Source organism: Ornithorhynchus anatinus, chromosome 14 (genome assembly GCF_004115215.2).
Source record: "Ornithorhynchus anatinus isolate Pmale09 chromosome 14, mOrnAna1.pri.v4, whole genome shotgun sequence".
NCBI classification, from domain to species: Eukaryota; Metazoa; Chordata; class Mammalia; order Monotremata; family Ornithorhynchidae; genus Ornithorhynchus; species Ornithorhynchus anatinus.
The window spans coordinates 11,158,485-11,446,842 of NC_041741.1; the positions used below are offsets into that span (position 1 = coordinate 11,158,485).

At 43.2% G+C, this 288,358-nt stretch overlaps 3 protein-coding genes and 1 long non-coding RNA gene across 11 annotated transcripts; 2 read left to right on the top strand and 2 right to left on the bottom strand.

The window, feature by feature from the left end:
• Positions 1-12,391: 12,391 nt before the first annotated feature.
• HEATR5A (HEAT repeat containing 5A) lies at positions 12,392-87,839 on the bottom strand. Of its 3 annotated transcripts, none has more exons than XM_029078808.1 (37): positions 87,751-87,839; positions 75,062-75,276; positions 74,135-74,346; positions 72,910-73,018; positions 71,700-71,849; positions 71,048-71,219; positions 67,654-67,811; positions 65,566-65,821; positions 64,529-64,684; positions 62,324-62,574; positions 60,281-60,392; positions 58,058-58,210; positions 56,309-56,408; positions 55,517-55,626; positions 51,428-51,591; positions 51,117-51,292; positions 47,895-48,000; positions 46,014-46,204; positions 44,302-44,461; positions 43,234-43,423; positions 42,213-42,382; positions 38,852-38,878; positions 36,160-36,298; positions 33,671-33,850; positions 30,994-31,233; positions 29,183-29,364; positions 28,063-28,131; positions 27,178-27,357; positions 25,863-26,097; positions 25,358-25,606; positions 24,080-24,207; positions 23,004-23,151; positions 22,110-22,382; positions 19,602-19,826; positions 16,810-16,961; positions 14,364-14,577; positions 12,392-14,010 (listed from the first exon to the last, which is right to left on the bottom strand). In XM_029078808.1, exons 2-37 carry the CDS (start codon positions 75,185-75,187, stop codon positions 13,706-13,708), a joined length of 6,168 nt encoding a protein of 2,055 aa, XP_028934641.1. In that variant the 5' UTR covers positions 75,188-75,276; positions 87,751-87,839; the 3' UTR covers positions 12,392-13,705. The 3 variants fall into 3 exon arrangements, with proteins under 3 accessions (XP_028934641.1, XP_028934639.1, XP_028934642.1); XM_029078806.1 differs by having other exon boundaries at positions 16,810-16,964; XM_029078809.1 differs by lacking the exons at positions 38,852-38,878; positions 87,751-87,839 and having other exon boundaries at positions 13,706-14,010; positions 16,810-16,964; positions 75,062-75,187.
• Positions 22,263-26,152, top strand: LOC114816501. 2 transcript variants are annotated; one of them, XR_003764284.2, is made up of 3 exons: positions 22,263-22,405; positions 22,942-23,089; positions 25,872-26,152. It is a non-coding gene; the product is annotated as an uncharacterized LOC114816501 (long non-coding RNA). The 2 variants fall into 2 exon arrangements; XR_003764283.2 differs by having other exon boundaries at positions 22,316-22,405; positions 22,916-23,089.
• Positions 87,840-98,046: 10,207 nt separating the features above from the next.
• On the bottom strand, positions 98,047-108,737 carry DTD2 (D-aminoacyl-tRNA deacylase 2). 2 transcript variants are annotated; one of them, XM_039914089.1, is made up of 3 exons: positions 108,602-108,737; positions 105,712-105,781; positions 98,047-100,148 (listed from the first exon to the last, which is right to left on the bottom strand). In XM_039914089.1, exons 1-3 carry the CDS (start codon positions 108,707-108,709, stop codon positions 99,823-99,825), a joined length of 504 nt encoding a protein of 167 aa, XP_039770023.1. In that variant the 5' UTR covers positions 108,710-108,737; the 3' UTR covers positions 98,047-99,822. The 2 variants fall into 2 exon arrangements, with proteins under 2 accessions (XP_039770023.1, XP_028935128.1); XM_029079295.2 differs by having other exon boundaries at positions 108,560-108,737.
• An 11,604-nt stretch (positions 108,738-120,341) lies between these two features.
• Positions 120,342-235,649, top strand: NUBPL (nucleotide binding protein like). Of its 4 annotated transcripts, none has more exons than XM_029079165.1 (11): positions 120,342-120,380; positions 126,272-126,419; positions 131,818-131,852; positions 149,812-149,902; positions 168,289-168,328; positions 168,432-168,522; positions 198,917-199,010; positions 209,265-209,350; positions 227,462-227,582; positions 232,263-232,345; positions 235,411-235,649. In XM_029079165.1, the coding sequence occupies exons 2-11, from the start codon at positions 126,320-126,322 to the stop codon at positions 235,468-235,470; spliced, it is 801 nt and encodes a 266-aa protein (XP_028934998.1). In that variant the 5' UTR covers positions 120,342-120,380; positions 126,272-126,319; the 3' UTR covers positions 235,471-235,649. The 4 variants fall into 4 exon arrangements, with proteins under 4 accessions (XP_028934998.1, XP_028935000.1, XP_028934999.1 ...); XM_029079167.1 differs by having other exon boundaries at positions 120,344-120,380; positions 126,289-126,419; XM_029079166.2 differs by lacking the exon at positions 120,342-120,380 and adding an exon at positions 124,087-124,384.
• The last annotated feature ends 52,709 nt before the right edge of the window (positions 235,650-288,358 follow it).

Genomic DNA, 288,358 nt, shown 5'->3' on the forward strand with positions numbered 1-288,358 from the left:
CAATCAATCGTATTTATCGTTAAGCAAGTGCTTAACACATGCCTCAATTATTACTGAGTCCAGTCATGCTCTTCCAAGACCACCACGTCACTTGTTCGGGCAGACACAGTCCCCGTCCCAGATGGAGCTCATCGAACCCGCCGGAGAGAGAACAGGTATTTATCTCCATTTTACAGATGACGATCCGAAACACAGAGATGTTAGGTGTGCATACGTGTAAAAGAAGCTATTGAGGTTCTTACCAGAATTTTGTCAGCTGTCTGGCCAGAGAGGCGCCTAAGAGAACACATTTCCTAGGAAGGCGTGACCTGAGAGGTGTAACATACCCCCACATCTGAGCATTCCCCAGGGAAGGGAAAGGTGAAACAACTATAACCTTCTCTTCCCTGGCAGCACATTCTGAACTATTTTAAACTTCCCCTTGTTGGGACACAAGTCACCGTGTGCCACCCAAGACATCCTGACGCACGTCTGTGGCTTGGTCTCCCCACTCCTCTGGTTAGTTTGTCCCAACACAAAGGAGGAAGAGTAATATGCTGACAATCAAAACAAGTTGACGAAATAAATCAATAAATTTGGATTGCCAGGCTGCCTGACTTCACGGCATTGGGGAGATGGGGGTAGGATTTCACAATGGCTTGTCCCACCTGAAAAATCTAAGCAGTCTCTTCCTGACTCTCCCCATTATCTCTTTCCTTCTCTCTGTCTCTTCATCCACCTTCTCTTTTTCTGTCCCTATTTCTCTCTTTCTCCCTTTACTCCTCTGTCCCTGTCTTTCTACCCCATCATCCCTTCCCCTGTTCTTGTTTCGATATCTAGTCTCTTCCCTGACCTTGCTGTCTGTCTCCCCCTTTCTTCTGTTCCTATCATCAACCAATAAGTGGTATTTAATAATAATTGTTGTATGTGTTAAGCACTTAACGATAAATAAGATTGACTGTCTGAAGCTGGGTCCTCTGGAGTCTCCCCCACAGCTAGATCTGGTTCCTTTCTGGCCCATTCTATTTCTCAAGCCCTGTGCCCCAAATCTGCTTTTGCTTTTAAACTACTCGAATCCCCAAAGCAGTTTCAAACCTGCATTTGACCCTGGCTCAGCTGCTACTTCTAGCAGCAGCAGAATCAGTATTAAGGGGAGATTAGCCTGCTGGAGGCCGGTGTGGGGAAGGGCAATCCTCTGTCCCAAGCTTCACAGGGAAGCAGTTGGATTTAGGGATGAGAGACCCACTTGCTCTCTACGGCTGGCTCATGTTGCCATCTCGATTGATGAAAATAATATTTTTAATTAAATGACTCTTTTGTTTTTCCAAAGCGTTTTCACATAGTCTCATTTTATCCTCAACATTCTGGTGAGAGGCAGGTATTATTATCCCCATATAATAGGTGAGATGTATCTGTTTATTGTTGTATTGTGCTCTCCAAGTGCTTAGTACAGTGCTCTGCACACAGTAAGTGCTCAATAAATATGACTGAATGAAAGAAGCAGCGGGACCTAGTGGATAGACGAGCCTGGGAGTCAGTAGGACCTGGGTTCTAATCATGGCTCTGCCACTTGTCTGTGTGACCTTGGGTAAGTCACTTCACTTCTTTGGGCCTCACTTACCTCCTCTGTAGAATGGGGATTAGGATTGTGAATCCCATAGGGGGCAAAGAGTGTGGCCAACCTGATAAGCTTGATTCTACCCCAGGACTTGGTACATGGCCTGGCACACAGTAAGCACTTTACAGATGCCATTAAAAAAAAAATGCTGAGTCTCAGGGAGGTTAAAGGGCTGCCCAACATCACACAGCAGGCAATCAGTAGAGCCAGGACTAGAACCGAGGTCTTTATATTCAGGTCGTTCAGTAAAGTACCTTTTACCTACCATTAAACCTGGAGACCCCATTATTTTTCAAAGTTCTCTTATGTCTTAGGCCCCAAAGTCCTGTTTAGGTCTCAGTTTCCCCATCCAGACAATTAGCATGTTTCCCCCAAACTGTCTTGGGTTTAAGACCTGAGGTTCACCCTTGATTTCTGAAGAAGGCAAAGGGCTTTTTGGTACTGAAACCTGGAGACATTACACCCAAACTTTCAGAGGAAGTGCCTGCTGCTGATAGGATACTAATCAGCTTGAGCATCCCAATTCACGGCACTGCCTAAAATAACTTAAAATTTGCAATCAGACAGCTCCCTCGTACCTTTCTGAGAAGCCAGTAAGGTTATGCACTGGTAAAGAGTGAATATCTTCTCCTTGTTTTCCCTGTAGTCTCCTCAAAAACCACCTATATGTTACTTTGAACTTTAGCAGTCTATCATAAGGCTTAGAAAGACTCCCAGGTTTGTGGTCTCCTGCTAACCCACTCCACATTCTCCCACCCTCCACCCACAGCCCAGGTCACATGTGCTCTCAATTTTAAAAACTGAATCACCAGGAATAGTTAGTTACTCCTGGTACTGATCCTTAAATGGACTAGCACCCCCCCCAGGAGCGGAGAAGCAGTTTTTCAATCCCACTGATCAGCCCAGACTGCCATCCTCATAAGTGCCTCAACAGCATCTATCTCAATAAATTGCATAAAACTCACTTCACCAATTCTACCCCGCTAAAAATGACCTTGAGCCAGGACCGAAATTCCAACCCACTGCCAACTTGCACAGGATTCCCTGCTGTGGCTGCTCCTCCTCTTGGTTAGAAACATCCATTAGGATGTTCATTCATTCAATCTTATTTATTGAACGTTTACTGTGTGCAGAGCACTGTACTAAGAGCTTGGAAAGTACAGTTCGGCAACAGATAGAGACAATTCCTGCCCAGCAACGGGCTCACAGTCTGAAAGGGGGAGACAGACCACAAAACAAAACAAATAGACAGGCATCATGTTGACATGTTGACCTCTGACCTTGGCTTCCTCCCCCTCCCCCTCTTTGGGAGCTTCCACCACATTCAGGTCAGGGAAGTGGCGTTTCTGGAAATAACAATGCAAAAATATGGGTGGAGAGGGTGGGAGGAAGTGGATGAGTTGGTACTGACTGGGGTTAGCCCAGTCTCTGACACATCCCCAACCGAGGAAACCCAAGTTCCAGCTCTTAAGAGGACAGTCACCATGGGAGAAGCAGCAAGGCCTAGTGGAAAGAGCACACGTCTGGAACTCAGAGGACCTGGGTTCTAATCCCGGTTCTGCCACTTGTCTGCTGTGTGACCTTGGTCACGTTTACTTCTGTGTGCCTTGGTTACCTCATCTGTCAAATGGGGATTAAGTTTGTGAGCCCTATGTAGGGCAGGGAACCGTGTCCCACCTGATTATCTTCAATCTACCACAGTTCTTAGAATAGTGTCTGACTCACAGTAAAATGCTTTTGTTAAGCATTTGTTATACCATTAAAAAAAATAAGAGAAAAGATCACTCACTATTGCCTACCACCGAGCCAGATCCGTTTCTTCTCCCCATAGTGAAGGAAATGGCTCCATCCTGAGCCCCCACTGCTCTGACTGGATGGGGTTTGGTATATTTAAAAACAAAGTCCCTCTTGACCAGCAGCATCTGACAGCCATAAGAGCATGTAGTATGTTGCCCTTGTATCTGCCAAAAAAGCACTCAGTGTCAGGTTAGTTTTCTCCTTTATATTCTGACAAAAGGATCTTTTGGTCCTTGAAATGAATGAATGAGGAGCTGATTAGGCAATGAAATGTGGAGGGAGTTTCGCACTACCATTTTAGTCACACTGGGTGCCCCAGGGAGAGAGGAAAATATCTAAAAATACCGAGCCCCGTGGCAAGATTTTGGATCAGAATCAATTAAACATGTTCACATCCCCAAGGACTCTTAAGGCACTAGATCTTTCCCCACCACACAGCAACTGGTGATCTTTGAGACTGCTGGTGACCATTTTTTTCCCTCATTTTGCCTGAGAGACTCAGGCTTCGGGTCCGATTCGAGGTCCTCCAGAGACAAACCAGAGGACTTTCCTCTCCTGATGGTTTCTCTCACCAGACCCACACACCCCTGGATTGTCCACAGACAGTTAACAGAACATCTGCTAGTGGGAAAAATCTCTTTTCTGGGTGGGATGTTGCTCCTATCCCAGCATTCACAGGAGGACCTGGTGCAACAGCAAGAGATTTACCTATTGTTGATAATAATCAAAAATATTGACTATGCTATGTCTCTCCCCTTTCCTCCACCTCTCTCCTTGTGAGTGCTCGAAGCAGAGTATAAGTTTATTTCCAGGCACGGGTGCCGAGCCTCCGTCCTTTCAGTTTCCCAATCCAACACTTCCCACGTGCAGCTACGGAGTCTCGCCTGCTCTTTGATTCTTTCAGCCTACCCTCTCCCCGCACCCGCGCTGTTACACAACCTCCCAGAGCCCGGAACATAATGTCAAATCCTGAGCTTTCTGCGGGCCCGCGTGGCATCTGTGCACTCCGCCTGCTGGCACTCACGGGGAGACCAGAGTCAGATGTAAAACCCCGCTGTCGATCATTCCCAGTCAAGCACGTTGTGCAATGTGCTGCAATGTGTAGTAGGCTAAAGGTTGACTAACAAACAGCAGAGACGTTCTGATTAGTCATCTCTGCTCAGTGGTCGGGCCTGGCTGACTGAGTCGGGCAGTTGGAGATTGAGGCGCCCACTGGGCCGGGACAGGGAAAATCCCCCAACTTTGGGCAGATAGTTGGACTCCCCCGTGATTCTCTTTCCATGGGGTGGTGGGTCACGTGGCTCCTCTGGGAATAAGCCAAGGAAAAAGCAGCTTCCTCCTGGGCTGCGGGGTTTTCTGAAGTCCTTTTCAAGCTTGGAGAGGGTCATCCCTCCCCCGCAGGTAGAATCTGGTTCAGGACAGAACATGGGGTGGGGATAAGATGTTCGACTCAGCCCAAAAAACTCAGAAGAGCTTGAGAGTCAGAAGGAACTGGGTTCTAATCCTAACTTTGCCTCTTGTCTGCTGTGTGACCCTGGGTAAGTTGCTTAACTTCTCTGTGCCTCAGTTCCCTCATCTGTAAAATGGGGATTAGGACTGTGAGCCCCACGTGGGACATGGACTGCGTCCGATTTGTTAAGCTTGTTCTAACCCAGGGTTTAATACGGTGCCTGGCACATAGTGAGCACTTAACAGATACCATTTTTTTAAAAAAAGATGGAACACCTCAATCCTCTGGCCCCTAGGATTTCCAGCTGAATCCCAGAATAATAATTGCATTATTTGCTAAGTGCTTATTATATGTTAAGCACTGTACTAAGCCCTGGGGTAGATATAATACAAGTAGGTCAGACACTGTCCCTGTCCCACTTGGAGCTCACAGACTGGTGGGGAGGGAGAACAGGTATTTTCATTTTTAGGGACGGCAGCGAGGCATGAGAAATTATGTGACTTGCCCAAGGTCACACAACAAGCAAATGGCAGATTTGGGATTACAATCCAGATTTCCTGAGTCCCAGCCCTGTGTTCTTTCCAATGAGCCGTGCTACTTCCGTAACAAGCAGAGAAACAATCTGAGGGTCCTTGGGTTGGCGGCCTCTGGGGACGCAGGTGAATAGCAGTGCTGATCCAGGAGGGCTTCTTTGCCTCCACTCCTGCTCCAGTCTAAGAACCAAAGTGTTCAGCATTACTCCTCTTTCCTAAGCCCACTCCCTTCCTCCCTGCTCTGTGCAAACCCATGCCACATCGGTGCGCTACAACACCTCAATAATAACGATAATCATTGTGGTATTTGTTAAGCACTTATCATGTGCCAAGCACTGTACTAAGCACTGGGGTAGATACAAGGTAATCAGGTCCCACATGGGGCTCACAGTCTAAGTAGGGGGGAGAATAGGCATTGAATCCCCATTTTACTGATGAAAGAACTGAGGCACAGAGAAATTAAGTGATTTGCAGGTAAGTGGCAGAGCTGGGATTAGAACCCAGGCCCTCTGATTCCCAGGTCCATGCGTGCTCTTTCCAGTAGGCCACGCTGCTTCTATTTTTAACAGAGGAAGCTCTGGAGCGAGTAGGAAAGGCTGGATAAGGTAGCAGAGGACCCAAGAGGAGAGGTACTGGCTGGTAAAAAGCTAAACAAATTGTGAAGAAAAGCACTCAGTGCCTAGGCTGAGTCTCAGTGAGGGTGCACAACACCTGGGAGATTCCAGTTTCCCACTTTACCTGGGAACTTCTGTCGCTCTGGATTGCGAAGGAATGACAGGGAGTGAGACAAAGCGGCCAAATGACCCCCTGATCTTGGGAAACCCTGACACAGATCTCATTGTTGTGGAAGCTGCCAACGGCAATTTCCCAGAGCAATTGTTCTGTCTCTGAGGAAAGTCAGTCTGTCTGTCTGACTGTGGGAGGGAATCACACGGAAGCCTAGTTTTGCCAGGAATCCTGCGGAAGTAGTGTAAGAAGTGCCCTTCTGGAAAACCTCTGGGGCTTGTCGACTTCCTCCTGCTTGTAGCAAGGGGAGCGAGAGCTGGCTGGGGGCAGTGCAAAACTTGGCTGTCCAGGAACACGTTAGCCGGAACAGCGCTGTCTGTCCCAGATGCTGAGGCTTCCGAGTCAAACCACTAGGCGCCCCTGCTGTCCTCCCACTGTGCCAGGCAGCCCTTGGGCCCCTGACACACCTAGAGCCTATGGAGCTACAAATTTAGGATATAGGGAGGTTTGGTTGGGGATTGAACTCGGGATAATCTGGGCGGCAGCACTGTGAGGCCCCTTGCTGGTTTCCTCTGTGGACACTGAGCTTTGCTTTTATGTAGTTTTGGGGCTTCTGTTGTTTTCAACTTCCCCAGTGTGTTTGTCACCCTTCTCCACTTTATTCTGAGAATAGGAGCCCCTGGAGGTCCAGGGCTTAAATTCTCTCCCATTTGTTTTAATTCAGTGGAGTGTGCTCAATATGCACTTAATACTATTACTATCACCACTTTAATAAAGACACTGTACACATTGCATCCAGTATAGTTCTCTCCATGTAGTAGGCATTCAATACAGTGTTCTGTGCATAGTAGATGCCCAGTATAGCAATCTGAGCAAAATAGGTACCCAGTACAGCCCTTGACGTAGTCAGCATCTAATGAGCAGCCAATAAATACCAACGATAATGATGATGACATTTGCTCATCAACCTCAGTCTTTTCCATGTGGAAACTCTAGGAACGTTGTCAGGTGGCATCTCTGCATGAATCACTGGGTGAAGCCAGAAGTGTGCCTTGGTAATCCACTCGTATTCAGCTGTCATCCTACCTCAGTCTGTGACTCAGGCCAGCCCAGCCCGGGTAGGGCATCCCGTGGCAAGCACCTGTGAAGTAGGAGAAACACCTGAGCGCTGGCCAGGCTAAAGTCATTGAGATACCCAGTTAGATGCTAGCTAGGGCCAGGGTGGTGATGTTTTGGGCACCCCAGAGAGCTCTGGGTGCTTGAAGGGTATTTGTAGTGGGGAGTGAGTGGGGAGTGAAAGGGGAAAGGCACGGGTTAGAGGAGTTTACATTTCATAAAGGGAGAAGCTGAAGTTACTTACTCAAGTTCCCAGTGTGAGTTGGTGGTGAAACTAGATGGCTCAAAGCCACCTGACCCGACCTGGTAAGCAAACAAGAGGAAGTTTAAAAAAGAGTCACAGTAGCAGTGAAGGAACTAGATGGGCTGAGAGACAGTGGATGTTGCCTGGGGAGGCGTGGGTCCTCCAAGTAGTCCAGATGGCCCAGGAGGAATAGGACCACCTCGGGGGGAAAAGAGAATTGTTTCAAGGGAACCCAGAGAAGGAGCTATAGCAATGGGGGTGGAAGGAAAGAGTATATACAGACTCAAACCTGAGCAGGGGATACACATGCCTATGGGCACCATGTTTATGGGCTCCGGTGGCCAAATGGGGAAAAACAAAAGGCAGCACTCTCTATCCACCCAGGCAGGTAGGCAGGCCAGCCAACTACATTAGTTGCGGCCATGGTGAGTGTTTTCCAGAAACTATAGACTTCTCAGAATTCTGGGTCCATCTTGCTGGCCCTCTCTGTGTGTGTGCAGCCCATATTACCAGAAGCTGTCAGCCAGCTTCCTCACTCTTTCCTCAGGGAGCAAGGAAGGAGAGGAGGAGAGGTCGGCAGGTAGAATTGGTGATGGAAGTGAGGGACCGTCTCGAAAAGGAGGGGCCAGGGCTCTAAGGGAGAGCAGGCTGAGTCGGGCAGCCAGCTAGTGCCCTTCTCTTGGGTTGGTGACCGAGTCAGTGGTGGACTGGGAAGGTGCAAACAAAATGGAAGTGACTAAATTGTTTTGACAATTATCAAGCAGGGTGTGAACTCCCTAAATGGGAGCAAGGTGCTTATCCAGTGCCTCCCTCTCCAGCCCATCACATTGTTTCCTGCCAGGATATGACCCAAGGGATATTTTTCCTGCTGCCTATGAAGAAGACATCCCCCTAGGGGTTGGGTTGTCCTCTTCTGTCAGCAAATGCTCCAGTTGGCTTCATGAACCAGGGGAGGCTGTACCACTTGTTCTGCCCCAACTCCTAACCATCTTTAGTTAACATTTTACCTCCTGACTCTACCAAATCTTCTAACCCAGCTGCTACAACCCCTAGCAAGAAGGCTAGGTTGGGACCCAGCCCCTTTCTCTGCCCAAGTCCACCTTCTAAGAGGTGTTAATAGCCTAGAATATCCAAGGTGGAGGGGGAAGGGGAGGAGAAGAAAAAAGAGAAGCAATGGGTGTAAATGATCACCAGCTGGATAATCAGGCCTTAAAGGAGTGAGGATTGACTTCACTCCACACTCAAAAGCAAAGTGAGTTTTTACTGCCTGGATTGCAAGCTAATGGAAGGAAATGTTTCTTCCCCTGGTCAGAGTCCAGGTCTGACCTTCATCGGGGGGACCAAGGAGTCCCATGCCCCAACTCAGGATTGAAAAAGCTTCCTCTCCTTCCCTGGCATCTCCAGTCTCCAGCTGAGAGAGCCTGCAGGGATTCATCTGTAGGATCAGGTCCAAAACACAGAACTCACCACTGGAGAGCGACTGTGAAAGAATGAAATCCTGACACCCAATCTGACCCTGCTACTCCAGGATGTCATTTGCAGGCTCATCATCATCATCATAATAATAATGATGGTATTTAAGCGCTTACTATATGTCAGGCACTGTACTAAGTGCTAGGGTGGATACAAGCAAATAGAGTTGGACATAGTCCCTGTCCCATGTGGGGCTCACTGTCTCAATCCCCATTTTACAGTGGAGGTAGCTGAGGCACAGAGAATAATAATAGTAATTATGTTGGTATTTGTTAAGTGCTTACTATGTGCAGAGCACTGTTCTAAGCGCTGGGTAGATACAAGGTAATCAGACTGTCCCACGTGAGGCTCACAGTCTTAATCCCCATTTTACAGATGAGGTAACTGAGGCATAGAGAAGTTAAGTGACTTGCCCACAGTCACACAGCTGACAAGTGGCAGAGCTGGATTCGAACCCAAGACCTCTGACTCTCAGGCCCCTCCTCTATCCACTACTCCATGCTACCAACTCTATGTATTTCAGAGTGTTCAACGGGCAGCCTGGAATGGACATGAGAAGGGTGGGAGGCGGAAAACAAGTGGGGTGAAATGAAGTCAATCAAGGCATTGGAACAGGTTTAATGTGACTGCTGACTAATTCTATGAGGAACAACTTTTCTGACTATTTCTCCTCTGACACTGACTCACCATTCAGTTACTCTGCTAAATCCTCAACTGGAAGCACTATATTTGAAAGCTCTAGGTGCCCAATTTAAAAGTAACTCTAGGTTCCATGTATGTTCCATGCAAGCAGGCTTGTCTTTGAGCTAAACAGCCCAGGCTATAGTGGTAATTGTGGTCCTGCGAGTCTGGGTGGGTGGTGGGCAGAGGAAGGAAGTACCGTCTGCTTGACAGAGAAGCAGCGTGGCTTAGTGGAAAGAGCACGGGCTTGGGAATCAGAGGTTGTGGGTTCAAAGTCAGCTGTGTGACTTTGGGCAAGTCACTTAACTTCTCTGTGCCTCAGCTCCCTCATCTTTGAACCCCACATGGGACAACCTGATAACCTTGTATAAGTGCTTAACAAATATCATCATTATTATTACAGGAGACCACCAAGAACAAGAGATGAGTCAAGCTTCCCCACACTCCAAGACCCCCAGAAACAACTGAAAGGCAATGATGTTTTGGATATTTTGTTCATCTTTTAGCAAGCCTCACCTGTCCCCCTCTAGACTGTGAGATCGTTGTGTGCAGGGAATGTGTCAACCAACTCAATCAATCAATTGTATTGCTTGTGCTTACTATGTGCAGAACACAGTACAACAGAATTAGAAGACACATTCCCTACCCATAACGAGTTTGCAATCTAGAGGGGGAGACAGACTTTAACTCTGTTGTTTTGTCTGTAAGTCTGGAATCCCATTTCTCCACAAGATAAGCTGCAGCTCATCCACCTAAAGGGCTGATGTAGCCATCTCTTTCGATGAGGTAGAGCCTCATGATTTAGCTGGAAACCTTCCACCTACAGCTTTGCACTTTGGGGTATGATCTTGGTTCTTGAATTCCCAGAAAAGCCTTTTCCACAAGCCTATCTTTGTCACTTCTGATTGCTTTTGGGCCTGCAAAATTTACAGAAAAGCCAGACTAAATTTTCAAAGGGATTTTTAGGTACACTACTCCAAGAGAATCTCTCAAGAAAGTCTTTGTGTGCGTGGATGAGACGTAATGTGGCTCAGCAGAAAGATCACAAGACTGGGAGGCCGAATACCCGGGTTGTAGTGCCCAATTCACCACTTGCCTGCTCTGTGACCTTGGCAAACCTCATAACTTCTTTGTGCCTCAGTTTCTTCACCTGTAAAATGGGGATTAACTACTTCGCTAGACTATAAACTCCTTGAGGGCAGGGATCACGTATACCAACTCAATTTTCCTCAACAGTGCTGTATACAAACCACTCAGTCAATATCGATTAACATACTGCACAGCTAACCCTGGAAACAGTAGCAATTTACCTGGCCCACTCTGTAGTATTGTTCCATCTCCAAAGCTCCTCTAAACCAAAATAAAAAGTGTCTTCCAGGAAGCTGTTGTGATTTTTTTTTTTAAAGTGGTATTTGTTAAGCACTTACTATGTGCTAGGCATGATACTGAAAACTGGGGTTGATAGAAGGTAATGTGGTTGGACACATAGGGCTCACAGTCTTAATCCCCATTTTACAGATGAGGTAACTGAGGCACAGATAAGTGAGTTACCCAAGATCCCAGAGCAGACAAGTGGCAGAGCCAGGATCAAAACCCAAGTCTTCTGAATCCCAGGCCCATGCTCTTTCTACTTGGCCCTACTGCCAAACTGGGGATTTATTCCTCAAACCCCATGCCATATCAAGTGACCATCCTTAGCACTTAGGTATCTGTATCCATCAGCAATGAAGTATATTCAATTATTTATTATTTCATCTTGATAGTCATCCTCCCTATTACATCTTTGCTCTTCCTTCTTCCTCCATGATTTGTAAATCACTTATTTACCTGTCATCCCTATTAGATTGGAAAGGGAATGTGTGTTGCATTTGTACAAGTGCTAAGTGCCCTGCACTCAATAGATGCTCAGTAAATTCTATCGATACTAAGTAAATTCTATCGATATCATCATGTTAGGCATTGAGTTTGTTACTGTAACACCAGGGGAGATCCTGATAAAACCCAACCAGGAAGTGCTTTGGAATGTTTAATGTTCTGCTTGTGAACCTGTTTCAAAAGGCGCAGGAAGTGCAGAGCATCCAAACAGTAGCCCTACCTAATATCAACAATGATTTTTCCTCATAATTGTTAACATTCTATTGGCGCAAACAACCAAAGAGTAGAATGGCACATGGCCAGTCAATGCTGGATAGCACTTTTTCTTCTCTCTCTAAACCCAGAGGATCATAAAGGAAAAAAGGCAGAGAACCCAAATGGGTTTACTATCCTAAAAGTCACCCCACTTGGATTCCATTCAGGTAACCAGGAGAAGCCAGTGCCTAGGCTATAATCCTTTTAACAAAGGAGGGACATCAATCTGCTCCCCTACAGGGAACTGTACTGAGAAAAGCCATCCCTAGGATAACTAGGATCAAAACCATGCTTCTCTCAAGATCAAAGTCATCAGAGCCACACTGGCTCCAATATTCTTACCCAGAAATCCCGCGTTAAGAAAGTGGAGGCTCGGGGAGGAATGGGAAGAGGGATGTTTGAGGAGTAGAAACTCCTTGACTTCCCTCTGCTGCATTGCTCTAACGGGCTCCAAGCCTCTCCTCGCTTGAGGTATGAAGCTGCTCAGATCCAGATTGTGTGATACAGTTCTGGATCTGAGTATTATCCCCTCAAACTACTTGGGGATATGGCTGAGGACCTGTACATGATCTGTTTTATGCCATTTGCAATCCTGACGCCAATCAGCCACGGAAAATCCCATTTCTGTGGGTAACAAACAGAACTCCAATGAGAAAATTAGCTTTATTTATGCAAATTAGAAAAATGAATCACAATGTTAGAATTTTTCAAATGGTTAATTCTGTACAATTTACAAGAGTATATACACAACTTAATAAAATACAGTACATCACACACTTAAGCACAAGTGTGTTTCCTGTTTCTGAAGTTGAGCCTATCCATTTGGTTATTAGTTTTTAGCAAGGAAATTCAGAGCTTGTTTGGACACAGATATTTGGTTCACGCGGGGCGATACTAATGAGAGGGGAGAAAGACAGCAGCCATCACCACACTTACAAAATGCTTTCCAGCCATGAGGTTCTTAAGCCCATTCAATCTTCCGATTAAAAACTGTTCCTTGATAGCAATGGAATCTTTCTCATTATTTCATGATCTGAGATTTTGTGGTACTAAATTTGACACATTTCCATCTGTCCACTCTGATCCCAACAAATGGATATAAGGATATATATGTGTACTATATACTGTACTCATGAATGGGGACGGGGTGGGATGGGGGTGTTCCATACATAAAAACACCACAACGATGAGGGGGTCAGGATGCAGAGATAAGACAGTAAATGAGGCTTTAAAAGGAAATGCTCCACTCAGCACAGTATTAACAAAGCTTTCATTTTCTGAACTGAGTAATGCAAAACAAAATTAAAAAACAAAACAAACCATTCTGAAAAATGAGACTTGACACTTTCTTTAGTGATAACACGCTGAAGCCGCACCATTGTAGAGCTGCATTGTAACACCGGATAATTCTAGGCCTTATTAAAATGTCATTAATCCTATCAATATTACCTCAAACCATGTTGGTTTAAGTGGCTTAATAACTTAATCTTGTTTGAGAATTTCAAGAAGATTTAATACTTTTACTTAATGGGGCATGATTTTAAATGAGGAATTTGGAAAGGTTACGAACCATAGGTAATTTGCACTTCAGTTAGATCCATATCTGTAACAGCATTAACTCTACCACATGTGCCATCAGAAATTATCCATTTCAATTCCAAAAAATCTTGAGAAAATTCATTAGTTCCTTTCTAATATCTGGTATTGATTCTAGGACATTGACACAGATCAATGAAAATCCAAGACCCATCAACTGCTTTTAGTTTACCGTGACTTTATAAGGTAATTGCTGGATAAGGCAAATTAAGTCCGTCAATACATTCTTTTTAACATAATCAACCAGATTTCCCAGTGGATGTGGGCCTAAAACACCATGCCCCCTTCCTGAACATGTGGAAACGAAGAGTCGCCCTCTTGGAGTGTTGTGCCAAGGTGCTTACAATGCAAATATGTGGACATTAGAGAAAATTGGTCTTCAACTGAATGCTTGAATTCTTTCCAGGATTCTTGGCATGTTTAGGCGTGGCCTTAATTTTGAGGCTCTCCTGATTGCCCTTGATAGCCGCTTCCAGCCGTGCCTTCATGTTTGGAGAAGCAGCCATTAGGCTTTTGAAGACAGATGAGTACTGGGGGCCGATCTGCATGAGATCTTGCAGGGCAAACTCATGCAGGTTTCTCGCAGTAGCCGGGGCTGACCCCAGGGCATTCTCATCCAAAAGAAATGAAATGAGGATGGGCAGAAGGCAGCCCACCAACTGAGGCCCTAGAAAAATTGAGAACATAACAATGAGCCCTGCATTCTGCCGCAGCAATAGCAATCCTATTAAATGGCCTCTTCTCGGATCCCTTTTTTTTCCCAATAAGAGAAAGATCAGCTGTCTCTTATTTCACGCTTCCTCACCCAATGCCCACATTTAATAACGCTTAACCACACCTAACAGGACATATTTTGTTTACGGGGCTTAAAGTGCAAAAAAATTGGAAATCATCCCGTGGTATGAATCCTGTTCCATCTTTTGAAGTGTCCCAATAAGAGGCTTTTACCAATAACAACATTGCTGGCTATTGCACGCAGTGAGACTGCTGAAATTGAACTCGTTTGGTGGAGATACTTACGGTGTTGTTCTTCAGCTACAGCTATGAGAACTTCTAAGACTTTTACGCCTTCCTGAATGACTTGAAGCTCAGAAGCATCCTCTGGTTTCCTTTTATCTATTTCCTGCAGCTTCCCTACAATGGATGATGCTAAAGAATGAATGTAAGGGTAGGACACAACTGGGTTTGGATACTGAAAAATGGAAAGGAGCAGCTGGTAGCACTTGATCTGTACCTAATGAGGCAAAACAGACGGACAGTTAGAGTATGACCAGTCAATGTAAATTACATACAATAGAGTGAACTTGAAGGACCCAAGGAGCCAAGTCAGATTCACCTACACCAAAAACAACGTAGAATCAATCGTATATATTGAGTGCTTACTGTGTGCAGAGCACTACAAGAGATTAGAAATTCACAGACTATTTCCTTCACAACATTTCCCCAGATTGTTTATTCAGTTCACAATTCAATCTCACAAAAGTATTCAAACTGTCTTACTTGGTGAAGAAAACTTCCTTCTTGCCTACTCTCAGATGACTCAAAATGTTTGGGACACTTAGGGAACTTGAAATTCACATTTGGGCCATGAAGAGGTCTATAATATTTAACCCCTAAAGAGAACAATTTGAGGATCTTGGCATGAGATTGTGGTTTGAATAACCTAGGGGAACACTTTATTTCCACATCCCACACAGCATGGCAGTTTACCCCAGTCTAGTTTAAGAAACCCTTAAATAACAGTTTCCTAAATCTCGCAAGCACAGTATCAGTTAGCAACTCCAAAGGAACTTTTTAAAAATTATTTTACCTCAGCTGGGCAGTGAAATCATGGAAAGGATTCGTCTCTGTGCAGCCAACCTTTTTTTATGGTACTTATTAAGTTTTTACTATGTGCTAGGCACTGTACTAAGCACTGGTATAGATCCAAAATCATCAAGTTGGACACAGTCCATGTCCCACCCAGGGCTCACAACTTTAATACCCATTTTACGGATGAGGTAACTGAGGCACAGAGACATTAAATGACTTGTCTGCTGTGTGACCTTGGACAAGTGGCAAAGCTGGGATCAGAACCCAGCTCCTCTGACTAGGTTGTACAGTTGAAGAAGAACAACTCCCATCTTTTCTATTAGGGGCCAGAATTAGCTCCCATCTATAGTTCAACTTTTCATTTTGGTCACGGAGACTTCCAACGGATTGGAAAGAGCCAGAAGGAGAGGCGTGGAGTGTGCAGCAGTAGACATGAGAACATTCTCCGCACCCCTTCTCATGTTCTCTGTTCCTTGTTTTTGTTCCTTCCTCCTCCCCACCTCTCTCTGTTCCTGCTGATCTCTCACTGCTGCCGCTATCTCAGGGTCCCACACTCTGGCCAGGAGTGGAGCGTCACTGCTTCCCCTGGCTGAGAATTCTCTACAATCTGGGTTTGGTCCGGCCACTGTCCTAGCTGTTTCTTAACGACCACCATTCCTGCTGCCTCTGGACCCAGCTGGCTCCTTGTGCTGGGCTGCAGCAGCTCTGGGTCCCCTGCAAAAGATTTCTGTCTCAGGTCTTATGCTGGAGAGGAGCTGAGGTGGAGGAACCCTAGCGTCGATTGGACGCTAGCTAGAAAAAGGTGCACAGAAATGGTTTCTCATTTCAGTTCCTTCCTCCTACCCGTCCCCAAAGCCGCTTCCCTCTCTGACAAGGAAGAGGTGGGATTTAGGCAGAACGCCACCCCACCCAGTCACTTCCTGGGGCTAGAAGGGGCAAGGCAACTCCTTTTCTAGTCCTGCCCTTCCAACTATCTTCCAAAGCCTGGTTCTGCTACTGGAGTGGATGTCCTGGAGTGCACACAAAGGACTGGGGTAAAAATAATGGATTTTCTCCCTTTAGCTGTACTTTAGAATAGTTCTGCCACAGTGCAAGGAAGAAGAAAGACAGTATCATTGTGATTGCTAACAATATAACTGTGAGAAGAGATAGCAATTCACCAAACTTGCTTGTCCAATATTTTAAAAGTCATGTACATTTAGGGTCATGGGATTGAGTGTCCCAAAGTGGACTGCAGGGCAAATGAGTCCTTTTACAACATCTTTGCCCCAGACAAGAGAACAGAATGTACATATTCATTGTTTTCTGAGGATCCAGGCCTTCAGAGAGCAGCACTTGTGCTAAAACCCCCTTCAAACTCATTTATCCCACTTGCCTCATGTTCACATTTCCAACACTGGGAAAAATCAGTGACAGAGGCATCAAAAAGCCTTGGAGAAAGATCACTGCAGCTCCAGGATTCGCTACCAACTCTTGCTTGAAATGATTTAGGCTTTTCATTCAAAGAGTTGCAATTGGGGCTGAACTAAAATACATCCTCCCAATCCAATGTTTCAAGTTCTCGCCAGCAAAATGGAAGAATGAAAAAAGCACAGCGGCAACTTGAAGAGATTGGGAATTTCTAAATGAAACATTTGACGTTAGGGACACTTACTATTGGGTCTTTTAACTCAAGTGTTGTTTTAAACTTCTCAATACAACGCTCCTGAAGGCACTGAATGGTCGTCACTTCTGGACTTGTAGACAAAATAAATACTGTCATGGCTGTGAGTAAGCTGATTTCATCAAGTTCTTGTTGCATTCCATCTACTAAAAAGAAATGGTCCGTTAGGAGATATGAGGACTGCCCCATCTACTCTGAATGATAGCAGAGCCTAAGAAACCATCTGTGTGATACTGCTTCTATTCTGATCTTAATGTACTTTGAACGACCAGAACATATGCAATGGTACAGTTTTTTTTTTAATTGGGTTTCAGAGAACTTCTAGATCCAATAAGTTGATATAAAAATAAATTTGACTTCCCTTTTGGTGCCCTGAATACTGAGAAACCAAGAGAATCACTTCTCAAACCATGTAGGAAATGTTCACATTGTACTGGCATCTCAGTAAATGGCTTGAACTATACTTTTTCTCTAGTAAGATTCTGCTAGAACAGTTCCCTACATGAATGGTCTTCTTGAATCTCCTAAGGTATTTCACTGTAAATGAAAAACCTTAAGTTTTGAAAAGGCTAATAATCTGGGGCATCTCTTCAGCAAGTATATGGGATGTTTTTGTTAGGGAAGTTTTCCTGGGGTTTTTTATTTCATTTGTTCCTGGAGGGAAGTCATCATGTCACCATTGGAGACTATTACCATGGAAAGTTAAAAGTAGGCATAGCCAATCCTGCTGCAAAATTACACAGGAAAGGAATATGAGCTTTGGGAACTTCACGTAATGTATTAACATGATAATGCTGACCATATACAAATGCTGAAAGACAAATGTTAGTCATAATTAATAGTGCTTTTTTGCAGGGGGGGAACCTTTCCTTTGCACATCATAAAATCTTATTAGAATATTGTCACCTGCAAGTACTGATTATTTAAACTGTAAAAATTAAGCAGCACTCTAGTCAGATACTAGCTACTTAAACTGGAAACTGAAAACTGAAACTGGAGATAAAGGCAAATTTTATATCTCTGGGAGTCCTCAAAGGTCTAGGAGTCTGCAAAGAGCAGGAAACTGAGCTATGGTTTCTGGGATGCAGGGTCTTTGGGGAGACCATCTGCCCTGGTGGAGTCTTTGGTGGAGTCAATCCTGAGCCACACACCTGTCCCCTTTAGGGGAGATCTCACCTAGTTGGTAGTTGTAGACACCTGAGCCCTTGGTGGGAATGGGGCAGAAATGCCTCCAGCCTGCACCACCCCCTTAGCCCACGCAATTCTGAGTCCTCAGAGGTAGCAGTCCCTACATCTTTGTCCACAGAGAGAGCAAGTCGTTCAAGTTTGCCTTAACCTTGGGGTTGGAAATCAAATTGGTGGGCACATTAGTAGTACTAATTTCCAGAGGAATATGGGAAACAATGGTGGGGAAAGGGAGGTAAATAAAAACAAACCCAGAAAAAATAGAAGCAGTGAGGCTTAGTGGACAGAGTACGGGCCTGGGAGTCAGAAGGACCTGGGTTCTAATTCCGACTCTGCCACTTGTTTGCTGTGTGACCTTGGGCAAGTCACTTCATTTCTCTAGGCCTCAGTGAACTCATCTGTAAAATGGGCATTAAGAGTGTGAGCTCCAGGTGGGACAGGGACTGTGTCCAACCTGATTAACTTGTATCTACCCCAGTGCTTAGGAGAGTGCTTGGCACACAGTAAACACATACCAAGTGTTATTATTATTATTAAGGCAGAAATGCTGGAAATTGAAAACCTTTCTTTATAATTCCTCCACTCACTTTTATGGAACCCCAATGGGGTTTTAAGCCGAGCTTCCTGACAGAAAGCCTACCAGTTTCTAAACCTCATTACCTCACTTTTCATTGTGGAGTCTCCTATTTTTAAATATGATTACATGACCAGAACTACAATCTGAATTTAAAAGTATGGATGGAAATTCACCCTAGAGATCTAAATAAGGAGAGGTCACTCACTTTTTATATCTGTTCTTTTTTACTTTGGTTTTTGTTGTGATTTAAAATACTTCCTAAACTCTCAAAGAGATATATGGCTCTGGGGGATTGAAACACACAAGTTAAAATATCCTCTCAGTATAAAGTTATGGGAGAAACAGGAAACAGCAAACAAAAAAACCCACCCTGTCACATCACTGGTTGACATCCGTCAGCTACTTTTATTTTTCTTAATGGGAGTATAAAATCTCTTGGCCGAAAGGCCACAGTCATTTCCATTTCACTAACTGAAATGGACTGTAAAAGGAGAGCAGAGTGTAGGAAGCAGACACTAGTAAAGACGAGGTTACCACAGGAGGAAGTCTTTTTTTTTTTTTTTTTACCAGATGACGGAACTGGATGCTTTACGTGTCAGGGACAGAGAAGTGGGGTGGTGCGACAGACCACAATCTGTTAAAGGACCAAACCACTCTAACTAAAAACAGCTGCAAATGAAAACCACGAAACAAAAAAGGAAAGCAAACTTTAATGATCGTGACGAAAGAGCCCTGGTGGGTGCGTCTAATTCTGTTTAAACCTACTGCTTCATTCTAAGGGGTCTCAGCTGCTCCTCAAGACACACACTGAACAACGTTAAATTCCCCTAAAGGTTAAGGCAGACAGTAAAATGTGAAGCTAAATGCGTTCCGCTTTCTTCCACTTGTTCGCTCAGTGAAAAAAAAAACCCTCTTTTAAGGAACAGAAGGCAAAGCTTAGTATTAAGTTATCTCTTCTTCTTTAAGTTACTCTGGGTCAGAGACAATTTATCTCAAAAACTGTCCCGCCAGCTTTGGTTACCTGGATCCCAGCAGTCCAGAATTGTGGTTAAAGCACTGCGAAGGAGTTCTGTCCAAGCCGTATGACTTTTCTCTGCTCGAGCCATGGGAGAAGACAGAATTCCCTTCAAAGCCTGCAGAGCAGTGGCAACCGTTGAAGATAACTGGCCCCCGGGTAACTTCACAGCAGTTTCTCGGAGGACGCCAATGATAAGGTACAGAATGGTGGGGAGAACTGAAATGCTTCCTAGAAGACAAAATCCATTTTGGATTTGAGACTAATTGAAATGAATTAAACAAGAAAACTTGTCAATAGGAAGGATACAGTCTCGCACACTAGAATTTTAAGCTAGCCTCCTGTTCTGGGGTTTCTCTTGGTAGGGTCTGAAACTGCTAGGAAAAATGTCAGGACCTTGAACTTTTGCTGAATGTGGTTTTGGGGGAAAAGCCAATTTGAGGTATTCTATATCAGAATCTTTTTTAAAATGTCAAAATAACCATTAAAAATATACCAGATTTAAAAGGTGGAAGAACAGGAGAGGGAGAGAATCAGGAGATCTGTGTACTAATCCCAGCTCTGCCAGTGGCATGCTGGCTGCCTTAAGCGAGGTCCTTACCCCCTGGGCCTCTCTTTATTCATCAGTAAATGCAGAGAAAATACTTGCGCTCTCTCTACCCTGTCGGCTGTGAGCCCTGGGTAATACAGGGACTGTGATTAAATGATTTTGCACCTGTCCCGAAGTTTAGCATAGAGCTAGTGCCTCATAAAAACCATACCTAACTCACTTGATTGGGACAGGAAATGAGAAAATGCCTCCCGCTGTAAATGAGAAAGGACTAAAATGGTGACTCTGAGGCCTGTTTGTTTATGCATATGAGGCCAATGCTTTCTGACTAGTTTTGTTCCAATACATGCTGAAGACAGGAGGTGGTCTGGCCCTCTTCCTCAGTCTCAAGCCTGGAAGAGGGCTCTTACATATTGCTCTTTAGAACTTGGTGAACCTCCGAATGACAAAGTTCCCAGGTCTGCACCTCACATAAATGAATATGTTCTGTGAAGTGCATTGCCATGTGAAATAAAAACAAATATGACTGCCCAGCATCCTGGGTACCTCTAGGAGGCCCACCAGTTGGAAACTACTTCGTTTTCCTTTAGGATGCTTTCACTTTCGCATGTTCAGTGTTTTAAACAGTGTTAATAATGCTATGCCAATGGCAGAATGATAAGACAGCAACAAGCCAGTTGGTCTGGACAAGGGAAAGGGAAGAGAGAAGGCAGAGAGACAAGTGGGAAAAGGACACAAAGTGTGAACTGGAGAGACAGAGATAGAGAAACAGAGAGAGAGAGAAAGAGGATGCAGAAATGGGAAAGAGACTTACAGAAAGAAAAAAATGGAAAAAGGATGAAGGATTTGTGTTCTGTTTTGCCTTTCTGATAAAGCTCTATGAGGCTGTGGAAAAGGAAGAGGACACAGAAGTACAGAGACAAATAAGTAGAGATCATCGAAAAGCTGAAGAAAGCAGGGAGATAACACAAGAGCAGTAGGCAGAGAACTGCAGAAAAAGGAAAAGAAGAGAGACAGGGAGGAGGAAGAGGAAAAGTATAACCATCTAACCAGTGTTAAGACTTGGTATTTCTGCAGTAAACGTAAGAAAGGGGTTCAATTTAATTTCTACCATTGCCAACATTTTGTGGGAGAAACACGAATTCCTGAGATCTAAGGCAAGAAGAAGAAGAACAGATATTCCAGTGTATGTGTGCCTTACAACTGTAACAATACATTTAATAGTGAGGCTATACACAACACACACATTTCATTTCACACAGAAAGGTAGTGAGTTCACCAACTGTCCTTGACCAGAAATGAGGAAGGTATCAAATGAAAGGGACAACAGCCATTTCTTCAATGATTTTTGAAGATGATGGATTCTTAGAACAGTGCATCATTTCTATAATTTCTCGGATACTGTTTGGCAAAACTTATTGGCACTCTTCAGGAGCGGACACCATATGGACCCCAGTTCTTCACTGGCATCTTTCCCTGTGGCTCTTCCTTGCCATCACCGTAGACCGAGGTGTCTATATGAGATCGTGGCTATGTAAGTTCTGACTTAATTGGAGCTGAAAGTCCAAAAGCCAAATGGTCCAGTAAGTTGATGTCAAAGATTTATTTTAGTGAACCAGGAAGGAATAGGCCCACATTGGACGGTTTCTCTGCTAATCTATGATGGTTATTGCCTTGATGTATAAAAATGGCACAGCAAAATGGCCTGCTATAGTATTAAGCCTCACTTACTGATTACAAAAATACATTTTCAATCATGGTACTCACATATCAAATATACCTCCTACTTTCAAACCACTTTGTACAATATTTTATAATGTACTACTCAGAGGATTATAAATCAACGTCAGTTCTGAGCATTTAAATAACTAAAAGAACCTGAGCGAATACTGCTTATTCTTGGCTAATGCTATTTCCCCCCTCTCTCTCTCTCTCATGTAAAGGAGTCACATATAAGATTATACCTTCAGGAGAGCACACTGCAGGGAGATCAGAGAGGATCATCAGTGCTGCGGACACCAATTTACTTCCATCCTCTGATAGCATCTGTGGCTTCGTAGCTTTCATTCCCGGGCTGCCTGTCAGCTTAGGGTTTAGCTCCGGGAGTTGCCGTACAAGAATGCATACGCACAACTCCAAAGTTGCGAATACCAGAGATTTCCCAGGAATCAGGCCCCCTGTGTCTTTGCCTTCTCCAAATTCTGGCAGTGTTTCCTTTTCGGCAGCGCCATCATCGACTGGAAGGAAGAAACAGGCTGAGGTAAGGAATGACATTTTTTTTCCCCAGCCAAAAACTCTCCTAGCCTTTATCTTGCCACGAAATTGTTCTAAGTTTTCAGGCCTGGGTTATGAAAGTCTTTCCCTCTTGATCTCACTGAAAGATGAATACTGACAAGCATTTTGAAGAATGTATAATAATAACAATGGTATTTGTTAAGCACTTACTATGTGCTAAGCACTGTTCTAAGCCCTGGGGTAGATACAAGGTAATCAGGTTGTCCCACTTGGGGTTCACAGCCTTAATCCCCATTTTATAGATGAGGTAACTGAGGCGTAGAGAAGTTAAATGGCTTGCCCAAGGTCACACAGCAGACAAGTGGCGGAGCCAGGATTAGAACCCACGTCCTTTGACTCCCAAGCCCGTGCTCTTTCCACTAAGCCATGCAGCTTCTTTACCTGAGAAAGTTACATTAGCCCATCCCATTGCTGAGTACCTTGGGGAGTATCACAGTTTGAACATGTACCAGTTCAATTTCTTTTCTTTTCTTAGATTCTTATTTGTCCACAATGATTTAGGTCAGTGCTCTGGACATGCCCTAATTCAGATGGTAGAGCTACAATCCAGGGAATCATTCTACCTTCGGCACTTCGTCGTTTTTCCCTCACATGTTCCTGAGCTGCATAGATAATCTGCCGGACCACTTCCAGGGCAGCCAGCTGAATGGTGGGTGACTCTCTGGTTAGTATTACTCGATGCAGCACATTCAACAGCTCTATGCCCAAATCCTGTTGTAGAGCATTTAGAGAAACAGGTTTTGTAGTTCACTTTTGGCAAGTGACACATGCACAAAGATTAAACAGCACAATCAAAACGCCGACACAGTTTGCAAGAACTGAACTAAAATAGAAACGATGCCATTTGTTGACTAACTCTATTCAAGCTCATCATAATGCCAGGAAGTCACTTTGAAAGTAAGAAAATGATTTTGCAGAGTTTCACTGTTCAGGGCAAGGTCAACTCTTCTAGTAGAGAAGGAACGGTTTCAGTGCAAATTCCGGAATCGTTAATACATATCACATAGTGTTTACAGCTTCTTCTCAATTCTCCAAACATCCCATTTAAATAACAAGTGTCACAGAAATATCTGGGGATGGTTACTCCTTTAAAAATATAGATGGGAAGTGGCTACTCTGCTACACAAACCAAATGACAGAATTTTCTATGACATACTATTTAAATAATAAATAGGAGCAGAGAACACTTACTGGTAACCTATTTTCTGGCCTACTCCGTGCCCCTTTACTATTTCCTTAAAAAGAAGTGTTAGTTACAAATCTAAAAAAAAAAAGAAAAAAAATCCATCCATACACAGGCTCCAAGCATTCCAGGTAAGACTGAACTCTTCTGTAATTCTGATACCACGTTACGTTCCTTCCCATTTTTACCTTTCTCTCTTTTTTTTTTTAAATATCATTTCTCCTCTAAACATCCCAAGAGGTTTGGTATAGTCACCCCCACTAACTAGAAAAGCAAACTGTACAAAAGTACCCGACTTATAAGCACTTAGTACAGTAAATACAACTGAATGATTGAATGACTTATCCCAGAGCCAGTGACATGTGCCAGAGGGAGCTTTCTGATTGCAATGGTGAGGTCACCCAGCAAATACCGGGTAGTGCAGATGACAGAGCCAGTGAGAGTGATTGAAATTACCTGATCACTGCCTATTTTAGATCTCGGCCAAGGAACATCGAGCAGGGCCTGCAGTGCATGTAAACAAGCTGTGATGCTTTCCATTGTTGCATCTGAACGTAAGGAGCAGAGAAATTCCACACTGATTCCTATAAAGGGAAGGAAAAACAAGATTTTTTTGAAAATACAGTTGACAAAAGTCAAATATTTTAACCTGAAATATTGTGTTTTTATAGTGAGAAAAACAAAGATATCTAAAAACTATTGATAATTTTGTAGTTTTGGTTAAACGAGACTATTGACAGCTTAGTATCAACATTTTGATTTTTATTTAGGTCCTAAATATAGGCATATGAACTATGCATTATTCTGATTTAGTCAGCATCATCTCCCACAACATTAAGGGAAATCACCAGGTATTCACCTCAACATTAAATTACCTTATCCCAAATAAACAGTGTGTTCTGGGGGAAGCAGCATGGCCAAGTAAAAAGAGATGGGCCTGGAATCAGAGGGGCTGGGTTCTAATCCCAGATCTGCCACTTGCCTGCTGTGTGACCTTGGGCAAGTCACTTAATTTCTCTGTGCTTCAGTTTTCTCATCTGTAAAACAGGGATTAAATACCTTTTCTCCTTGCCCCTTAGACTGTGAACCCCAGGTGGGACAAGGACTGGGTCCATTCTAGTTTACTTCTATCTACCCCGGAGCTTAGTTCAGTCCTTGGCACAGAGTAAGTGCTTAACATACCACTATTACTATCACCTTCATTAATAAAAGTAATAAGGATAATAAACAGTGAAAATCTTGACCAGATTCACTTTTATGAAATTTTGGCCTGACAGTTTGCTCCCCTAAACCAAGGTTCAACTTGGTAAAATTTTTTAGCAAAAGCAATGTCATATAAAATCTGATCTTTGTGACTGGCCTGAGAATGATTATACGAATTTTTCAGTAGTTAAAATAATATCAACCCCAAAGATGATAATTTACTCCAGGGTTACCTTTTGACAATTACATGGATACCTAACTTTCCCCTTAAGACCCAGAGAGAATCTAAAAAAAAGGGACGTAGGAATTATCTGTCCTCACAAATTACAATTGGCACATCTCTAGCTCACAAGAAAAGTAAGCTAAGATCAATTTAGAAATCAGTTTCTGAGACCACCAAATTCAGTCTTCTGCTTTAATGCAACACATCACTGCACTACCTGCAGAGAAAAACCTGACATTCAGTCACTGACGACAGCTTTGAAATGAAGCAGAACCTGGTGCAGATGGCTGGCCTGCACTCTCACTGACCCAAGATAAGGTGAAATCTGTCAGTATTGACATCCTCAGGGGATTTGGCTGCAGCTCCAGATGACGAACCCTGACACATTGTAGTTGGGGTTACAGGTCTGGAGAGATTAGCTGCTCCGTCATCTGGGTCAGCTACAATGAAGCCTGTGCTGGTAAGCCATAAGGCTGTAGCATGAAGAATGACCGCCCAGGAGTTGTGATAATGCAGTTTAGCATTTTCACTAGTCTCTGCAGTATAGAAAGCACCACCTACAAAAAAGAAAAGCATGTATAATTTTAATCAATGTGCTTTATTTTTAGCTGACTAAAATTTCACTCAGCGTAACACTTTTACTCCTCCCCGCAAAAAATGATTAAATTCTTTTAATCGCTACAGAGATGTTGACGATCCTGCAGAATGTAAAACCATTTTGGGGAAAAAACATTCATTTAGAAGGGAGAATCTCTGAGGCTTGACTGTGTGAGCATTTGCTTGGAAATATCTTCAAAGCTTTTGTCTTCTCACCTTCAATAGGAAGTTGGGAGGCAAACTCTGATGGTAACGTCAGAAGAGCAAAATCTTGCAGTGCAGCAAGCCAGAGTTTGCTCAGTGTTCCAAGATCTGTCTGAACCAAGTCCAGAAGGCCATCGGCTGAGAAAATCACATCTCCAGCACTCTCATCTCCAGTACTGGTGGTTTTCAAAGATTGCTTGTTTTTCTCTGTTTGCTTTTTTTGCCTTTCTACAGCAACAATGTAAACCTGTAGAAAGATTAATCTGTGAATAAAGAGGGTCTTGCAGAAGGTCTCACTCAAACTGCCAGCCTGTTCTCTGATTTCAACCTTTCAGAAAGAAAGACTTTCCAACTATGACCTTGGGCCTAGAAGCCTGAGCCCAGATCATGGAATATTAAAGGAGCTGTTATTTAATGGAATGAGGGTAAGCTGTGAACCACAGAACTACAGCTTTAAATACTGGTATCCTTTCATGATCTTTTCAAAATCCTTTAATCAGTCAGTAGTAAGCCAATACAAAACAGTTCTGCCACTGATACTGTTTAGAATGGATTTAATTTTTGTTTGCTAACATCTAATAAACTTCTGAATGAGTTTTACCTACAGCCTAAAGAAAGCGAATTCTCTGGTTCTGGCAAGGGGACTACTTAAATACCTAACTGATCAATCAATCAATGGTATCTGAGTGCTTACTATGTGCAGAGCACTAATACTAAGAGCCTGGGAAAGTTCAATAAATAGAGTTGGTCGATGTGATCCCGGCTCTCAATGAGCGAACAATCTACAAGGGGAGAGACAGACATTAAAGTGGGTTAGGGATAGGGGAAGTAGAGTATAATACTTCTATCCTCTATATACTACTGGAACCCTATTGGACAGAACAAAAAAACAACAACAGATTTATAGCAACCTACTCATTCATCATTAACTTAGATCTTTCCGGACAAGCTGCTAAAAAAGACCCTCCCTGGCATTCTGGCATACATACTAATAGTGAAAGCACCCCCATCCACCCCAAATTTACACCTTCTCACATACATTTACACCCTGGGGTCCCATATTCTGTCCCTGTCAAACTTTCCTTTCACTGTCATTTAAGTCCATGTCATCTTCTCTCCTCTGGGACAACTGGTCAACCGGTTAACTGATAGAATTGGCCAAACTCTTTCCCTATGCAAGGGGAATGAGAGAGTTAATATTTTAGGATTCCTTACAATCCCATAATCCTAGAACATCCTGGTTTGTAGAAAGCTACTTCTTAAATTCAATCATTACATTTTCATAACTGGATCAGTAGGGCACAGTTAAAGACGGAAAAGCACTAACCTCTGCCCAGGCTTTGAGCACAGCCAAGATCTCCATGGTCGAAGCACTTTCATTGTATAGCTGACTTAGAGCTTCTTTTCCAGCTTGTATTTTCGTCAGAGAAGATACAAGCAACTGATGAACCCTTCGGAGATCACCAAGGTCACTTACAACTCCACTCGCTATCCAGGCACTGCATACCTAGGGAGAGAAGAAACAAAAGGCCTATCATTTTTTAAAAAAGAAAGGCAGGTTACAAGTCACTTCAATTGAGGAGACTCCCATCCATGATGCCAGTTCAGAACATCTTGCTGCACAGAAAAGCTACAAGAAATACTTACTAGAAGTGACCATCAGGTTAATTCAGAAAGAACAGGATTAGAACAGGGAGACAATTTATGAGTTGCAGTAAGGGAACAAATACGAGTTGTGGCCCTCTTACCTGTATTTTCACGTCTGCCTTCTCAGCTAGACTGTCAGCTCCTTGAAGGCAGTGATCATGTGTATTAATTTCTATTGAGCCCGAAACAGGGCTGATTATCTTTAATCCACCCCAGCACTTAGTACAGTGCTTGACACATAGTAAGGCGCTTATCGTACACCACATTATAATTGTACTCTAAGTGCGGAGGAGAGTTTTGCATTCAAGAGGTGAAATTCTGGTGATTGATTAGTTATCTAGTTAGGTAATTACCCAGACTCTTTAATAGTCAATTGCATTTACTGAGTGCTTACTGTGTACAGAGCACTGTACTAAGCACTTGGGAGAGTACGATATAACAATAAACAGATACATTCCCTCTCAGCAGCAGGTATATATTTCCTAAGAAGGATCCCAAAGTATCCCAACACCAAAATCTATGAAACTGTGTCAAAGAATCTCTAGGAACGCTCTGTCCAACGCACCTGACAAGCCTTGGCGGTGACATCGGGTGGGGTCTCCGAAGCAAAGGCCGGTCTAAGTGCTGCTCCAACCTGAGAAGAAATTATTCGGAATGTCAAATATCAGTTCCTAAAACATCAGCTAGACCTTCCACTCTGAAATGTTATTCATACGAAATTTCAATCCTCTCTCACTTGAGTTCTCCGACTAAATGGACTGTCACATTGCCTTCGGAAAAGAGGTGGATGAGAATTAATTTACAGGTGAATTGTTTGGGGCTGGCTAATTCCTAGCCAGTAGTAGCAACCTCCAGGTTAATGTGGGTTAAATGGCTAGGAGTATGGTTCGTTTTATAGCTTTTTTCACTAATTTTCACCACTGTAGACTGCTCCATCACCATAAACACAATAAATTTAAAAGTCTAGAATTTAGGAATCTGAATCCTTTCTAAATCAGAAGGACCTAGGTTCTAATCCTGACTCAGCCACTTGTCTGCTGTTTGACCTTGGGCAAATCACATAACTTCTCTGTGCCTCAGCTACTTCATCTGTAAAGTGGGGATTAAGACCGTGACAGCCCCATGTGGGACCCGAACTGTGTCCAACCTGATTATCTTGCATCTACACCAGTACCTAGAACAGTGCCTGGCACAAAGCAAACACTTTACAAATAGCATTTAAAAAAATAAACAAATCTAAAATAATTTCATTGAGCCAGAATACAATTCTCTAGGTTAAATGGTGGTTCAGAGTATTTAGTATTTTGGCTAGTTCACTTAAACTGTTCGGTAGTCCCTTAGCAAGCATTACCAATATTAATGTCAGATTTAATAAAGAATTAATTTGAAACTTACTTCAATTAAACTTCAAATTAAAACATTACAACACAAACCAATAACCAAGATTACACTTTTATTTGAAATTTTACTCTCCCTTTTCTAGATTTCTAGGAACCATGTGTGGAAATGGGGGTAGAAGTTAGGGTTCCCACCAAGATTTTGTTCTCTCCTAATTACACTGTTATGCAAGTAGCTCATGGCTCTATATCACATCTAGGTTTACAAGGCACCACTGTCACTTTTGAAGATTTACAGATAATTTCACTCTTAGCAATGAAGTAATTACTCTACTAGGAGGTGATTACATTGGCTTGATATTGCTCCAGAATCACATGGCCTGGAAACTCTGGTTCTGGAACTGTGGCGAATTGCCGAACAACAACTAGCAACGTTTGAAGGCCAGAAAGCCGGAGTTGGTCACTGTGGTCTGTGGCCGCCATAAAAGCCATACGGATCAAATCAGCAAGGTGTAAAACCAAAAAGTCATCTGAAAAGAGAAAAAGTCTCAATTAAAAAAAATTCCACAAACAACAAAACCATGCTGGCACCAGAGCCCAATTTTCATCAAGTGGACGTTTTTAACTAGTTGCTGTTTTACCTTTTAAGTCACCAACTTACATTATAATTGGGACTCTGCCTTTGTTTAATCTTTGATCAACTGGAAAGCTGACTGACAATGAAGAAGACAATGAGTGAACATTTTTGCAAATAAGATGGGTAAAAAAAATTTGTATTGACTTGAATGCAAAACTTAATCTGCTTGAAAACTTAGATCTGAGAGTTCTGTTCAGCTCCACTCAAATCTTTGCTATATTAATTACGATGGTTAATGTCAAACTCAAAGCTGAGGCAAATGATTTTCCAGAGGCAAAATGATGAGTGGGGTGCTTGACCAGAATGTTGCCTTCCTTCAGAAAAAGATGGCCCAAACCTTCTGTGAACCTTCACACGACCAAAGGTAGAGGAATGGATATTCAAGGCCACTCTCTCACACATTACCCCTGGGCTCTTGGGAATTGTAGCTGCCTCCATATCCACAGAAAGGGGCTGTCCTTAGGGACTGGGTCCAATCAATCAATGCTATTCACTGAGCACTTATGTGCAGAGCATTGTATTAAGCACTTGGAAGAGTACAGTACAATAGAATTAGCAAACATGTTCCCTGCCCATAATGAGCTTATAGTCTAGAGGGGAGACAGAAATTAATAATTTATCATGTATAATTTAAAGATATGTACACAAGTGCTGGAGGGTTGGGGGTGGGGCGAACATCTAATGACCGAAGATCACAGAATGAAGTGCATAGACTCATGCAGAGGAGAGACCACGGCGGGGAAAAGAGGGCTTAGTCAGGGAAGGCTTCTTGGAGAAGATGTGTCCAAGTTCAAGAATATGAGATTAAGAGACGAAGAGTTCGAAATTAATCATGGAGGGAATTATTACTATCATCAAAGGGCTCTGAATTCAAGATTTAGCCAATCCATAGAACATTCCCTAAATGGCTAGATATTTTCTACCCTGTTTTATATCTGGCTCCCTGAATCCAGGCCAAATGCCCTTTTTTAATGATATATGTTAAGCACTTACTATGTGTCAAGCACTATTCTAAGCGATGGGGTAGATTACAGAATCAATGAGGTTTAACACAGTCCTTGTCCTACATGGAGCCCACAGTCTAAGCAGGAGGGAGAACAGGTACTGACTCCCCATTTTGCAATTGAGGAGACTGAGGCCCAGAGAACTGATTTGCCCAAGGTCACACAACAGGCAAGTGGCAGAGCTGGGATTAGAACCCAGGTCCTTTGACTCCCAGACCTATGCTCTTTCCACTAGGCCATGCTGCTTCGCTTAATTTTTCATCTAAAAATGAATATCTCAAGTAACCTTGGGATTCGAGGATCCTCCAGGATGGTGAGTTTCTCATCCGTCAACAGTAATCATTGAAATAAATCACACAGTCCACAATGACCATTTGGTATTTCAGTTCACTATATTATAAATTCCTAAGGACAGGGACTGTGTCTACCTACTTTATTATATTCTTTCTAGTGCTTAGGTCCTAATAAGCTCTCAATAAACTTAATTGATTGATTGGCTTCATTAGTCTGATACTTACTCCTTGAATCCCTTCCTTTCATTTCTTGAGCCAAAGCAATGTCAAAATGAGCAATGCTTGCATTCTCACATTGGCTGATGATTCTACAGACGCATTCTGCAGCAAAGACTCGGGTAGCCCATCTTGGGTTGCTGAAAGGACGGGATTTCTCATCGTTTCTGATAGTTAAAACAGAAGCATCATCCCCTTTATCTCCATCTTCTTCCTGAGTTGGCTCTATGCAAGCTACAGAGGTAAAATCTGTAGTTTAACAACAAAAAAAGCAGGCAAAGGATGATTTCGTCAGTTGGAATACACTGTGAACACAGATTTTTTCAAACTTAGAAGAAAGCTATTAAACCTGAGTTCTAAGCCCTGCTCTGCCATTCATTTGCTGTGTGACCCTAGGCAAGTCACTTAACTTTTTAGTTACCTCATCTGTAAAATGGGGATTAAGACATGAGCCCCATGTGGGACACGGACTGTGTCCAACCTGATAAGCTTATTTCTGCCCCAGTGCTTAGTAGTGCACGGCACATAGAAATGCTTAACAAATACAATTTAAAAACCCCAAACTATTACTTCTATGATCAGTCAGTTAATCCCCCACTCCTATTAGAGACTTACATAAACTGGGGGATAGTCCACAGGGCCCAAGGTTTTGAGCTGGGGCTGAGTTGGACCAAACCAGGTCGCTTGAGAAGTGAACCAGGACCAACATCTAGTTTGGCCTGAGCTAACTTTGGGTCCTTATTGGAGCTTAGATACCAGGAGGAGACGGAGCTAGTCCTAGGTTAGACCAGAGTCTACATTTCTAGTTGTGCAAACAATCCTTAACTGCAAGGGAGCATACATGTCCATTCAATACTATCAACAGTAACGACATCAGTTAAATGGCAACCAGAAGATTTACTGAGCTAAGATACAGGTATGAGCAGGGGTGGAACCTGCTTCCTCATCTTGTTGGTCACAACTTCTACAGTCCCTGAGATAAACTGGTCACGATCCCAGTGATGGACTCTGGTTATCCAAACTAAAAACTCTTAATTTAGCAACAAACTCTATATAAGAAAGCTTGAGTTATTTTAACACAAACTATTAGAACTTGCAACAAATGAAGTTATTTTCCTTTAGTATGAGACGTTTTTAAAAATCTGATTTTTTAAAAATCTCATATCAATGTTTACCTTTGCAATGTCAAGGCAGAAAAATGGATAGGGAGAATGACAGAGAAGATGCATTTGGATTTGGCTGAGTCGATAGAGACCTCTGCAAATGAGGAAATACAATGAGAGGGGAGAGAAGGATAGAGAAGAAAGATCCTAATCATAAAGGACAAGGGAATGGAGGTAGCAAATGTCTACGGAAAACTCATGGAATTTGGAGCAAAAGGGGAAGATACAGGCAGCACCAAAAGAAAGAGGAAGATAAGGTAAGATCAATGTTTTCACAGGGGCTAGGGCATTAAAGATGCAACTATAAAGAAACTAGATCATGAGAGTAAGGACAGAGCTAGCAGGAGATTTAATTCAGAGTGACAAGGGAGAGAGGAAGTAAATGAGAAGACACTAGAGATCAAAGTAGGAGAAAGATGGGGTTGGATACAGGTTGGATAGCATCAGTCCTCTCTTTAAGAATACCACATTCTCAGATTATGTATGCCTTTCTCCCAGGAAGCTCATAGTCATTTCCCATACATTTTGATTTCATTCACCTTCAAACTCAGGATCTGAAGAATCACTGCTAAAGGAAGATTTACCAGAAGCAACTCCCACAATTAAGAAAAATCTGAAAAGTTGCATTGCACACCTTAGTCTCCCTTTCCTGGCCTAAGGTCACCACTGTAGAGGGGACAAAAGAGAACAGGTTTGTTCCTTGGATAACTAATCATCGTGACAATTTCCCAATATTCCCATGAGGTGGAAAAACAGGCATTAGCAAACCCGGTTTGCAAATGGATAAACTGAAGCCACGGGAGGTAAAATAACTTCCCCAAAGTCAGCTATCTAGGCAGAAACTAGAGTACTTGGAAGAGTTGTTGGCTTTGAGAAGAGGTGAGGGTAAAGGAAAAGCCTTTATGGCAATTGTTAATGAAAAGTAGCAGTGAGTAAATAAATGATGTTATGGGATCAAGAAAACGCTATAGAGAGCTTTTAAGAAGTAGAGTGCCCTAGAGAAATGCACAGACAATATTAATACTTGGCAATACTAAGATTAATGAACTCAGTTTGTCCATATACCATCTGTCCTAAGGATTAAATTCTTCTAATTGTGCTCCCAACCATGTAGTTAATGATCATCTGAAAAATGCTAATTAAAGAGGAGGGGCAATGATGAGGCTGTCTACAATTCCAGCAATACCACCAGAAGTATAATGAGCAGTGATACAACATCCTGAGCCTTAACCTGCTCACACTGGGCAAGTGATTCACTGAAACACAATCCATATTTACTAAAGCCTCAAATGCCAATCAGACGGCACGTGGAGCGACTTAAAATCCATTGAGCACACTTTCATATTTGAAATGTTTTTTCATGAGAAGCATTGAAAAATTCCAATCAAGCACTCTCCATCTAGTGTAGGTTCATATCAAAAGCACGCATAAGAAATTTATACGATCTAAGAGAAACCACATTGCACAAAGGCTTGGTCTTCATGTAAGTATTTTCAACAATGGCAGAATACACTAACACTTACCAGCAGAGGCTGCAAGGACATCTTTACAAAGTTTCAACCAAAAAGAGAGTTTTTCAACGGCCATCGACATAAGCATGTGACTCAGTGTCTCTCTGATATCCCGGCGTAATCTCTGGTCTGATTCTTTATCCAGCAAGCTCAACAATGCCCCCTCGAGGCCCACCTCCCGGATGTTAGCATCTGGCAAGAACAAAATTCATGATCTGAGTAGCCCAGAAAACAAAACGGCCAGACCTGAAACACCCATTCGATATTCTTGACCAAATCAGATTTCTTCAAATATTACCTACACAGCCTAGCCAAAGCCAGGTTTCAAACCATCTTGGCTAGCTCACCGAATTAATAGAAATAATATTTACCAAGCGCTTACTAAGTGTAGAGCACTGCACTAAATGCTGGGGGTAGCTACAGTGGTGGGAATGAGAGATTCATTCATTCAATCATATTTATTGAGCACTTACTGTGTGCCGAGCACTGTACTAAGCAGTTGGAAAGTACAATTCAGTAATAAGGAGAGGCAATCGCTGCCCACACTGGGCTTACACTCCAGGCAGAAAAGTGGCAGGGGAGAAAGATGTGAGCAGTGGTGTTTAAAGGCATAAGAGTCAAGGGTGAAGGACAGAAAGAGGTGGTTGCTATCCTTCAGGGGGCTCACAGTCTAAGAGTCTGAGTGGGGAAATGAGACTGGAGAAGGACACACTGTTGAAGCATTAAAGCATAACACAAAAAAACACAAAATAAAAACAAATTCAGGAGGGTGCTGTGGTTAGAGGGGCAGAACTTCAGGTTCCTTGGGGCTGAGAGTTCAGGCCACTCCCATAGCCAAGGCACCCACTAGTCTTCCTGGGGTTTTGTAGAAGCCTTTATTTTTCTATTTTAGCTTGTTACTAGTGTGGGTTATCCTGAATTTGGAGGTTCCCGCAAAGCTATTATGACATTTTTCTCTTGATGAATGCAAAAGGCTCATGGCATTGAATAACCCTTGATCCTTATCCTAAATGACATAATGCATTTTTAGCCCTTTACTCATCCAATATGCAGATGGCCAGTTCATTACCAAACCCTTCAATTTTCTGAACTAAATGGCAACTAAACGCTCTTTACTCAGGTGAAAAGGTTTAAAGTTGTTTAACATGAAGGGAAAATCCCCAAAGAACCACCCAAGTTAGTGGAATACAGCAGAGTCCACGTGTGCCATTATGAGAGAAGGGCAGGCCATAAAAATAAGCACACACTAACTGTGAAGACAAAACATCCCCAGAATCAGACATTCTTGCGATAATGCAACTTTTTTGTGTGTGCAATTTGGAAAGAACACACTGGGATAATTGGGAACATAGTGCCATAATGCTGCTGTGAACTGGTCAAACATGATGTGACTCCTTGCACAAATGCCCCCAATCAGGCTTGAATTTCTGGTCAAAACACTATATCAGTGGAAAAAGAGAAATTTAAGCAGTTTCAAATTAGTTCCCTTAAAATGCTAATGACAATGTTTCTTATGGTGGAATTTAGTGCTTGCATTAAGCTGTGTTGTTAGTGAAAATGGTTGGATGTGTGCAGAGCTTCTGTAAAATGGTCTAATGTTGGTCAGGGAGGACATTAAAGTTTTTATAAAGTGCAAGGGGCACACACAGGTGGAGGGAGCAGATTTCAAAAACAGGTGGGTGATCTCTTGATGGCAGAAAAGGATGAGAGAGGACAAGGTTGGGGCATAGGAAGGAGTAGAGATGAAGGGAAGATGTTGGGGAGGTCACGCCTGATGACTTTGATTTTGTCATCTAAGTAGGAGCCAAGGACATCCGGGATAAGAAAAGGGGATGTGGGAGCAAAGAGCTTCAGGAAGGAGCTGAAGGTCTGGAAGTGATACTACAGACTCCTTCAATTAACTTTTTGAGCCGACTTCTCCCTAATCTTATGTTTACCACTGAAATAATGATTGACACAGTGTGAAGTGTTGCTAATGAAGGAGTTTTCAACTATACAACTATTCTAAATATACCTAAAAGTTTATCTAAATGCAGAAGACTTGCTAGCCATCTACTGATAGTTTCTTTAATCGAGGTTGCAAAAACCAGACTCCTCGGTAACAGAGGGAGTGGCAACAAAACACTATTTGGGTTGGCAAGCCCCTTTTCATTGCTGAATACAATGGGGCGAAAAAAAAGGCAACTTGGACTGTGAACCTTATGCAGGACAGAGACTGTGTCTGCCCTAATAAGCTTGTATCTACCCCAGTGCTTAGAACAGTGTTGGACACCTAACAAATACCATAAAACACACACACCAAAAAAAAGGAACAGAAACACTGGGATATTCGATCAGGTTAAAATGTGTCAGGCCAACCCTGTTTTTCACATTACAATTTGGAACAAAGGATAAAATTTGTTTTTTTTAAAACATCCAATTATGGTTAAGGCTGGAAACGTTTTGGAATTAGAAATAATGGAGAACACTCATTACAGCAAAGCTTGGCAAAAACACGTTACCTGGAGTCAAGTCTTCCCTGCTGTCTTTAGCAAGGGCAACGGCATGTTCTGAAACCTCAGCTGCCTCTCTCTGAACAAGCTGGCGTAAACAAGCAAGAACTGCTCTTCTCAATAACAAGTATGAACTACAGAGATTCACCTGAAAAACATCAACAGGGGAATAAGGAGGTTGGTCTTGGTAGCATTTTACTAATCAAATAGACATTCCTTTGATTCCTCCCTTCACAAGTTCCCCACCACTTTGGTGAACCTAAAAACGTTATAATGAGCACTGTGAAGTTCACACAATTGTAAACTACATTTACTTTTCATAAGTGCCGTCAGAAGAGGTGATTATACTAGACTAAAACAAAGTCTGTAAAATATTTTGAAAGTTAAAGCAAATCCAGGAGAATATTTCACTAAAGGGTCTGAAGAATTCACATAACTAAAAATAATTTTGACAGCTAAAGAAAGAAAATGAAGGGAAGCACTTGCTTTTTAAATCTTTTAATAGTACCTGACCTCTTTTTTTGGTACGCTATATGTGTTTTATCTTTTCTGCATCAATACTGTCTTAGACCATAAATCATTCGAAGATAGGAACTGCATCATTTTAACCTGTAGCACTCAGAAGAGCTCAATGTACAGATGACTGTTTAAATACAATTGTTTTAAGATTATTAGAATTTAGAGGAAGGGGTAAGTGCATTTTCAAAGGCAACAAACTCCCAGTTTTCACTGATTCTTTTTATACTGCTACCACAAATACAGGTTTTTTGGGGGGTGGAACCTAAGGAAAGAGTATTGGCTTGTGAGTCAACGGATGTGGGTTCTAAACCTGGCTCTGTCATTTGCCTGCTTTTTGACCTTAGGCAAGCCACTTAACTTCTCTGTGCCTCAGTTACCTCATCTGGGATTAAGATGTGAGCACCATGTGGGACAACCTGATTACCTTGTAACTACCCAGTGCTTAGAACAGTGCTTGGTACATAGTAAGCACTTAACAAATATCATAATAATAATTATTATTATCTGGATTTACTTAACCCACATTAGCTTTAAATTGTTTTTCTAGGGAGTATCCCAGGAAGAATGCATGGGAGATCTGGTTACCTCTGATTCATAAGATCAGCAGTGATTTGCAAAGATTGCCAAGTTTGTTCTGACATGATCTCAAGAGGGAGAACGAATACGTATTTGAAGACTTAAAACCAGTTCTTTGGATCACTTTTACTACACTGCCTTTTCTTTTTCTTTTTTATCACAGGGAAGGAAAGCAGGCAGAAACAAGTGTCTCAGTATTGTATATTTCTGTTCTAGTACCACAGGTCATTTCCTCCTTATTCACTGCATTATGCCATATGAAGAGATGTAAGTAATAGTATTTATTAAGCTCTTACTGTGTGCAGAGTATTGTATTAAGTACTGGGAAAGAATACAGAGTTGGGAATTAGGCATGGTCATATAGCGAACTACTTCCCTAATATGAATTCTCAGCTAAAATGGTTTCACAACATAGCAGAATTGAAAGATTATGTTTCTGTGATTTATTTAGATGCAGCAAGTGATTAATGATTAATTTGGTATAGCAGCGCTTATCCCAAAGAAGGATGTGGAAATCACTTCCTGAGTTCTTATAGGGGTGATTAAGACTATTAGAGGTAGAGTAGGATGAACTGAAAGGAACGAAGACAGAAAAGCATAGGGGCTATAAGCTAACTGTTGGGGATTGTAAAGATATTGTAAAGAAAAAGGCTTGGGTTTAGCAGAACCACAAATTAATAGGAACAATGGATGTAAAGTGAGGAAACCAAACAAAGAAAATTAGAAGAGGATCTGGGAAATTTAATCACGTCCTTAAAGGGCAAATTTAGTCATGGGGCTTCTAGCCAGATATAGGGAAGAGGATAAGAGAAGCTTCATAATTATGTAATCTTGCACTCTCAGCTGCTTTGCTGACTCAAAACTGGTCAGAGTGGAGTGACTGTAGCAGAGTGACTGTGATGACACCAGGCCAATTTAGCTGAGGGAAATTAGTCCTGGAGATAACAAAAAGGTTAAACCTTGAGAGACAATATTTATTGATGTGATCCCGCATAAATGATACACTTCACACACAAAAATGCACTCTGAAAAAACACTTCATTTTAAGAAGCAGAATCAATGTCACTACAAGATACTTGAGCTAAAATGTCACAAGCATAAACACAAGGCTTAAATGAAATGCTTATTCAAGCTGACCACACATTCTCCTGGAAATAGCATGCTGCTTACCAGTTCGTTAGAACAGAAATAGTTAGAATACCCAACGCCAGGCTGCCAGGAAATGCACAAGAGGCTTTATATCTCTATACCATTCTCTAGCAATTAAGTAGTTTGGATTGAGGGAAACCAACACAGCAAGCAAACATACAAATTAACAAGTCAGACAGTAAGTTCAGTTCCTTTCTTCACTGAAACCATCAAACTGATGCAAAATTAAGGGCATAAAATGAGCCAAGCACATCAGCTGGTGAGGTTAGAAAAGGTCTGCTTAGGAAAGCATCGAACATCACGTATACATGCTACAGATAGATTTCACTTTGCATCAATGGTTAGTTTAAATGAAGAGATGCAGAGTAAAACAACCACCACCACCACAACCAAAAACAACACAGAGACAGCAATGCAAATGCGCTGAAAATTAACGAGTCAAGGGTCAGGGACCTACCAACACAGAATTATCCAACAAGATCTCCTGCACAAAAACAAATGACAAACCAGTCATGACCAAAAAAAAAAGAGAGAGAGAAAGAGTGAGAGAGAGAGAGAAAGAAAGAAAAATTCCAAGATGATTCTGACAACAATGAGCCAAATATTTAGGTATAAATGTATTATTGAAGAACAGTTTGGACCACTAGATTGTAAGATCCTTAACAGTAAGGACTGTACTCTTCCAAGCACGTAGTACGGTGCTCTGCACACAGTTAAGTGCTCAATAAATACCATTCATTGCTTGATTCTTTCTCAAAAATAAGCCTCAAAATGCATTTCCAGGCTCATAACCAAATCAGACACGGCTAAGATCTTGAAAATACTTTTTAAGTGTAAACCCAAATGATGCAAGAGGAAAGCAACAAATTAATGAAAAGTATAGATTATATTTGTTTTATCTAGGTTTCCTTATGAGTCTCAAAAAGTCTTCAGTATTTAGCAAGTAGAAATTGCTGAGGGCTGGATTCTTGGGTGTGTGCTGATGAGAAGGTATCTAGCAAAATAATGGACTGGGCCACCTCAAGTTAATTATAGATTTATTTCTCCCAGGAATCACCTCTTTAAACTGCTAGAACATTCATCTGCTAGTACAGTTAGGCAGAGTTCAGAATAGAGGTTAAGTATACTGCAGTTTGAAGAAAGCCCTGCCTAAAAAGAGTTTTCCCTAAGGATGGGGTGCATTTTGAAAGCTGGAAAAGTATGACAAATAATATGAAAATAGTATAAACTTTATTGCATATTTTAAAATTAGCAAAGGTTTAGACTATTTAACAAGAGGCAGGGAAGTTCCTCAAAAAATCTCCTCATACAATTTAAGAAGTCAGATCCAGTAAGACTCCCTAGATTAAAGGCAAAATGACAAACAAAACAATGAGAATCCCTTTATACTATTTATTGGAATGTCAAATTAATAATACAATGAGTCTGGTTTTACTTGACAGATGGTCTGGGTAAAGCATGTGAATGTCCCGTAATCTAAAGGCAAATGTTATAGGGAGTGTAATTAAACTCCAAGGGGTCAACTGAGAAGTTGTCTGTGGGGCTCAAATGTCTCAACAAAAAACTATACTTGGTATATTTGGCAATAGTCTCTTCCCTTTCTCAGTACTGAATCTTGGATTTTCTCTATTGGGAAATAAGGAGAGATAAGGAATTTGCTGGTCTGCCCAGTCTATTAGGTCTTATACATTTCTGAATGACTTACACCTTGCACCTCCCAGTTAAGGTCTAGGGCTGCCAGTACCCTTAAAAAGAGAAGGAGTGTTGCCTAGTGGGCCTGGGAGTCAGAGGACCTGGGTTTTAATCCTAGCTCCCCTACTTGCTGGCTGGGTGACGTTGGGTAAGTCACTTAACTTCTCTGTGCCTCAGTTTTCTCATCTGTAAAATGAGAATTCAATACCTGGTCTTCATCCTTCTTAGACTGTGAGCCCAATGAGAGACAGAGACTGCATCTGATTCTTTGTACCTACCCCAGTGTTTAATACAGTACTTGATACGCAGTCAGCACTTAACTACCACTATAATTTTCATTATTATTTATGCTCATTTTCCCCAGCACAGAATAACATTTCTTATCAGCAGTAAAATCTTAATTTGGAATGTACAACAAATAATTTTTCCAAGGAATTGGAAGTGCTAATTTAATGACAGTTAATCCATTCTGTTATTCAAGGAGGCTGGCAGTGGTCTTCAGAAGAAAACAAACAAGATAGCAACACGTCAAGAAGGACAGTAAGCTGGGAGAGGGGAATGATGGATTTGAAAGTGCAATTTCTCTAAAAAAACCACCAACAAAAATACCCTCAAAACCTTCTGGTTCGGGTCTGTATTGGTCTAAACAAGGTAAGGGGCAAGGGATCCTATCAGGATAATGCTGTCCTTGATTCCTTCCCAAATTGTATTTAAGTATTTCTACAGTAAGAATAAGCCCTCGTCATAAAAGTATGAGATCAGATGACATGGATCAGTGGTTGCCATTGAGCATCTGAGATGATTAAAAAAAATCCCTACTACAATAAGGAGTATGAAAAGACAAACCTGGGTAAACTTCTATTTTATTTTCATTTTTCAGAGCGTCACAGTAGGAAGTATATTATGAAGTATTAAAGAGTTACTTATCCACATGCAACTGAGGGATTGAAGTATAGGTTTTATACTGGGAGAAGGAAAAGAATACATACAATAAAGAAAAAGCATGGATTATTAGGAAAATGAAACAGCTACACTGTCCTTCATTTGATTACATAGAAGATTTTTTAGAAAAGAAACACCGCTTTCTCAGGTACAACTGACTTTGTTAGTGGTCATTAAACCAAAGTAGAATGACAGTTTGCACTGCTTGATATCCAAAACCTGGTGAACTTTCTTGGTCTGAAACTAGACGGTTAAGGTAGCTAATCCGTTTCTTAAAAATAAGTCTGATCTCAAAGTGATTGTGCTTCACACTGTTAGTGGCTTCTGTAAATGGGCAACTTGTATTCTGCAAACTCTAGCAGAGCAGTTAAGTTCTTTCTAAACTGTTACAATGATAAAATTCCTGTGATTTACATCTCATGGCCTGTTCATGGTATAAACAGCCCACACATTTCTGATTCAGAGTCATCCACCCCAGAATTGAAGGGCCTCGGTCAAGTTTTTCCTCTGATTTTGATAGACTGTCCAATGCAAGATTCAGAGCAAATTTTGAAAGGGTGTGAATCCTGAAACTCAGTATACCCAGTACAGACAACATTTCTGGTGATCTCCTTAGGTATCTCAGTGACAGGTTTTTATTTAATATGCTCCTGCTAAATTCTCAGAAGAATTATTTTCTACACAAGATGATCACTTGACCAGTATATCTATGCAACAGGCCCAAAAAGTTAAAAGAGGAAAAAATACTAATGGGAATAAACCCCATTAAATTGCTTATGCTTGGCCTAAAATTAGGACCACAGCAGTAACTACAACTCTTAAGTAGAAAAGGGGAGAAAAACAGAAGGACATTGGGTCACTAGGAGGGAAAGGAAGTGTAACAAATAATCATGTGAACAGTTGCATGAGGAAAAAAAATAAACACATAGATGGTTTATACACAAGCTAGATTTAACACCTACAAGGTAGCAAGGTGGTTTCGGGACCTGCTGACACCTAAAGGGATACCATCCGGTCCCATCCCGCCCCATCTAGACTCTGGTGAACATAAAAACAAATGATCAAATTGGAGCTCCAGCAAGGGAAGGAAATGAAAATGTGCTTTGATGCAATCTTTCTATGTTTTTCCGGAACAAATTTGCAATTTAAGGAAGTGAACAGCCTATATAAGATAACATACTCACACAGAGGCAGCTGACCAGACTGGACAGGTTGACGTGGCGGGGAGCAAACATATGAAGCTGCTGAAGGCAAGAGATGGCTTGAGCTTGAACAAGGCAGTCTGGGTTATCCTGCATCACTGCACAGCCCAAGAGACAAGATGTTCTTAAGGCAGAAACTGAAGAACTATTACCTACAATGAGAACAAAAAATGTTTACTAATGGCCCCTTAATGTTTCAGGTCTTGCCTTAAATGATTAATGTGTAAACATGAGCACATTTATACACCAAATCATTAAAATTAAAATTGGGATCTACAAATTACAACTCTTCTCTCTAAGAAGGCAGACAGATGGATTAAAGTAGGTTTGGGAAGGATTTTGCAACATAGTCATTCAGAACTTGATGAGGGTTAGGAGGAAAGTGTTTCAAGTGAAATCATTAGGCACAATAACAGCTGGGACCACCTGAAGGAGAGAACAAAGTGGCTTCATGGAAGTTAGAGTTGGAAGTTGTAAATTGGAAATTGTCATGGCCTTGGCAATGGAAAGTTAGGAATATTTTAAGTTCAAAACTAATGCCTATCTTGCTGTCTAAACCATCAGCCTGGCCTGATGAGAGTAAATTATTCTCTGGCAAATTTTGTTTATTTTTTTTCCTAAAATGAGGGGATTATCCATTCTTAAGCCTTCAGAATCACTAAAAAGTCATCACTTGACAACATGATTTTATTCTTGCTTCCTTCTTGGGAAAACAACCTGCTTAATGCCATGCTTTTCCTATGGAAGTTTTTCCTCGCTAAAGCAAAAAACAAGAGCATTCAGTGTTGGTGGCCAGTTAACTCTCCTCCTCCACTTCGACCAAGGCCTAAATTCTGCTCCTTATCTCAAACCAGGGCTACTGGAATTCAGGTGCATTCAATATACCAAATAGAAAATGGTTGACTAATTCCCAAAGCATTCTGCTTCAGGGTATATTTCAAATAGTTCTCCTCCCACTACACAGAAACAAAATTCAAGACACTCCAGTTGTGGCTACGCATACCTTGCAGCTCAGGACCCAATGTGGTGATAAGAGCATTTAGACAGCGTCCAAGACTCTGGTGAACTTCGGCATGAGTAGGAGGGACAGTTAACAGCAACATGAATATAAGGGAGAGGGTAGGTTCCACATGCACGTGATACAGTGGGCCAGCAGAGTCAATAACCAATGACAGTGAATGCAGTGCCCAAGTCTGGAAAGTTAAGAAAAAACATTTTAAATATTTAAAAAGCACTTCAGCAACATGAAATTGGACCAAAGGTCGTTTGATTAAACAAACCTGGCATACATCTCACGTTCCACGGGTCATTTCAAAAAGAAAAAGCACTGCGGAAATGAAGGAATCCCCGAGACTTTCGATGGATACTGCATGCCCAAGGTGCCACAAAGCTAACTTCAAAGGCAACTGTGCATTTCGGTTTCGGACATTTCTAACAATCTCAATAACAATTTCAAAAGATGGGAAAACCTTCCAACAATTTTGAAGCAAATTCTATCTAAATTAAGTTCAATGAACAACTGCTCCTGGGTAACTTTTCAAAGGAACTAAAAATAGGATTTTACACTTTTGAGTGGCTATTGCCGCTTCCAAACTTTTGTTTAAACCAAAGAATAATGTCTTTAGTCTAAAAACCTCACTCATTATTTACTCCAGACAAGAACTGACACAGATAATTACTTAGAGAGCCCTGATCAGTGCTTCAACAGGGAAGCCCCAATTCCAAAGTCTTCATTACTCCAGTGGTTTTCCTATTGCGGAAGTAGGCATGGGAATGTACATACTCATTTCTAAATAAGTTCATGAAAAAGAGCTTTTAGTGAATAAGATAGTGGAAAAGCAGGAGCCACTGAGTTAACCATTCCAGAGACCACATTTCCAAGGAAGAGTTGGCCATGGTGCATTATGAAAGTATTAACTATCTGAAAGTCAAACAAAATTAGAATTACTTCTGAAATATAATCAGGAGAAAGCATCTCTCTTGTACAGCTACCAATATCCAAAGGAGACAATTTCACTTGTAAAACATGCAAAAGGTAAGCTCTAGTGATGCAGCACATGGGGTGCATTACCTGTACATCAGGAGAAGTGCTGTCCTGAGACAAAGTAGAAAGGATGCCGATACAAGCGTTCAGATGCTGAATTGAATTTATTCCTCCTAAATATCGATACAGGGATCCCAGAGCCAAAGAGTGTCCTGTTCTTGATATAACATCCCTTCCGGACTTCAGTCTAAAATTAATTGAGACAGAGATAAATTACGGTAGATCATAAATACACACAACCATATTTTGTCACCTACAGTAACAGAGAATAAAATGAGCTTCAAAACTTACGTGCTACATTTTAATCGAGATGGTAAAACATCACTGGACCCATCTCTATAATATCTTCAGAAATGCCTGACTTCAATGAAACAAAATTTCTGCTATAAATTAGTGATTCAGTTCAAAAATACTTTAGAAAATACTTGTGTATCTATGCATAAAACATTAATATGACTTTTAGTTTATGTATGTACTTGATATCTTTATGCCTTTCTTTTAAGATTTTTTTTTCTGGCTCCCAGATCTATCTGCCTCAATTTCTACCTCAAAGAGCTTCCATTCTAAGCAACAAAATAAAATAAAAATCCCTTAAAATTAGAGGGGAGATGTGTGAAGGAGGTGAAATAGCCTTTGCATTACGGAATTAAGGACTTTCAATTTCTCGGAAGTCAGACAATACATCAGGTAAAAAGCATTACCTGAACCAGTTTTTCCAAACATTATGCACAGTAGTAGGCAAAAGGAAATATGACTTAACAAAACCCATACAAAAGGCACAATGTAAGGAAAATCACGTTTCTAGTGGCTTCAAAAAGAATTGTATATTGGCTTCATCATAAGTTTTTCCAATTTTTCTGGAAAATATTAAAAACACAATAGTAAAGATTATGGCACATGTATTTGTTGAAATCTCTTTCAATTTAATATTGTATTATCTCTGCCCTGATTCTTGTTCATTCTGCCCTAGAGACACACATGCTTTCTTTTTCTCTCTCAAAATCACAGAAATTAATTTCACTCAAAATGGAAAGGCAGTGAACACTGCAAGTGAAAATGGGTCAAACCCAAACAAGTATGACAACTAATCAGTATGGTATGCCACCATTACACTTTCTAAGCTCTTTAGAGCTTTCTACTCAGTTATCCTGTATTTCTTTCTCTTTTGGCTTCTGTCAAGGAGCAAATAGTTACCTTGCATTTAACTCATGAATCTATGACATAAACTATTGAAACAGACCAGACAGCTTCAGCAAGTTTCTTCTTAGCACCAGCTAAAATTTTCTGTTGAGGAACAGCCTGTGGCTCAAAAAATAGGAAACTGAATGATGAGGCCCAGGGATCGGAGCAAACAGGGAGAGGGCTTGGTGTGGCGGGTGGCGGGGGAAGAATAACAGCCCATGGGGTGGCCAGAGGCCGACCTGAGAGGTATGATAGGGATTGAAGAGTCCCTGGATAAATGAGAAGCAGCGTGGCCTAGTGGATAGAACCCGGGCCTAGGAGTCAAAAGGATTTGGGTTCTAAACCTGGCTCCGCCACTTGTCTGCTGTGTGACCTAGGGTAACTCACTTCACTTCTCTGTGCCTCAGTTACCTCATCTATAAAATGGGGATTAAGATTGTGAGGTCCATGTGGTGTCCCACCCGATTATCGTGTAACTACTTCAGTACTTAGTATAGTGCCTGGCATATAGTAAGCACTTAACAAATTCCACAGTTATTAAACAGGTGACATTTTACCTGTCAAAGCTAATTTGAGCTATTCCAGCAGTGAAGGATCCATCACCAATGACTTGAGCCAACCTGGCCAAAGCCTCTGCAGCAGCACATCTCAGCAGGGGACTGGAACTTTCTAGGGCTCCCATCACTAATGTCAGGGCAGGTTTTCTTATTTCTTCCGAACCCATGCTTCCTTTGGACCCAGCCATGTGCTGAAATGAAAACGACATCCCATTTCCACAACATTTAGAATCTTTAAGTCGGGGCATTCACACATCAGGAACCTGGAGTTTGACTTTTTCCAGTTACAATCCAGCATGATCTACTATGATAGCCCCTAGTCTGAACATCCCTTCTGCAGTTCAGTTTTATACTATTATTTTGGTGGAAAATTGTTTCAGGCAAAAGTGTTGGAGGGGAGTTTGCCGGCCAGTCCTAACCCTCCACTGCAGCCTGTCGTCTTGGCTGAACCAAGGGATTGCACTGGGAGAAAAAGCAATGTAAAGTGAAGTCCAGTTTATATGGTAAAAGACACATGCTTCATTATGTTTTGATTGGGGCTGGAAATAACTGACCTAGTCTCATGTACATCTGCGATTAAATATTGAACTTTCTCTTTCTCTCTGTACTGATCTGACTTCAAAATAGCAGTGGTGGTCACTAAAGTTGCCCAGAGCAGGTTAGGGAGGGAGACAGGTAATAGCAAATGTTAAATGGTATTTGTCAGGAAATTAAAATGACTTCTTTTTTAGTTTCATGCTAAAATTTTACAGAAATCTTTCTTAGTGTCAAGACAGCAACAAAAAGAATTATAGGCCATCAAACCTAAAATCTCATTTCTCCCAAGGAATTAAAATTAGGATCAACAAGAAAAATTACTTGTCTAATAAAAATGCATCAATATCAATCTCTTCTTGGGTAAGGAATGCTCTTGATTAAAGTAGATAGTTTATAGCAATAATTTAAACTTCAACTCCCTTGTGATGAGTCACTGGACTTATTGATCTATGACAATATCCTATGGGAGCCTGGGAAAAATCCCAGTTTAAAAAGCTGCCAATTTTATTTTACAGTGCAATAAGTAATACACATCAAGTCCTTTCCACTGAAGACAACAAACTGAGACCTTATCTAGTACAAAAGCAAACTTATTCCATATTAATCATTCCCAATTTTTTCCTTAGCAAGCATAACATTTTAACTGCTTAACCTAATAAGGAGGTGCAGATAACAAACCTGCAATTACCTTTCAAGCCCAAAATATTCTGCAGAATTCACAATTCTCTATTATCTCCACTGAGACCAACTTCAGAAGACTAATCTGAATGTCATGTTCGTCTCCTAAGGGTACACTATACTTTTATCAGCTCAACTAAACACAACTGGCTTTGCAATCCAGCTAATGAATAAATCTCAATAAGCATCTTTTTGCCTAAATGCTGGAATGGAAGCTTTAGGATCTCTACATTTAGATGACAGTACTTTAGATGTACCAGGACTCTAGAAGAGTACCATGCTTTATTGAAAACCCAGTTGGTGTGAGAATCAAATATACTGTTAATATTATTGTTGCTACTGCAATAAAGAGGGGAATTCCAAGTGGCAAAAAGTTGAAATTGGTCTTGTCCTACTTTAACTTCATATCAATCAATAGAATTTATTGAATGGCTACTCTATCCAGAGGATTTAGTGTTTTGGAGAATACAACAGAATTAGGAGATATAATCCTGCCTGCCAAGAGTTTACAATCTAACCAATGAACTGTGGAAGACTAACCTTACTTACAGAAAAATAACTGGGCCTGAAATTGGAATTCCCTCTGTTGTAGTATGCAATATTAGTGCTTTAAATGATTTTAGCTCTTGCAAATATCTTCAATTGTTTAAAAAATAAGGACTTTACCTTCAGAAAACTGGAAAAGGCAGACAGACCATTTAATTGTGCTACTTGTTGACGGGCTCCTTTCATATGTTTTATGGATTCCAACAGCTGTTGCAGTAGCTGGAGCCTTAAAATAAGCAACAAAAATTTAGATTTATCTGTGTACTTCTCAAGAAAAACAAAGGGGCTCCCTTATTTAAATCAATTACCGTTCTGTAATTTACTAATCAACTCAGCAGGGATGTTCACAGCATCCCCCATAGCACTTAAGTACATATCCGTAATTTATTTATTTATATTAATATCTGCCTCCCCCTTTAGACTGTAAGCTTGTTGTGGGCAGGAAACGTGTCAGTTATATTGTTGTATTGAACTCTCCCACGCACTTAGTCCAGTGCTCTGCACAGAGTAAGCACTCAAATATGATTGACCGATATTCACTGGTCATTAGAAACTTTATTCCGAGTCAGGATTTTCTGACCAATTAAAACCTGGTTTGTGAGGGTCTGGTGGGAGAGCTAAGTCACAGGAACTTTTGGGGAGAAGCAGCAGGGCACTTGGGGGAGGTCCAAATGTAAGGAACTAAGAAGAAGTTAAGGTCAAGGAAGGGAGAAATCTCAGCCCCTGCTCCCCACAATCCAATCACTTACTGGGCCTCCTGCCTCCTGTCCCTCAAGCTCCTCTGGGTCAGTTTTCACAAGCCATTTTGGCTGCAGTGGTGATTAAGCAAGAGGCAGTGTTTGTACATTCCTCTAAAAAGCCACTCAATGTAACCGTTTTAAGTGTTTCTTAATGCTGGCTTCTGGGTAGTGTACATCATTCCTCTTTTCCCCTAAGGAGGTGTGACCCTGTCAGGTCCTTTCCATTTTCCATTTTCCAATTCCATGTTCCTACAAATTAGTCCTATTGCCCCTCACATTCCAGCCACATTAAATTGAATTTTTTGAGTCAATCCCTTTGATCATCCCTCACCTGTCTCTCATACTGTTACATTGCTCAGCTAAATAATAACAACTTTGTGTGGCTGAGTGGAAAGAGCACAGACCTAGGAGTTGGTGGACCTGAGTTCTAAACCAAGCTCTGCCAATTGCCTGCTCTGTGGCCTTGGACAACTCACTTGGCTTTCTGGCCTCGGTTTCCTCATCTGCAAAATGGGGATTTAATACCTGTTCACCTTCCTACTTAATGATCCACCGAGTGGGAGAGCGGCTGCATACAAACTGATTATCTTGCATCTAGCCCAGTGTCTGGCACATAGTAAGCACTTAAATACCATGGTTATTATTATTGTTATTATTATCCCATTTACATTTAAATTACTGTAAAGATAACTCCCAGGTTTTGGCCTTTTTTATCATTCAATAATTGCTTATCTTCAAATACCCATCGAAAGCATCATTGGTCAATTATATGATTTTTATTTTTGTAATTGAGTTATGGACACTGAGACAGTCAATTGCGTGGGACATTTTCCCAGAGCCCAATCTAATCCACTTATGCATTCTATTCACTAAACTATCAAAGATGTCTCATTTGACCCCCTATTCCCTCATCCCAGAAGTTTAATTTGCTCTCATCCCCAACCAACCTCATTACTGCATTTTTTATTTTTTTTTACACTTTCCCACTTCTCCTGATTCCTTGTAGAGAACAAGTACATGACTATCATTCATGGGACTGGACAAAGGGAATCTTGCTTCAAATCCAGCAAATCCAGATTTAGAGGTCTAAAAGAGTCTGGCAAATGGGAATAGCATTCTCAAGAAGAACACTGAGATACTTGCATATGGGAAAAGCCTTCTGCTATCACCCCAAGCAGATGGAATTACAGATTTTGGAAGAAATGACACACTAAGACCTTATTTTGGAAATGGGTTTTACACTCATTTTACACTACACAGACACAAAGCAGAGTGTGTCACCTATACAGCTATATTTTTGTTATTTGATGACAGGATGGATTCAGGAATCCAACTGGAAATTTTCATCTCCCTTTGTACTACCCACAAAATAAATGTTGTTGGCTCAAGCCACGCTTAAGAACACTGTGCTAGTTGATTTGACCAAACTTTTCCTTGCTCCAAGCTTGCACATTAATAAATATCATCTGTTTTGAACCAAATACTCTGACCATCTAGAACCAAACATGCTCTAAATGTAACGGCTTCTTATTTCTATTTGGTCTGGGCCAAAACAAGACATATGCTAAGCTTTAGCAATCGGGAAATGAAAAAATTCATATACGTGCACAAAACCAAGTGCTTGAATTTATTTTAAATTCATGGCTTGGAGGGATATCTTTCCCATCTGCTTCCTCCAGCCCACTAATGACATCCACTGGAGACTTCAGATATTGCATATGACCCAGTTTCTCTGTCTGGGGAGTTGTCCTGACCACTTCCCAACTACTGCTGCCAACTATTTTTATCTGACTTTATCTAAATATCCAAGGTAGTCGACTGTTTTTTATCATCGTCCTCTCAGATTCTCAAAAGGTTTTCTCTCCCTTCACAATCAATTAGCATTACCATACATAACATGCAATATTTTAACCCTCGTGGGGAAATAAAAGCAACAGCTGCACTGTAGTGCTCCTGAAAGAAAACAGCCATGAAAACCTATCCACTGAAACCATGCTTAGAATGTGGGCTGAAGAAGGATCTCCTTCCCTACTTATTAGAGGGAAATTAAATTATCTAGGTACATGGTTCATGTCAAGACTTAAATGAGTTGATGAAAAGATGAAGTCACCAGTTCCTGTTCTTTCAAGGCCAGAAGAGCACAATGCATTTCCTAGGCCCCCTCCATGTGACTAAAAATGTAGTAGAGCTTGGAAAAAACCTCCTGCATCTGAATTCCATTCAGCCCAATTTAAGACTTTAGGCTAAGTGAATGTAACTGTGTGCACATGGTCAACTCTCTTCAGTTATCTGAAACTGAAGCCAACTGAGTCATTTATTATGAAAGAACTATGCCAGAAATTGGAGGGCTTCTTTCAGGACTGTACCTAGGGTAGTGTGTGGGACCAGGACAATTTGGCTGGCGTGAGTGGGGTGGGAGTGGAGTGGTCCAAGTAGCTCTGATCTTTGTATGGAAAAGGTCAGGACCTCCTATAAAATCCACTGAGATTTTATGGTTACAGTGGGTTCTTCCTCCACCTGATTGCTCTCAAGCCTTTTGACCAGATGCATAGCACATTTTAGCGAAAAAACTACCCTTAGAAAAGTGACTGAAGATATTTACCTTTGAGCATCTGCCACATGGGAACAAACAACCCCAAACAGTTTGACTGCAGACCTGATGACCGAAATCACTGGTGGCAGGGGCTTTGGCACTGAGTCCCCTTCTATATCTTTTTCAAAAATCGAATAGGGATCATATTCAAGGCTTCCACCAGCTATGCCATTTCCTAACAGGAGCTGGGGGAAAAAAAAACAGCAAGAAGGAAAGGAGGAAGAGGACCCATATCAAACTTAGTCATCACAGTTTCAAAACAAATTTGATCAACTGAAGCTTTTCAAAATATTTTCCAGAGATCAAGGAACAACTATTACCTGTTCTTCAATAAATCTGTGGTCAGTATCTTGCAGTAAAGGACTCAGTATCAAGAGATCATCCTGGTGACAGAGAGGTGGAAGCAAGAATGTGGATGCCACCATTTGGGTGTCTGGGGCAGTTAAGTCAGCAGCCAGCTCTTTGAGAACAGCAGAGATACTTCCTGCCATAAGGAATGAGTTAAAGAGTCAAAAACAACTGAAAATTGGAAAACATCACTGCACTGGAAGAAAATTTAAGGGCTACTTGATTCGGGCCATAGAATCCCAATAGAAAAATGCCCAAATCATCCAGGTGAGACAATTATTTACTTTTTTTTTTTTAACAATGATCTCCACTAAGGATATTTCCACAACTTCCTTTGATAATCTGTTCCAAGGTCTAATCCCATATACCAGAGGGTTAATTTGTCACTTTGAGTGGGGGAGCGGACTTGGGGTGGGACCTCTCGAGGGAGGAGGGATAAAATAAGAGTCATAGTTAAGACAAAGCTGGGTTCCTATAGAATAAAACCCAGTTAAGAGACTGGAGGGTGTCCAGAGAGCAGTGCCCAAAATGGTAAAAGGGAAGGAAAATGGGTTGTCAGAAGAAAGCGTAAGAAACTCCTTCCACAAACACTGGCTTAGCACATCAAACTAATGACCATTTTGTTAGATACTGTGTTTTTTTAAAAAAATTCTTTTAGTTTTTGCTTCACATCTCAACAGCTCTCTGGCTTCTCACATTAGGTTGCTAGTTAGTCTTAAGATTCAGGGTACATTCCACTCGACCACTTTGATTTTTCAACAAGCATGCTGACCCAGATTATAAACAACTCAAGATCTGGGCCTTAAGTATGAAGAAAGACCTATGGAGATCCAAAAGGTTGCGGCAAGTGACTGAAGCCATGGAAAGACAGTTTAACAGGCCCCTCATTTATAAAGCAGAGGTAGTAATACTAGTGCAGCACCTAATGAGCTCATGAACAATTAGAAAAATTACTGTAAAGCACTTCACCATTACACCTATCTGTACTGAAAGTGCAAATGGCCACACTTCTATTATATGGCTTATTTGTTATGGTACAAGAAAAAAAGCAATTTTAAATCCCTTTCTCCTCTTTATTAGTAAACCCAATCACCCATTTATACACTTTCTGCTTCACTGGGCCTGGGCTTAATCCAAATGCTATGTACAGCTCCTTATGGGCAGGATACTTGTTTACTGATTCTGTTGTGTTATACTCTCCCAAGCATTTAGTACGGTGCTCTGCACACAGTAAGCACTCAAATACCTCCAAAATACTGACCGATTTCACCACCAGCATAGCTAAATTGGGAGGTGAGGGATGTTTTATGGTGGGAAATAGAGTTTTATTGTTAAGTGAGCTTGATTCTCCTTTATTTTGAATAAAGGAATAGAACAAATATAAACTAGAATAAATTGGTGGCTTAGACTTACTACTACACTTTCTGACCAATGAAGCTCACACTAAATTGAATTAACTCCTCTTCAAAATATGGGGAAATTGAGCTCAATAATACTCCCATTCATTAATGCATACTTTGTACAAAACAAATAGCTTACTTGCAATTTTTGAGGCTCCTTCCATTATTATAGGACAGTGAGAATGGAAGACCTTAAATCTACATTGAAAATTTACAAACCAAGCAATAGCAATGACATATTAATCAGTACGGGAGGAATTTCCCACAAGGTTATAGTCACGATCATTGTTGGAAAAGTCTGACATACATGCTTTTATATATAACTTCATTTTAAGCCATGGCTCTCATTAAACATAATGACTTCCCTTTGAGGCATCCAATCTAGGACATCTATTTATAAACAGGTATTTAATTATTTTCTACTTCAGCTAGAAGGAAGATGAATCTCCTAAATACAACTGCATTCACAGTTGAAGAAAATAAAATTAGCCAAAAAAGATACTTTTTTAAAAAAATGTAGCTTACATTACCCATTTGTATAAAAAACAACGTTAAATACTCAGTTTTTACAAGAATACTCAATCAATTATAAAAGAGCACTCCACAGGCTAGTTTAAACTCTACTTCAAGAGACAACTGGCAGATAAAAACTAAGAATTGATTATAATTAATATTACCCATTATATTTTGAAAAATCTGAAGCAGCATGGCCTAGTAGAAAGAGTGGGGCCTGGGAGCCAGAGGACCTGAGTTCTAACAACTAGTCTCATTAATTGCCTGCTGTGTGACCTTGGGCAAGTGACTTAACTTCTCTGTGCCTCAATTCCCTCATCTGTAAAATGAGAATTAAGACTGTGAGCTCTATGTGAGACAGAGACTGTGTCCAACCTGATTTGCTTGTATCCACCCTAGCGCTTAGTGTACAGTTCCTGGCAGCTAGTAAGTGCTTAACAAATACCACAATTATTATGATGAATCAAAGTGTATAGCATATTAATAGCATATTAATATTTCCAGTAATTCTATGTAAGATATTTTAAATAGCTCCCCCAAAATTACTAATGCTTATAGTCCATTTTTTTAAAATGAGAATTTTTTTATCGATATTGGACAAAAGGATAAAAGCACCGGGTACTGACCATAACCTGAGTTACACAACCAAATGCTCACTTGGGTAATGGCTCCTGGACTCATCCTTGTAGAGCTTTAGCAACTGCCTCCCTGGTTTGTAGACAGACTGACCAGAATGAGATCAAGCTCTGCCCCTCCCACATTTTTAGAGAGTCCAGCCCCCTTCCTACCAATTTCCCCATCAGAACTAGACCTCTGCTGAAGAGAAAAAAGGACGGCACCATCTTCAAGAGAGGGAAGACGACTGGGTGTGATCATCCATCGAGTTGACACCCTTTTAAAGTTCTTAGGTTATTGTTGATTACAGGACATGCCAGGTCACCTGGGAGATTCCAGCTGGTTTTAAGAAGTTGGGAAGGAACAAGGCTACTGAAACAGATGCTGCTAAATGGCATTTCCAAAACATGCCTCTCTTCTATTGGTTGTAGCCAAATAATAATGGCTGATGAAGGAAAATGGAATAGACCAAGTGCCTTTTGATTCTGGAAACACTGCTCAGGGCCACAGTGGTGGCCTAGATCAACCTTGGGAGGGAGAGTGGGAGTTCCTTTCTTTCATCATTTCGCTCTGAGGAAATTCAGCTGAGGTCCAAGATGGGCTCCAGGATAATACAACTTCTTGGGAGAAGGAAGAAATGGGGATATATTCTCTGTCCCCAACTCAGAAGCCAGTATGACCTCCACTGGGGTTGTTCAGAGAAGGCACTCCCCATAGCAGATTTGGCTTTGTGGGGTTGGGAAGAGGGAAGGAAGAATGGTGGGGAGGGGGAGGCGGGGAGAGAGAGAATGATGTTCAGGGTCCAGGAACTGGGGGAAATGCTTGGTCAGTGATGACAAAAACGGGTCAGAGATCTCTACTACTGGATGACCTTGGATGGGGAACTGGCCACTAACAGTCAGTGGCTCAGTCTCTCAAGCTTTACAAGGACGGATCCAGAGGAGGTCTGTGATGCAAACTTAAGCTTGAAGTAAACTTGCCCCTCATAACAGGCAGCACCTGGTACAGTCAGAGCAGATTTCTGCACTTCACTTCACTTTGAGAATTAGCTAAAACTTGGGCTAATAGTGCTCTTTCCCCCAGCCCCCCCGCCACCCCCCAGGGAGGATCAAAAGGGTTGGGAGAATTATGTTCATTTTTGACAAATGTATTTTAAGTCTCTAAACTGAAAGCTCGTGGTGGGCAGGGATCGAGTCTACCAGCTGTTGTAGTATACTCTCCCAAGTGCTTAGTACAGTGCGCTGCACACAGTAAGCACTCATTCATTCATTCAATCGTCTTTATTGAGCACTTACTGTATGCAGAGCACTGTACTAAGCACCTGGAAAGTATAATTCAGCAATAAAGAGATATTTCCTGGCCACACCAGGCTTACAGTCTAGAAGACTCAAATAATATCACTGATGAAGCATCTTCAAGAGGTGTTCTGATGATTGACATGCACAAACCCAGATTTTTATAAGGCACCTGAGTGCCTGAAAGTACTGTATACCTTCCACGAAATACTGAAAGCCATATCACCCCCATACATACCTTCATAGGTCTCAGGAGGTAGTAATGCCAATAGTTCATAAAGCCTCTGTCTATAAACCACTGATGGAGTTTTCAAAGGGCTCCCATATGTTTTTTGAATTGAAGAAAGCCTTAAATAAAAAGAAAAGTTCAAGTCCAGAGGATGCAACTTATGTAATACTACTCAGATCCTAAATGGATATCTGAAAACCTGAATTAGCTCTCTGTAGTGTTAATAATTTATATTCACTACCCCTCAGAATCAAAAACTGCACAGTAGTTTAACTTGGTATTCCAAATATATTCAAGAGCAACATTTTCACCAAAAATATCTGGAGAGAAGCAATAAATATTTCCCAAGGAAGGTGCAAAAGATGTTTAAATGATTTATAACTGTTTATAACTCCAATTTTTCTCATATTCTTTTGAATAAAATCTAAGCAGCAAAAAAAGAACAACAGTGCAAAACACACCACTAGGGTCATAAAGCAGAAGAAAGTACTAATTTATATGTAGAGTAGTTTCATACTTCACTTCCCAGTTCAATCTCGCCACATAGGATATATTTACATCTATTTTAACATTTTAATAGTCTTTTAATCATCAATTGTTAAGATAAATTGCTCTATCTGAGCAGTACATTAAAATCAGACCCAAACCACATAGCTGCCTCCTATACAAAAACAGAATAAACTCTCCAAGCAGAAAACAGTTGGATTTATCGCTGCCCTTGAAAGGTTAATAACATTCTTAGAGGGCAGCTGCGTACCACTGGGAACATTTTACACAATCCACAGCGGCTGTGGTGCTTACCGAGTTAGCAAATCAACAGCACATGGTAGAGGAGGAAGGAGTCTTTGAATGACTTCATCTGTAAGAAGATCTCCACAGTGAAAAATAAAGCTTTTGATAGCTGGAAAAAAATATATTACAACTCAGTATTGTTTAATCAACAGTGATAACTTGACTTAATTTTGGCTGTCATTTGAACCCAGAACAACAAGTAAGGTGCTTTAAGTCTCAATTTTGTAGAATTTTTTGACCTATGATTTTTAGCTAAAGAAAAGTAGATTCCAAACTTGAGTTTAAACTTATGCTACTTAAAAAGAACACTGGTCAGACAGAGACCTCTATGTCTCATGACTTCTCAAAATAATTTTTGTCACCCTTAGCAATAATTTTATTCTTTTCAATAATAATAATAATAATTGCCATATTCGTTAAGTACTTACTATGTGCCAGGCACTGTAATAAGGCCTGGAGTGGAAACAAGCAAACTGGGTTGGACATAGTCCCTGACCCACAGGGGGCTCCCAGTCTCCAACCCCACTTTACAGATGAGGTAACTTAGGCACAGAGAAGTTGAGTGACTTGCCCAAGGTCACAAAGCAGACAAGTGGAACAGCCAGGATTAGAACCCATGACCATTTGACTCCCATGCCCATGCTCTACTCACTAAGCCATGCTGCTTCTCTCACTGATCATCCCACTGTATGATGGGTGGATGAAAAGTGTTGCTCCTTTACCTCCATTTACCAAGATAACAGAAATAAAGAAACTGAAGGATGCTGTTGGATTATGTTTCCTGGCCCTAACCATCAGAGGTGGCTAAACTGGAATTTCAAATTGCCAACCATGTCCTCTCTACCATGTATTTACGGATTCAGATTCCAACTTGAACACAAGGTGGCTATTCTCTTGTAGAATGGTCAAGCAGAATTTTAAAGAAGGGATCAAAGAGTCTATGAGTTTGCTAAAATAGCCTCAAATATAAAGGAAGTTTTTTAAAAGGAAAAACACTGTGGCTAGATACATTTCTACGCTCACCAAAGACTTTTGTTTCAGGGAACTAGTGCAGCAAGTGAACTGATTCACTTGACAGGCTAAAAGTAGCAGCTCACATTGTCAAAGCTAAATCAAAACTTCCCAAAAGACAACAAATGTGCTCTGTCAATGCTCGGGATCACAGTGCCCAGTAAAGTTCCCTTTTAACTCATTTGGCATTAAAGAGTCCTGTAAATTTTCAGAAGAAAACCAACCTGGGAGTGATGCTAGCCATTCCTTGGGTAGAATAAACAAGTCTGCATCGTGAGCTGCCTCCCTAACCTGCATCTGTCAGTTGCTGTGGCTTCCTTTCAGGTAGCTCACTCCAAGCAGCCCTGCCAGATACATGGAACCTGCCTATGCACCAATCACTAAGAAAACCTTAGCTACCCTCAGTGAGTGTGCATCCGTGCGTTTGAGTTTGGTCACTCTAGTGGATCTGTTTGGTTTCCCCTTCTTCCAGGTACTTACTGTCCTTTCTCTCTGTCCCCTCTTCCCTATCCCATTTGCCTTGGTGGCCTGGACTCTGGGTCCTGATTTCATGTTCATTTAAAACTGCATTTTTTCACATTCCGGTCCAACATTTCACTGTAGTCACAGAATCTGGTGAAATTATTCCACTAAATTAGTTACATCTGGTATCAGACCACCAGTAGGCCAGCATTTTCTTTACCTTTCCAGATGCAAATAAGGACAGTGAGAGGATGACTGTAAAGAAGAAAGCTAAACTCTACATACCACACAGTGCACCTGCACGTCCTTCCAACGTCACCTGCCATGTAAATGAATCTCCTCTATTCTTTTCAGTTTCCAGGTCTTTAGGAGAGAGTGGGAAGATACACTTCCATAACAATAGTACTCGGGGAAGATGATGACTGACAACTGCAGGGCCTGTAATATTTGAGAATTATTACTTGCGCCGTTACACAAAAGGGATATAACTAAAACCCCTCCCTCAAAGTTGATACGTACTAATTAGAATAAATGAAACCTCTCTTCATGCAGTTCTTATGTACCCTAACCATAATTCTTTCCTTTTAGAAACATGAAAATCTATCAGCAGAAGCGCATCATGAGTTAGATTAGGTTAAGTAGGCAATTCACAGTCAGGGGACAACTAAGCCAACAATCTGCTAGCTACCGACACAAAGTCTGACCCAAACGTCACTGCAATGGGTGGATGAAATAGCCAGAAGTCGAGAATACCTGCTGGGACCATGCCAGCAAAGGGGAAGGTTTCAGCTGAAGAGTGCTTAAACATGGTGGACAATCCTGATAAGAGCAGTGAAGACCACGGAGCCTTAAAAGGCAATTGCCGTGGCAGTCATCTTTTGACCTATGGTGCTACGGCATAGCACTGGCAGAGTACGGCAGTTATGAAACTTTGAGATGAAATTCTTGTATGTGTTTTCCAATCTGATGTACGTCTACCCACCTAGGAGTGCCCTGCACTCAGTGTCTCAAGGGGGAACACAACTGGAAGGGATAAGAGAGATCTGTGTAGTACAAATCACTAGCACTATAATCAATTTTTTCATGCTGGTTCAAGACATCATGTGGGACAGGGACTATCCGACCTGATTATCTTTTATCTACTCCAGAGCCTCGTATGTGTGCAACATCATCGTTATGACCGGACCAAGACTCACCTGTCATTTACAATGGGAAATTTCACCATCACTATGTCAATGCTAGACATGGTAAATTTAAATAAGATCATTTTTGTTTTGAAGTACAAAAAAACCCCTCAAATTTAAGCTTTACTGGATGTTAAAGACTATAAGCCAAATTTTAAAATACTTAAAGAATGGGGATGTCCAAGGAGAATACAATCCATTTCGGCAAAGAAGAGAATGAGGTTAACAAAAATAATTGATCTTTGAGAAGCCATCTGAAAATCCTGATTTAAGGATCAGAGCTTCAGAAATTTAAGGTCAATATCAAGCAGTTATTTTCACATCCTACATAATCATCACTGGATGTTGCTTAAATTACTTAAAAAAAAATCTTGTCATGGTTCCCTTCTCTTAAGTGTATTAAAGGAAAGGGGAAAAGGAAAAAAAAATCAGTTTCTCTGAGTTCAAACTTCTTTATGGCTTCAACCCTCTGCCTCTTAGTAACCTTAACCACAATCAGGGCAGATGGGAGTCTATTCTTTCCTTGGGAGTTCCAAGAATAGGGACTCCACAGCTTACTTTGGTAAGCCATTCCAGTGTTTTACCCTATCTTTAAAGCCCACTGTTTCTTGTTCAGTACTGGAGGATATGGGGAACAATTTGGCTAAGCTCTAGATTGTGAGCTTATTACGGGCAGGGAATGTGTCTACCAACTCTGTTGTACTATATTCATTCATTCAACTGTATTTACTGAGCACTTACTGTGTGCAGAGCACTGTAATAAGTGCTTGGAAAGTACAATTCAGCAACAGAGAGAGACAATCCCTGCCCACACCGGCCTTACAGTTTAGAAGGGGATTCTTCCAAGTTCTCTGCAACCAGCAAGAGCTCAGTTAATAAGACTGATGGAAATAATGGGGTTTTCATAAGAAGGGTGCTGAATAGTATTATCAAGTGTCCACTTGGTCTTGTCCTTCTTTAACCTTTCCACCTCTCTGTATTTTGGGTTGCTCTCCTCACTACCCTCTCCAATATTCTTTTTTCATTCGTTCATTCAATCTTATTTACTTAGTGCTTACTGTGTGCAGAGCACCATATCTATCAAGTGCTTGGGAAAATACAAGACAACAGTAAACAGACACATTCCCTGCCCACAACATGACCAAAACAACAAATCCACTGAATTTTTCTTACAAGGTAAACTTGAACTTATATTCTGCGCCCTGGAAAAAGGAGATTGGGCAAAATATTTCTTTTCAATATAACAACAAAATATTTCATTTACTAGAGGTTTGATATTTTTTCCAAGAAAATTTGCACCCAGAAAACCCCAGGCATCATTTACCTAGTGTCATGAGGGCAGCTATCAACAGCCATCCAGCTTGCGTGCGCTGTATTGAAAGACGACTGTTCTGAGCAGCGGAACACAGCAAATCTTCTGCTAATGTCATTATAATCTATTCACATTTGGAACAACAACAAAAAAATTGGTTGGTAGGTGAATGCACAAAGAGTACCCATTTTTCTTGAACTTCCAAAATACCATCTGTCTGTACAAAAATTAGCATCCACTAAATTGCCTTGATTATGGGTAAATATAAAACAGTAAAAGGCATTTCCAGAGTTTCTAGCCAGAAAAAAATGGGGAAAGTGAAAACCAAATGGATGCTAGGGGATCAAAAACAATCTATGTGTGATATTTGGGGTGTTTTCAATTTGCTGCCTCCAGCGTAATGGAATAAGTCATAGAGTCAGTCACTCAGTGACTCAGAATCCTAAAACCCCCTCATAAAGGAAATTGTCACTGAGCTTTCTGATAAACCTCTATTGGGATAACATGATCTCATCTTTGATTGGTTCATTAATGTGTTTCTTTAGCTGTTAGTAATTATCAAGAAATAGGCAATTGTCATTTTTCTATTCTTTTAGATCACACCTGGAAACAGAAAAATTAAAGAGGGCAATCATTCTGCTTTTTCTTTTTTTTCTTCAGTTGGAAAACAAAAAATAGTCTCAAATAATCAACTTCCAAAGGTCATTTAGGATACTTACTAAGCAACTAAATTAACTCTAAATTTCTGAATCCAGTTCTTGAATAAAGATAACCACCAAATCATGTGGGATTTTAACAAATTTGCAAGTAATCTAGGTTTAGAGAATACAATGGTCATTTTAATGCAGAAAGGCTCTGTAATCTAATGGCATATGTCTACAAATTCATGCAAACCACCATTTGAATGAACAATCCCTCCTCTGAAAAGACTACTTTGAAAAGAAAGGGGGGTGTGGTGATTCAGTTTGGTTTGTGTCAGGGTCATAAAGATGTCTTCCCAGGAAGCCAATTTCAAACATAACATCAGGGGCAGAAATGCTCCCTTGCTTAGTTTAATGAGATCTGTGGATGTAATTCCAATTAGATGCTGAAAAGAAAAAATTTTCCTTGGCCAAATGTGATGATGGCAGGCTGCACTGTTGAAGAATGCCCTTTTTTTTACCCCTCGGTGCCATTGTTGGTTGGGAAAGAAGAAAGCAGAGGTGATCCGCCAAAGTTAAGTGAACAGCACGAAAGGCATGGATTACAATTGCTTTCATTTGCAGAGTAGATTCTTCCAGTTGTAATTTTCCAGACATTTTATCTCCATTAAAAAAATATGTTTTAAAGTAATGGTTTCATCATCTTCCCTGTCTCCATTCAGCAATTTAAAATCAAATCCTACAGCATTTCTTCAAAGTGCCCTGCTAATTGAAACTGAGTAATATAGTCAGGGAGTACCTGGTGGATGTCATTTATCTACTCAAAAAGGGTTGCAAATCTAAAATTCAATACCCTCATATTACTGAAAATTATTTTTTGGTTGAAAATAGAATTTTGAATGCAGAACCAAAGCCTTAGAGGGAACCCCTAAGGGAGACATTCCTCAATGATGAAGCAAATAACATTTATTCACATAATTGTCTCAATCAGTCATATTTACTGAGTGCTGACTGTGTGCAAGGCCCTGTACTAAGCCTCCATTGTATAATTCTTCCCCCCACACCCTGATTTTTGAGAAAGAAATAAAGCATTTTTGTAAGCAGTGTCACCAGTGGTCGTTGGGATAGGAAGCGGAGTAGGGTCAGAATGGAATGGATACAGCTCATGCTGCAGAAATTCCTCCTTGAGAACATGCACCCAAGTGCTGAGTTAGGAGAAGGGTCAGAATAGTCCATGGAAACAGACTTCCATAGGGGAGTTTCTTCACAGACATGAGAAGTCCATGGTAGGAGTTAATACTGCAATAGCTTTGGCAACTTTAACTGATCCTCAACAGACTGCCAATGATCTGAACTGGTATTTTTATCATTCATAACCATTTTACATAGAATTATAGGTCTTCCTCATCATTACCTTTCCTTTTCCATGTGGAATTCCTAAAGGACAATGTTTCACTGCTCCCAACAGAGCAGCCACAGCAAAGCTATAGCCAGTAATAGCTTCAGGTGAGGACTTGAGTGTAGTAAGTCGGTCAATGCAGCGACCCAAAAGTGGTGTTAGGTAAGATGGCAATGCTACTGCAATGCAGTGTAAACACCAAGCAGCTGCTAGTCGAACTGAATTGCTGGGATGAAGAATAATTGAAATCACCATGTCGAGAACCCCTGGAAGCAAGAAGCAGAAATTGAAGGGCCTTCTAGAGAATTCTGACTGAGGAATCAAAAAAAGAATGGATTGCAAAAATCATATGCCACTCTTTAGGCTGTATCTTTCTGTGGTAAGACTAAGAGTATTGTAATTCTAAGAAAAGCACAATTTAGGCTTTAACAAACAAATTATTTCAGAGATTTCAAGGTTTGATATGACTATGCTGTGGAGTGGGCTTGTGTGGCCCTACGGTTCCACTCTTTTCTACTCCAGCATGGCCACACTGGATAGGCAAAGTGGCCTGAAATGCAACACCTTTCTCCGCCTCCCTCTCCAATCTCCTAATGGTGGGATGAGGGCAGCTGCATAATAGCCAAGCTGGAACCTCCAATACACTAACTTTCATCCCAAGTACTTCAGGGTCAGGGAATGGGATTCTGATCTCCTCCCACCCCCACTGGGGTCCCTGGGGTAAAGTCTTGAGAATGTCTGCAGAGTCTCCCGGACATATCTGGGACTGGTACTCTAAAATCATTTTTATAAAAACCAGTTGGACTGTGTGAGGAGAGACTGAAAGGAGTGGTCATAGTTAAAAGGATGTGAAGCAGGTCACACTACTTACTCCTTGCAGCTTCATTATTTAGGACCCATGGTCCTCTTTTGAAAGAGGCATTTTCAGAGAGGAGAAAGGGGAACAGGAAGGGAATGTTTCAAATGATCTCTCTCCACCTTCAAAGCCCCCCTAAAATCACATTTCCTCCAAAAGGCCTGACCTGACTAAACCCTCATTTCCCCTCCCCTCTACATGACCTAGGCACTTGGATCTGTAGCATTTATTATTTACCACACCCTCACCCCACAGCACTGAAGTTAGTATCCTTCCACTCTGCCATTTCCTCTACCTGTAACTTATTTTAATGTCTGTCTCCCCCTCTAGACTGTAAGCGCCTTGTGCCAGAGATCAGGTCTATCAACTCTACTGTACTGAATTTTCTCAAGTGCTTAGTACAGTGCTCAACACATAGTAAACACTCAATATATACCGATGACTGATTGATCTTGTAGCCTCCTGGAGAAAGTCAAGCATCTCCAGACCTTCTTAAGGGCTATGTGACTCTTCTCACTCTCAGACCTATCTCCTGGGGACCACTGTGGAGTACAGGTGTGGAGGGGAAGCTGAGAGCAATGGGGACTATAGGATCATTTGGACCATCCCCCAGCACAGAAGCTGAAGAGGCTGCAGGTGGTTAAAAAAAATTATCAAAACAGATGACTAGGAAATTTGAAATAATCAAAGAGCACACCAAAAAATCTCAATAAAATCAGTGTCCCTGAATTTGCCCCATTTTCCCTGACCAGTTACTGTGTACAGAGTGCAGTATCACTGCCGATGATAAAGGAGCATACATTTGCATTCTACTTTTCAGAGCAACAGATCCTAGAAGCATTTAATTAGCTTTATAATAACTGGCTTCAAGATTGATATGTTTACAACCTGGGGGGAAAATCTAGATTCAATTGACATAACGTGCTAAACACATGGGAAAGGCAAACCATCTCAGATTCAGATTCCATAGAAAATTGGAATGCCAAAAGGCATTACCAAACAAATGGAGAGAAGTGCACAAAGTTTTCTTGGAGAAATTACTATTTTCCTCTATGCTAAGCAAAACATAGTAATTTGAAAACTCTCTCTGAAAACCTTAATTATAGCTGAATTTGTGTACATAAATGCCACAAATAAAGGACTTAACCATAGGATCTAAAATTCCAAAAATGAAGACTGATCAAATATTCATTAACCACATTTTGGTGTCCAACACTACATCTTAACAATAAATAATAATACAGACCCATTTAAAGCCACTTCAGCCTATTTTAAGCAGGCCCTCTTTTGCATGAGGGTGGATTCCTTTGTACAAAAGGAGGTATACAAGATAGGAGGTCCTATCCATATAACCAGGTCATTACCTGAAGTTGAATCCTGTAGCAAAGGTGCAGCTGTAGTGCCAAGACCATAAATGAGATTGCCAAGTTCTTGTAAAGCACACACTAGAACATGCTGACTGGTAGAAACATCTGTGGTGCTAGTCCGTGTTTCCAAGTTACTGTCACTCATTACGGCATCTGATAAAAGTGAAAGAAATAACTATGTGACTCCTGCTTTATTAAAATGTGAAGGATTTTAAAAATGCAAATACAGCATTTCATTGGTCATATATGAAGCTCTGGGTTCATCAGCTGAAGGGTATTTTATATGTGTGAAGAAAGAGAGATGAGTTTTCATTCCACAAATTAGCACGTGTGTCCAAGTTGTTCACAATCAGCAACCCCATCTTCACATTCTATTGATACAACAGGCACTGAAAAGCTGGACCTTAAGTAAGAAATGATCATTCCAGCTTTAGCAGCCTCAAAGCAGGATGTTGGAATCTGGAGGGAACCCAATCTGGCAAATACTAGAAGCAAAATGAATCTATTTCAGAGACTTATTTGCTTCTTAAATGAGTATATGAAGTCTGAAGTTTTAATCCCAGCTCTGCCACTTGTCGGCTGTGTGACTGTGGGCAAGTCACTTAACTTCTCTGGGCCTCAGTTCCCTCATCTGTAAAATGGGGATTAAGACTGTGAGCCCCACGTGGGACAACCTGATTCCCCTATGTCTACCCCAGCGCTTAGAACAGTGCTCGGCACATAGTAAGCGCTTAACAAATACCAACATTATTATTATTATTATTATTAATTATTTTTAATTTATTTTTTATTTAATCATCTTAAACCTTCAGAGGTGCTAATACTCTTTGCTAATGAGAAATAAGACATGCTTATTGGAATTAAAACATGTTTTATAAGTATGTCTTTAAAAAATTAACGACATATCACACACTTTTTTGAAAACATTAGGGTAATTTGACTGCACTAGACTGTTCTGCAGGAACTTTTCCTTTATGTCAGGCAATCACTTCAGCACTGAAAGGAAAAAAAAATCAATCTTATTAATCTCATACCCACAACTTTCTTCAGCTTCCAGATGGTCTGACAAATATCTTTGGCAGCTGCAATTTGAGCTTTTTCCCCAAGAAGGCCTCCTACAGAAGCTCGAAGGATAAATGAAACACAACGGCGACAACAGATAGCATCCGCCTGAGTTTGGAAGGCTTTAGGGTGAGACTGTGACACCAGGCTTAGAATATGGGAAAGTAAGGCAGCAAAATTCCTTTCTAGCCACAGTCCTCCTAGTGTGGATATAAATACCACATATGCCTGAAAGAAATAGAAGATATTGCTCTTTAAAAACCAGAATATTTCCAATTATGAAACAGTATTAAGAGTAATATAATCAATTTTGACAAGCTCCACCCCCCTACTGGGTGTACTGACTTGGAGAGGCTTTTTATGGGCTATCTGGAAAATACAATGTTTAAAACTGTCATCTTTTTGCATCTCAAAAAAAGTAAGCCTTTGTATAAATTTAGGATTGAAATCGTACCCTGAGACTTGAAGATACTTTAGAAGGGAAATCCTGCCTCTCTTTTATGGGATTCCTGAAAATGCATTTTTTCCCACATAGCACTCATTATTTATAAGCATACAATATAGAGCTTTAGCAGTACAAATGGATTTTAAAAGTCAACTACCCCTTTATTTGGACTATGTTTCAATTGCTTTTTGAGTTGAAACTAGGATTTTTTTTTCTTTGTCTTTGTGTCAATTTGAATATCATCTTGCTTTAGTCACCACTATTTTAGCTGCACATTTAGAATTGGGTTTCAAGTTTCTTAGTTCCTTTCCAAATAAAGTTACAACTGCAGTTTGGGGATCTTTTTCACCTAGCAATTCATTTAGGCTGTTTGCCTGTTTTATTTCATTTCAGGCTGTGAGAAGTGCCAGGAAACTCAGCCCAGGCAGTTGTTATGTAAAACATTGTCTTTGACCCTCTGAACAACAGCATCAAGCTATTTGATATTCTCGGCATGCAATCTCAAATCTAAACGTACGAATCCATCTTGAGAATCACTATGCTCTAAAGCCATAATCCTAAGGGAATATAGTTCTGTGGGTTTGAAAGGGGGAAATGTTTACAGTGATGAAGCATTATTCTTTGTTTTCATGAATTTTAATGTTCTGTCTGGCCTCAAATTTAAAGACAACAATTCTACAACAAAGAGAGATAACAGTGGAACTTACTTTACAAGTTTAATCACCAGAAAATAATTAATTCAGTTGCCTAATTTTTGAAATGCTGATTTTTTTGTAAATATTTACACTCAAATAAACAGTATTGTTATGAAACCTAGAAGTACAACATAGGAACATAAGGGACACATGAAATTTAAAAACCCAGGCTTGCTCTGTCACTAACGGAAAGGATTATGCCACGTCTCAATGACCTCAGCAGGCTTCCACTTTCTCCCGAGATGTTTTACTAAAGCATCTGTAAAGCTCTCAGCAGCATACTTTTATATTTGGAATACTAAAAAATAATTAAACCAACTTGAGAAGACCATAATTTCTGCCCTTTACTATGAAAATGATGCAGTAGACGAAAACACTGTGTTTGTTTAGTGTGGTCTAGTGGATGGAGTAGAGGGCCAGTAGTCAGAAGGACCTGGGTTCTAACGCCATCTCTGCCATTTGTCTTCTGCGTGACCTTGGAAAGGTCATTTAATTTCTCTGTGCCTCCATTACCTCATCGGTCAAATATAAAATGCGGATTAAGATGGAGAGCCCCATGTGGGAAATGGATTTTATCTAACCTGATTAGCTTGTATCTACCTCAGGGCTTAGTACAGTCCCTGGCACATAGTAAGTACTTAACAAATACTATTTAAGCAGCATATCATCTTGACTCACACTTTTAGACGACACAAAAGAACACTCAAAACCAGAGGACCCTAAGGAATATAAAGAAGACAGCATTTCTAAATAGGAGAGCATCTTCCCCGGATTCCAGCAGGAATGAAGTCTCCCCCATTGAAGACTTGCCCCATTTGGCTTTCTTCTGTTTCAAGTAAGAAATGTGGAACCAGGACCAACATTAAGGCCTTCACTTTAAGCCATAGAAAGTCACACTGTGATAGCCATAGGATCCAAACCTGAGTAACTCCAACTCGAACATCTCTGCTGACTGAACTGGTTCCTTTCAACATATCTCCACTGGCTCGAAGGAAACCGGAACTGCCACGGAGGAAGCCTGTTCCTAATAATTCCATGACTTCTTCAAGAGTGACTTTGCGAATATTTTGTCGGGAGGCTGTTTTAACAAATCACCAAAGAGTGGTTTTAGAATGTAGCCTATTTTCTCTCCAATAATGGAAACAAAAAAAAGTTTGAAGGAACAGTATGATGAATGACTTCCTGGACTTCCATTTGCAGAGCCAGATATAATCCTTCTAACCTCTTTAACTTCTCTCTCAAATAATTCATTTTATGGACCTATTATCCACATGACTCAAATCCTTCTAAGTGTTCTAACTTATTTAAAATGTTCCCTCCAACACAGCTAGTGGTGGTGGTTTTTTCAACTCCTAAACATGCATGGAAAACTTTCTTCAACCTATATTTTCTACATGGAAAACTTTCCAAAGAAACAAATTCCCTATACTTCACATCAACTGTATGAAGGTATGTTCCCTTTCATTTGTTTTGAACCCAATGTTGTTAAACTTCAATGGTTCTTCCAAGTTCTGGATTTTTAGAACTTGGTGAACAATTCTGTGTTTACCTACATACTTTTCTATTTTATAGCATTCAATTACTCCCATCTCTATCTTCCATCATTTCAAACTAGAGTCCTAATCTTTTCAGACTACCCTTACATGTCCTGAATGCTGAGATCCTACCCTAATGTTTGTTCTCTTTAAATAAATTAAATACCATTGATGAGGATCTGTGAATAATTTATGTTTACCTATCCCCATTAGATTTTAAGCCCTCTTGAGGGTGGGGCCAATGTCTTTTCCTTCATTTGTATTCCCTCAAATACTTAGTTCAGTGTTTTGCACAAAATATCAATTGATTGATTAACAATTAGAGATATAGAATGGTTGTGAGACCCGAGGTGACAGAAGGAGAATGGTGGAGGGAGATGGGGAGAGTGGTAGTAAGAAGAGAAAGGAAAAGGAAGAAGAAATAATACATTGGTCATTACACTTAAGTGAGGGCTGGATAACTGTACTTGTAGACTATAATGAATTAATTTTTTTTAGATTGGAAAAGCTATTTTCACCCCCACACACCTCATTCCTTTTTTCTTAATTTAATTTTGTTGTAGTTTCTTCTATTACTGAGGGCAGTGGTCTAACAAGAGCAGGCTTTAAAGGTTCCCACTAGATGATTTATGAGAGTAGACACAGGCAGAATCCCCACTAGTTTAATGTCCCCCAAAATGGACATAAAAACATAAAACCTTGTATACTGTGAATTACTCCTCTTTAGCTTCACTATCAAGGGAGGATGTCCTTAGGGACCCACCTGTGTGGTTTAGTTACACAATCATTTAGAGGCATGGGGCTGGTCTGGATGACCTCACCAGGTTCCTTATAGCACTAATTCAAAGAGAGTTTACTTGGCCTCGGAGTCTTCTCCCTAACATTGCTTCATATCTACTCCCAATTCAGTTTCTGATCTTCCAACATAAGATTTTAAAAAGAGTAGATTCTCACTTTCATTTTTTCATTTTTAAAATTACTTCTTAGGACCTGCCCCTTGTGAGTTTTTTTGGCTTTCTTTTTCTCTCTTTCTCACTTTCAGGAAAATTAGTTTATGTCTAATGCCAGGGTCTCAATCAGAGGCTTCTATTACTGGCCAAGAAATTAGGGCAAATCATGCAATAATTTCATCAGAAACTAAGAAAAAGATACACCCAAACTCTGTTAATAGAAACAGGATGATCACATGGAGAAATTGTCATTACATGAATTGTGGTGCACAAACATAATAAAGAGAAATAATCTTTCAGGTTGCAAAGGTACAATTTACTTGGAGAGCTGCCCAGTTAAATAATTATTTAGTACCTTGTTTCCCTTTTTTTAAAATCCTATTGTTCCCTCTGGGTATTAGCTTCTCAGTTTGGAATAGTTAAGATTAGACTAGACTAAAATCTAAAAGCCTCCGAGAAGAAAACCTTCACTTGTCGGAAGACTGCATCTCTGATTTAATGGGCCTCTGCAGCTTCTAACACATTAAGTTACCTGTCTTTCTCTAGGGGCAATTATTTTATCAAAAGAAAAACCACTTGCTCTTAAAGTAGGATTTTGATCATAGTCCTGAATGTAAGCCTGTTATAGAGTTGGGTGAGGTGTGCTATAAGTGCCTACTGCATATTTGTCATCTCAGGTATTCACCATACCAAATAACTACACACTGCCCAAATTCTGTTCTTTTGTCTTTCTACTGGGATGAAACCCTAGTCTACAGAACCTCAGAATTATACTATTAAGATCCCCAAACCTCCCCTGGGATCAGGCCAAATCTTAATAACCCTCATGATCAACCTGCATTTTTTTGTGTTCTGTTTTCAGTGGAATGTTGCTCACTGCCCTGTGCATAATTATCCTGCATTAACTTGGAGACTATTAAATCACCATCTCTTTTCCTGGATAATAATCCCAGATCTTTTAACTATTCAGTTCTTTTAATAAATAACTAAGGCACAACACTATCACAAAATGATTAAAGATGTTTTGTTGGCAACAAGAAAAAAATCTGATTTTTTACCCTGGGTTTTGCTCACTTCAGTAATAATTTTTAGACTTCTGAGGAGAAATGACTTAGCAGCTTGCAAGGTTCATGTGTTTTGAAATTATTATCTACAATTATGTAGGTTTAAGCTGATTATTTATATGCTCCCAAGTGCTTAGTACAGTGCTCTGCACACAGTAAATGCTCAAAAACCACAATTGATTACCATTTTTGTGTACTAAAACCATCATGTGTCCTAGAATTGAATTATTAATTTCTGCAAGCAGTTTACCCTAAAGATGAGCTCCCCCGCATTTTGAAATACGTAACTGTCATTCTTCATTCCTAATAAATCCAAGTTTTTTGAAAGGATATTATACTCCTTTGGGATTACTGGATTGGAAGGGACTCCAAAAACAGGTCATTTCCTTCACATTAATTCTCTATCAAAATGTTTACAATTGACTGTAATTTCCCTGTACCCACTGGTGCTATACAATGCTACCTCTTTGGGGTATATTGGAATATTCTGCCTTATAAGGGTATTGTAAAGTGAAATCAAGACAGTACAAGTATAGCATTTCACTATTTGAAAAAAATCTCAAAGTACTTTGCAAAATTCCAGGTCTCGAAGCAAATTCATGGCCTAATGGGAAAACAGAACAGTGGGCATTACTTTCTTCTGTATCTGGACACAGATTATCCAAGAGAATAAGGACAAACAGCAACATGGCACATTCATTTTACCGTGAGTAGAAAAATAACAAAACATAAAAGATTTCCAGTCAAAGAATTACAGCATTTTACCTGCTCCCTGTTTAGACATTAAAGGTCTTGCCAATACTGTGCCTAAGAGCTTTGAAACTGATATCCGTACATCATAACTGGAACCTTCAAAGGACTTAAAACATAGTGTTGCAACACTATCCAGGTCTGTACTCCACATAAAGACAGCTTCATTTTGAAGTTCAAGGAGACACTATCCAGGGGAGAGAAAAAAACAACAAATTCACAATAGAATGAATTATAAAATAAAAAGGTAGTGTTTGGTGTACATCAGCTTGTGAAATAAAGGATATGCAAAACAAAATCCTACGGCATCTAAATGACGGATTCAAGAGTTGCTTTGGGAGTACTAAATACAAGCCAGATGACTATATTTGGCAATGATGTTCCTACTGAGAAAACATACCGTAGAAAAATATTTCATTACCAACAGAATCGATTCTGAAACATCTGCAGCAGAGATTTGAACAAAGAAAACACTAGTAAACTAATCCGAAAATTATGACTATTTCCCACTGAGAAGCTATGGAGTATTAACATAGTAGTCACTGAATTTAACATATCTTGTGACAAATAATGAATGCTTTCAGAAAAATCATAGGTTTTGTTCTTAATTATTCACATTCAATTGAATTAATCTGTAGGAAAACTCATCTTTGTAAATCCACTTTACCTTTGCAGCAGCACAGCGAACTGCCATGGATCGATCAGTTAAGCATGAACGGGCAGCTTTATAAATATCCCTGTGACATGGGGTGGCAGCAGATCCCAGTCCTTTCAAAATATTCTGTAAACTCAGCATAATTTCATAGCGACCTTGGGACTATAAAAAACAAAACAAAAATTCCCCCTTTTCAACAGTGAACAGGAAAAGATGTATTAACTAGAAAAAAGGACGGTCTATCATTTTAATCATGTTTCTAACTCTTGAATACTGGGAATATGTTCAAACAGTACAAATTTAACTCCTGGCAGTCTATTTTCAATAACCATGGGTTAAATATTACTATTAAAAGTACTCACTGGGGCAGTGTTTCTGAAAAGGGTTTTAGTAAAATGCCACGATACCAGATCCTCCAGCTTTGGAGAGTCAAAAATCAGGGTTGAGAGCCTCTTGCAAGGTGCCAGAGGGCCAGGGGCCATGTAATTCCCATCTGTATATTTCTTCTCAGTGCTTAGTACAGTGCTGTGCAGGCTTAATAAATACTATTTCCTGTATTACCACTACACTCCCTACTCCTTCCAAAGTCACCATTGTTTTGAAGGCTTAGTAGTGACTGGCAATAAATGTGATAGAGGAAATTATGGGATAAAAGGTAATGGGAGACATTCAGGATCTTTCTTCCATTCCTGTTCAATATTTAGCATTCCTTGTGGGCTTCATGGAATTAAGTAATGTGTCTGTTATACTGTTATAATGTACTCTCCCGAGCGCTTAGTACTGAGCTTTGCACACAATAAGCATTTAATAAAAGTTATTGCCTGATGAAGAAAAATCATGGGGGAGGACTGTCCTTCACTGGACTTTACCTTTTCCTAATGGCAATATAATTTCCTAATTATGATGTTTCTGAGTGTCAATTAAAATAGTATGGCTACTAAACTATTAACGTGGAGGGGAAATATTTTGACTCCAAAATTCCATCTCCCAGCTGGGATACCATTTTGAGACTCTGACCAAACTGAAGTCCAACTGAAGTCAGAGGTTATTGAAATAAAGATAAGGAGGAACAGTGAGAGCGAAGACAAAGCTCTTGAATATTTCTCAGGTCTTTGTTCCTTTATATCTGTTCAGCTGATTAGCTCAAAACAGTCAAAAAGTTTTTGATGTGTAGCTTTGCTGTTCTTCTGTTGAACTGGTAGGCAACTTTGCAGTGCCTTACCTCCGCATTCTTCATAGCCTTGAGTATAGTCCCCACTGTGTCCGTAAAAGTGTTTCCCAATATTCTTCCCATTTTCTTGTACAATGAGCCCAAGCACACCACAGCGGCACTGAAACAATATCAGAACCCGGTTTTAGAGATGATTGAATTATAGATGGAAAAAACTTGGAATAGACACAACTGACTGCTACATTGGCTTTTAAAGAATGAAATGTCTCACCCTGAAAATTTAGGACAGGTCTAAAGAAATTTAAATTTTCTTGGCAAGCTAATAACTTACATTAAGCCACAAAACATAAAAACTAGTTTCAAATAATTATCCATTCGCGATACAATCTCAAAAAGTGAATTATTAATTTTCAGTTACACCCACCCCATTATAAAGTTATTCTTTTAAGCACTCTTAAATTTTAATGCTGATATTTCTTACAGCACTCTCACTTCCCTGGAAAATTTATCTTAAACACATTCCTTCCCCACTTTCCTAAATTTTGCTAATACAGAGCAATTTGACACTCTTTATTTCATTTGTCAGAGAGAGTTAGGCCAAAGTTAGCCAGTGGCATAAGTTACATTTACAGAAAAGCAAGGAAAAAACAAGTAGAAAGGAATAATTACAATGCTTTTTGAAATCTGACAACTTCTGGAGAAGAAAAAAGCTCTCATCTGTTTGTAGGCAGATCACTCATCTAGCAAGGCTAGTAGTTAAGCACTGGTCTGCTCAGGCATATGTCACTCTTTAAGTTTATTAATGCTTAAATCTTGCAGTTGACCAAACAGCTGTGATTCTACTGGGAAAAAGAAAGTACACTATTCAATTTTAGAGGGATGCTTCTGAGCAACAGAATGGCATCTATTTGAAGTGAAAATCTACTATGGGATTTGTTAGCCTAAAAGAGTTAATGTCCCTCCCAAATATAAACAAAACATTTCCTTCTTCCCTCAAGGATTGGATCCCACAATTTTAGATGTGGTGTGATGCTCATCTACAAATTCCGAAAAATTTAAATCCAGAAACATTTAAAAAAAAAGGGTGAGGGAGAGGCTATTACTCATTTTCACAACTTCCAAATAAGGTCATGGACACAGATGAGCAACACTTTTTTGTAAATATGAAAATCATTTGAACATGCACATTGACTAATATCAGTTTTGGAGATTCTACAAAACAGTCTAACATGACAGCATTATTCCATCTTGGGGCTGGGTTTAGTGGTCGACTTACAGTTTAGTGGGAAGATAGCTTGGTGAATCATCTTTGCTGCGAATGAGTTCATTGCATTTGTCAATTGTTTGGTAAACAGAAAATGTGTCTCCAACACTGTAAAGTATGGCTAGGTTTTTGGCAAGGAGCTTTCTGGTGGGTGGCCCTGGCGAACTGTTTAACAAAGATGTTAGTTGTTCAACGAGTGTCTTCTGATTCTCCCTTATGTCAGCCTAGAAATAAAGTTCATAAACATGCTTTTAAAAAAATCAACATAATTAAACTCTATTCTGTTCAGAAAAAGCAATTTCTTTTTTACTCCTTTACATTTGGATTATCTTCTCCACAGATCAGAAATTAGAAAAAAGTGACCTTCTTAAGGCTTAGTGAAGAAAATAATTCTATGGTCATTCCCACTGCTGTGAGTAATTTTTTGTTAGCATGCCAGGAAATATTTTCTTCTGAACTGCTATATTGCACAACTTTAACCAATTTTTATTCTATTTAGTACTTTTCCCTTAAAAGCCAAAGTAAGACAATTTTTAAGTGGAACTGCTATTTCAATGTTTTATGCTCAATAACGTAAAAACAGAGGGCTGAGAAAGTGAAAGACACTCTAAGACAGACTTGTGAGGAATACTGGGGCAGATTGGAGTAAAGGTAAGGGGAACAAAGTTGCACCACACTGCAAATTCTATTTAGTCTTTATTAAGATAATCCAAGAAGGTTGGTTTCTCACTCTTTTCATCTTTAAGGATGACAGAAAAACACAACTCAATTTCTTACAATATTCAAAAAATGCAATGAATGAAGAAATCATAATTTCAGCCCAGGAGATTATTAACAGAACTCACCCTAGAACCTTCTAAAGTTCGATCACATTACAATAAGAGATGAAACATTATCCAAAACTTCATAAAAATGATTTGTTTTCTTATTTTTACATACCCTGCTGGTTGCCAGCAAAAGTTTCTCCAAAAATCTCAGCCATTCAAAAACAAATTCAGCCTTTTCGACTTCACCAAGTTGCTTATATGCTTCTTCATTCAGCAACAAGCTATGAGCCTCTTCCATTCCTTGAACTAGTTCTTCTTCCTCAGCTGCAAATGTCCAGGGTGATAGTCACGGCTTTCATTAAATTTTATTTAGTAGCGTTAATGTATCTGCAAGGAAGCCAGAAAACATCATTTACCAAAACAAAACAGAAAAAAAGTGGTGCTGCTTTTATCTGCCTTTTGATAAACTTAGAACATAAAAGATCATTACAGATCACTCCATTTGACTAAAGCTCAAAGATAGGGATTTCTTATATGTTCTCAAGTATCTACTAAACAATTAATAAATGCTGTTAATGATGATGACTGGGCCAAACCATTAGTTCATCCTGACTTTTGATCTGCCTCTAAAAAGGAGTGCAATGCTGAGGGACTGTGGGATGGCTGCTCTCCTTGACATTCTTCCTAATAGGCAGCGTGGCGCAGTGGAAAGAGCACGGGCTTTGGAGTCAGGGCTCATGAGTTCGAATCCCAGCTCTGCCACCTGTCAGCTGTGTGACTGTGGGCAAGTCACTTAACTTCTCTGTGCCTCAGTTCCCTCATCTGTAAAATGGGGAGTAAGACTGTGAGCCCCACGTGGGACAACCTGCTTCCCCTGTGTCTACCCCAGCGCTTAGAACAGTGCTCGGCACATAGTAAGCGCTTAACAAATACCAACATTATTATTATTAAGACAACTACCCAAAATTTTCCTCTACATCCCTAACTTTCCCTCTAGTAACCAACTATAGATGGCTTCTCATTTTATCCAAACCACAATGGAGTCTGCTGATATTCTTAGCCTGCACAACTTCCTGCAGTAAAAAATTCCATAGAGGTACTACCCAATGTTTCACCATTTCAGCATTTTTTGAATCTTCACCTTCACCTTTAAATGAGTGTTGTGTGCTTTAGGTTCTGTAGACTTCCTGCCTCCGTTTTTGCCTCTCTCTACCCCGAAGAGTACTAATCTTTTCAAGCAATCTTCATATGGATGCTGCTCCATCCTCTAATATTAATAAAAACTATGATGGTGATATTTCTTACACCCCACGTGCCAAGCACAGTGCTAGGTTAGACAAAAAATAATCAAATTAGATATATTTCCTGACCCACGTGGGGTTCAAAGTCTGAGGAGGGGGAAGGAAAGGGAAAACTGCAGATGAGGAAATTGAGACAGAGAGAAATTAATTGACTCGTCCAAGGTCACACAGGAAGCAAATGGTGGAGTCAGAATTAGAACATCCCAGCCCCGTGCTCTTTCCATTAGGCTAGGCAGCTCCTCCATCATCTTTAGAGGGAGAACAGATAGCTACACGTAGGCAACTACTATCAGGTTGTAAAAAATTGAATCCCCAAAATAAGTCACTTTAATGGCTTTAAGTATTTATGGCAGGACCATTAAAACTCTATCCCTAATAATTTGTCACTTAGTAAAGGAAACCTTTACTCTGTCATCCCTGGATGACAGCAAATTTGGCTGGGGACACAGAGAATGTGGCTGGGATTGGGTAGTGAGTGAAAAGGATAGGGAAGAAGGGAGAAGACTTGGATCTCTACCCAATTTTTCCCTTAAAGGATAGCGCTGTGGAAAGAATCCCTGCAGATAAAACTTGAAACTAAAATAATTCTTCAGAAAGTCCCAATACGCCTTCTTACCTGTCAAATTTGTGGCTATCCACAGAGAATGCTGATCACTGCTCTGAATGTAAGCGTTTCTCATGGCCCCATAAAATCTCCTACATCTAGAAAATTCAATTATTCAGACCTGCACAGCTTTTACTTCGTTTTGTGGGTCCACTGCACTGAAGTGGGATATGCTCGGCCCTCAAGGTCACTCACTCAGCACCTTCTCCCTGGGAGGCGTGGGGGACAAGGTGGACTTAATCCAAGAGTGTGTTTTAGAATTGCTTATGATCACCAACAATATCATCAACAGCTGCACTGATTGAGCCTCTCTTCATTCATTCATTTAATTGTATTTATTGAGCGCTTACCATGTACAGGGCACTGTACTAAGCCCTTGGAAAGTACAATCTGGCAACAAATATAGACAATCCCTTCCCAATAACGGGCTCACAGTCCAGAAGCGGGGAGACAGACAACAAAACAAAACAAGTTGACAGGCATCAATACCATCAGTATAACAGAATTATACTCTCTACTGTGTGCAGAGCAGGGAATTAAGTGCTTGGAAACACAGCCCTCCTATTTATACTCCTCCCTTCTCCTTAGACTGTGAACCCCATGTGGGACACGGACTTTGTCCAACCTGATAAACTTGTTTCTACCCCAGCACTTAGAACAGTGCTTGACACATAGTAAGCACTTAACAAAAATACTATTAAAAAAACCCAAAACAAAAACCTCAAATTCCTCCTTTATCAGAGGACCTGAGGGTTGAGGCACTGACCCTATAATGGCCACTTACACAGATTCATAGCCCAACCACAACTCTCTGATGAGCCTGAAATAAAAGTTATTGAGACTACCTGCACTGGCTGTGGACTTCTACATTCTAAAAAATGAATTAAAGAAAGGCACATGAGCATCGTGAGAACACTTTTCATAAATATACACCGCTAAATAGGAAAAAAAGTACTGGACAATTTACGGAACTCTAAGCAGGAATCGATTGAGGATAAAAATAAAAAAAATTTATGCACAAATTTACAACCTAGTTCTGCAACAATAAAAGGAAAAATGAGTCACATTTCCAAGGCTACTTGAAAGAAATATATTTCAAGGGAATTGGGATTTATTCCTAATTCCCTATACTCACCTAACTCTGTCCTCTTGGGAAATTTGATCATTGCAAATTTATACTATATACTATTCTTTTTAAACGAATCCACTAATTTTTCAGATTGCCAATGAAGAGACTGGATCTTAAATCCAGGCTCTTACTTCCAGAAATCCTCCTCTTTTCAACCTTTTGAGGTGACTAATTATGATCAAAATGAGAAACTTATCCTGAAATGCACTTTTAAAACACAAGAGGCATTTTGCAGGTTTGCATTCAAAATTCATAGCTTTGGGAGGAAAATAATATAGCGACCTCAGAGAACTATCTTCTTGAAGCTGCTAAGAAATGTAAAACGCAAATCTTACGCACCAAAACAAATTATCCTTTCTAGAGGTCACTAAAACTGCTGGAGGTGCATTTTTCCTATGAGCAGCAATATTCTAGTGTAAAATGATCTATCAAGCAGGAAAATGGATAACACAATGCAATGCTAAATAATTTAACACTTAGCTTGACATTAGAGGCAGGGCAGGAAGTTATCTTTATTTCCTTCAATACATTGGTATACAACATTCTCAAAGGAAATTAGGAACTCAAAATTGGTCACATCTGCAATTTTAAATATGTATCAAGCTTCATGCAGTCCTTCAGTGATACACACTACCAATATGGTTCCTGAAGGCCATGTTATATGTGGCTAATGCCAATCAATCATATTTACTGAGTGCTATGTGCAGAGCACTGTACTAAGCACTTGGGAGAGTACAACAGAATTAGCAGATATGTTCCCTGCCCAATGCAGTATGATCTTGCAAACGAAGTGAATCTGCAAGACCATATTAAGCGGCCCACATTGGCATGCCTACTTCAAGAGCGTGAATAATTCATATGCAGTATAATGCTGTCCATTTTATAATCTAAGTTAATTTGATTTGTGTAGACAGCCATGAGAAAAACAAGGCTAAGTTTTCTTCTCTATTTGAGTACAGAAAGTGTCGGTGATGCAATTTAGTAATCTTCTGAGCTCTGGCCCCACCTATCTCTTTTCTCTGAAGTGTGATTTTGATGCTTCTCGCATAGTCAGCTCTCTAAAAGTCTGCAGCAGAAGCTCCAGTTTTCCTCAACAAATCTGAAATTCATGACTTTGTGGCCCACTAAATTAGAACACTCAAGTGGTCAGCAGAAAGGCACATATAAAAAGTCCAATTTCATTGTGGCATTTTTACAACAGGACATAGCATAGAGAACGGTGATTTGTTCTAATATGACTTGACCTTCCTAGAATTACTGAAAGTAGCCACCGAGAAGTTTGGCATGGTTACCTAACCATGAGAAGCAGCATGGCATAGCGGATAGAGCACAGGCCTGGGAGTCAGGAAGTCATGGGTTCTAATCTCGGCTCTACCAATTGTCTGCTGTGTGACTTTGGGCAAATCTTTTCACTGTTTTGTGCCTCAGTTACCTCATCTGTAAAATGGGGATTAAGATTGTGAGCCTCACGTGGGACGATTTGATTACCTTGCATCTACTCCAGTACTTAGAACAGTGCCTGGCACATAGTAAGTGCTTAACAAATATTATAATTATTATTATTACAATAGACACATTCTCTGCCCAAAATGAGCTTACAGATGAGAGGTTCCCAGTAACCCCAGACACATGAGCACATATTTGAAGTTACATACACGTTTAATAGCACCCTTGTCACTATTCCATGACCCACTGATCTAAAATCTTCAAAGTGGAGGAGAAGCTGGAGGGACGTTAACAGAAGCTGAGGTCATCCAAACCTGTGGGACCACAATGAGTTCTTAGTGCCAACCCAATGCAATCTGGCCCTGCAGTATTGTGCAGGGCACCACTGAAGGTGCCTGGGGGTATTCCCAAACTAAAAGTTGTCTTTTTCACAAGACACTTTATGTGAACTACAAATACTTATTTTAGGAAGCGATAAATTTCTAAAAAAAATTATCCTTTAGGAACTTCTCTGGTTACAGCAATGTTAAAAGAGAAAGTTGTTTGCAATTCTACACAGAATTCAGGTAAATTTATGGATGAGTGGCCCATAGTAGGTTACTAGAGGGACAGTTAGAAGGGCAAAATTAAAGATTTTAAATGGTCCGTATCCAAGCAAAAGGAATCATCACATACTCCTTCCAAACATTTTGTTGCCATTGTCAGAGGGAGAACATTAAGCTGGATACACCATTGATGTGGCCCAGTAATGGCATTTCTTACATTCTTAGAGTTACACTAGCTCAACAACTGCTAGAGTTTTGTTTTTTTCTTAGACCAAACTATCAAGCATTTCCTTAAGGCTAATTCCCCTGAATTGACCTGTCACTGCCCTCAAGACCTCTTGGGCACATCCGATGGCATGGGCAAGTTCTCCATCATCTACCTACGGAGCCTTTATGGCAGGCATTGTTAATTTGTGCTTTTAGATGCTGGGTGGCATCAATTATGAGAAAGGGAAAGCCTCTTTCCGGAATTATTCACAGTGATTCATCATAGGTCAAAGCCATTTTGAGAATTGGGTTCTTATCTCTAGAGTCTAAGCTCTTTGTAGGAGAGGACTGTGTATGGTATATGGTGCTCTCCCAAGTGCTCGGCACACAGTAAGCACTCAATAAATACAAATGATAAGCCCTAGAACATCCCCAAACACATACACTCAGAAAAAAAGGGGTAGCATGTCTAAATGACTAGCAATTCCTTCTTTCCAGATCACTCATGAGAGAATTCTAGAGATAAGAATGAAAGTCTTGAAATTCCCTAGCAGTCTCCTCACTTTCTCCATCAAGTGAGTATGCCAGAATATCAGCATATCAGAACACCTGAAGAACTAATATTTCCTTCTTAGGATGCCTGTGATATTCTAACTCTAACCTCATACCCTTCAGGTGAAACACATCCTAGAAATGACACACTTTCTCTATGGTATGCCAGTCCCCAAGCTAGACCACTTAGTTATTCACACGATCTTACATACTCTCCATCAGGTAAACTTCAAATTTGGTGTATTTTCTAGGAAAATAAATGGGAAGAGGATTATTGAAGAAGGCTGAGTAAACTTGTGTGGCAACCCAGCCTCTTAAAAAACAAAGCAAAAATTGTTTCCAATAAAACATTTTAAAGCTTAGCAAATTTAATTTGAACAGTTTGCTAGAATCATTAGCAAGATACAAACTCTTTCACTGACAACAGATTCATTTTGTCACCCAAAACAGAGAAAAACTTTTCGTTATTAGGTCCCACTGGGCTTTCGGTTACAATATTTCTCACAGTATGCAAACACTAACCTTAGTAGCAGTTCCCTGCCTACTATCGTCTAATATCTAAACTCTAGCTTGTACTATTTTAGGACCAACTTTGAATGTCAGACCTCCTAGCATTATGTGAATAGAAGCTTCCAGGATAACATGCTCAGATCTGCGCATAACTAAGTTAACGGCAGTCAAATTTAAATGTATCAGCTAAGCTTCTGACCTAGGTCTATTATAATTATTTTCTCTATACTTATTCCCTATTAAAAGGCTATAAAATGTATATGTAAAATAACATGCTGCAATTACTGTGTTGTTACTTGCACAGTATTTGGGTAAATTTGATGAAAAATTACTTAAGGTGGCATCCTTTAATTAATTGCAGAGTTTGAAATATTCAGTACAGATTAAAATCACTAAATTTGACCACTGGTACACTGCATTTCCAACTTCCCTGGGAAGGAGGCTGAAGGAGAAGGGGTCTCTTCATTTTTTTACCTCATTAACAATACTTAATTGTATTCAGCTAGAATAACTTCTCTGCTGTTTTGAGCACTTGGAATGAAAAACATTTCCCATACTTTAAAATATTTCTGTAAAAGAAATTCAGATCAAACTGATTTTACAGGAGGATAAACTGGAGCATGGAGAGGTTGATTAGCTTCCCCTGGATCCTCTGGTTCACTAGTTGGATTACTTTCAACTTTTCCCCTTTGCTCTAACTCCAGATTTACTGTATTTTCCCTATGATAACTATAAGATATTGTGACTTCCAAGATGCCTGTTTCCAAGCCCATTCCATTTCCCTTCCAAACTACCAAGATGGGCAGCCTAATCATGGTTTAATATTTCAGACCGCTCCATTAATACTATTTTGCATTAATTAGGTGCTCAAAGAGCTCAAGACATTTAGAAAGAAATGATTCCCACTCCCATTGGGCACAAATTAAGAAAACGGGAGGCCAAAAGACAAATACCAGCAAATATCTTCCTGACTGAAAAAGGCAGGGTTTTGCTCTGTTGTGCAAATAGAAAGTGTAAGGGAGTGCCTTTCTGCTGTTGCCTCATTTCCTCCTAATCAAGGGAGAGAAGTAATAAATCACATGGCTTAGCCTCATTGTCTATTCTGACTATGGGGTAAGAATTTTCTGGGTAAATAAGTTTACCCTGAAGTTTCTAGGTGCTTTGACGTTGAGAATAAGATGGAAATTCAATTTCAAAAGAGCAACATAAGTACATCATCTCATACAGGATGAATATTATGAATATGATCCAGCACTGCTTTGGAAACCTCTGTACAGTTTAACAAAGCTGGGGGAATCTACGGATCAAAAATAATAGTCCCCGACCCAATGCATTCTTTACCCTAATCACATCCTCTAAACCTACCAAAATTAAGCAGTACCCACATATAAGGCAATTAAGGCAGTTATCGAGAAAGAGTTTGTCACTCCAGCTACATAGGAATAAAACTAACCAAATAGGAGTATAATTTTAATCACAGTGGAAAAATGTAACCAATTGTCCAATTTTCCAGAAAACACTTAAAGGTTACAGAGTATTTTATGACCTCTTTGTTTTAAGGAACTTTGTCATTTTAGTAGCAGAAATCTTATTTGGCTTCAATTCTATTAAGTTATCTCTCTTGAAAGAACTATGGATTTTCTAAACCAATTAAAGGAATGACAAATAAAAGAGCACTTTTCTTAAAAGTGTCTCCAATTTGAAAAAAACACAAGATTCAAAAGAGTCTACTCAATTTCACTCATGCATATTTAATGAAGTCATCATTACTTTATAGCTTTCGGTGACAAGACAGTCAGTGTTCAAATCTATTTTCATCATTTAAACACCTATTTCAAATGGTCCTCTGATTTATTACAGCAGTAGCTCACAGAACTGACAGCTCTGAGTGCCTCTTTTCATGAACTCAAGGAAAAGATTAAGTCTAACTCAGTAAGACCAAAGGGAGGGGAAAAAAAATCGAAACTTTTGGTGAATATAATGTTGCTATACAGCAATTCTAATTCCTTCACATAAATAAAGGAGGTCAATTTTCAATCACTGCTGACTACAAAGAAGCTTTCTTATTTTTTAACATATTTAGAATTCTAAACCTATCAAAACCAAGCAGTAATATAAACTGTGGTATTTGTTAAGGGTTTGCCAAGCACCCTACTAAGCTCTGGAGTAGATACAAGATAATTGGGTTGGACACAGTCCAACACCCATATCCACATTATATGCAATATACTCCCACATATAAGGCTGTAGTAAAATCTGAGACAGAGAGAAAAGTTAGAAATTATGAGAGATTTGCACTCACTTTAAGAAAATGTATTCTGTCAAGCCTCTAATATTTGGTACATTTCTTTGTGCAACAGGGTCAGCCTGTTTACTGAGGAAACATGGAAATCAATATCTGATTCAATTATTATAACTTGGGAGTATGCAAGTGTGTAAAACACTTAGAATTTACTCCCGGAAGTTTTCCTTCCTTTAGAATCATGTAATAGGATCCAATATCCTCAAGAAAACAGAGTATGTATTGTTTGGTAACACGTGTTCCTTTTCTAGATGCAAAAACTTCTAGATGCAAAAATCATAATGACTGATTCAGTATTGCTGCTGGATGGTTGTTTGGAGAGCTCTGATTTACCACTGTGCCCTGCAAATATAAGCACAACTCAATTTTATAACTAATCAGAATAGTAGATGGAGGTTCTGTGTAAAAATTACTTATTATGGCTCCTAACATAATTATGATAATAAAGAAGATATTTGAGAAGATACTGGGGAAAGGGTAATATGATTCTGCTAATTTTAGGCAATGATAAACTCAATTTCATCTGGAAGATTTAATCTACAAAGTAATTTCAATATGCAATTTAAAATTGTAGAATCTCTAGACATCAATTGTACTTATTGAGCATTTACGGTGTGCAGAGCACTGTACTATGCACTTGGAAGAGTATTCATTCATTCAATCTATTTATTAAGTGTGTACTGTGTGCAGAGCACTGTACTAAGTGGTTGGGAAAGTACAATACAACAGGAAAGAGTGACAATCCCTGCCCACAACACAACAGAATTGGCAGACCCGTTCCTTAACCATAACTAGTTTACAGTCTAAGGATGTGAGACTATGCTTACCTACAAAAACTAACCAAGAGGCAAAACAAAAGAAACACAGCTCTTCATTCTGGCTTTAAAATGAGGATCAGACTTCAAAACTTTACTCAATAGTTAATTATAAACATATCTTCCACCAAAAAAGGCATTCCATTCCTAACAGAAATAAGAAAAGTTTCCTTCAATGAAAAATGTTTAAAAAGTGATCACTGAATTATAAATTATTACATTGATTCAGTATATCAAAAACACTCCACCAAACCACTCCAGAAAACACATTTAAAAAATACATGCAATTACTAGAATGTATATTATACATTTAAGAGATTAATCCTGACATTTATAAGGCAGGAAGTTTTATAGTGACCCACTTTCCCAAAGAATTTAGAAAGAAAAGAATGGATAATTTAGTCTGGAGTATGAAACACCAAACTAGAACCCCAGAGACCAGGAAATTTCTTCCAAGCTGTACCACGGGTATGTGAAACAAAACAAAGGGATCACTTTTGTAGATAGTAAATTCCTTAGGGACAGGGATGGGATCTTTCACTTTTAAGGCACTCTCCCAAACGTTTACTGCATTTAAGATTTGACCATCGGTATAAGAACGAGTCTTGTTTCTGCCCCTAAAGGACCAAGAACTAGAGCAAGTAATTATAGTGACAATGGTTTGCACAGCATGACTCCATCAATGGTATTTATTGAGCGCTACTGTGTGCAGAGCTCTGTATTAAGTGCTTGGGTCAGTTTGACAGAGTTGGTAGACATGTTCTCTGCTTACTCTCCTGTCCCTCCCTATCATGCTCCTGATGGAGCGTAGGTGAGCAGGGAAGGACAGACTGCTCTGCACAAAGTAGGACCTATATAAAAACAACTGGTTAATTGAAAGGCCTCTGTTTATACACCCTCTAGACTATACGCCCCATGAGGGACTGTGTCTGACTTGATTATTTTGAATCTACTCCAGTGATTAGCACATCGAAAGTGCCTAACAAATACCACAATAAATTTGTAAAACGGAGGTAACACTATTCAGCTGTTTTAGAATAACATCAGTGGGATTAGAGAGAATAGAAAGAACATTCAGAGCTTCTGGAAAAAAGTGCCAGGTAAAATATTAACATATGTAAAAATGATATAATCATCTTTACTATTGGCAATATGCAATAACCCAAGTCAAGTCAATCCCCGTTCTGTCCACTGGTTGCTAAAAAAAAAAGTTCAAATATAGTCAAGTCAAGCATAAAATAATTCCCATCTTCAGAGGGCGCCTGACTTTTTCTCAGAGATTTAATGACTATTTTCAAATGTATTCAAGCTACCCTGACATTAAATCAACCAGTGATGTTTACTGAGTGTCTACTGTGTGCCGAGCACTGTACTAAAGGCTGGGGAAGAGTACAAACTATGACCACAAAGTAAATGCTTGAGGGCAGGGGCTGCGAACCCCATGCGGAATGTGTTGGCCTGTGTCCAACCCACTTGGCTTATATCCACCTCAGTGCTTAGTCCAGTGCCTGTCATCTAGTAAACACTTAACCAATACCACTGTGGTTTAGTAGAGCCCAGGGCTGGGAGTCAGAAGAAGACTGGGAGTAGACTGTGAGCCCATTACTGGGCAGGGATGGTCTCTATCTGTGGCCCAATTGTACATTCCAGTGCTCTGTACATAGTAAGCCCTCAGTAAATACTATTGAATGAATGGGCGGGAGTCAGAAGGTTCTCATCCCAGCTCTGCCACTTGTCTACTGTGTGACTTTGGGCAAGTCACTTAACTTCTCTATGCCTCTGCTACCTCATCGGTAAAATGGGAATTAAAACTGTGAGCCCCACAGGGGACAATCTGAATAGCTTGTATCTACTCCAGTGCTAGGACCAATACTTGGCAGATAGTAAGCACTTAGCAAGTACCATAGTAATCATTATTATTATTACTAGTGTCATCCCCCCACCCCCCGCACCCAAGAGCAGTTCCCTTCCATTGCTATTGACAAGTGCCCCCGGTCCACTGTCCCTGGTGTCCGGCCCCTCCTTTCATTCATTCAATTGTATTTACTGAGCACTTCCTGGGAGCAGAGCACTGTACTAAGCGCTTGGAAAGCAAAATTCAGCAATTAAGCAGCAGCAGAGTAGCAGCATGGCTAAACAGACAGAGCCCGGGCTTGGGAGTTAGAGGTCATGGGTTCTAATCCCACTTTGCTACTTATGACCCTGGGCTACTCACTTAAATTCTCTGTGCCTCAGTTCCCTTAACTGTTAAATGGGGATTAAGACTGTGAGCCCCATGTGGGGCAACCTGATGACCTTGTATCTCCCCCAGCGCTTAGACCAGTGCTTCGCACATAGTAAGCGCTTAAGAAATACCACCATTACCAGTGCTTAGAACGGTGCTTGGCACAGAGTAAGCACTTAAGAAGTACCATAATGCTAATAATAGTTATTATTAGTATTATTACTAGTCCCCGCCAAGGGCAGTCCCCTTCCATAAGTCTCTGTTGACAAGGGCCCCCGGGCTGCTGCCCCTGGGGTCCCGCCCATTCATTCATTCAATAGTATTTACTGAGCGCTTACTATGTGCAGAACACTGTACTAAGCTCTTGGAATGTACAGTTCGGCCACACAGAGAGACCATCCCAGCCCAGTAACGGGTTCACAGTCTACAAGGGGGAGACAGCAAAGCAAAACAGAACTAAACAAAACACGACAACATCATCACGATAAATTCCTTCATTCATTCAATAGTATTTATTGAGCGCTTACTATGTGCAGACCACTGGACTAAGCGCTTGGAATGTCAGTGCGGCCACAGAGAGAGACCATCCCGGCCCAGTAACGGGTCACAGTCTACAAGGGGGAGACAGTAAAGTAAAAGAGAACTAAACACGACAACATCACGATAAATTCCTTCCTGCAATCGTATTTATTGAGCGCTTACTCTGTGCAGAGCACTGGACTAAGCGCTTGGAAGGGACAACTCGGCCACAGAGAGAGACCATCCCGGCCCAGTAACGGGTTCACAGTCTACAAGGGGGGAGACAGCAAAGCAAAACAGAACAAGTCACGACAACATCATCACGGTAAAGAGAATCAAGGAGCTATCCACCTCATGAACAAAATAAATAGGGAGATAAATAATATGTAGAAACGAGCAGAGTGCGGAGGGGAAGGGGGAAGAGCAAAGGGTGGGGAGGGAGAGGAGGGAAAGCGGAGGAAAAGACTCCGTCGTCCTTCCTGAAGCTCATTCATTCACTCAGTCGTCTTTACTGAGCTCATTCATTCACCCGATCGCCTTTCCCGTGTGCAGAGCACTGGGCTAAGCGTTGGGAAAGTAGAAGTGAGCAGGAGAGAGGGGCAGCCTGGGGGGTGGAGGGGGACGGGAAAAAGAGGCCGGGGGCATCAGCTGAAATCCCCAGCAGCGGCGGCCAACACGCTCCCGCACCCACCGCTCCCGCAACTCACCCCCCTCGACTGCGCGGCGGCGGCCGGTCCTGCCCGGGCGCGTGCACGAGAGCCGCGGCGGCGAGGACGGGAGCGCGCCCGCGCCCACCAACCCCCGAGGGGCGGGGCCTCCTCCCCCCTCCCTCCCGGCGGGAGCCGCTCCTCAGGCAGCGCCAGCCGAACGCCGACGCCTCGACCGCGCCCTCCTTCGCTCGGGCAGGCCTGACGCCTCCACCGCCGAGCGCCTGGATGGCCGGGCCTCTGCCCTGCTTTTCTCCATTTAGCTACTCGTCGTTAATAGCTGTTATCATTATATTATTGCTGATAATTGTTATGACCTATACATCCCCTTGATTCTATTTATTATGATGATGTTGTTTTTCGTCCGTCTGTCTCCCCCTTGTAGACTGTGAGCCCTTCGTTGGGCCGGGATGGTCTCTATAATAATAATAATAATGTTGGTATTTGTTAAGCGCTTACTATGTGCAGAGCACTGTTCGAAGCGCTGGGGTAGACACAGGGGAATCAGGTTGCCCCATCTGTTCCGAATTGTCCATTCCAAGCTCTCAGTACAGTGTTCTGCACATAGTAAGCGCCCAATAAATGCTATTGAATATATTATTACTAATAATTATTATTAATAGTCATGGTATTTGATCAGCGCTTATTATGGGCCAAGCGCTGGGGGAGAGACAAGGTCATCAGGTGGTCCCATGTGGGGCTCACAAGGTTCATCCCCATTTTGCAGATGAGGTCACTGAGGCCCAGACAATAATAATAATAATGGTTTTTTGTTCAATGCTTACTATGGGCCAAGTACTGGTCCAAGCGCCAGGGTAGAGACAAGGTCATCAGGTGGTCCCACATGAGACTCATGGGCTTCATACCCATTTTACAGATGAAGTAATTGAGGCCCAGAGAAGTGAAGTGACTTGCCCAAGGCTATACACAGCAGACAAGTGGCAGATCTGGGATTAGAACCCATGACCTTCTGACTCCGAGGCCTGTGCTCTCTCTACTATGCCATGCTGCAGCCTTTACTGTGTGACAGGCACTGTACTAAGCGCTGGGATCGATGCAAGGTAGTCAGGACAGATGCAGTCCATGTGTCCCAAATGGGCTCACAAGTCTTCTCCCCCATGTTGCAGATGGAGGAACTGAGGCCCAGAGAAGTGAAGCAACTTGCCCAATGTCACACAGCAGACAAGTAACAGAGGTGGGAATAGAACCCATGACTCCCAGGCCCGTGCTCTACCCATTAGGCCACACTGCTTCCCTGCATAAAATGTTCACCAACGACACTGAGGCTGGCCCGTTTTGGGATGACCTCCCACTGGCTGCTAACCTTCCTATGACCCACAGTCAGACTTCTTTCGTCTGATTTCTTTGGGTATGACCCGCAGTCGGACTTCTTTAGCTTGATTTCTCTCAGCCCTGGGATCCTTTAGAGTGAGAAAGGGGCACTGACTGTCAATCAGAGCTATTTACTGAGCATTTACTGTGGGTCAAGGACTGCACTAAATGCTGTATTAACACTATCCCAGGAAGTGATAGCCTCAGCCGAGAAAGGCACCAGTCCTTGGCAGAGGCTGAATCACTCAATCAGCATTAGTGCAGAGCTTTGTTTCAAGTGGTTGGGAGAGTACCCCAGAGATGGAAGACTTGATCCCTGCTCTCGAAGAGTTTTAATCTAGCGGGAGATGGGGTGGTGGGGACCAGACCTAATAAATTACAGAAAGGAGGAATCAGAGAATGTGGAGATGAATCTGAGGAAAAGTAAGTGCTAATATATAACTCAATATACAGAGAAATGCTTTGGGTGATTGTGAGTGCAGAAATGCTGAGGTGGTAGTTTGAGAAGACATGACTGTGAAAGAAGAAAAATTACTCTGGGAAAGTCTCCTGGAGGAGGTGGGATTTCAGAGATGCCAGGACAGCCCTGTCCTGAGCCAGGATGATGCCCAGAATGACCATAAGGAACACCCTCCAGCTAAGCCTGTCAGCCAAAAAGGCACCTTGTCCAAACCAGGCAGAGAAAAGAAGGGTGAAGCAGTGCTGAATCTTCATAGTCCCTACCCCTTCCTCTTATTTCCTTATCAGCTGGGGAAATGAAAATGATTTACTATCAGGCTACTCTAACTGCAGCTTTCCATGCTCCAGAAAGGCCATAGTCCACTGGCAGTAATCAGCAAAAACTGTCCAATGTGACTGCACAGAACTCCCTGCTGAGCTTCTCCAGGGACTTTCCAAGCACTGGAAATCCTTAACTGCATCCCTTAACTCCCCAGTTCTCCTATTCTTTCCTGCTCGTTGAGGTGATTTTTGTCCCAGTTTCCCAGCATATATAATCCCTCCTATTCCTTTTTCTAGATACATCCGGGAATGCCCTTCTGGGGACAAAAGTGAATAGGAAGGGTTGGAAATGGGCAGCATCTTTTTTGGTTTTCCCTATCCCTTTGTTCTAACCCCCTAATCAGCCCTCCTCAGCAGACTGACCTATGTCCCTTTTGACTCTTTTGGTCCAAATTGATTTGAGCCAGCCCTGGCTGAGTTGAGCCATTTTCCTCTTCCTCCATTTTAGCACTCAGTAACGATTCCGTGCCCCTTAGACCTTGTATTTTTCCTTATTTGTATTTTGCTGTCTAAGAAGATTTTTCTTTTACTTTCTTCATTCCACAGCTTCCAGCCATTTGTGCCTGGCTTTTCACCCTCCCTGTTGCCCTAGACTAGCCCATCTACATCTTGGAGCCCAGCTCCGGGAAGAGGAGAGATTCACTTCAATCCTGGCTCAGGCAGAAGAGAGCAGTCACAGTCCATTTCAACAGCTCTGCTGGTTTTCTTCTTTATGAGAAGTAAGTGCTGGTTAAGGGTGGCAGAAAAACAGCCTCGTGTGCTGCGATCCTTCCCCCACCCAGTGAGTCTGGAGATAAGGTCAGTGAAGGGAAATGGCTTGGGAACCACAGCAGGCAGGAGAGTTATGCAGTTTCAGAGGTAAATCAGAAATAAAGGAATTGACCACAACCTAATCACTCAGCACTCATCCGTTCTCCTCCAAATAATCCGATGGCTGCCCATCTCTCCACATCAAAACAATGCTATTACTAATAATAATAATAATGTTGGTATTTGTTCAGCACTTACTATGTGCCGAGCACTGTTCTAAGCGCTGGGGTAGACATAGGGGAATCAGGTTGTCCCACGTGGGGCTCACAGTCTTAATCCCCATTTTTTACAGATGAGGGAACTGAGGCACAGAGAAGTTAAGTGACTTGCCCACAGTCACACAGCCGACAAGTGGCAGAGCTGGGATTCGAACTCATGAGCCCTGACTCCAAAGCCCATGCTCTTTCCACTGAACCACACTGCTTCTTCAGTAGTAGTAATGGTACTACTTACCATTGCCTTCAAGGCTCTCCGTCAGTGTTATCTAGTGAGTTCTTACTGTGCACAGAACATTGTCCTAAGCACTTGGGAGAGAACAGTGATGATGGTATTTGTTAGGCGCTTACTATGTGCCAAGCACTGTTCCTAAGCACTGGGGAAGCTACAAGGTAATCAGGTTGTCCCATGAGGGGCTCACAGTCTTAATGTCCATTTTACAGATGAGGTAACTGAGGCACCGAGAAGTTAAGCGACTTGCCCAAAGCCACACAGCTGTTAAGTGGCGGAGCTGGGTTTAGAACCCACCACCTCTGACTTCCAAGCCTGGGCTCTGGCCACTAAGCCATGCTGCTTCTCAAATGGATACAGTTTCAAATGATTGCTCCCGGGCAGGTTGGATGCAGAGTAAATGCCAGAACCCTCATGGAGTTTGCCATCTAACTGGGCTCTGCCAAATCTTGTCCCTTCCGCCCTTCCACAAAACTCTCCCAGATTAGTCCCATCTGGCTTCAGTCCCTTCAGTAGATGTTAAGAGAACCCTGATCCAGGGTTTGCTGCCAAGGTCCCATGCTACTGCCTCCACATCAACAGACGCTCCTCACCATTGGCTTTAAAGCCCTTAATCACCTTGCCCCCATACCTCACCTTGCTGATTTCCTACTACAACCCAGCCTGCACACTTTGCTCCTCTAATGTCACCCTACTCAGTGTACCTCGGATCTCGTCTGTGTTGCCGCTGACCATTCACCCACATCCCGCCTCTGGCCTGGAACGCCCTCCCTCTTCATATCCCACAGAAAATTACTCTCCCCATCTTCAAAGCCTTATTGGGGGCACATCTCCAAGAGGGTTTCCCTGATTAAGCCCTCATTTATTTTTCTCCCACTCCCTTCTGCATTGCCCTTGCACTTGATTTGCAGCCTTTATTCACCTCTCCCACAGCCCCACACCACCCAATATACATATCCATAATTTCTTTATATTAATTAATGTCCACCTGCCCCTCTAGACTGTAAGTTCACTGTGGGCAGACAACGTGTCTACTAACTCTGTTATACTGTACTCTCCCAAGCACTCAGTACAGTGCTCTGCCCAGAGAAGGGCTCAATAAATTTGATTGATTGATTGATAGTGCCACCAATATAGACTGCTCCAGGCCAAGCTAATGTTTCTTTCCCTTTCCCTTCCCTTTCCCTGGGGCTACAGAGAGCAGCCACATTCAGACTGGAGTTCTCCCCAAAGGTCAGGGCGCATTCAACTCTGTTCTGAGCACCTACAGCAAGGTGATGTGGCCACTTCAGGTTGTGTTCCAAGCTGTCGCCAGCTCTGACTGAAAATGCTGGATAAGGGAAATTTAGTGATCTGTGGTTGAACAATCCAGATAGCCCAACCCATGTCTGATGTCAGCTGCTTCCTTTGTCTGACTGTAATCTGTGTGAGGGAAGGGATTGTGGGTGTGAATTGTTGTTTGGTGTTTTTTTAACCATTCTGTAAAGTGCTCTCTAAGCAACAGATGCCCAATATAGTGCTCCTGCATACAGCTGGTGCACATGACAGTGTGCTGGGCAAAGTAGGCATTCAATAATCTTGGGTCTGGAACTCCCTCCCCCATCATATCTGACAGTCCACCGCTCGCCCCACTTTCAACACCTTCTCAAAAATACCCTCTCTGAGAGGTCTTCCAGAGCTAAATCCTCATTTCGTTTATTCATTCTCCCTTTAGCATTTTGATAATCCCCCCAGCCCCACAGCACTTATGTAAATATTCTTTTACTCTGCTCTTTCCCCTATCTGTAATTTATTTTAATGTCTCTCCCCTGTAGACTGTAAACTCCTTGTGGGCAGAGATTGTGTCTACTAACTCTTATCATATTCAACTTTCCCAAGCACTTAGTACAGTGCTGTTCATATTGTAAGCACTCAAAAAATACCACTGATTGTGTTTAATTGATTACAATACTGATCCACAGCCACCAAACATTTACTCCACATCCAACCTGCCCCAGAGCAATCATCTGAAACTGTATCCATATGAGAAGCAGTGTGACTTAGTGGCAAGAGCCCCAATTTGGGAGTCAGAAGTGGTGGGTTCTAATCCCGGCTCCGCCACTTATTATAATCCGCCACTGGATTATAACCCAGGTCCTCTGATTCCCAGGTCCGTGCTCTTCCCACAAGACTGAACTGCTTCCCATGTTTATCACCAGGTACATTTACTTATAACAGTATCTGACAGTTTGATGTTTCACCTTTCTTCTCAAAAACGGTGTCCATGTGGACATGGCTTGTCCCGTAGACACTGTGCCTTCCTGTAAACTCCAGCCTTATTTGCCCCCTGATCTTAAAATGGAAAGTTTTTCCTAAATCCAAATTGTTTACATTTTAGTGAGTTCTCATCTCCGGGCTGGTAAATTTAGATATTTTACTCCGACAAGAAAACTCAACCTCTTCACTCCTCTATACAGTCAACCTCCCCTCCTAGTGCTAATATTACTCCGGTTCTTTTTATTTTTATGGTGCTTTTCTGAGGTACCTAAACTGAGTGAAATGAAAGTGCTTAGGAAGAGAATCTGGCAGCCTTGGTATCACATAAGTTCTCAAAGAGTATTTTACTGTCATCAGCACAAGATCATTTTTGGGTTTTGTTTCTTGTATACTACTGCTCAGTTTACTTAGGACTGTCTATCCTGACCCTTTCCTACTTTTCCTCTTTGTGCTGCGTGTTTCATTTCTCATTGTCATTTCCAGCAGAGGACAGGCATGGACAGATTCAGGCAGGAAGAGAAGGGTGTGGTGGCAGCAGTTGGTTGTAAGGGCAACTTAAAGCCCAAGAAAACTGAAAATTTTGTGGAGGCTTTCCTCTTCCTGGAGCCATATATCCCAGACTTCTCTGGAAGACTGGAACCTTCTGGAGGATGATGAAATCCAATTAAGAAGCTAAGCAGAATTTTTAAATTCAGAAGTTGTAATGGTACTTATTAAGCCTGGACTCCATTTAGAGCCAGAACGGAAATGGAGCTTCTTTCTCTTTATCTCTCTCTCTCTGTTCTTTCCCTTCTCTCCCTCCCTGGCTTCATTTCAATCTCACTTCACATGATGAAGCATGAGTTCACATGAGTTCACTCATGAACACTATGTGTTTATAGAACTTTGTATATTTATGAAAGTTTGTGTATTTATTGAAGCCTGTGTGTGTGCCTACGCTCAAATTATTTTATATGTTTATAGAACTATATTTATGGCTGTTTGCCTAATTAGGTTCATTTAAAACATTTGGATCTGGTCTGGCTTTCCATCTATTTCCTTTCCTTTTATTACAATTAAATTTTGTTTCTCAAATGTCTGTGGTAGTTTGATAGTACCTGGGGCACTCATGAATTTCGCCATCTTTCCTCTATCATCATCCTCAGTAAACTAGCATTCGAAGAATCCCACGTGGATCGTAACTGTCGTCTTGTGCATGAAACCTGGATATAAGGTACTTTAAAGAACTTGGAGTGGAACAAGTGAAACTCACATCATTCAGCTCTTTTAGCTACCTCTGATGAAAGGATTAATGTGGAAGGAGACTGAAACTCAGTTAAAATGAGTAACTATATTTGGGTTTTATTTCCAGGGTGTTCACAACCTCCATTTCCCTACATAATAGAATGGATTATTTCTTCTCTTGAGCAATGGATTCAAAGAACATAAAGAGATGGTTGGACGGCTAAGGCTTCTTGGTTTCAATCCAGCTTGGCTCATTAGAAGCTAAAATTTACTTCTACATAGCAAATGTGGTAATGAATGTAAAGTATTAGCTACTGCTAGCCAGTTTCTAATCAAGCAGAATTGTGCAGCCCCACCCAGGGTCAGGGAGATGGTAACTTGGGCAGTTGTACCCACAACCACAGACAAAAGACAGTCACACCCAGCCACTGGTTCCCACATCTATTCTTCATTCACACACATTCATACGATCCACTCACCCACAAACAACACATAGATACTGGTACTCACATTGGCTTCTCCCCTGATCAAACACAAATACATCTACACTCAGCTAAATCCTTCCCCCTCCCACAATTGCATGTCACACACATACTCTCCCTCTCCGCCAAACCCACAAATACCCACTACACCCACAAATGCCCACTACAAACAAGGTCTGAAGTAAAAGTGTTAGGAGCTGGGTAGGCAGGAGAAGCTTTTGTTTTGGGCAGGGAATGTGTCTACCAACTCTGTTATATTGTACTCTCCCAAGTGCTTAGTACAGTGATCTGTAACAAAGTGCTCTGCAAAGGGTAATTGCTCAAGAAATGCGACTGATTGATTGTGGTAGCTTCTGGGTCTGTGGCAGCAGCAAGATAAGGAAAGGGAGAGAGAGCGAGGGGAGCTTTTATTAGCATGGGGGGGCGGTTGTCCTGCTGTAGCAACAGCAGTTAAGGGATGGGGGAGGCAAGGTTTTTGCCTCCAGTGGATGAAGCAGGTTGGGCCCAGGGGTGGGGGTAAAGTAGGGCGTGTTCTTGGATTCACTCTCCAGTCTAGTGTTACTGGGGCTATACCTTTTGTGAATTTAGTACTCGTCAGGTGTTTATTCAGTCATTCAATCGTACTTACTGAGCGCTTACGGCATGTAGAGCACTCTACATGTATGCTTATATTGCATGTAGAGCTTGGGAGAGTACAATATAACAATAAACAGATACATTCTCTGCCCACAACAAGCTTAGCTGGAGAAGGTAGATTCTGCCAATTTGTCAGAAGTCAAGAAACAGATAATTTAATGTGATAATTATGATGCTTGTTAAACGCTATGTACTGAGCACTGTACTAAGCACTGGGGTAATAATAATAAATAATAATGTTGGTATTTGTTAAGCGCTTACTATGTGCAGAGCACTGTTCTAAGCGCTGGGGTAGACACAGGGGAATCAGGTTGTCCCACGTGGGGCTCACAGTCTTATTCCCCATTTTACAGATGAGGTAACTGAGGCACAGAGAAGTTAAGTAGATACCATAGATACCATAGATACCATGGTATGGGTAGATACCATAGAATCTAATTGGGCAGTCCATCTCCCACGTGGGAGTCAACTGCTTTGAAAATTTGGCAGGAAATGCACACACACTGGCATTATTTATGGGTTGAGAGCAGGGTCACTCGGTAATGTTTGAAATGTTATTTAGAAATAGCCTTGGGACTAAAATTAGGTCTGGATTTTAAGTGGAAGAAACAGCTAGTCAGCAGCAAGGTGACTGAGGGCACAGGACTTCACCCTTGTGTGGAGCCAAGCAGGAGCATTTCTGTTCGGTTGGCGTATTCTGTTTTAAGAACCCTGGGTTGTGTCTGCCAAGTTGGAGGCAAGGGAAAACACATCACTTTCTCAGTTGGCAAAGGGACGTCTATGGGATGGTGGAGGCAAGAGAATCAAGCCTGGAATCACCACGGAAACCCAGAGGAGGGATGGAACCCAAGCTTGAATGGGGGAAGTTCAGGAGATTGGCCAAGATTTGGGAAAACTTTTGTGCAGAAAGAAAATGAGAGAGAAAAATGAGAACAGGCACACTGTTCCCAGTCAACCAAGAAGCAACTGGAGCCTGTGACGCCCACCATTTGAAGTCAGACCGCTGTCAATCCCCATCACCAATATGGTAAAAGTAGAGATGGAATGGATTTAATTCTATATGACTACAGAGCAGCCTTGACTTCAAATAGAAGCTCAGTAAGTTTGTGAGACCAAGAGTTAAACCCCAAAATGTAAGCCTGTGAGTTCAGGATAGGAGAGTCTAAGCAAAACCTATGCACAAGGTGATGGAAGGTTTAATCTGCATTGGCTTGGCCAGCCTACGCTCAACAGTGGGTAAAGTTTACCCTCACTAGTGACATCTTTGCATCCCTTGTAGAGACTTGACATAACATCCTGATACCAAATGCCAGTGAGTTCCACATGGAATAAGGACTGTGTTCAATGCGATTATCTCGTGTCTATTCCAGTATTTAGCACAGTGCTTTGACACTTAACGGGAATATGATGTGGAATCAATGGTATTTATTAAGCACTATGTGCAGAGCACTGTACTAAGCGCTTGAAAGTACACTACAACAGAGTTGGCAGTCCCATTCCCTCCCCACAACGAGCTTACGGTTTGGAGGGGATGGGTTTTATTCGGTCCCTACTCAAAATATATTGTTGGGCTAAACGTGTACGGATGACTGAAACTATATCTTAGGTTTGTAAATATTTCCAAAAAGGTTCCAGTGTGGTGCTTGGATCACAGGAAGCGATCAGTCGAGATTCTGATGATAACGGTATGGATGTTATCACCAATAGCTTCCATACCAAAGTACATCCAACTCTACCCATTCAAAGCATACAAGGACCAAACTGGTCCAGCTCAGGTGGCCTTACCTTAAATTGGAGCAGACACCATTCTTGGGAAGTAGCCCTAAATGGAATACAGATCTCAGCTATGAATTCAGAGAATGTCAAGAGAACTGACAGGACCCTCAGATCACGAAGTTCATTTCCCCGATTCTCTGCGTAACTAACTTGGCTCGTAACTCTTTTCATTCTAGACCTTCTCTTTCCCCCACATGTTCCTCCTGTACTTTTTTTTAAAAGACTACTGTCGGATCTACATAATGGCAGGTTAGAACTGTGAGTCAGCATTTCTTTCCAGACAGAAAATCAAAATTATTGAAAGTAAGATGATGCAGAGGCTGTTTGAGATGCACATCCGCCCCCGGCAGAGACTTTGAGAAAATTTGGGCTGCCCATTTATGAATTGTTTATTACATTTCACGAAATGCACCAGGAATCAATAAAGTGAAAGCCAAAGTAATGAGCTCATTTCCAAGCCAATTATTGATCCTTTGGGGACTAAAATAGAGTAGTGCAGCTAGGGTGTGGAGGAAATAGAATTCCTTTAGCTATTAAAAACTTACAGACCAAAAGTCATGAATTGTCTTTATTCAAATTTTTTTTACATCTTCCCTTTTTTAACAGTGAAAAACAACTTACCCCACCTCTGGCACCTAAGAAATGTTTCTTAAAATTAGGTTTGGGTTTCTTAAAGCTATTAACTTCCAGAGAACTGAACAGCTATGTGCCATTATCTTGAAATTTTAATTTTTACAATACTATATATTAGAAAAAGCAACATCTGCTAGGAGCTTAATTCACATAAAAAAGGAATTAATAATATGGAATGGGTTCCAAATAATTTGGATAGAAATCCTTCCCTTTCTTCTTCTGTATGGCAGGAATGACACACTTGTTGAAATATTCTTACAGTTATCACTATGTTCATGAAGAGGGTTGCCATCCAAAACTGAAGACTGGAATTAGGGGTGCTCTACTTCTATTTTTTTAAATCTATGTATGTATCTTTATATTATGTTATAAATCATTTATTCATATTAACATCTGTCTCCCCATCTAAGACTGTAAGCTTGTTATAGGCAGGGGACGTGTCTGCTAATTCTGCTGTATTAAACTCTCCCAAGCTCTGCACATAGTAAGTGCTCAATAAATACCACTGATTGACTGATTGAAGTTGTGCTCCAGAGGCTAAAATTACCACTTTGTTATTTTGTTAAAGGGAAAAAATCATCTATATTTTTTAAAGTATATGAATTCTAGTTAGACTTTGTTCCTTTATATAACTTGGCCACTGCAAAGTCTAATTCAAATAACCAAAAATATATATTCTCTCACCAAAAGAAATATCTTTTGATGGGAAATTAAAAGAATAAAGCAAGTCAATAAATGACCACATTTTTAGCTATGTTGACTGTCTAATTTTTCTGTCAATATAGTAAAACTTCATTATAGTGAAATTGGTTAAAGACCAAGGGCTTTTCAGAGCTGCACTGTTTTATGGAACACAGAAATCAGAAGATTATATTGCATAATAAATAAAATTGCTGCTGAATCTGTACTTATTGTACAGGAAAATGTGGAAGATTCAGCCCCCAAAATGCTCTGATGGTCCCCAAATCCTTCCTTATTTTTCAAAGACGGCACCGTTGATGGTGAGTCATATGACTTGCATGCACGTGACTTTAAAGACGGGTGACACTCTCTTCTGCATTACCTGAATGCAAAGATCATTTCTTACTGCACGAATGCAGGGTCTTCATGGTGTTTTCAGGTCTGCTGCTCAGTATCCCAATCCGAAAGGCAAAATTTGCTTGAGGAAAGCAATTCCTCTCCCAATTACTGACACCGCCCCCCTCCCTTCGGCCCATCCAAACTGGTTTGTTTGGATTCCTATATGTGTGGTCCTATCCCTCTGTTTTGGAAGAAGGGGACTCTTCATTCAGATCAGTACTTCACTATAATGAGATCTTACAGTAGTTTTTCTTATTCACAAAACTTATATGAAGGCATAAAAATACTTGGGAAGGGGTTGGGCATTGAAAAATGTTACAGCTGTGTTCCACTGAGCACATTTCTATTATTCTAACAACTGAAATGTATACAGCCTTTGTTACAAAAATCTAAAGGAACTTTACCATAAACTTTACCAAAACATACCAATGAAGACAATTGCAAAAATCAGTACCATGTTTACTTTTTACAATGGAGAAACTCAGACATGGAGTATTTAGTCGATGGCAAAACAGATGAGAATGGTTTCTGTAAACACCTTACAAGATATGGGAAAGTCATTTTTCAAGTGATCTAATCATTGGGAAACAAGGTCAAGCAAACTCACTTTCATTTCTTAAAACTCAATCAAGTGGGTGTACGGTCCGTTGGTGTCCAGTTTCAGCACCTGCCTGTTCCCATAGGTGCCGTGTTTGACTGTGACTCCGGCTTCGGCACACTTGCTGTTTGAGGTCAGCTCTTTTTCGCACAGTTCCACGAACTGGGAATAGAGCCCCAGCCCTTCCTCTTTGCCTGAATTGCAGTGGTATTGTACGCCTCTTCCCTTTACTTTCCCACCCAGTGTGGCTTGCGGGATGATGAGAATGTCGCCGGGCAGATCCAATACCGACACGTGCTGGCCATTTTCAGACTCACTTAATTTCACATTTAAGAGTGTGCTAACTGGAAAAACAAAACATGAACAATTTTTTTTTAATGCTTCAATACTGAAAAGAACAAACCCAATGACTTGAAGTTTTCAATTATTCATTGTATTTACCAGATGCTATTCTGGCTTATTATCTTTCAGATCGCAACAGGTGCTATGCACATTTCCAAAAATGTCCACCCTCAGGTTTCTTAAGTGAGACCACGGTGCACCTTGCAACCACCAAGGACATTTGGTTTGGCCTCTGACCAGGATGGCAGATTGGAAAATCTGGTCACATCAGGCTCGCCTCCCAACTCTGAAAGGATGTAATACTTTATAGGTATACAGACTCAGAAGATTTTTTTTGTTTTTGTTTTTAATGGTACTTGTTAAGTTTTTACTAAGTGTCAGGCACTACTACATGCTAGGTTAGATACAAGTTAATCAAGTTAGACACAGCCCATTTCCCAGATGGAGTTCACATTCTTAATCCCCATTTTACAGATGAGCTGAGGCACAGAAAAGTGAGGTGACTTGCCCCAGGTCACAAAGCAGATAAGTGGCAGAGTGGGGATTAATTAGAACCCAGGTCCTCTCGCTCCCAGGCCCTTGCTCCTTCCCCTAAACCACACAGCTTCCCTAACCCGATCCCGGGTCAAACCTGTGATCCATCCTGTCACCCCCAAAGCCATACCAACAGCAGCACCAAAGCATTGTGTTAGGAGCCCACTGTGAGAAGGTCATTGTCTTGGGCATCTCTGTCTTCCAACCACTGGGTTAGAGATGAAACTTTTAACATCACTACCATTTCCCTCTGTAGCCCTAACTCTCCCTCCCGTTACCCACGATGAACTTCTCACCCCTGAGTTTATCCTACCTCTTCTTGAACCTACTGATATTTTCAGCTTGTACAGCTTCCTACAGTAACAAATTATTTATATTCTTCTTTCTCTCTAGCCTGTAAGCTCTTGTAGGCAGGGAACGTGACTACCAACTCTTTTATATTGCTTAGTACAGTGTTCTGCACACAGTAAGCATTCAATAAATACTACTGATTGATTGATGAATTACTAACTCTTTTGGTGTATAAAGGTACATTTCCTTTAGTTTGTTTTGCTCCTAACACCCTCAGGCTGCAAGGGTTGTGACCCTGTCCTGATACTGAGGGGTCTGGTGAACAACACTGGATACACCTTCACAAGAATCCTTCACGATTCTGTCGATTTTAATCCAGTTCACTTTGGGCCTTCATCTCTGCAGGCTGAAAACTCCTAACCTTTCCTGCCTCCTCTCCTTATGTGGAAACCGCCTCATTCCCTCCACTGATCCTGCTGCCCACACTAATGATACTTCCTGGAAGGAAAACTGAACCACGGTCAGGCCCAGGAACACAAAGGCAGCAACACCAGACCCAGTGGCAGCTGCAGAAAGTAGGATTGCATTCTCCGAGCATGGAGTGCACCCCACAAAGGCTAAAAGGAGCGTTTGGGGTCACACAGGGTTCTTCCCATCCAACACCTCCAGACCCCTGTGCTCCAGAGCTTTTGTGGCCTGTGAACTGCAAGGCCTGGTTTGCTCAGAAGTCAGTGGAAAGTGGGGGGCAGCAGAGCCCTCACTGCTGGGGACAGCAGTGCGGCACTGGGAGCCAGATGTCCCGGTTCCAGCTGTGTGATCTTGAGAAAGTCATTTCACCGCCCTGCATCTCAGTTTCCTCCTCTGTGAAATGGGGATACACCTGCCCTCCCTTCCTCTCAGATTGTGAGCTCCATAAGGAGTAGGGACTGTGTCATTCATTCATTCAATCGTATTTATTTGGCGCTTACTGTTTACAGAGTACTTTTCTCAGTGCTTGGGAGAGTAGAGTACAACAATAAATCGAGCTAGATGCCAGATCATTAGATCAGCATGCAGCATAAAGGAAGGACTTAATTCTCGAAGGATAGTTATCATTCTGCGCAGAGCACTCTACAGGGAGAAGACCCAGTCCCTGCCCTCCAGGAGTTTACAATACAATGGAGAAGCTTACAATCTAAATGGGATAGAGGTCTGGCCCAGGCACCCAAAATCACAAAACACGATTTCCTAGGGCCAGATTCTTCATCCAGAGATACCCAATGCTAGTCACTTCATGAAATCTGTGGAATCTTTCTCCCTCTGAAATCTGCCATCGGGGTCCACACTGACCCAGGTACATCACTGAGAGGTTTATGAGCCTTGGTCCCTTAGAAGATTAGGCTAGGTTAGCGGGATGCTTTGACTTCCCTGATCTGGAGTCTGTGGAAGATGAGAGTCCTGGAAACTCTGAAAATTCCAGGACACATTCTACCCTGAAATCAGGATCTGGGGGAACACTCCAGGAATAATAACAATGATGACATCTGTTAGGTGCCAAGCACTGAACAAAGCACTGGGCCAGATATATAATAATCAGATCGGACACAATCCCTGTCTCCCAAGAGGCTCATGAGACTAGTCATTGACACTCTCAACTGATTAGCCATTCCATCAGTCAGACCTATCCATTTTCCCTATTTAAAAGAGGAGGACTCTGCAGCACGGCCCTCGGTGACTCCTCCTGCGCTGGAAAAGCCTGAAGCTCTTGGAACTCTAATTTGGTTCTATGGCTAAATGGCTCTCGGGGGTTTATGCTGTTAGAAACTCAATTTTGGGATGCCAATAGGTCTGAGAGAAAGCAGTTTACCCATCCATACACCTCCCTCTGCTGGCTTAGAGGGAAAACTTAATACATCCTGCCTAGCTTCGTAGCAGATACTGCTCCTTGACAAATGAAGATTTTTCTAAGCCTACTTCACAATGAAAAACAGTCCAGCAGGGCATCTTAAACAATTCCCTCATCTGGAGTCTGTGGAAGATGGGAGTGGATTAAACAGTGAAAACGCCAAGATACATTCTGTTCCATTATGGGAGCTAGTGAAATCTTCAGAAAGTACACCTTAAATCCAAAAGAGGCACTAAAGCAGCGTGAGAGTCTCAGAAAAACGATTTTTAAAACCTCCCAGTGTCATGACCCTAACACTGTAAATCAATGTACAGCCTCCAAAATGGTTATAATGCTGCACAGGGAAAGTTTGCAAGCACAGACATCTCCATTAACTACAAAGCCATTTTCTCCTCTGCTCCAAATCTTCCAGATTTAAATAGTTTGCATCCCAATATGCATCCCTTACGATTTTAATCATATAGTTTCTGGGTTTTACATGCATTTTCTTGCAGGGAACAAATGAAAAACGGGAGTAAAGTGGGAGGTGAGAAGCATTTATGCCACTGTGGTGAGAAGTGACAACTGAAATAGCTTTTCTAAATCCCAGTTTTTCCAGATTCATCACCAGTAGTGCATGTAATAAAGTAGTCGAAGGCATGTCGTGTTGGAACAGCTTGTAGAGCACAAGTTACCCTGTAAGGACTACCTTCCAGCCTACGAGCTTGTGGGTTTGCTCAACTCACATTAACCTCAACTATTTACATGGAGCAGAAGACCATTTCTCATACTTAATGTCCCAAACGTTGAAAGGGCTGTTTCAGCAGCCAAGAGGGATTTCACTGTCTCACAACCAACCCCACTAACACAGCGGCTACTGCCTGAGTCTTAGCAAAATCTACCAAATTCCCCTGAAATTCCCAAGAAGTGATAAGCCATTGCTTCCAAGTTCCTCGACAATTTGAGGTTCACATGTCTGCCTGCTCCCAGGTGGAAATTATGGGGACTGTGCCGGGAGATTTGGGGGCAAGGGGAGAGATGGGGGGGGGGGGGAATGCTCTTTCCCAGGTCTAAGGATCCCTGGGAGTTTCCTGAGGGAGAAATGGGGCAATTATTCTCCAACACTAAGAAGGGTTCTCCTCATTAAATTCATTACAGCTAATTGTGCAACTTCATACTATATCTATGAGGTCATTATTCGGGATTAAGACTTGCAGATTAAATCTGCCTAGGGAATCACAGGCACTGGGTTACTATTTACAATATGCCTGCATCAGCAAGCCAAAGAATCCTTTTATTAGGGCTCATGTTATGTGCAACACTTAAATCTGCACAATAGAACCCTGAATCAAACCCAAAAGCAGTCTTGATGCCACAGAGTTACTGTCCATTGCGATCCCGAGCACATATTTAATGGCATAAAACCTAAGGACTGGACTTTTTGTACAAGGAAATTGGAACTTTTACATTTGTCCTGAATGTCTGACTTTCCTCTGTAACCGTAATTCCCTTGAATGTAAGGACTCTAGCTAATTCATTCTTCTGAAAATTCCCAACCCGTGTAGCACAGCGCTTTGCATGTAGTAGTAAATGCTTTATAAATTACTGCTCTTCATGGAGGATAAATCTAGAAACTTAGGCAAGAGAGACATGAATCTGCTTCCTATCGCTTGTCAGTAGCATCTCCCTCTACCTGCTGGTTGTCCCTCGGGGAGGGTGCTAGGTTACTGTAGGCTTTTATGATCTAAACCTATTTCCAGTCATCAGGTGCAAGTTCAGATATTTCTTTACAGCTATGGGGTATGCAAACTTGCAACTGTTGTTTCTCCAAATCCACAAGTCCATTAATCAATCAACAGTATTTCTTGAGGGCATACTAACTTGCAGAGCATGTACTAAGTGCTTGAGAGAGAACAATACAATAGAGTAGGTAGATATAATCCCTGCCCCAAAGGAACTTAAGGAATAGAGGGGCAGATAGATATAAAATCAATTAGGTGGGTATGTACCCATGCACTGTAGGACTGGGGGAAGGAGAATATCAAAATGCTTAAGGGGTACAGGTCCAAATGCATAGACACTGCAGAAGAGAAGTCTAAGACAGGTAGATGAGGATTTAGTCAGGGTTAATGACTAAGCAATGCCTTAATGGTATTGCTGTTTTCTACTCTTTGCCTGAATAAATGTTCTGATGGGCTATGCCCGAGTATCAGACTCCTGCCAAGTTACCTTTTGGTCTTTTTCCTGGCCTGGCCACCTCATAGCTCTGAATCTTGGTGCCTTCTCCCACTAAACAGGTCTGACACTTCCTCTGGGCTCCTGTTTTCAACCCCAGTGATCCTTCCAGAACAACACAGCCTCTCTCACTTCATTTGGCTCTCCTACTCTCACTTTCCTGGGGAATATTCCCATCCTACTCACTCATTTACACAATATATGTTTTATTTCTTTTCCAGTTATAATACCCACAAACAATATCTTATTGCTGTTGAATGTACAAGGGTCAGGTTTAGTTCCAAGAGCAAGGAACAGGTCTAATATACTCTTTGTATTTACCGTAGCAGCAAATTCAGCCAAGCTTCCTAATGAAATAAACTATCCTACATAGACTTGAAGCCTCAAGAAGGAGGTGTTTCTCTGAAACTACTGAGAAAAGTTATTAGCTAATCCAGTTCCCTCTATTGTGGATAAATATAGTTTAGAACTCACAATGGTGAGTGGCATGACTTCAACCCAGAAGCCTTGATTGCCTATAAGGCATAATTCTAGCAGATTCTTAATTAAGCCTTTTCCATCCCAATCCCAAGTTGCTCATTGCATTGGTTGTGCTTGTTTTCAATTTTAAGGAACAGAACTTAATAAAAAGAAACTCATACCCATTTTGGGAAGCAGTTCTTCATTAGCTCCTTTGAAGAAGCACACGTAGATCACCACTCCCTTGTTAATCTATGAAAAATTACCAAAGAGCATTCGGCTTATAAATAAGCTTCTACGAAGAGGCCTAAGGCAATTAAAAACTCCCCGAACATGATCAGCCACAAAGCCCAAGTTGAGCAAACTCCCCGGCATTAACAGCACCCTGGTTAGGAGCACAAGATAACACAATAGGTTTGATTATTTAATCCCAAATTTGAGACTATCAGCAAATATTTTTCAGCTAGTCATTCAAGTAATTAATCTATTCCCAAGTTTGAAACGTGGCCAGTGGAAGCCAGGGAAGCAAATTACACCCTGAATTGCCAATGTGACATCTTCATTCATTCCTTCAATCGTGTTTATTGACCACTTACTATGTGCAAAGCACTGTACTGAGCGCTTGGGAGAGCAGAATATAACGATAACATTCCCAGCTCCTAACGATAGGATATCATCGAGAAAGACAGAATAACAGTTAATTGCACACCACTTGTTCACCCTGAGAAAAGCAGGCAGACTAAACTCTTGACTTGCTAGCAGTGTGCTGCCAAGCCAACAAAATTCTAAAATACAGAACTAAACTTTTCGGCTCCAATTATCAATAATTTAAAAATATAAAATCACTCTGAAAGGGCAATGGGGGCAGTGAACAGCTTCTGTGACTGAACAGGCGAACAGTGTGACTCGCCATCCCAGGACACATACGTGCCAGTCCCAGGCAATAACTTGAGGTGCGTGTTAGACAGTCACATTCCCAAATGTGGCATCAAAGTCACTCGTCACACACCTTCTCTTCTAATCCATCCCATCTACATACCCAAAACATTTTCGTCCACACAGTTCAGTGGGTTAAAATTCTTTTGGTGGTGTTAAACTTTTTAATCGTTTAATCAACCCATCACCAAATGCTTGGACTGGCTTTTACTAATCACAGACAGAGCAGATTACAGAATTTAGATGGTTGTAACTGGTGCTAAACCAGGGTATTTGTTTTTTTTTGTTATTATGATTAGTAATTTAAGAAGGACACCAGAATATGGCTGAGATATTTTTTAAGGATTTTTGTTCTTTGTGGACTTGAGCCACAGTTCCAGAAAGGGTTTCAAGAATGAAAATTAAATCAGTGACAATTAGTCAGAGGTAAAGTTAATAGCTCTGGTATCCTAGGCAACAGCGATAGAAAAACAAACTCTACCCATTTCATCATTTGAGGTTTTAATCCCAGCTCCACCATTTGGCTGCTGGGCCACCTTGGTCAAGATACTTAACGTCTCTGTGCTTCAGCATCCTCCTCCCTTGGTCAAGATACTTAACTTCTCTGTGCTTCGGTATCGTCCTCTGTAAAATGGGGACTCGATACCAGTTCTCCCTCCTACACGGTAAACCCCGTGTGGGGCTGAGAGTGGGTTTGCTCTGATTATCTTGTACAAAGCTCGGCACTTAGTGCTTCATAATTATAATAATTGTGAAATTTCTTATTATTATCCGGTAAAGCCTCTCCCTTGGGGGAGAGGGTCATCACAGAAAAACTCCTTTCCCTCATCCAGTACCTGCAATCCTCCGTTTCCCAAAGTGCCGCAGGTCTGAGAGCCAAGGAGGCGGAGGGCTACCGGAATGACCCTGCTCAGGGCCTGGTGGTTGGTACCCGGCAGAGGTGAGGGGGCAAGTGCTTTCTAGGTCCTGTCCCGGGGTCGAGGAGATTCCCCCATAGCCACCACCCCACCCTTGAGCCATCGGCTCCACCACTGGCCAACTTCCCAATTCCTCCTTCCTCTTCCCACGGCTCCACGCTCAACCCTGGTGCGGTGAGAAGCAACGTGACCCGCTGGGTAGGACCCGGGCCTGGGAGTTGGAAGGACCTGGGTTCGAATCCTGGCTGGGCCACTTGTCTGTGTGACCTTGGGCAAGTCACTTCACTGGGCCACAGTTCCCTCATCTGTTAAGTGGGGATTAAGATCGTGAGCCTCCTGTGGGACAGGGACGATGTCCAACCTGTAAACTGGTCCTCTAGACTGTAAACTCACTGTGGGCAGGGAATGGATCTGTTTATTGTTATATTATACTCTCCCACGCACTTAGTACAGTGCTTTACACAATGTAAATGCATCATAAATTCGACTATCTGGTGAGGCAGCACGGCATAGTGGATAGAGCACGGGCCTGGGGATCAGAAGGTCATGGGTTCTAATCCCAGCTCTGCCTGTCGTCTGCTGTGACCTTGGGCAAGTCACTTCACTTCTCTGGGCCTCAGTTTTTTCACCTGTAAAATGGGGATTAAGATTTTGAGGCTAATGGGGGACAGGGCCTGTGTCTGACCTGATTAGGTTGCATCTACCCCAGAGTTTAGAACAGTGCTTTGTACCTAATAAGTGCCTGTTACCGTCATTATTACTATTATTATTATTGTATCCACCCCAGGGTTTAGTACAGTACCTGACACATAGTAAGCTCTTCCCCTCGATTCTATTTATTGCCCTTGTTCTTGTCCGTCTCCCCCGATTAGACTGTGTGCCCGTCAAGGGGCAGGGACTGTCTCTGTTACCGATGTGTACAATCCAAGCGCTTAGTCCAGTGCTCTGCACAGAGTAAGCGCTCAATAAATACTATGGAATGAATGAACGAAGGCTCATGCCCTAAGCGCTCAATAAATACGGTTGAATGAAGGAAGGAAGGAGCGAATGAATGATTATGGCCTAGGCGCTCAATAAATAGGACTGAAGGAGCCAACGAAGGAGGGAACGAATGAATGATTAGGGCTGTGCGTTGGGGGAGGGGGGGAGGATCCCGGGGGGACCCGGCCTGCGTTACCTCCACCCAGTGTTGGTGTCCGTCCCCCCGGGCGGGCCGCACCTGCAGTCGGGCCTGCAGACACTGCTGCAGCAACGCCCGGGCCCGAGGAGCAGGAGGCGGAGGCGGAGGCGGAGGCGGCGGCGGCGAGGACGGGCCGGGAGCCGCCATGGCGCCGCGGGGCCCAGCGGGGGCCAGCGGGAGCGAGCGCCGCGCGCCGGGGGACAGCGGGGGCGCGGGGGCGCGCACGCACTGCCTCCCCTCCCACCCCCCGCGCGCACGCAGCGTCCCCTCTCCCCCCTGCGCGCGCCCTCGGGTCACGCCTCACAAGGCCGCGGCCTTCGCCCCCGCCTCGCCCGTCCCTCAGCTCCGCCTCATTATCCCTTTCCTTTCCTTTCCTTTCCTTTCCTTTCCTTTCCTCTCCTTTCCTCTCCTCTCCTCTCCTCTCCTCTCCTCTCCTCTCCTCTCCTCTCCTCTCCTCTCCTCTCCTCTCCTCTCCTCTCCTCTCCTCTCCTCTCCTCTCCTCTCCTCTCCTCTCCTCTCCTCTCCTCTCCTCTCCTCTCCTCTCCTCTCCTCTCCTTCCCTTCCTCCCCTTTCCTTTCCCCTCCTTCCCTTCCTCCCCGCCCTCCCTCCCTCCTTTCCTTCCTTCCCTCCCTCCTCCTTTCCTTCCCTCCTCTCCTTCCCTCCCTCCCTCCTGCTCTCCTTCCCTCCCTCCTGCTCTCCTTCCCTCCCTCCTCCTCGCCTTCCCTCCCTCCTGCTCTCCTTCCCTCCCTCCTCCTCGCCTTCCCTCCCTCCTCCTCGCCTTCCCTCCCTCCTCGCCCTCCCTCCCTCCTCCTCTCCTTCCCTCCCTCCTTCTCTCCTTCCCTCCCTCCTCCTCTCCTTCCCTCCTTCTTTCTTTCCCCTTACTATGTGCACAGCACTGGACCAAGCGCTTGGAATGGACAGTTTAGCCACAGACGGAGACCATCCCAGCCTAACAACGGGCTCACAGTCTACAAGGGGGAGACAGCAAGACAAGGAATCAGGCACCAATACCATCCAAATAGATCAGTAGAATCATAGATTCATTCATTCAGTCGTATCTATTGAGCTCCTACTGTGTGCTGAGCACTGGACGAAGGGCTTAGGATGGACAATTTGGCCACAGATAGAGATAATCCCTGCCCAGTGACGGGCTCGCAGTCTAGAAGGGGGAGACGGACGGCAAAAGAAAACAAGGAGTAAGGCGCCAATACCATCAAAATAGATCAATAGAATCATAGATTCCCTCATTCACTCAATCGTATTTATTGAGCGCCTACTGTGTGCACAGGACTGGACCAAGCAGTTGGAATGGACAGTTCGGCCACAGACAGAGACCATCCCGGCCCAACAACAGGCACACAGTCAAGAGGGAGACAGCAAAACAAGGAATCAGGTGCCAATACCATCAAAATAGATCAATAGAATCATGGATTCATTCATTCAGTCGTATTTATTGAGCTCCTACTGTGTGTTGAGCATTGGACGAAGCACTTGGACTAGACAATTCAGCCACAGAGAGAGACAATCCCTGCCCAAAGACGGGCTCACAGTCTAGAAGGGGGAGACGGACAGCAAAAGAAAACTAGGAGTCAGGTGCCAATACTATCAAAATAGATCAATAGAATCATAAATTCATTCATTCAGCCATATTTATTGAGCACCTACTGTGTGCTGAGCACTGCACTAAGCGTTTGGAATGGACAGTTGGCCACAGATAGAGACCATCCCTACCTAACCTGACCCAGCTACAGGGCTTCTTCTAAAAAACAATTCCAGAATCAGTGACCAAAGAGGCTGGTAATGATAAATATTCATGTAATAAAAATGGTGGTCTGGCAGCTAAGAATGTATTTCCCTTCTAACCCAGCTCTGTATTCTGGATTGGGAGCAGAAAAAGCTTACTGTGACCACGTAGACCTATTCTTCAGTGAGGAGTGCAAGGCATTCAGATAAACAGGGACTGGGAAAATTGAGGAATTAATGAGGGATTCACGCTAAGGGATGGTAGATTGATTCAGTAAAAGAGCTGTTTCGAGAAGCTGTACAGATGCACATTCTTTATGATGCTTTCATATAGGTCTCTGCAGAAATGTTTTCATTAGAGTGCTAGTGGAATGGCACATTCTTCAGCTGGGTGAGATAGGTGATCCTAATCTCCTCTTGTTTCTCTGTTTCTAAATTAGTTTTTCTCTTCAAAAAAAATTCTGCACATTCTCACACAATCACATTCACACAGGCAGACCCATTATCAGGCTGGAATTACGTTCTAGAGTCCACCGTGGGCAACGTTCAGCAAGAGCCTGAGCGACAAGGAACGAGCACAGTGGGGCCCCTCACTTAAGGGCTATTTCCGCAAGGAAACTTTAGAACGGGAATATATTGATTCTTCAGATCCAAGGTCAGAACATGGCCCAGAAAAAAATAAAACATCCTGATTTGGCTTCCTCATGAGAAGCCAACCCACTCCTCCTTTCACTGTCATATTCTCCCACACTCACCCCCCCACCACTTCCTCACTTCCAGACTCCCGAACATCAGCAGATAAGCCACTTGCCCCAGTGCCAATCGCCCCATTCCCTCACTAACAAGATCAAACAATCGATCGATCAATCAATCAATCGTATTTATTGAGCACTTACCATGTGAAAAGTGCTGTACTCAGCACTTGGGAGAGGACAATATAACGATATAACAATCACATTCCCCTCCCAAAATGAGTTTACAGCCTAGAGGGAGAAGCAGGCATTAATATAAATAAATTACAGATATGTACATGTGCTGTGGGGCTGGTGGTGAATAAAGGGAGCAAGTCAGAGAGATGCAAAAGGGAGTGGGAGAAAGAAGAATTGGTGTTCCTCCTCCCACTTCAATCAGAATAGTAGTGTAAGAGAAAAGAAAATGTCTGCTCCTCCTAGAGTGTGTCTAGTTTCAAAATTCTTCCTGTCAGGATTCCAAGAATTATTTCTGGAACTGATCTCTGCAGTATCTCCAAATGGCATAAAATAGTCTACTAGCTAAGGTGGCTAAAGCCCAGTGAACTTGCCTTATTTTGGTGTCTGTAGTGGAAGATTAATTGCCATTACTTAGTTCTAAGGAATTTATCGTTTTAGCTGCAACAAGGATCTTTACTGAGAACTGACCTTTTTACTATTTTAGGCGAGAATACCATTTTATGAACTCTGGATCAATCACTAGGTCTTAGAGCTGGACAGTACTTCTCTAAAAATGATTTAACCATCAGTGTTCTCTTAGTTACTGGAAATTTTTTTGTTTGGAAGAATCTTGATTGACTATTCAAAAACTCTGCAGTTGCTCAGGGTAATACCACAGAAAGAGCACTTAATGATTCTATACTTTTTCCTCCTCCGTCCTTTTTTTTCTTCCACCCATTGGAAAAATAGTATCTGTCTCATAAAACAACATCCATAAGCTGTATAATCTGCCTTCAGATACAAAACCGACACTGCTGACTGAATCAAACCCACCGGTGAGAAGGCAGACACAGAACCACAATCTTTCACCCATGGTTACCGTCCCCTGCTGTGATCAAGTGTTTGCTGTTTGCAGGTCCTGATGCTAGTTTTGGCTTTGCCTCTTGGTTTTCTTGAAGCTTCTGCTCCTTCCCGACTGCAGCGTGTCAAGGCTGATCAGTCTGTCACAACCGTCTCCAATACTGTATTCAGCTGTCCTGCTGCATTTTTTTGACACGGTGCTTCACTCTTTCCTATCCCCACTAATTCAGGTCACTTTAGAACAGCTGCAAGGGAATTTTACTGTCAGTACATCAAATTACAATTTAAGAAATATAACTGGGTCCCACCATCCAGCCCAGTATTCTATCTCTGAGAAGTGGCATAGCTTAGAGGAAAGAAGATGGGCCCGGGAATCAGAAGACCTGTATTCCGATCCTGGCTCTGCCACTTGCCTGCTGTATCAATTGTCGGCAAGTAACTTGACTTCTCTGTGCCTTAGTTTCTTCGTCTGTAAACTGGGGACTAAAAAGCTGTTCTCCCTCCTACTTAGACTGTGAGCCCTATATGGGAGAGGAACTGTGCCTGACCTGATTATCTGGTGTGTCTAGCACAGTGCTGCGTATAATGCGTAACAACTATACAATCAACTACAAAGCGTGCTTAACTATACGGTAAGTGCATAACAATTACCGCAATTATTATTAAACTGTTAGCTCACCTCTAGACTGGAAGCTCGATGTCCACCAGCTCTGTTTTACTCTATACTCCCAAATGCTTAGTATGGTGTTCTGCACACAGCAAGTGCTCAAAAGATGTGATTGATCGATCGATTGGTAAATATTACTATTAATGGTACCAGTATGCTTAGAGGACTCATGTTATGTTTGTCCTTCTGTACATCCAACCTGATGTTTAAGGATGTATACCACCTAACATCTAAAAAATTACCTTTGATGTCCCTTGTGTACCTATGCTTATCCCCTGCTGCTTCCCCTAGCTGTAAAAATGTATTTTAATGTCTGCCTCCCCAACTAGATTGTAAGCTCTTTAAGGACAGGGATCATGGCTGCTGATTCTACTGTACTGAACTCTCCTAAGCGCTGACTGATTGATTCCTAAGTTTTTCCTCTAGTAATCCATCCTAGTCTGTTGGTGCACTTATTTATCCTAACCTCTCTTGAATCTGCTGATACTGTCAGCCTAATTAACTCTTCTCCATCTTGCAGGCAGGTCCGGTCCAGGAAGTTAAGAGTTTGGGACCTTCAGAGGAGGAAACAAATCATCTTAACAACAACATTAAGGGAAGCACCATGTATGTACGACAACATTTAAGTTACCTTATACAAATAAACAATATGGTCATACGGGTTTGCCATTTGCATCAGAGTTTGGGCTGATCTGAGGGTTCAGACTCCACTCCTGTTCTTCTGAACCTGCTAATTCTGTTTTCATAAATCCACAATGGAAGATTGCTTATTCATCTTCTGTCTGTATTTCACTTAATTCTCACCCAAGGAAAGAGTTCAGTGTTTTCCCATGAACCACAAGTCTGGACAAGATTTCAGTGAGAAAATTGTCTTTTTTATTCTCAGCCTGAAAGAACCAAAGTCCAGGAGCAGTCTGACTTTCCTGTGACCACAGGATATTGCATGACCCGAAAAGATTAACAGGGCTGCTGCTCATACAAAAGATCTCTTTGTTTCCCTCTTTGAAAGTCTCTACCTCCGAGTCTGGTGAGGGATATTTTGATATCCACAAATCCTACTACTGGGACCAACCCCCTCAGAGTTTAAGTTTGCAAAACAGACTGATGAGTCACCCTGTGAACGTGTCACCCCATGCTACAGCTCAACTGATGGATGTTTGAGGATTCTGAAAACCTAAGAATATTTTCCCAGGACAGAGGGTGAGAACAGCTACCACGGCTGGGGGTGAGAGGCAGCGAGGCCTAGTGGGGAAAAAATTCGGGCCTAGGAGTCAGGGGACCCGGGTTCTACTCTTGGCTCTGTCATTTGTGTACTGTGTTAACTCCGGCCAGTCACTTCACCTCTTTGTGCCTCACTTACCTCATCTGTAAAATGGGGATTAGGACTGTGAGGACCATGTAGGACATGGACTGTGTCCAAACTCATTAACTTTCATTCATTCAATAGTATTTATTGAGCTCTTACTATGTGCAGAGCACTGTACTAAGCTCTTGGAATGGACAATTCGGCAACAGATAGAGACAATCCCTGCCCAGTGACGGGCTCACAGCCTAATTGGGGGAGATGGACGGACAAAAACAAGACAACATAATCACGATAAATAGAATCAAGGGAATATATACCTCATTAACAAAATAAATAGGGTAAAAAAAATCTACAAATGAGCACAGTGCTGAGGGGAGGGGGAGGGAGGGGGGGAGGAGCAGAGGGAAAGGGGGCTGAGCTGAGGGGAGGTGAAAGGGGGAAGGGGGAGGGAGCAGAGGGTGGAGGGGGAGCAGAGAGGAAGCAGAGGGAAAAGGGGAGCTCAGTCTGGGAAACCCTCTTGGAGGTGAGCTCTCAGCACTTCGTACAGTACCTGACACTTGAGTGCCCAACAATTACAATTCAAGAAAAAAATAACAGTGCCCTTTCCTATACGTTGAAGGGAGATGATCTTTCATCAGCCCCTTCTGTGTTCTCTGGGGGAGCCCTGGCCACTGTTTTCAGCTGCTTTGGAAGCAGAATGCTTTATCTAGGTTTTCCATGTGAGGTCATTCTATTCCTTCCCCCATTTGGGTAAGGGCAGCAGGACAGTATTGTGTAAAGCAGTTTAGGAAAGTATTCATGAAGAGTGCCAATGGAGAAGAACAGAAAACTTTTAATTTAATATCCCTTGAGGAACACTGGGCAACTTTTAAACAGTTATCCTTGGATACTTCTTTGTTTTTCTTTGAGGCCTTGCTTCAGATGCTGTTATTCATTCGCTTGTCTAACATCGATGCAAAGGGAATGTGGAGGAGAACCAGAGAGTGTGGCCCAGGAAGGAACCCAGAGAAAATGCACACTCCACCTAGTACCTGAAATAGAATTCCCTCCCCAGTACATTTCTAGAAAAATATTCATGTGGGATAGACGTGTGTGACACCAGTAGCAAATTCCTTTTCTTCTCCTGCCTTTCTTTGAGAGTGGCCGTTCTTAGATATATTTTGTGAGCATTTAATCAAGACACCTTAACACAGGTCACAGAGGACAGAAAGAAAATGACTTTTCGTCATAAAATCTAATTTGCCTCACCAAGTTTACCTGCTAGGTTTTCTTCCCATAATTTGTGTCCAGATACAGAGTGAAGATACTTGAATTCATTCATTCAATTCATTCAATAGTATTTATTGAGCACTTATTAAGCACTTGGAATGGACAATTCGGCCACAGATAGAGACAATCCCTGCCCGATGACGGGCTCACGGTCTAATGGGGGGAGACAGACAGCAGAGCAAAATAGAACAAAACAAAAACATTTTCAAGATAAATAGAATCAAGGGAATGTACACCTCGTTAACAAAATAAATAGGGTAATAAATAATATATACAAATGAGCGCAGTGCTGAGGGGAGGGGAAGGGGGAGAAGCAGAGGGTGGGGGCAGGAGGGGAGGAGGCTTGAATGAGCCTGAAGCACTTCATGAATAATAATAATAATAATGAGACAGGAGATGGGCCACTGGAAACTGGACTGGATTTATTGGACTTTAGAAGCCCCCACGAAGACACACTTCGTGGTGGTAATAACTAGCCAAACTGGTAATAATATCGAAATGGCGAGCGGGGGCGGCAGGAGTGCGTGGTTCAGTGGAAAGAGGCCGGGCTTGGGAGTCAAAGGTCATGGGTTCGAATCCCTACTCCACCACCTGTCAGCTGGGTGACTGTGGGCAAGTCACTTCACTTCTCTGTGCCTCAGTTCCCTCATCTGTAAAATGGAAATGAAGACTGTGAGCCTCACGTGGGACAACCTGATGACCCTGTATCTCCCCCAGCGCTTAGAACATTTCTCGGCTCATAGTAAGCGCTTAGCAAACACCAACATTATGATGAATGAATGCATCTCCCCCAGCGCTTAGAACAGTGCTCGGCACATAGTAAGCGCTTAACAAACACCAACATTATGATGAATGAATGACTCTCCCCCAGCGCTTAGAACAGTGCTCGGCACATAGTAAGCGCTTAACAAATACCAAAGTACTCTGCCACTTGTCTGCTGTGTGACCTTGGGCAAGTCACTTCACTTCTCTGTGCCTCAGTTACCTCATCTGTAAAAATGGGGATTAAAAAAAAATGTGAGCCCACGTGGGACAATCTGATTCCCCTGTATCTACCCCAGCGCTTAGAACAGTGCTCGGCACATAGTAAGCGCTTAACAAATAATAATAATAATAATAATTATTATTATAATATAATTATATTTATTCTATATAGAGAATTATAATTATAATAATTAGAATTCTTCTTAGGGTGGCAGCTGGTCTCTGGGGCGGCCCCGGCTCGGGCTTGCAGGTGGAGGGTCCCGCCACCAGGGGGGGCAAGATGGAGGAGCGCGGTGACAGTGCGGCTCGGCCGGGGCTCCGCGCTGCGGGGGCGGTAACTGTCCGCCAGGTGGCGCAATCGCAAGGAGCGCCGCCAAACCCGAGCTCTGGGCGACCGTCGTTCTCCGCCGCAGGGCCAGGCCCTTTCCGTCAGCCATTCATCATCACGTTGCTATTTATTAAGCGCTTACTCTGTGCAGAGCACTGTTCTAAGCGCTGGGGGAGATACAGGGTCATCAGGTGGTCCCACGTGGGGCTCACACTTTTAATCCCCATTTTGCAGATGAGATAACTGCGGCCCAGAGAAGTGAAGTGACTCGCCCACAGTCACACAGCTGACAAGGGGCAGAGGCGGTCATTCGAACCCATGACCTCTGACTCCCAAGCCCGGGCTCTTTCCACTGAGCCGCGCTGCTTCTCTATCCATCGTCAACCATTCATTCACCCATTCATTCAGGCATGCTTGATGTTGGTATTTGTTAAGCGCTTACTATGTGCAGAGCACTGTTCTAAGCGCTGGGGTAAATACAGGGTAATGAGGTTGTCCCACATGGGGCTTACACTTTTAATCCCCCTTTTACAGATGAGGGAACTGAGGCCCAGAGAAGTGAAGTGACTCGCCCACAGTCACACAGCCGACAAGGGGCAGAGGCGGGATTCGAACCCATGACCACTGACTCCCAAGCCCGGGCTCTTTCCACTGAGCCGCGCTGCTTCTCTACCCATCATCTTCATCCATTCATCCATCCATTCATTCACCCATTCATTCATTCATTCATTCATCATAATGTTGGTGTTTGTTTAGCGCTTACTACGAGCCGAGCACTGTTCTAAGCGCCGGGGGAGATTCATTCATTCATCATAATATTGGTATCTGTTAAGCGCTTACTATGTGCCGAGCACTGTTCTAAGCGCTGGGGGAGAGTCATTCATTCATCATAATGTTGGTGTTTGTTAAGTGCTTACTATGTGCCGAGCACTGTTCTAAGCGCTGGGGGAGAGTCATTCATCATAATGTTGGTATCTTTTAAGCGCTTACTATGTGCCGAGCACTGTTCTAAGCGCTGGGGGAGATTCATTCATTCATCATAATATTGGTATCTGTTAAGCGCTTACTATGTGCCGAGCACTGTTCTAAGCGGTGGCGGAGAGTCATTCATTCATCATAATGTTGGTGTTTAAGCGCTTACTATGAGCCGGGCACTGTTCTAAGCGCTAGGGGAGAGTCATTCATTCATCGTAATGTTGGCATTTGTTAAGCGATTACTATGTGCCGAGCACTGCTCTAAGCGCTGGGGGAGAGTCATTCAGCATAGCTCAGTGGAAAGAGACAGACCGGGCTTGGGAGTCAGAGGTCGTGGGTTCGAATCCTTGCTCTGCCACTTGGCAGCTGTGTGACTGTGGGCAAGTCACTTCATTTCTCTGTGCCTCAGTTCCCTCAACTGTAAAATGGGGATGAAGACTGTGAGCCTCATGTGGGACAACCTGATGACCCTGTATCTACTCCAGCGCTTAGAACAGTGCTCTGCACGTAGTAAGCACTTAACTAATATCAACATTATTATTGTTATTATTATTACTATGAGCCGAGCACTGTTCTAAGCGCTGGGGGAGAGTCATTCATTCATCATAATGTTGGTGTCTGTTAAGCGCTTACTATGTTCCAAGCACTGTTCTAAGCGCTGGGGGAGATTCAGGGGCAGCGTGGCTCAGTGGAAAGAGCACGGGCTTTGGAGTCAGAGGTCACGGGTTCAAATCCCAGCTCGGCCGCTTGTCAGCTGTGTGACTTTGGGCAAGTCACTTCACTTCTCGGTGCCTCAGTTCCCTCATCTGTAAAATGGGGATTAAGACTGTGAGCCCCACGTGGGACAACCAGATTCCCCTGTGTCTACTCCAGCGCTTAGAACAGTGCTCGGCACATAGTAAGCGCTTAACAAATACCAACATTATTATTATTATTATCAGGTTGTCCTACGTGAGGCTCCCAGTGAATCCCCATTTTACAGTTGAGGGAGCTGAGGCCCAGAGAAGTGAAGCGACTTGCCCACAGTCACCCAGCTGACAGGTGGTGGAGTCGGAATTCGAACCCCTGACCTCTGACTCCCAAGCCCGGCCTCTTTCCACTGAGCTACGTTGCTTCTCGATGCATGCATTCATCCATCCCTCCATTCATTCATTCGATCGGATTTATTGAGTGCTTACTGTGCGCAGAGCACTGGACTAAGCGCTTGGGCAACAGGTAGAGACAATCCCTACCCAACAACGGGCTCACAGTCTAGAAGGGGGAGACAGACAGCAAAAGAAGTAGGCGGGCATCACAAGAGCGCGGCCTGAGGAGTCAGAGGTCGTGGGTTCTAATCCCGACTCCGCCACCTGTCAGCTGGGTGACTTTGGGCAAGTCACGTCACTTCTCTGGGCCTCAGTTCCCTCATCTGTAAAATGGGGATGCAGACTGTGAGCCCCACGTGGGGCAACCTGATGACCCTGTACCTCCCCCGGCGCTTAGAACAGTGCTCGGCACATAGTAAGCGCTTAACAGATACCAACATTATGATGAATGAATGACTCTCCCCCAGCGCTTAGAACAGTGTTGGGCACTTAGTAAGCGCTTAACTAACAGCAACATTATGATGAATGAATGACTCTCCCCCAGCGCTTAGAACAGTGCTCGGCACATAGTAAGCGCTTAAAAGATACCAACATTATGATGAATGGATGAATCTCCCCCAGCGCTTACAACAGTGCTCGGCACATAGTAAGCGCTTAACAGACACCAACATTATGATGAATGGATGACTCTCCCCCAGCGTTTAGAACAGTGCTCGGCACGTAGTAAGCGCTTAACAAATGCCACAGTTTTTATTATTATAATTATTTTGTTGTCTGTCTCCCCCGTGTAGCCTGCGACCCCGTGGTTGGGCCGGGATGGTCTCTGTCTGTGGCCAAACTGTCCATTGCAGAGAAGCAGCGTGGCGCCGTGGAACGAGCACGGGCTTTGGAGTCAGGGCTCATGAGTTCGAATCCCAGCTCTGCCACTTGTCAGCTGTGTGACTGTGGGCAAGTCACTTAACTTCTCTGTGCCTCAGTTCCCTCATCTGTAAAATGGGGATTAAGACTGTGAGCCCCACGTGGGACAACCTGATTCCCCCTTGTCTACCCCAGCGCTTCGAACAGTGCTCTGCACATAGTAAGCGCTTAACAAATGCCAACATTATTATTATTATTATTATTATCATTGCAAGCGCTTAGTGCAGTGTTTTGCACATCGTCAGGGCTCAGTAAATCCCATGGAACGAACGAATGAATGAATGAATGGCTGGCCAAACAAACGGGACGCAGCAGGGCGGAGGGGCGGGACCTGCCGTATCCAAGGCGGGAGGGGGCCCGCCGCGGGTTGCTAGGTGACGTCATCGGAGGGCGTCGCGCAGGCGCGCGCGAAGGGAGGGGTCGGAGCCTCCCGTATCCAGGGCCGGGGCGCCGCGGGTTGCTAGGCGACCTCATCAGAGGGCGACGCGCGGGCGCGCGCGAGGGGGCGGAGCCTCTCGTGTCCCCGGCGGGAGGGGGCCGGGGTGACGTCATCAGCGAGCGCGGAGCTGAGGAGGAGGAGGAGGAGGAGGCGCGTGCGCGCGAAGCATGGGGCGGTGGGGGGGGCGGCGGCCGGCGCTGGCGCGGCTCCTCGTTGGGTCCGCCCGGCTCCGCCCCGGCTCCGGCCCCGGCTCCGGCTCCGGCCCCGGCTCCGGCTCCGGCTCCGGCTCCGGCTCCGCCCCCGCCCCCGGCCCGGCGTGGGGCCGCCGGCCGCAGGTCAGTGGAGCCGCCGCGGAAATCCACCCGCTCCCACCCGATCCTCGCCCCCGCTCGCTCCTCACGTGGGCGGGTTGGCCCGCCCCCTCCCGCCCCCCCAGACCGGAAGTGCTCGGAGCCTGTCTGCCCAACCCTGTCTGGCCAGGCCCTGGTCGTCGCCTCTCCGTCCCTGCTTGTCCACCCCTCTCCATCCCTGGCCATCACCTGGCCATCCCTGTCTATCCTTGTCCATCCCTGTCCATCCCCTGTCCATCCCTACCTATCCTTGTCCATCGCCTGCCCATCCTTGTCCATCACCTGTCCATCCCTATCATCACCTGTCCATCCCCTGTCCATCCCTACCTATCCTTGTCCATCGCCTGCCCATCCTTGTCCATCCCCGTCCATCCCTATCATCCCCTGTCCATCCCTACCTATCCTTGTCCATCGCCTGCCCATCCTTGTCCATCACCTGTCCATCCCTATCATCACCTGTCCATCCCCTGTCCATCCCTACCTATCCTTGTCCATCGCCTGCCCATCCTTGTCCATCCCCGTCCATCCCTATCATCCCCTGTCCATCCCTACCTATCCTTGTCCATCGCCTGCCCATCCTTGTCCATCACCTGTCCATCCCCATCATCCCCTGTCCATCCCCTGTCCATCCCTACCTATCCTTGTCCATCGCCTGCCCATCCTTGTCCATCCCCGTCCATCCCTATCATCCCCTGTCCATCCCCTGTCCATCCCTACCTATCCTTGTCCATCGCCTGCCCATCCTTGTCCATCACCTGTCCATCCCCATCATCCCCTGTCCATCCCCTGTCCATCCCTACCTATCCTTGTCCATCGCCTGCCCATCCTTGTCCATCACCTGTCCATCCCTATCATCCCCTGTCCCTCCCCTGTCCATCCCTACCTATCCTTGTCCATCACCTGCCCATCCTTGTCCATCACCTGTCCATCCCCATCATCCCCTGTCCATCCCCTGTCCATCCCTACCTATCCTTGTCCATCACCTGCCCATCCTTGTCCATCACCTGTCCCCATCCCCATCCCCATCTTCACCTGTCCATCCCTACCTATCCTTGTCCATCACCTGGCCGTCCCTAGCCATCCCCTGGCCATCCCCTGTCCGTCCCTGCCTGTCCACGCCTGTCCATCCCTGTCCATCATCTGTCCATCCCTATCTATCCTTGTTCATCACCTGTCCATCCCTATCATCACCTGTCCATCGCCTGTCCATTCCCTGTCCATCACCTGTCCATCAGCTGTCCATCCCCTGTCCGTCCCTGCCTGTCGACGCCTGTCCATTCCCTGTCCATCCCCTGTCCATCCCTGCCCATCCTTGTCCATCGCCTGCCCATCCTTGTCCATCACTTGTCCATCGCCTGTCCATTCCCTGTCCATTCCCATCCATCACCTGTTCATCGTCTGGCCATCCCCTGGCCATCCCCTGTCCGTCCCTGCCTGTCCACGCCTGTCCATTCCCTGTCCATCCTTATCCTTGTCCATCCCTGTCCATCCCCTGTCCATCCCTACCTATCCTTGTCCATCGCCTGCCCATCCTTGTCCATCACCTGTCCATCCCTATCATCACCTGTCCATCGTCTGTCCATTCCCTGTCCATCCCCATCCATCACCTGTCCATCGTCTGTCCATCCCCTGTCAATCGCCTGTCCATTCCCTGTCCATCACCTGTCCATCCCTATCTAAGCCTGTCCATCACCTGTCCGTCCCTGCCTGTCCATCACCTGTCCACCCCTATCTATGCCTGTCCATCGCCTGTCCATCCCTGTCCGTCACCTGTCCATCCCTGCCTGTCCACCCCGTCCATCCCTGTCCTTCGCCTGTCCTTCCCTGCCTGTCCATCCCTTTCCATCCCTGTCCGTCCTTGTCTGTCCATCGCCTGTCCATCACCTGTCCATGCCTATCTATCCCTGTCCATCACCTGTCTGTCCCTGTCCGTCCCTCTCTGTCCATCACCTGTCCCTCGCCTGTTCATCCCTGTCATCCATCGCCTGTCCATCCCGTCCGTTGCTTGGTCATCCCTGGCCATCCCTGGCCATAGCCTCACACCTGCTCACCTCCCCCCCCTTTGCTCTGTCAAACACAACCCAGCTTCTCCCAAGCCACTCCTGCTTTTTCTGTGTTTTCATAACATTTGCTTAGGGTTTACTATGTGCCAGGCACCCTACTAAGCGATCTCTCAAACCACTCCAGTTTTTTTTGTGTTTTTATGACATTTGTTTAGTGCTTACAATATGCCAGGCACTGTACGAAGCACTCTCTCAAATCACTCCAGTTTTCTGTGTGTTTTTATGACATTTCTTAGCATTTACTATGTGCCAGGCACTCTAATAAGCACTCCAACTACTCCAGTTTTTTGTGTTTTTTTTTTCTTAGCGTTTACTACTTAGAACAGTGATTCTCACATAGTAAGTGCTTAACAAATGCCATCATTATTATTACTATGTGCCAGGCACTGTACTAAGCACCGGGGGGGTTATGCGGTCGATCGTGTCCGACCCACTGCGATTCCATGGACACATCTCTCCCAGAACGCTCCATCTGCAATCGTTCTGGTAGTGGATCCATGCAGGTTAATCAGGTTGCTCGCAGTATGCCCTACATGGAGCTCACAGTCTTGACCCCCATTTTACAGATGAGGGAACGGAGGCACAGAGAAGGAAAATGACTGGTCCAAGATCACACAGCGGACAAGTGGCAGAGCTGGGATTAGAACACAGGTCCTACTGAGTCCCAGGCCCGGGCTCTGTCCAGTAGACCTCACCGCTTCGCCAGTTTCCCATCCAGTCTTACCATCGCAGTCTTGGCTTTACATCTCAGTTTTCCCTTTTGGGAATGTCGTCGGACCAGCTGCCCATCCACCCGCACTTCTGCCCCAAGAACCGAGGAACCCCGTGAGGTGGAACCGACGGAAGCGGGTGGAAGGGAGGAATGAACATAAATTGCCCAGGGAGGAGGAGGGACCTGTGTCTCCAATCCCTTTTAACCGGGTCAAACTACACAACTCTGCTGTACGAAGAGAATGGATCAGAGCGGGATACCCAAACTGCTGCTGAGTGGGATCTGGAAGGGGGCATATTATGATGAGGGTGGTATTTGTTAATTGCTTAATGTGCCAGGCACAGTATTTTCATTCAGTCAGTCGTATGTATTGAGCACTTACTGTGTGCAGAGCACTGTACTAAGCTCTTGGGAAGTACAATACGACAATATACAGTGGCAATCCCTGCCCACAACGAGCTCACCGTCTAGAGACTGTACTAAGCGCTGGGGAGGATACAAGCAAATCGGATCAGGCACAGTCCCTGTCCCACGTGGGGCTCATGGTCTCAATCCCCATTTTACCGAAGACTTAACAGGCACAGAGAAGGAAAGTGATTTGCCCAGGGTCACAGCGGTGGCAAATGGTAGAGTCAGGATTAGCACCCAGGACCTTCTGACTCCCAGGTCTGTGCTTTATCCACTAGGCCATGCCACTTCTCATGGAAGCTAGGAAGGTAGGATTAATAGTTGGGAACTGTTGGAGACCACCACTCTAGACAAACCAGCCCGACAGGCAGCAACTGGAAGAGGGGTTGCTGTCTTTGAGCAGTCTTCCCTACCGGTGGACATCAAACAGGAATTCGTCGGAACGGCTCAGGTAGAGAGCCCAATCTATTGTTGCAGCATTGCTGTGGCTGCATCAGACTCCACAGACCTGAATGGGGAATTCAAGATGCAGGTGCACTGCAGTTCCCTGTGATATTTGCACAGCTCCGGGTGGAGTGCAGGTGCAAAGGGAAGGGGGAAGGGAGTCGCGGTGGACTGGGTACCTGGGTGGACGTGAGGCAGCCTGGCTGAGTGGACTCTCCTGGAGGTTTTCTTGCCACTCCTCACCCTGAAATCAGACCTTTGATCCCTAAACTTCACCAAGACTGCTTTCTGAGGTCACCGATAACATCTCTTAGCGAAATCCAAAAGGTTCTACTTCACCCTGCTTTTCTTCAGCTTCTCAGGTGCTTTTGACATCGAGGGCGACTCCCTTGGTTTTGCTAACACAGAATAACCCAATTCTCCCTCTTTTGACCTTTCTCAGTTTTGTTCACTAGCTCTTCCTCTCCTCCACATTCCTTAATCAGAGCCCTCATTTCCCCTTCCCCCTCTCCTTTCTGTGTCATCTGTGCACTTGGATTTAATTCTCCCTACCCTTTCCCCCACACAGCACTTTTATTCTTATCTATAACTTGTTTTAATGTCTGTCTCTCCCTCTGGACTGTCAGCTCCTTGAGGGCAAGGAATTTGTCCACCAACTCTGCCGAATTGTACTCTTTCAAGTGCTCAGTACCATGCTTGGCAACACAATAAGCGCTTATTAGATGCCATTATTGTGGGATTCCCCCAAGGCTCCATTCCACATCCCCTACTCTTCCCGCTGAGTTCGCTCTCAGGGAGCTCCTCTGTAAAGATGGTTTCAATATCACCTGTATGGGGATGACTCCCAAATCTACGTCTCTAGTTCTGACCTGTAGTCTGTCTCGGAGCTCCTCATCTTCCCACTCCTCCTAACTTTCCCATCTGTCAATAACCACATCACTACTTCCTGACCCACAAATAATCCTGATGGTATTCGTTAATCACTTACTGTGTGCCGGGCACTATGCTAACCTCAGTACCGCCCTCAAATTCTTCTCACGTTTAATCCGCTGCCAATTCCTTCTGCTTCTGCATACTCAGCATCTCCAGGATTTGTTGCTTCCTCTGCACCCAAACTAATACGACCGTGGTCCACTCTCTGGACTTTTTGTCAGCCTCCTTGTTGGTCTCCTTGCCTCCGGCCTTTCACCCCTCCAACCTATGCTACGCACTGCTGCGGGGATCATCTTCTGGAAGCTTTGCTTGACCCCACCTCTCCCCTCTTCAAAATCCTCCCTTTGTTTTCTGTGACCCTCCACATTAAGCAGAGATTCAAGTATTTTTTTTTGTCATCTGTTAGAGTGTAAGCTCTTTGTGGGCGAGGAAAGAGATGCGTCAGATCAAGGGCACTCTCCGTAAATAGCACTATAACTACCATTTCTGTTGCACAGACCATAATCCCACACTCTAGTGTCCAACGCCGGGGGTTGCTAGGTGTCGTCAGTTCAACTCCAGCCTCCCTCCAGAGCATTGTTTATTCTCTCAAGTCTTCCCACTGAGCAGGCCCTTCTCAGGGCCTTGTACGGCCGGAGCATTGCCAGGAGAGGTGGCGGAGGCGAAGCTGTTTGGCGTGCAGGGTGGTGATGCGTGGTGCGTCTCCGGCCAAGCCCCGCCTGGCTCCTCGACCACCTCGCCATCTGCTCAGGTACTCAGCAGGTTGCCCCAACTGCCATCCCTATCTTGGTTTCTGGGTTAAAGGAGACAGCGGTAGCCCTCTGGCTGGTTCCTTTCTCTGTGTCCTTTCTCCTGTTGCTGCCGCTGTCAGCAAAGCGACAGTGTCACTGAAGTCACGTGAGGAAGCAGCGAGGCCTCATGGATAGATCAAGGGCCTGGGTTCATTCAATCCTACATTGTCGTACTTATAGAGCACTTACTGTCTGCAAAGCACTGTACTATGCTCTTGGGAGAGTACCATAACAACAGACAGACACATTCCTCCCCACGGTGAACTTACGGTCGAAAGGGGAAGACAGACATAAATATCAATAGATAAATAAAATATAGATCTATACAGGCTCTTATCCCAACTCCACCACTCGTCTGCTGTGTGACATGGGGTAAGTCACATGTCCTTTTTTCCTGTCCTGTGTCTTTCTCTGTCATCTTCAATTTTAAGAATTAGTTTCGATGGGATCGCCTAATTAGCTTAAAGTTGTTTCCTTGCACACGCATATGAAAGTGGTAAATTTTCTTTTGTATTTATTTTTAAGTCATCCGTTTCTGACAGTGAACCACTGAAAGAAAGGAGAACCCAAATCATGGCTCGAGGACTTCCCAAACAAAAGCCAATAGAAGGTGTCAAGCAAGTCCTAGTGGTGGCTTCTGGAAAAGGGGGTGTTGGAAAGTCGACCACAGCAGGTAATTTTGAATTGTAAACTTTTCCCAATTTTTTTTTATTTAAAGACACTTTATTAGGCAATTTTGCTTTATAGCCTATAAGAGGAGAAAGTCTAAATGACTGCAGGTTAAAGGACTCTCTGTGTGTGTAGATACATAGGGTTTTAGCCTGTCAATATTTCAAAGTTTTTAATGTTTGTTCACTTTGTGTATTTTTTTTTCCCTCCGAGGTTATATTTTGCACTGCACTGGGGAAGCTAATGGTCTGTTTTTTGTGAGAAAATTTAGAAAAATATGAAATTCATTTTAATTGATATAAACCAGGCTGCACTCTTTTATTTTAGTCCCATTTTGAGCATTTTAACAAAATTTAAATTGAAGGATTTACTTTATTTGCAGGGTTCTGAACTAACTATGCCAGTGTTTTTTCCTTTGTAATTGCCCCTTTGATACGTGATGTGTATTTGAAATTTCCTTAGCTCTAGTTTATCCTCAGGCTTACCCCACGGTACATGTATGGTTGTGTTAAATTTTCTGGATTAGTTGACTGCCATCAAAAGGTTTAAAAATACCTTTCCATTTAGGATTTTTGAATATATCTGGGCATTTTCACAACCGGTTTAATTGGGGGCGGTATTAAGAAAGATGAGTGATGACGTATTAATTTGTGACGTCTCTACCTAGTTTACCCCTCTTTCGTTTTTCTCCATCTCCCTTTGAATTACTCCAGTTCGTAGCCACTTGGCAAAGGGATTCTCAGTTTCAGGAATGACTGCCAGCCTGAAGTAAATATTGGGAGAACAGTTACAGTCAACAGATACTTTCCCTGCTTCTAAGATTTACTGGAGTAGTCTTTGCCTTGATCTGCACTTTTTTTCTTTGTTTTTTATTGCTTTTCTTCCTCTTTTTACTCCTTCACTGGTTGTGCCCAATCTTCCATTCTCATTCTCCCAAAACTGGCCTCCCGTCAACCCTCCTCCCCGCCCCCGAAGGGGCTTTCCCTTCTCTTTTCTGTACCTTGCTGCCTCCAAACACTTTTATACCCTCTGTCGGAAGAGCCCTTATCTCAAGACTCCAAGCTCACATAGTTTCTAAGCAGCACTTAGAGAATCCTCCAAGCCTTGACCTTGATTTAAAACTAGAAAAGAGTAATGCCATTCTTCTGATCTGAAAAAATAGATTACTGTGTCCTCCGTAGCAAATATTTCTTACTGGCTGTTTTCTTTCTTGTTACAGTACATCTAGTGAATTAACAAGAACAAGCCTGCTGTCCTCATCAATGGTATTTATTGAGCACTGACTGTGTGCAGAGCACTGTATTCATTCATTCATTCAATCCTATTTGAGTGCTTACATTGTGTAAAGCAGTGTACTAAGTGCTGGGGACAGTACAATGCAACGATAAACAGGCACATTCCCTGCCCTCAACCAGCTTACAGTCTAGAGGGGGAGACAGACATTAATATAAATAAATGAAATAAATAAATAAATTGCAGATAAATTGTACTAAGCACATGGGAGAGTGCACTACAACAGAGTAATTGGCAGACATGTTCCTTGCTTGCAACGAACTTACGTTTATTCCCACAGAGCAGCAGATTGTCAGTATCATCAGAAATAGTGTCTACCAGCTCTGTTATATTGTACTCTCCCAAGTGCTTGGTACTGTGCTCTGCACACAGTAAATACCATTGATTGATCTGCCATAAGTTTATTTTTTTTGTCCCTCCTTGGACTTCTAGACTTTGAGGAACTGTAAGCTCCTTGTGGGCAGGGAAATGTCTACCAACTTTATTATATTGTGCTCTCCCAAGCGCTTAATACAGTGCTTGGCTCACAGTAACTGCTCAGTAAATTGACCTGGCGTAGCTACAGGTCAATCAGGTCAGACTACTCATTAGTTCATGCTGTGACCCCAACCCTGACCGGAAACCATTCGGGTTTGTTAGAGACTTGGGATGAGCAAAACTGGGAGATTAGTTCATCAAGCGTTCTGGGGTGGGGGGTTCACTCTCAACAACCTGGTGGAGTTGGCACCAGTCTTGAAAAATCTTGGCTGCACTCACCTTGGGGCTTTGGTTTCCTTCCCTGCACAAGTCTCAAAGATGTCAGTTATATCAAACTCCTTGCCAGCTGCCAAGCATTTCAATTACTCTATTCTCAGGCTTCTGGCAGTAGTAAAGATATTTGTATATTTTGGTTTTGCTTTTTTTGCCGACTTCCACATCTGCCAATTACCCAGTTTGACGGGCAGTGTTTTCTTCCCTCATCATTTATCCTAATGCCCCTCTGGATTCTGACTTGGACTCTCGGCTCTTGAAGGTAGCTTTCAAACACTCAGGTGAGCGGTCAAGCCGCCGCCCTCCCTGAGGCTGTCGACCTGAGTGTCGTTCTCTGCTGACTTCTCTGATTTACCCCAGATATTAGTTGAAAAATGGCTTTGCCACTTTTTTCAATTCCCGGTCATTCGGGTCAGGCGGCGGCTGTCTCTCCTCTGCAGGTTCCACCTGACCCCCCAATCCTTTCTTGTCAATCCCCTACCTGTGACTTCCACACATTGAGCCTCCAGAGCTCCCTCTGCTTCTCGACGTCTGGAGCTGGCAGTTGTGCAGTGTGATGGAGCCGTGGCCCGATAATTACGTGCTGCTGCAGGTCGACTCCAGTCGTGTTTGTTTGCCAAATGGGAGGAAACGCTCAAATGAGTACCCAGAACCTAGACATTTGGTTTGAATGAAACCACTGCAGTGCATCATTGGCCCAGAATAGCATAAGAGGGAAATGTCAATTTAAAGAAAAAAAAAATAAAAAAAAAGAGGGCTTGACCTTTTCTCTTGGCAGCAGTAACATTTGAAAGTGACTCCAGAAAAAAGTTACATCTGGTATTGAAGGAAATATTTTAAATACCTAATGCCTTTCTTCCCCCGGCCCCCCACCCCCCAAAGCCCACATAAAAACTAAATCCAGCTCCCTAGCACGTGTGACGTTCCCACAGATCATGAGTCTTTCGACACAGGATAAATTTGGACTTGGAAGCTAAATGTCCTTGCATGTGCTCTTAGGCCGAGAGGAAGTTATTAACTTGTATGTAGATGTACTCTCATTGACTGCAGGCGTTTCTGATAGAAATGCGAAATTGAAGTGGGAGGAAGGAGGAATGATGGATAATCCACATTTCTAGTACAGGGCCACAGTTCTTTTTATGTTTTGGGTGGCCCTCTGCATCCTGGCTCCAAGGTGCGATACTCCTGTCTACTGCTTCCCCTAATTTCCTATTGGGAAGTTAATCATGGGGTTTAGCTGTTACAATATGCTAAGCACAGTACTAAATGCTGGGGTCAGTAGAAGATGATCGGGCACAGTCTCTGTCCCAACATCAGGCTCAAATTTCTCATGGAAGCCCATCAGTTGGGGCAGTGGAAAGAGCATTGCTATGGGAAGGAGATCTGGGTTTTAGTACCATTTTTCTGCTTGCAGCTGACTAAGACAGGTGAAGTCCACACACACTTGGGCAGTGTACCGCACCCCTGCCTACCTACTCACCTGTCGCATTCAGCCCTAGCAGGAGCTTGATGGTAGAGGGATGATTTCCAATGGAAGACTCCCTTTGTTCTCTCATGTGTCCCTTGTAAAGAACAAGTAGATTTAGTATGATGGGGTTAAAGCTTGTTTTTTAAAAAAATCTTTAGACATTGGACTTGTGAGAGAGGGTTATGCCTGGAAAGCATCCTCGCCTTTGGGAAACCTTGTCCAGATATGAATTTCCAACTCTTTGTAATGAAGACGGGCTGTGTCATTTGTTGCCCATTTCCAAGTACATCGTATAGTGCTCTCCATTCAGCAGGCACTCAATAAATGCTATTGATCAACTGATCGTCTTCATAACACTGCAGAGCGTCAATTCAAATTCTTGAAATTGACAAAAGTCTCATTTTATTTTTTTCCTCTTTCTGTAGAAGAAGCATTTGACTTGATTCTTTCAGGTAACAAAACTAGCTTTTTGCAAGGAGTAATTGCTTTGAAAGGCATTGGCTTGGTGCCCAGGACTTTTGCAGTGAACCTTCTCCTCCCTCCTTGATGACTTGCAATTTCTCTGTTCTAACTCCTATGCTATTCTTCTCATTTTCCTGTACAGACTGCACATCTTCTCCTTTTATCTTTCGCTTTAACACCTGCTTTCTAATTCTGGTTTGGTTTTTTTTTTTGGTTTTTTTTGGTTTGCTTCCTCATTCCAGATCTTCACTTTGTAAGGAAGCACTGTTCTTGAAAAGTTCAAGATCCCCTCCTTTGGGGCAGTTCCTCTCTCACCTCGTTTTCCATCAGGTACTTCAGAGCATCCTGCTCAGCGTGCAGGGATCAAAGAAAGCATGGTTTTGTGGGCTTACCTCTTCCCCCGAGGCTGGGGCGTGTATTGCCTCCCAGAGAACAAGCAGGCGAGAGGATGGTGGAGTGAATCTCATAGAGCTAAGTCTGCCTTGAAGGGAGAGGAAAGCAGAAGTGGAGTCACCTGCTCTCAAGCCCCTGAATGAACACAGCTAGGGGTTAAAGTAACAAGTTTTCCAGGCTAGAATGGAAACCTGGGAAGATGTTACTTTTAGTGGATGGTGAGAATAATAAACTGAGAACTCGAGTTGAGAGCATTCAGAATTCTGAGTTGGCCTCCCAGTTGTGCTTTAGATGTGAAGGTTCAGTCCTCGGGAGAGGCTCTCTTGGAGGCTGCCATTTATTTTGTCTTTACACAGTAAATGATTTAGGGGGACCTATGTGGGGGTGTGGTATGTTTGGGAAAGTCCATTATTTCACTCGGTTATTCAATCCATTGTAATTAGATGCTGGGTCAAAAATAATAATTGATATGTAACTCCTAAAGTTGAATATTAGAAAATCAGTGCAATATTTTGAGTGTAAAATAGTTTCTCTTGTCTATTCATCCCTTCTCATAATACAACTGATCCTCTGACAAGGATACTAGTTATTTCGGATGTGGAAGAACAAGGAGTTTGGATGGATATGGTTTCCTTCATCCCCATCCTTTGTGTCAGTTTTGTTGGGTATTTGTGCCTGTGGCTAATAATGGAAGGAATAATGTAGGCAGTTTTCCCAGAAAAATACTCAGCATGCTTCTCTGAAAATCATAGGAATTAAATTTTCTGTAAAAATTCAGAAACTTCTTATTGAAGTGTTCTTCCCTGTTCCCTTGACTGAAGACATGGAGAGTGTCAAACTGGAAGCAGACCTTTTTTTTCCCTATTTATTTTCCATTCCTCCCCAAATTCTAATGACATGGTAATTATTATATTCAAGTGTTCTAGGCTTATTTTTGGAATCACATCTTTTTTATTGAATTCAAAATAAAAATTTCTAAAGTACAAGAAAACTGTGCAAGTAACTTCTTGTTTTTTGCGTTTTGTTTTTCTTTCAGTGAATCTTGCCCTGGCGTTAACTGCAAACAATTCGGTAGGTGAACACGTATGCTTATCAACTTTAGCGAAACCACCATTAACTCATTTGGAAATTGAAAGGCAATGACAAGGAATTTAATTATAGATTGTTTATTTACTGGGTCAGTAATTATGCAGTGAACATGCTTTAAAAAGCTTTTCAGGAGACTCACATTATTGCAGCGACCCATGGTCTGGGTCCCTATTATGCACAGTCCCCAGTGACTTTCATTTTTTAGTAGCTACAGAAATGAAGTAGATGTATCCAGAACTAGTCCCTGTCATGCTCCTCTGGGGTGTGGCGGTCATGAGCCCTTTTACCCCCAGATGGGAGTCATGGTGTGTGGGGCCCTGTGGGTGGTGGTGAACTGTGCCTGGTAGGGAGGAAGGCGTTGCTCCTCCTTGCCCTTCCCTGGAGTTTGTTTCTTCAGTACAGTTACGTGAGGGTGGGACCGGAGCGGTGCGGCTTCAGTGAGTCACCTCCTTACAGGGAGGGAGTAAGGGGTGGGCTCCTGTCTTGATTCTCCCTCTCTTTAGTTTTCTGGGACTGAAGCTTTGCAGTACAGGGCCGTGCATGGCAGAGGACAGCTATCTCCAGGTGGAGAGAGTGAGGCAGGGATCCTTTATCTCCCCTGCCACCTGGAGCTCACTTCCTCTCCCCTGCCCCTCAGGGTTGGAACAGTGCTGCTTCTGAACTGGAGTTGTGGGGCTGGGGAGGGCTTCTTATCCCCAGGTCAGAAGTGGGGTGGGAATGATCCTCTCTATCTCATGTCTTCTTGTCTTGTCCCACCGTATTAGTGTTACTGTGCATGGCAGTACGGGCAGAATACTAGGTGTTTTAAGGAGCCATAGAAGATAGTAGCTCAAGTTGCACAGGGTATAAGCACCAGAGATCCTTCCTGCGATTTCCCAAGGATCTCATCCAACCCATTTTCTACAATAGCTGATAAAGGCCATAAGTAGCTCCGCCTATGGTTTTCACGGGCCTGGCCTATAGTCACCCAGCTTGAAGTTCTTCTTAGGCTACCTGTAAGATCGTTATTTCTTGGTTTTCATCCTCTCCAGTTGAACAGAGCTTCAACCACCAGACAGGTCGAATCAGAAAGATGTAGTGGTGCCGGGTCAGGGCTGTGAGAATTTTTCTGCTTGGCTCTTAATGGCTTTCTGGTCACAGTTCCATGAGTACCGGCTAAACGTAAAAACAGAGTTCCCCAAACCCATTCTTTTTCTTGTGTGTGTTGTGGGTGGGGGACAGTTTTCTCTTCAAGCCAGTGCACCCACAATTCTAGGACCTGTAGGGTAGCAGTGCATTACATAGTGAATGCAAGGTCCCTGCCTTAAAGGCATTTACAATCTAGTTTAGGCCTGGTAGATTTCAAACAGAAGAAATGAATCAGTGTATATATTGTTAAAGGTTGAAATTCACACACTTATACATAGAAAGAGAAGGAATACATCCTTAGAGCAGGTAAACTGCCAGGAGAAAGACCCAGAGTTGTTCTTTGAATGATGGGAAAGAGGCAGGATAATAAAAATAGCTGGGAGAATTTACTCCTTCCATTTTGAAATGAAGCTTGAGGGAAGGAAGGAAAGCTCAAGGGTGTTACCTTTTATGTAGAAAAACTTCTCACTGAACAACAGGGTTTTGAAGCCCACACAAGCTCTTGATCAAAAGATTTGGTCTGGTAGCCACAGAGTGAAAAGTATTGCTTTATTGTACATTAAACAATGGGTGATGGAAAAAAAAAGACACTGTCAGGAAGTTGTATATCAAACCTGAACTAATACAGTGACTGGTTTTGTGACAGTAATTCTTCAAAGCTGAATTAAGGTCACTTAGAGTCAAATATAATGGATGATGACATGGTTTATTTTCCATCTTAACTTTGTTGATTTGCTAGTAGAACCAAGATTTTCACTATCCCCTCTGCTCTCTGTGCTACAAGAATCTATCAGTCAGATTTCATTTGTTCTACACCATATAAAAAGGGAACTGCATTATTTCATATGGTTTGCAAGGAATTGTAGAAATTCCAAAGGCTTGTATTAGGGCTGCATTTCTCTTTCAGTTGTTTTTTGTTATGCTCACAGATTGAAGATTCGGCTTCTTTTTTTAAATTTGCTACTTACTGCACAAGTAGTCAAGGGGGAAATTATGTAAATAATAATGTTTTGGAGCCTAGAAGCCCTGGATTCCTGTCCAACAGATAAAGCTAGGAATTTATCTCCATGATTGTAGAAGTTTCTTTTTCAGAGTGACGGCTTTGGGCATCTACAACCTCTATTCCAACCTCTTCCAATTTTTATCAATACCAAAAATGCTCTCCTGCTTTCTATGTTGTTTAATTTTTTGTACACAGCATTTTTGTTAGTCCCATATATATAATTTGCAGATGTAATTTTGAAGATCACTGTTTTCAAGCGATATAATTTTCCAGTTTTGTTTGTTTCTTAGCCAACCTTGACAGAGACCTAGTCATATTTTAGGTATAGGAACTGAAAGAAATTCTGGGCTTTGTCTGCGCCGCACAAGTATAATGAGGAAATTATTCTGATGAAAGGAATATTGTCCATGGTAGCATTGGATATATGCTATCAAACTGTACATATATATATATATATATATATATTTCATAAGATGGGGATTATGGCTGAATGAAATGCCTCCAGATTGAAGAAAGAATAAAGTGCATGTCATCGGTCAAGAATCAAAATTTGTTGGATCAGATTTTTTTGCAACTAACTTACAGCTATTTCATGGCATCTGAATTCTGTCAAGTCACTTGAGAACCATTTAATGCTTTGGTGGGCAGAAAAACTTAGGCATCTCCCATAAATTTTTGTATACTAGGAGGAAGTAGCTTAGACACTGGTAAAGTTGGGCCCAGTATTTAGTAAACTGTTTGTTCTTATTGTGGTCTAGCCTCTGAGTTTCTATGTTAAAAAATAAACACCACAGCATTTGTTCTAGACCATAATAATTTAAAATGACTCATCTCAAATTGAATGAGATACAGAATGTTTCTAGCTTTTTTTAAAATCAGATTTAAAACATTCATGGAAAAGATGGACGCAAAGCCCAAGAAGAATGAAGGTGAAATGAAAGCATAGTTGTCTTTTATTAGTGGTATTTGATAAGCTCCTACTATGTGTCAGGCACTGTACTAAGCGCTGGGCTTGATACAAGCAAATCGGATTGGTCTCAGGCCTTGTCCCACATGGGGCTCACATTCTAAATCCCCATTTGACAGATGAGGTAACTGAGGCACAGAAGAGTGAAGTGACTTGCCCAAGGCCACACAGCAGACAAGTGGAGAACCTAGTTCCTTTCGACTCCCGGGCCATGCTGTATCCACTAGGCCATGCTGTTTCTCAAAACGAGTGCCATTTTCAAGGTCACATTTTTGTCCTAAAATTCTTGACAGTGCAGCTTTCATTTGGACTTGTTCTGGAAGAGAATATGTGAAAACTGTTGGCAGTTGCACTGTGGGGAAGGTCCAGTGCCAGAGTTGCTGAGCTGGGTTGGGTCAGAGGGAACTCAGATGAAAGAAAAAAAAAAACACTTTCAGAGTTCTTATTTATTAATAGTCTAATGAGGCAAAATAAAACAAGCACAGACCAGATTCGCTGGTCCTGTTCTCTTTTCCTCCTACATCTCTCAAATGCTCTGCCAAGCTGGCTACTTCAATACTTTAACAGAACTGAACTGATACAGCAAATAGCTTCTCCTTTAGGCTTTGTTCCTCAGGTGCTACCTCACAGTAGGTTCCCTTTTCCTTTTCTCACTCACCCCTTCCCAGATTACACAAGTCCCTTTTGTATCTTTCACCTTAAATGACTGAGGGTGTTATACAGCACAGTTGCCTATTCTTTGGGCAAATGAAGACTAGGAAGATCTGGGTTCCACTATTTCTTTAAGAAGTGATTTAATTGCTATCAGAAATTGGAGCTGCCGCACTGATCTGAAGCTTCCTAGAGGCAGTATCAATCATTGGTGTTTTTTGAGCATTTACTGTGTGCAAAGTATTAAGTGGTTGAGAGAGTTCAGTTTAATAATATCTGGCATTTTGGGGTGCCTCAATATTCCATAGCCAGTCTTTGAACTAGAATTCAGTGGGGTGTTCTCTGGGAAGCCTTGCCATGGGTAACTTCCCAAGAATGTTTTTGGGTTTTCACAAATCCTAAGGCTTTCTCTCTTGAAGAGCTTAGCTCCCTGACCCCAGGCACTTGAGAAGTTTCTCTAGGAATTGCTGCAAAGGAAAGTACTCCAGATGTGCCCTGTTTGCTGCTGTCTAGACAGCCCAGGCAGACGGTGGCCATCCTTCATAACGCTCTTTCCCAGATGACCCAAAATATAGCTTATGAGGAAAATATGACATTTATGTTTCTTGGGAAGATATCTTCAAACCAAGTGAAAAGATATATGAATGGCCTATCAGACAATCAAGGGTATTTATTGAGCGCTTACTGTGCGCAGAGTAATTATCTCCAGCTTTGAGGTGGACAGAAATGTTATTTTGGGATTCCAGTGGCTTTGATGGACCATTTTTCTAACAGAGAGTAGATGCAAATGTGATGTTCTGTTAAATCACTGACCAAGCTATAGCATTTGGCCAGTATCTGAACCCACGTGCATATCAGAACAGAAAATGCAGAGAGTTTCATTAAACTGCTAAATATTTAGGTGTGGAACCACCTTGTATTTTGTTAGGTGATGATTAGTGGATGTCATTTCATTAGCTTGTCTTTCAGTTGACTTGCACTTAGACACACCAAAGCGGGTAACTTGGGGAATTAACTTCTGAGAAATATAAAAGGATAAGAGCATGGGCTATTTCTTAGCTGACCTCAGCTGGGATGCAAATAGGGAAGAACTGAGTCTAAGGATTTTCTGCATTTGTAAAAGAGTTTAGATGCTTCCATTCCCTCACTCTAGGTGCGTTGAATGGATGGAGTAGTGGGAAGCAGGAAAGTGGGAGAGAAGCAACACAGCCTAATGGAAAGAGCTGGGGCTCGGAAGGTTCTGATCTTGGCTCCTCCACTGTCTACTGTGTGACCTTGGGCAAGCACTTCTCTGGGCCGCAGTTACCTCATTTGTAAAATGGGGATTAAAGCTGTGAGCCCCACTTGGGACATGGACTCTGCCCCACCTGATTAACTTAGTACAATGCCTGGTACCTAGTAAGTGCTTAACACATTCCATAACAAGGAGTAGAGACCAGCTGGAGAAGTTCAAGAAAATAAGGGGAAGAGACCCTTCCACCCATCCCTGGCGAGTCTCCCTCACAGCACAACGAGGCTGTACATCACTCTCAAAACTAAGCTAGGGCTAGCAGCAGGCCTGGTATCTTAGATACCCGAGTCTCACCATGGTTTCTTGGCATACTGTCCCCCTCTACCACCCGAGCACTGTACGTTGTGCAGCACCTAGTAAATGTGAAAAATAGAATCAACCAATGAATGGTTTTTATTGAGCACTTACAGTCCGCACTAAGCACTTGGGAGAACACAAATACAGTTGAGTTGGAGGACATAAATGCTGGCTTCAAGGAATAGAAGGATTGGGGTATGCACCTGGGGGTTAACTCAAGAGAGTTGGATAGACTTATTCTTGGAATTGTTCAAGGTCCTTTATCTGCACTGAGCATGAATAGAAGACAGAATGTAGTTTCAACTTACTAGGCAGGCATATAGTGTTTTGCCCCAGTGTCCTTTGCTTAATTGCTTGCCATTTTCACTGGCTAATTCTTTTTCTCCCTTTGATGTAGCAGCAATAAGTCCTGCTCCCTTAGGAGGGCTCAGAAGAATTTTTTCTTCTTGAGCCAGGATGATTTGAGCTCTGACTAGAATGATTATTTATGAAAGCTACATGGCCAGATAAATTTTATCATGGTTGGGACAACTTGAATTAATAGACGCCAGCAATAATAGAAGAGGGATTGCTTGTTTATGAACAGAGTATTTTAGTGAGCAAACACCAGCTGTGCATGACTAAGGATGGCGCAGGTCCAGGGGGCTAAGGGGGAAATTGTGAGCTTATTCTTTCACTACAAGAGAGGCTTCTTTGGTGAGACTCTGTCTTCCTTTTCTCCCCCCCAAAAATGAAATGTAAATGAAGGATCAGTCCACTCTGGCCGGGAGGGAGGCATTCAGAGCACGAAGCAAAATTGTGGAAATGCAGAACCGCCAGGCAAATCGAAGCAGAGCGGCACTCGGGATAGACAGCCGATGCAACGCAGCCCAATACTTACCCTATTCTGTTACTGGGGATCATTAGTTTGACCAACTTTTAAAACTAATTTTCAGCGCTCGGGCTTTGCTGCTGGAAAGAAAAGAACAGCCCCTCCCTTCCCGTCCCCCCCCCCCCCAAAGCCAGTGTTAATGAAAAGACCATAATAGTTTTGAACTGTATTTGTTGTAGAGGCAGTCAGCCAACCAGTGGGAGAAACTCCAGCTAATTAAGCAGCAAATCTTGTTTGCCAAACTTTTCTGATGAGGGAAGTAACCAGCCTAAACCCACCGGGCTTATAATCCACTAGGAAAAGGGTAGGGCTTTGGAAGAGAAGTCTTATTTTCACGTTTCCTTAGGGTATTGTAAGAAATGAAACAAAAATGGAGAGGCCATGAAATATACATTGGAATTCTCCTTTAAAAAGAATTTCAAAGAACAGAGTCGGGCCGGAACAAATCCAGTTCCTTTTAATGTTTGGGTTTTGGTATTTTGAATAAAAATGTTCAGTATTCCAAGTTGGAACTTTTGTGCAAATACTTTTTAAGCCTTGGCAATTGGAATCCTCTGCCATTAATTGTCATACCCCAGGGCACAATCTTTGGCCCAGAGTAGCCCAGAGCAAAGGAAGGGAAAGGATCAAGGAGAAAGTTTTCCAATGTTCCCATGTTTTTGACTTTAGGTGCAGCCTATTTCCCTTTCTTGCCCTCTCACTGTCCCACAGTATGAAAGGAGTGAAAGGAAGGAGTGACCTTAATGTGCCTTGGACATTCTCCTTAGTCCCTTGCTGTTTAGTTCTCTGAGCTGGAAGGGATGGTTTTAGTGGACAGTCTTTCCTAGAGCCTGGGGTTACTGGTAAAGGAGTCATTTCTTGACCATGCAAAGGAATCCAGGCAGGTTTTCTGGCCATCTTCTATATGGTCTAGGCTAGAGTTTTCTGCTCAGCAAAATGGAGTGAAGCTTTAAGAGCAATTTCTTCATGGCCAAAATGATAACAGAAGGAAACAGAGCAAATCACTGGCATAAATGGAACACAGAGACCACTTCGATAAGCGGCAATGTCAAGAAGCATCATCGCTTAGTAGATACAGCCCGGCTTGGGAGCCAAAAGGTCATGCATTCTAATCCCAGTTCCTTGTCTGCTGTGTGACCTTGGGCAAGTCATTTCACTTCTCTGGACCTCAGTTATCTGTAAAAGGGGGATGAAGACTGTCAACCCGACGTGAGACAGGGACTGTGTCCAACCTGATTTGCTTGTATTACCCTCCAGTGCTTAGTATAGTGCCTGGCACATAGGAAGCACTTAACAAATGCCACAGTTATTATTATTATAATGAAAAATTTTCTAAATGACCAAAATGTCTTTAAGCAACTCATCGTTCCCTTCAGAATCTTTGGCATCTTGTGACAGCTACTACTCACTAGAGGAGCTCTTGTCTTAGGTATAGGTTCTCTTACAGGTGACTATGGGAGAACTATGGGAGGTAGCATAGTGAATTGAAGCAGCGTGACTCAGTGGTAAAGCCTGGGCTTGGAGTCAGAGGTTGTGGGTTCTAATCCTGGCTCTGCCACTTGTCAGCTGTGTGACTTTACGCAAGTCACTTCACTTCTGTGGGCCTCAGGTACCTCGTCTGTTAAATTGAGATTAAGGCTGTCAGCCCCACGAGGGACAGCCTGATTACTTTGTATCTACCCTAGCATTTAGAACAGTGTTGGGCACATATTAAGCACTTAACAAATACCATCACATTATTATTATTATTAGGAAAGTTTTGACAGAGGAAGGGCGAGGGTGTGATTTTTGTGAGGATAAGAGGGGAGAGGGTTCGGTATGAAGAGAAAGATATTAGCAGTTAGTTATGAGCAGTCAGTCAGAGAAGGGAGACTTGAGAGCGAGGTTCAGTTAAGAGTTTTGCTTGGGAAGAGCAAAGAGCATAAACTGAGATCTAGGGAGAGGAGCGAGTGGATAGGCAAAGAGGAAGCCAGCTTAAGAAGAGCCCTAAAGCAAGTCATCATCCTCTCCAGTATTTGTTAACAAAGTACTTAAAAGCAAAAAATAAAAGTAGAAAACATTGTGTGTGCCCTAAAGGAGCTTACAAGTTGGTGGGACAGTGAGGACCCACTGGAGGTTTTTGAGGAGGGCAGTGATGCATTCTGAAACATTTTAGGAAGATCTGGGTAACAGAGTGTAGGAAAGGTTAAAATGGGAAGAGACTGAAGCCAGGGAGATCCAAAGAGAGAGATCTAGCCAGGGTATGATGAGTCGGTCTGGGGAGGTACCAAAAGGATGGAAGGATAGTGGAGATCTGGGACCAGACGTGGCTGGTGAAAGACAGGAGTACGTGGGACAGGGAGGATGATAATCTTACTGACTAGGTTGGAAAAGGTAGAAGGAGGCAGTCGCTGCTCCTCATTGTTGGCTTCATGCCACCTTTTATATGATGAGCCTCATGTGTGACAGGAACTATGTCCAATATGTTTATCTTGAATCTACCCTAGCTCTCAGCCCAGTGCTTTGGCACATAGTAAGCACTTCATAAATACCATAACCATTTACCTTCTGTCACGGCTGCTGTCTCAGTCCTCTTGCCAAGAAAGTCAAAGCATCTCTGCCTCTGCTTTTTTGAGACCGAGTTATAGTTTGGCTGGGTATGTGGGTCTGAGTGTAAGGGCTAGGTGCCTCCTGTTTGTGCTTCCTTTGGCCTCTGCCTCAAGTGTTTCTGCTCATCCCTTAGCTTTTAAGCTCCTAAATGTCAGGAGCTCTGTTCTGGGTGCTATAGAAGAACGTGAAACAGACGCGGTCCTTCCTCGCTAGGAACTGATAATATAACATAGACCACATTAATGCAGGCAGGTGGGATGAGCGCATAGGAGGAAAGTGATGACCTCTTTGTGTTGTTATAGTCTCCATTCTATGTTGTGGTCATTTCACTGATAATTAGGCTGCCATTTAAAGCTGGCTTAGTGTAGTCTTGAAAATAGCCACCTAGCCATGATGAACAGTTGGAGGAACTGTGATTTTCATTATTTTGCTACCTGGCCTTTTGGCCAGTCAGTGGACAGAAAAACTAGTTCAGGAATCTTGGAAACTTGTTTTGAGAATGAATTCATTAAGTAGCATGGAAAGAACACTGGTCTGGGAGTCAGAGATCCTGGGTTCTAATCCCTGCTCTGTCACTTGACTTCTGAATGATCTTGGGCAAGTCACTTACATTCTTTGTGCCCTCATTTCCTCATCTGCAAAATAGAGATTCAAAACCGGTTTTCCCTTCCACTTAGACTACGAGCCCTATGTGGGGCTGAAGTTGTGTTTGACCTGATTACCTCATATCTACCCCCAAGGTTTAGAACAGTGCTTGGCACAAAGTAATTGCTTACAAATGCCACAATTATAATTATCATTATTCTTGTTATTCACCGAGGTTAGTATCGCCTGGTAATCCAGAAGAAAATTTGGAAGCATAATTTTCTTCATAATGCATTCAGTTCTGCCAAAATATTTTTTTCACTAGTATATGACAGATTTAGGGAATGTTCTGATAATGTGAACGTGACTAGATTCAGGGTGACATGGAGTTGGAAGAAGCAGTTGCGTGCATATGTGTGGCATTGGACACGAGCCCCACGGTTTAGGATTACCAGATATTCCACAGAATGATCCCTCCCAAGTGGTCAAATATTTTGATTACGAGCATAATTTCTTCCAGTTGGTTTCAGAGAAAATGAATTTTTGGTAATATTTTCTAGAAGAGACTTCCTTGTCCCTTTCTTCCTGGCCCAGGTGACCGTACTGGGGAGTCCTTAGCTGCTGGTAGGTCCTCAACTACCAGCTGCCTGTCCAGGTTGGAAGTTGATGTGCTGAAAGTGTGATCGGGCAAGTGCACCACCCAAGTCTTGGCAGGAAGCTGCGAGCAGACCGACTGGGACCCTACAGCCAGCACCTGGAGGCATTTGATAACTTGAAGGGGCACCATGGGGCACCATGCAGGTAGAGAATGGGAGACCCCACTCTTCTCGAATTGTAAGGGAGAAGCAGCGTGGCTTAGTAGAAAGAGCCTGGGCTTGGGAGTTAGAGGTTGCGGGTTCTAATCCCGCATCTGCCACTTGTCAGCTGTGTGACTTTGGGCAAGTCACTTCGCTTCTCTGGGCCTCAGTTCCCTCATCTGCAAAATGGGATGAAGCCCGTGAGCCCTATGTGTGACACCCTGATTACCTTGTATGTCCCCCAGCACTTAGAACAGTGCTTTTCACATAGTAAGCGCTTTACAAATGCCATCATTATTATCATTATTATTATTACCTCCTGGGGGTGACATGGTCTGTTTTGGAGACCCGAAAACTCTAGTGGCTAATAGGCAAATGGTTGAGTTCCATTGTTGTTATGAATTAAATAAGAATAGTCCTTGACACATAATAAGCGGCTAATAAGTATAATACTATTACTAAGAGAATTGCTGATTTAGGTTCAGGTCATTACCCCTTGGGAGACTTGGTTCTATTCATTCATTCAATCAATCATATTTATTGAGCGCTTACTTTGTGCAGAGCACTATGCTAAGCATTTGGAAAGTACAATTCAGCAACAAATAGAGACAATCCCTATGCAACAACAGGCTCACAGTCCAGAAAGGGGAAGACGGACAACAAAACAAGATAAAACAAGTAGACAGGCATCAATAGCATCAAAATAAAGAGAATTATCGATATGTACACATCATTAAAATAAATAGAATAATATGTACAGATATACACAAGTGCTGTGGGGCAAGGAAGGTGGTAAAGCAGCGGGAGGGAGTCGGAGTGAAGGGGAGAGGAGGAGGAACAGAGGAGAAGGGAAGCTAGATGATCCATCAGTCAACCCTTGGTATTTACTGAGCGCTTATTGTAAGCAGAGCACTGTAGAAAGCGCTTGGGAAAGTACAGTGTACTAGAGTTGGTAGATGTGATGCCTGCCCACGAGAAACATTAAGACAAACATTAAGATAAGGGTAATAAGGTTATGTACATAAATGCTATGGGACTGGGGTGAGAATGAAAATACTAAGGGGTGGCCAGCCACGTGCAGAGTTGATGTTGAGGGGAAGGGAGAGTGGGAGAGGGGAAATGAGGGCTTAGTCTTTCTGCAAACCCCTAGAGTCTCTGCAGTTCTGGAATTTACCTAGTTGATTCTTAGTGTCTTAACATCTTAGAGTCTTAGAGCTTGGCCATGAGAAGGAGAAGGGGTAAAGATCCATCAAAGAAATTGATCCCAAAGATCACAAGGAACCACAGGCTCCCAACAGTTATATCTCAGTTGCAGTCTAAGGAAGCTTTTCAGAAAACTCTCTCCCTCCACTTAATTTTCCATAGCCTAGGGGTTGACTCTTGTTTGATGGCAGAGGCTGAAGGACTGCAGTGAGCTGAGCTCTTCCCTTTTAATACAGACCTTTATTTTTCTGCAGGGAGAATCTGGTCTCTTCACTCTTTATTTGAGCCTTATCAGATGAAATGTATAAATTAAACCTCCAGTCTCTTACCATCCCCCTTACATGCTCTGCAAGTACTTTTATAATTGACGCAGTGCGTATGTGTTTCCAGAGTGGTGTATTGAAAATCCAGGGTAGGAAGAAGTAGGAACTCAGGATGATGGGGGGGGGATAGTGCAGGGATAAACAGGCATAGAGATGGCATGCTGGGTGCTGTTCCTGTGGCCTGGGAAAGAATCTGTCAGTTCTATGTAGTGTTCTCTCCCAGGTGCCTTGTTCAGTACTCCGCACACAGTAAGTGCTCCATAAATACCATTGATTGATTGGAGAGAGTTTGGAGATTGGAGAACTTCTTTCTTCTTCCTTGCTATACCAAAATCTCTTCTCAAGTGAGTGAACCAATTTTTCACATCCCCTGCTAGATGAGGCCTCTACAGCTGGCCAAGCCCGGAGCCTCTCCCAGAGAATGCTCTATGACTTGTGGGCAGGCTTCCTCTTTAATTCCTTTTCTCAATGTGTTCACCAACTTGCCAGAGTTTCGTTCTGCCCTTGTGTCCTCTGAAACTATTGAATATGCTGGATGCACTGAGCGGGGAACACTTAGCAGCAGATTCAGATTTTGAAATCCCTCCTTTTAATTCAGCAACATTGGGGTTTTGCTGTTTTGGGGTCTGCATCATTGGAGTGACTCAACTGTCATGGACTATCTGGCAGTTTCATTCAGTTTCATTCCACTTGGGATTCCCACATTCCTGGAAAGTGTTATTCAGATCTGTTGCCCAGTTTTACCTTTCTATAGTTTTATCCTTCTCCCTGTTTCCTCAAGTTCAGTGCCTCAGAGTTTTGACTGCCAGAGGCCCTTTTTGTCCAGATGGCTGGGAGCCTTCCTCCTCTTAGGGAAGCAGCCCCTTCCCACAACAACCTCTTTAGCAGGGAGAACAGGGGATTTGGAGAATCTCAGAACTAATCCCTGGCTGCTAGAATCCAATAGAATGGGAAGGAAGAGGGAAGAGGTGGATCCCCTACCCCATGCCATTCATTTGGCTGCTTGACTCGCTTTGGCTTTGAAAGAACTGCCCAGAGATTTATAAATGCTCTTCTCTGCATTGCAGTTTCATTTAAGAAATTCTTCATGAATTGAGGATGATTTTTTTCCAATACCCTCTGCTCCATCACTGTCTCTGTTTTGGGAATTGTTACTGCTGTTTTGGTCGAGATCCAGGTGACAGATCTTGGGAACAAAAATCGGGGTTGCTGGGTTAACATCTGTGATTTTTCTTGATTGGCAAGTGACTGTCAGTATTCTGTTCTGCCTTTTTATTTTTAGAATAGGGACAGAGATCTCTCTTGTGGAACACCTTGGGCTCTAAACCCCCTGGTTTATACGATTAGAGTTCTTATTTTGGGACAGGGCAGAGCCTTGTCTTCTCTTTATGCTTTTCTAATCACACAGAGGATGTTTATTCATGCATTTTCATTAGAAGTGAACAGAAGAAGTTGTGCATATTAGTTCACTGCTTGTTGGTAAAGGAGATGCTATTCACTTTTTGCTCCGGTAGGTCCCCGTTATACTGGTCGTCCACAAGAGCATCTGATTTGTTATTCTGAAAGTTCATACTATAAAATACCATTCAAAAATGCTAAAATTAATCATGCAACCAAGTTGTCTTAATTTGAGATGAAGTGGAATGTTGAAATGGCTGATACTTGTTTCACATGGCTTGGCTTAAAAGAAAGCTGCCTGTCCAGGCTCCCTGTGGCAGAAAGCAAGCTACAGCTGCTGCTCTCAAACCCTCGACATGTACACACTCCCGCTGACATCCTGTCATGCTCACTCACGTTCGTACAGCTTCCAATACGACTGGATTCAGGACCCTGCTTCATCTGAATAGGCTCATGCCTTTACTTGGTGCCTTTTTCCCTTGCAGGGTATCGTTGCTACTGGATCTCCAGAAGATGCAGAAAAATCATAATTAGAATAATAAAATAATAACGATAACTGTGGCATTTGTTAAGCGCTTACTCTGTACCAAGCCCTGAACTACGTGCTGGGATAGATACAACATAATCGGGCCCCATGTGGGGCTCATTCTTAAGTAGGAGGGAGAACAGGTATTGAATCCCCATTTTGCAGATGAGGGAAATGAGGCCCAGAGAAGTGACTTGCCCAAGATCGTAGAGCAAGTACATGGCAGAGCCAGGGTTAGAACCCAGGTCCTCTGATTCCCAGGCCAGTATTCTTTTCCCTAGGCCCCACTGCCACCAGAATCCCAGGCCAACCTCATTGCTGCCCGCCATACCAAGTTGAGATGGAAGCCGGCCTTCGGAGCTTTTTGCACATGTGAACAAGGACACCGTTTACTGTATCATTACTCCAGTGCCTAGTAGTGCTTAATAAATACCATTACTAACTAACATGTCTTTTTAGTGCCTGATCTGAATAGAAAGCAAGGGAAGAATAGAGGAACACAGTGCTATAATGGGGCCTTGAATGAGCCATAACGCAATTTGGCTGTGCACAGAATCGCTGTACTAGTTCATTAGCATTGTTGAGGGAATTAATTGAATTATTTTAATTGTAATTGTTTCGAATTTACTGTTGCCATGTGTTTACCAGAAACAATTACTTTTAGGAAGCTACAAATCATTTCCCTATAAAATACAGTGATTCTTTTACAAAAACCTAACACAGACAACTTAAGCTTTAGAGGCAGAAGCTCATAAGTCAATAAATTTCCTTATTCCACTTGATTTTAAACTATCTTCTCCCTAACCTTGAGATTACCACTGAAACACTGGATGACTCAGCATGATTTTTTTTTTAAATAGTACAGAATTGTTCAAAAATGCAAACTATCACATTGCAGTACAAATCATTGGATGACATTCTCCCACCTGTCTTATTTGGATCATATGAGCATTGGGAAGACACAGTGTCTACTTTAATCACTGTCTAGAACCAAATAAGGTCAGTACTCAATAACAGTAATAGAGAAATCTATATTAAGCCTTAAACTCTTCCGATTAAGCCTCTACTTGAGCAGTATAATCACTGCAGCTGCATGAAAATAGCTTCCTTTAAGTTTAAACTGATTTTTTCAAGTCTGAAATAAAACAATCCTGAAAAAGTTCTAAGTAAACTTCAGTAATTTTTTATTATTTTTATTATGGTTCCAAATTGCAGCTATAATAAAATAAGCGATAACTTGAAACTTGGGGCAAACAGGGTTTATGTTGGAAGATTCCAAGCACTTAGTATAGTGCTCTGCACACAGTAAATGCTCAATAAATACGATTGAATGAATGAATTAAAAAAAAAACCAAAACAAGTGAGTTGACTGTAAGGTGGGTGCTCAGTGGTTCAATTTATAGCAAACCCTTTCTAGCTCAGCATTTCCAAATATGATTATTTTCAACCAAGCATATCTTATATTGATTTTTTTAAATTTTGGTAAAGGAGTAGTAGTTATTTAAAATATAAAAGATGAAAAGTGCCTAAAAAGAACTGAAAATCTGCTTTGACAAATCATGGTCATTGCTTTTCAATAAAATATGCAGCCCAGGGACACCAGAAACCTAACCAAGTGTTTAGGTACCCTCTCTTTCCTGTACTCTGTTTTCTCAATTCTCTTTCCATATTCACAGCCTAGCAGATAGCAAAAAAACTAGACAGATCAGAGACCAAGATCTCATTTAGCCTTTTGGATTTTCATCTTTAGACTGTATAGCCCCCTGTGAAAACTCTAAGGGGTACCAGAATTATTTTGAGTGATTATACCTGTTTCACTCCTTTGGCCTGAAGGCTGGAATTTTAGAGATCAAGGTCCCATTTTAGGGGTTTGAATTCAAAGGAGCCAGCAACAGTTGCGGTGGTGTTTTGCTTTTCCGACAAAATGTATACTTGGGAAGTTTGAAAAGATTCCTAATACGTGCCTTATAATCTGTTTCAGCAGCTACTCCAGCCCATCAAAACAGCATCTAGAGTTGCCACACCCAATTATTAGTAAGCAAGCATCTCATCGACTCCTTAAAAATATACCCAAAGGCACAAAAGGTTATCCTTACTGGATTCTTGGATTAATCATGTAGCAGCTTGTTTACAGCAGTGGCCGCCAACCTGCATACTAGAGGACCACTGCGAAGGAGCGCAGTTTATTGTAGATCAGGCCCAGGAAGAGACTCGGGAGGGAATCGTCAGCCCCCACTCAAACTGTTTCTTTTAGAATGAGATCAGGTGAACTATGATATTTGTTAAGCCCTTACTGTGTACCAGGCACTGTAGTAAGTGCTGGGGAGAATGCAAACAAATCAGTTGGATATAGTCGCTGTCCTACATCAGACTGACAATCTTCATCCCCATTTTACAGATGGAGTAACTGAGGCACAGAGAAATGAAGTGACTTGCCCAAGGTCATACAGCAGAGAAGTGGCGGAGCCAGGATTAGAACCCATGACCTCCTGATTCCCAGGCCTGTGCTCTAGCCACTAGGCCATGCTGCTTCTCTGCGCGCGCACAGGGAATGGAGTTCAGAAGGAAGCACTGGGCTAAGCACTTGGGGAAGTAAATCAAAATAAAAACACATGCTACCTGCCTTCAAGTAGTTTACAGTGTAACAGAGGAGATAATCAATAAATGACCCATTGTTTGAGTAACATTGGTTCTGAAACCTTCCCTTCTACTTTTTTTTTGGTGGGCATCACTATTCAAAAGTATCCCCACCTCTTTCTGAACTCCTGAAGTGGTCTTGGAAATGCCAGAGACCAAAGACAAGATATGGCTCCAGGATATCAGATGTCCAGATAACCAAGAAAGCCCCCCCGACTTCCCTGTGTAAGTCTCTTCCCAATACCCAGTTGTGTCTGATGCCCGTGCAACTTCCTGGAAAGGGCCCAGGAGAAGTGAGAAAATACTAATCTGCTTCTGGAAAGTCTTAGAGTAATACCTAATAGATGAGGTGAAAACTGTACCTAGCTGTCCGGAACAGTCCATCGCTTACACATTTTGTAATTACACTTCTAAATTCCAGGCCACGTCCTTATTTATATGGTATTTCTTGACACTGTCCCTCATAAGCTTTTGCAAGTTGAGTCCACTGAAACATAAGTGAGCGTTTGATTAAGTCGAAGTTCTGAAGCTAATTTTGAAGGAGTCTTCTGGGGAATACCATAGGTTGATAGCATCAGCTGTGTTGAGGCAAATTCCCTTTTATTGAGGGGACATATTGATGTGCTGGAAGTTCAGATAAGGAAAATACTGTTTTGTAGGACTTTCTGCATTTTTCCTTATTGGTCTGGAGAGCCTGACATGTTCCTGAAAAAGTGTATGTTTGAAATACAGCTGGTGATGTGGCTAAAAGAGCAGGCCAGGTAAGAGAATTAAGAAAAAGAGGCTGGAGGTAGAATTGGATTAGCCCTTGGGTCCCCACTCAGCCCTCCAAGGATGACCCAGTGCCTATTGCAATGCCTGGGCAGAAAGAATGAAAGCAGGATTCCCACAGAACAGCTGTGCAGTGAACCTAAGTGGGACCCACTCAAACAGGGAGGGCAGAACTAGAGTTTAAAACAACCAGTAAAGGCCATTCTCAGCAGTGTAGGATGGCAATTAATGAATGGTATTTCTTGAGCACTCGCTATGGGCAAAGCATTGGGCTAAGTGTTTAGCTGTTGGGAGAGGCCAGCAGCAGGCAGACCAGCTTCGGGGGCAACAATCAGGAGAGGCACTGCTGTTCTTGAGCAGAGACTTGGGAAAAATCAGCTTATTAGGAGGCCAGTGCATAAAGTAGCAGGACTGGCTAGTGGCAAATATGTAGTGGAAAATACGTAAAATATGTACATGCAGCAATCTAGTCCACTCCATGTTTGCCACTGGATTGCTTATTGCATACATAGTTTAGAAGGGCAGCGCTTTTGCTCATTCATTTCTCTCTCTCCCTCTCTTTTTCTTTCATTTTCTACATATATATATAATTATTCACATATTAGTGTTACTGTCTGGTTGCTGAGTACACTTTAACAAGACAGTGTTGTCTGGTATTAATGGGGATCTTTGAAATAAACCATTATTTTTGTAGAAATTTGCCTAGAAAAAATAGTTTAAAAGAAAGGAATATCATTTTTCACTTCAATATGGGCCATTTAGCAAGACTTTCAAAATTTTCATGGGAAAAGACAGGATAAAAATGTGGAGTAATTTTATCATTTGTTCAGTCAGATTTAGCATTAATCTGTTTTAATTTATAATAAAATGTCTTCTGTAATCAATTTTTTCTCTCTTCCTACAGTCAAAAACAGTTGGTTTGCTAGATGCGGATGTTTATGGTCCTTCCATTCCAAGGATGATGAATTTGAAAGGCAACCCAGAATTAACAGAGAGTAAGTAAGAAATTACAGAATCTTTTCAAAAGCAGGTAATGTGTTTTGAAAGCTGAGGGAGAAATCATTTTCTCCCTTCAGATTTTTATTCTGTACTTAATGACACTTTTTTTTTAGAGTGTTCAGATGCTTATTTGTTTGCAAATTATGTAATGTGATGGGGCTGGGGGGGGGGTTTACTCCCTCTTGTCTGTTGCTTCCATCTTCCTGAATTAATTTATTTTTCAGGAAATTGATCATGGAAAATCTGATTAATGAAATTTAATTTTCAGGATAATCACAATAATTTGAATTAAATGCAATTAGAATATGAATTTGTCAAATTAGTGTTACATTTGCATGGGCTAGAATGTGGTTAGGTTTGCTGTGTCGAGACCCTTTGAGCTATTTGGGTAGATAGTAGCAGTATTATTGCTATTGTCCCAGAAAATTAAGAGAACTAATTGAACATTGTTGGCCAGTGAGATAATCTGATATCTCTTTTAGTTTATTTATTAAAACAGAATATATGTGTGTTTAGCTGTAAGGGTTGATTATTACGTTAAGTGCAGAGGGATTCGTTGTACAGCTGTGAGGGTTTTCTTCAGCATTATGAAAAGGAATGGAAGATCTTATATTATTAAAACTGACCCGGGTAACCTTTTAATGCAAACACCTACTTTTTTGCCGTTTGCTTGCTTCAAGAAGAGAAAGCCGAGGCAAGTTACATGGCCAAGTTACCTTAGTGTCTTTGTTCTCCATCTCTGAGTAGAATGCACACTTGGTTTGCAAATGTGTTCCATGAGCCAAAAGATGTCAAACTTTCACAAAGGAGGAATGATGAATTTGCATGCTTTAAATGATAGACTCATTATGTCTGCTCCCTGATGAAAGTGCTGTGACAATCTGGTGTATGTGGTCCTGGAGGGTGGCAGAATGGAGCCCTTTGACAAGGAGTTCTGTTCAGCCTCTGCCAACTTAAATACTTGAAGCAAACTTTAATTTCTTTCCCCTTGTTTTACTGGAGTTGTAATCTTATATCTGATGTTTGCAAATTGGCTGTCACTAAATAGGCTTTCTTGGGAAAAAAAGATAAGGTGCTAGAAATCTTGGAAAGCGGTACCGAAGAAAATGCTTTTAGTGTTTCGCCATTGAACAAGCTAATATTGAGCCCACTGAGAGAAGAAACTTGGACGCAGAGTGCACGTTGCTTGGAGGATCCAGCTTTTAAAAAGCAAAAATGATGCCGGAGATGTTAAACATTTGGAAAGGTCCTGGAAATATCATAGTATCTTTACTGTTCATTGTCCTCATTTTCTTCATGCAATGCCACGGCCCCTGTTGCTTGACCTAGTTTCTCTGCTTTATTATAAAAAAAAAACTGCTCTGACATTAAATTTCATTGACAATAACCAAGAAAACACTGTATTGTTAAATATGGAACTCCCCCATTAATATGATGCCGAATATGTTGTGAATGTAGAGCAGGGGAGCTGGAAACCAGCATTAGGAAGTTTACCTTTCTGCAGTTTAAATGTATTTCCTCTTGTTCTGAGCATTGAATTGGAAAGAAGTTTGCCACCATCCTCTGTAATAACCTTTCATGCACTTAGAGACGGTTATTCATTCATCCCAAATTTTCCTCTGCTGACTAAATAAACTCCATTTTTGAAGCCTTTTTCTTTTGGTTTCTCTTTTCCAACCCTGTAATCATCATAATTGCTTCCTTTGAAATAATTTCCAATTCCTTACATCTTACACTGGCGAGCCCAGAACTGGACACAGTCCATAAAATGGTAGTTAAATGCTGGAAGGATTTGTTTTCAGTTCTTCCACATTATGGTCTTATTTATTTTTTACTCAGTATCACTTTAATTTTTTTTTTAAATGATTGCTTTTTGAAATGTTGGTGAGCTTTGACCTCTAGATCCTAGACCAGTAATGTATATTTTGGGGTTTTTGCTTGGAGAAGGGTAAAGTTTTCTATATAATGCAGGACATTGTGGTTGAGGCGAGGTTGGAGACATTTGGGAGGAAAGTAGTTTAGTGGATATGAGGAAGACACCAAGCTTGGGGAACTTTCTATTAAAAGGCCTGGAGTTGTGACTAGTTCTTCTTGACAATGGTGAGGGAAGGAAGGAAGGTGGGACGATAAAAGTTAAAGAGTAAAGGAGGTCACAACTGACCATGGGGGTACAGAATACTGTATAGATCACTTTTTAAAAATTAAGGGGCAGCAATAAAATTAGTGTTTAGTGCTGGGGATGGCACAGTGATACATCTACTCCTGTTTGTGAGGGTTTGGTTGTTGGTAGAATCCACTTCAGTCGTATCTGATCTGCTCAGACCTTGCAAGTACCCTGGAGTATTATAGTGAAAGACCTTCTAAAGAGGATCTATGATCCTACCCCAGTTAAGGACTGACTTTAGTTGCATATTTTTTATTTTTAAAAAAAGATACAGGGGCAGAAAATGAAGTAACTAAGATGAGGATTCATTTATCGGCTTGTTGGCCATTCCATATCATCCAGGGACCCATAGTTTTCTCTGCCATCACCAAATCACCAGGTTCTCTGTGCTTCTAGCTAAGTAATGAAAGGCACATGTTTACAGCTGAATCAAGAGCTGTCACCTTTCATACTGTGTGCCAAGCACTGTACTAAGCACTGAGGTAGTTGCAAGATAATCAGATTAGACACAGTCCCTGTCCAACATAAGGTTCACAGTCTAAGTAGAAAGGTAAACAGGTGTTGAATTCCACTTTTTTTTTTTTTAGCCTAGTGTCTGGCACAGTTCTCATCTATCTGGCTGCTGTTGTCAGATTAGTATCTCCATGTCATTTACTCATCTCCATGTCAGCGGGAACTGAAGGTAGTTAGGGCTTAATTCTCAGTAGGCTGTAGTGTGTGTCAGTGACTGGCTGAGGTGTGTGGCCATTCTACCACTTCTCTTTCTAACAAAACACTGAAAACTGGACCACAATCCCTGACTCTTAAGATTTTGATGGTGAGAAGGAATAATTTTTCAGGTGATGTTAGCAGAAGGGCAGAAGAGGCAGAGTTGTTCAAAATCTATGCCTTAAATCATAAAACATTTCTACCACATATATGGTTGTCAAGTATGCCAGTACGCCCTGTTTGGGATCATTCTAGAAGTCATTAGCAATCTGGAACCCAGGTCAAAAATCACTGGGTGTGTATATGTGTATGTGTAACTGAAAAGACCTCTGGGCAATCAGCAATTCATTCCAAATCATGTGCATGCAGAAATTAGTACTTTTCTGTGCTGATACATTATTTCCTTAAGGAAAGTAGGTGTTCTCCTTTCTTCCAAACCCACTCCCCTGGGTTACCATGATCTCTTTTAGGTTCAACTGAGTTAAAGTTAGGGCTGAAGCTTAGTACTGAAAAATCTTTTTCATTGGGGATCCATGAATGTGGATTAAGGGATACCAACCAACTCTAATTATAGCAGGGCTTTAGGGATCGGAGTTTTGGTGCAAGTGATGGACTTCCAGTTGATGCTGTTTGAAATAAAGGCACGTCCATTGGCAAGTCTCTTTCGAATTTCCTGTGAACTCTTGCCCAGCTTGAGAACAAGTATTGTATGCTTGACCCAAAGACTAACAAATAATGAGACTGCTCTCATTGTTGAATCCGGGCAAGATTTGCAACTAAATATTAAGGACCCCAGCCTCTTAGTATTCACGAGCAGCTGTGTGAGGATGTTTGTATTTAGTATGGATGTAGACACCACAATCCTTATGAAAGCATCTGGTGCTTTTCTCTTATAAATGTTTATTCCACATTCACTGGCCCGAGATGGATATGTTTTTGAATGAAGACGTAGTTTTTATCTTGATACTTGTAGCTCGATTAGTTCCTTGCTTTTAAAAAAGGCGCTGTTTCCCTGCCTTTACGATTTGTGTAAATAATTGTAGTTGGTTTTCAATTAGCCAAACATGTTGAAGGAGATAATTTGAAAATGTGGGCCATTTATTTTGCGGAACTCAGCGGTACGTGTGCTGAAGAAAAAAAACTGAGCAAAAAACTATATAAAATTGGAACGATGGCCTTCCCCCTGTGCCTTCACTGGAATACATTCTGAAACAAGTGTAGGAGTCAGAACACTCAAAATTGTAAGCTGCTGGACCTGCCCCTTCTCTCCTTGACTCTGCCCCCATACCTGCGGTCAAAGCCTTATTGGAAAGCACACCCAGGAAAGCAAAATGGTCTTCCCAGTCAGAAGGCACTGGGAATGAGCATTAGTGAGAACAGAGAGCAGAGGAAAAGAGGGGAAAGCAGCTAAAGAGAGACAGGCCAGCGAGTAGAGGACACAGCAGGCCAATAGAGAGAAAGGGAGAGGCTGAAAAAGCATCGAAAGGGGCAGAGCCCAAGGGAAGAATCCCACGCAGAAATCAGGGAAGAGGATGGGATGTAACTGAGAGAGCACAAGAGGGAGGCTGTTAGGCAAAGGATGAGAGGAGCAGGAATGGAAAATTGAGTCATAGGTGGGAAACAATGAGATGGGAAAATGAGAGGAGGCACAAAGAAGGGATGGTAGAGAGAGTAGAGGGTTGAGAGGACAGGGGCAGATATTAACTGAAGCCAGGTAGTGAGGCAGGGAGATAAACACAGCCTAAGAGTTGAGGGCTCAGGGCAGAGAGAGTTGCCATGAGCATTCAAGAGAAGAGTAGAGACAGGGAGAGAAAGACAAATGCCACTGCTTATGAAAATTTCACAAAGCATGGACACTTCTTGGATCTGGTAATTAAGGTTGAGTGGATTTTTGCCATCTCTGAATAGATAAGCTTACTCAAGGTGTAGATAGGCTTTCTCAGCAGGGATCATGAGCTAGCCTTTTTTTGTCATGATCTGCCTTTCTTTGGGAAAAGATAGCATAGAGCACACTGCCCAAGGACAGCCGAAAATTTGGGCCTTTTGGAGGATTAGTGTTGTGAGTCATGATGCAATGGAGGCCGAGGGATCTTGTGGAAAGAGCAAGGGGCTAGAATCGAGCAAACTTGGGTTTTAGTCCCAACTCTCTTTGAGCCTCAGGAAGTCACTTAATGTATTCACCTCAGTTCTCTCAGATGGAAAAATGAGAAAATCATACCCACCCTTTCCTTTCAAATATAAATGGCATATATCTGATTATCTTTCACGCTCTTCATTGTGATCACTATTTGAAGTTGATAGAATTATCAAGGTCCCTGTGCTGCCCAAGTTCCTTTTGACTCCTACGTTTTGTTTATACACACACACACGTAAATATATATACAAATATATATATGCGCACATATATATACATAGATATGTTACCCTTTACTTGTACCAGCCCCATGTTTTGTACAGTGCTTGGCCCAGTATAAGTGTTTATCAACTACCACGATTATTATTATTATCATAATGTTATATTGCTTTAAAGTCTTTAAATTTGGCTCTTAATTATCCTAGATTAAATTGCTCAGGTAGCCAGATGGGATGTTTGTAGTAGGGTTATGTTTAACATTTATGTGACAGTTAGACATGATAACACTACTCATCTAGATAGGAGGTTAGACACCAACACTTCCACTGGTTGGAAATTTGATGTCACATTTATTATACATGCTTTCTGCCGATTTCCAAAGTATATAATGCCCTTCTTGATTCACTTTCCATTTCTTTGTCAATCAGCTCATCATCAGTCAGTGGGCTAGAAGAATTCAGGGAATTCACATCACAATACTATTGATAAAAATGATAAGAAAAAGGAGTAATGTAAGTGAAAGCACACGGGAAGGAAGGTGTCAGATGAATATAGTATATTACTATTATTGTTTGTAGTAATAATAATACAGGTACAGGAGATAAGGTGACAATAAGACCTCATAGGCTTTTCAAAAGCACTTAATAACACAAAAAAATCTCTTTTTTGGAAGTGCTAAGCAGAATTTGAATACCCTGAAAATTTCACCAAGATCCTTGGGCTACTACAGGAGAGTTTCATTGGTTGAGTCAGAGTTGAAGGTACTCTGCTGACTCTCACCCATCACCGTAGTAGTAAAGTGAAGTTGAGTAGCAGGTACAGTTCTTTCCCACTTATCTTATGCTGCCCCTCTTTAGGATGAAACAAGGGTCTAAGAAGCTGGAGTTAGATACTCTTCTGATCTATCTGGAAACTTACAGCTCAATATGAGTAAACACCATCCAAAGACTTTGGTAGGGTCATTCAAGAATTGCTATTTGCTGATAGCTGCACTTGTGACGCAGATACTTGAGGAGACCTGCTAGTACTTTTGAATTGCCTTACAGAATTGGCAGAGTTCTGTGTTAATATGTGTGAAGAAAACTAAGGTTTTATGCTGTGTGTGGGAAGCCGCATACACCCCCAAAGACTTTTATCAATTCAGTACTTATTTCCCCAAATTACGCTGCCTTAGTAGATCACCATCCTATGATGCATGGATAGACAAAGAAATACCAAGCAGCATGGTCCAGTGGATAGCGCACAGGCCTGGGAGTCAGAAGAGGTCATGGGTTCGAACCCCGGCTCTGCCACTTGCCAGCTGTGTGACTTTGGGCAAGTCACTTAACTTCTCGGTGCCTCAGTTCCCTCATCTGTAAAATGGGGATTAAGACTGTGAGCCCCACGTGGGACAACCTGATTCCCCTGTGTCTACCCCAGCGCTTAGAACAGTGCTCGGCACATAGTAAGCGCTTAACAAATACCAACATTATTATTATTAATAAGGTCCGTGGTTCTAATCCTGGCTCTGCCACTTGTTTGTTGTGTGAACTTGGGTGAGTCCCTTAACTTCTCTGTGCCTCAGTCCCCTCATCTCTAAAATGGGGATTGAGATTACAAACCCCATGTGGGACATGGACTGTGTCCAACCTGATTAGCTTATATCTACCCCAACACAGTATAGTACCTAGTACACAGGAAATGCTTAACAAATACTATAAAAAAAGGAAATAGAAAATAGAACGAAAAAGGCCATCATGGCTTTTGGGAGATGGACAAGCAGAGCGTGTCAGTAATGGAGTTTCTAGCATCACACCAATTTCAAGGTCTGTGACTCTGTGGTGATGTCCAAACTTCCTTTCATTGCGAGGTCTGTTTACATCTAGAATCATGAGCACTTTTACTAACATATCTGAAGGCTACTGCAGCCGACAGACCAGTTTCAAGGGCAACAATCCGGAGAAAGCGTTGTTCTCTTTGAGAGGAGGCTACACAAAGATCAGGATACCAAGAAGTAATCTTGAAAACAGTATGGGGCAAGCACATTATTACAAGTAGCTGCCTCTTTGCCCACAGTGCAAAAGCCGCTTCTGTACTCTTGGATGAGATATCACGGCAAATAGCATCATCTTAAACATCCAGGATTGCAGGGTACATGTTGCCACTTTATAAATCGGTTGTTTATTGGATATCAAGAAGTGCTGAATATGTCCAAGTATGGGTGCACATATATAATATCCATGTTTCCAAAATTTTTCCCAGATACATTTGAGCCACCTGAAGGTTTGGTCTGTTAGGTGTTCTGGCTATTGTCACCAATCTAATAGTCTACTCCTCAAGCTCTGAATCTGATTTAGAGCTATCAGTTTTGAAGACTCAGAGATTCCCAAGTCTTGAGGCAAGGCTGCTAAAGAAACTTTGATTTCTGAGACTGCTGACTCTGCGGTGTGGAGCTGAGGCAATTAATCAGATTATTCTAATGGAATTGGGAAGTAACTCATCTTCTCTAAAACTGACATGCGATGGAAGTCAGGGCTACGGCTTCACTTGACTGGGAAAACTAAATTCAAATGCATGATTCAGTGTCACATTTGGGCAGAACTTGGCACTCCACCTTGGGCAGTATTTGATTTGATTTGATTCATTTTAACCCCGAAGCCCCAAGAACTGTTGACATTATACATTTCTAGTGAATGTCACTTGCTAGTTTCTGCTCTTAATCCAAGACTACACATGGATGAGTACTTTTAAATGGAAAGCAACATCTTGGTGTTAGTGCTGTCTTGCTGGCAAAGATGTTGTCAATAACATCTTCGAATAATAATTATGCATCATCCTCTTGTCCCTTAAGCCATGTTGGGCATGGGACTGAAAGCTCAGTACTTCTCACCTGACCAAGACCCAGATTCACTGCAGCCCTGAACTGCTAAGCACTGGGGGAAGAGACCGAGTTGCCACTCTAGTCCATGCCAGGTGGCCCCTGATCTCTGAGCGTGGAAGGATGGAGAAGTGGTGAGTGGCCCACAGCACCAGAATAGGAGATGCACAAAATGGAGAGGTAAAACCCTGCACGGTAATCTGTGGTTAGGCTGGACTCAGATTTAGGACAGAGAATCACATGTTCTGGTTTAGAGCCTCTTGAATTTGGCCAGATGACCCGTGACATCCAGTTGTAGCCCTGCTGTGCACGTCTTTTGTGTCGGAATGTGTTGATTCCACCCCAGGGTGTTGGTCTGGGTGTGTTCCCTGAGTGGCTCATTTGAAGGTGGGGCAGGAGTGATGTCTCAATCCCTGCTCAAGGCAGATGGGACCTAGTGCTGAAGGCCGTAATTGCAGTAGGAACTTTAGCAATCCATTCAGAAAATAGTGTAACCTTGCCCTTTGGATTTGAAACAAAAGAATCACATGCTGATGTGGGAGTAGATGGACTTTTGGGAGACGTTGCACATTCTTTTGCGTGTGGTTTCCTGTGATATAATAATAATGTTGGCATTTGTTAAGTGCTTACTATGTGCAGAGCACTGTTCTAAGTGCTGGGTAGATACAGCGTCATCAGGTTGTCCCATGTGAGGTTCACAGTTAATCCCCATTTTACAGCTGAGGTAACTGAGGCACAGAGAAGTGAAGTGACTTGCCCAGAGTCACACAGCTGACATGGCAGAGCCGGAAATCGAACCCATGACCTCTGACTCCCAAGCCCGGGCTCTTTCCACTGAGCCACGCTGATATATGATTTGTTTGTTTTTAACTGCACTTAATTTAAATTTGGTGGTTGGAAACATATCAATCATGATGTCTGTCACTTTTCAAGTTTTACTCAGTACCTACCACCCCTTTGCAGTACAACTCACAGAAATGGCAGTAACTCATAAACTTAATTTTCTCTGTTCTCCTCCCTGCAAAGAGCAAACATTGAAAAAAGAACTCACGACAGAGTAAAAGTGTTTCAAAATAGAAAGAAATACATTTTGGGGGTGATTTGGAGATTTTTTAAAAAGAGTCTTTCCTCTCAGGACTTCACAGCTGCTCCTTGAGGGCAGAGATAATTAGTTACTACCACTACTAATAATTGTGTTATTTGTTAAGCGCTTACTGAGTGCCAAGAACTTTACTAAGCACCAGGGTAGATACAAGATATTCAGGTCCCAAATGGGGCTCACATTCTAAGAAGGAAGGGAGCACAGGTAATGAAGATGGTTAAAATGAAACTTCAAATATTTTAACTAGCCCAAATTTCTTATCCGTCACGGTCCTTAGCAGTAGCACAGTGCTTGGCACAGTAAGCTCTCAATAAATATTATGCCTCACTAGAGCTGTGTTATGGCACCTTAACAGTTTTCTTTAAAAAAGTTGTCTCCTTTCCCTATTTAAGAAATAATTGGGCACCCCATTTTCCACGATTCCATAGCAGCTTAAAAAGATCAAACTGAACTGCATCTCCTGTTCTTTGTACATCGGTTTCTAGCACTCCCTTGCGCCCCTTAATTGGACAGTTAATTGGCCTTGTATCCTGGGGACTGCTATTACTTTAGGTTGTAGTTTTGATATTTTCCTTTCATCCCCTCAAACCCTTTTTTATTATTAAATGATCTAAAATATCCAGATCTTCCTCTCCCTGTTCTCAGTGGGCCCCCAAACCACCATCTTCCCACTTTGGTTCCAGACCAGCTGTACCCAGCAGGATTAGCTGGAGGCCAGTAGCCTCTGAAAGGCTCAATCTTGGCCCCCTGGTCCATTGACGTCAGTTCTCCATAGCTGCCTCTTGAATGACGTAGTGAGCTATTTTCAAAGATACTAGACTGCTTCTGAGTTCTCAGGAGCCAAGCGTTGAATCAGGAGAACGGAAACAGCTTTCCAAAGGCCCACTCGATTGATAGGAAACCCGGAATGTCTGCTCCTAGCTGAGGCACTTAGAGATATTAGTAGGAATGCTGAAATCGGGGCACCTACTGCAACAAAGAACTCCAACTGGAAGGCATCGGTGTCTGCTGGAAAGGTCACTGCGTGTCTCTCTTTGCCAGCTTCTCTGGTTGAGATGCCAGATGTAGGTCAAGTGAATGGGGAGCTCTGGGTCCTCTAAAAATAATAATAGTAATTGTGGTATTTAAATGCTTATTATATGCCAAAGACTGTGGAAGCCGCATGGCCTAGCGGAAAGAACAGAGTCCTGGGAGTCAGAGGATCTGGGTTCTCATCCTGGCTCCTCCATTTATGTCTGCTTGATGTATGACCTTGGGAAATTTTAGCAGTCCTACTTAACTTGTTTGTGCCTCATGTCCCTCAATGCCTGTGCTCTCTCCTACTTAGAATGTGAACCCCATATGGGACCTGATTATCTTGTATCTACCCCAGCACTTAGTACAGTGCTTGGCAATAGTAAGCGCTTAACAGATGCCGCAATTATTATTATTCTAAAGATAAGAGGTTCAGAAACGGCCCTTCTCTCACTTGGGGCTCACTGTCGAGGGAGAACAAGTATTGAGTCCCCATTTTACAGATTAGGAAGCTGAGGTCCAGAGAATATCTTGCCCAAGGTCACACAGTTGGGAAGTGGCGGACCCTGGATAGGGGCCAGGTCCTCTGACTCCCAGGCCCATGTTCTTTCCACTAGGCCACTCTACTGATCAACCTCTCTGACCTTTGCTTAGTTGTTGGGCACCTCCCCAAGGGCCAGGTACAAGGCAAACTCTGTGCCAGGCGCAGCCAGAGGAGGGGAAAAACTCACCCTCCCTCTTCTGGGACTTCAGCCTGCTGGCCCTCAAGGGCCCTCTCTGCCTGAAGGTTGCTCTCTTCTGCTCCCGATGGTGATGGCATTCAGTAGCTACTATGTGCCAAGCACGGTGCTAAGCATCTTAGGCATTTTACAGGGCCTTCATTCCCTTCCTCCTCCCTTTCTCCTCGTTTCCTTTCTTTCTCCTTTTTCTGCTCCTCATTAACTCTTTCCCCCCACCGGTCTTTCCATCCCCTTCTCTCCCAATATTTATTTGTTTGCATTATTTTCAATGAAATCTCCAAGTAAAGAATGTAACTGGTGCCTGCAATCAGGAGGTATTGTTTCTAGACTCCCAGTTAATTAGTAAGCACATCTCTCTTACCTACACAAACCATTGCACATTCTGGACTGCAAATGAAATGACTTTGAGGTAATAGCACTATTTACTGCTGGAGGCAGTGACGAATGGCCATGTAACTCTTTCCCCTTATTTTGTGTTCCCTCTATTTTGTCTGCACTAGAATTCGTGCTGCACTTTCTAAATGCTGTTGCTCTTTCCCCCTTGCTGATGAACCGAGTAGATGTCACAAAACTCAAGTGATCTTGCGGCACCCCAGGAAGCACCCATTTCAGGAAGGCTCCTCTGTTCATTCATTAATTCAATTGTGTTTATTGAGCGCTTAGTGTGTGCAGAGCACTGTACTAAGCCCTTGGAAAGTACAATTCAGCAACAGAGACAATCCCTACCCAACACTGGGCTCACAGTCTAGAAGGGGGTGACCGACCACAAAGCAAAAGTAGGCGGACATCAATCGCATCAAAATAAATAAAAAGAAATATAGATCTATGCACAGCATTAATAAAATAAATAGAATAATAAATATGTACAAATATACACAAGTGCTATGGGGTGGGAAAGGGGAGTAGAGCAGAGGGAGGGAGTAAGGGCGATGAGGAGGGGAGAAGGAGCAGAGGAAAAGGGGGGCTAAGTCTGGGAAGGCCTCCTGGAGAAGGTGAGCTTTCAGTATAATGATACCATTTTAAAGCATGAATCCCAGTGTTTAAAATGGCTGTGCTTGGGTTCCTGGAGTATTAGATCTTGACCAAGGACACATTTGAAGGGCCCTGGAGGGTGGCAGGGCCAAAAAGTGCTGGAGGAAACAGGCTCCTGGATATTAGCTTGACATCTCCCTCTCCTTCACTGCCACCCCTCTAACTTGGACTGACAGACACTGCGCTCTGGGCCAAACACTGGGGTGGCTGCGGCTGCCGAGCCCTGAACCCTGTGGGTTTGGTTTGCAGGGCAACCTTTCCCCCACCCCATCCTCCCTGGGTCCCAACCTGTCCTTAGCCCTTCCCTATCTGGTGGTGTTCGCGGTGCCCCTCGTCTGCTCTCCTCCCTCATGCTCACTCACCCTAGCCTCCCTGCATTATCCTTCTGAGATGCACACTCCCCTCAAATGGCCAGTTTTTTTTATGAGGTAACAGTGTCCTGCAATACTTCCAAATCCCATAACAACAGGATAAGGGGACCCCCACGTTGACAAGAGGAAGGAAGTTCAAACCGAGACAAGCAGCATGGCTTAGTGGATAGAGCATGGGCATGGGAGTCGGAAGGGCCTGGGTTCTAATCCCAGCTCCACCACATGTCTGCCGTGTGACCCTGGGCAAGTCACTTCACTTCTCTGGGCCTTAATTACCTCATCTGTAAAATAGAGATTGAGACTGTGAGCCCCATGAGGGACAGGGACTGTGTCCCACCTAGTTAACTTGTATCTACCCCAGAGCTTAGTACAGTGCCTGGCACGTAATAAGCACTTTAACAAGTATCATAATTATTGACAAGTACCATAATTATTATAAAATAAGTGTTTTTTCAGGATTGTTTTCCACCGGATGCTGCACAGCCAAAAAATATCACTTTGTTGATCAACTGAGCCTGCCTTCCACACTGAAGCAGAGAGAATCTGCCACAGTGTGAAGACACGACCTTCTCTCCACATCTGAAGAAATCACTTCTGAGAAGAATGATAAAACTCCTGGACCTGAGTGCATGCCTGAAGAAATCTTCAAGCAAAGGGAGGGGAATTTTCTCCTTAGAAATCTGCACAGGCTGTTCCTTAATATATGAAACACAGAGGAAAATACCACGAGCCTTCAAAAACAAAAGAGAGAGCTAATTGCAAAAACTACCATGCTGACTCACTGCTCTGTGACCTGCGTGATCCTAGCCAGAGTCCTTCAGGAGAGACTATTGAAGAATATCGTTAACCATGTGCTTTCTGAATTGTAATGTGACTTCAGACCAAACTGCAGCTCAGCAGGAATGACCTCTGAGGTATGACAGATACAGAAGCACAGGGAACAACATAAACACATCGCTACTACATAAGACTCCATCTACAGACTTAAGCTCTGGCAACTCCTTAGCAAATTTACGCCTTGAAAAAGACTACCATCATCCTAGGCTTACTTCACGGAAATCTGGTTGGTTGAGTCAGAGTTAAAGGTGCACCGATTGAGCTTTTCCTCATCACCTGCCTGGTAGGTCCGGGCCCGTTCAACCTATTCCAAACTGCTGAGCTTGGTAATGCAAAGAGGGAACTTGAAATTGTAGTCAAATGGACTTTTGATGAACTGAGAAGGTCTCCCAACTCAACTAGTCATGATCAACATCAACAGTCTTTGAGGGCCATTCAGGAGCTGCTGTATGTCAGCGACTGGGCTCTGAAGGCGTGTATTCAAGGAGAAACGTAGATGATTATGAACTGCTTTGGAGAGTCAGCTCAGTGCTATGTTCTAACAATAAGCCCATAGAAGGCCATCATTATGTAACAGCCTGCACCAGGGAAATCCTACCAACAAGCAGTAGCTTTTATTCGTGACAAAGAGCTGATTGCTGCCACTGAGTTCTGCTTCATAGTCAGAGCACTGTCCAATAACAGGCCTCCAGATAAAGAAGTAAAAAGCCAATTCAGGAAGATCAGCCTTCCTTTTGGAGACAGTCAGTGGGTGGTGCAAACATGGTATCCAGATTCCGAGTCAACTAAGGGACTACAGAGCAGCTGTTTAATATTTTCCAGGTGCCCGTCTGGGCCGAGACCTCCTCTCTAGCAGTCTCATCAGTGTCGCCTGGGAGCTAAACGCAGCATCAGTTGTCTGGACAGGATAACCAACAGCCAAGTCCAGGAACACAGTCCATTCACCGACAAAACTGAGCATCGCTAAGTAGGGGCAGGTGAAGAGAACGGTTGAAAGGAGGATGCACAGGGAGGGCTGAACAAACATTCCAAAGGGGCACGCAGATGTAATCAAAGCAGTGGGAGACCCCAGCAACAGCATTAGGCCCGTCAGATGTGCCACAAACCAGAGAGGCATTGCCGTTCCTAAACAAGGCACTTCAGCAAAACTGGGCACCGAGGCAGATTTGAAAACCGTGACAAGTGTCATAAGTGACAGACACCTCAGCATGATAAGAAATCATGTTTACACGCACCCAAAGTGGAATGGATCGTTGGGTGTGCACAGAGGGTTAAGGGCACACATCCCCAGCGTCATCTCTGAATCTGAACAACAGAGAGAACATGTTTTTGGATTCGTGTTGTTAAGACTTTTTAACTTGATTTGGTGAGGTTGGCAGGAACCCAGAAGAGGATAGAGGGATACATGAATCTCGTCTCCTGTAGCTCAGTGACAGGAAGAGACTTGGCTATTGCTTATTTGATTCATAGGAGAATGGTGCAAAGTGAGATGTGTGGGGAAAAAAAAATTAAGGGGCTCTGACTGTAGGCCTGAATCATTTTTGAAATGCTTAATGAGGCCAACTTTGCTGAAGGTACTTAGCTGGGGTGATTTCCAAATAGGTTTTTTAATTCCGCTGCTTGTTTCCCTTATGGCTGGATCTTCAAATTGACATGGCTACAATTGCCATTCGTTCTTGTTTGATAATTAATTTGTAACATAAAAGCCGTTCCTCAATCTGTTCAGAGTTGCCCGGTGACATACAACCTGTTAATTAAACTCACATCTGATAAGAGTGCTAGTGATGAGTACTTGCTGTAAGATGTCATTCACTCTTGGAAAGGCTTTGTTGCAGATGCTAAAGGTGTTTTCAAACAACTGGGTTTCACTGTCTGAGACTACAGGAAGCCTTGAGGAGGTGTGGAGATCATGTTCGGTGTCCTGATAACTCCTGCTAATGATGTCCTCTCCAGAAGTTGTAGTACACTGGGCAATAGATTGCTAAGGTTCAGGACAACATTTAATATATACTAATTGGGGAGTTTTCAGGAAAATGGATATGGGGGAATTGTAACGCCCATTTTCTTTAAATAAAATCCTACAATAAAGCACCCTAATTGGTCCATGTAATTAGGAGTTATTGTTTCAAGGCTCTTCCATTAATTAAAACACATCTCTATAACTTAAACTAGCTACTGCATATTCTTTAGGACCTTAATCTTCCCTCGAAAGGCTTTGTGATTAGGACACTATTACTGATGCATATGGAAGACTCAAATCTATAGTAAATATAATCTCTTTTGTGTTCCTTCTACTTTTTCAGTTGTTTTCCTGTGTCATTATTTCAAAGGTGTTTTGCTTTCATTTTTTCTTGCGAGCCGAGTAGGTGTTTGGGGTGTTTGTAATCATTTAGCAACCTAGTAAGTGTTCATAAATTCATGGTTTATAGTGGCTTTTTTAGAGTTGGAATGTGTGTGTCTAAAATAGTTTGGCCTAGGTGCTGGGGGTCTGGAGTCCCCTATCACTGCCTTTACCAAGCAAGTAAGGGAGATGAATCAGATTCTGGGCTGGGATCTGTGGTTTGCCTCACTTGAACCTGGAGAGAAGGATTTGACTTGAACGTTTTTCTGGAGGAAAAGTTTATTGGAGCCATGAAGAACAACTTCGTATTTCAGTGGATGGGGTGGGGGTAGGCATGTTGTCAAGCCTGGTCTGAATTCCAACTGCAGATACATCGTCTTGGTGGTCAGTCCAACCTCTGGAACCCTCCCTAGTCCTGGAGCGTCAATGTCAGAGTAACCCAGCTCACCGAACTTCCTTCAGAACCCTTTCACAATTGTAGCCTTAAGATCCTTAATTTGAAAGCTCTCTTTCTGTCTTCAGTATGATTTTTAAGGACCAGATCATAGTCTGCACACACTTGAGCAGCTTTCATTTTTACCAAGGGATGATTTCTTTTCCCCAGCCCCCAGGAGAGGACACTCTTTGCTCCTTTCCTACTAAATTGATCAGGGCCATTCTTATCAGCGTGGCTCAGTGGAAAGAGCATGGGCTTTGGAGTCAGGGCTCATGAGTTCGAATCCCAGCTCTGCCACTTGTCAGCTGTGTGACCGTGGGCAAGTCACTTAACTTCTCTGTGCCTCAGTTCTCTCATCTGTAAAATGGGAATTAAGACTGTGAGCCCCACGTGGGACAACCTGCTTCCCCTGTGTCTACCCCAGCACTTAGAACAGTGCTCTGCACATAGTAAGCGCTTAACAAATACATTATTATCCATAAACTATTCTTATCCAAAGTAATCAAGACAGGGTAGGAATTGTTCATCTTTTGAGAAGCAGCATGGTATAGTGGGTAAAGCCCGAGTCCAGGAGTCAGAAGATCATGAGTTAATAATAATAATAATGTTGGTATTTGTTAAGCGCTTACTATGTGCCGAGCACTGTTCTAAGCGCTGGGATAGATACAGGGTAATCAGGTTGTCCCACCTGAGTTCTAATGCCCACTCCACTACTTGTCTGCCGTGTGGCTTTGGGAAAGTCACTTTGCTTCTCTGTGCCTCAGTTACCTCATCTGAAAAATGGGGATTGAGACGGTGAGCCCCATGTGGGACAGGGACCATGTCCAACCCGATTTGCTCGTATCCCCCCAAGCACTTAGTACAATGCCTGGCACATAGTAAGTGCTTAACAGATGCCACAGTTAAGCACTTAATACAGGTCTCTGCACACAGTAAGCGCTCAACAAATACGATTGAATGAAAGAATGAATGAATGAATTCTGCTCTCCCAGAATGGCCCATTTCAAAATGGTCCTTTAGATGCTGAACACGTCCTTTCCAGTTAAAAGGTCCAGGACTTGGGGAGGTCCCATTTTTCACATTCATCCGTCACTTCAGTCTGGATGTGGTTTCCAGATAGAACCTCTTTCAGACAGAGGGTTCTTCTGGTGTACCCCTTTATTCACCACAGGATTTCCACCACCTGAATCCTCTGAAAGTGAGTGGACACACAGATGATTAGCCCCAACCTTTTCCTGTTTTGTAAGGACAATGATTTCTTCTATGCTAACTGTGCTAATATTGGCAGGGCTTTGGCTCTTTGAGAAAACTGGAAGGGGTTAATCTACATTCATTTCAACATTCATTTCAGCTAGAATACGATTAGGGAATGAGGAAGCATTCTTCTGACAAAATGAGCCTTTTGGGTTCGGCATGTTGGCTTGTAGAAGAGATTACGTACATGTGTGTAGCATCAGAATTGGTAAACATTACAGCACCTTAATGCAAGGATTCACAAGAATGCAACCCTCAAGTTATAGGAAAAGTAGGGGTACCTCTGTGTGGTGAATATTATATTTAAATTTTAGTCAAAAGGCCCAGGAATATTTGACTTCCTTAACCATATATATGTAGAATGATACTATCTTGAAGAGTGACATTTCTTTTCAATAATACAAATTTGTCCTAAGGAGCAGTTGAACTACTTTTGGGCAAAAGAAGTGTTAAATTTTTCATTCAGTATGATCTTTTTATTGAGTACCTATGATGTGCAAAGCCCTGTATTAAGTGCTGGAGAAGAATGCAATATAGGGCAAATAAGAGCTGGTCCCTGGCTCTTAGCTGGCTTATAGTCTAAAAATCTACCCAGAGCAACCACGTCTAAGAAAATTCTGAAGAGTCAAATCTTTTGGGATCTAGGCTGAAGATATAAATGCTTAGGGCTAGAAGAAACTGGGTAGATTGAATTGAAAGTGAATGACCAAATGAAGAGAAAAGCTCATGTATAGTGTGGTGTGAGTTTCAGAGAAGCAGCGTGGCTTAGTTGAAAGAGCACGGGCTTGGAAGTCAGAGGTCTTGGGATCTAAACCCGACTCCGCCACTTGTCAGCTGTGCGACTATGGGCAAGTCACTTAACTTCTCTGTGCCTCAGTTACCTCATCTATAAAATGGAGATTAAGACTGAGAGTCCCACGTGGGACAACCTGATTATCTTATATCTACCCCAGTGCTTAGAACAGTGTTTGGCACATAGTAAGAACTTAACAAATGCCATTATTATTATTTTTATTCAGAGGAAGAAGTCATCCCTACTTTCATGATGGAGAAATCAAGTAACTTTCATTTCTGAACCTGTTGAGCACCAACAAGAAGCAAAGTAGATGTGCTTTTGTGTAAGTAAAAAAGAAATAAATGAACTTTCTAAACTGATTTGTTTTCCTATTTCAGGCAATTTAATGAGACCTCTTTTGAACTATGGCATTGCATGGTGAGCATATTTGATTTTGGTCTCTATTTTCCATAATTTATATTGACTAACTATTATGGGTGAGTTATTATGGGTGAGTTACAGTTTTTCTTTACTTTTGCAGTATGTCTATGGGCTTCTTGGTTGAAGAGACTGCACCAGTCATTTGGAGGGGGCTCATGGTGATGTCAGCAGTAGAGAAATTGATGAGGCAGGTAAGGAATTGACTTACAACCATGATTTTGTTAGTGATTTGGCTAGGTAAGTTGTCTTGAGGACTCTGACCATTGAAATTGTGGCCCAAGCCTAAGATGCCCCGAAGGGAATTGAATGAATGAGGTGAGTACTCTTGAATTATATGGCGCCATCAATACCAGAGACCAAATTTCACTGTCCCATAATTTAATTTTTTACATAGGCTATGTGTGCTAAAAGTCTTAATGTTTTATTTAACTTGATGCTATGATAATATTAAGTCTCCAAGCAGCAGAGAAAATGTATTTTATGCAGTAACTTGCTTTCCTCTAAGTTACTGCTGATCACGTTTTAGCCATTTGTGAATTATAAAGGTAAATGAAGAAACTTATAGGATGAACAAGTTAAAGTAACATATAGAATCTATTGCTTTCAGTTGTATCAGGATAATATCCCGGCATTCTGAATCAAACATTGTTTAGGAATTCTTGCAAATATATGCGTGGTGTGGGGGAGTGTGTATTTACACAGATATATAAGTCCTCTTGAGGTTCATGCGTGTCCTATCTTACTGACAGTCGAAACCATTTGAAATTAAATTCCCTTGACTTTTCCTTTGAATATTGTATTAAATAGTAGAGGACTTAAATACCTGTCAATGTGATCCTAATTTTATCTGCTGCAAAGCTAATATTGTTGAATTTTTTTTTTGGTTTAGTAAACGAGACTCTTGAGTAGTTACTTCTGTTAAGTTATCCCCACCAGATAAATATTAAATTTAGCCAATATTTTGTGTTAGTTGGGTGCAGTGTTGGAATTTGACAATGAGGAATTTGAGGGAGAAATTTGAAAACGCTACAGAAATGAAAACTTTAAAGACGGGACTGATGTCAGCACCTTCTGCCGTCACAGAGCACACCCTAGGAGACCCGGGATTGTTGGCAGCCATTCCAGTGCTATTACTTCAATCTCCAGTATCCCCAAATGGGAAGCAGATGCTGGCTTCCTTCTCGAGGGTGCTGATAATGGCATATAATGAGTTGTCGTTACCTAGCAACTAAAGAAGCAGTTTCACTCCAGCAAATCCTGCAATGGGAGGGAGACATCCTCCCTTGATACTTAGGGTTTTAGTGATTTCCCTGACGAATGGAATTTCACTTTTGAATGAGGAAGGTTTTCAACTTTAAGTTTCCTAAATAATTTTGCTCCTTGAGTGTTGGACCAGGTTCTTCTTAATCCATATGAAATGAGGTTTTGCAATTCCTCTTCTCAAGAAAACTCTCTGTCCTCGGAAGGGCCAAAAAGGTTGAATGCACAGATAGTTCGGGAATTATCAAGTAATTACCCAGTGCAGACCAATTTGATGTATGCTGTCTCAAGATTAACTTGGTCTAATTAACAGGATTGTGGCCTTCCTTTCAGATTGGTTAATACAATTTAGAGAGTGCCCTCTGAGTTTCAGTGCCTGCTGGGTACAATGCAGTAGTCAGGGGCTTGGGAAAGTTCAACTGAAGCACGATACATTCCCTCCCCACAAGGATCTTACTTTCTAATGGGAGAGTGGCCTGAAATATTTTCAAGTAGTAAAATCAGAATCAGTTAATTGAATATTTAATATGTACATAATGTACATAAGTGCTGAGGTATGATATATGTGCAAGAGATGGCTGGTGGGTTAATACAGCTGGGGTGCCAATAATTACTAGGAGAAGGCTCTTGGAGGAGGTAGGATTTTAGAAGGGCTTTGAAGGAGGGGAAAGATGAGTTCTGGCGGATTTGGAAAGGAAGGGAATTCTTGGCTGGGAGAACGGCATGAACAAGAGATTGCAGGTGTGGGAGCTGATATGTATAATGGAGAGAGCTGGTGGAGGACCTTGAAGCCAAAAGTCAGAAGTTACTGTTGGTGGTGGAGGGAGATGGGCATCCATTGGAGAGTTTTGAAGAAAGGGGCTCTGGCCTGATGACATTTCAGGAAGATGATCCAGCCAACAGTGTGGGAGCCTTCTCCTGATCAGTGGACCTGTTTGTCTTGAAATCGAGACTGACCTAACCAGAGAGGTGAATAGGGTTTTTCCCAAAATAGGGCAGGTTTAGGACTTTGGCTAAACAGCTCTGTAGATCTTCCATGCAACTTGAGAGCTTTTCAACTTGGTAGACTTTTCATCCTCAGTGCTCTGCTATGATTCTGACGGATAGTACAGTGCACTGCATAGTCAGTACTCAATAAATAGGACTGAAATATAATTGATTGATTCCCTCACAAAAACTCCTCAAAAACAGAATTCCCCCAAGACTTGGAGGATTTCCATCCCTGAGACAGACATTGACCTAAAGAAATCCTTCAGAAGCCTTTTATGTAACTGGAACATTAAGTTTCCATTTAATTCAGCTCTGATAAGAAACCTGCCAAATAATTGCACTCAAAAGTGTCCTGAATTCTCTGAATATATTTTTATGTTAAACCCATATGCAAATAGATCTGTCCTATTGTACACCACACCATTAAAATTAATTTATTAAGGAGGTCCCTCTAGACTGTAAGCTCACTGTGGGCAGGGAAGGCGTCTACCAAGCGCTTAGTACAGTGTTCTGCACACAGTAAGTGCTCAGTAAATGCAGTTGATTGATTGAGGTCTATGAGTCTGTTATTCATTCATTCATTCATTCATTCAATTGTATTTATTATTATTATCGTATTGTTAGTGACCTGATTCTGGGAAAATTGTAAAATTATATATTACCCCTCGAGAGTGATACTAGACAATTTTAATAGCCTGTAGATAGGGGGAATTAAAAATTTCAATTTGATACGATGTTGGTTTCCTCATTCATACTCAGTTGTGATTTTGTATTAATATTATTTGAAGATTTTTCACTTTACCTGTCAATCTGGGCAAACTGTTCATGTGTTCTGAAAATTCATGTGGTCAATTCTTGAGTGATGATGTAAGTGATGAGCTCTGATTTCTGAAATAAATGTCTTAATTTTATTTCGGGCTACATTTTCTTTAGATCAAGTTCTGTCTTAAGGATGGAAATCCTCCAAGACTTGGAGGAATTCTGTTTTTAAGGAGTTTTTGTGAGGGTATTAGTCATTTGTATTGGTCCTATTTACAGAGTGCTTACTGTATGCAGTGCACTATATTAAACACTTGGGAGAATACAATATAGACACGTTCCCTGCCCACCAGAAGCTTACAGTCTAGAAAATGCTTAAAACTCTTGCCCATTTTGCCCATTAACTGGGTGAGTTTTCATTCAAAAAAGCTACATTTGGATCGGAGACTTCTAAAACAGTTCCCCTTACCTCAAAGGGAATTTAACAGCATTATTGTGAAATACTGAAAAAGGAATTTAGTAATTAAACTATTCAAGACCAGTTAGTATAATGGTGTCAGTAAAATTAATTTACTAGTCTCAGTGAATCCAATTCTCCTAAAGTTTTTCCCATCACAAGCTTGTACCCTTGGCATTATTCTTGACTCTCATACAATCTACAGATTCAATCTGTCATCAGATCCTGTGGCCCAGTAGGATGACCATAGGCCAATGTGTCAGAGGACCTGAGTTCTAATTCCTGCTCCCCCACTTGCCTGCTGTTGTGACCTTGGACAAGTCACTTAACTTCTCTATGCCTCAGTTATCTCATCTATAAAATGGAGTTTCAATACCTATTTTTAGGTTGTGAGCCCCATAAGGGACACCATGTTTAATTTCCACCTATGTATTCTTTCCCTGCACTTAGTACGGTGGTCTGCACACAGTAAACAATATTTATCCCGTCCCAGGGACAGCTGGTGTCCCTGTAACCCAGATTTTGAGAGTCCATATCTTTTTCTTCCTAGCCTATGGCAACTGACTCAGAAGATGGATCTATGGGGCTCCCAAATAGCCACCTATAAGTCTCCAAAGGGATTCATTTTTTTCACTTTCAGTTGATTACATGGGTTCCACAGTGCAGTAAAACCAGACCTGGGTCTTGCTGCTGAATCCAACCTTTCAGAGTGGCATAAAAAGGTTAAGTGTCATCTACCTTAGTACTGTGGGTTTATAGGACTCCCTACTTCATGTGTAGCCTAGGTCCTTTGTGATTTAAATAGTCTTGTCAAGGGCATGAAGAAATCTGCCAAGGTTCAGAAAACAATGTTGTGTTACTGGAGAGTACAGGGGGTTATTTCTGCTGGTGTAAAGTAGTGGAGCTTTCAATGACTGTTAGTCTCTGTGTCATCATGAATTTTAAAGGATGGATTTTACTCTTTCAATCTATTCAGTGTTCATTGTGGATCATTTTGCACCAGGGGAACTAGGGGACACATGGGAGTTTGCGTTAATGTGCTTTACTCTACAAAGACATGAGAAAAAATACTTCTCTCCCATCCTATTTTATTTACTCATCAGAGTTTGATATACACGCTTAACAGAGTAAGCATAGTATATGCTTAACAGATACTGAAAATTATTATTATTATTAGGACAGATACAGTTCCCTAAAACAGCTGTTCAAATAGTGTTCTTTTCCCAATTCCATATTGCTTTATTCAGATACCTACCAAATATTCATCCCTGATTTGTGACATTAGATTCACATTGACACCTCACCCTGATTTATATATGCCCAGCGTGGCGGCATATGATATGACTGGAACATGACCTTGCAAAGGCCAGCATCGTAAAAGATAAGCACAAACTCCATAACTTCATATGTCCTTCCCCTGGAGGCCGAATGTACTAACATCATCTAGATTGTACCTACATCCCTCTAGATTGTACCTACATCCCTCTAGACTGTAAGCTCGTTGTGGGCAGGGAACATATCTAGCAACTGTTATATTGTATGCTCCCAAGTGCTCAGTACAGCACTCTGTGAACAGTAAGTGCTCAGTAAATAGGATTGATCACCTTAAAATCTCTAGTCATTTGGCAAGTTCTCGTCATTTGAAAGACAGGAAAACAGATACTGGAAAATTTACTTTTCGCTCCTTTACATATCCCGAGAGTCTACCACCCTGTTGGGGTAGAGGGAGGGAGAAGGTATGGATTCCTGGGTGTGATTGTGAGTTTCGTTTTTTGCTGTCCATTGTTCACTGGTATCTTAATGGGGTAAGCTATTTATTCTCTACGATAGGTATAATGGAACCACTGATCCAATAAAATTAGCAAACTTAACCATGGTCAAAGAATAACTAAATGAAAAGCAACCCAATCTGCTGGACTGTAGCTTGGTCTCGTAGTGGTTTGACACTTTAAATTTCTACCTCAAAGTGAATACAGCAAATGCTTCGGAAGCCTGTTGAATGCTTTGGTAGTGGATCCTGCTTACAAGCCATCCTCCGTATTTCCACCTCGGACCAACAGGGCTCCACGGGGCCACCAAATACTAGCCACTGGGGAAGATTTTTGAAATCCTCCCTAAAGAAAGAACGGGAATGCAGAATTTCTGGAATAGCAATTAGCCTGCAGGGCTCTGTACTGTTTCCGGTTTTCGGATGTCCATCTCCATGGAAACGGCAAAGGGAGTGAGCATCAACAAGAGAAGAGTTGTCAGAACTTGTCAGGGGCCGTGGCTGAGCAGAAATCCCATTCTGGAGACAGTAACAGCCGTCTTTTGGCACATGCTGACATCTCAGCTCTGCACCATTGACATCCTCAGGAGGAGGGGAAGCCAGAGCGAAATATTTCTTTCTGGGTTTTTTGGTTTGGTTTTTAAAAACGGCAAAGCTGGCTGTAATTCCAAATTGCCTCCTCAGCCCATATGGGTACCCTCAAATGTTGAAATGTTACAGGATGAACAGAAAGGCTCCTTAGCTGCTAGAAAATATACTCGGTCCCGTGATGCCATTGAGTTCTCCTAGCCTTATTCTTCAAATCAAGCTATAGTTCCTGGCTTGGCTTTAGTAATGTCATTATTTGCAGGAAGGAAAACTGATCCTGGTGAGCCTCTACCCAGCTCTGTGCAAGTTAAATGAATCCCTTAGGACTCTGGATCAATCTGATTTACAATTTAACTAGGTTTTCTTAAAAAAAAAACAAAAAGCCACAGCTATTTCATTCATATACACATCAGAATGGGTTACAACCATTGTTGCTTGGCTTTAAAGCACTAAATCAGCTCTCTTTTTCCTAACTAACCTTGTTGATCTCCAACGACAATGCAGCCCATACACTTTGCTCCTTTAACAGCAACCTTCTCACTGTACCTCGATCTCATCTATCTCACCACTGTCCCCTTGCCCCCACCATTCCTCTGGCTTGGAACTCCCTCCCCTTCCATATATGACAGGCCACCCTCTCTCCCCATCTTCAAAGCCCTCCTAAAATCACATCTCCTCCAAGAGGCCTTCCTAAGTCCTGCCATGCCTGTAGCCTCTGCAATTGGGTCTGTACACTTTAAGCACTTTGATATTCACCCCTCTTACTGTTCTTCTGGACTGTACTCTCCCAAGGGTAGTACAGTGCTCTGCACAGAATAAATATTGAATAAATACCTTTGACTGATAGGGTTGATCAACGCTGAAAATACGGTGCCTGGTATATCGCTCATTCCCCTACTCCAACTCATTTTCAATCACTCAGTGATATTTACTGAGCTCTTACCAAGCAGGAAAATACAGCACAATAAAATTGGTAGACATGATACCTGTCCTCAAGGAGCTTTTAATCTAGTCGGGGAGACAGACATTAAAATAAATTACATATAGGAGAAGCAGAGAAGAAGGATATGTGTATAAGTGTTTAAGTGGTACAATACCAATGGCTTAGGTGACACAGAAGGGACAGCAAATATGATGAGGAAATTAGGGGCTAGTTTGGGAAAGCTTCCTGGAGGAGTTACAGTTTTAGTAGGGCTTTGAAGATGGGGAAGTGGTGGTCTGTTGGATATGAAGGGGAGGGAGTTCCATGCCAAAGGAAGGAAGTGAGCAAGCGGTCAGGAGTGAGAGAGATGAGATCAAAGTACACTGAATAGGTTGGCCTTAGAGGAGTGTAGTGTGAGGACTAGGTTATAGTAAGAGAGGGAGAGCTGACTGAATACCTTAAAACCAACTGTAAGGAATTTCTGTTTCATGCAAAGATGGATGGGTGACTATTGGAGTTTTAGGAGTGAGGAGACAAACGCAGAATTGGTTTTTAGCAAAATGTTCTGAGCAGCAAAGTGAAGTTGGGAATGGAGTAGGGAGAGACTGGAGACAAGGGGTTCAGCGAGGAGAATGATGCAGCAGTTGAGGCAGGATATGATAAGAGCCTGGATTACAGTGGTAGCGGTTTGGATTGCGAGGAAGGGGTGGATTCTAGAGACGCTGTGAAAACAGAATAATAATAATAATAATAATAATGGTTTAGGTAAAACACTTACTACTTTCAAAGCACTGTATTCTAAGAGCTGGGGTAGATACAGTATAAGCAGATCGGACACAGTCCCTGTCCCACATGGGGCTGACAGTCTAAGAAGGAGGGAAAACAGTAATATTAATAGTGACAGTATTTATTGTTTATTGTTCACTGCACTGTGGAACCCATGTAATCAACTGAAAGTGAAAAAAATGAATCCCTTTGGAGACTTATAGGTGGCTATTTGGGAGCCCCATAGATCCATCTTCTGAGTCAGTTGCCACAGGCTAGGAAGAAAAAGATCTGGACTCTCAAAATCTGGGTTACAGGGACACCAGCTGTTTCTTTAAAATCTGTGTTTCTAGATCCCTGCTGGATTCTTCTAGGCAAAATCTCAACATACTCTATTTCTTCTCAGAAGAAATAGGAAGCCTCTAGTCTACATATATACATATGTAATGAATATTTGTTTGGTCTTCCACTGGGTTTTTCTTTGTGGAAATTCAATGGGGAGGATTTCTCTCTTTCTGCATCATCTACTTTTCTGATATTACCATTAGCAGTGATGTTCTTCTCTGCTGTATATCCTAATATTAATGGGAGAAAGGGAGGGAACATGGGCTGTTTGATATTGTGCATCATCCTGAAGTGGATATATGCTTTGTTGAATTTGTGCACCTGTGAATGTGAGTGATGGGAGGAATGTAGGAATGGAGTCCGATTAATGCGTGTGAGAAGTGAAACTTTTGTAGACATTTGGTGGTGCTTGTAGGATATTGTTGGAAAAGTTTAAATGTAAAATACGCTGTGATTTTTATGGTTGTGTTTCTTCCTAATGGGGACTTCATTCAGATGACCACAGATACTCCAAAATTAGTCTCAGTGAGAATAATTCCCTTCACTATTTCAGTGTTGGAGTATTGCCAACTATTAGAGAGTACACCTTGCTGAATGCTGACTTTTTTAGTGACACATTCTAATAAGTACCTCATTCTGTACTGCATTTCTTCCACTTCACCAGCTTTTTGTTCTTTTTGCCAGATGTTGCTTTAGTTCCCACTGAATACAAACTAAGCATTTTTATATACAGTACTTAAAAATCCATTGTGCTCTCCTCTAATCTAATGCCTGCTGGTTTCAGTAGACATCCTTATACAGAAGAATCTCTTGGAATTGCCATTATAACCCTAAATTTATGTTTCAGGTGTTAGTGGCTTGTTTGCTTCCAAATTACTTTGGGCTGAAACCCAGTTTAAAAATTGTCAGGTAAAATGCAAGTTTTCTTTTGTTCTAAGAATCCCCAAAATGAAGCCAGCATTAAAAGGATTTTGTTGTCAGCAGCTGGTATTGGTGGTTTCCGTGGTTTTAAGAACTCTTACCTTGGCATTTATTTTGACACTCAGTCACACAAGCTTCCTCCATATCCTACAGGGTACTGTAAAGTTGCTGAAGTTGCTGATGGATTTATTTGAAAAGATACACTAAGTAGATATATTAAGTAGTTTGTCGAATCACCTTAGAACATCAAAATGTCTTAACAAAGAATATAAGCAGTGAGGTCTAGGAGTAGCATGAATAGTGAGACTTGTTAGAGTGTGTGTCAGTTATTTGGAAGCATTCAAAAATCACACTCCAAGAGCAGTGAAGAGTGGTCTCCTGGGAGAACAGCGGACCAAGGAACAAAAGTTCATTTTCTTTTGGGTTCTGTGGATTCTGGTCTCCTGCTCAAGATGCTTCACCTCTTTGAGAATCACTTCCTTCCTCCAGGAAATACTAACAATATCACTTTTCATACCAATATCCATCAACCTTTTTCAGAAAGTCATCTGGAGAAAAAGGCAATTCCTTGTTGCCTGTCCCATTGGACCTTGAGATCACTTACTCAGCATTTTGAGGTTATTGAGTGAAAAGGGATTAATGTATAAATGTGTATGTGAGTGTGTGCTGTTTTTTTTCAAGTTTTGCAATTGTATGTCATGCTTATCACTGTATTATTCAATTACAAGTATTGAAATGTAAATACAGCCCAGGAGACAGATTAGGAATCAGTGACAGGCTTGGCACATAACGCCATTGGTAGAGTTTGGAACCGTTTCTACTTGCACACAGTGTGAAGTGAAATGTGGTCTTTTCATCTACACCCAGATTCATGGTTAAGGTCTCACAGTTAGTGGCATCGCTTTTGAACAGGAAGGGCTGCGTTATCAGAGAGTTAGTTTCATCAGTGGTCTGAACCTATTGTTCTGTCAAGCATATGAAGTGCACAAGGTTTCAAAGGTAGAGTCCGGGAAGCCTAAGGATTGTAGCATTAAGCAAAGACCAGACATTGTAACCGTGGATTGAAAATATTTTTGGGAATGAGGTGGTGAAATCAATCAGTGGCATTCAGTGAGCCTTTACTGAGTACCAAGCACTGTACTAAGCGCTTGGAAAAGTATAATACAACAGAGTCGGAAGATGCGATCCCTGCCCAGCAGCAGCTTACAATCTACGGGGGGAGACAGACATTAAAATAGATTAAGGGTAGGAGAAAGAGTTGAGTATAAGAATATTTGCCTAAGTATTGTGGGACTGGGATAAGTATCCGAGTGCATAAGGGTGCATAACCAAGTTCATAGTCAACACAAAGAGGAGGGTGGTTAGGGAAAATAAAGGGTTTAGTTTGGGGAGGCCTCTTGGCAGAGATGTAATTGTTTGGAAGGTTTTGAAGGTGGGGAGACTGGTGGACTGTCAGATATGAAGTGGGGGGAGTTCCAGGCCTGAGGGAGAACGTGGGCAAGGAATCAGTGGCAGAACAGATGAGATTAAGGCACAGAGAATAGGTTGGTGTCAAGTGGAGTGTGCGGGTTGGGTTGTAGTAGGAGTTAACCAAGGTTAGGTAGGAAGGAGAGACCTGATTGAGTGCCTTAAAGCTGATGACAAGGACTTTTGGATTGATGCAGAGGTAGATGGGCAACCATTAGAGGTTTTTTAAGAGTGGGGAGTTACAGGCTAAATGGTTTTTCAGAAGAGTGATCAAGACAAAAGAGTGAAGTATGGATTGGTGAGGGGAGAGAGAGGATGCAGGGAGGTCAGCAAGGAGGCTGATGCAGTATCAAGGAAGGAGTTTGAATGGAGAGGAAAAGGCAGACTCTGGAGGTGCTGTGAAGGTAGTTCATCAGGATTTGGTGACACTGAATGTGTGAGTTGAATGGACAGAGATGAGTCGAGGATAATGGCAAGGTAATGGGCTTGGGAAACGGAGAATCGTGGTGATGGGAAAGTCAAGGGGAGTACAGGGTTTGGGTGGGAAGACAAGGAGTTCTGTTTTGGACATTTGAAGTTGGAGGTGTTGGCAGAGAAGCAGCGTGGCTCAGTGGAAAGAGCACGGGCTTGGAGTCAGAGGTCAGGGGTTCGAATCCCAGCTCTGCCACTTGTCAGCCGTGTGACTGTGGGCAAGTCACTTCACTTCTCTGGGCCTCAGTTACCTCATCTGTAAAATGGGGATTAAGACTGTGAGCCTCACGTGGGACAACTTGATTACCCTGTATCTACCCCAGCGCTTAGAACAGTGCTCTGCACATAGTAAGCGCTTAACAAATACCAACATTATTATTATCCAAGTAGAGATATCCTCTATGCAGGAGGAAATGCAAGGCAGCAGAGGTGAGAGGTCAGGTCTGGAGAGGTAAATTTGGGAATCATGTGTGCAGGAATGGTAGTTGAAGCCTTGGAAGCGATTGAGTGAGTGTGAGTAGATAGAGAATAGAAGGGGACCTAGAACTGAACCTTGAGGGACTCTAGCAGTTAGAGGGTAGGAGACAGAGGAGCAGCCTGTAAAAGAGAATGAGAAGGAACAGTCAGAAAGGTAGGAGGAGAACCAGGAGAGGACAGTGTAGGTGAAGCCAATGTTAGGTAATGTTTCCAGAAGGGGGTGGTGCACAGTATTTAAGGTAACAGAAAGGTCAAGAAGTTTTGGGATGGAGTAGTGGCATTGGATTTGTAAGGTGAAAGGTGATTGGACACTACTAAACCTTTTTGGAAATGTAAGGGAAACCAAGTTACAGCTCATCTGCTGCGTGACCTTGGACAAGTCATTTAACCTTTCTGTGCTTCAGTTACCTCATCTGTAAAACAGGGATTGACTGTGAGCCCCTTTTGGGACATGGATTGGGTCCAAACTGATTACCTTGTATCTACCTCAGTGCTTAGAACAGTTCTGACACATAGTAAGTACTTAAGTACCATCATCTTGACATTATTGTTCTACTGTTCAATTTACTATCACGGTCTTCTAGGGAAAAAATTAATCATCCCTTCCAATTTATTTTCTGTAAGTGAGAGACTCTGATAACCAATAGCACCAAAGACACAAAAAGGTCACCCAGTGCTTGAGAAGCAAAATTACCCCAGCATTCCCCTCCATGCAAAAAGCTTTTTGACACCCACTGCAACATTTACAGCATCTCATTTTCAGATATAAATGAAGTGGCATTGCATTTCACCAATGTTTAATGGGATGCCCTTGTCTAGCATTTACATTTTGATGTCACCAGGAAAAAATTCTCAAGTTTTTTTTTAATGGGCTATTGAATGAGCATGGAAAGAAACTTACCATTCAGAAGTTTATTAACATTTTGAGAAACTGGAAACAAATGATTGAGTCATAGAGTCATACTTGTATCTTCCAGCAGGGTCTGGCCAAATATTTCCAATTTTTTTTTTTTCAATTGAAAAGACTGCAGCAAACTACCACAGGGCTTAGTACAGTTGGTGATTCAGTGACTCTGTTGCAACTCTTTTATTCAATTATTTTATTATTTAATGAATGCTTTCAAGGTTCACGACATTGGAGTAGGTGTCGTATATTGCTTCCATACTGTTTAACCTTGCTGGTGTTGAAAATTGGAAGTTTTCCCTTATCTATTCAGTGACAACAGGGATGATGTCCCAACGTGACAACTATGTTGGTCTTTCTGGTAACCTCTTCTATGAAGCCATGCTTGGAGAGACACAGTGGTCTAGTGGAAAGCGTAAGGGTGTAGGAGACAGCGGACCTGGGTTCGAATTCTGACTCTGCCATTGGCCTACTATGTGACCTTGATCAAGTCACTTATCTCTGCCTCAGTTTCCTCATCTGTAAAATGGGGATTCAGTATTTGTTCTCCCTCTTATTTAGACTGTCAGACTCATATGAGACAAACTGTGTCCAATCTGCTTATATTATATCTATCCCAGAGTTTAGAACAGTGCTTGGCACATATTAAGTGCTTTACAAATGCCACAGTTATTATTCATTATTATTAAGAGCTCGGTTCTAATCCCAGCTCCACTGCTTGCCTTACTGACACTATGACTCTGTTTCCTTACCTGCAAAATGGGGATTAAAAAATACCTGCCTTTCTCTACCTTGTTGTGAGAACAGAATGACTTAAGAAATGTGAAAGCACTTTGGGAATAAAAGTCCTATATAAAATCAAGATATTACTGACTACTTTCAGTACTGCCATAACCATTTTTTCAGTATGCATTTTGACTAGAATGCTGTTAAAGAATCAGGGAATGTTTGTGTCACAGTGTGAACCTGTGGTGTGGGGGAAAAAATGGTTGTGCACACAAAGTGACAGACATGACGTATACTTCAAAACAAGCTTTTCTTATCACAGAGTTTTCCAGGAGTATAATCTTTGCATTCTAGAAGAACTGGGTGTATTGGAGTGTGCTTCCCATCTTCTGGAAACCTTCCAGTTCTTTGGGCATCATCAAGGTAGTTTAAGTCAAGCAAAGCCTCCTGTATATGGATTACTGCCATGGAAATCCACATTAGTGGAGCCATTTAAAGTTATTGTGAACTACTTTGTAGAACCAGAAAAGTGCTATCAATCATAAACTAGATTTTCATCAACAAGTGCTGTCACTGAATTTTGCTACCTAGGCTTCCCTCTTCACACTGATACAATATAGATCTGTGTAGAAATCAGAATCAAGCATAATTAGCTTTCCAGGGATGATAATGTTAGTATTCAATAAATATTGCTTCTTTGTGTGTTAAGGGATGAGCCACTGTCATACAGAGTCAGCCAGATCTCGTTCTTGCAAAGTGCATTTGCATTCCAAACAGGTAGCCAAGATACCACTGGAAAAAAAATTCAACCTTAAACCCTATTGATTCATAATTAATGGACATGCAATACCAAATACCATCCATATTTGCTCACTGAGGGGCTTCTGGAGACCATCCTTGGAGCCACCACCGTTCTAGGTTCCCCAGGGTGTCTCCTGGGTGTGTGATACCGTCTGGCATGGAAGGGGCATCAGTAGAAGTGGTGAGTAAGGCTGGGAGGCAAAGGGGAAGGGTGGCTGTTTTTGCCAGAGACCCTGGGGCACCAGGAGCTCATGGTGCAAGTCCCTGGGGGTCATACAGCACCATCCACCCGGATACAAACCGGAACTGGAACATTAGGAATCCTGGAGTTGGACACTGCCACCGCCACCGTCCTCACCCTTGTCATCTCTAGAGTTCAGCAGAGGTGGTGATGAAGTAGGTCAATTCCCAAGACTGGGCTTCCAGTTTACTTCCAAATAGACTTGGAGCCCTGGAAGGTTGTGTACACCTTGTTGAGTACTGTGAGGTGTCCTAGGAGGCAGGAGACCTCAACCCTGACCTCCAGGAGCTTAGCTTGGAGGTTTGGATGACTCACCAGGGAGAAGAGGGAAACCTAGAATCAAGAATAAGATTACTGGATAAAAGGGGCTAGGAGTCAGTGTTTGCTTAGGAGGTGGTGGCGGGGCAATGGGGAAAGGCAAGAAATGAGTGGACTGAAAGTGGCTTAGGAAGGAATATTTTGAGGCAGGCTGAGAGCTCAGTGTCTTTAGCGTTTGGATGTCGTGGCAAGGCTGCTTTGATGGAGCTTGGGGGATTCATCACAGTATTCCTCACACAGCAGGTTCCTGTCACATTGGAAGGCAGAATACTGGCAAGAATTGGATGCAGAACAAATATGCTTATTTTGGATACATGATCAGAATACCTTATAGTTGAAATAAAATTCATATCCTAAGCATGATGTTTGTTGTAACCTATTTGCAGATAAGCATTCCTGCTCCCGAGTGTTGGAAAATGCGTAGAACTCGGTCCTTAATTACATTTGCTGAACAATAAATGTCAAATGCAGTAAAAGCTTTTTTTGAAAAAAAGATGTGAATGTGATACTTCGGTAAAGTGTAATTACCATCCCACGATTTGGAATGTTTTGCAATATCATCCATGTAATAGTAGCAGTGCTTTGAACACTAACACACCCGACGTATTGACAGATACCAACAGTAACCCCAGAGCTATCATTTACTCGCAGAGGAAGTCTATTCATTGTACCATGCTGTTAATTAGAACTCATTGACTTGCACGCTAGTAGTGCTAGCCCATAAACACATTTCTAAGGCCGGATTGGGATGAATGGCCGTCATTTGGGATTGGGAAAACGTTGCCTATAAACAAGATTTACATACAAATGCCCCTTTTTCATATCACTGCTTGATTGTATGTTTCATTTTAATAATCGCAACATAAATGCTCTTTTGGTTGTAGAAAGGGATTTGATAGATGTTCCTAGGATGTAAAGCATTTTTATTTTTCCACTTTACAAAGCAGGAAGGTAAGGCCTTCCTAGAAATTTAGAAAAGCACAAGAAAAATATTCTTTGGGGGCAAACAGGATTGAGCCAAAGTAGAGTTAAAGCAGTAGTTGGAGTAGTAGTATTTAAGCACTTACTCTGTGCAGAACACTGGGTAAGGGGAGTCTTGCTAACTATTTGTTCTTCCCAGTAGACTTTAAGCTCCTCACAGGCAGGAAACCTCTTTACCACCTCTGTGATATGGTACTCTTTTAAGTGCTTAAATCCTCTGCACACAGTAAGTGCTCAACAAATAATAAATAAGATTGATATGAAAAGTCAGAATGCTTTAGCCCTTGGGAAAGGGACAGGAGACAAGGCCCACCACCCTTAGGAAGACACTCTCCCCGCCCCCCATCCCAACAGCAACCCTTCTGCTCCCTTACCCTTTCTCCTTACCTTGATGAACACTACTGGGTTTATAATAACCTTGGGTTTCCGCTTCCCCAGGCCCACAGAAACCTAATCTGCTCCATTTTCATTTGTAGAAAGGCCGCTAACTATCCTTATATTTTGGATGTGGTGCATATCAATCAGTCAGCTAGCATTTTCCATCACCTAAGCTGAGTTTTCTTTCTTCTGAGTTGTGCCTTAAGACTGTGAACCCAATGAGGGACAGGAACTGTGTCTGACCTGATTATCTTGTGCATATCCCAGAGCTTAGTACAGTACAGATCCCAAGAAGTGTATTTAAAGAGCTTGCAGTCAAGGGTCAAATTTCATTGGTCATTTGGCAAGTTGATATTTCTGGTTCTAATTCTAGCTGCACTCTGTCACGCTCCCCATGGTGTAAAGTAGGAGGCTTGGGGGGACACCCTAACAGTGAATGGTAGAGAAACTTGTAGTCTCTCATGGAATTTCCTAAAGAGTAAGGATCAGGAAGCCACCACTCCTGTCCTGCACAGGAAAGGTGAAAAGGAGATTGAGAGGTTTTCTACTGATATGAAAATGAGTGACGTGCAAATTAGGATCTTATTTTTGACTCAAGTAGTAGCATTATGATTTGTACACCTTCTACTTACTTCACTGCACTCTTCCTCAACCTTGGCCTAGAGGAGTTTAGTTTAAAGATTTGCTTGAGAAGTCACTAAGAAGATTAAACACGCAAAATGAAATTACTGTTGGATCTATAAAAATAAGAATTATGGTTCAGTTTTAAAATTTTGAACTATCTTACATTTTGTGAAATTATGTCACGTACCAAGTTTAGGAGTCTATAATTTCTATTTATACTGCTTGCAAAAATCACTCAGCAATTGGCCTCACTATTTGGGGGCTACCACTTTCCTGGTCTTGAGTGGCTCCCTACCCATTTTGCACTCTGGACTCCTTTATGAGGAGCAGCACTGAATCCCTCATAGCTTTGCAGACTGCTGGTCTTTTCAGTAATCTAATGCCATTGCCTAGTTTGCACTAAAGAAATAATAGCACATTTCCTAAAAGTTCTAATTCATTTAGGTGTCACAATGAAGGCAAATGGGAAAAGATGAATGGTAAACAAACAATGCCTTTATTTCCTTCCCCTCGTCATTAGAGAAGGATTAAGTTGGAAGGAAAGATTGTATAACTGTCAAAATCCAAGAAGCCTGTTAATAATTTAATCACAGTATGTGTTAACAATATATAGTAGTGTTGCCTAGCAATGCTATTTAAAGTTGTGTCAGAGCTTCCATTATTAATATGTGACTATTGTATCTCCATAGCAAAAGTTGAGAGATTTTTAAAAAATTTAACAAATGCCAAATTGCTTGTCACCTGTGATTCGTTTTCTGCTTTATTTTAGGTAGTTTAAACCTTAAATCTCTTCAGCAAAAGCTGTTTTTTATGTCAAGATAAAGATTGACTTTATTGTGTGTCTGCAGTGTTGAATTTTGGCAAGCTATCCTTAGAGCAAGTGTGTAATAATGAAATATTTATAATCATGTCGTGTGTTAAGAAGACTCTGAGATGTGCCACAGTTGTGTGAATATGAATTCTGTACAGCTAACTTTGTCTGGTAGCTCTTCTTTTCTAACTAAATACCCAAGGGGAATTTGGAAAAAGTGGATTGTACTTGTTAATCTAAAGGTATTTGTGATATTATTCCCCAACCAAAGGGTTTTTTCACAGAGCTCAGGTGTTCAGCGTCCACATTTCCAACTCTGTCCCCAGAGCCCTGTCAGTAAAGGAGCACCTCTAGAAGGAAGACTGTGCTGCTTTTGCCCTGTGGCAAAAGACTGTGGCATAGTCCATTGGCTGGAGGTACTCACCTCTGCAACATGGCCTTTTCTCTGGAGTCCATCTCAGTTGAACTTGGAGGTGTGAGGAGCTCACAGCCTTTGGCAGAGTAGAGATATTTCTGTGTCAGTTCAGCTGATGATTAGTCTAGTCCTTGAAACCACAGCCCCAATCCTTCCTCCTCCTAATCATTCAAGGTCCAAAGCCGATGATTCGGGGAGCAAGGGATTGACCTGGAGCCAGCTTGGTTCTCTTCCTGCCCTTCCCCACACAGACATGCACTAGATGACAGATGCGGTTTTTTAGGAAGCCCTCATACCCATCACCACTGCAGTTGATCTCAGGACCAGAAAAAAAAGGAGAAGTATCTCAAGCCTAATACAAATGATGTAGAAGGGTATTAGGAATGTACCTCAGTATGGATGTTGTACTTTTTAAGGTCCTTGTGGCCCGCTTCTTTAGAATAGCATGATTAACTCTAGAGCACTCAGGTGCTCAATGAATACTATAATTACTCTAATGTATAGCATTTGGTCAATTGATAGGAAATTTCACCTAGGTTTAGTTAGCGACTTCAAAAATGGGGCATATGGACTGATAATTGTGGTGTAGCAGCTATCTAGTAGTTGAATGTGGAGGGTTATAAGGACTCAGAGTTGGCAAATGAGTTCTTCTTGCTAAGTATGAACTTGCAGAGTTGAATTCCCCTTCCAGTTTCAGCATAGCCACCTCCCTATTCTCTGAGTATTCGATTTTAAGCTTCTCGTGATCATGCCTCCTAACTGCGTCGTACTCTTCCAGGTGCTTAGTACCCTGCTCCGCACCCCATTAAGCACTCAAGAAATGCCATAGTGTGATCGAGTACCCATCTCCTACTGACCCCTGGTGACAGGTTGGCAATACGGACGTTCATCAGTAAGGCCACCTTAAAGGGTTCTAATGAGCTGGGGCCTAGGTGCTTGGAACTTTGAATTACAGCTGGAAATGTCCCGCTCACGTTCCCCTGATTTGACAGGGATCAGGATGGCCGATTCTGGCTTCCCAAAGGGACCTGAGTTTTTGCGACTCAGTCAGAGTTGGCTGGCCGACTGCCACACCTTACAAAAAGACACACTGAGTTGTGTTCCCTCACTTTCCCTTTTTGCTCCCCCAATCTTAACAAATATCAGGCTTCAATTCCTGGGTATTTTACAGGCTTCGCCTCCAGGGCACTTTAAACAGTGAGCTCCCTGTGGGCAATAAATATGTCTACCAACTCCTATTGTAGTTCCCCAAGAGCTTAGTACAGTGCTTGGCACACAGTCAGTGCTTGGTAAATTTCAACTGATGGATTGATTGGATGTCAGTGTCCCCTGCCAGAGAAAGCACAGAACATGTAGTTACATCAGAAGAGTTGTTCAAGAGTTATTGGAGAAGATTATCCAGTAGATTGTAAGGTTCTTGAGGGACAGGAGTGTGCCTTTTCTTTCTGTTGTACTATTTTGATGCTTAATTTAGGGCTCTTTCCACTAGGTTACGTTGCCGTTGTGGTAACACTAGTAAATGTAGCAGGGGTTCAGCTTCTTTTGAGCTATCATTTTTGAATGTTTCATAAGGCCACGGTAACCCTGAGTGAAAAAGGAATTGTTTACAACCCTATATAAACTGTGGTATTGCAGATAAAAATTGATCAGAAATGGCACAGAATTCTGAAATGAAGTCCTCTACTGTTCTAAGTTTTATCGTGAAGGCACTGTGCAGCATATCTACCCTCACCCCAATTTGGCTTCCCGTATACCGGCTGAATTCCCCTCTCTCCATCGCAGATAACATTCTCAACAATGCCATGTTGGATTGAGGGAATGTGATTTTAATTCTGCAGTCTGACATTTAAATAGCGCAATTGCTAGTCTATCTTGACTTCCAGTGACTTTTGAAGAAGCATTATGTTGCATTAAATAGAACAAACCTGTCTCAAAATATACTATTTAAGAGTTCTGACCCTAAAAACCATACACTTTATGATCCAAACAAAATATTGTCTCCAAACTGGAAGGGAGGAAAAAAGCCAAAAAACCCAATTCCCAGCAGAGAGGGTGGTCTTTAAATATGTCCTCTGCCCCTGGGACATGCATGACCCCAGTAGAAAAGATTGAACACATTATCCCAGCGTAGTTGAGTGGATAATTGGAGGGTGAGGGAAAACCCCAGTGGCACTGCCAACTGGCACTTGAGGAAGCTGGAGTATAGGCTGTAGGCCTGGAAGCCGTTCCAGCATTATAAGGTGAAATGTTTGCATTCTGGAGTACCGCAAGGGTGGCCCCCAGCTCTGAGCTGCCTTCCTCCCCCACCCTTCCAATAGATGACTCCAGACTAGGGACAAGGCTCCAATTGGAGGCACTGTGGCTTGGGGTCTGCGGAGGAGATGGTTGAAAGGAAGAAAAACTGGCCCGATTTGGAGTTGACTAGATAGTGGCTTCTATATAGTGGCTAACTTTCTCACTGTACCTCGACTTCATCTATCTCACTGCTGACCTCTCGCCCACATCCTTCCTCTGGCCTGAAATGCCCTCCCTCCTAATTTCAGACAGATAATTGCTCTCCCCTACATCTCCTCTAAGAAGCCTTCCCTGATTAAGCCCTCCTCTCCTCTTCTCCCACTCCCTTCAGTGTTGCCCAGACGTGCTCCCTTCATTCATCCTCCCTCCCAGCCCCACAGCTCATATATATATATGTAATTTATATATATATATATATATCTGTAATTTATTTATTTATGTTTATTACTGTCTGTTTCCTGTTCTAGACTCTGATCTCCTTTTGGGCAGAGAATGTGCTTGTTATTTTATTGTACTCTCCCAAGCACTTAGTTCAGTGCTTTGCACACAGCAAGTGCTCAATAAATACGATTGAATGAATGGAGGAATCTCCAGTTGTAGCTGGAGTAGTTGCATTCATTCGTAGTTTTCATTGAGTGTTTTCTGTCTACAGATTCCTCTACTGGTCACCTACTCTGTGCAGGGCACTATATTTGGTGCTGTTCTGGGCAAGACAGTGTTCTAAGTTCTTGAGAGTGTGAAATAAAAGTAAAAGACCTGGTTCCTGTCCTCAAGGAATTCATAATCTATTGGGGGAGACAAGCAGAATCAGCTTGTAATATATACAGTAGCAGGAAAAGAATCAGCTTGTAGTAAGTACACAAACTGTAATAAAAAAGGTATGGAATAAATGACCATAAGCAGCATGATCTAATGGAAACAGCCCAGGCCTGGGAGTCAGAAGATCTGTGTTCCAATTCCGTCCCTGCCACTTGTCTGCTGTGTGACTGTGGGCAGGTCACTTTACTTCTCTACGCCTCAGTAACCTTATTGGCAAAATGGGGATTAAGACCATGAGCCTTTTGTGGAACATGGACAGTGTCCAACCTGATTATCTTGTATTTAATCCAGCACTTAGTACAGTTCCTGGCACACAGTATTTGCTTAACAAATTAAAAAATGATAACCAAGTGCTACAAATTAACTGATGTACAAGTAAGTGCTAAGAATGGCTGATGGGATGGCATTAACAAGAAGATGGGGGTTAGTTGGGGAATGTCTCCTGAAGGAGGTGGCTTTCTGGGTGGACTTAGAAGATAGGAAGATTGATGATTTGGGAGATTAGAATGAAAAGGGAGTTCTGTTCAATCAGTCAATCAATCAGTTGTATATATTGAGGCTTACTGTGTGCAGAACACTGTACTAAGTGCTTGGGAGAGTACAGCACAGCAGTATAACATACATTCCTTGCCTACAATGAACTGACAGTGTAGAGGAGGAGACAGACATTAATCTAAATAAATTATGAATATGCACATAACTGCCAGGGGGTGAATTAAGGGAGCGAGTCAGGGTGACAGAGTGGGAAAAGAAGAGATACAGGTTTAGTCATGGAAGACCTCTTGGAGGAAATGGGCCCCCAATAAGGTTTTGAAGCCAGGGAGAGTCATTGTCCGACAGATAAAACGGAGTAATTGTCTGTCAGATTGTCGAAGAGATAAAGAATGAGGTACAGTGAGTAGGTTGGCATTAGAGGAGTGAAGTTGTAGTTGAGGCTGGGTTGTAATAAGAGAGCAGCAAGATGAGATAGGAGGGGGCACAGTGATTGAGTGCTATAAAGCCGATTGTAAGGAGTTTCTGTTTGATGCAGTAGTGTATGGGCAACCACTGGAGGTGCTTGAGGAGTGGGGAAACATAACCTGAACGTTTTTGTAGAAAAATGATCCGGGCGGCAGAGTGAAGTATGGACTGGAATGGGGAGATACAGGAGGCAGGAGGTCAGCAAGGAGCTGGGATAGGTCCCACTTTGGCTCAGGAGACCATGCAGTAAGAAAGCCTTCCCTGGCTCAGGAGCATCACTGCTGTCCCTGCCTCCCTCCAATGGCTTTGAATCACTTGCTAGCAAGTTAGCTCGGGAGCGGGCCAGGAGCGAACAGGAAAGGAGGAGGCAGCCAGTAGCGAGGCTTGGAGGCTGAGTTGACTGCTGCTAGCCCTGGAGTGCCTCTGACGTGTGATAGGACCTCTTGCCTGATTCAAAGCCATTGGAGGGAGGCAGGGACAGCAGTGATGCTCCTGAGCCAGGGAAGGCTTTCTTACTGCATGGTCTCCTGAGCCAAAGTGGGACCTAATTTAGTGAGGGTTCTGGGGTGGTTGCCCAGCCCCCCTCCCCATCTTCTGCCCTGCCTACATCCTGGTTACACCACAGAGAGCCAGAGAACTATAAATTCACCCATCAGACACGGGGCTCCTTGCTGAACTGTCTGTCACAGTTGTCTCCCAGTTTTGAGTTAAGATACCACATGGTCTGAGGGCGCCTTTTACCCTATCCTTAAAATGCTTCTTCTGTCTTTCTTGCTTTCGGTTTCCTCAGCTCAGTATAAACCAGTTGTTTGGCATTTGATTTAACCCACACATAAAAAGGATGTTCTCTCACACAGGCAGGCTCAGTCATGAACACATCCACATCTACAGGTATTCAAGGCTTCTCCAGCTCTGCGGGGGACAGGATGAGACTGGGCAGTATTTGGGTCACACTTAGAGGAGTGGTTAATGAGGGCAAGAAGACCAAAGGCTAGGCAGGGAAGAAATGGGATGGGAACTGAGCAATCTTCCTCTCTCCTGTTGTCAGGTATGGTAGCACTACAACTTTGACTAAGGTGTTGGCAGGAAGAGGGTCAGAATCCAGGGAAGGAATGGGGCAAAGGGGAAGAGGAAGAAGAGGAACACTACTCTCATCCCTGCTTCTATCAGTAGGTAGAGAAGAGAAAGTGACCCCTATGGTGAGAGAAAGTTCATTAGTAGAGGAAGCTGAAGCAGAGCAGGAGCTGCAGCTGCTGAGTGGGTGGTGCCTGGGCAGGTGTGGGGGAGTGGGGCCAAGGGGTGAGCACAGAAGCAGACCAGAGACCAATTGTTGTGGCAGAATGGGAGCAAGTGTAGGGGAGCAGATTGACAGCAAGAAGAGGAATGTCGTTCTCCCCCAGCACCCCCCCACACCACCAAGTTCTAAGTTTAGTGCTCTGAACAGTGTAAATGTTCAAAAATGCTATTGTTTGTCCAGGATCAATGTGGCTACAGCCATTGGTTGTTCCCCTGCTGTTAGACTAACCCCTGACCAATCTGCACCTCCTCTCATCTCTTCCCCTACTCCTGTTGCTTTCTCTGCTTGGGCCCTTTTCCCTGTCCCTATTTCATGCTCCCATTCCCACAGCAGTCCCTGTCCCCACCTCCTCTCTATCCAGATGGTCTTCTGAGAGCCAACCGTACCCCTTTTACTCCTTCATTTTCCCTGACATCTTCCAGGATCCCTGGCTCTCTGTCTTCTGCACCCGGCCCTGATGACCCTCCTTGGATTCAAATAGGATTGACAGCATTGGTAGCTCCCCTACTTCCTCCATTCCCTTCCCCCTTGGCCTTACTCCGGTTCCTGCCTCTCCTCTGACTATACTCCCGGCAGTATCTGCCTGGAAGCCTTGACCTGATCCCCCAGACGATGAGCACTGCTACTTGACATACAAAGATGAAGCTCAATGGCTTGGTGTTGCCTCACTGCCTGACAAATTCCCTCCAACCAAGCTGGCTTTCCCAATCTAATTTTCTCTCTCCATCTGTAGCACCTTGCATAGGGTGCTGCCTAGTTAGAGATTTCAGAGACAGCATTCAGCTCAGTGTGTTCAGTACAAATCTATAGATAGCACCTTGGCCCATAATTTCAGTCTTCTTCAGGTTTATAGTCCACGGATGGATTGATTCATTGCACTGCCCTGTTTCTGCAGAGTGATTCATAATGATTCATGTGTCATCTGGTATATCTGTCCAGACCCTAGATAACGATGAACAGCAATGTTACCTGGCCATTTTAAAAGATTTTTGATGTTGCCATTAGTCTTTCGAGTTAATCTTCTGTGGATCAGAAATGTATTCTGGCCAAGCTTTACTGTTCCCTTGTTGCATCTGTTAGCTTGATAACTCCTTGAGGGCGGGGTCATATCTTTTGCCTCTCTTGTACCATCCCAAGTGCTTAGTGCTATGTTCTGTACATGATAGGTACTCAGTAAATACTGCTGATTGACTGATTCTCATATTAAAGTAGGTAGAACAAGATTAGCTTTACAACTTGCCTTACTCTGAGGATGACAGAGAAAGGGTCAGACAGGGCCTCAGCAACTCTGACTCAACCGACCGTACTGCCACCCGATAGCAGAAAGATGTCGATGGACTTCTCAGTATGGTCAAATTCGCTTACAAGTGGCCACAAGCCCGGCCTGCAGATAGTATCAGATGCTTTTTAAAGGTATAAAAGTACAATGTCGAGGTCTCAGTTTGCTCCCTGTCTACAAATCCGACATGGAGAGCTGCACGTCTCCCAGCCCCACATTCCTTTCTTATCAGAGCTGTGTTAATATTCCAAATTTACAAGTGAGGAATTTAGACCCGGAGAGGAGACCAGTCTTACGAAGATTAATGTAGTGGTTTCATGTCAGAAGCGAGGTTGTGCTGCAGAGTAATCGACCTCTGTCCTCAGTTCAGCCCTCACGCTGATTTCCGAGGAACCGGGAGATCGGTGTGTAAAATTGCCTTGAGGTGTATTGATATGAAGAAACAAACAATTAATTGAGTGATGTGTGTTTCTAAACCTGTGAAGAATTGCTTTACTCAGAGCATCACATAGTTATGCAGTAGGCAAGCAGTAACGGCCAGATGGAAATACTCAGATGAGAATGGGAGAGTGGATGCAATTTTAATGGGACACATAATGTTCAGGCCTCATTTGCATCATTACAACTCTGAAAGTTTCAGTTTCTTGCATGCTGTGTGTGTGTGGAACTGAGTGAAACGTGTGGAACGGAAAGTAGCTAAATGTTGAGGACAATGGCGTATTGGAAGAAGAGTGATTTATAAAAAGATCCTGAGCTATCCTAATTAATATACTCCTACATCTTTCCAGCTAAATCTCATATAAAAATCGTTGTTTTGGGTTCAAACCAAGTTATTGCAGTGCAATACCACTTAACTTAGCTAAGGCAAGAAATGTATTTATAGTATGCAGGCAATTTTTATCTTAGAAACGTTACAGTTTCCAAGAGTGTATAATGGTGGGAAGGTCACAAGAATTTAAGGATTTAATGATTGTTCTTTAACAAACCAAATCTACAACATCCTATCTATTCTCTTTCTAGCTCTCCTTTGTAGCCATTTGTGAATTTCTAAAATTATATTTTGACTGGAAATTCTCATTCTTGCTTTTGCCCTAAAGGGTTTCCCTCCCCCTCAATATGAAGCAGATCCATTTGTGGGTGTGAGTCATGCAGGCATATGGAAAAAAGCATTTTTAATCAGTTGTTAAAATGATTTGCTGTTGTCTGTGAGCTCAGAAGCAGACCTTGTACGTGGCCCCAAGACTTTAGGATGATGAAGAAATATGCATTTAGCCTTGTTGACAATTACAAATCCATGTTTTGAGATTATGAACATGTTATAAAATCACAAGCTAAGCTTTGTTTTTGGGAGTAGTAAGATGGTCCTCATTGACTCACACATTATTTTTGAGGTATTCTGGTCACCTCCGAAAAGCCTTAATACCAAGCCTTAAAGAACTGAATTTTATTGACAGGTGTAACCATTAAGAAAACCTTTCTTAACTGCTGTACTTCCTTCTTAACTAGGCTGCAGTTTTTAAAAGTATTCTATTGACCTAGCATTCCAATACCGGACACGTGTAAAAACCACATTCTGGTATAGATTGTGATAATCTAGGGGCATGTAATTAAAGGCCAGTGTTTGAATGCTTGAAAGAGGATGGCTGCCCTAGGACATGTGTCTAATTTCTGATGCTTTGAAAACCTAAATGATGCTTAGTTAACCTTCCAAAAAAATACCATTCAGTGAACCACATTTATCATATGCGCCCACCAGGCCCCTAGGTAAGTCTTCTAGTTTGGGTTAGAGTTCTCGTCTTTTATTTCTCTTGATAGTATTAATGCTTTGCATTGCAAATATCTTTAATTTGGGGTTTGTCATAAGTGAATTTCTCCTGGCCATCTTTGGCAGTTTCCATACCTGATAGCATGGCTGGAGTTTAACCTGAGTCCATACTGGTGTAACCTCCTTCAAAGCCATCTCTTTCGGTGACTGTGGATTGGAAGGAGGGTGCCCAGATCTTGGAGCTGGGCTCAAGGAGGAGGTTTGCATGGTCTGAACCTGAACCTCCTCTCCCGTACGGCTTCCACTCCCCCTACAAACTCAGGTGAGATCAGCACAAAACCAAACCTAGCTGCAGTTAAGCAACTCTACCAGCTTCCCATTTCAGAGTGGAGGGAGTATGGTCAGCAGAGCCAGTCCAGAGGAATCTGGATGTTCACTGCTGTGGTGCTGTGACATGTTTGAGGTTGACTGCAGGGACTGCTCAAACCAGCACTGGAAGAGAGGGAACATTGATTGATTCATTCATTCAGTCATATTTATTGAGTGCTTGTTATAGACAAAGCACTGTACTAAGCTCTTGGGAGAGTACAAAATAACAATAAACACACATTCCCTGCCCACAGAGAACTTACAGTCTAGAGAGGGGATAGATATTAAAATAAATAAATAAATAACAGATGTATTTGTCCTTTGGTACATTTATTTATCCTATTAGTACATTAGTCGTGTGTGGCTGGGAGCAGGAATGAATAAAGGAAGCCAGTCAGGATGGCTCAGAAGGGAGTGGGAGAAGAGGAAAAGAGGGCTTAGTCAGGGAAGGCCTCTTGGAGGAGATTGAGCTTCAGTAATGCTTTGAAGGTTGGGGAGCAATTGGGACTCTGGGGGCTGCCAACTGAGGGTCAACATTTGTACCCCTAGAAAGGGAATTTCTGGCCACTTCTGCCCCCTCCTTGTCTCATTTCAGGTCAAGAGTAGTCACTCACTGCTACAACTGGAAATAGAGAGTAGGATTGGGATGGGCCAGACCGGTCTCCAGATTTCTAGTTCATGTAGTCTTCTGAGTGGGAGCCCTGGTTGAGAGGGTTTAAGCGGGGCCGGGGACTGAGCTGACACCATTGGGAGGGGAAAAGATGGCCCTGGGATAGCAGTGACTCTTTGTGGAGTCCTTATTGGGCAGGGCTGAGAGGGTCAGGTAATTTTCTCACCTCCTTCTTTGTCATCTTTGTCTTTTTCCCTTTACATGTTCAGTTAAATTCAGAAAGCCATACTACATAACATTTTCTATTCATATAAAACTAGGAGTGACAGATGATTTAGAATGAAATTAGAATTTGATGGTAGGATATTGAAACTGAGACTACCTCTTTAATAGCACAAAGTTAAGAGATGCATAATGAAGGTTTCCCTAGAAACTGTGACCCTTTCTGTATATCACAATAGATTCTCATACAAGATCGTTCAACAACAGGCAATTGTAACCTATCTTTAAGGAAAGAAAATGCAATAGAATGGAAAGGAGGTGTATTTTCTCTTGTTTTTTGTAGAGATTATTCACAGTCTTGATGATACAGTAAAGCACAAGGAGACTTGATCGCCTTTGGTGGGAGGGGTTCAGGGGCCAATGTGGTGGGGCTAGAGAAAGGCAGGTGAAAGAAGAGGAGGAGGGAGTGGGGGAAAGGAGAGAGCAGGTACAAAGAGGGAGAGAAGGGTAGAGCGTAGGGGACAAAAGAGGGAAGGAGACCTGTGTTCTAATCCCAGTTTAGCCACTTGCTCGCTGTGTGACCTGGGACAAGTCACTGAACTTCTCTGTGCCTCAGTTGCTTCATCTGTAAAATGGGAAAATAATTCCTGATCTCCCACCTACTTAGACTCTGAGCCCCTCGTGGGCCAGGGACTGTGTCCTACCCGATTAATTTTTATCTACCCCAGTGCTTAGAACAGTGCTCGACAGATGCCAAATGTGGGCGGGGAGAACGTCTACCAACTCTATTGTATGGCACTCTCCCAAGTGCTTAGCACAGCGCTCTGCACGCGGGGCTCAATAAATATGATTGATTAATAATTATTGTTCAGGAGAGGAGCAAAGGGAGCACTTTTCTGTTTTCTCCATCACTGATTTCAGTACTGTTTCTGCTTGGCAGAGGATATAACCCAGAACTGGCCTCTTCACCTAACGTCAGAGCATCGCCCGAGGCCACGTCATCACTTTGGCCGAGGCCGTAGCAGTGATATTGCCTCCAGATCTGCAGACTCATACCCTGCTACTTCCAGGAGCTTGTTGGGTGATCATTCCTTTCCTTAAAGTGTATTGGGTCACTAAAGAGTCTGCTAGAAGCTAGAGCGAGACATGGGACCGACCCCAAAATTCGGCATTGTCCTGTCTAAACAGGAATGACTGGCACATTTTAGTTTCATGCTTCATGTTGGAGATTATCTGATTACTGAATAATCATCTATAGATTGAGAATAGGTGCGGTTATACCAGGTGGGTGAAAGCCGTATTGAGTCAGATGAGGGAGTTGTTGGAGCTTGGAGCGAGGGGCTCGGAGCATTGACCCATCTTCTACTTTTGTATCTTTGCTGAACCCCTGGCCTGCACTCCCTGGGCCGAAAAAGTAACCTCTCCTACCAACCTCCCCGTATTCTTGATAGAAAAAGGCAGAGGGCTTGAGGACCCACCGCCTTCCTACGTTCGGGCCTGGGATTGTGATAAATCCCCGCTTAATCTAGTTTCAGGCATTAAATCCCTCCGATCCCATAAGGAGGGGAGCCGTGGAGCTTGCAGCAGATAAAGCACAGTGAGGCAGCCCACCTGAGTGGTCACTGTGGCCACAAACCACATCAGCCCTAAACTAGGGTTGAGCACTGCCGCACAGAAAAACTCTCTCTAGAAAGAGCTCTCTCATTAGCTCTGATAAGTGATGTGTGCACTGTGCTCAATAAATAATATAGATTGATTTTACATTCCTTTTATATAGCCATGTCTGACCACTCTCTCCACAAATATTTGCCCATTAGGAAGTTTTTATAGTTGCTCCTCTGAACATTATTTTATGTTATTACTTTATGCAATCCCCTTACTTCTCTTGTATCTTAACTCTCAGCAAAACATAATATACCAGTGGAAACAACATATAAGAAGCATCTGGAGACCCCAGAAATGCCTTAAAAAGTAATGCTTCTCTGGCCTTGTTGTGTAAGAGCCCAAATTCCTGGCAGCTGATCTATTTCATTATTGGAGAAGGTTAGCTAACTGGAACTAAGAAGGTCTCTTTATATATTTTTAAATCAAGGGATAATTGTTGGAACAAAGGAATATTTTTGGTTTCATGAGGCCTTGACAGTATTTCTCTTTTAAAGGGAGAGAAACTGGAGCCAAAGAGATAAATGTGATTAAATGCCAAGGAACAACAATGATATCTTGTTGGCGCCAGTCACTCGATGTTCTCTGAAACATAGAGGCATGTGGCCTGCCAGTGCCAGGGAGTTTCAGCGCAACAAGTAATGGCTTCTGGAAACCTGTTCCTCTGGAAAATGTCCTATCTTTGGGCAATTCTGCTGAAATTCAGTTAACAGAAATGGAAAATGATTGTTGTAGCCGCCTTTTGGATTAGTTCTGAAGGCTTCAGCTGTTGGCCATAATAGTGGGTTTGTTGTTGGATTCGTTCCTTATGTGCCATTCTGAGTTAATATTGAAAATAAAATACAGTGGACTCTGTTATATACTCCCCAGTCAGGTGCAGTGGTGAGGATAATCTAAAAAAGTGGAAATGTCAGCCAGTGTCCTTGACTAGCCATGACCATCTCCGCATCTGTTACATAGTAGTGCTGGAAGTAGTAGAAATAATGGCCTTTAGTGCTTACTTTGTGCAGAGCACTGTTCCGAGACCAAGAAAATCCAGGTGAAAAAGGGACAAGGTCCCTGGACCCCAAGGGGCTCACAATCTCAGAATAAGGGAGGAGAGAGGGTATAGATGATGGACATATATGGAGGGATGAAGGTTTAAGAGCATGCAGAAAATATAAAAGGCAAGGACAACGCTATTTTCAACCAGAGAGATAGCATTGAGGCTGGCCAAGTGGAGTTTTAGGCTCCTCGTGGCTCAGCAGTCACAGTGAGGGCAGCAGCCAAAGTCTGCCCCGTGTTCTGAAAGTTGAGACGATCTCATGCTGCCTTGAATTGCTCACTTTCCTAAACAAAGAAGAGAGGGAGCGTAAGAGAGTATAGGAGTCGTAATAGTGTATGTGGAAGGTGGGGAGGGTACTGGAGAGGAGCAACCTCTCCCACTCGCCAGGCTCCATCGGTTCGATGTAAAGGGAAGCTGTTAGTCACTGCTGCTGCTGGTTCCTTACCCTCCTGACTGGAGATGGGGGATGACGGGAATCCATGTGGTGTGTGATTAGGAGTAGGTGGGGAGGAGCGGTCTGTGTCCCACAGATCAGGCTCTGGCAGTCCAGTGAAATGGGATGGCTGTAGGCTTTCTCGGCTGCTGCTCCTAATCCTTTCAGCCGGAGAAAAAGGGGCCAGAGAGTCCCGGTAGAGTGGGAGTGGCACAGTCCATCTCCCATGTGGTGGGCTCCAGTGGTCCGGGGCAAGGGGTCTGCATGGTGTTAGCTACCTGCTACCTGCTTCCCAGGTAACCCTCAAGACTGTTACTCCAGATTCTCAGTGGTTTTCTCACTGAAATTGGCTCCCTATTTAATGTCTTCTCTGTCCATAGCCTGCTTTCTTGTTATCCAAATGCATCACCCTTGCTGAAAACATGTCAATTTTCTTTCAGGTGGACTGGGGTCACCTGGATTATCTAGTCATTGACATGCCGCCGGGAACAGGAGATGTGCAGTTGTCAATCTCACAGAATATCCCAATTTCAGGTACCTTTAAATTCTTGATTCAACTAGTATTCCTTTTAGAAACAGGCAAAAATGGTTTCTATGTCCCTTAGTTTTTAAAATCTCATGGACTGTATTAATGTGAAATTTTTCACTGAGAGCAGATTGCAAGTAAATGGAAGCCATCAAAGTGCCATCAGTGTGAGAATGCTTATGAACATTTATAAAGCCGACAGCCATTCAAAATCTTCAGACCATTGCTCCCTTCAATGACTGCTCTCCTATTCTCCTTGCTCGGGATGGCTTTAGGTCCTAGTATGTTAACTGGGCCCTCACCCAGCAGAGAGTCCCTTGGGCTCTACCGCTCTCAAAAGTGGCCCCATTCTGTCCCTTCTTGCCAGCTCTGACTTGTTCTCTGTACCTCAAATCCCTAGCCCGGTGATGTGCCATGTAAATTTGCTAAAAAGAAAGCCCGCACAGAACCCCTTACCAAATTCTGTACCATGAACTGGGAATTTGGGTGTGGATTTCTCTGTTGGCTGAAGCAACACCTATCACCCAGGGTAGTATAGGATGCATTAGATAAAATCTCGAGAGCTCTTCAAACTGTATGTGTAGAGCCACAATATCAAGATCCGATGTGCTTATAGAAGAAACCTCAAATGAAATATGAATGGTAAGATGAAGTGATCAAAGAAGAATGCGCTGCTCAGCTCAGAACTCAGCATCCCACATCAGACAGACCACAGCTCTCCCGCCTTCAAATCCCTCTTAAAATCCATTTCCTCCAACAGCCGTTTCCCAATTTCCCAGCACCCTGAGCCATATAAATCCTCCCCCGCCAGCTCTAGCAATTAAATATATATGTTCCCTCCTTAGCAGTCATGTATACATATTTATATGCCTGCTTTATTTATTTTTGAGCTCTCTAGTTGTGTTTTTATGTTTGTTGCCCCCATTTAGACTACCTAAATTGATATATTTTTAAGTATTGTTAATAAGTACTTTATAAATATATAAGATATCAGCCTGTATGTACTCCACTTGATGTACCAGTAGGAATAATGTCATTGGTGAGTCTGGAGAATCTCAGTTGAATTAGTAATGCCAATAACTTACTGAAAAGCAGTGGAAGAATCTTCTCCAACAGTAAGTGGCAGATAATAAACAAAGAGTCATTTGTAGCAGTTCAAACCATCAGATGCTGCAAACTAGATATAAAAACTGACATTGCCCAAAAGAGCCATATAAAAGACCTGTAAAGTCAAAGCAGAAGCCTTAATTGGCAGAAAAAGCGGTCCCAAAAATGTTGCATTGTGCCTTGAACATATGCATAGGAGTCTGTTATTTTTAAAGATTTTATTGTTGGTGAGATCCTTTCCATGTGCATGAACTCCACCGGGTTAATAGATGTTGATTTTAATGTTTGTCTTGCACAAATATAATTATCAGGTGATCTGGCCAGTATGAGAACAGCAGTATGAAAGAAATGAAGGGTAAAAAAAGTCAAGGCTAAAAGTGATGGAGCGAAGGTGCCTCGTCTAGGATATAAAAAAAAATGAAAAAATATTTCTTCTTTTAGACTGTAGCCTCCCCTGTTAGATTTTAAGCTCCTTGAGAGCAAGGATTGTTTCTGCTAACTGTATTGTGCTCTCCAAAGCACTCAATACATACCAATGATTAATTGAAAGAGTTCAGTGTTTATGGGGGAGGGATTCAATGCCCTACTGAAGAGATGATTGAGTCTTCAACTCTCTGGGGACTCTTACCTCTCGAGCAGGGCTGAGTATTCTGGTCTGCTCTGTGGGGGATCCCCAGGAGTTAATAGTGTTTGAGGTGTTACTGATTAGTGTCAGGGGTCATCATGGGGGTCCATTTGCAGTCTGTCTTCCCTCTTCCTGGCAAGTTCATGGACAGGACATACAAGTGTAGCTGCTCACTCACCCATCCTCCTTGGGGAGAAGCTACAGGCTCAAAGAAGGATGAGTCAGAAAAATATTTTAAAAGGGACAGGCAAGGCTAATAAAAAAAACTGTGGTGGCTTTTTCTTAGAATTGCAAATGCCAGCTTCGGAAAAAAGGTTTCTGTCCTGGTGATTTTTTTTTTAACTTAAAAGTCAAGTGAGCTGTTAATGCCCAAAGCTCAATGAGAAAAACTATGCAGTATTTTAGTACACTAATGAATCTTCCAGTAGGCCTTTGTTCATGGCTTTAAATTAGAATTTTAGCTGTAGGCATCAAAGTCAGTGTGAAATTGTAGGCTTAGGCCAATATATCTCAAAGTTGTAGTTGGAGTCACCAGGGTGATTTAGCAGGGGCTTTAGGAAGAGGAACTCCCCCCTCTAGACTGTAAGCTACTTTTGGGCAAAGAATGTATCTAGCCACTCTGTTATATTGTACTCTCCCAAATATAGTACTTTGCACAAAGCAAGCGCTCAATAAATATGATCGATTGATTGAAATTCCACCACATAGGGTGAGAGCATCAACAGCGGCATTTTGCATGAACCTGTTTGACCTTACCACCTTACAAGCCCTTGCATCTGCAATCAGTCTTCCAATGCTTAGTCTGCCTCCTAATGAGTCCAGTCCTCCTATGGAAGATTCTTTTAGGGACTGGACTCACCCTTCCAGATCTTCTGGATTTCCTGGAGTAATTAGCAGCTCCTGGAATTTATCTGGTGAGGTAGGAGTCTTGTAAGAGTTAAAATATATATGATTTTCCTTTGTGCCCAAAGACACCACTGATGGCATTTTTTTAGTTCCTATTTCTCATCTGTATATTCTTTCCCGGAGCTTTAGTACAGTGATCTGCATATTGTAAACTCTTAATAAATACTCCTACCCCTATCGATGGTGACATTCACTAAAGGGTGAGAGTGTGTCTGCAAGGTATGAGACAGTCCACCATTCTCTAAGATTTTCATCTCACTTGGTCCCCCTGAACCAACAACACCCCTTGCAAGAATGTTGCTCAGGGTGTAAGTGTGGTTTGTGACCAGAGTGCCTAGTAAGCACTTAACAAATGCCATAAAAAAAAGATCCAACTCTGAGCGCCCTTTCAGCCCCAGGCCCCGCTGTGCCTGCTCCCTGTTAGTATACACTTGTAACGTGAGAGAAATTCACATCCACTGAACTGATCACTGGGGCTTTCACTAGGAAGTGAGATGTGGACTGTGGCCAAGGAATAGAAAATGTCATTGTACCCTCTCAGCAGCAGACCCAGCTCTATCCCCTAATTGGTCTAAAAGGGCTAATTTAATCAATCAATCAATCATGTTTATTTAGCATCTAGTATGTGCAGAGCACTGTGCTGTTTGGGAGACTATGATATAACAGGTGGTTATGTGCCCACAGGAAGCTTACAGTCTAGAGGGAGAGGCAGACACTAATATAAATAAATGAATCCGACTGCCGTGGAGCTGAGGGAGGGGTAAAGTGTGCAAACCAAGTGCAAGGGCGACTCAGAAGGGAGTCGGAGAAGACGCGATGTGCCTTCAATAAGGCTTTGAAGGTGAGGAGAGTAATTATCTCTCCAGTGTGAAGAGGGAGGGTGCGCCAGGCCAGAGACAGGATGTGGGCGAGACGTAGGCGGCAAGATAGATGAGATCAAGGTACAGTGAGTAGGCTGGCTTTAGAGGAGCCGAGTGTGTGGGATGGGTTGTAGTAGGAAGTTGAGGCAAAGTAGGTGGGGGCAAGAGGAGAGAGCGCTTTAAAGCGATGGTAAGGAGTTTCTGTTTGACATGGAGGTGAATAAGTAAGCACTCATTCTGGCCCCAGTCAGCTCCAGACATAAATATGTTGACAGTGAATATTATTGGCATATAATTTTAGTTAGAGTTATTAAGTGTTACTGAACAGTTTAAATACCATATGTATAGGGCAAATCTGAAGTAATCGCTGGAGGAGAAGGAGACAGGGTAAAAGGCTATATATTAGGAATTACCATCTCTGGCAGTCAGAAGGACCTGAACTCTAATCCCGGCTCTGCCTGTATCTGGTGTGTGGTCTTGGGCACATCACGTAATTTTTCTGTGCCTGTTATCTCATGTAAAATGGGGATTAAGACAGTGAGTGAGTCCTGTGTTGGATAGGGACTGTGTACAACCTGACAACCTTGTATCTACCCCAGTACTTGTACAGTGCCTGGCACATAGTAGGTGCTTAACAAATACCATCAAAAGAAAAATAGGTGCTTCGTAGAGGGTAATCCCAGTTAGGTGGCATTTCCAGGAAGAGGCTTGTGCCTGGGAGAATCTACATCAAGAAGTCTCCTTTTGTTCCCTGGCAACATAAAAGAGTTAATTTATCCAAAGTGAATTTTCTATGTTTCCCTAAGTAGACCACTCCCAGAGAGCAGTTAATTTATTTTTGCACCCACTGTAGCAGGCTCATGTTAGTGCAGAATTTTTGCTTACATATGTATTAGGTAAAATAAAAATAGCAAAAGGAGCCTGAGGCTGAGAGGTTTGCTACTCTCTTTGATTTATTTTTTCTTATTCCTTGAAAATTAGCCTACTAATTACATTACTCAATACTCCTTAGCTTGTACAGAATTGGCGGCGGGAGTATGTACTGTGATGGGAAATCAAACCATATGAGAGGCTGTAAGCTGGTACTTACAGGGGAAAAGAAGTACTTATAAGGGAAAAGAAGTACATTAGCTGATGGAATCTCGAAGTAACCAAAAGGGTTTCAGGCATCTTCTGTGGAAAGCAAGTCTTGCCAGTGGATGAGTTTTCCTCTTTCATTAAAATGGAGACCTAGTTTGCAAAGGAACACCTGCTTCACAGTTACCTTGGGGCAATTTAATATGAATTCCACTCACAGAAAACATTCTTCAAATTTCATAACCTTGGGCAAGAGTCTGAACAATGAAATGACTCCATGGGGGTTGTAAGGGGAAGAGGAGCAAATCAGACACTTCATAAGGAACACTAATATTTTGAGATACTATTTATTTTTACCCTCTGGAAACACAACCCTCCACCTTTCGTGGGGTAGAATGTAACATTTTTTGCCATGAGATGAAGGCATAGGAAAAAAACAGGCATCATGGATTTGAGCCTTCTGTACTGTGGCAATAACCAGGCTTTACTTGAAATCGGGATTAGTGGTGTGATAGTTACTCCTCTTATCAACTAGAATAGCTACAATTTTGTAGTTCTAATCAATCAATAGCATATATTGAGTACCTGCTGCAAGAAGGACAGTATGCCAAATCCTTGAGAGAATACAGTGGAGAGGGAAAAAACCCACTCCCTGCCTGCCTTCATGGAGTTTACAAGCTAAATGGGGGAAACAGAAACCAGAGCTACAACTAGTATTAACAAAAGTAAGGAAGTATGAATTTCTAAATGGATGTGTACATAAGTGCTACAAGTGGCTGTTAATACAATTTTGCAGTGCTGATTTATTTAACAGCTTTAGAAGTCAGCCTCAGACATAAATATGTTGACAGTGGCTATTATTGGCATATAATTTTGGTTTGGGTTTTTAAGTGTATAGGCCAAATAGAGTAATAATTGCTGGAGGAGAAGGAGATAGGGTAAAAGGTGATGTTACCTATTTTTGCTTCTGGATTTCTTCTTGTGTTTCTGAATTTATCAAAGGAAGAAGAAATTCTGCCTTTTCCTGGCTTTGTCTCTTATTTTTCTGCTTCTTTCTCGGGGAATTCAGTTTATTGGGTTTGTCCTGTTTGGCTTGTAAATTAATGTTGTCTTAAGCTGAGTGGGGTAGTTCTTTCAGAATACCTTCTGGGTACTTTTAATGCATACCAATGAACCCAGAGAAAATTTTGAATACTTAGCTGCTCTTCCATAATAGGAGAGGATTAATCATTTGATGTGTAGCATTATCATTTCCCTGAAAACTCTTCAGGCAAGTGTATGTTGTTAGTCTTGGAATCTCACCAGGTGTTCTTTTCCTTGTGCTTCCAAATGAGGGAAGAGAGTACAGTACTGTGTTGTTTCAAATGTATTAGCCAAGCAAAGGTTACCCAGAGACCGCTCTATGTTGGGTTTTAATCTTGGTATTTAAAAAAAAGCATAGGCTGCACACTGCGAATACTTTGGAGCCTTTATACTCCTTTCCTAGGGGAAAGGGGCAGTTAGAGGCACCAGTGACAGTGAAACGGGTTTCAAATTTAGGTGGATTGAGAGCTGATTAGAATGGATTACACAGGTACAATCCTCACCCTTTAATAGAGTGCATTTTTAGAAAAAACCCACTCCCCTAGACATCAGTTTCTAATAAGAGATACTGAAAAAAGAAAAGATGTACAAACCGGGAACAGTTACCTACATGGTGTCAAGTAAGAGTACGAGAGGCTTGGTGGAATGAAGAACAGTTTCAGAGATCTGCATGGTGTGGACACACCAGAGTTGGGGAAAAGTCTCCACTTAGGTCTCAGTCCCTCAAGACAGACTTCAGAAAGGAGGTGGGACTTCATGGAATGTTTGAACAGTGAAGGGTGGAAGCCTAGTGACCTGGGAGCAAGTGAAGGGCCAGGTGCAGGGCGTAGGCTTAGCCATGGCTTGCAAGTGGGATGGTGCAAGGAAGAGGTTGCTTAGTAAGAGTTGGAAAGATGAGCGAAGTGAGGTAATTTGAGCTGGCCATGAAGAGGACTCCATTTGGTTGATGAGGACTGTGGTCGTTACTGGAAGGTGATGGGTAAATAATGTAAGGTCTCACAGAGAAGGGTGGTGTGGTCAAGGAGATAGAATATTACACTTTTGATCAAGCTTACCTAAAGTGAAAAGGGCATTTTCTTGCTCATGAGCAGAGTTGTCTCAGTTGCTCAATGACTTCAGGTGCGCGGGATAGCAGCAGTTCATGACTCCTGACACATTTTGCTGATGGCTTCCCCGCTTCTCACTTCCCTAATGGCCATTGCTCTGCTGCTGCTGCTGCTGCTATATTAGAGGGTGCCTTCTGGGATTTGGAGATCCATCCTTTAGAGAGGGTGGGTAAGAAATTTATCTTTAGTGACGTATAAAGTGAGCAAATTGCCAAAGAGACCATAAATCACAGTGGGTTTTGTCCTCCCATTTGAGACAAAAGGTGAAATTCAAACAGCTGATTTAAACTGAGTAAGAGGTATTTTGCCTTTCCTTTCATCCAAAGCTTCCTAGTAGTTCATTATTTTGATCAGGCAGCAGAGCAAGTCTCTTGACTGTCAACTAGGCAAAGTTTTGGCCTATGTCCTTAGATATGCTTAGAAATGTTACAGATATGTTCAGCATTTGGAATGCTTGAGGCTGAAACCATTTTGGACTATCTTTCAGATGTGAAATTTACCAGTCAGGGTTAACTAATCCTGTAGAGGGATTTGATGGGTAAAAATATTCTGGAGGTTTCAGAACTGGCAAATAAATACATAATAGGGGTTGTTCATTTGTTGTACAGGCCTTCCTTCATATTTTATTAGATTTATCCGACAGTGTTTTTTTTTTAAACCTATTGCATCCTTATCTTCGTGTTTACAGAAGTGGGGGCATGAGTATCTTGTAAGTTGAAGTTGAAATCACGAAAGACACAGATGCAGCTTCCAAGAATGTCAAATGTTGAGATACCTCAGCCAGGAGTTAGCATCGCATCTCTAGGAGAGGGACAAGGGGCCCCTCACTGATACATTTATTGGAATGAAATATTCCACTCTGAATTTAAAGCTTGTCCTGGTTGGGTGAACCTTGAGGGGTCACATGAAGACTGATCCAGCAAAGGACCATATGTTAGGAATAGGAGGGTTCTGGATCTATCTTCGATTGTCCTCAGGGCACTGGGAATATTGGAGTAGTTCTCATGACACCAGCCTACAAGGGTTTGGATGCCTCTAATAGATCCAAGAGTCCCCAGCCCCACCGAGCCCTGTTTCAGCCTTTCTGGCCACCGTAGAATATCGCATCCTTTCTCAGCAATAGATGTAGATTTTGATAACCCAAGTGTGATTATTTAATAAGCAAAATATTACCTATACCTGACAGTTGATAATTACAGTGGATTTGCCTTTGTTTGGATTGGTCAATATTAAACCAGTAATAACCAAATGATTATCTTTGCAAACCCTTAGTTAGTAACAAGAACAAAAATTAATTTGGGAAGTTTATCATTAGGAACAAATGTTAATTGAGCACCCAGTCCACCTGTCAGGATGTGGACTGAAATATATATCCATTTAAATTGGCTTGTTGTACATTGGTACTTTCAAAAATTACCAGGCTTTGAAATGAATTGGGCCAGTGTAATTTTGAATGGTTAGCAGCATGACACGGTGGATAGAACATGGATCAGCAAGTCAGAAGGTCATAGGTTCTAATCCCAGCTCCACCACTTGCCTGCTGTGTGACCTTGGGCAAATCATTACACTTCTCTGTGCTTCAGTTACCACATCTGTAAAATGGGGATTGAGACTGTGAGCCCCATGTGGGACAGAGACTCTGTCCAACCCAATTTGCTTGTATTCACTTCAGTGGTTAGTACAGTTCCTGGCACGTAGTAAGTACTTAACAAATACACTATTATTATTATTATTATTATTATTATTATTATTTAACAATTCACTAGGCTGTGAGCTCATTGTGGGCAGGGAACATTTCTACCAACCCAGTTTGTTATATTGTACTCTCCCAAGTGCTTAGTACAGTGCTCTGCACACAGTAATATTGATTGTTATTGAGATTCAGTAAGGAGAAGAGCACTGTACACAGTGTCAAGAGCAGATCCATTCTCAGCCCTGGAACTTCACAATCACCCATTTCAGGATGGACTAATCAACTTGAACCATTTAACTATTCCAACCATTCATGCAAATTAAGGAATCCAAAATTGAGTAGAATTCCCATTTAATAGGGCATTTATGTTAAAATGAACAGTTCTCTTGATTTCTGGCTAGAATCCTTCAACCTTAACTTTTTATGTCTCCCCTTATAACTAAGAAACAGAGTACTAAAGAAATACTGTGAAACTCATAGTATGAAACTCATACTCTTTCCTTGGAGAACGCAGTGGGAAATCTTTGCAGCTAATGGTTTCACGTGCTAAAACTTGTTTTTATTGCTGCCGAGGTATCTATATGATCAGTAGAGGGAGCACAAGTTATCCAACAAACACTAGAGCTGAAGTGACATGATCAGTGATGTTGGTTCTAAGAGGTAAACTTTGTTAGCTCGTATTGGCTTAGGTTCCAAAAGCCATGAGAAAAGCCAGTCCTTGCCAATCAGAGGAGCCAAGAAAGAATCAGAAGAAAGGGAGAATTTCCATTTTCTAAGGGAATATTGAAACAAGCTCGGTACACCAACAAAAACTAAACATTTAATGCTGTTGCTGAAAAATGGTGAGGCCAAGATGGATCGGGTATTGTTATATTTGCCTTTAGAGCATTGTGAGCAAAAAGGTCCAGTCTTTGCTTTTCTCTAATTCTTGGAAATTTCTCTGTCACTCTCCTCTTTCTCAAGTTCCTTCATCTCCCTTCTGTCACTCTTCTTCTTTTCATCATGTCTGTTCCTGTCATCATTTTTTGCTTTCCCTGTCCTCCTTTGCCTCATCTCTCCCTATAACTCTTGTTTCCCTTGGAGCCCCTCTCCATTTTCCATTTTCACTCTCCTGTTCCTCTACCACTCGAGGTTCCTCAGTCCCAGCTGCTGGGATCCTGTGTCTTCTGTTTTTGGTAATTACCTTGCAGTACCCCTACCTCCCTTCCCTCTTTGTCTGCCATTCTCCTGCTTCCTTTTTCATCCTCATCCCTGCCCTTTAGCTTTTTAAAAATTGTCCTTCTTGAGCACGCACACACTCTCTCTCTCCCTGCACCCCCATTCCCAGTCCTCTGAAAGTATGTCTCATGTCTCATCCAGCCCAGAATTACCTTCCTGGATATTCATCCTCATGGGTAAAACATGTAACCCTTCCTAACTTTTCCCTTTACATTCCTAATTATCCCCTTTGTAACTCATTATGAACTGGTCAACCCCAGATCTATCCAAAACACACTAGAACTTACTAAAGCTTTTAGCCTGCCAAACAAGTTCCATATTCTTACCACTCACTTACCACCAGCCCCAGTCTTAAGTGGACGTCCTCTGTTCCTGGTGGTATGGGATTTTGTGAAAAACAATTCCATGTCTGACGATTCTCTTTCTGATTTTGTAAATATTAATCCTTCCTCTTTTTGGTTTGTGTCATTCAAGATAGAAAAATCCTAAGTTTTTCATTATCATAGCTACTCCATCTCCCTGATCATCTTGGTGCCCAGCTTCCAGGACATCCTGAATAAACAGTATGGGTTTGGTTTTCTTTGTAGGAGCTGTGATCGTCTCAACGCCCCAGGACATAGCTTTAATGGATGCCCAAAAAGGAGCTGAGATGTTTCGGAAAGTCCACGTGCCCGTAAGCATTCACAAAAAAGAATCTCCTTTAGGGATATCAAAATACGAAAGTATTCTATTTGTAGAACAAGTGTTTTTTTTGAAGTTATGGTGATCAAGAAGCCTAGATTTGTTATTTAGGGTTAAATGTTAAAAAAAAATATGACGTGAAGTGTAGGTGAGGATATGGGTAAGTTCATGATGACTCTGATGTTATGTTTTATTTTAATCACCATAGTATTGTGCCACAATGGGTTTCATATTGTGCTACTGTTTTTTATTGTTATCATTAGAATAGTATTTGTTAGGTGGTTATTATGGGTCAAACTCTGTTCTAAGTATTGGGCTATATAATCAACGTGGCTACTGTCCATTGTCCTACATGGGGCTCACAGTCTAAGGAGAAAGGAGAACAGATATTCAATTTTCATTTTACTGTTGATGAGACTGAAGGCTAAGAAAGAAAACAACATGTCCAAGGTCACACAACAAGACAACTGGCAGAGCCGGGCTTAGAACCGAGGTCCTCTAACTCCGAGGCCTGTGCTTTTTCCACTAGGTTACACTGCTCCTCAATACGTGTACGTTTGGGAGTATGTTTCCTATCAGCCCAGATGCACTGTAGAAAGGTCTTGGAGTAGATGAGTCATTTTAAGAGATCATGTCATGAAGTACTTGAAGCTTCTTAAGTTAAAACATTAGTTAAATGTATTGTTGGGAACCACTGAGGTAGATGGACTAGAGATGAAAATTAATCAAAGAGTACTAGCCAACTGATTTATTGTAGTCATGACTACCTTCAGAGCTAGGTCCAAAGACTAAAATGAACATATCAAGAAATACTTGGAAGGATGGTGCTGATCTTGATTATTAAAGGTGGTATAGGTGGTACTTCTTACAACATAATGTTTCTCAAATTATAATGTGGTTTTCTGTTCCCAGTTGTACTTCCGAGCTCAGTAGCAATCATGTCATGCAAATTTATATCCCAAATCAGCAGTATTTATTGAGCACCTACTACTAAGCCCCTTGAAAGCTTGGGAGAGTGCAAGAGAACCAGAATAGTTCCCTCCCATCTCTTTTGACTCCATCCCTTCCCCTCACCCCTTTTCCTCACTCAGGGAAAATATATAGGAAGCATCCTTAAGAAGCCACTTTAACTTAAACAAAAATCGTGAAAACCATTCTTAGGTACTGTTACAGTAACTGCAGTCAGGTTGCCAGGCATTGACTGGGTCTAAGACTCATTATTCTGGCTTCTGTGGACTAGCTGGATTGGTATACTGTTGTCCAGCTGACAGTTTCATAAATGCTCCTTATATTGGGTTTATATTATTTGGGGAACCTTGGCAACCCCCTCGATTACTTTCAGCACTCCAGATAGACCACGGTAAAACAGATTCGAGGACTGAGCCACGGTGGGTTTCCCTCTTTGCGCATGTTCTAGCCTGGCATGGTGTGGCACCAAGTCAAATGGGTGACCTTGCATCACCTGGCAAATCAGTTGTTTCAGAGATGTCAACTCTCAACCAAGAAGCCTGAAGAAGACCAAGGTTGTGCTCAGTTCTGTGCCAGCAAAATGTGTGGCTAAAGATTTCATTCAGCAGTACAGAACTGAAATCCCTAGTTAAACTCTGGTGCCGCGGCAGCAGACTGTCCAAGGGCCCCCTGACCATCAGGGACATGGAATGTAGCCTAAGAAGACCGTTCAGCCTTTCGAGAGTCTAGCAGTCAGAGGATGGCACTGCAAAGCGTCAGATTCTAGTCCAAACGATTGTGATGGTCCTGCTTCATGGTGTCCAGGTCTTTGAGCAGCATCAGAATCATCAACCTTTGAGCCCAGTGAACAGTCATTAAAGAGCAGGACAGGATCATCACTGCTGTCTGGGACTACAGTCAGCCTACCAGCACTGATGTGATTCCTGCTACACTACAGCACCCTGGGCTGGTCTTGTGCTGGGATACTAAGCAGTTGCTGATTGGTGAGCAGTGAGTGCCTTAAAGGCCTAAGAACACCTTCAAAGGGGAAGGGGAATGCTCAGGATGGGATGGTAGAGGGTCAAAAGGGCAGGAGTGAGAGCAAAGAGAGAGAGCATAAAAGAGACGAAAAGGAAAGGGGAAATAGTGGAAGGAGTGATAAGGAAAAAGAGGGAGACAGGCAGCCCAGACTCTCCCAGCCACCACTTCCTCTGCCATCTGGCAGCCCTTGCTCCCAGCCTGTCTGCAAACACACCGTACCGGCTTCTTTGGATAGCTGAAGAAAAGCCTGAGAAGGCCAAGTTCAGCTTCAGTTGTAATGGCAACAGTAGTGACTGCTGCTGACGAGGGCATGGCTGCTGCTGCTGCTGCTGCTACTGTGTAGCCTCCAGATCCTTTTCCACCACCCCAACTTGAAACAGCATCTCTAGGGGCCCTGTTGGAGATGGCAGGGCAGGACCCCTGGCAAAGCATGACCAGCTTTCCTAATGCAAGACACAAGGCCACACTCCACTGTAGCCCACTTTCCGAAAACGTGGCACAGATCTGCCAGGGCTCATTTTGTGAAATGCTTTCAAGCTGATAGTAGACTGAAGCAGAGCTAGAAATAGTGAAAGACCTTGCCTATAGTGACTGCAGGTACAAGATGGTGGGCAGACTTCATGCTCACATTGTGTGGGAGGGATTACTGGTCATGAATTAGCTTTTCAGCCCAGGGAATAACAGCCTCATTTTGAAACTCTAAAGGCAGAAAATGATGTGTAGACTTCTTTACTTTTATACCATAGTAGGCAGAAGTAAGGTTGGAGGGGCCTGTCAAATGCCGGAATGACTACAGGGCCTTGCTTGAAGTTATATCAATCAACAAATGTAAGCAAAATGCCAAGGAAAAGCAACATGTTTCAAGCTCTCTTCACCGCATCATGGCACGAGGCAGCAAGCCAGGAACTGAGCCAGAGCTGAGGATCAGGAATTCTTCCCTATGGTCTTGACTGCCACTTTCTTGGTGGTCTTGGTTGAGTCTTTTAGCCTCCCGAAGGGTTTCCACCTCTTTAAGATGAAAATAATAATGCTTCAGCCCATTCCGAGGTGTTGTGTGGATTAACTAATTATGGGAAAGCACTTGGAAAATAGAAAGTGCTACAAAATGCAAAGGAAAATTGCTAATTTGCTTTGTTTATGCCACTTAATTTGTTCCGTTTTGGTCTCTTTTTAGTCTTGCTCTGTTTTTCCCTCGTTGAAGTGCATTAGTTACCATGGAAACAGTGATGTCAAGACTGTTCATTGGTATGGGTAGAGTTTAGCAATGTCTAGAAGTTCAGTATAAAGTTAAATTAAATGGTGGCTTGAAATTCTGAGCAAAACTGACTTCATTTGGAGGGGAGAGATGTGTTCAAGAGGAACGAGGGAGGATTAAATTCCCAGATCCCTTCCATAGGAGTTCTCACCAAAGTGGTCTCTCAGGAAGTGATAGTAACATTGGAAGGTTTAAACCCTGCCAAACCCTTGATCGGTTCTGCTCCCCAGTAGCTGGTGAATCAGTATTCATGGTGAGTAGCTCATCCCTCCTGGAATTTCCAATCTTGCAGAGCTTCCAACAGTAGGCTCTGTGTGTGTGTGTGTGTGTGTGTGTGTGTGTGTGTGTTTTAGATTCGTTATCTGTTTTGTCCCCACCACACTCGGGCACATTCATAGGTTCTGTGTCTCAGTTGGATATACTCCTTCTGGGTATCTGTGAGAATTATCTTTGCACTTATGAGCCAAACTATTTCCTGGTTATAAGGTGAGAAGCAGCAGTAATTCTGTGAAACTCCCCCTTTCAGATTTTCAGCATATTAGCCTTACACTGAATCAAGTGGGTCACTGAGCCTAACTTAAAACCAGATCTTAGCTTTTCCTCGAGAGGGTCTCACGCAGTAGCAGTGTCTGCCAGAAGCAGGCCAAATGCCTGGTTGGAATTTTGGGGTAATTCTTGTTGTCTTATCGTTCAAATAACAGGAGAGGGATTTGCTACTGGGACTTCTGGTTGCAATTCAGCGTGGAAAGTCTGAGAAGCACTAGATTGAGATCGTGATGAGAGATGGTTTGCGGGGGGGGGGGGTGTTTTGGGGTTTTTGGGGTTTTTTTGGCTTGGGCATGGGATCTCTTATGAGCAGCCTCAGCCTGTGGGGCCAGCAACTGCTAGGCACTTACTATGTGCCTAGCACTGAATTAAATGCTGGAGTAGATACAAGATGATCATATTGAACACAGTCCTTCTCCCAAATGGGGTTCACAGTCCACAATAGGAGGGAGAATAGGTACTGAATCCTCATTTTACAGGTGTTGTTGTTATTGTTTGTGGTATTTTTTACATGCTTACAGTGTGCCAGGCACTGTACTAATCACTGAGGTAGATACGGGCTAGTCAAGTTGGACACAGTCCATGTCCTCCATAGGGCTCACAGTCTCCCCATTTTACAGATGAGGAAACTGAGGCACATAGAAGTTAAATGGCTTGCCCAGAGTCACTCAGGCAAGTGCTAGTGTCATGTTTAATACCTAGGTCTTCTAGCTCCTGAACTCAGGCTCTTTCCCATAGGCCACACTGAACCTGGATGGGTTTGGATTGTGAACAAGTTTTTCCTTTAACCTAATCCCTGCTACTGCAATTTAACATTTTTTCCTCCACTATGTCTCTAAAGTGTTTCTCCTGACCGACCTATTTCAGCTCAACCTATCGGAGCTGCTTGGGTATCCTGCTGTCATTCATTCTCCAGAGTACTTTGCTGATTCTGAGAAGTGGTTCATGATTATCTCTATGCATGTGTTCTTGTGTGTTTGCTTCCAGAGCACAGTCCTCAGTGAATAGGAGCTGCTGTATGAGTGATTCAAGGACATTTGAGGATGCTCTCAGCCTGTTGAGTTGAAAGAATTTCCCAGAGGATCTGAATTGTATTCTAACTCCAGTTTCCAGATTCCTTGCCGTGTCCTTGAGCATAGCTGCGTAGAATAGATTGAACAAAATTGGACTTGTTTTACTCTGTTGGTGACAGGGAAAGGATCTGACAAGACACCTTCAATTTTGATGCAACTAGCTGTAGGACTGTAGGATTTTATTTTTTTAAGGTATAAGTGCTTATTCTGTGCCAGGCACTGTTCTAGGTCCTGGGGTATATGCAATCTAATCAATTTGGACACAGTCCATGCCCCATATGGGGCTCATGGTCTTAATACCCATTTCAAAGATGAGGTAACTGAGACACAGATGAAGAGAAGTGACTTGCCCAAGGTCTGTAGCAGTGGAGACCAGTGAGATCCCACACAAGTTTTCATAGACAACTCTCCCCTTTCTATTTGAAAATAACAATAACTGTGGCTGTTTTGGAATCCTGTAATGTTTTCTCAGTATTACCTATGTTGCCGAAGGGCCTGTGTAGGTAGATTGGCAGCAGTAACCCCTCTTTGCTTATAAATTAGAGATCTATGTGGATGCCATATTTACAACCCACTTTGCATCCTGAATTCACACAAAAAAGTTCCCTTCCCCAACCCTTATCTTTTCTTCTAATACCTACAGGTCAGGTAGGGAAAGGGACTATTTTGAGGGGATTAGGATGGGGGTGCAGAGTCTAGGAGGTGGTCTGGAGGCTCAGGGTGGGCAATCAGGTCAGGATGGGGAGGGAGAAGGACAAAAATAGGAGGAAGGGGCAGTTAAGGAGGTCTTTCAAGTGTTTTTGCTATGTCTTTGATCTCTTCTTTGAGAGAGTAGACATCTCTACCCTTTAGTGGTGTAAGTGAGGTCATAGACACTCTTCAGCAATGTAAATCAGTGCAGGGTTTGGTTTCAGGCTAGCTGACTTTGTATCTCTTTAGCTTTGAAATGTCATCACTTATCAGATATGCTTCTTAGCATGCCTGGTATTTTGTGGCTTCAGTATGCTTCCTTTTGGCAGGGTTGCGAGGATCTGCAAGAAGGCGTTGTTGATATACTGCATGTTTTCTTACTAGGAACTCCCATCTCAGAGTCATTTTCATCAAACCAGTCCACATTTTTCTGTTGAAAGCATCCACATCTTAGCTGTTAGAGAGTATCTCCCAAAGAGACCCAGTCAGTGGTCACAGTGTTAGAGGCAAATGATGTTTTTGGACCTAATAAGACTGCTTTGATGTAGTTATAAAGTTCTTAGCCACTTGGTGGTTTAAATGCTACTTCAGGTTACATTTGCTTTATCAGTGCAAGCTTGAAGGGTAGTAATGCGCCCGGCGCTGTTCTAAAGCATAGCAGTGGATACAAGCAATTTGGGTTGGAAACAGTCCCTATCCCACATGGGGCTCACAATCTTAATCCTCATTTTACAGTTGAGAGAACTGAGGTACAGAGAAGTTAAGTGACTTGCCCAAGGTCACACAGCAGACATATGGCAGAACTGGTTTTAGAACCCAGGTCCTTCTGACTCCCAGGGCCGTGCTCTATCAACTAGGTTATGCTGCCTCTAATAGTTAGTGAACAGTCCAACACTGCCACACATTGTAATAGTAATGTGACATTCCTTCAGATCGCACTGTCAAAAATAATATAATGAATAAGGTACCCTTGCTTTAGCTTTGGATATATCTTTTCTCACATTCCATAAGTGAAAAATGATGTTGGTCATTGCAAACTGAAATATGGCACATTCACTGAACAGGAGGTGGCCCTTGTTCTTTAATTTACCAATACCAGTGTCACTCAGAGGGGTTTGATTTCCCAGTGCTTCATTGTCTGCACATGTATTAAAATTTCCCACGAGAATCATCTTATCAAACATTGGTTACTGCTGCATTGAATTTGTCCAGTTTTTTATTGGCTCTTTCTTCTTCCTCATTGGGGTCAATCATGGATACTGACTGGGGCATTGCACATTTTTTTTTAGAGGTCGGGACTAATGCCTCCCAGGCAGATTGGGAAAATTTAAAATAAGAAATAAACTGATTGTGAAGCTTACCCCTGCACACCTTCATTTAGAAGAGGGAATTTTCCAGGAAATGGAGTGTTGAACAATTTTTTGTGAACTGTCAGTGCAGTTCTTCTTTTCTTTGTGTCTGATGGGTTTTTGTTTGTTTTCGCAACCCCTATTTAAAGCTTGTCAATCACAATCCCCAGGTGAAGCCAGCAATTTTTGGCATTGCTATTTCTAATCTGCCTTTCCATTCAAGGCGAGCAGTCCATGCTTACATAGGGCTGGCTGTTCTGCACTCAGTGTGTTTCCAAATGGTGCTGCAGCCTTCTCACCAACTGAGTGTCCGAAGCCCTGAGCCTCCTACGTGCAAGAAACTTCTTAGAAGGGTTTCCCTACCATCAGCAGGTTATGCTCTTGAGTTGTTTTTCCAGTAGTAGTCCTTAACTCCCTGTGACATGCAGCTCCCGTCACAAGAGGCTGGCTAGAGCTAAGGGTACCTTCTGTGACTCTGGAGCAGAATATCTCTGTTCCCTCCTTAGCATTAAACACTGCTGTGCCCTCATCCTCTTGTATGCCAGTGGTTGTGGAAGTCAGGACACCTGAGTTCTAGTCCCACCTCTGCCACTGACCCACTTTGTGACCTTCAACAACTCACTTCACTTCCTTGTATCTCAGTTTCCTCAACTGTAAAATGAGAAGGTACCAATCTACCAACTCTCTGACATTATTATTATTATTATTATAATTGTGGTAACTGTTAAGTGCTTACTGTATACCAGGCACTTTACTAAGTACTGTGGTAGATACAAGGTAATTGGATTGGGCACGGTCCCTGTCCCACATAGGGCTCACAGTCTTGATCCCCTTTTTCCAGATGAGGTACCTGAACCACAGAGAAGTGAAGTGATTTCCCCAAGTTTACACAGCAGTCAAGTGGCAGAACAGGGATTAGAATCCAGGTCCTTCTGACTCCTATACCTGTGCTCTATCCACTAACCTTGATGCTTCTCTGGTTGTGAGCCTTGTGTGGAGCTAGAGACTGATCTGAATCTCTTGTATCTACCCTGCTGCTTAGCGTGGCACTTAGCACAGAGTGAGTATGCCATAATAATAATACCATAGTTATTATATATTATTATTATCATTTTCTAACCCAGTATTATTTGAATAATCCAAGGGTTGGAATATGATGAAAGAACTTGCTGTAACGGTCAGCTGAGAAGGGATTTTGTTAGAAAGAGATTTGAGAGTCTGGGCTCACCTTAGCCCATCTGAAAACTCCTTCCTACTCAGAAAAACTTCCACAGTGGTTTTTCTGGAGGGATGGGCAGCCAAAAAAGGCTGATTGTATTGATTGGACTTCACTTGTCAGCTATGTGACTTTGGGCAAGTCACTTAACTTCTCTATGCCTCAGTTACCTCATCTGTAAAATGGAGATCAAGACTGTGAACCCCGTGTGGGACAACCTGATTGCCTTGTATCCTCCCCCATTGAGCACTTAGAACAGTGCTTGGCACATAGTAAGTGCTGAATAAATACCATTATTATTATTATTCCTCCAGTCCGGGATTACAAGACATCGAGACATTAGGTGATTTACTGGCTTGGCCTGAACTGTCCTCGCTGTTTACTAAGGCATGGGGATATACTGAACCCTACATTCGGCTTAGGTTAGAATTAAGTGGAATCTTCATATTAGTTGGGATTTCTCTCTTGAACTATTTTATCTTTTCTAATGTTGTTTCTAAATGTTAGAATCCCGAAGTGACACATGCACCGTAGAGTGACCTGGAATTAAGTTCAAGTGGCATTAGTACAAAATGACTAATGCTACAAACGTTAACTAGTGTGCTATGCAAATATTGTTTTGGAGATAAAGTGTACAGAGCTTAAAATTGACTCTTGGAATTCACCCTATAATAATAGCTTCTGAATAATCTATCTGATGAGTTGCAGGGTGTGGCCTGAAGGAGATGATTTTGCTTGAAGTTTATTAGCAGGGTCAGGAGGAAGTGCAAATTCATGCACCAGTTAAGTTGAAACTGTGGTTCTATAGAAAGTAGCTGATACAACTTGAAGAAGCACATACATTTAGCTTTAAAAAAAAAATAAAAGAATAAAATTGCCCTACCAAATGTGCAATCCTTCCATTTGCCATTTTGGCAAACATTCTCTGGATTTAGTTTCAAAATAGTGTTATTTTCTTGAATGCGTCAATGGTTTTTGAGAGAAATGGACACACGAGTCCCTCAAGGATCATTGTTCCAAAGAAGTTTTACTGGCAGTGTCCTTTGGGCTGACTGAATTCTTCAGAAACTGCTACTCTTATCTGAATTATCTCAGTATCTCCCCATCAGCGGGATAAGTAAAGCAGTTCCACCTTAGGAGGAAAAAGCACTATAAAAGTGTAAAATGACATTAGTTGTAGTATAAGTAGGCTCTAAGTGCTTAGACACAGATGTTAAAGATAGAGGGAAAGAAAGTTGAAAATATCTTTCGAGACTTGGAGCCAAATGAGATTGAATAATGTAGGTGGGAGTCAACCAGAGTTCTGGGGTTTGGAGATTCTTGTGTGTGAGGAATGCTTGGCCACAGAGGTAAGTAACAAATGCATCTGTTTCCAATTGCTATTGTATTAGCATGAAGGTATTCCTCAGTGGCTAGAGTAGTGTAGAAAACTGAATTTAGGGTTGACCTACTGGAAGGAACTGCGACAGGTCATGTAGATGTAGGCCATCCTCCTATCTTTAAAGGGGAAAAATAATTATTTTTCCTCAATGCACCCTTTCCAGAGCTGTCTCTTCTAGGTCTGATCCAGGCTGGGAGACAGGGTGGGATAGAGAGAAAAGGAGTAATAATAATAACAGCAATTACTATATAATAGGTGTTGTTATTATCATCATCATTATTATTACTAGATATTTGTTAAGCACCTACTCTGTACCAAACAATGTACTAAACACTGAGATATACTTAATACAGTGTGATTGGACACAGTCCCTGACCCATATGAGTCTCATAGTCTAAGAGGGAGGAAGAACAGATATGTTGTCCCCATTTTCTAGCTAAGAAAAAGGAGGCACAGAGAGGTTAAATGACTTACCCAAGGTCACAAGCAGGCAAGTAACAGAGCTGGGATTAGAACCCAGATCCTCTGACTCCCAGACCTGTGCTTTTCCATTAGACCATGCTGTTACGATTTGTTAGTACTGACAAGATCACCAACAATGGAGTTCTGTAACACAGGCAGTCACCAACACTGAAGCAATGCCCACAGCAACTGAGCTCAGCCTGCCAGGGCATGTGCAGAACATGGACGATAGCTGAGTAATAATAATAATGTTGGTATTTGTTAAGTGCTTACTATGTGCAGAGCACTGTTCTAAGCACTGGGGTGGATACAGGGTAATCAGGTTGTCCCACGTGAGGCTTACAGTCTTAATCCCCATTTTACAGATGAGGTAACTGAGGCACAGAGAAGTGACATGACTTGCCCACAGTCACACAGCTGACAAGTGGCAGAGCTGGGATTCGAACCCATGACCTCTGACTCCAAGCCCGTGCTCTTTCCACTGAGCCACACTAAGCAACTATTGTAATGGGTCACACGCAGGTCAAGAGGAAAATTCCAGTTTAGAGACACAGTGCGCCTCAGTCTCAACCAATATAGTTTAGCAGAGTAAGGGCCCCATTACAATGAGAAGCCAGTATGATGAGCAGAAATCGGGATAGGGATTGCTGTCCTTAAACAAGACTTTGCCAAGATCGGAACACCCGAAGATACCAAAGATCAGGGCACTATGCTGCTCAGAGGCAACATGGCCTAGTAGAAAGAGCACAGGCCTGGGAGTCAAAGGACCTGGGTGCCAATCCTGGCTCTGCCATTTTTTGCTGTGTGACCTTGGACAAGTCATGTAATTTCTCTGTACCTCAGTTACCTCATCTGTAAAATTAGGAATAAGACTATGAGCCTCGTGTGGGACATGGACTCTATCCAACCTGTTCATTTAGTATCTACTCCAGCACATAGTGCAATGTCTAGGACATAGTACAGTACCTAGCATATAGTAAGCATTTAACATTTGAAATACCATTTGAAAACCAAAAAAACAGGTACACTCGAAAACTGTCAGGTTCTGTATAGTATAAACTCATTAATACAGCAATTACCTATCTTCACATGCAAACACTGTGACAGAGAGTCAGTTATGCATCAGTCTTCTCAGCCAGACTTCCTCCCAAGAATAAGATCTGCTGTTGACCCAGGAAATGGCCCTAAGGTTTTTTGGGTTTTTTTAATAGTTTGGCAGAGACCATCATGTGTCGCTTTATTAGCATCATCCTTCCAAAGATCTTAGCTTTGGGATTAGCTCTCTCGCTTGGTGGTTGAGTTCTGGAGAAAATATATCCATAGAGTCGCTATGAATCGGAAACGACTCGATGGCATACGATATAATAATTGGTAGTTTGAGAGGTCACCTGGATGGCATTTCTATTCCATTCCTACGGCAAAAACCCATTTCACCCTCATGGAGCCTGCACCCATGTTAATATACAGTAAAATGACAATAGGGATTGGAACAAGGCCAGAAAGAGACCTGGCTGATATGAATAGAGAGACACTATTTTGTGTCCCGGGGTGGGGGGCCGGGGGAGAGAAAAGTCAGCAAATATAATGGGAGTAGCCTGGAATCGAGCGAGCGTCTGGAAGAGAGCTGAGGCAGAGAGGGAGGTGTAAGTGACTGGGAAGCTAAAATCTGAAAAGGATAGTTGAACCATTACTTCCTTTGTTTCCCATGCCCTTAGGGGTAATTGAATCCTTATATTATTTTAGCTTTAGATTTATTTCTCTCAAATCAGATTTCCTCTCCTTTTAAGCGCATTTTCACATTGCTATTCCATTAAGAGTGCATCTCACCAAGAGAAGAGAAGGAAGAAAAATCAATAAAACTATCTTCTTCCATTGAGATTTGCCCGGCTCCCATATATCTGGCCGAAAATCTCTAGGAAACCAATATTCAGAAGCCTACAGACATTTCCGGATCTTTATTTCTGTCATTTTCTCCTCCCCGCTGCATTTCTTCTTTTCTTTTGTAAAGTGCAAAGCCCAGACAGGAACTCCCTAATTTAGACCTGGTCTCCCCTCCAACTGCACCCCTTGACCTCTCCAAGTTATCTAAGTTTGAGCCCACTGCTAACAAAGGAAAGGGAGACACCACCACTTTGATGCCCATTATCTGTTCTGTGCTTCCGCAGTCTCTGTTTTTAGAGAATTAGAATTGAGAATTATCTGCCCAGGACTGATTTTCTTGATGATAAATACCATAACAATAAGATGAGGTGGAAGGAAGAAAGGTGAAAGTGGTTTGTAGTGAGTTTCTCTCTTCATAGGTGTCTTCAGAACAGCTAAAATCAGCTGAAGGTCTATTGTTTGATTCTTAGATTTGAAACCCAGTAGGTGAGAGTCAGCCAGCTTTCCACAAAGGCCGTCTTTTTTGACAGAATCTTTCCTTCTAAGTGTGGCGGGAGTCCCGTTTACTGTCTGGCCAGGCATGCTGTCTCCCTTTAGTTGGGAGACAGAATTAGACTCCAAGTCAAGAACTTTGGGACTCTGGTCTCAGATCCACTGGGATTCAGAATGTAACTTTGGGGAAACCCCTTATATTCTCTGGGCCTAATTTTCTGTCTGGAGTATGTGGATAATATTCCATCCTCACATGGTCATTGTGCCTGTTGGGAAAATTGGTGAGGAAGTGGCTCAACAACTTTGAACCTGTTGGAAAAAAGAGGAAACATCATGGAATGACATTGTTTTTATTATAGTTTGGGCAGCCCCACATCGTCCTTTTCAGTCCCACTTGGTCCCAGAAGAAAACTTCACTGTCATTGGCATCGCTATTTAAAGTGGACAGCTATATATTTTTGTTATTCCCTGACAGATGGAGAGTCTCAGCAGTTAAGGAGCTAGACAATCGCAGTCTCCTTTATGTCAGGTGGCCCCGAGGCTCCTCCTGTGAACGGAGCGTGTGTAATTTTCATCCAGTAAATGAGTAGTGACATGTTAAGAACAGGGCTAGTGCTAACATTCCGCTTGGGGTCTGGGCAGGCTGCATTTTGCTGCCCTTTTGTCAGGTGGGGACTTTAAGAGCAGAATGACTAGCCCTTCCAGTAGTTGTCTCCTCTCCATCCCAAAAGCAGAAGACTTTGGTTCCAGAGACCTACCCCATCCTGGACCCAGCCCGAGGCAGGGAGAGACGGGAAAGCGATTAAAGAGGAAACTCTAAAGCGATTAAAGAGGAAACGGCTGCTAGAATAGCAAAAAGTTATCCTCTTTCTACCCCCCTGCCCCTAGCCTGAAAAATTCTACCTTTTCACCTCTTCCACTCTTTTAACACCAGAAAATTAGGTGTAGCATTCGCTCACTCATTCAGTTTTAGGAGAGAACTGCATTACGGACTCAGCCCAATAACCAGGTCTGAGCGAGTGTTAGGCCAGATTTGGCAACCACAAGCTCCTGCCCCTAAAACCATCCCTGGGTAATGAAGTAACCATAGGGAAAATAAAAGCAGCTCATTTTTAATCTGTAAGATCTGTCTTCAAGTCCCTGCTCATTACACATTCATACAGTGAAAAATAGGGGTTGAAGCTGCTGGAGAACAGAACACAACACCCCAGGTTTAAGAGTCCATTTTCTGTCAAGATAATTCATTCTACAGTTCAGTGGTGTTTTCCAGGTTGTTTTTTCTCAAGTGTACCGCTTGGGCTGGTAATCTTTGACAGGTTTCTGCCAGGAGGGATTTAACATGGTTATAACCTTATGAAAGTCAGATTATATGGTAGCCTGAAAAATCTTGAATGTTAGTTGCCTAGAGCTGAACTTAAAATGCCACATTAAAATTAAAACTCTGGAGTCTATGTAATTCAGTATATTTAGAGACAAATCCAATATCCAAAGTGACATTGGTATTTCAAGGGAGCCAATTTTTAAAAAGTAAATAAAGAGGTTCCCTTCCACGCAGTTGACGAACTGGAATAATAAAGGATGAGTGTGTAAAGGATTTGTGATGATTGGCATTCGGGAGTTGGGTGGCATTTGCTCTTAGTAAAACTAGCTGAGGTAAAAAGAGAAAGGACCATGTATCCTTTGATGAGACATTAAAAAATGATTTAGCGAGCATACAGCTGCATCTGAGCAACATTATGTTAATGAAGTTACGGCAAAGTGTCTGTTTTCTGATGTTGTTGCTATCATCAAAGGATAAAGAAAACAGTTTTACAATAAATGCAAACAGCTAAACAACCTACTCACAAGATGTAAGGCTACCTTTTTGTCCCTCCAGATACATGAATTCTTGCCTGCTTAGCAGAAATTTGTCATCATAGGACAGGACTGTATACCACGTGCGCTAAGAATCCTTTAACTCTAGCCTGGCAGGTAGTGCATGAAAGTTGGCTTTTTAAAGAGAAGCGATCCATTTAATCGGTGTGGCTGTAAGTGGGGTTGTGGTCTTAAGTGGGGTTGTGGTCTTAAATGGGCCATTCCATCTATTCAGAACTTAATCATGTCCCTTCCCTCTCTCAGGAATGGGATGTCCTTGGCAATTCTTAGGACTCCAGATGACCTTGTCTCTGGGTTCCTCAAGCTTCCTTCCTTCGCACTCTCAAGACATCCCAGTGGAGGAGCCAGCATTGCTTCCTCCTTAGGGAATGTTTCTTTTATATGTATGACCTTGAATTTATACTATCGTGAATGTATATAGCATTTAAAAATTTTTTTCCAAAGCCCTGTCACATAAATTCATTTTGCCTTCGTAGGATCTCTGCAAGGTAGGGAGCTTCCCCATTTTATAGATGACGAAACAGGCCCAAGCATTTAAGTAACTTGTCCAAGGTCACAGATCAGGGCAGCGGCAGATTAGACTAGAATCCAGGTCTTCCGACTCTCAGGCCCATGCTTTCCATTTGACAACACTCCCTGTCAGGCTGTTTTGCGGGCGCACTCCTCTCTCTCTAGCCATTTCTAGAGCAGCTCCTGATGGCCACAGAGTTGATGGTCACCACCATCTTCACCCAGGGACCCCCAAAGCTCAGTGTGGAAAGCCCACATGGAGCGAGTCAGATCCACATATGGACAAGACACATAGAAATATGCTTATACTTACAGAGGGACAGAGATCTTAAGGTGGAACCCATGGGAACTGCCCATTGGGGAACCCAGGTACACATGGGGTGAGATCAGTGTAATAGGGGCATAGGCAGACAGAGCAGCAAGGAGTGCAAAAGCAGAGGAGAGGACATGAGGAAACAAGAGGAAAGGAGGAAAGAAACCAGGAGTAGAAAAGCACTGTAAACTAGATGATGAGTGGTATTTTCTGTAGGTGAAATCTGTTAAGTAGTCCCCCAGGAAATTCAGAAAATGATGGGATGATCTGTATGATTCTGATGGATTTGCCAGTTTACAATAGATTGTCTTTTGGTGTGTTTTAGAGAACATGCTGAAGTAGATCCACATTTTTCAATCTGTAAGAAGATGATTTTTTCCCCCAACCTTCTCTTCATCGAACACATTTTCCAAGCCAAAACAGTATTACAAAAGTAGTTGCCAGCAGAGGGCTCAGATTATAGGAATTTTGCCCCTGCTGCCTCCTCTCTCCCTCACTCCCCTTCCGGCCAGCTCTCATGTCCCTGGCCAGGAGGTAGTGCAGGCTGCTACTGGCAGATAATGCACCCCAGGTCCCTCAAGTCTGAACCCTCTTGTGATCATTACCATCAATCGAATCCAAGTCCTCTCCTATTAGAGAGCATGTAGATAAGAATTCAGTTCTGTTTTCCTTCTAATAATTACTCCTTCAGTATTGAAACACTTACTTGATAGACCCTGTATTAAATTGTGGGTTCAGTTATTTAAGCTTTTGTCCATGATACCAATGTGGGGTTTTTTATGGTATTGGTTAAGCCCTTACAGTGTGCCAGGCACTGTCCTAAGCCCTGGGGTAGATACAAGGTAATCAGGTTGGACACAGTCTCTGTCCCACATAGGGCTCACAGACTTGATCCCCATTTTACAGATGAGGTAAGTGAGGCACAGGAGAAGTCAAGTGACAAGCAGGGGAGTCAGAATTAGAACCCAGGTCCTCTGACTCCTGGGGCTGTGCTCTTTCCACCAGGACACACTGCTTCATAAAGGACAGTATCATCATAGAAAATGAATTATACACACTGGACTCACCCTAGCTCTCTTGACTCTGGCCCAGCAGCAAGGTTTTTTCATGTATTTTATGAAGCTGAACCCTCCCTCCTTCTCTTACCTTTCCCCTTTCCCTCTCTCCCAACTGTCATGCTTTCTTCTCTTTTCCATTTTCCTATGATTTTATGTGTTTAGACCTGCAGTGCTCTGGCTAGGGAATATGTATTAGTAACAAAAATGGCTGTAGAGCCCCCAAGTGTAGATAAGAACCATATTATACAGTTGTGGTGAATAAACAAATGACCTTTGTGATATTAAATCATGTTTTTTTGGTAATGGCACTGAACTACCGCAACTCAGTTTGAATATGATTTATTTTTTTTCTGACACTTCTGCATCAGCAAAAGGAACATATATACTTGGAAAGCTCTCATCTGAAAATTTATATCCCTCACTCTCGGTCTTCATTTCTCATGCTTTGTTGGCAATTTTGTTGTTTTCTCCAGTCTTAGAGAAAAAATAAATCTGGGCAACTTCTTGGGGGTCACATATGGTATTGTGGAATAGATATCAATGAAACTTTAAAGTAACAAAAATAGTATAAAGTGAGATTCCCCTTCTGTTTTTGTAATGTTGAGCTGTATCCATGAAGCATATGGAACAGACTCACCTGTTTCTTACCCCAAGCTCTCCTTCTAAGTGTATCTTGCTTTACTTTACCTTATCCGACCCCTTGCTTACACCTTTCCCCCCACCTGGAGCTCTTCAAATCCTTCAGATATGTCAGACCACAGCTTTCCCCATCTTCAAAGTCTTCCTGCTACTCCTTCTCCTTCCAGAAATTCTTCCCTGATTAATTTCCACCACCCAAAGTCACTTCACCCTTGACACTTACAACATGTTTATACAACCATATTCAGCATTTATGTGTGTATTAATCTACATACACTACTTATTTAAACATTTATTAATCTGTCTCATTTTTCCATACTCCTGTGACAGCAGTTGCACCTGTATTCTTCCTCTGGCTCCCACTATTTGTGAATCATTTATGTATGTCTGTCTCCCCAGTTAGGTTATGAGCTTCTTAAGGACTGCCTGTCTACTTGTTTTGTTTTGCTGTCTGTCTCCCCCTTTTAGACTGTGAGCCCATTTTGGGGCAGTGATTGTCTCTATCTGTTGCCAAACTGAACATTCCAAGTGCTTAGTACAGTTGCTCTGCACACAGTAAGCGCTCAATAAATACACTTCATTGAATGAATGAAGGAAGGAAGGAAGGAAGGAAGGAAGGAAGGACAGGGACCATGTCTTTTACTACTTTGTAATTCTGTGGACTCTTTTAATTGCTTAAAACAGTGCTTTGCCCACAGTAGGGGTTCAGGTCAGAGCTTTGCATAGTAGATGCTCAGTACAGTGCTCTAAACCCAGAGTAAAGACTATTGATTGATCTTGCAGGCACCTGGGTTTTGGGTCCTCATGTGCCAGAGGGCTCCCAGTGAGCCCACGGAGAGATCACAAAATTGGGTTTGCAGATCATAGGTTAAATATCTTGAGGATGGAATTGAGTGAGGCAGAGGAAATTGGCTAAAGTGGAACTTGATATTTTAGGGAATTCCAGCTCCATTTTATCTTGTTAAAAGAAATAACTACTGGAGTAAAATAACAGCCCCCTTTCACTTGAATGAAATGGTTTCAGATATTCCAAGTATTCAGTCTCTTTCCATTGGCAAAATGATTAATGGAGGCTAAGTAGTTTGTGTATGATGTCAAATGGATCGAACCAGTCTTTCTAAAAATTTTGCCTCAAAAGGCCGTCTCTGTTACATTGAGGAACTTGATTTATGCCAGTGATTTATTCTACCAAGTAGTGAGCCTAGCCATCATAATTTAGTATTATCATGAAATGATTTTAGCCATCACTCAAATGGTCTTCATTAATGCATTGAAGATGCTTTGTTTAGAATGAATTATTGATAAGGCTGTGCTTTGAGGAAAACCATTCTTTCTACTTAAGCTTGTCTATTGAACATTCTTTTATTTTAACAGGTTCTGGGCCTTGTCCAAAACATGAGTGTTTTCCAGTGTCCGAAATGTAAACACAAGACTCATATTTTTGGAGCTGATGGGGCGAGGAAACTTGCAAAAAACTTGGGCCTTGATGTTCTTGGTAAGAATACTGATGTTATTTTGGGGGGTGACAAAAGAAGGCTGGTGGGAGAGAGCGTTCAAAGACAGTCTTGAAATATTTTGCTTTAATATTGCCATCGAGGCTATTAAGCTTTAATGCAGTTGCGAATAGTGTCTGTTATTCATATTTGAAAACCCATTTGTTTTTAAGGTTTGTTCCAAAGACAACTGCTATCCTACAGAACTTGTCTAGTTTTAATCAGATAGAAGGGCTTTTTGGCTGAGTACCAGGCTGAGTCAAGTTTTGGATGCAATGTATTATTCAACTTACCGACAGTATAAGAGGAACATCTTTTGGTACCTGTGAAGGGTGGGGGGAGGGTGGCGTGTGTGTGTGTGTGTGTGTGTGTGTGTGTGTGTGTGTGTGTCTGTCTTTACGAGAGAGAGAAAGAGAGCCAGATCTGTATGTAAAATTTATCTGAGTCTTAACTCTCAAAAATGTGTTTCTTGATTCTTAATATTTGAATTCCTATTCTTGCTCAACTCTTCCACATTGGTTGGTTCTACTTTCGAGAAGTAGGTTTGAAGACTTTAGTGATCTTGCTTATGTCAGCTGAGTTTAGTGATGTGTTTTAAATATCACAGTGAAGCACTTGGAGGATTAATGATTTTTAGGAGGAGCTAAATGATCTTTAAATACAAAAAAACCCCAAGTGTGGATAAAACTTAAACATACTATTTCAAACACCTATAAGAAATTTCAGGACCTTTTTGCAAAGAGCTTTTGATTTAATTACAGATGAATATCTATTTATCTAGATAATGGGACATGCAAAGGACTGGAACAATAACAATGATAGCATTAGTGAATTAACTGTTTTTGCAACTGTGAAAAATCTCTCAGCTAAAATATTGTAGAGATCAGAGAACTGCAGATCATTCCCTGCAGTAATCACATTTCTAAAGGAAGAGGTTCAATACATTATTGTTATTATGAATTTATATTGGCAATAGTTGCTGCCATGCTGAGGTGAATACCAATGATGTATTTTGATATATTACTCTAATTATATCAAATAATTATATTCTGCAACTCTTTTCTGTTTAACTGTGCTAGAAAGTTCAATTACCCAAATCTACATAATAACAACAAAAGACTGACACGTTCACCAGAGGAAGTAAATACATAATTAGAGGGGCACTGTTGGCTGACACTAGTACTATTTCAGGAGGATTCGCAAGGGTATTGGAATTAGAGTCTATACCTTTTGCCTCTGTGAGCAAATGTCAGACATTGCAGTGATATATCAAGCCCTTTGCCTGATGGTGTCTAACACAGCCGACTCCATCTCTGGCCAAGCGAACTATATATAGGAAGTTGGAAACTCTTTGAGGAGGTGCTCTAACTTGTAAGAGAGCTTGGCTCCTCATTATACCTAGCTCTGCTGAAATGCCATCCTTTTATTTCTGTAAAATCATGTTCTTAAAACTATTGCTTCAGTGGGTTAGGGTGTAAATGGTTCAAAGATACTGCAATTAACTGACTTTTTTGATGCAAATCCATCATCATCATTTCCTTCATTACATTCGGTAAGTGTTACTTTATTGCGTTAAATACTGCGCTGTAAAGATGCAAAGCCACAAAGGAACAAAAAGTATGGTACAGTTCAGTAGGACTGATGAGGTACAGTAAGGTTGTTCAACCCAGCATCGCAGAGTGATGTAATACTGAACAGGAGAAGGTGGCAAATTTTTCTCCACCCCAAATGTCTAAAGCCCTTTCTAGGAGGAAAAAAGGGGGAAAAGCCTGTCAGTCACGGACAAACTGTATCCTGTGCGTAGTTCATTTTGGGGTGTCAAACTATAGAGGTTGGTGGGGAAGGACCTCTCTGACCTTGCTGCCCACCATTTGCGAGCTTACTCTAAAATGTCCCCCATCTCCTTGCAGTTTCACCCCACTGCTACAGGCTCGGTACCCAGCCCCGAACCCCTTTCTGACGTCTTACTCCCCTTTCCCTCCTCCAAGTTAGAACATGCCAGTTCAAACAACTGATCAACAGGGGCTGCCAGTCCCCTGCTTAGCCCCTCTCCTACAGCACACCCCACTGATCCTAAGTATCTCCTCATCTGCTCCCCATGTGGTTTGTGGACCTTGCTCCCAGCACCCCTAGCCCTCCAGATGACGCTTGAAGTAACCAGGAAATAGGCAAGCAAAGTCCATCCATTCAAGTTGGCATTTAAGACCATTGCTCTAAGAAAATTTTTTTCAAGAGTCTGTGTAAACATGGTCTACTATGCACGTGTGGCTACTAGAACTTCCATAATTGAGTCCATCTACCAGTAATGTTTATTGAATGCTTACTGTGCACCAGGAGCACTGTACTGTTTGGGAAACTGCAGTATAACAAAGTTGGTAGAGGTGATCCAGGCCCTCAAGGAGCTTACAGTGTATGGGGAGAGACAGACATTAAAGTAGAGTAGGGATAGGGGAAATGGTGGAGTACAAGAAAAAATACATAAATATTATGGCTCTGCGCTCAGTATCAAAGTAGAAGAACACAGCCAAAGTCATAGTGGACGCAGAGAGGAGGGTGGACAGTAGAAATAAAGGGCTTAGTCTGGGAAGGCTCTTGGAGGAAATATAGGTTTAGGATGGTTTTGCAGGTAGGGAGAGGTAATGGACTGTCAGATATGAAGTGGAAGAGAGATCCAGGCCCAAGGGAGGACATGTGCTAGGATTCAGTGGAGAGATGGATGAGATCGAGGTACAGAGAGTAGGTTGACGTTACAGGAGCTGAGTGTGCGAATTGGGCTGTAGGAGTTGATCGGTGCTGTTAGGTAGGAGGAAGAGAGCTGATTGAGTGTCTTAAAGCCAGGAGTTGAAGTAAAGAGTTTCTGTTTGATGCGGAGATGGTGGACAGATATGGACAGAAAGGTTTTTCAGAAGGTGATCCAGGCAGAAGTGAAGTATGGACTGGAGAGGGGAGAGATAGGATGCAGACAGATCAGCAAGAAGACTGATACAGTAGTCAAGGTGGGAAATGATGACTGGATTAGCGTGGTAACAGTTTGGATGAAGAAGAAAGGGTGGATTCTAGAGATGTTTTGAAGGTAGAAGTGACAAGAATTCATGAAAGATTGCTTGGGTTGAATGAGAGAGGTGAGTCAAGGGTAATACCAAGGTTATGGGCTTGTGAAATGGGGAGGAGGTGGTGCTGTCTGCAATGATAGGAAAGCCAGGGAAAGGCAAGATTTGGTTGGGAAGATGAGGAGTTCTGTTTTGTACAGGTAAAGCTTTACCTGAAGGCGGGAGGAAATGTGAGATTACAGAGAAGAGGAGAGTTCAAGACTGGAGAAGTATATTTTGAAATCATCCACATAGAGATGGTAGTTGAGGTCATGGGAACGAGTGAGTTTTTCAAGAGAGTGCGTGTAGATGGAAAAATGAAGAGGACCCGGAACTGAACCTTGAGTCGCCCACATGGTTAGCGGGTGGGAGGCAGAGGCGGAGTCTTCAAAAGAGACTGAGAAGGGGCGGTCAGAGAGATAGAAGGAGAACCAGCCGAGAACAGTATATGTGAAGTCAAGGTAAGCTAATGTTTCAAGGAGAACAGGGTGGTCCAGTGTCCAAGGCAGCAGAAAGGTCAAGGAGGTTTAGGATGTAATAGTGGCCATTGGATTTGGCAAGGAGGCCACTGGTGACCGTAAAGATGTCCGTTTCCTTGGAGGGGAAAAGGTGGAAGCCAGTTTGCCAGGAGTCTAGTGGAATTGGAGGAGAGGAAAGAAAAAGAGAAGAAATGGAGGCAGCGAGTGTATACATTTCATTCAAGGAGTTGGGAGAGGCCGAAAAGGTCTGCATGGCCTCAAACTAGCAGTGTTTTCCTGCAGCCGCATTCTGTTGTTGAATTGCAGTCTTTCCCAGGAGATGTCCCAGAGAAATTCATTTAAAGAAAAATGTCAAACCTCTCATCTTAAGCAGACTGCCCAGACCTGTCGGTAGATAGAAACTCTGTACTCACTTCAGAGCCTCCATTTGCTGCATTTAATGTGCCCCTATTTTAGATTCATGTTGGATGGGACAAGTCTAGTTGCGTGATAACACTGATCACTGCCCATTAGATCAGGAGGGTCCTTTCCTTGGAGAGCAGGCTTCTCCCTTACCCCTGACAATCCACAAGGAACAGTCAAGCCCTCGCCAGCAGGAGTGTTTCTGAACACTCTGAAACCATTTTCTCTTGTTCCATTCTTTCCCCTCTCTTGGAGGTGTAAACTGTAAGCTCCTTGTGGGCAGGGATTGCATCTACCAATTCTGTTGTAAGTAGAGTGCTCTGCACACAGTAAGCACTCAGTAAATGCCATTGATTGATTGATTGATTGATGTGGGGTCCCAGGGCACTCTAGGGAAGGATGGTATGTCAATAATGTGCACTGTTGCACCAGGGGAGAAAGGGAAGAAAACCATATCCCAGTGGTGATTGGCTTCCCTAAATCATCCTATTTATTCATGGACAATTACTGCACCTTCCCGTGGATGGAACACTTTCTTGCCAATTTTCGTTGTCAAAGCCAATTTCACAGATTAAGCAATTCAGAGGAAATCCAGAATTCAGGATGGTTTGTGGTAGATACCAGTTGTGTTTCTTAGAGAACCTTAAATAGTGAAATGCATGTATTAATTTTTTCCAAGTGTTCTTAGGGGTATTTGTTATGTTTTATGCAGGAGACATTCCACTGCATCTTTCCATAAGGGAGACGTCAGACTCAGGCCAGCCAATTGTGCTTTCTCAGCCTCATAGCGATGAGGTAAGTTTAGTAAATTTCAGCGAGGCAATTTTTTCCACATTGTTAAGGAAAAATCTTTTTTTCTCCTATCAATAAGGAAAATTAATCAAGGGATCCAGAGCAATTATCCAGAGAATGATTAAGCCAGTTGACTAGGGTAAAACAGCTCATCAGAGGCTAATTTTTCTTTAGCTGACATTTGGGTACTTGTAAGTGAAAGAGGGATGCCCCGCAGAGCCGCCCTTCCGGGCATTTACTCTTGAAACTGCCTTTCCTGGTGAGAGGCCTCCCAAGCAGCCCCATCGTGCCAGGGTCTCAGCCTCAAAACTGCTCCCAACCTCTTCCCTCCAGAGTCCCTCCACCAGAGATAGAGGAGGAGAATAATAATTGTATTATCATTATTGTTATTATGATTATTATGATGGTATTTACACTTACATTTACAAGCACTGTGCTGAGTGCGGGCGAAGATGCAAAATAATCAGGCTGGGCACAGTCTCTTTCCCCACATAGGGCGCCCAGTCTAAGTGGGAAGGGAGCAGAGCAGAGTGCTCTAATAAGAACTTGGGAGAGTACAATACCACAGAGTTTTTAGATACATTCCCTGCTTACAGTCTAGAGTGGGGGTATGTTATAATCTAGATGTGAATTTACCACAGTACAAGCATCCTACCCGCAACATCAGCTTTGAAAAATCTGGTTAAATCCAGTCAGTAAAGAAGGCATCTAAGAAAAGCTTGTTATATTTCTTCTCCTCTTGCTTGTTGAAAAAGTCTGATATTGTTATTTTTAATCCACCCTAATTCTGCCCAAGTTAATTTAAATTGATCTTCATAAAAATTTTTAGATACTAATTCCTTGAAGAGATAATAGAAGAATACTATCTGTAGGACCATGAGAATACAAAATACATGGATTTAAGCGTGGAATAGTGCATTAGCTTATGAATTATGGCCTAGCAAGTGTTCTTTACAACAGGAACTGAAACATCTCTTTGAATTACTGTAGATAAAAATATTTTCTGTAATGTTTGGGGTTTTAATCCATCCTAATTCTGGCCAAGTGAATTTAAATCGATTTTCAAAAAATCCTTATATTTTAATACCTGGGAGAAACAGACAAATACTATCTATAAGACCATGAGAATGCAAAAAACACTGAATTTAACCATAGAATAGTGTGTTAACTTGTGAATTACGCCCTGGCAATTGTTCTTTGCAACAGGGATTGAAACAATTTTTAGAATTATAGATAAAAATGCATAGTGTAACATTTGGGGTTTTAATCCTCTGGATGGTATATATTGCTTAACCAAAAGCAGATGTCAGAGTTTTAAGATGTACTCATAAAGGAAGCTTCCATTTTAAATGGAATTATTACACAATTATTTGCAAAATGATATCCAATTCCCCATCTTTAAAAATGCTGAAGAGTGGACATCATGTTAAGTACTCCATCAGGAGCCTGTATGTTAGGAGTGGTCAAACAGAAGCCCTTGAAACCAGTTTTCCAACCAGTTGATTGGACACAGTTTTATTATAAGAATAATAATAATGGTGTTTGCTAAAAGCGCTTACTATGTGCCAAGCACTGTTCTAAAGCACTGGGATAGATACAAGGTAATCAGGTTGTTCCACGTGGGGCTCACAGTCTTAATCCCTATTTTTACAGATGAGGTAACTAAGGCACAGAGAAGTTAAGTGGCTTGCCCAAGGTCACAAAGCAGACAAGTGGCAGAGCTGGGATTAGAACCCACATCCCCTGATTCCCAAGCCTGAGCTCTTTCCACTAAGCCATGCTGCTTCTCCATTATAAGAGTAGCCGCATGGCCTAGCGGAAAGAGCATGGGCCAGGGGGTTAGAAGACCTGGGTACTAATCCCAGCTCCGCCACTTGACTGCTCTGTAACCTTGAACAAGTCACTGCATTTCTCTGTGCCTCAGTTACCTCATCTAAAATAGGGATTAAGACCAGGAGCCCCACGTGGTACTTGGACTATATCCAACCTGATTAGCTTGTATCTACCCAGTGCTTAGTACAGTGCCTGGCACATAATAAGCACTTAACAAATACCATCAAAAAAAAAAACAAACGACTACCAGTTGGAACGTTGTAGAAGCTCCTGCCACTGGACTATTTGGTTTCAGAAAGAACTAGGTAATGGGAGTTTATAGAAAGAGTTTGGAGAAGAAATATTAGGAATTTCCATTGTGTTACTCTTTCAAATAAATTTGGAATTTGGGAATAAATTTGGAAGGAAATTATCACGACCTAATGGAGAGAGCATGGACCTGAAAATCAGGAGATCTGGGTTCTGCTCCTGGCTCTGCCACCTTCGGGCAAGTCAGTTCCACCTCTCATCATCACCATCTCATTTTCTTTATCTGAAAGTAGACAAAATGATGTCTGCTTCTCTCTACGTCACAGGGTTGCTTTAGGGAAAAGAAGATCAATAATGTGAAAGATCTATGGGAAATGTAAAAGCCCTCTACAGATTTGGGGTATTACTATTATTATTAGATATACCATTTTCAAAAGTGGGATCTTGCTAGTTCGTTCAGTTATATTTATTGAGCACATTCCGAGTGCAAAACACTGTCCTAAGCACTTAAGCACTGTACTGAGCGCTTGTGGTCAGTGTTAGAGAGCCATATCAGTTTCAAGGGAGCGGATAAATACTTCCTAAGAATAACTGCAGGATAGGAGATCTGACAGTGAACCATTTACTCCTTTAAAACAAGTTCTTGAAGTGTCAGGATCAGAATATAAAATGTAATGACGGTGCATCTCTTCTACCACAGGACTGGGCTGGTGGTTCACTGACTCATAGGTTCCAAGATGAGAATTAACTCTCCATCAAAGCTATGAAATAGTCTCATAAATTTATCTGTATAGTTTATGTCTTCCCAAAAAAGAAATTCAATAGCCATCCAGAAGGAGTGTCCTTATATCTTTCCAGGAGAGTTGCTTATTAGTGAATAAAACGAATAACTTTGAGAACTAGAATTTCCATCTGCCATTCACTTTTGCTTGGAGGAGGGCAAAGTGGGGATATGGTAAATTGGTTTCTGTTTGCTTTTCCATTAGGCCAAGGCTTATCTGAGGATCGCTTCGGAAGTGGTGAGGAGATTGCCGCCTTCTGGGTGACCTCCCATGGTTATGCCAGGAAAATGGGTCAGCCTTGGCCCATACACTGATCTTTTTGACTATCAGCAGGTATATGTTAGTGATCAAGATTATGTATTTTATAAAGAATTACTGGGGCTACCGTTTTCAGGTTTGAATTCTCCAATGTTGATTTCCAAATAAAATGTTGAGTCACCCTGGCTGTTGCGTTCAGGTGCTTCCACAAGCGAAAATGACACGAGAAGCTGAATGGCCTAGGGTAAAGAGCATAGATTTGGGAATCAGGACCTGGATTCTAATACCATCTCTCCCAATTGCTTGCTGTGGGACCTTGGGCAAGTCACTTAACTTCTCTGTGCCTCAGTTCTCCTGTTCTCCCTCCTACTTGGATTGTGAGCTCGATGTTAGACAGGGACTGTGTGTCCAACCTAATTCTACCTATCCCAGCACTTAGAACAGTGTTTGACACATAATATACCCTTAACAAATACCCTAAAAAAAAGGTTTTCCCACAGGCCCGATATGTTTGGGAAACTTCGTTTCCAGACCCATAGGCAAATTGTTCATTCTGAATGGGCGAAACCTGAGACCTCAGCCCAATCTCATTTCGGGAAGTCATGCAACGACCTTTGACAGCTCTGCCTCAATCCTGTAGGTCTAGCCCACTGCCAACTGCTCTTGTCACATACAGAGGAGTTAATCATTATAAAGCCTACCAATTCCATATCTCTCTAGCAGCCCCCCAAAATAGGCTATGCCAGGTAAATGGGAATCTTGCATGAAGCAGCAGCAGGATGGAATTTTTGCCAATTGCAAAATGGTGAATTGGGGGATAATTCCTCAATTACTAGAAAGTGGTCTCTGTGACCCTCAGGAAGTCTCTTGACCTCTTTGTGTCAACCAGCCAGGAAACTAGGTAAGAAGTGGGGCCTCATTGGAACCAGATGCAGCAGCTGAACTGAAATTTCCTGGGGGGACTGAATTACAACCAGCAAATGAATTTTCTAACTCAGGTTGTGTGTGTACACATGCTCTACTCCTGTTAGAATGCCTCTGCTTGGTGTTTTGGAGCGCAGGAAGCAATATCTTCAAACTCTAGGGGATTTTGTTTGGATTTCTCAGTGCTGGTATAGCTGAGCATTGATCTCTCTGAATGCCCAAGAACAGATTTGGGAAATAGGCATGACTTAGAGTGAAACTCCGAATTTAAATTAACACCTCAGAATACCCCATTTCAGAAAAGGGTAAACTGAATGTGGGCCAAAATATATTCTGTCTCAATGAGAAATATGTTTGGGTACAGAATTCAGTACCTGTAGCCACAGTGTAATCTCAAATTAGCCACCCACACCTGCCCTCAAAATTGCAACTTTCTTACCAATACCCATGTGTATGCACAGGTCAGAGCCGATACAGAGACTTTTTATGGGGCCTAGGGTTTCTGGGTATGTGATTTGAGAGTGCAGAGTGATTTAAGGTGTGCTATGTGTTTTTCTGGTCTCCATGTCCAGATGACCCCATTCACCAACAGAAGGGTACCTAGGCAGCCATCCTCCCCTTGGTTCAGCCAGAAATGGCTGAGACTGGAGGGGGCAGACAGGGTAAAGGATGGGGCTAGGAGAAAGAGAGGCAGAAAAGCCGAAACCTGTAGATAGGAACAGTCTAATGGCAGAAGCAGCACTTTCATTCAGAGTTATGATGAGTTCCCGCTGGCCGGATGAGGTCTTGCCTGTCCGCTGGCAGGAGGGCAGGTCTTGTTAGAAGGGACAGCGACAGTAGCATCTAATGGGATTTAAGTGCTTATTTCAGTCCTCTGCACACAGTAAGCCTCCAATAAATGAATCATTTGATTGTCATTGCTTCATATTGAGGACTACAAAGAGATTGGACTGTATGAAGCCCAAATCTTGGGACTGAATAATTGGCTGGAGTTTCAGGCTCTGGAGTTTTGTTCTGGTCAACACACTGACAGGAGCACTGACATTTACTTAGCAGTTCTGACTTTTCTGCCATTTGCCCTTCTCCCTCCTAGCAGAGCGGCCCCTCAGTCAATCATATTTATTGAGCGCTTACGTATGCAGAGCACTGAAATAAATGGTTGGGAGAGTACAGTACAGCAGACACATTTCCTGCACACAATGAGCTTACAGTCTAGAGGGGGATGCAGACATTAATATAAATCTATCAATCAATAAATAAATTACAAATATGAACATTAGAGCTGTGAGGCCACGAGGGGGAACAGAGCAGCATCTGCTTCTCCAGCATCTCCTTCCCAGAACTCCATTTTGGCTGGCCAAGTATTCAGGACTAGGCCCACTTGTATGCTAATGGTCCCTAACCCAGAAAACAACAACGCTACAGTAGCGAGCCGGCTTCCTGTTGCCTGGTTACATTTGCAAAAACACATTTTGTCCTCTTGCTCCGGTAAAAGTTGGGCGGTGTGAATTCTCCATGGACTGCTGGTGTTTGCAGACATCGTTGTTTTTCGATCTTTTTTTAATGGCATGATTGTTTCACGTTAGAAGAACAGTTGTGCCAGGCTGAGGGTTATTTTCTGCTGTTGCAAGCAGTGTCTCCTGCCTCTTGAAACTGGAGCCAGAACTTGAAAGATAATCAGCATTCGATGACTTCCTTTCCTTTTTTACTGGGACGTGGCCTGTGGTGGCGGGAGGCATGAAACTGGCTTTGGCATTGAAAATGTCTTCAAAAATGCTTTCTTCATTATAAGGCTACATCAGCGCTAAAGGACTGCCTCTCCATCTGATCAAAGCCACGAACCTCTGACCGACCCAGCTCCCCGTTTGAGAGTTCAAGCCAAGCTCCCTTGTTCATCTTTGAAACACTGCTCTTACAGTGAAAGGGAACAAAACAGGTCTTCAGCTTCTCAATACGTCGGTCAGCTGAATATCAACTAGATAATTAAATAACTCTGAAAGACTAGTCCGAAAAAGGGGTGTCGTTTAATGGAACAGCAGGCCCCTGAAAGGGAAAATATGCTCAGAATCTGCCCCACGGTTTTCCTGCATTCTGTTCTGATTAGTAACGTCATAAAAATACTTTCAAAATTCCATAGTTCATCGTTTTCATTCTACCTCTTTTATACCCCAGAGCCTGTCTGGGATGATCCAGTGCATATTTCAGGTTAATTTGACTCATAGAACTGTTGTTGCCCACAGTTGTCATTTCTGAAATCAGACATCTGTTAACAAAGATGGTTTTAGTTTCACTTTATTTTAATTGAAAGTTATGGGGAGGAGAAAGAAATGCCTTCTTTATCCATTCGCAACTCAAAATGTCTTATGGAATAACATGGGAGTTGCAGCTGTTGAATTGTTGTTTAAACATTATTTCTTCCACTGGGCCTAATGGAGTTAATTATGGATCCTGCAGTTGTTTCTTTATCGACTATTCAAGCTGAAAACTATACGGAGGCATTGCAGGCTGCCTCAAGAGCATGTCATTAAGCTGTCTGTGCTGATGGGGGTGAGGGGGTTTGAATTAAGCATATTGCAAACCTCCCCTCCCTCCTCTGCCTTGCAAACAAGTTCCTTTTGACTTTGGCTTTTTCCCAGAGTTGAGTGGATTCAATGTCAGTGGCGGGGGTCTGCCCTACTGAAAGAAGGGACCTCAAGAAAAGCATTTTCGTGACCCCGGGTTCTGGAATTGCATTAACGCGACTCCAGTGGTGGGTCCAACATTCTGTTTCCTGTGGAAGAGAAGCCGATATGCTGTCTGGACTGGCATTTCAGATGAATCACTGTGCTTAATTGCAGCTGCCAAAGCTCAAGCCAGTGAAAGAGAGTGGGGTTGGACTGGATTTCTGTAAACAAAATGCAAACTTTGTTTTTGGGTCTGTTGATGTTCCTGGTCTCCGGTGATCAGTACAGCCACCCTAACAATACAGAAGGGAGCAGGGAACTGCCCTCCTCCAATTCCAAACAGAAAAGAACTTTCTGTGCCCTGTCAAGAAACCTGAAACTTTCTTTGCCCTGTTTTACTTATATCCTAATCTAAACTTATAAACTTGCTTATTGACTAAATTGAGGAAGATTGAGATTACTGTGCTATCTTAATACTCATTTGTAGCCTCTGTCTGTAATGTGTTTTACTGTCTGTCCCCCTCCCTGGACTCTAAGCTCTTTGTGGTCAGGAAATGTGTCTACCAACTCTGTTGTATTGTACTCTCCCAAGCGCTTAGTACTCTGTACAAATAAGGCTCTGTACGCAATAAGCGTTCACTAAAATACCATTGATTGACTTTGGTCGATTGACTGTCTTTGGAGCCAGAGGCAGACTTTCCCTCCCAGCTTCAGCCTCTTCTCCCTGCTTCTTTCCAAGGCCTGGGCCACCTTGGGGAGTCAGCAACTGGTTACCTTTGGAAACTGATGAGAGAGACTCAGTGCTGCTTCCATTCAAGAGAATGAGAGCACTTAGTGTTCGAATATAAACCCTAATTCCTTAAAAGGTAAAATAAGAGTATTTTAAGAAATGTTACCCTGCAACAACCTCTATCATATTACCCATTCTGTTGTAGGAGTTCCTCCAATTTGGCTGGATAGTCCATGAGCTTCTTAAATCTCGCATAGAAATGGTGAGTCTTTATTTAGCTTAATCTTCATATCAATTTTCTTAATGTTGGGAGAGATCCCGTGCTGCCTCTGTTCAAAAAAATGAGAGCACTAAGTGTTCAAATGTAAACCCTAATTCCTTAAAATGTAAAATAAGAGTATTTTAAGAAATGTTACTCTGCAACAACCTCTATCGTATTACCCATTCTGTTGTAGGAGTTCCTCCAAGTTGGCTGGATAGTCCATGCGTTCCATAAATCTCTCACAGAAACGTGAGTCTTTAGCTTAATCTTCATATCAGTTTTCTTAATGTTGAGATTTCAATGTGAAGTGATCAATATTTCGGTTGGACATGTTTTCTTTAAGGCATTTTGTTTTCTCTTGGAATCCACCAACACACTAGAAAATGGGCCTGTCCCACTTGCCTGCTTTTCTTCTCTTCCCTCTGCCCCTTGTCAGCTGTGTGACTGTGGGCAAGTCACTTCACTTCTCTGGGCCTCAGTTCCCTCATCTGTAAAATGGGGATGAAGACTGTGAGCCTCACGCGGGACAACCTCATTCCCTTGTATCTACCCCAGCACTTAGAACAGTGCTTTGCACGTAGTAAGCACTTAACAAATACCAACATTATTATTATTATTATTATTGTTACTGTTAATTATCAGTGTTGTAGTTATGTTATTAAATGCTTACTATGTGCTGAGCGCTGGGCTAGGTACAAGGAAGGCAATTCAGACTCAGTCCCCGTCCCACAAGAGACAGATAGGCTTAGAAATAAATTACAAATAATAAAAGCAAGTTTAAAAATTCAACACTCCAAAATTAAGAACAGTATAAGTAGCATTTGAGGGGACAGCTCTCAGGCTCCTTCCCACAGCCCCTGATTATGAATGGTGACAACCTTCCCAGATTGCAAAGGGCTTCTTTCCTGCAGAGGGATGCCGGAGGGGGAGGTGCCTTGTTCCCTTGCGGTCCCAATGGACTCCCTAACATTGATATATTTCAGCAAAATGATAGAGCTGAGTGAATGAGGGAGATAAAATGTGGGTAGATAGTGTCTGTGTAACAGAGATTGTTTACGCATGCATGTGTGTGTAGGTGCGAAATTGCCTGTGAGAGAATGTGTGAAAAACAGATTGTGAGAAAGTGAATATGTGTAAATGAGGGGAGGGTGGGTGTAAGAAGTGGTCAGAATTTCTGTTTATATCAGCTAAAACTGGGCTTTCACTGTAATCAATACAAGTAAATCACTTCTTGTTTGGAATCCTTGTGACTTTGAACATGCTGTGTGGGAGAACATCTGCTGTGTTACCCTCTTTTCCAGGACTCCTAGATCCACAAGGAGTTTTCCTTTCGTACCACTGGGATTTTCTATAACTTATGTTATTTCCTGTGGCCCCAAGATTGTTTCATTTTCCTGTGAGGGGAAAAACCCAGCTCTAAATGTTTCCTGTGATTGCACCAGGGTATTTTAAGAACTAAAATACGTGGTCCTTGTCGTCCAAAACCCACTATTTTCTCTCTTGAAGATTTTCTGGGGAGAGAGGCTGCAGAGGAAAGAGTTGCTCTTTCTGATTGAGAGTCTGGTGTTCTCTCTGTAAGTGGTGCAGTAGAAATTTCAGGCTTGGTACTTTGTGTTGAAGAAGGTTGGAGAAGACCTTTCTTTCAGGCTGTCTTTCTCTCTGATGAACACTCATGCTCTTGCCTGGGTCCCAAATTAACATGCTGCTTACTTCTTCCTAATTCTTTCCTCTGTTCCCCAAACCTTGGTGGCTTGGGAAAGCACAGAACTTTTGACTGGTTCATCAGGTTCTGTGGTTTTCCTGGGGGGGAAGGAGGGGCAGCTTTAAATTGCTTGAGTTAACAGTGTCATTTTATCTGGAATGAGGGAGATCCCATGTAGCCCTTTTAAAGAAGGGATTTCCGTATAAACGGGTTTTTGTGTCTGCTACCTTGCGCCTTCCAATTAATTACCTTTGAGAATGAATTAGTTAGAGTGATGTTTAGAGCTAATCACTTCCTGGGAGTGAAGAATAGGACCCAGTAGCTGTTTTGTAATGTTACTTTTTAAAGCAAGTGTTTAAAGTCTGGGAAAATGTGCCTCAGAAGCATCTAGGCTTCTAAACCCTCAGTAACAGACCGGCTTTCATTTCTGAGGCAGGCATTATTGACGGGGCTTTGGAAAAACCTAAGCATTTAGAAACCCTGTCAACGTGGCTTGTTTGCACATTTGCTAAGTGCCTGCTCGGCAAATGCCTTTATTTATGAGAAGAGGTGCTGCCACTCGAGTTTTGCCAGCACATCTCTTGAGGATGAATAAAATCCTGCACTATTGTTAGCTACACTAAGAAAGTTATTGCTTTGAGAAACTGGGGTGGTCATTTCCCACATAAAGAACTCTCATCATCGCCAGGGTTGGCTCAGTGAGTTGGGTCTCTTGATGGGGGACTGCAGGGTGTGAACTGAATGCTGCTGATGAAAGACCTCTTATCATCAGTGCTTTTCACTCAGTGTCAAATGACTTATCTGGGTGCCTGCAAAAACCAAGAAAGCCAGAATCTCTTTCAGCATATAGGGAGTGGGTGGCTAGGGGGTTGGCCAGTTTCGGGAAAGAAGATGCTAAGCCAGAGTTTATTGAACTCTCCAGGGTCCAGTCCATGATCTCATTGTCTTTTGGAGATCTACTATTAAGATCAAGATTAAGATTAGTGCCTGAGTCTAAGACATCTATCTTTATTATCTAGGTGATATCTTTACCAAGGCAGCCATATATTTACCAATGAAGCAGGGGGTCTTAGGTGCCTGGTGTATTTTCCATAAGGCCTTGTTCTACAAGACACTCCAGGACTAAATCTGAAGGTGTTTTTTTTTAAATAAAACAGAAATGAAAAATGACCATACACCTTCTAGTGCCCCGAAGAATGATCACTGTGGATGCAGGGAGGTTTTGTTCACCGTGGTGAAGGGGGTTTGCAGGTGATATTTCCCTTTTGCCTGACTGTCTCTGCACAACTTTTCTTGCCCTCATTTGCTCTTGAATAAGCTGTTTGAGAGGCAGGCACAAAAACCTCACGTTCTTCGGATGGTCACATGGATCAAAGGCATTGTTTTTCGTTGGGAAAACCGATCCACTGATCCGTGTTTGGAGAGGGTTGTTGGTTGGTGATGGAGGCAGAAATCACGTCTCTAAGTAAATATGGAGAGCTCTGTAGCACTGCAGCTGACACCCTGGTTCTACTCTCCTGGTATTTTTCCATTCTGAGTGCAGCTACAGCAACAGAGACACAGATATCCCACCTCTCAGTCTCATGCACACACTCGGCCCCCTCTCCCCTCTACCAAGCAGCATGCTCACTCACCTATATGCAAACTCAGGCACATAATAACGAATTCAGCAACACCCTTTCAATGCCCCCAATGTACAAGTGCACACACATATATTCGAGCATCATACGTGCCCTCATGCAACATCCATCCATGTCACACCCGTGTCACGAACAGTCACACCCACCTAGCCCCCCAAAAGACACCTGTACACACACACACCGCCACCACCCCTCCCTTTTATCAGAATCGATGTCCTGAAAGATCACCTTTGGCAGAAACAGGAGGATCCCGGAGCTCCGACTTCTCTGCTGCTGTTTTTCTGACTAGAATCAAAGCTCTGGAGCCTGAAGTTTTTTCCAGCCTCCCAGGAACCCTGACTTTTCCCCAGTCCTGCTGGTCCCCTGACTCTAGAGTATTCTCCCAGCTACCTTTCTCAACCTCCTCTGACAGCAGGGTAGACTCAGAGATGTCACAGCTGGGAAGCTCAGGGCTCAGAGGGCTCTCCAAGTCCAGCCTTCCCCTTCCCCCTGGCAAGCGGTGGGTGTACTGTCCCACAGTCCCTCTCAGGCCCCAGTCCCAAGCATAGGGGTTTTTGGTGGAAGGATGTCAAATGAAACTGGTTCCCACCTAAAAGATTAACAGGCCTGGGGCAGAAGCTGGTGAAATAATCCGCTTTGGGATCAACGAGTTGATCACTGGGCCAAGAATAGAAGTGACTCAGGGGTCTGGGCCCAAGCCGAAGGAGGTTTCTGGAGAATCGGAGGAACCATTCACAGCTAGCATTCCTCCCCCGGGGGGAATCAAGGAGGCATGTCAACCTATGCTCACCAGAGTCCTCCAGGGAACCAACTTGCACAGGGAGAGAGAACTCATATCCCCTGAGCCCCCTGAAGGGGACTGAATTTTTGCCCGTTGGCACTAGCCAAGTCCATTCTATTGGGTCACCTGCCCCCTTCCAAATGCTGGCCCTCTGAGTGAGTGCAGGATTGGGGCCAGGTTGGCATGAGACTAGCACCCGGAGGTGTCAGTTATAAGGTTGCGAGGGGACCCGTGTGCCCACGGAATTAGCCCTGTGGGGACAGGTTCATTAGGTTCGCAGCAGAGCTTTTGGGACAGGAGAGGCAAGGCCTCCTCCCACCCCCACCCAATCAATCAATGGTATTTACTAACTTCCTATTGTGTGCAGAGCACTGTACTAACCACTTGGGAGAGTACAGTATAACAGAATTGGTAGACATCTTTCCACAACTAGCAATCTTCCCCACCCAGTCTGTAGAGCCAGAAAAGAGATAGAGGTGAAGCCCTTCTTCCCCCTCTGTTCTCCTCTTTGTCTTCTTCCACCCTTTCCCTCACCTTCCCGACCCTGTTTCCCTTGTTCCCTTCTTTCTCTTCTCCCTTTATTACCCTGAACTATAGGACTGGGTAAAGGGCTTGCCCAGGAGCCTGGGGAAGGAGACATTTCCCTGAAGGAGACCATATTCCTGGAAGTCCCAGGTTCCCCATGAAACCTCACCCTTCCCACCTCTACCCCAGGTTTCAGCCAACTCTCTGCCCCCCCCCCACTGAAATGGGGGTTTCATGTGTGTCCCCCCAATACTATGCAGCCCAAGTGTGTGCCCCGGCCCAGGAGTGGATCTCTTGGTGCCTCACTCTGTGCCAGTAGGGCCAGCATCCAGGAGGTTGGGCCCTGGCAGGAAATCCAAAGGAATTCCCCTGTGGGGCCCCAGTGTGGAGTTTCCGCTGCTGGTAGCGCTGAGGAGAGCATATGGATCATTAATCACCCAGGCCACGCCCGCCTCACCTCAGTCTCGCTGCAGCACAGTGCCAGGACCTGCCTCCTGCAGAGGAACGCCACCAGTGACCTCTAGACCATGTATTATTCTTCCCCTGGAAAGGTTCAGGTTCATTCATTAGCCACACTTGATGGGAAGGGAGGTGGGGAAGGGGGTGGAGAAGGGAATAAGCCCTCCCCTCAGCTGCCATGAGGTCCCAACAGAGTGACATGGATTGAGTGATATAGTGGAAGTAGGTATGGCATTGTGGGAAGGATAATCTGGGGACATATGACAGAACTGGGCCAACATGAATTGTAAAGTACTTAGAAAGGTCATCCGCTTCCAGGCAGATGGATGCTCTGGGTGATTTGGGCATTCATCTGACCACAGACGGGGGACTAAAACAGGTGATGGAGAGACAGCATGGTCTAGGAGAAAGAACAGAGGCCTGGGAGTTGAGACCCCTATTCAAGTCCCAGTTCTGCTACTGGTCAACTGGCCCTCAAAGTTTAAAAGGGAAGGAAAATAGATATTGGATCCCCAGTTTACAGATGATGAAACTGAGGCACAGAGAAGCTAAGTGACTTGCCCAAGGCCACACAGAAGGCAAGTGATAGAGCAGGGATTAGAACCCAGGTCTTCTGAATTCCTGTCCTGAGTTCTTTCCATTAGTCCTCACCACTTCTGAAGCCCCTGATCCAGTACCCTGCACATGGTTGAGTCCCAGTTCAGTGTTCTGCGCACAGCATGCAGTATAACGCTCTGCAAAAAATAGGCAGTGGGTACAGTGCCTTGTTGTAATCAGGAATAATGGACTTTATTGAGTACCCACCGAGTATAATTCATTGTTTAGGAAATTACCAGAGAAGCCAAAGACACATACCCTGCCCACAAAGAGTTTACAGCCTAATGGAGGAGACAGGCAAACACGTTATTTTTAAATAATGGGAGAAGTAGGAAGAACAAGGATCAGATTGGAAGGAGAACAAATATACCAGGGTGAAGTGTCTGAATAAATCATTGAATGGACTGGGTCAGATTGAATTATTTTATATCTACCTCAACACTTAGTAGAGAGCTTGATACATAGTAAGTGCTTAAGAAATGTCACAGTCATTATTATCATCATTATCATTATTTACAGTTGAATAGACAGATAGATAAATGTTAAGGGTGGGTATAAATGTGGAAGTACTAGGGGTAGCTGTTGGGTTGACAGGCTAGGGGTTGTTGTTAACCAACTGGGGAAGGCAAGCTGGAGGAGAAGGAATTTAAAGTGGGGTGAGAAGGTGGAGAGGGCCGAGGATTGGTGGGTTTGTAAACGGGGCGGGAATTCCTAGCCGTGGGAACAATGCTAACAGGAGGTTGGAGGGCCTGGCATAGCTAGAAGGTAAACCTTAAGAAGCAGCAGCGTGGTCTTTGGGAAGCAGCATGGCCTAGTATAAGGAGCACGGCCCTGGGACTCAGAGGACCTAGCTTCTAATCCCAGCTCTGCCACTTGGGTAAGTCACTTACCTTCTGAACCTCAGTTTCTGCATCTGTACAGTGGGGATTCAGTACCTGTTCTTGTAGGACAGTGTAGGACAGTGACTGTGTCTGACATAATTACTCTGTATCTACTCCAACTTATAGTTCAGGGTTTGGCACATAGTAAATGCTTAATAAATACTACAGTATTTGGCCATCTTTCTTCTGGGGTTCTCTGATACCAGGTGCCCCAATCTGGGAGGAAGTGAACAGCCAACTCTTCACTTAAGATGGCAGCAGAATAGAATAAGCTGGGACCCGCCATCACTCAATCAATGATATTTATTGAGCACTTAGTATGTATAGAGCACTGTACTAAGCACACTAAATCCAATATAACAGTCGGTAGACACATTCCCCGCCCACAAGGAGTTTACAGTCTGCGGAACTTCCATCCAGAGCCATCCAGCCCTTTCACCTCCTTGATATGATCAGTGTGTTTGTGATTTTCTCAGCCATTAGGTCAATTACCTGCAGTCTAAGGGAATAAGAAAGTAATTTGTTTTCTGGTGATCTAATTGTCTATGGTTTAAGCTAACAGAATTAAAAACTCAGCTAGTGTGTTGGAAGCATATGGTCTCTCTTCATGACTAATCTCTGGAGATATGCAAATCATGTCACCATAGAAGCAGAAGAGGAAAATATAAATATGGGATAGAGTCATAGTTTGGAGAAGGAATCACATACCACGTTTTGCACAAACTGTTTGCAGAAAAAGTCTCAAGAAGCTTCCTCTGTGGTCTGGGGTCAAACAGAGGCTTTTGCTTTTTCTGGACAGGGGGCAGATTAGAAGGACTCTAAAACATACAGGGTGAAAATCCCCAGCAAGAAAGAAATCCTTCCAAGTGAGTAGTCAGTTGTGAAAGTTCTTGATCAAAATGCCTGATGCATTTCAGATGATTTTTAAGGGCAGGATGCCTTCAATACCCACTTCTGACCCCTTTTTCTCACCGTTCCCCTGACCTGGCATCCATCCTCCCCTTCTCCCCTCCCCCTCCACAAGCTCAAACCTCAGCCTCCCTAAAATCCAACCACTTCCAGCAAGCCCTAATCTATGAATTCCCAACTCATGGGGTCATATCAATCCAACAGGCACCTCTAGTGCTTATGTATTTGTTTATTCCCATCTTCAGCACATGTGTATTTAATTATAATTTTAATTACTTATTCTGCTATTTCTTCCCGGTTTATTCAATTTCTTATCTGATCCTTAGTCTTTCTTTTGCTTCCGTTATGTATAAATATTTTTATGTCTGCTTCCCTTGTTAGGTTGGGAGCTTCTTGTGGGCAGGGAATGTTTTTTGTGCTTCTATTGTAAGTTCCTTATGGGCAGGGAATGTGTCTGCTAATTCTGTTGTACTTTACTCTCCCAAGCCCTTAGTACAGTGCTCTGCACATAGTAAGCACTCAGTAAATCCGATTGAATGAATGATTGAATGATTCAGCACACTGGACTCAGGTGATTAATAAATACTTAACTATTGCTACTGTCTTGTCAAAGGCCCCATACCCTGGCTCCTCGCCAGGGCACTGGGAACAAATGCAATCTTTGGGATTTGTCTCCTAACTGCGAACCTTGTGGAAAGAACAAACCTGTTGAAGATGTATCAAGCTCCTCAAGGGAAAAAGAATTCCTCATAGATCTGAACCTCTAAGTCTACCTAGACTGTGATTTCCTCATATGGCATGAACTCTGCGGCTCTTTCTACACTGAGCCTCAATCACGGTGCAGTGTTTTGATTTTTCCAGTGGGCAGCTGTCAGATGTGTTAGTAAATAGCCCATGGCCACCTGAGCTGTCTCCAATTAGATATCTAATTGAGTCACACAGACCTGGATAGGAGAGATGAGAGGGCCTGGTTTGGTTCAGAAAGAGGCCATACCGGTTGGATTTGAGTTGATTTGTTTTTACTAACTGGTTTCACTGTGAATATTATGTTCTGTACCAACATACGGCGACAGCCACAAAATGTATTTTTACAGGCTGTAGGTGCTGCACAAGTTCTAAGTACAAGGGTGATAAAAAATAAATAGGGGTGCAATTGTTTCAGCGGGCCTTGCTGAAGATAAATGGTTGGAGTCTCTGCCAGATGTAATTACGCCTGTGGTACGACAGAAATTTATTATGGGTAAGACCCAGCCGTGTCCTTGTAGTGCCTGCAAGTGAGGAAACAGAGCTTGTTTAGACTCTCTGGTTGAGAACACACCATCTGAGGGAGGTCAGAGTGATCTCTGCTCAGTTCCCACCTGGGTTAGCTTCCCAGGAAGGTAGCCAACGTTTGATCTACTAGCAGAAAACCTTGAACCAAACAGAATCAGTTACAGCCTAATGAGGGGGTCGACTTGTCCATGTATCTTCCTCCTGTTTCCTCTCCCCATCAAATGACATTCATTAAGCACCACACAGACACTGCTCCTACTTGCTAAGGGCCTGCAATCTGATGCAAAGGATCAGACCAAGGTGAGTGGCAAAGGAATCCCTTCCCTCTCATATAAAGAATGAGGTGGGAGACAGGATCAAATGTGCACACTGTTACTTATTCAGTCATTTGAGTCAGGTCCGGAGGTAGAATTTAGAGAGCAGCATTATTAAGTGTTCATAGTTCTAGTCGTAAAGTTGTCCTTAGGTGGTTTTCTGGCTCTGGTTTGTCTAGTTGTGCAAAGGATCACTGTTTATGTTTTCGTTGCTGCCATTCTGGGTCTTGACTTTTCATTTCTTTATTTGCTTTTCCCCTGGTTTTCTCAAGAAAAGGAAAAAGACTCCCCCAACGCTTTCCTAGCCATCCTGAATATAGTATGCAAGAGCAGTATACCACATGGATGAGGGCGCAGGAGGTGCTCAGAGCTATTTTGTCCTATGAGCATAGACTGCACCAACTTTCCTTCCCAGCCATGCGGGTTACTGTTCCCGAGGGGACCCGGCAAGAGTATGGACATCTCAGCACATACGAGTCATCTCCCCTCCTGCAAAAACAAGCCAGGTCATAGCCTGCTGGCCATAGGACATTCCTTGCCCCTCTTAACCTTAGGTGTCATTTCGGCTTCCCGGGGTGTCTAGCAATAAAGGTGCCAACGGGCTGCCAATGTGGTTGCTTTCTTTATATTGACTCTGTCTTTCCCCAGCTGGACAGAGCCCCCATGAGGTATTCTAAGTCTCCAAGAGGAAATTGTGGTGGCAAGGAGAATGTCTCCCTTTGTTTCTGCCCCTGCTGGTGCCCCTGCAGCCAACAGAGGGATAGACATCCAGGAATCTCTGTGAACAGAAATGTCAGCTGTTCTCCTCATTTCCTCCCCCGCCGTGTAGAACATCAGAACAATAGTGAAGAGGAAGGTCACCTCTAGTGTATATAGACATGGCCGTCGCATGTGCTTTCTGAACAATAGGCTGTCGTTCTGGCGGTTTCAGCGCTGGCATAGACACTGGAATTCCCCCGCAAACAACCCTCTGATAAAATTCCCTGATCTGGCACAAGGATGAATAAATCCCGGACCCAAAATGCAAGTGGCTTTTCCATCTGTTCCCTGGGTGTGTCTTCTGACAGTGTCCTCTGACAGTGGCTGTTTTAGCATGTGCAGAGGATTAGGGGTATTTTTGCATACCTCCCACTACACCCTCACCCCTGCCTGCAGCAGATGTAAACAGATATTTCCCCTGGGTGGAGGGTAGATTACAAAAACTACAGAAACTACCTTTAAAAATAGCGCAGTAGTATGCTAACAAAGCATCATGAAAACGGGGGCCATAATGAGGATGAAAGTGTTCCCGTAGGTGTTGGGAACCACCTATATAGCTGCATCTCTAGAGCCCTTCCTGTTGGTCAACCTTTCCACCCCCGGTATTGGTTGTTGTCCTGAGGAGTTTTGGGGGCAGAAGTGTTTCACCAGACTTCCAGCCCAGCTTCTCCCCACCTCCTCCCTACCCCTCAACTTTAGTATGAAGCTCCATCCACTAAGACATGGAAGAACAAAGGAAAAATGACAACAAGAAACACTTCTTCACCCAGCAGGGGGTGAGCATGTGGAATCTGTTCCCACAGGAAGCAATGCAGCCAAAAATATCAGCAGGTTCCAGAGGGTTTAGGATGCATTCATCATTGAGCAGCCCGTGCTGGATCACTTGAGGGTAAGTCAGGTATGGAGAGGGGAAAATTAGAGGTGTTGGATGGTGCAGCCAGAGCCTTGAGGGCAGGTGTGCGGGAGGGCAGCCATCACCAAGTTCCACTAATCTTCTTGGTGCTGTTGTCAGAGACAGAGGCCCGGGCTAGATGAACCCTGGATCTGGCTTTGCTCACCCCGGTCTGATCCCTGAATCCCAGGAGAGGCTTCCTGTTAGCATCCCAATGAGCCAGGGTGGGGCGGACCTTTTCTCCCTTCACCTTTTTGCTCCAGAACTGCACCGATAAGTGTCCGTAGTCTCTGGGTTTGCCGCAACACAAGGGAACGATTTATGTAAACAAGGGTCTGCCGTGCTTCTTCATCAGTTATCTCAAGGGTCCCTGGCCACGGCGGTTAACCTGGGCAACTAAATCAATATGCAAGTGGACTCTCTTGCCTTTATGGGATGTCTCCATGGAGAAAGCAGCGTGGTCTAGTGGATTGTGCACGGGCCAGGGAGAAGGATCTCGGTTCTAATCCCAGCTCTGCCACTTGTCTGTTGTGTGACCTTGGACAAGTCACTTAACTTCTCTGTGTCTTAGTTCCCTCATCTATAAAATGGGGATTAAGATTGTGAGCCCCATGTGAGACAGGGACTGTGTCTAACCTGATCATCTTGTGTCTACCCCAGCGCTTGGAACGGTGTCTGCTACTTAGTAAGCATTTAACAAATGCCATTATTATTAGAGCCACTCGGATCCCTGTGCAAAGAGGAGCCAATTCAGCAGGAAGCTGTTTCCAACCTGGGCCTCCAACCACCCTTCTTTGCAGCTCCAGGCCAGGGTTTGACTCTGGTCTTTGGGCACAGGTAGACTTTTGGGCTCTGCTGGTGGAATGGGGACTGTTTGGAAAAAGGGAACAATCCAGGGTGACGTGTACCAGCAAGTTGGAGGTAGCAGGAGACCTAAGAGGGCTGGGTTCTCATCTTTTAGCTCTCATCTTCTGGGTGACCATGAGCAAGTCCCTTAACGTATCTAGGCCTCAGTTTCCTGATCTGTCAAATGGGGAGAATACTCCCTGCTTCTCCCTACTTCCCAGGGATAATATGGGGCAAAGCTCTCAAAGCCGTGTCTACCGCTCTGTTGTGTTGTACTCTCCCAAGCGCATAGTACAGTGCTCTGCACACAGAAAGCGGGCATTGATGGTGCTTTGGGAAAATGAAAGTGCTCTACAAATTCAAAAGGATTATTATACGACCATTCATTGTTGTGGATTTTTCCTGGTGGATACTTGCTCGGCCTGGAACCTGCCAGGGGCTGGGATGAAAATTCAGAGCAACACGAACTAGCAATATTGAAAAGACTTTGCAAGGGGCTAGCCCCTCCAAAAACAATGAAAGTCCTGCTACATTAATCCAGATGTATTTCCCATTTACAGGTATATCCCAGGGCATTGATTAGGACACTTAGCATACACTCAAGGCACACTCTTGGGGGTCAGATAGTTCGGTAGTTAAATGGGTGCAGGTGGCTTCTGTGTTGGGATGTGAAATTGGGTCAGAGGGTCCCAGCTGTTGTCTTCTGGGATCTAACTGGGATGGGATGTCTGCCAGGGAGCAGATGCTGAGGGGAAGGGAAGCAGAGAGGAAATAGAGGGTCTTCATTGGAGCCAGTGGGCCCCAAGTTCACTCTGCAGCTTTCTCCTTATGAGATTCCCATTTAGACCAATTCCTCACTAATGATAATAATGATAATAAGAGTGTTGTATTCGTTACGGGCTTATTCTGTGCTACTCCATGTGCTAAATACTGAACCAGATTCTGGGGGAGATACAAGATAATCAGGTCAGACACAGTCCCTGTCCTAAACAAGGCAAGTCATTTACCTTCTCTGTGCTTCAGTTACCTCATCTGTAAAATGGGGATGAAGACTGGGAGCCCCATGTGGGACATTGACCGTGTCCAACCCGATTAACTTGTATCTATCCCACCACTTAGTAATAATAATAATGTTGGTATTTGTTAAGCACTTACTATGTGCCAAACACTATTCTAGTACGGTGCCCGGCACTCAGTAAGCACTTAACAGATACCACCCACTAAAACAAAAGCTGAAATTAGAGCCCAGGTCCTCGGACTCCCAGTCCTTGCTCTTTCCACTGAGCCACACTGGTACCACTGCTCCACTCCACTGCTCACGTCTTTTGCCTTCCCAGAACACTCCCCTCCACTAAAACCTGTCCCTCTCCTCCTTCAGAGCCCCACTCGAAGAAATCTTCCCTGATTAAATTCTCTAGTTCCCCTCCCACCCCCCCAACACCCTCCTTTCCCAGCTGAGCCACCCCATCAGCCACCTCATCACTCATGCATTTATGCTTTTGATTGATAGGTTCTCATGTGTTTCTTCATCGTAGCCTCAGGCACTAGTAGGACTAGAACTCAGGTCTCCTGAGGACCAAGGCTTATTCGTTCTTTCCGATGGGAGACTCCATCATTCATTATCCCCATCTCCGGCGGGGATGGAGTCTTCCGTCAGGAATGACAAATGAGCTTCAGCCCTGAGAGGAGTAAGAATGAGCACAAAGGAATTGATCGTGGTGATAGTGACTTGAGCAGCAGCAGCACTCACCCTTTCTCATCCATGCCATTTATGTTCCTGCTGAGGCACGTAGTGCCATGAGCAAGAAGAAGGGCAGAATGCAGCACACTGGGTCATCGTGTAAGTGGTAAGTTTCTCGAAGGAGAAGACTGTCCTTCATTTCTTCTTCATGTTAACCAAGCACCTAGCACAGTGCTATTAAATCAATAATTTCATCAATCAGTGATATTTTTTCATTCATTCAATTGTATTTATTGAGCGCTTACTGGGTGCAGAGCACTGTACTAAGCGCTTGGAATGTACCATTCGGCAACAGATAGAGACAATCCCTGTCCAACAACGGGCTCGCAGTCTAAAAGGGGGAGACAGAAAAACAAAACAAGTAGACAGGCGTCAATGCCATCAAAATAGATAAATAGACTCATAGATATATACACAATCATAGATATATACACAATGCTTTCTGTTTTTTGAATGCTTACTGTGTTCAGAGCACAGTACTAAACCCTGGGGGGAGAGTGCAATATAGCAGAGTTGGTAAACACATTCCCTGACCACAAGCATCTTATAGTCCAGAAGGGGAGATAGATTTTTTTTATGGTGTTTGTTAAACTCTTATGTGCCAGGTAGAGAAGCAGTGTGGCTTAGTGGAAAGGGCCCGGGCTTGGGAGCCAGAGGTCATGGGTTCAAATCCTGCTCTGCCACTTGTCAGCTGTGTGAGTGTGGACAAGTCACTTCACTTCTCTGGGCCTCAGTTCCCTCATCTGTAAAATGGGGATTAAGACCGTGAGCCTCATGTGGGACAACGTGATTACCCTGTATCTCCCCCAGCGCTTAGAACGGTGCTCTGCACATAGTAAGCACTTAACAAATACCAACATTATTATTATTATTACTATAATAAGCACTGCGGTAGATACAAGTAATCAGGCTAGACATAGTCCCTGTCCCATAGGGGATTCAGGGTCTTAATTCCTATTTTACAGATGAGGTAATTGAGGCACAGAGAAGTTAAGTGATTTGCCTGAGTTCACACAGCAGTCAAGTGGTAGAGTCAGGATTAGAACCCGGGCCCTTTTGACTCCCTGTTCCGTGCTCTGTCTAGCAGTCATAGGACCTGGGTTCTAATCCCAGACCCACCACTTGCCTGCTTTGTGATTTGGGCAAATCACTTAACAACTCGGTGTCTTAGTTATCTGCCCTGCTCTAAAATGGCAGTTAAATCCTATTCCCTCCTTCATAGATTGTGAGCTCTAGTGTGGGACAGGGACTGTGTCCAACCTGATTAACTTGCATATACCCCAAAGCTTAGTACAGTGTTTGGCACATAGAAAGTGCTTAAATATATATAACCAATGCCAATGGGCATGAGATGGCATTGTAGCATAGATTTCCCGCGCGAATTTGGAATGAGACCACACCAAACCAAATGAGAACATTTCCAGGCAATATACTGAGTGATAGTTTGCATATGAGGGGCCAGTGTCCTGGAGTGCCGTATGACCATGCCATCTCTTTGGAGCTTGAATTCCTGGTGGTTTCCCCAGCAGTTTCAACTGTTTCTTGGTCAGCTGGATTTATGGAATGCACATACATCCTTTGCCTGACCCATAGGCCCTTGGGACAGAGCCCCGCAAGAGGGGGGCTGGGGGCACCTGGAAGTTGGCAGGAGACAGAGCATCGGATTTGTCCTCCAGGGCAGATCTGCTTCTATGTCCCCCGCTGCCTTTTTGGCCAGAGATCAGATCAGGCGGCTCAGACAATCAGAAACCACCCCAATTCCCACAGTGGGGTGAGGCAGGACTCCTGCCTCAGCCTGGAGAGCTAGGTAAAGCGTGGGGAGGAAACTGGATGGCCCCTGACCTGGTGGGGAATGAGTGGGAAAGAGAGGGAACTGCCTTTTCCATCAGTCCCCTAGCTCGCAATGGGCGCAGCTTTATCCTGATGATTCATGACAGGGGAGAGTGGGCGGCCCGGTTTGAATCTGGCCCCTCGGGTTGGAGAACAACACTGGGCCTAGCAGCTGCTGGTCCCTTGGGGGCAGACCCCCACTTTCACCTCCCCGAGGGTGGAGCGTACATCACTGGCACCAATTTCCATTGTCCCGCCCAAGCAATTACTCTTGCTATCTCTGGGAGCCTGGTCACTGCTGTTTAATAACACTCAGATCACCAAGAAGGCCTCCTCAAGCCTCCTAGGGTAGGCTTTTCTCATCCTCACCCTGCCAGGAAGTCTCCATGGGCTTCTCTGTCCCTGCAGGCTGGGACTCAGCAACACGAGCTACTTGGTGGGGCAGGGCCACCTCCTTCATGACTTCCTGACTGTGTGACTAGGGGAGCCATGGGCTGAAGGCAGAGCTGACTCCTCAGGGCTGGGCAGGGGGCAATGACTGTCCATAGGAGGAGAGACAGACATCAGACCTGCCTCTCTGCCATAGTCCTTGGACCCCCCCGCCCCCCACAGATGTCTCCTCAGTCACACTCTGGCAACACTTGCCACATCTCAGAGGTTAATCACTTTCCCACCACCTGGCACCCATTCTTCCAACTTAGCTTCATCGGGCCTGCCGTAGATATGGCACCAGCACATCCTACTAACCTGCCTACTATTCCCTGTACGTATTTTTATCCCCAAATCCTGGGTCATTGGATTTGCCCGGAGCAGTAACTGACTACAGTGTGGACATTTTCTGTTTCACGGGGCCCAGACGCTTAGGCGGGAAGGTAGTCCCATCTGTCGTACCACCTTCAGCTACATGAGCCTGTCCATTTTTACTTGGCTTTCTTCAGTAACTCACAGCACGTCTTCGATCCCGAAGCACTGCCTGATTTCCTGATGCGGCATGTGATCTCAAAGGACTTTACCTCCTTGCCGCCTGTTACTCTGGATTTCAGCCTGTTCTTCCTTCAGCTAGAGCCGTTCCAATCTGCAGGTCACCAACAGCAGCACGGATGGGTCGAAGAGTCCCTCTCTTTTCTTCACCCACGGGGACTCTTGGGTTTCCTAGGAACTGATCCATCAGGCCACCCTCCTCCTGCTCATTTTCCGTTGGAAGCATTGGCCGAGTTTATTCCACTGCAGAGTAAATGGGGCTATCCATTTCTCCCGTTGCTTCGCTCTCAATGTGGACTAACCCCTCTGGGCAAAGTCTAGTGAGTGCCATTTGGTCTTGAACAGATGCATCCCTAGGCCAGCGTTGTGTATTTGTCTGTGAAGTTCTTATATTTTCCTTCCCATCCTGCAGCACAGTTGGCTTAAGTATTGCGAGCATCGTCAAAGCAGAGGAGGTGCGGTGGTTGCCTGTCAACAAAGCTGGTTCCCACTTAGTTGAGTGTGTTGAATTGCGACTCCAGGAAACAGCTTTGTGAGACTTTGTCTCACTATGTGACTCCTCTATGTAAGTGTTATACAGAAAGGGATATGAAAGATGGTGATTTCCATTTTGCAATTTCTGCTCAGCTTTTCTAGGGGGGCCACACTCATCAAGATGATTCTGGTTTCACTGAGGGCAGTGAAAACAGCATTGAATTCCACCTACTTGAATGTCTTCTTATAGTCAATAAATGCAAAGCAAACTTGGTTTTGGTGTTCTTGGCATTTTCTGTTAGCTGGCAGAGAGATGGGTGTAATCGAGTATTAGGTGGCGTATTAAGCTCAAGGCAAATAAAAGAACGTGCTTCATCACCCAGCCAGTGATAAGCAAAAGGAATTTGTTGGGCAGCCAAAAATATCAAGAAGTTCCAGAAGGATTTAAGCAGATTCACAGAAGATAGGTCCATAATGGGTTACTGGAGGGGAAGGCAATGTTGGATGGTCCTTCTTTTGCCATAAGGAAGATGCCCAGGAGGGCAACCACCTACAGCGTCCCAGAGATGGAATCCCTGTCTGGACAGGCCACTGGTCTGACCTACTTCTGGCCTTTTATTCCTGACTGGAACCTGGCTTGTTCTCTGCTGACATGCCATTGGAGATCATGCCTAAAAAGGCCTGCGTTGGAGCCTTTGTGCACTTGTGAAGGGTGAACTAATGAATGAGGGCTTCAGAGCCAGTGAGTGTCTTCTTCCTTTCCTTCAACATTGTCTTTGGCCTTTTTTAGTCAATCGTGGGGAAATCATTGAACAGCTGTGCTGGCCAGGAAAAGCAACACTCCAGTTTTGCAGATCCTACCCGTGTTACTGTCATGGGGATCTTTGCCTTTGTCACTGCAGATCCAACTTTCCAAATTATTTCCGGATTGGGTTCTGAATTTGTGCTTGGCTGAATGAAGCTTACCGTGCTTGTAGATGAGTAGAGGTCGTGGCTGATTTTTTTATTGCGTCTATCACCCTCTCTCTATTTTAGTCTTTCAGCACCATCGGGATATTCTCTTTGAGTCTTGAGTTTCTTTCAAGCTGCTTCTCTCAACTGTTTCTTTCTAAACTCCAAAGACTCCTTTCTTCCTTTCTCCAGTACCATGTGAACACTTTGTATTCCTGCTGTTTTTTCCCACCGGTTTTCCCGCGGAACTTTTGAAATTCCTCTGCTGAGGGGCTGATGCTTGCTCAGCTCTTCTCCTGAAACCGAGGAGGATACAGGCCGTGCGGACCTACGATGATGGGGAAGCAGTTTCCATGCACTAACCCCTCTCGGCCTTCTCTCCACCACACCGTTTGCAGAGTGCCAGCGAGAAACAATGAGCTCACGTTGTTGGCCCTCCCAGGAATGCTGGTCATTGAGCGGGGATGAATGTCACGGCAAGGGCCTTCCTGTTTCCAAACCTCTCAATAGAGATGGGGCCGAGGGTTTCTCGGCCTCCAGCCGTCCGCGAGGTGGACAAAGCTCAGTTCGCTGTCTGGGCACTGAATGCTCAGTGAGAGGCCCTTGTCTTCAAAGCTAAACTCCCGGAGCAGAAAGAGAACCCCAGAAGTCCTCCCCCACCCCCAGTCCCAAACCATTCATCCCTGCCAGAACTAGCAGGGAGTGGGGGAAGGGGGAAGAGAGCATTTGGGCTCCTCGTCGACTTTTTCCCCCACAACTGGACAAGAGATCCATAACCCCTTGGTTCTGAGACCCCATAAAGCAGCCCTGAGAACAGCCAGGCAGAAGGAGGAAACAGCAGCCAGCCCTAAGGGAATGCACCACAGTTGGCCTGAGTGCTCGTTTTAGAGCTATAAAACCAGGTGGCAAGCCCAGTCCAAGGGTTAAGAACAAGTTTCTCCTCCAAAGTTTCTATGGCAACAGAATGCGAAGTCACCAGAGACTGCGAGCTCGGGAAATGTGGTCTCCAGAACAACCGAAAAATGGAGCGTAGAAAGAAATGGAGGCTGCTGGGTTCTGGCCAGGTCCCTAGGCCGGCTGTGAATTGGCTAGGGCGTGAGTTCAGAGGGAGCACGCCCAACGGAAGCCCTGATTGCAGGGGATCCTTCTTGTAGACACACTCTTTCACAGTGCCCTGCTCCCACCCCAACTCATGCCTGAGCTGATCTTAGCCAATCTGAGCACTTAACTTCTGTAGAGCACTGTTAGTACAGCTGTAAAAGAGACACAGTGGCTTGCCCTCAAAGGCCTTATACAGTAAAACAGGAAATATCCACATACGTAAACCGTTTTTGTCTCCTCCCCTCAATAATCAAAACTGCTTTAATTCCCAACAGTTTTGTGATTTGGACATCACTTCCTCATGCTAATTCATGGTTGCCGTTTAGACATATAGCTTCAGGGGAATAGAAGTAAGATATTGCCATAGTGCAGAACCTTGCAAAGGCAGAGCTTGAATCCCAAATCTCTTCTGCCTCCAGAGCTGCCTGATGATATTCACAGGAGTACAAGACAGACAGGCTAATGCGGGCAAGTGCTTCGAGCTTGTTTGCCTTTGAATAGAACCACATTTCCTTTGATCAAATAACCCCTGGCACTGGGGTGAAAAAAGTTGTGGATTGTGTGTGAGTACTGAGGGTGTGTATGTGTGTGTGTGTTATATAAAGCAAGATTCTTCTGCCGCCCCCTCCTTCCCGCTAAGTACACGGAGCAGACAACCAGATGTGGGAAAGTATCTCTCCCCTGTTCTTGATATGGCAAGCGAGTGCTATTAGGTTCTTTCAACTGGCTTACTGTTTTAGCTCCATTATGTAGCACTTGTGGAGTGCACCACACAAGGAGGATTGGTTTTCAAGCAAACCTTTGTCCTCAGGTCTGTGACTCTACCCAGGGCAGGAGAGAGGCACCAACATAGTGGAGAGAGGGGTTTGGGTGGCATTGAGACTGAGCAACCCTGACCGGGCTCCCCCTTTTCTGGGGACTCTGACAGACCGTAGACCTTCCATGCAGGGAGCAGGTGGTGACGCGAGGATGTGGCTTTGCTTGGTGGTGGATCCAGAGCCAGGTACGAGGAAGGGCAGACCCTTCATTGGCGTCAAGGACTGTTCCCCACTTTCGCCTCTGGGTTCCCATCCTCCCTCCACTCTGCTGGTGCCACTCTGCTCCTGACTCGAGTGGGAGATTTTAAACTTTAAGCTACCACAACCCTGACCAGTTACACCCTGAGGTGGTTGCTTCACTGGCTCACCTGCTTGAAGCCAGCCCTGACCAGTACCCCCGAACAGCATGGCAGCCTGCAAAGCGTTCTCAGAAGAAGCCAGACTCTTCAAACATGGCCCTGGCCTGAATTGTGGGTAGGAGTGCCTCAGGCAAGAGAGATTTTGTTTAGCTTTCCTGGGCTACAGAGACTGTGGGAGATGGTGAATCTCTGGCCATTCTGCTCTCCCTCTCCTTTGCTACGGTGAATTTTCTGCACTCAGCATTACACATGCACACAGTAAGCGCTCAATAAATATGACTGAATGAATTTATGAATGAATGAATCACTTTCACTGGAGTTACAGGAACCCTGGGACCACCACTGGCCTCTTGCAAGGCTGGTGTACAAATCTGAGGAAGTCTGGGGCAGAATTGAAAAGACTTGGTTTGTTGCCTGTCCCGCCCAAGAAAAGGCTGTGAGGAAATAGGAATGCAGGAGCCTGAGTTCTCGGTTGGCTGAGTGGCCAAAGACTTTTGGGTGTTTTGGGGCCAAGGAGCTGCTTAACACCAAGATGGATTCCCTAACATTTATAAGAAGATTGTGTGGTGCTGTTAAAAACCAAGAAGTATGATCATCAGTGAGAGCTTGTCCCTCAGAGTTAATGTTTTATAGGAAAGCAGGACCACTAAATTGTTCTGGAAGAGATATGAAGGTTATGAGAAGGGTCAATGGAGGGTGGTAGAGATTTGCATTGACCTAAGGGAAAGCTAGTAGTGCCTGAAGATATTGTGGTGCCATTTAGTCGTTCTGAATTGAATTGGTTGATTTTTTTTAATAAGAGCATAAAACTCCATTTGCCGGCTGGTCTGTCCATCCCTCCCCTTCCATTTGCAGATTTGAAACAGTTGTAAACACTTGGAGAAGCAGTGTGGCTTAGTGGATGGAGCATAGGCCTGAGAGTCAGAGGTTATGGATTTGGATCCCGACTCCACCACGTGTCAGCTGTGTGACCTTGGGCAAGTCACTTCACTGGGCCTCAGCTACCTCATCTGAAAAATGGGGATTGAGACTGTGAGTCCCATGTGAGACAGGGACTGTGTCCAACCTGACTAACTTGTATCTACCCCAGCGCTTAGTAAGCACTTAAGTTCCAAAATTATTGTTATTATTATTATTACTGTTGTACAGCTCCAGTGGCCCTCAGCTACTGTACCTTTGGACTCGGGCAGCTGGATGACAACCCTTCAGACCCTCTTCCAGGAAGGGGCATGCCAGGGGGCTATGCTAAAGCCTTGGCATCTCCGGAACTGTAGAGGGGATTAACGAGATCTCCGTAGGAGCTATTCGTGTCCTGTAGATGAAAAGGGCCATGCAGCATTCCATTATTGTAAAACAGGAGTTTATTCTCAAGCTGAATGACAAGTGTTACCATGATAATGACAGTTAAGTGATTTGGAATCTAAAGAGAGTACCAAGTCTCTGTCTTTCTCACTAATTACAAGGGAGGGAGGGGAGATCTGTAGCTCTAGAGTTTTTGACTACAATCCAGCTGATGATCACTTTGGGGTTGCACTTCTTGGCACTATGGATCTCACACTTGGAGTGGCTTCTTGATTCCTTTCAGAGACCAGGGCTGCCTCCCCCTGCACCACCCTCCCCCGGCCCCTGGCCATCTCCCAGCACAGCTTAAACAGGGATGTCATCTATACTTGTATTTTCCCTTTGACTGGGATGGCAGTGCCCATGTCAGCATGAGCAATGGCTCCATTCAGAAGAGATCCCAGGTACGGGGGGTGGGGGAACGGGGTTGAGGGAAGGAAGCTGTGGATACGCCAGGCTGGAAGACTCGTGGAAGACTCGTCCGCATGGCAGTGACACTGGGAAGAGGACATTGCTCCACCAGGTCCGATAGGACACTGTTTCTTTTGAAGCGCAGCTGCAGAGTCCTCTGGGAGGGTCCTTTGGCAGTAGTATACCACAGACAGATAAAAACAGCAAGTCAGAGGGCAAATTCTCCTGCCAATTGCAGTAAAATTTATTGTTTTATGTCTTCACAGTCTGGTCTGATTTTCTTCTTGCCCCCGAAAGAGACTGAATCACCTAGATAGGTCTGGAATGGCAGTTTTGACCATCAGTTAGTAGTAGTGATAATAATAATTCTGGTATATATCAAAAATGGTGCTAAATTCTGGGGTAGAGATAGTATTATCAGGCCAGTTACAGTCCCTGTCACAATCTAAGAGCGATGGAGAACAGTTATCCCCATTTTACAGTTGAGGAAACTGAGACCCAAGAATCTAAGTGACTTGTCCCAGATCACACAATAGGCCTGTTAGAGGTCAGGTTAGATTCCAAGCCTCCTGACTCCCAGTTCAGTGCTCTCTCCACTAGGCCATGTTGCCTCAATTCTCTCATATAGAGGGGTATTTTGTTAGAAAACGTTTATGGAGTAGAAAGGGACAGTGTCATGTTCCATCTTTGCCACCTCCACCCCCAGCCACTTGGACTTTCTCGCCAAAGCTGGACGAGCCACATTTCTGCCTTGAGCAGGGCTTTCTCCCTCAGCTCTAGGTGGCCTAGTTTAGCTGCTGGCATGACTCAGCTAAAAACGCACAAGGCCTCATTGTTCCCATTCCTGTTTTCATCCAAGCACCACAGACCAGATCTGCATAACTCTGGGAACAAATTCTTTTATCTCTCTGGGCTGCCAGAGAAACTCCATCCGGCCTATTTGGAAGCCCGACGGAAAGTTGGTCAGATGCCGCTCCCCCACTCACCGACGTCGTCTTTGAAACCCAAACCTGGACTTCCTTGTTCACACCACTTTCCCGTCACCCGATAGCAGCCTTGGACACAGACGTTTGCCCACCTGCAGGGCCGGCAGCACTCCAGGAAGGTCGGGGGAACTAATAATAATTCTGGTATTTGTTTAGCACTTACTATTTGCCAAACAGTGTGCTAAACACTAGGAAGAAAATGATCAGAACATAGTCCATGACCAACAAGAGGCTCACAGTCTGAGGGGAAGGGAGAGTAGGTATTTTATCCTCATTTTGCAAATGAGGAACCTGAGGCCCAGAAAAATCAAATGACTTGCCCAAGGTCACACAGCAGGAAAAAGTACTGACTTAATTTTCCTTTACACTAGTTGGTGTGAGGAAAGCCCAAGAAGGAGGTGGGCCTGGTAAAAGGGAACTGGGGGAAAAGGGGCTGGAAATACTTGTACTTTTTTCCAAGACCAAATATTTAATTAACTCTGAGATTCGATAGAAGGAAGCCTGAGAGCCCACCTCCCCGGCCATCTCCGGACAACCCCAGGTCGTTTTATCCTAGCCACTGGGGGCATTCCCTTCAGTGTGCTCTCCTAGATGCCATTTTGAGAAGTCACGCTTGTGGGAAGTGCGAAAACAGCCCCAGAGCGCACAGGGAGCTCCCAAAGAGAGACCTCAACCCCTTACATCGATTGTGGTTTGGAGCTTCCCTTCTTAATACTCAGCTTCCTGGTGCCGTGGCGATTGGGTGTGTCCCTGGGCTCTGGAAGAACGGGCTGAGACTTGACTGCCTGGATTTCGCACCTTATCAATCTCGTCCCCGTGAAACCCAAACTGCAGTATTCGAACTGCTCAGGATTGATCCTTGTTTATGATTCATGCTCACTCGTCCTCTATTACAGCCTTGACCATGGCAATCTATCAGGCACTATCAAGCCTTGGCTGCGGGGGTGGGGTCAGGGGAGAGCCCTAATCTAACCTCTCTGCTTTCTGCTTCGGACTTTGTCCCTGATACCGGCTGTCACCATGAGCCGTCATTGTTGGGAGGTGCTCGGAGACTGTTGAGTTGGAACGGTTTCCTGACTTAGTAACTAGGACAGCTAGATTTATGCCTGTCAACTCCCAGGATGAGCTAGGGCCACCTGCGTAGAACCCAAAATGGCTCCTGCCTCTTAGGAGTGAAAAGTGGCATGGTCCAGTGGGTAGAGCATGAACTTGGGAGTCAGATAGACCTGGGTTCTGATCCTGACTCTGCCACTTGTCCGTCTGTTTAAACTAGCTGGTGTGAGTAAAGTCCGGGAGGGAGGTGGGCCTGGTACAAGGGAATTGGGGGAAAAGGGGCTGGAAATATTTGTACTTTTTTCCCAGACCAAATCAACCAAGACCAAGTCCAAGGAACAATATATAACAATCTCCCCATCATTCATAGATTGTGAGCCTATTGAGTCTAGAGATTGGGTCTAAAGCTCATCAATGTATTTCTTTCCCAGAAAACATGACGATTTAGTAAGTACTAAACACTTTTATTATCACCTATACTGCTTCTGATGGCACCCAAGGATGGGCAAAGGAGATAAACCTCAAAACCTTTGATTTTCTAATTGTTTTGCACCACAAGAAAAGATATGATGGGAAACAAGGTTGAGATAATTGGTTAAAATGAAGATTGGAGGGGATGATCAACTAAACAATCAGTGGTATTCATTGACCTCTGCTTAGAATGGTTGCTTGGCCCATAGTAAATGCTTTATAAATACCACAACTATTATTATTAGTGTTCTTATTAAGTGCTAGAGGAATTCATTGTGTTGACTTAAAGGCCATTTGGTCACTACTCCTGGGGACAAGATTCCCACTGCCCACCTGGGTCCCCAAGCAAATGGCACAACATCTGCCACTCCCTTCTTCTAGCAGGCAGACATGATCTGTACCAAAGCCCTGTCTGGGTGGCTCTTTCTAGCTGGTAAGAATGCATTTTGCTTTTAACCCTCGTTTGAGGGTTCCTTTTGGATCTGCTAAGTCAGGGATCCGCAGCCATGCAGACGAGACTGTCACAGACCCCGGCATCCTTGCTGGCACTCAGCTGGCTTCGTCTGCCGCTTGCTGCTTCACATCAATCCGGGTCTTTCAGTGAATGAACGCCAAGGAAAAGAGGTCCTTGCTGGCCTGACTCTGGTGCTGGCAAGAAAGATGGGGTTTTGTGCCATGTGGAGGGATTAAACAGCCACCCTTGCCCCAGCTCCCTGCTCTTCCAGGACACAGATGGAATAACTTTGGAGATTATGGAGTTGGCATCAGACTGTATCCACCTGAGGGGTCATGGGGCAAGTGGGAGGAAGATGGTGCTGGGTTCACAGGGCATCACTCCTTCTGGGATCCTTTTGCCTAGGCCAAAGCAGAACAGGCAGGAAGCCTGGACAGGGAAGCAGAGAAGCAGGGGGAGTTGGGAACCATGGCACAGGCCGAGGGTGCTGGGTCAAGCAGAATGGTCTGGCAGGATACTTGGTGCAGAACCAGGCTGGTGAACCAGGTAGGGACAAACCCTCTATGGGCTGAATAATATTAATAACAATAATGACATTTGTTAAGCACAAACTACATGCTAAGCACTGGGGGAGATAAAATCTAATCAGATCTGAGACAGTCCCTGTCCCTCATGGGACACTGAGTCTATGGCCCCTTACCCTCCTCATAAATCCAGAATCCTTTGGTCTGAATGGGATTTCTAAAGGTAGATGTAGACTGTAGCTTACAAATCTAGCTCTCTAGACCATAAGCTCCTTGAGAGCAGGCACCGCATCCATAAACTCTATTTTATTATACTGTACTCTCCCAAAGTCTTAGTACAGTACTCAGCACACCGGAGAGCTCAATAATTACCATTGATTGATCATTTCAACTCATCTGTAAAATGGGGATTAAGACTGTGAGCCCCATATGGAACAGGGACTGCATCCAAACTGTAAGCACTTAGCACAGTGCTCTGCACACAGTAAACGCTCAATAAATACCATTGATCTATCCACCTCCCTGCTTCTATGCAACCACCTGTTACAGAGAGCAGCAACCCTCTATTGACAAACTTGAGGGGGTGGTGGAGAAATTTGACCACACCATCCGTACACCGTACAAGCCACGTTTTCATACATTCCCCCAGCAGACACTAATGCTTTTTCTTTTTGGAATACCCCGCTACGAGCAGAAATGTCACGAGGTGACCCAATTCCTTCACTCAGAGACATTTATTTTTAGAGGATGTCAGACAGTGAAAGCATCATTGTGCAACCAAGAACAATACTGGGATGAGTGTCCTTCGGAGGTATGCCCTCCCTTTTGCCGCCCAAGGAGAAGAATTTTATTTGGCCATTTTGTCCCTCCCGCGGTTCTCTGACCAGCAGCACCCAGTTCTGGATCACAGGAAGGTTTTCAGCTGCAACTCTGCTTCCTCAGTGGCAAGGCATTCAACGTGTCTCACAGGCCTGAATGTCATTTGTCATCCTCTGAAGATAGGAATAATGTTCCCGATTCTCCTTTGATTACAGTTCTCCTTCAGATTTCCAATTAATCCAACTGACTGTGAAACCCTTTTAAAGCACATTTTTTGTTTTTGCACATCAGCATGAAAAATGTAAACACAGGACCGGGGTTCCTAGGAATTGAAGCTGAACTAGGTTTTACGAAAGCCTCCACATCACCCCCTCAACCCCCAACTATTCTCTTCTCCCACCTGAGTCCCTGACTGGCGGTGTTTGGGCTGACTCTTACTCACATTTACCTCTGGGGATTGCCAGGTTCCTCTCTCAGTTTAGGAAGATGGGAGCCCCCTCAGCTCCATGCCAGGTACTTGCAGGAAGAGCAGAGAATAATGTTCAATATTTCACCGTTGTCTACTGGCATTTTTATTTTCTCCAAGTAGCTCAGGACATGGAAAAAACGGATCTGGGTAGCATGATCAGGTGGAGAGGACATTGGTCTGGGAGTCAGAGGAGCTGGATTCTAGCCCCAGAACTGCTTCTGTTCTCTGGTTTGGGGTCTCCCCTATTAGAGTGTAAGCTCCTTATGAGCAGGGAATAGGCCACTACTTTGTGCAGTGCTCTGCACACAGTAAGTGCTCAATAAAGACTAACTGACTTGGTGGAGATGTGTTTTTAATAAGGCTCTGAAGATAGTGAGTAAACATCTGTTGGATATGGAGAGGGAGAGAGAGTTCCAGACCAGAGGCAAGACATGGGCAAGGGGTCAGTCGCAAGACAGATGAGATTGAGGTACAGTAAGTAGGTTGACATTAGAGGAGCAAAGTGTGCAGTCTGAGATATAGGAAATCAGCAAGGTAAAGTAGGAGGGGCAAGGTGATTGAATGCTTTATAGTCTATGGTAAAGAGTCTCTGTTTTAAGTGGAGGTGGAGGGGCAACCACTGGAGGTTTTTGAGGAGTAAGGACACATGAACTGAATGGTTTTATAGAAAAATGACCCAGGCAGCTGAGTGAAATAAGGACTGGAATGGAGAGAAGTAGGAAGCAGGGAGGTCAGCAAGGAGGCTGGACTCAGAGGAGGCCACGCTTTACTGTGGTGTCCTGCCCGAAAGAATAGAGAGATGTTCCCATCTTCAGATTCCCTGGCAGAGTCTTTGAGCATAGGTAAAGGAATTTGCTTTGATCCTGGATCCAGCTAATAGGCCTTCAATATCACATCAGGTATTAAAACAGGATGTGGGATTTAGTGCCAACTCTGTTCTGGTTTATTCTTTTGAGTCATGCTCCAGTTTAAGCAGGGAGAAAGAAAATGACCTTTCTCTTCACTTGAATTTAAAGGGCAGCTGATGCCTCGTGGAAACATTTGAAAAATGCAGTGCTGGAAACAGCTCTGTGAATGGAGTATTTCCTGCAAGGAGAAAGATTCTGGGGTAGGTCAAATGGGGGATGGGGGAGGTAGGAGGTAGTCTTTCTCTAACCAGATCCCATGGTTTCAATGACTGCACCTCCAATCTTTACCTTTCACCTGCTCCACAATCTCACATTTCCCTCTTTCTATCCTTCACTCTTATGCCTTTAAACATCATCACTCACATCTTTCTCCCCTGCCACTTTTCTGCCAGGAGTGTAAGTCTGGTGTGGACAGGAATTGCCTCTCCTTATTGCTGAATTGTACTTTCCAAGCACTTAGTACAGTGCTCTGCACACAGTAAATGCTCAATAAATATGATTGAATGAATGAATGAATGATTCCTCATTCAGTTTTGCCAAATCATGTCCCTTCCTTTTTTCAAAATCCTACCGAAAAGCCAAAAGCATCTTTGTCTAGCAGAATTTATCCTAGATGCTGAAGAGCAGCAGGGAAGGATTTAGGTGGGATTGGGTTAGTTACTGGCTCCAAGACTAACTCATAGAGCTGGGCTCCAACTAGGGACCCCACTCTGGCCATCCCAACCACATCTCAGCCCCCCTCACGTCCCCCACAGTTCTGACATAGGCTGTAGCAGGGCCAGGGTTGGGGGGTGGAGGGGAGGCTGAACCTGGATGTTGGCACCCCCGGTAGGAACTCTTCTAGGAAGGAGAGGCAGCAATTTCCATCAGGTTGCAACAAAGGAATTGAGTCTATAGTGCAGTGTGAGGGATTTAGGCTAGACCTGCCAAAGACTGTTTCCCTGCCAGACTGTAAGGTCTTTGAGGGCTGAGATCATGTCTGTTTATTCACTCAAACTCTCCCAAACCCTAGTACTGTGCTCTGAATAGAGTAAGCACTCAATATCTACTATTGACTGACTGATTTCTAGAATGTTGAAACAATAGAATGAGTTCTCAAAGGAAAGTGCAAATCTTGGGTTCTTCTCTCCCAAGCATTTAATACAGTGCTCTGCACATAGTAAATGCTCAATAAATACCATTGATTGATTAGATAAGGGCAAGGAAAACAGCTCCCCAGTCTTCATTGCCTTGGTCAAGTACAGAAGTCCCTCCCCTGCACACAAAAGAATATCACCAGGGCCCAAATTTCCCTGAGGTGAGGGACTGTGGTCTTTTTTGGAACTGATAGCCTTGATCACCTGGCTCATTCAGGGCTCTTCCACCTGTATGAAGGTGCCTAATGATCAGGTTTTTCCACTCTGGAAGTCTCTGACAGCTCCAGGGAGTCCCAATCAATCAATCAATAATATTATTAAGTGCTTACTTCGTGCTGGGCACTCTATTAAGTGCTCGGGAAAGTACAACACAATATAACAGACACAGTCCCTGCCCACAGTGAGCTTACAGTCTAGAGGGGGAGACAGACATTAATATAAATACATGAATTACAGATACGTACGTAAATGCCATGGGCCTGGGTGATACAAAAGGGAGTGGGGAAAGAGGAAATGAGGGCTTATGCAGGGACAGCCTCTTGGAGGAGATGTGTCTTCAAAAATGCTTTGAAGGTGAGAAGAATAATTGTCTGTCAGATATAAAAAGGGAGGGCGTTCCAGGCAGAACGTGGGCGAGATAGATGAGATCGAGGTACAGTGAGTTGGTTGGCATTAGAGGAGCAAAGTGTGTGGGCTGCACTGTAGTAGTAGAATGGTGACGTGAGGTAGTTAGGGGGCAAGGTGATTGAGTGCTTTAAAGCTGATGGCAAGGAGTTTCTGTTTGATGCTGAGGTGGCTGGACAACCACTGGAGGTTCTTGAGGAATGGGGACACATGGCCTGAACATTTTTGTAGAAAAATTATCCAGGCAGCAGGATGAGGTATGGTCCTGAGTGGGAAAAGACAGGAAGAAGGGAGGTCAGCAAGGATGCTGATGCAGTACTCAAGGTCAGTCAGGCTAAGTGATTAGATTAGCGTCTAGGTTTGGATGGAGAGGAAAGAATGTATTATAGCAGTGTTATGAAGGTTGAATCGAAAGGATTTATTGATAGATTGAATATACCAGTTGAATGAGAGAGAGGAGTCAGGGATAACACCTAGGTTACAGGCTTGTGAGACAGCAGGTGTGGTGCTGCTGTCTATAGTGATGGGAAAGTCAGGAGAGGACAGGGTTTGGGTGGGAAGATGAGTTCCCTTTTGGACTTGTTAAGTTTCAGGTGACAGTGGGACATCCAAATAGAGATGACTTGAAGGTAGGAGGAAATGTGAGGCTGCAGAGAGGGAAAGCGATCAAGGCTGGAGATGTAGATTTGAAAATCACCCGCATAGAGGTGGTAGTTGAAGCCATGTGAGGGAATGACTTCTCCAAGGGGGAATGGGTATTGATGGAGAAAAGAAGGAGACCCAGAAATGAACCTTGAGGGATGCCCAAGGTTAGGGATTGGGAGGCAGAGGAGGAGCCTGTGAAAAAGACCTAGAAAACACAGCCAGAGAGATAGGAGGAGAACCAGGAGTAGACTGTGTCATGAAGTCGAGGTTGGATAATGTTTCCAAGAGAAGGGGGTGGTCGTCCCTATTGAAGACAGCTGAGCGGACAAGGAGGATTAAGATGGAGTAGAGGCCACTGGATATGGCAAGAAGGAGATCATTTGTGACCTCTGAAAGGGTGGTTTCTGTGGAGAGAAGGGGATGGAAGTCAGATTAGAGGGGGTCAAGGAGAGAACTGGATTAGAGAAACTTGAGACAGTGGGTGTAGACAACTCACTCAAGGAGTTTGGAGAGAAATGGTAGGAGGCAGATGGGGCGATAACTGGAGGAAGCTGGAGAGTCAAGAGAAGGTTTTTATCGAATGGGGAGATGTGAGCATGTTTGAAAGCAGAGGAGAAGCCACTGGATAGGGAAGAGTTGAAGATGACAGTCAGGGAGGGAAGATGAGAGGGGGCAAGTGTTTTGATAAGGTGCCAAGGGATGAGGTCAGATGCTCAAGTGGAGGGAGTGGATTTTGAGAGAAGGCAGGAGCTCTCCTCTTGAGATGCTGCTGAGAAGGATGGGAGAGTTGAAGAAGGGGCAGGAGGTGGGAGGGACTAGAGAGGAACGGGGGAGATTTTAGGGAGATCACGCCTGGTAGTGTCAATTTTCTCAATAAAGTAGATAGCTGTTCATTAGGATGAGGGGTGGGGAAGTAGTGGGAAGGGAGACAGTCCTGCAGTGTACACAACTGGGGCTTACGTCTCCATGGTCTGAGAACCCACTTGGGGCCTGTACCCTTTCTCCCGGGCCATTTCTGCTCCCTGGTTCTTGAGAATACCAGGCCACATCACTTGGTTTCTGCTCACTCAGAGCTATTTAAAACAACTATTAATCCACTAACTGGTTTTCTAGGTGGCAGCCCTCTCTCATTCTCTCTCTCTCTCTCTCTCTCTCCTTTTCCTCCAAGCCCCTCTCTCTCTCATTTCAAATCACCCCCTTTTCCTCTAAAAGCATCAGAAGCTATGAAAGGTAAAATTAAACTGAGCAGAAGCCCTAAGGGACAGCACACATAAAAACCTTGCCTAAAATTGCCGGAGGGCAGGGAAGATCAAAATAGCAGTTCCAGTGACTGATCAACTGGTTAATATTTTTGTGACAGCAGGTCCATGAGTTACTACATGTTGGGCATCTTTAAAAGTAGGACAGATCTTTGCCTGAGCAAGATGGTCTGAGGGCAGCTCCACTTAAAGACAGGGGGTTGGATGGGATGACCTCTCCGGGTCATTCGGCTCTACAGTGCAATGTTCACCACCGTACTAGCTCGCCAATAATTGAAGCTGAAGCCATTGCGAACCTGCTGCACAAGTCTCCGTGCACAGGTTATTTCCCCTTGGGGTGGCCGGGAGCCTGTGTGGTTTAATTAGTTTCCTTCCTCTAAACACAGCCCCTTAGCCCCACGGACAGCAGGGCCCTCACAGCCTCATTCCAACAGACCTGTTTCCAGAGCGCCCTAATCAATCCTTTCCTCCTGGTCTGCTCCTCTTGATAATGAGCCCATCAGCAGATCAGGTGAAAATGGATCAGCACAATTCATTTTTCAGAAAGAAAACCTCCTGCTCGCTGACTAATGAGGCTGAGTCCCTTTTTAGAGTTGAATAGGCAGCTCAAGACAAAAATCTAATTCTTCCCACGAAAGCTGACGGGCTTTACTTCAAACCAACTCCACTTCATTAAGGCGGGAATAAAAGTCTGCAGAGCAGAGGTGGGATAGTGCAACTGGGTGTTTGTTCTCTGAAGGGAAAGAATTCTTACACTGTTCAAATACAACCCACTGAGCTGCTGGGGATTCACTCAATTCCCAGATTCGTTTCAACTTGGGGTTTTGCTTCCCATCCTGGCCAGCCTACGTTCTTCCCCCCTCTCCATGCCCCAGAGTTCCTACAGCCAATGGGACCCCAATGGGGTGCTGATATGCTCCCCTGCTCTGAGCTGTATGCAGGCTGGAGCAACCCTTGGTGATACAAGGTTGATGTGAGGATTGTGGGGGTGGGGGCGGAAAAGAGAGACACAAATGCATATCAATCAATTGTACTTAGTGAGGAAATACTGTGTGTGGAGCACTGGACTAAACACTAGGGAGAGTACAAGAGAACGGAGTCAGTAGACACGTTCTCTGCCCACAACAAGCATAAATGCCAACACGGCGCTATTTAGCCTACAGAAGAGAAAGCTGACAACACTCAGGAAAGGTTACAATTCAGAGGCAGGTGACCAACCAGAAAGGCTGGTTCTCAATGTCCCCCTAGGATGGAACAAGAGGATGGAGGATTAGTCTGCAGTGTGAGGGATTTAGGATAGACTTTGGTTACCTTGGGAAAGTTTTCAAATCAGGGTAGGCTCTCATCTGACTGTACTGATTAGGCTGGAATCCTATTCAAGGGTTTCCTGAGGTGGTATTAGCAGTGGTCACGGAGAAAGAAACCTGGTCGATGAGGGTCCAGAACCAATGATTTTTTCAGTCTTGCGGCCTTTGTGAAAGTGACCGGACCCTTGGGAAAGGCAGAAATGGCTGCTTATTTGGTGGCGGGGGCTGGGGGATTGGGTCAGATACAGTGATATTTGGTGAAACCCATTAGGGATGCCATTAATCAAATAAGTGTATAAAATTCAGCAGCAGCATTAGTGCTGCATTCAACCGCCTCTTGCAGAAAGTATAGCAACCCAGCCTCGGGCACAGCAAGTTTCAGTATTAAAGTGGGATACATTTACCCAACTTGTTATTAAGAATATAGCAAAGAGCCACACCAGGTTATGGAGGCGTAGGTGTGTGTTCACGGGCATTAGATAAGGCATTGCTGTTCATGTCGCCTTTTTCTGCACAAAATGCGGTGCTATCTTTATAGTGACAGATAATTAAATTGATTCTATATATTTGGAAAGGTGCACTTACTGAAGTGCTTTGGGAATTTAGCTTGCCTGGTTTCTGTAGATGTGTATGTGAGTAAATGAGTGTATGAAAATGTTAAGAGCACTAAGGGCCTCCCAGGACATAAAAGTCTGCCAAGGACAGGTTTTGAGCTGTGGCTCCTGAGCTGTAGAATGCTTAGGGTGAGTGACTGTCTCTCTGGGTGAGGCAGCGGCATCCAATGAAGGTTGTGGGGGAGGGGACTGGGGCAAGTCTTTGTTGGAAGAGGGAGGAAATGAGGGGCAGTGTTAAAGGAGCAAGCTTGCCAAAGCAGCGGTCCTGCCTTTGAATCTCTCCTCCCAGACTGAACTCCTGGAATCATTAGGGACCATTCATCCTGCCCTGAGCCACTCTACCCTTGTCCAGAGGGGCAGCTCCCCAGATAGGGCACGGTTACCGGGGACCCTGGCCAACAGAAGCAGCTATCGCCATTCGATCCGTGTCAGCCCTCCAAATGTCTGCTCCCGACCTGTAATGCCAGGAAAAGATGGCAAATGACGTATAATGGAATGGACTGAGGCCTGGCGCCCTGGACCCTGGGGCTAGACAGCAGATGCTCAGCTAAAACAGGGCAGCTCAGATGGTGAGCGTCATGTCCCTCCTCTCCAAGCCGGACGTAGAGGGAGGAAGACCAACCCAGGCCAGTTAGACATGCGTGTGAAGCCATGAAGAAAGGGTTCACTCCCGTTCTGGGAATTGTTCTCAGGAGTCAGCTCAAGCTCTAATGACATGAGATACTCAGCAAGAACCCCACACAGATACACCAAGTGCATTGTTTTTACACAGGAGGGACCCAATACAGTCCTGGGCACTCACTTCACACTTGAAACAGTTCTCTCACCCAATAGGGGCACTGGTACAGTAGTTTACCCACAGCAGGCACTCAGGCAATGCTTTTGCTACTGATACTGAGGGGAGGGACCAGATTCTCCTCCTGCATCCTGTCCCTAGAGGGAATCCCCTCAATCTTTCTGTCTGGTCCCTGTCAATAAATTCAGGACCTTTACCTCCAAGGTCGGAAGATGGCGGGGTGGGCCAGCAGCAGGGAAGCATTTCCCCTGCAACAACTTTGTCAGCCCGATAGAATGGAAGGATGGTGTATCTGGGAAGAGAAAAAACCACCTAGTTGGACGTTTTACTAAATCATCCGTCCCATTTTAATAAAAGGGGAGGTGAGAAAAGCAGGCACAACTGCTCCCTTATCTCCTGTTTGCTGCCTTGCTATTCAACTCGCTCCCAGGTATCGACAGCAACAGCATGAGGGCTAATCAACCTTGTCCTCAGCTCACGATGCCACATGCAACATGAAGCCGTTGGAGTCGGAATTCACGCCAGGCGGGGGAAGCAGCGGGTGGACTCTAGAACCGGGAGAATAAAGGAAAACAACCCAAGTGGAGGCTCATGATTTACATAGCCAGAATGATTCCTCAGTTGGAACTGCTGGATATAGCCCTTTTCCTTATCACTCAAACCTGTGCTGAACATTGCTCTTTGGGTGAGGTTTGTGTAAATCCTGCAGCTTCAATCTAAAGATGACACATCCAGAGGCCTTTATTTGAGGATAGATTAAATTAAACCACCTGCCCTTGGAGAAGGTAACCTATCCTGTGACTTCCTGTTTGAGCAGGAATTTTAGTATTTTATGAAGTTGGCATCTTGAGAATGCCATTAGATTGTAAATTCTTTGAGGGCAAGGACCATCTCTTTCATCTTTATCCTATTATCCCAAGCTCCCAGTATAGTGCTCTAAATATGTAAGATAGGTCTACAATGCTCTATATTCAGTGATCTGCATACCAGAGGTGCTCAGTAAGGATCTCTGCACTCAGTAGATACCAACAGCTAGTGCCTTGCATGTAGCAGAGACCAAGTACAAGGCTCTGCACTTAGCTGGGACCCAGTTCAGTCAATCATATTTGTTGAGCACTTACTGTGTGCAGTACACTCTTCTTAGCACTTGGGAGAGTGCAATGCAACAATAAACAGACACATTCCCTGCCTACAACAAGCTTAGAGTCTAGAGGGATGATGATGATGATAACCATCTGTAAACTTTGTTTTCCATAAGACCACCTAAATCTTCCTGCTACAAGGATTCTGTTAGTCAGAAACAACACCTCTGTGGGAAAGGAATGAATGTTCGGATTCTGTGGAGAATCTCTCTCCTTCTCTCTGACCTCCCTCTTTGATGGGCTGTTAGTGTGGGGGTTCCCCGGCTTCAGGCCCGACTCCTCCCATGGCAGTTTAGCCCTTTTCCCGCAGTGGGGCGATTTCCCCCACCAGGCCCAACATCCCTTACCCATTCCATTGTGCACATCTGCAGAATCAGAAGGTGTTACAACCTGGAGGTTTGTTTGGAAACACATGATCCTCATTCCTTCTCAGACGCAAAACACTGGAGAAAGCCACAGTTTTTGTTTATCCAGCACCTCATCTATCAGGGCCCACAACTTCTGAGTGAAGTATAAATAATTTTCCCCTGCCTTTTTCCATCACCCGCTGGCACTTGGTTGCAGACTGCTGGGAGATCCAGCACCTGGTAGACAGACATTGGACCCGCTCCCCCAGGGCAGAGATTACCACCCCTCGATAACAAGGAGGTGGTGGGGGGAGGGGTGGGGCTCAATAACAAGGAGGTGACAGGTTCAGGAGAGGGGTGAGGGAGGCAGCCCTGAGACTATCCCTGTTGTCCCTTAGTGAAGGACCAGGTGGTCATGGAGTCAGTGGAACAGGCTCAATCTAACTTAGTCCCATCCTGCACTGGAATCAGGCCGGGGGAGAGGGATTTAGTACAGTGCCCTCCATGCGGTAGGAGCCAAATAAAGCACGCTACCACAGTAGAAGCCTGGTACAGTGCTGTACAAACAGCAGGTGCTCAATACAGTGTTCTTCCCAAAAGAGGCATTCAGAAAGTTCTCGGCATATTGAAGGTACTTAATAAGTATGATGGTGATGATAATGCCGATGCCAGGAAGAGGGAGTGAGCATTATGCACCCGGGTCACTGGCACCCCCCTGTTCTGGCAGTTTGGGAGGGTGGATATTTGCACCGGGGAATGCAGGAGTAAGAAGGCACTAGGGTCTCTAGCCATGACCCTCCCACCCTGCCATCTTGCATGTGTGGCGGCAGCTGTTCTGGAGGAACAGAGGAAGCAAGAGGGGAAGAGTGTTGGCGGTACAGTCTTTGGCACAAAGCTCATCCAGGGGATGATTCAATCTATCAATCATATTTATTGAGCACTTACTGTGTGCAGAGCACTGTACTAAGTGGTTGAGAAAGTATGGTATAGCAGAGTTGGTAGACAGGTTCCTTGCCCACACCCTTCTAAGGACAGTCCTGCTGGTGACAGAGGTCTTGTGCTGGAAAAGGGGAGAGGGATACATCTCTTGGGATGCAGGAGAGGATTTTGACAACAAGAATGAGAACAGAATGTTCCTGGAGGTGGCTGGGAGACATTCAGGAATAGTTAACTATTAATTATGCATAATTATGCTCACACATCCATTTTGCACATCTCTTTATGGAACATATGCAAATTTTGCCTTAATAGGGTGACTTGTTTGCCAATATTGTATGCCAATAGTAAATAATTTCTATTTTTCCTAATGTTTAAGGGCCTCCAATATGGCACTTGTTGGCGAAGAGTTTCTCTCCTGGATACAATATCAAATTAAATCATCATTAAACATGCATCTTCTCTTTTTCCTGGCATGGAGACTCTAGAACCTCCCTGCCCCCCTTTAACATTACAACAAGTTCAGTTAGTCAGTGGATGGGTGGGCAGGGGAAGAGCATGGGTAATTGAAACCCATGGATAATCCTAAAACCTCCTGTGAGCTAAATTTTAAACCGCCCCCCATTCAGCTTTTTGTCAAAACTGCTAAATAGCAAAATTGACTGATTTGAATTTAGGAAGTCACTTCACTACTCTGTGCCTCAGCTACCTCATATGTAAAATGGGGATTAAGACTGTGAGCCCTGTGTGGGACAGGAACTGTGAACAACCCAATTATCTTGTATCTACCCCATCGCTTAGTTCAGTGCCTGGCACATAGTAAGCACTTAACAAATACCACGATTATCGTTATTATTATTATTCCTCCACTCTGGGGGCCTGTCAATCTTCCTGCAAGCCTCTGCCTTTTCTTCTTCTCACTTTACATGCATCATTCTTTAAAGTCATAGAGTTCAGAAACAATAGGCCTCTTTTGCTCTCCAATTTGAGGATATGCTCCTTCTGGTTACAACATGCCCTTTTGGGGTTTCTGTGAGCATTTGAGGTTCTATATTTCTACTGCTGGAAGAAGCAATGCCCAGGGAATCAGGAGACCTGGCTCTAAGTTCCAGCTCCGCTCTTCTGGGACTGTGTTATCAGTGGTCAGGTTTTCTGGCCAAAGAACCTTCTAGATTATTCCACGAGGTGGACTAGCCCAAGAGGATTCCTGAAAGACAGTTGGTGAACATGATGGGTGAAGATCACAGCCGCCCCCCGACCTGTTGGGTCACCAGACAGCATCAGCAGCATCAGCATTAGGCTGGGGTTTACTTCAGTCCTGCATATAAAACTCTCTCATGTGCTTTTCAGTATGCCACACCCCTTCCATGCCTACTTGCTGGTGGCATTCCATCACTCGGGGGAACACCATCGACAGGAATTAAAGACTGAATGTGGCACTGTGCAAGCATGGCCTTGTGGATAGAGCCTGGGCCTGGGAGTCAGAAGGACCTGGATTCTAATCCCTGTTCTGCCACCTGTCTGCTTTGTGACCATGGGCAAGTCACTTAACTTCTCTGTGCCTCAGTTATCTCACCTTTAAAATGGGGATTAAGACTATGAGCCCCAAGTGGGACAGGGACTGTGTCCAACGCAATTACCTTGTATCTACCCCAGCACTTAGTACAGTATCTGGAATTATTATTAGTGAATGCAGTGGCAAGATCAGGCAGCCTTGCAGCCTCACTGATGGAATCATTCATTCAATAGTATTTCATTCAATAGTATTTATTGAGCGCTTACTATGTGCAGAGCACTGTACTACGCACTCGGAATGTACAAATCGGTAACAGATAGAGACAGTCCCTGCCCTTTGACGGGCTTACAGTCTAATCGGGGGAGATGGACAGACAAGAACAATAGCAATAAATAGAATCTAGGGGATGAACATCTCATTAAAACAATAGCAAATAAATAGAATTAAGGCGATGTACATTTCACTAACAAAATAAATAGGGTAATGAAAATATATACAGTTCATCCCATAGGCTGAAACTTGGTCAGTGTCTTCAGGCCAGGAAATGCTGAATAGACTCATGCAGGGTTCTCTCTAGAGAAGCAATGTGGCCTAGAGGATAGAGCATAGGCCTGCAAGTCAGAAGGACCTGGTTCTAATCCTGGTTCCACCACCCATCTGCTTTGTGCCTTTGGGCAAGTCAATTCTCTTCTCTTTGCCTCAGTTACCTCATCTGTAAAATGGGGATTAAAACTGTGACCCCCCCATGTGGGACATGGATAGCTTGATCTACCTCAGTGTTTCGATTAGTTTCTGGTATACCAGTAGTTTCAAAGACCATTGAAAAAAAGGGGTGAAACTAAACTTGGAAGGATATACAAAGAAGAGGTGACCGAGAGCAGATTGAAAATCTGATCATGTATGAAAATTTATGAGAAAGAAGACTGAATTACTCACAGCCCGATTTCCACCACCCTCACCTAGCTTGGTCTCTCTGAAATCCTATTTTGGACAATCAGATGGATTAATAATCTCAATTCCCAACCCAATTCCAAAATCTCTCAAGTGAGAGGGTAGAACTTATTTTCCAGTTAAACCAAAATCCATCCTCTCTCCCAGTGGGGAAGAAGGAAAAGTCTCAATGTTGGCTCAGTGGAAAGAGCACGGGCTTTAGAGTCAGAGGTCATGAGTTCGAATCCCAGCTCCGCCACTTGTCAGCTGTGTGACTGTGGGCAAGTCACTTAACTTCTCTGTGCCTCAGTTACCTCATCTGTAAAATGGGGATTAAGACTGTGAGCCCCACGTGGGACAACCTGATTCCCTTGTGTCTACCCCAGCGCTTAGAACAGTGCTCGGCACATAGTAAGCGCTTAACAAATACCAACATTATTAATAATAACAATTACTATTATAATAATTATAATAATTATGATATAATAATTATAATAATAATTATTATTAATGTGGACAGAAGCTGTCACCAAAAAGTCTAACCAAGTTTTTTTCTGATTTAGGCCAGAGTTACATTACCTTGCTGTCTCTGCTCCTTCTTTTAATTTGGGAGGGTTTACCAGAGATTATTATCGTGCTGTTCCTCATTGGAGCTGGAGTGCTAGTTTATCAAAATGTCAGCAGAAAGACCAACATTCGAACACATTTCTGCACTTGGGTAAAGCTACATTATTGCTGTCGGCCAGGAAAGTCACTGGGATCCAGCAAAGGCCCGACTGAAAGCTTTATTCCATAATTATAGCTGAAGAGGTGTGCAGGGATTCACTCCAATAGGCTGACTTGCTGAATTTCTCAGGCCTGATAATTGGGAATTTTCTTTATGGAGTATAGATCCATCTCTGGGAAAACTCAGAACTGACCCATTTTGGTGGTTGACATATATCTTCCCTCAACCAGGCCTGGCTTTAGAAAGCCCCCACTGGGTAGCATGCTGTAGGAATGGAGGACTGCCTCCTGACCCTCCAAATATCCTGCCACTTAGGACATTGAAGATGGCCACCACAAGTACGTAGCATCCTCCCAGCCCCCTCCATAATCTATCATTTCCTCTATTACGGGATCCAAGTTTTCCCCACCTACCCCTAACAGCCCTCAGCTAACACTTCTCTGAGAGGCCCCCAGAATGTTCTAAAAGACTTTGTTAGTTGTTTCTAATTTGAACAGACCAAGTTTGAGTATTTGAATAACTCTCACCAACCTCAGTAGAACCAACCTCAGTTAAGGGCTACTGCCTCTTACACTCATTACACTCTCAGGAGAGGCATGTGACTTTCAGGGGAAGAGGGGAGATTAATGGTTCAGATAGAAAAGGCTCCAGATGCATCTATTTTCCATGCTGGCTAAAGGATTCTTCTTCATGCTCAGTGGAAAGGAAACATTTTCTAAAATGAGACAGATATTCTGCTCACTCTGACCAAGTCTCTATGGGCTATAGGAATCTCTCTCCCTCACAGTTGGCTTGCTCAGAACCTGGAAGAAGTCCTAGCGGGAGATCCAGCTCTACCACTGGCCTGCTCTGTGAACTTGGACATGTCCCTTAACCTATCTGGCCTCTTCCTTCATCTGTAAAATAGGGATAAATACCTGCTCTCATGTTAGATTGTGAGCCCCATACAGGGCAATATGACCTGATTATCTTGGTGTTTAGCCCAGCACTTAGCACAGTGCTGGATACATATTAAGTGCTTAATAATAGTGAATACTGAATAATTATGGTACTTTTAAGCATTTACTATGTGCTAAGCACTGTTCTAATTGCTAGGGTAGATACAAGGTAATCCAGTTGGACACAGTCCCTGTCCCATACGGGGCTCTCAGTCTTAATCCCCATTTTACAGATGAGGTAACTGAAGTCCAGAGAAGTGAAGTGATTTGCCCGAGGTCCCAGCAGATAAGTGGCAGAGCTGGGATTAGAATCTAGGTCCTTCTGACTCCCAAGGCTGTGCCCTTTCCACTAGGCCACATTGCTTCCTAACAGCTCTCAAACCATAGAAAGCTTTCTTGAAAGGAGAAAGCATCAGTTAATGGATATACCAGTATCCCTGGGCCACAGTCCCTTACTGTCCAATTTTATAGCTGGACCAAGGGAATGGAAATGAAGCGAGGTGACCCAGTTCTAAAGAGAGACTCTGGAGGAGACTGGGAAAAGGATTTTGGGGGCCTCTGTCCACAGGCCCAGCATGAGTGGGGTAAACATGTCCCTCAAGCCTTCTATGAGACAGGATGAGCTTACACTTCCCGTCTGGCGTTTCATACTCTCTCTGCATGGGCCGGCTGCCAAGCGTTTCAGCTTTAAAACACTCTCGGCGGGAGCAGAGGTGTTGCTGTGTGGCTACTGATACTGTCTTCAAGAGCCAAGCAAACAAGCAGGGATAAAAGAAGGAAAAGAAGTCATTACCAAGCTTTCTCCTAACAAGAAAGAAAAGTAAACAATGAAGTATTGCACTCTCTGGGCTGCTTATGAAAGAGAGGCTCTCCCCCAGCCTGCTGGAGAAGGCTTCTATCCTTCTCCTCAGCAAAGTGAAGGGTTAATGTGGGGCCTGGCGGGGAAGGGCAGCTCTTTCATTCGCTAGCACTAAGACCTTTGGACTGTGGGAATTAGATGAGTAACCTGACAAAAAAGAAGGCGACTCAGTGTGTCTCTTTGGGTTGACAATAGGTTGGGTTGACCCAACAGGGTGTCTACTTAATGAGACTCCGAAGCTTAAAGAAGTTTATCACAACAAGAGTCTGTTCCAGGTTCCTGAAGTGCTAAATTCCTGAGGCCCAGCGAATGGGTGGAACTCATTGGAAACCTCCAAATATGCCCAGGGAGGCAGTGTTGCCTAATGGAAAGAGCATGGGGCGGGGAGACAGGAGACCCAGGTTCTTGCCCCAGACCTACCACTGGCCTGCTGTGTGATCTGGGGCAAATGGCTTAGCCTCTCTGGGCCTCATTTCCCTCATCTGTAAAATTCATTCATTCAATTGTATTTATTGTGCGCTTGCTGTACCAAGCGCTTGGAAAGTACAGTTCGGCAACAGATAGAGACAATCCCTACCCAATAAAAATGACCGTTCTCCCTGACTCTTATGTTGTAGGCCCTGTATGGAACAGGACTGGTGTCGGATCTGAACCTTTTGTGTGTACTCCAGTGCTTTGACATATAATAAGTGCTTAATACATTTTGTGAATGACTGTAAATATTCACTGAGGGAAACTATCTGTGAGTTTGAAGGAATCTGGTATCTTTGATTAATTTTTAGATTCTAGTTAAAATTAATTTGGAGTTGGGATGCCTAGCCCCAAGCATAAAACCCTTTCACCTCTGCAAATGAGAGGTGGACTTAACAAAACCTTGGGTCTTTACATTTAGAAGTGGACCAGATACCACACTTAAGAAATTTAAAACCAAAATCTGCCCCAAGGCCATTGGTCCCAATTGAGAGTATAGTCATTTGAGGTCTGATAGTTGATAATTGGCAGTATTTGCTAATTAATGTTACAGTGGTGGAAATTGACAGGGGTGCATGCTTCAGCAAAAATTTCATGTTTTTTTATGCGAGAAGAGCCAGGTCTCAGTCCCCGTTACCTTATCATGCAGAGCCCCGAATTCACATTAATCATCAGTATTGTGTTTGGGGAGTAGATGCATTAGAAACCTTTCTTCATTTTCCAAGATGCTCTTCCTTGAGCAGTTTGGAAGGCAACTCTCCAGAGAAAAATAAATGATCATGTTTAGAGAAACATCCCATTGACTGACTAATTGGAAGGGTATGGAAAACAATCCCACAGGAAACGTCCTAGAGCTCCATGACTTTACAGTCAATACCCTCCTTAGTCAGAGCAAACAATTCTCTTATTGGCATATAAATCCACTGAAATACAAAGCGCCAGCTGCCAAACTTTCTAATCCTACCAGGGGTCCGAGCATAACCAGTGCCAGATTTTAAAAAAATGATAGAATGATTCTTTCAGAACTTGTGGGCAGATAAATAAGACTCTGATTACAAAAGTGAACGCCGCCTTTTGATGAGCCGCCATGATCCTTAGGCAAACAAACAAGAACGAGGCAACCGAAGCATTCTTGGAGACCGTGAGCCGGTCCATCATTTTCCTCTTCAGTTTCCACGCTTGGAGCTCAGCCCTGCATGCGGCATTGGTGGTACTGCAAGGCACGTCCCGGAGCATCAGGGGACTGTGTCTAATCTGATCATCTCCTATCTACCCCAGTGCTTAATGTGCTTGGCATACGGTAAGGTCCTAATCATTCTTATCGGCCTGCTTTGCTGGAGTGTCCCTCCGACTGGAGGGACCACCTGGTCCCCTGATCCCGGAAGGTGAAGCTGGTGATGCATCCACAATCCTGAGTGACCAAGGTGGCTACTGGGCCAGTTTTATTCAGCTGGGAGTGGACCAGCCGAAGCGATCTCACCAAAGCCATGAGACATTTTGGGGCCCGTGACCTATTTCAGAAGGGACCCAGTATAATGTTCATGATTGTATAAATTTGCTTTCAGCTAAATGTAGCCCAAATTCCAATTGGAGTCATCCTCTGTCCCAATGACCTATGCTGGGGCATCTTCTCAGTTTTGACATTTGCTTTCCAGCAGCATCGTCGTTGGTGAAATCATTTTTTCTGGTCATCCATGCTGCTCAGAATTTGGTCTAGGTGCCTGTGAAAATTCAGCCTAATCACAGAAAGAAACCCCATCCATAAAGACTCTCAATCTGAGGGGAAATAAATGTAGTCACAATTAGCTAATCAACCATATTGGCACCTCATTTCAATAATTGAGCATCCATATTAAACAAGGCAATTATGTCGCAAACCCTCAGCGCAGCTGAAGGAACCCTCTCACTATTCCTTCTCCACAGACTGGGATATTGTCCATTTCTTCCAGTGTTGTATAGTTTGTGAGGGCCCCAGCTGTCACTTAACTGCTCTCCACTCCCCTGTTATTCTCCTCCTTATCAACCTCCAAACCACCCTTCACGATTATGTTTATACATTAATCCTCTGTATATTAATTTAACCTTGTTTTTTTATTGATCTTTTCATTCTCCTGCTATCACCATTTGTAATATTGTTCTCTCACCTGCTTGATAATAGTAATTGTAGTTTAAGTGTGTACTGTGCCATTGCTAATTAATTAGACATGGTATTTGTTAAGAACTTACTATTTGCCAGACACTGAACTTATGCTGGGCTAAATACAGTCAAATCAGGTTGGACACAATACCTGTCTCACGTGGGGCTCAGAGTCTCAAGCCCCATTTTACAGATGAGGTAACTGAGGCACGGAGAAGTAAAATGACTTGCCCAAGGTCACACAGCAGATAAGTGGCGAAGATGGGATTAGAGTTTAGGCCTGTTATATTATGGTGACAATAATGTAATAAGTGCTGGGATAGATACAGTATAAGCCGGTTGGATTTAGTCCCGGTCCTACTTGGCACTCACAGCCTAAGAGAGAGGAAGAACATGTATTGAATCCCCATTTTACAAATGAGGAATCGGAGGCACAGAGAAGTTAGTGACCTGCCCAGGGTCACCTAATAGGCAAGTAGCAAAGCTGGCATTAGAGCTAAGGCCTACTTCTACTATTCATAAGTTATTTGTGCCTGCTTATCTTCTCCCATTAGATCATAAGGTCCTGCAGGCAGGGATCATATTTTCTACTTTTAGTTTACAGTGCTCTATATACAGTAGGTGCTCAACCGAAACAAGTGATTGATTGACTGTGGAGAGGTAGGGTTTGGGGATTACAGTGGTGGGGGGTGGGGAGGTTATATTTTGAAGTGGAGAAGCAGCATGGCCTAGTGGAAATAGCACGGGCTTGAGAGTCCGAGGATCTGGGTTCTAATCCTGACTCTGCTACCTGTCTGCTGCTTGGTAAATCACTTAATTTCTCTGTGGTTCAGTTACCACATCTGCAAAATAGAGTTAAGACTGTGAGCCCCATATAGGAGATGGACTCTGTCCAACCTATCTTGTATCTACCACAGTGCTTAACAGTGCCTGGCACTTAGTAAGCGCTTAACAAATACCATAAAAAAAGAGTCGGGGTGATTGGACAGAGCTTTAGACACTGTCAGTCAGCCCAGAGACATATTACACCCCCTCTCCTCTCCTGGTTTGACTCAAGATTTATTCAGTCAGAGCAATAAGCCCAAAGGTACAGCCTGAGAAGCTTCATTGGACTTAGTAAGGTGCTCTGAGCACAGTAAGCACTCAATAAATACCAATGATTGAGCAAAGTACAATGTGAATGAGGGCAAAAGCCATTTATGCCTCTCAAAAGGAATTCTGGCAGGTCCAGTCATTTTTGAAAATAATTTGGGAAAGTGGTCAAATTCCTTGACCATCCAGGATGGCTACAGACTGCATCTTTTTCAGTTGATTTACAGTGGGAAAGAGAATTATGATAAACTATTTCTGAGGAGAAGTTAAGGTTATTTTTACTGCTAAGCAGGATCTCCCAGAATCACCATCAGAAATACTAATTGAGCACCTACTCTGTGCAGAACAATGTACTTTGGCTCCCTTCTAGGTATAGAACCCTGTACTAGATGCTTGGAAGAAGTAATACAGTCTCTGTTCCTGAGGTGTGTATAGTTTAATGCATCTCAGATCCAGTACTGAACAGGTCTTTTGAGTGGAGAAGGAATTAATATTGTGTCGAGGAGGGGCCTGAGGTGGGGATGGAGTAAAAACCTTTACCTTTCCTCTTAAAACCCCAAGAGGACGTCTCCTGTCTCTGTGGATTGATTAGTTTGCGTGAATATAATTCTTGTTTTCCTTGAGCTCAGGGCATCTTGTGAAAAAGCACCTATCCTGTAAGCTTAAACCAGAAATACCAGTAACCCATGGTTGTGGGTCCTTCAGTTTGATATAACCTCTCAAGTTGTTGAAGAAAAATCTGTAATATCCCAAAAAAGTTTTAGCAAAAATGCTTGTCTTCTAAAAATGTGGTGTTTTCCGATGAATACCAAAGTTAGTTTACAATGCAAGTGACTATACTCTATAACAACATTAAACTTTGTATCTTTCTTGGATGCTGCAAAATCATGAACTGGGGAAGTCAAAGTCAATTTATGTACTCGCCAAAATGGAGCTACAGGAATAGCTAGCGGCCAAATACCAGAGGAATATCCAGCCTTGTGAAACATGCAGGCTAATCTCTGTACTCTTCTCCAGGTAACTGCAGTACAGTATATCTGCTTTGGATGCTTATGAGTGCATCAGATCTACCTACTTCGATGTTTCTCAGACTAAATGGAAGGCCTTGAATGCTTTTAGCATCGCTATGGTTTGAAAAATTCTCCACACCTGAAGAACTATTTGAAGGTTCTCTGTAAACTATCTGAAACATAAAATGAGAGTCTCTGAACACTGAAGCAAATCATATAGTTCACCTCAAAACATAATTGAATAAATCTTTTTGGGGGTTCTTCGACTTTACATTTTCCTTTAAATATGTCTTCTTTTTAGCATTTCTTCTTACAGCCAATTTACCTGCTATTGGGTGTTCAGAAAAAAAACAAAGTGTCTTCAGGAGATTGGTGCTAATGATACTAGGAGTTATAAGTACAGGAGAAGAGAATGAAATTTCCCAGAGAATCCAGGTGACCACTTCACAGTTTCAGTGTTTTTTTCTAAATCACATTAATTCATTCAAGTTAACATTGTAAGGTATCCTTGTATGCCTACCCTATTGGGATCTCTTCTCAGGGATAATTTTTAACTTGTTGCAGTGCTCTGTGTTTAATTATTTGCCTATTGTTTCTTCTCAAATTACCATCCAGAAACCTTTATCTGACAAAGGTGTGTAATTCCTTTTGATGCCACTGGAGATTACCCAGGTCTCAGGAGCTGAAGAAAGGGAGTCATTTTCCTAATTTCAATGCTGCATATTGAAATGGCCTGAAATTGGAGGCTCTTAATCCTCCCCTGTGTGAAAATCTAGCCCCAGGATCAGGCAGTAAAGATTTAGCCTCAGGTTTGGCAGACATCAAACCTCAGGATCCATGGGAATCTAGCCTTAGGATCCATGGAGATCTAGCCCCAGAATTGGTTGGTTTTTCTTTCTCCCCTAAAGTTTAGTGTCAGTGTTGACATTCCTGCAGCTAGCAAGAATGCAGACTCAACTCATTAAGTTTCACTTCTGAAATTCCCAAGACTGTATCAGATCCTTATCTTTAAAAAGAGCTCAAGTCAAATATTTTGGCACATTTCTACAGAGTAGAAGTAGAGTTGAATTTCTAGGAGGGGAAAAGGGCACAACTAAACAGGAAACGGAAAGGGCAGCATGAGCAGAGACATGGCAGATCCTGGTTTTCAGCTAATCCATCTGTCTCCAGGGGATGGGGAGTGGTGGAATAAATAATTGCCACCCCTAATGGTATCTTGGAGGTGCTATGTAAGATCTTGCAGCGTGGCTCACTGGAAAGAGAACGGGCTTTGGAGTCAGAGGTCATGGGTTCGAACCCCGGCTCTGCCACTTGCCAGCTGTGTGACTTTGGGCAAGTCACTTAACTTCTCGGTGCCTCAGTTCCCTCATCTGTAAAATGGGGATTAAGACTGTGAGCCCCACGTGGGACAACCTGATTCCCCTGTGTCTACCCCAGCGCTTAGAACAGTGCTCGGCACATAGTAAGCACTTAACAAATACCAACATTATTATCTTAGAAAACATCCAGAGTTTTTCTTCTGTAAGTGGAAAAAGCTAACTCCCTATCTCCAGAATGACAAAGCCAGTTTGCGGTCATCCAGTCCCTCCCTTCTCCTTCCCCTGTCTGTTTACCAGCTCCTTGGTCATCCTCTAAACTGGACAAGGGGGCTAAAAACTTCTGAAACTCAAGCCAGATCATTTTCCTTCTTGGAAACTCTTGCCAGAGGCTTGCGAAAGATGTGGTTGCATCTACTAAATAAGTGGAGGTTTGGGGTTGTTCGAGAAGTCTAATGACCTATGTTAACCCTGGCCTTCATTACTGTGATGAAGTCCCCTATCACAAATGGTATACGAACCTCTGTTCAGTCACAGAGGTTAGGGGAAAGAGAACTTGCTGGAAGGAATTCATTAGAGTGTAGGAGATTCACACATCAACACTGTGTTCTTCCATGTTCTTCCGTTAACCAACTTGCTCATTGCACTCCTTGGCCCAGCTGGATCAAGTTGGTTAGTGGGGTGCTGAGAAGTGCCTGGAAGAATTTTATGTGAAAAACCCATTTATGGCCAAAATAACTGTAGCATAGTTTGTTCATGCATTCATTCAAATATATTTATTGAGTACTTACCGTGTCCAGAGCACTGTACGAAGCACTTGGAAGAGTACAATATAACAATAAACAAGCACAACCCTGCCCACCGCAAGCTTCCAGTGTAGAGGGGAAGACAGACATTAATATGAATAAATAAATGGCAGGTATATACATAAGTGCCTTGGGGCTGGGAGAGTGGTTGAACAAAGCAAGTCAGGGCAGCACAGAAGGGAGAGGGAGAAAAGGAAAGGGGGGATTAGTCAGGGAAGGCCTCTTGAAGATGTGCCTTCAATAAGGCTTTGAAGTGGGGGAGGGGAAGAGTAGTGGTGCTGATGCTGTGCCATAATCTCAAAGACAACAGGCGGCAATCACGATAGCTGCCTTGGTAGCCACCACGGGCTTCACTGCCCAATTTAGGCAGCTGTTTTCAGGATTCCTGTTGAGTCTGTCCACCACACATGATGTCATAGAAACCTTCTCCACGGATGGA

What these genes read in the sequence shown, in the direction of transcription:
- NUBPL (XM_029079165.1), top strand. Translation starts at nt 126,320, where the DNA reads ATGGCTCGAGGACTTCCCAAACAAAAGCCAATAGAAGGTGTCAAGCAA. An exon ending in TTGAACTATGGCATTGCATG is followed by an intron (nt 168,329 to 168,431) that starts GTGAGCATATTT and finishes TTACTTTTGCAG; the next exon opens with TATGTCTATGGGCTTCTTGG. An exon ending in CTCAGCCTCATAGCGATGAG is followed by an intron (nt 232,346 to 235,410) that starts GTAAGTTTAGTA and finishes CTTTTCCATTAG; the next exon opens with GCCAAGGCTTATCTGAGGAT.
- DTD2 (XM_029079295.2), bottom strand. Translation starts at nt 108,709, where the DNA reads ATGGCGGCTCCCGGCCCGTCCTCGCCGCCGCCGCCTCCGCCTCCGCCT. An exon ending in GACACCAACACTGGGTGGAG is followed by an intron (nt 105,782 to 108,559) that starts GTAACGCAGGCC and finishes AATTTTTCATAG; the next exon opens with ATTAACAAGGGAGTGGTGAT. An exon ending in AGAACTGCTTCCCAAAATGG is followed by an intron (nt 100,149 to 105,711) that starts GTATGAGTTTCT and finishes TTGTTTTTCCAG; the next exon opens with TTAGCACACTCTTAAATGTG.
- HEATR5A (XM_029078806.1), bottom strand. Translation starts at nt 75,187, where the DNA reads ATGGAAGAGGCTCATAGCTTGTTGCTGAATGAAGAAGCATATAAGCAA. An exon ending in AGCTATCTTCCCACTAAACT is followed by an intron (nt 73,019 to 74,134) that starts GTAAGTCGACCA and finishes ATATTGTTTCAG; the next exon opens with TGCCGCTGTGGTGTGCTTGG. An exon ending in TTCGAGTTGGAGTTACTCAG is followed by an intron (nt 65,822 to 67,653) that starts GTTTGGATCCTA and finishes TATTTCTTTCAG; the next exon opens with GCATATGTGGTATTTATATC.